The sequence below is a fragment of the Dipodomys merriami genome, unplaced genomic scaffold (assembly GCF_024711535.1).
Source record: "Dipodomys merriami isolate MVZ:Mamm:240054 unplaced genomic scaffold, mDipMer1.0.p SCAF_68, whole genome shotgun sequence".
In the NCBI taxonomy this organism is placed as follows: domain Eukaryota; kingdom Metazoa; phylum Chordata; class Mammalia; order Rodentia; family Heteromyidae; genus Dipodomys; species Dipodomys merriami.
In genome coordinates this window covers 1204042-1489208 of record NW_027206268.1, presented here as the reverse complement: position 1 = coordinate 1489208, position 285167 = coordinate 1204042, and the positions used below count along the sequence as shown (strand labels likewise).

Here is a 285167-nt window from a genome sequence, read left to right as displayed (position 1 = left end):
CTTTACACAGGCAATTAGCACTTAAGAGTCGCCTGTCCATGTCTGCAGGTTTCTTCCGAAGCCTCTCTGGCTTAATTTTAATCCTAGGGGACAGTACACATTCGCCTACAGAAATAAAATCCTGGGTCTATCCAAAACGTTCGTGTGAGCTTTTGCTGAGCCAGGGAGCGGGAGAAATGACCTAGATGATTCGGTAGCTATCTGTGCATCTAGCTGCCCTGATGTCCCTCAAGTTGATCTTGTATCAGGAAGGCATCTCATACCAGTGCACCCGTAGCCCCTGCTTGTCACTCAAGCTCTTACTTCCTTGTTGCTTTCAGGAAGTGTTAAAGGAAACATGTCACTAGGGAGTAAGAGCAGACACTCTTCATAGGGCCAAGCGAGCACAGACCCTCAGGAAAATCTGTTACTAGATGTGTGTACCTAGCAACTGATGATGTCGCACCGACAGAGACCAGCATGGGATTCTGTGAGTTTTATCTCTGAGAAGCTTCCCTGAATGGAATCAGATGGGCTCTGATGGTTTCTCACATGCCAGTGACTCACACCTGTCATCCTAGCTCCTCAGGAGGCTGAGATCTGAGGATCGCCGTTCAAAGCCAGCCCTGGCAGGAAAGTCCGTGAGACTCTAATCTCCAATGAGCCACCAGAAAACCGGAAGTGGTGCTGTGGCTCAAGTGGTGGAGTCCTAGCCTTGAGCAGAAAAGCTCGGTGACAGTGCCCAGGCCAAGTTCAAGCCCTATGACCTACAATAAATACTAATAATATCCCCATGGGGTTGTTCTAAACATTGAATGGGATACAGAATGGCGACTGGCATACAGTAAGTGCTCAGTAACTGCCGAGTTTATGGCAAGATTTTAGCTAGAAATTATCAATAAAAGATTTCTCAGGTGTCTGATATCTTCAAGACACTAATCTAGATTACTTGCTTATTAAGAACATTTCCAGACCTCTGATTTAGACCCGGGGAAGAATACTGAAGCCAAGTATGAGACACTATTGATTTCAAAACAACAGTGACCCTCGAAAATATGGTTTTGGTCTCACCCCGGAGGCAGAAGTTAATTACACCAATGTCTAAACCAAAAGAAAAGGGACTACGGGGGTGGAAATTTGCAGCCCTCACAGGCCCATCTGTATTGACATTGCTTTATTTCTCTCTTTTAATGGAACAGAATCAGCTGACCCAATTTCCCCCAGCAAGCTCTCTCGCTCTCTCCCTTCTTCTCTCTTCCTGATATTTCCTCCTTTCTCCTGCCTATCTCCAAAGTTGAGCTTCCAGTCTGTACGGAAACATCTGAGTGTTCTTAACCCACTTTCCTCTTCTGCACAGATTCACAAGATGCATTCCTTCCTGGATTACATCATGGGTGGCTGTCAGATCCAGTTTACAGTAAGTCCTTCCCATGTCTGTTTGTGCTAATGGAGCAAAGAGTGGATGGTTGGGCTGGGGGCCAGGGGAGGGCAGGAGTGACATCGGAGATTCAAAATGCTACTCCAACCTTGCGTCAGCTCTGTTCAAAAGACCCATCGCTGAAATATTGTCTAGAATCTTGTGTGAAAATGAGTTGAAAGCCAGGTGCCGGTAACTCATGCCTGTCATCCTAGCTGCTCGGGAGGCTGAGATCTGAGAATCACAGTTCAAAGCCAGCCCAGGCAGGAAAAGTCCGTGAGACTCTTCTCTCCAATAAACCACTTAGTGGCTTGGCACTGTGGCTCAAGTGGTAGAGCGCTTGCCTTGAGCTGAAGAGCTGAGGGACAGCGCCCAGGCTCAGGGTTCAAGCCCCACAACTGACACACAAAAAAAAGTCTAATTCTCAGCATCATTTGAGGAAATTCATGCTTCAACCACAGCTGGCCCTCCCTGCAGATTCCTCTGCCTTCAGTAACAGTAGCTGTATACACTGTTGCACAGCTACCATGTATACAGGGTGGCATGTATGCATTGTCACTTCCCATCATCCCATAAGAAGGATGAGTAGGAAGGGAGCCACACTGGTAGATGATGCTGAACGTAGGTTCCACGTCCTGGTTGCATGCGCATGAACCAAGTATGGTGCACCTGTGTCATGCTCATTTCCAAGAGTTCAGCCATCCAGATCATTTATCAAACGTTGAATCCCAAAGATGGGAAAATCAGACTGAAATCAGGTTGAGACATAAGACTGGGTATCTAGTCTCAGTCCAGCTGGGTCTTTCTAAGGTTCTCAACCTTGGAACCATTAGTTTTCGCCCATTTAATACTCAGCATCTCCCTAGGTTTAGGGCTAATTGTAACCTTCAGAAAGAAAACCCAGAGTCGGGGAAGGGGATTGGGGAGGATGTGCTAAAACCCATGGGAAAACAACATGGGTATAAACCAAGAAGTACAATAACTACTTGTTTCTTGTCGTAGAGAAGTATAATCACAAAGCTAAGCCCTTGTTCATTCTCTGCAGTGCTTTGTCACAGGAGGAAAGCATAGCAAATCGGTTGCATTTTGTTGTTGTTATTGTTCAGATTGGGATCCAAGAGAACTGACACAACCAATGTATACCTGGGACCAGAGGTAGGAGATTGTCTCCAAAGATGAATAAAATTGGCAGCCCCACGGGGGAATGAGACAGTGAGATTGAATAGTCAGTTTCTCCCTGCTCTCATCTCAGGACAGGCTACTATCTATGTCCTGCCTAAAGTCAAGAGCAATGCTCATTTTCCCTTGAAAGCTTTCAGAAGTTGGTCATCTTTTTTTTTTCCGTCCTGGGGTTTGAACTTAGGGCCTGGGCACTGTCCCTGAACAACTTTTGTACTCAAGGCGAGCGCTCTACCACTTGAGCCACAGCTTCCCACTTCTGGCTTTTTCTGGTGGTGCATTGGAGGTAGAAGAGTCTTACAGGGACTTTCCTTGCCCAGGCTGGCTTGGAACTGCGATCCTCAGATCTCAGCCTCCTGAGTAGCTAGGATGACAGGCGTGAGACACCTGCACCTGGATATTTAGTCACTTCTTTAAAGCTTCATTTTCTCTAATGATACACCCTGGTTTCATACAGAAGGGAGCAGGCATGTTCTCTCTCCCCCCACCCCACATACACATATTCCAGCTGTCCTCAGGGCTGATTCGTCTTCTTCTTCCAAGTCTCCTGGAAGCGAAGCAAGCAAGCAAATGTCATAAAGGAGAACGACTGGAAAGCGCTTCCCAAGATATAAGGCAGAGGAATGATCTCAGGAAACTATTTATAGGTCCCTCCCCTCCACCTCTCCCCCCTCCACACACACCCCTGCCTCCAACACCAAGGGAAAGCTCTGATCGATTTCCGTTTGTTTTAGATCCTGTAGATTCCTTCTCCTCCTGCTCTAGAACGACTCCTTAAATTCGACCTCCAAGGCCTTGCTTTGCCCTTGGGGAGTTAAAGCTGCCAAGAATAGGCTCCCCATCTCCCCCCCACCTCCAGAAACAGAGGTGTACCCCCCCAGAGGGTTCTTAGCCCGTGTGCCCTGGCCCCCCTCTGCCCACGGCCTGCCTGAAGACCCTGCTCCCTGCCTCGTCCTCCTTTCTCGATCCCCTGACCGACTCCATGTGGTTAAGGCGTCACCAACTCCCGTGTGGCTCTAGTAGCCATGAGATTCACTGGAAGGAGACCCGCCAGGAGGGTCAGGCAGAGAAGAGTTAATGAGGAGAGGGGGCAGAAGGGAGAGCAAATTGCCAGGCCTACCCCCCCCCCCCCACACCTCCCACCCAAGACGGAGACTAGCAGAGAGAGCAGAGAAGAGAGGGCGGGGACGCTGGGTGAGAGGCTTTATATAGGGAGAGGTGGGAGGCGGGACCACAGCAGATGCGGAAGTGACCTCAGAGCCTGGGGAACCTATCGCTGTCTGAAAGAGGCGTGCCCCGGGGGGGGGGGAGGAGGGAGTTGGTTCAGGAAGTGACCTCAGAGCCCGGGGAAACCTATCGCTGTCTGAAGGAGGCGTGGCCAGGGAGGGGGTTGGGTCAGCGGAGGAGGAAGTGATCTCAGAGCCTGGGGAGCCTATTGCTGTCCAAAGGAGGCGTGGCGGAGGTCGAGGGGGGCGGTTCAGGAAGTGACCTCAGAGCAAGGGGAAACCTATCATTGTCTGAAGGGGGCGGGACCGAGGGGCGGTTCGGGAAGTGACCTCAGAGCCCGGGCCCGGTGATTGACAGGCAGGTGATTGACAGGCAGGTGATGGAGGTAAGGCTCCCTTCTCTTCTTGCTGCAGCAGCTCCAGCTAATCCTTTCTTAAACACCTTAATGCAAAGAGTTCATTAATTAAATGACAGCCGGGCACCCATGGTTACTGCCTGTCATCCTAGCTACTCAGGAGGCTGAGATCTGAGGATCAGGGTTCAAAGCCAGCCCGGGCAGGAAAGGCCGTGAGACCCTGATCTCCAATGAACCACTCAGAAAACCAGGATTGGTGTTGTGGCTCAGGTGGTAGAGCACTCACCTTGAGCTGAAGAGCTGAGGGACAGCGCCCAGACCCAGGCTACAACTGACCAAAAGCAAGAAAGAAAAAGCCCAAAAGTGGGGCTATGGCTCCAGTGGTAGAGTGCCAGTCTTTGAGCAAAAAGAGACACGGGAGAACATGAGTTTCAAGCCCAAGGGTTGATAGAAAGAAAGAGAAAGGAGAGAAAGAAAAAGGAAGGAGAGAAAAGGGGGAAAAGAGAGAGAGAGAGAGATGGTTGGGGGGAAAAAGCAAGACAAGGGGAGGCAAGAGGGGCAAAGGAGGATAGCCATCTGAGGATTGGGCAGAGGGTTTAGGCTAGAATCTAGCCATCCGCAAGGGAAAGAGATTCAGGGTGTGAGGAAGGAAGCTCTAGGTCAATGAGGCTCATTCTTTTTTTGGTCACCTGGATAACTTGAGAACCCGATCCTCAATCTGCCTCTTCTACATCCTAGAAAATGCACTCACAGGCAGCTTTGGTGGGGGGGGGGGGGAGGGAAGTCAAGGGCACCCCCAGAGGACACGCTTTATACCTCTGGCAAGTCCTGGAGTCACAAGAACTGCAGACAATCTTGGAAGAGGTGAGAGGAGGAGAACAGGAGCCTGGGTTTGACACCTGGCACCACAGCTGAAAATAAAACCAGCGACTAGAATTTCACACACCCAATGACAGAACCACAGACAGCACCGGAGAGACAGACTTCATAAGGTCTTTGGGAAGAAGACAGTGGAAGAATGAAAGGCTTTTCCTTTGAAAGTTATCATCATCATCATCATTATCATTATTATTATTATTATTATTATTATTATTATTATTATTATTTTACAGCTGTCCTCCCTGCTCCCCTAACCCCTGAACAGATTCTTCGGGGTAACATAGATTTATTTTTTTCAGAGACAAGCCACAAGCCACAGTAATGTCTAACAATAAAATAATGGCAATGCAAATTACAAAACTGCCTGTTAAGTGGACTATGATAAAGCCATTTTATTATTTGTAGGTGTGTGTGTGTGCACGTGTATGCACGCACTTGCTGGCACTGAGGCTTGAGCTCAGGGCCTGGGCACTGTCCCTGAGTTTCTTTTGCTCAAGGCTAGCACTCTACCACTTGAGCCACAGCGCCACATCCTGCTTTTTCTGTTTATGTGGTACTGAGGTATCAAACCCAGGGCTTCATGCATGTAGGTAAGCACTCTACCACTGAGCCACCTTTCCAGCCCTGTCCCTGAGCTTTTTCACTCAGGACTGGTGCTCTACCACTTTGAGCCACTTCACTTCTGGCTTTTTGGTGGTTATTCAGACCTCAGAGTCTCATCAACTTTTCTGCCTGGGCTGGTTTTTGAATGCAGATCCTCTTAGCATCTTGTATAGCTAGGATTGCAGGTATGAGCCACTGGTGCCTGGCTTCAATCTTTATTTTCTATCCTGGGTTAAAATATGAATAGATTCAGAAATGAGCATGTAAGTCATGTCTGCTGAACCTGTGGTTAAAAACAAACAAACAAACAAAAAACAAGAAGCAACCGGTTGGGGGGAACAAATGCCTCCCCACTTCCAGCTTCCACCATGGAATCTTGTGGAAACAGAAGACTTAAGAATTTAGCCTCTCATTCAAGAAATGACCTTAGAGCGAGCCATCCCTCCTTCTAGCCAAGACCCATTGTATACTAACCTATTTTAGAGCTTTCTTGGGATGTGGTATGGGAAAGGTGGATTGTGGGTAATAAGAGAGATCAGAAAAGATGATCCAATTAGGCCTAAGAAGTTGAGCCCCCATCCTTCACTTCCAGCCTGTGCTGAGAATCCAGCTCCAGGAGATTGGGGACTCGGTGACATCCAGGGAGTGTTGAGATTTTTTTTTTTTTTCATTCTTGCTCTGTGAGATTCTTTTTTGGCAAAGTGCTGCCTCAAAAATGAACAGTGGCCTCCTAGGCAGAAGGAAAAAGAAATGGGCCCCTGTCCTCTGGTGGCCCACTGAGAAGATTGGAGCCTGTACCCAAACCACGGGTTCTCCTAAAATGCTTCGGAGCAGATAAATGGGAACGCAGAGGCTCTGCTGAACCTGCTGGCTTTCGGGAATCCGGCCTGGCATTTTCCCCTGTGACTTTGTTGCCTTTATTTCTCAACTTAATCCCGTCTTTCGCTTTGCCTCCCCGTTGCTCCCTAAAATAAATCTAACCTTTCACACTCTGTTCTCTTTCCACGCATGCTAACAATAAAAAGCACAGAGAACCCTTCTCCTCCCCCTCTACCACCCCAGTAAAGGCCACCTCCTGAAGAGGGACATTTTATCTCCAGTTTCATGAGGGAGATTTTAGGAACTGCCACTTGGCCAAAAAAATAAAATCTTCAGACTACCTTGTACGTCAGACTCTTGCTTGCTATCTAGTCAAATGAGAAAATAGAAGTTTAATATTTTTTTAAGTCATTGGACTTAGAGAAAGGGATAGGAAGTAAAGACTACTAGTTTACTTCCTTATCTAAGTTGTTTTGTTTGTTTTTCAGTCATGGGGCTTGAACTCAGGGCCTGGGTGCTGTCCCTGAGCTCTTCAGCTCAAGGAGAGCACTCTACCACTTGAGCCACAGCGCCACTCAAGGAGAGCACTCTACCACTTGAGCCACAGCGCCACTTTCACCACTTTTGGTTTTCTGATGGTTTATTAAAGATAAGAGTCTCACAGCTTTTCCTTCCCAGGCTGGCTTTGAACCACGATCCTCAGATCTCAGCCTCCCAAGTAGCTAGGATGACAGGCATGAGCCACAGGCACCTGGCTAGATGAGTCAACTTTTATTTGGAGGATTATGCACTCCTCCATCCGTATGCCAAACATTAGGGTACCTTCTTTGTGACAGGCAGAAGTTCTTGAGTAAAAGAACCAGAAATGGGATGGTGGCTTAGTGGTAGGGTGCTCCCTAGCATGCCTGAAGCTCTGGGTCGATTCCTCAGTACCACATACACAGAAAAAGCCAGAAGTGGTGCTGTGGCTCAGGTGGTAGATCGCTAGCCTTGAGCAAAAAGAAGCTCAGAGATGGGGCCCAGGCACTGAGTTCAAGCTCCAGGACTGGTAGGGAAAAAAAAAAAACAACAGAAAACAGAAAACCCAAGAACCAGAAAGCAGAATGCCTTCTGTAGAGTTGCTCCTTGCAGAAAAGTTGTTATAACTGCTTCACTGAGTTGCTCTGCAACTGGCCACTCATGAAACGAAGAAGATAGCTTTGTTGTGAAAACAATATCATCAACACAGAATTTGGTTTTCAGGGATTTTTTTTTAACCTGTGCCCTCGTAAATGGAATTTTTCTGTCCAGGGAGCACAGGACTTTCTTCTTTAGTGAGTTGTGAAATTGGAAGACAGATAGTTTATCCTTTACTCTTTTTTTTTTCTAGTCCTGGGCCTGGGCACTGTCCCTAAGCTTCTTTGGCTCAAGGCTAGCACTCTACCACTTGAGCCACAGCACCACTTCTGGCTTTTTCTGTATACGTGGTACTAAGGAATCGAACCCAGGGCTTCATGCATGCTAGGTGAGCATTCTACCACTGAGCCACCTTCCCAGCCCTATATCCTTTACTCTTACTACCTAGAGACAACGTTGAACAGTGGTTGGATTTTCTAACCTCAGTCCCAAGTTCTGTTTAGACAAGGAGAAGGGAGGAGGGCATTGGAGAGCTGTAGAAATCTCCACAACCAAATCAATAACCAATTTGCCAAGATGATCACTAATTTCTTCGCGTACTTTTTCTTGACCTAATATGTAGGTGTTTCTCCTCCCTTCCTCCCCTCCCACCCCCCCTGTAATCTGAAGCCTTGTGTCTCTCCTGGCCAATTGTAATCCTTCGGTGATTGCGTTCATTTCCATTCTACTCATTCTCCTCTTTTTCCTCTTCCAGGTAGCTATAGATTTCACTGCCTCAAATGGGGACCCCAGGAACAGCTGCTCCCTACATTACATCCACCCTTACCAACCCAATGAGTATCTGAAGGCTTTGGTAGCTGTAGGAGAGATTTGTCAAGACTATGACAGGTAAGAGACTTTGTGCTGGCCAGAGCCTTCTTGTCTTCAAAGAGATCATAGTTTGATCCTTGCGAAAAGAGTAAGGTAGATGTGTGTGTGTGTGTGTGTGTGTGTGTGTGTGTGTGTGTGTGTGTGTGTGTGTGTGTGTGTGTGTGTGTGTGTGTGTGTCTAGAAATTGAGAAGCGTAGGAATCAAGTCTAACAAGTCCTTATGTAGAGGCTCAATGAATAACAGAAATGCATCTTTCACCATCTCCAAACCTAGAGGATCGGCATTTGCACCATGCACACTTCGGTCACCACACAAAATCTTGGCTCTGTTCTTTTCTTCTCCCTATTAGTTTGTGAGACCATTGGCTAGCAATTTGTTTCCATTTTAAGAAGTCTTCACACATTACCCTTGCAATTTACTCAGGGATTGTTCCTGAAATACCATCATTCCAGAGGTACCAAATTTAACTCCCAGTTAAATCTTTTGTACTTTGGAGATCTAGAAGCATGGGTTTGTAGCTAATCTGAAATGAACTTGGAGTCATTTTTTTTTTATATACTGGGGCTTGAACTCAGGACCTGGGTGCTGTCTTTTAGGTTTCTCACTGAAGGCTGATGAGGCTCTACCATTCGAGCCACAGCTCCACTTTCTGGCTATTGAAAAGTTAACTGACATAATCTCATGGACTTTTCTGCTCAGGCTGGCTTCAAACTGTGTTCCTCAGACCTCAGCCTCCTGACCAGCTAGAACTTACAGATGTGGGTGGCTGGCACCAAGCTTATTTTTAAATGGCAGAATATTACAAAGTTAAGTCATTTCTTTGGCTATCACATAGCCAAAGCCAGAATTTGAACCCAGATCTAGCTAATCCTGTAAATTAAGTTAAAAAGTTACCTCTAAGTTTAGCAGGAATGTGTGTCAGCCCAGTATACATTTTGATGGCCATGTGGGTATGTGTGTTTGCACAGAGGTGACTTCAAGATTAGATTAGTATAGGGGCTAGGAAGGTGGCTTAGTGGTAGAGCGCTTGCTTGGCATGCATGAAGCCCTGGGTTCGATTCCTCAGCACCACATACACAGAAAAAGCCAGAAGTGGCACTGTGGTTCAAGTGGTAGAGTGCTATCCTTGAGCCAAAGAAGCTCAGGGACAGTGCCTAGGCCCTGAGTTTAAGCCCCAGGACTGGCAAAAAAAAAAAAAAAAGATTAGATTGATATTATTTAGTTCTTTTTTTATATTTTACTTTATTTTCCTTTTTTGTCAGTGGTGGGGCTTGAACTCAGGGCTTGGGTACTGTCCCTTAACTGTTTCAAATCAAGGCTAGTGCTTTACCATTTCTGATTTTCTGGTGATTCATTGGAGATAAGAGTCTCACAGCCTTTCCTGCCCAGGCTGGCTTTTTGAACTGCAATCCTCAGATCTCAGCCTCTTGAGTAGCTAGGATGACAGGTGTGAGCCACCAATACCTGGCATTCTTTTTTCTTTTTCTTTTTTTTTTTTGTGCCAGTTCTGAAGCTTGAACTCAAAATCTGGAGGCTGCCCCTGAGCTTTTTTTTTTCTCAATATTTGTGCTCTGCCACTTGAGCCATATTCATAGCTCTTCTGGCTTTTATTGGTAATTAATTGGAAATAAGAGATTCAAGGACTTTCTTGCGTGAGTTGGCTTTGAACTGCAATTCTCAGACCTTAGTCTCCTGAGGAGCTAGAATTACAGGCCTGAGCCACCAGTGCCTAGGTATTTATTTCTTCTTGATAATAAATATTGACCATTTCCACCTAGGGAATTAGCTGTGGGGAGTGATTTACATAAGTTACATGGAATCACATTTATTCTGCCATTCCATTATTTCTAGGTAGAATTAAAAGCACTCTGGTGTTTAAGATGATTTTTTTCTTTTTTTGTCTTTTTTATTTTAAGCAAGAACCAATGTAAACACAAACATCTATAAGTCTCTGTTGACTCCATGGTATAAAGCTAGTTAGTAATGGGGGGGGGGGTATGTGGGTTCAACTCAGGGACTGGACATGTCCCTTAGCCTTTCCACTCAAGGCTTGAGTGAAACCACCGTTTGCAGAATTTTCCTGGTTAATTGGAAAGAAGAGTCTCATAGACTTTTCTGCCCAGGCTGGCTTTGAAGCAGGATCCTCAGATCTCAGCCTCCTAAGTAGTTAGGATGACACTATCTGAATAGTGAGGTGATTGAAAAGGAATTTTTGAGAATCGGAGAGGGGAAATGAGGGAGAACAAAGAAAAGGGTGACACTGATCAAGAAGCATTATAATCGGGCTGGGAAGGTGGCTCAGTGGTAGAGCGCTTGCCTTGCATGCCTTGCATGCCTGAGGCCCTGGGTTTGATTCCTCAGCACCACATAAGCAAAAAGAAAAAAGCCGGAAGTGGCGCTGTGGCTCAAGTGGTAGAGCGCTAGCCTTGAGCTGAAGAGCTGAGGGATAGCACCCAGGCCCAGAGTTCAGGCCCCACAACCAGACCCCCCCCCAAAAGAAGCATTATAATCATAATCATAATGCTTATAGAATTATAGAATTCTTATAGAATTATAGAATTATAACCCCATTGTACAACTACTTCAGGTAAACTATTTTATTCTGATAGTAAAAAATGGATTTATAGGTACATTGTCTATGTTTCTCTGGGTTTGGCTTACTTTGCTTAAAAAATATTTGTCTTTCCATTTCCTTATGAGTCATACAGCATCATTCTTTCTGATGGATGATTAGAATTCCATTATATATGTATATATAAGTATATATGTATATATATGTGTGTGTATACATATTTATATATATATAAAATCACATTTTCTTGATCCATTCATCCATTGTGGGACATCGGGGCTGATTGCATACTTGGCAATGGTAAATAATGCTGTGATGAACATGGTTGTATGGGTAGCTTTAGTGTAACCTTGTTTGTATTCTATTGGATAAATGCCCAGAAGTAGAATTTCTGGCTCATAGGGTAGCTGTATGTTTAGTTTTTTGTTTTGTTTTGTTGGCAGTTGTCGGGCTTGAACTCTGGGCCTGGGCTCAAGGCAAGTGCTCTATCATTTTGAGCCACAGAACTACTTCCAGTTTTCTGGTGGTTAATTGGAGATAAGAATCTCATGGACTTTTCTGCCTGGGCTGGTTTTGAACCATGATCTCAGCCTCCTGCATAGCTGAGCTACTAGCACACAACTCAGTCCTGAGTTCTTAAGACCATTGACACCTATATGTTTTCTCTATGTGCTTAACTTACTTTCTCTTACTTCCTGAATAAAATCTGTCTGCCAGGTTTTATTTTTGTCGGGGAGAACAGAGGTTAAAGTCTTATTTTGCTTAGGTTTGGATTTTTTTTTTCAGCACGATTTTTTTTAGCGACAAGCTTTGTGGTGGCAAACTTCAGAGAATTTATCCTTCCTGACTCATTAATTATTCCCGATGTAGGTAAAGCATATTCTCTTACCTTGCTACTCTTAAAACTCAGTTACATAACAGTGCAAGGCACTTGCTCAACGAACTTCACACCCCCAAGGGTGACTTAAGATGTATGAAAGGAATATCATTAAGGCTGAGACACTGGCTGAGTGATTGGAAATGCATAGAATTTCACATCCACCCCCTCCTGAACTCACCGAAGAAGAAGAAAAAGAAATCTACAGGGCGGGAAGCCTCCCAAATTCCTTGATTCTGACTTCTAAGTGGAGTTTGAAGACCCAAGACCCTCCTCCTCTACCTAAGGGAAGACTTGCCGATATGGTGGAAATTTACCTCCCAGGTCTCACCATCCTGGTTTGGGTAAGACAGGAATTACTGAAGCAAAGTATTTCACCATTTCCCAAGACCCAGAAGCCTTATATATTTTTTTCTCAGAGCTTTGGATAATCCTCTATAAGCTGTTGTGAGTCTCTTATTTATCAGCAGTAATATTTCCTCCGATACAAGCTAGATGTAATGTGCCACAGAGCCTGGAATGACACAGCAGAGAGAAAGAGTTGCTGGTGATGATATTCTAGAGAATTTAGACTCGGATTTGTGTGTGTGTGTGTGTGTGTGTGTGTGTGTGTGTGTGTGTGTGTGTGTGTGTGTGTGTGTGTGTGTGTGTGTGTGTGTGTGTGTGTGTGTGTGTGTGTGTGTGTGTGTGTGTGTGTGTGTGTGTGTCCCCTAGGTCTTGGACCTCAGGGCCTAGGCTCTGTCCTTTAGCTTTTGTGCTCAAAGCTTAACTCTACCACTCGAGCCATAGCTCTACTTCCAGCTTTTTGTTGATCCTCAGATCTCAGTCTTGTGAGTAACTGTAGACTTGGGTTTTAAAGAAGTCTAGCTTTTCTGTATCTCTAAGCCCAGATGTATCAAGTTGGCCGTGTTTTGGTAAGAGTTTGTCAGCGCCAGCATTGGTGGCTGATGACTTGTTTGTTAGTCCGTAAGGAGATGATAGGTGAGAATCTGTCTTTGCTGTTTTGATTTTTGTCAAAGTCAATAAGACCAGGGCAGTTTTCTTCCCCGGGACAAAAGTCTCCATTCAGAAATGAGCCCTAGGCCAGGTACTGGTGGCTCACGCCTGTCATCCTAGCCACTCAGGAGGCTGAGATCTGAGGATCATGGTTCAAAGCCAGCCTAGACAGGAAAAGCCATGAGACTCTTATCTCCAATAAACCACCAGAAAACCAGAAATGATGCTGTGGCTCAAGTGGTAGAATGCTCACCTTGAGCTGAAGAGCTGAGGGACAGCACCCAGGCCCAGAGTTCAAGCCCCATGACCCACAAAAAAAAAAAAAAAAAAAAGAGCCCTAAATCTGAATTTATTTTCCTCCTTGACCAACGCAAAGATGGGAGAAATATAAAGAATTCTTCCGGGACTGAATCACAGTTGTGTTATTACTCAGAGAAGTAAAATAAAAGTCAATCGGGTAAGAAAGGTATGCCTTTATCCAGGATCGATATTCGAGGGCTCCATACCTCCCTGCGAGCACAAAGTTTGCTTAAAAAGAGTCTTCTTTGTTGCTGGTTAAGGTAGTGGGAGGCATGGGGCGGGGGAGGTGAGTCTGCTTACTGGAGTTGCTAGTAGGAAATAACGTTTAATACCCGATATAAACATGATCTTCTTTCAGAGGAAACAGAAAGGTAGGGACAGGATAAGATAAGGATGAAGGAAAATTTCAAGGCCGGTCCATGGTCCGGCATCCACACTTGCGGGTACAGTTCAAGGAAGGAATGACGTGCTAATGTGACTATACTGAACTCTGAACTCAGAAGATGAACATGGGCGTTCTTGATCCGCGCCCCATTTTCACACCCTTAAGAGGCACCCCTCAGCAGTTGGCATTTGCCACCTGTGCTAACCAGGTGATGCTGGTTGATGATCTTCTTCCTCCTTAGATGAAAAAAAAAAAAAATCAAACACATTTTTTTTTTCTTAATGTTTAATTTCAGTGACAAAATGTTCCCGGCCTTCGGCTTTGGTGCCAGGATACCCCCAGAGTACACGGTAAGTGGGTAGAAGTGGCCTCATTGACTCTGCTGGTGTGGGGAGGGCCGAGAACTGGGGGCTCCTTCCCAATGGGTCCACAGGATGCAGAGAGAATGAGAAATGACCTTCGCCACCACTGAGATTGGCTCCGTGCAGTCTATATTTGATGAGACTCAGTTTCCTGGTGTTTTATGTGGGTTATTATCTAAAGGTTCAGTGGAAGGCTTCTTTTTTTTTTTTTGATGCCAGTCCTGGGACTTGAACTCAGAGCCTGAGCACTGTCCCTGAGCTTTTTTTTTTTTCCCCCTCAAGGCTCCCATTCTACCACTAGACACACAGCGCCACTTTTGGCTTTGTGTGTGTATACGTGGTTAATTATGCATGAGTCTCATGGACTTGAATGAAAAAGCTCAGGGACAGCACCGAGGCCCCAAGTTCAAGCCCCATGACCAACCCCCACCCCACTCCCCCCAAAAAACCAAGCCTACCAAACACCTGGAGAATTCATCTCCTTTAGACAGACAGGGCCTCACCAATACCTCTCACCTCCAATATCCGCTCATCAATATCCTTATTACTGGCTGTGTCTGAATCAGGAGGAGGGGCCAATCTTTGCTGTCAAATCAAAGACCTTCTATTCCTTTGGTGTCCTTTTTTTTTTCTTTTTTTTTGCCAGTCCTGGGGTTTGAACTCAGTGCCTGAGCTCTGTCCCTGAGCCTCTCTGTGCTCTACCACTTGAGTCACAGCACCACTTCTGGCTTTTTCTGTGTATGTGGGACTGAGGAATCGAACCCAGGGCTTCATGCATGCTAGGCGAGCACTCTACCACTGAGCCACCTTCCCAGCCCTGGTTACTTCTTAAAGAGCCAATCCCTCCCTGGGTGGCCACTGGATAAGCCGTGGGTGGAAACATATCTCTCTTTGGCCTGTCCTCCTTCTCATTAGCTTTATATTCCATGTTCAGTGTAGCTACAGAGGTCTAGAAGCCTTCATTAGAGGTAAAGCACCACAAGAGTATAGAAATGGTGCCCGGTCAGCTATATCCAGGCCATGCAGTATACATGACATGCTGGTTTAATAGAGAAGTTGGGGGATGTTTTGTAAAATGTCCTGTTTCTGACTGATCTACAAAGCACTGAAAAGTCTGGCAACCCACTCGGCATAAAATGTAACCTGGGCCAGGCGCCAGCGACTCACGCCCGCCCCGTCATCCTAGCTACTCAAGAAGCTGAGATCTGAGGATCGGGTTTCAAAGCCAGCCCGGGCAAGGAAGTCTGTGAGTCTCTTTATCTCCAATGAACCACCACGAACTAGGAAGTAGAGCTGTGGCTCAAAGGGGTAGAGCACTAGCCTTGAGTTGAGAAAGTTCAGGGAGAGCATCCAGGCCCTGAGTTCAAGCCCCATGACTGACCGGGAAAAAAAAAGTAGAATGGGGTCAATTTTACCTGGATATATGTCAAAATCTTCCTAGCCTAGAGTTCTGTTTATTGCATCAGAATAATCCTTAAATGTCAACAGCTTAGCTGGAGTTTTGGTGAGGATCATCATATGAATGGAACAAGCTACTTGGATGATTGAGTTACCTTTTTTTTGCTGGTCCTGGGGCTTGAACTCAGGGCCTGAGCACCATCCCTGAGCCTCAAAGATAGCGCTCTACCACCTGAGCCACAGTGCCACTTCAGTTTTGTTTTGTTTTTATTTTATTCTGAGTAGTTAAATAGAGGTAAGAGTCTCACAGACTTTCCTCCCTGGGCTGGCTTCAAACCGCCATCCTCAGATCTCAGTTTGCTGAGTAGCTAGGATGACAGGCGTGAGCCACCATCGCTCGGCTTGAATGTCATTTTGTTTCAATCATTGGACCCAGTAGGAGCTCATCCTGATCTAACCCCCAGCCAGTGGCCAGTTCTAACTAGAAGTTATTCCATAGTTATATACATATATTTTTTTTCCTGAACATTTTTTTTCTTATTTCCCCCTTCTGCAAGCATTTATCTGATTCAAGGGGGAATTTAAAAAAAAAAAATGATTTCTGTCACTTTAACTACCCAGGAAGCTTAGAATTCACCCTCTTATCACAGATGGATATTGTGTAAGGACTTAAAAAAAAAATAGGTCCTGCTGCTTAACAACTGAACGGACGGAACAGCATCTGTTTGCAAACCCTAATTACCCTCCCTCCCCCTCCCCTGCCTCCCGTCTCCTTATGGGATTCAAGTTGTAATCCTCCTTTCTTCCTTTTATTTATTTATTTTTTTTAATGTGAATTGGTTTCTAGGTCTCTCATGACTTTGCAATCAACTTTAATGAAGATAACCCCGAATGTGCAGGTAAAGCCAAGCCTAAGCCCTGGGCATCCCCAAACTTTCCCCATTTCTTCTCAGCCTATCTCCATTTCTCTGTCCCCATTCATAGCAGCGCTGCAGGTTTTCTGCTACTACCCCCCAAAGGGCAGCAGAGACCGCCCCCCAATAACAGAGTTAAAAGATGAGAGCAGGGAAAAGACAAAAGAGTTAGCCGCCTGTCATCCCAGCTACTCAGGAAACTGAGATCTGAGGATCTCAGTTCAAAGCCCGCCTGGACGAGAAAGTCCATGAGACTCTTATCTCCAATGAACCACCATAAAACCAGAGGTGGTGCTATATAGTTCAAGTGGTAGAGCTGCTAGCCTTAAGCACAAAGAGGCTCAGGGACAGTGCCCAGGCCCAGAGTTCAAGCCCCACAACTGACAACAACAAAAAGTCTCACAGACTTTCCAGGCTGGCTTCAAACTGGGATCCTCAGATCTCAGCCTCCTGAGTAGGTAGAATGACAGGTGAGAGCCACCGGTGTCTGCCTGAGAACAAAGATTTTAAACCAGTGCTGTCAAGGCGTTGTGCAAGGAAGAGTCTACATAAACACTCTTTCTTCTTTCTAGCCTTGAAATTCCCCAAGACGATGCCACAAAATAACGATGCCGAAGTCGTGCAGATCACGATGGCCAAACCATTTCGTGCTAGAATGACTTCTCTTGTCTTCTAAATGGCACAGAGAGTCAAGTGTCCTTGTGGCTATGAAAATCATAAGACATTTTTAGAGTGGACCTGTCCATATTTCTCTCTTTCTTCCTGATCTGGTTTTCTGGTGGTTCATTGAAGATAAGAGTCTCACTGTCATTCCTGCCCCGGCTGGCTTTGAACCACGATCCTCAGATCTCAGCCTCCTGAGTAGCTAGGATGACAGGCGTGAACCAATAACACCCAGCTTCCCCTGGTTTATTATGGCTCCAAAGCCCCTCCTTCCTCCCCAGCCCACCCAATTCTTAAAAGAGTGGTTAAACCAGGCACTGGTAATGAATGCTGTCTTCCCAGCTACTCGGGAAGCTGAGGTCTGGGGATGATTGTTTGAAGCCAGCCCCCCTCCCCCCCACACACAGAAGGGATTGGCCCCCACACAGAATGTAACACTCACCCCAGAGCTTATCATTTACACACTTGTAGAAGCGGGCCGTCTGGCTCTTTTTTTTTTTTTTTTCTGGAAAAAGATGACCAAACTTGATTGTCTTCAGCAAAAACTTGAGAAACCCCTCTACCCACCACACACCCCCCCAAAAAAACAGATAAGGATCTTCTAGTGATGCATGGTAGCCCTGGAGATGAATTTTCCAGGGTGTCTCCTGTGAATCTCCATGGCCAGAATCAGGAGCAAGGCTGCAGTTTCAGGATAGAATGGGAGGAGCTACTGTTGGGGGTGGGGGGTGAGGCAGGTACAGGTGTGATTTGCATACATTTGAATATCACTGGAGCAATTTGCATAAAAAGTCATCCTGTACAGTACCCTACCTGTGGGAAGAGGGTGTCAGCAGGATGGGCGCCGGTCAATGCACATCACATCTGGAGAAGCTGTTACATACAAGCAGGGTCTGCCTCGACTGGGGTTGACCAAGTGCTCAACCTTGCTCGAGCTCTCTGGGGGGAATGTAAACTTGAGTACATCAGCTGGGCTCCGGTGGCTCACGCCTGTCATCCTAGCTACTCAGAAGGCTGAGATCTGAGGATCCCGGTTCAAAGCCAGGCCAGGCAGGAAAGTCCGTGAGACTCTTATCTCCTATGAACCACCAGAAAACCAGAAGTGGCGCAGTGGCTCAAGTGGTAGAGCACTTGCCTTGAGCTAAAGAGCTGAGGGACAGCGCCCAGACCCAGAGTTCAGGACCTACGACCGACAACAAAAAATAAAATAAAAAAATACAAAGAAAGAGAAAGAGAAAAAAAATACACATACATACATACAAAGACCAGCCCTAAGTCTCAAAAACAGACAAACAAAACCCAGAGCATATTACCAGGACGTTGTTGAGAACTCTTTAGAGAAAACGAATGGTTTCTGTTTGTGTGTGTTGGATCATAAAGGTATTGAAGGGACTGTGGGTCTAGTCGGTCTCTGTCATTTCCACCTCAGGGATTCAGGGCGTTGTGGAAGCGTATCAGAGCTGCCTGCCGAAGCTTCAGCTATACGGCCCCACCAACATCGCCCCCATCATTCAGAAGGTGGCCAAGTCAGCCTCGGAGGAGACCAACACCAAAGAGGCCTCGGTAAGGACAGGATTGACTGGAGGGGGCGGGCCACTGGGCAGGTGGGCGTTTCCCTTTCCCTCACCTGGATCTCAGCCCAATCCACCCACCCCAGTCCGATGGCAAATGCATGCCAGTGTTGCTACCCACATGCATTTGGACAAGTGGTTTCACCCAGCTCTATCTTCAGTTTTCTCATATTCTTCCCTCCCCCCTGCCCCCACCAAAAAAAAAAAATGAGGATGGTCAGATCCACTTCTGCTGGGATGTGAGCCAGGCACCGGTGGTTCACATCTGTCATCCTAGCTACTCAGGAGGCTGAGATCTGAGGATCGCAGTTCAAAGCCAGCCTAGGCAGGAAAGTCCATGAGACTCTCATCTCCGATAAAACCACCAGAAAACCAGAAGTGGCACTGTGGCTCAACTGGTAGAGCGCTTGCCTTGAGCTGAAGAGCTGAGGGACAGCGCTCAGGTCCAGAGTTCAAGCCCCCCAACCAACAGAAGAAAAAAAAAAAGATTCCACATAGCAAATGGTGGCCACATTGCTTTATTACAGGAAACACCAGATAGTGGAAGCTACCCTATTCAGGGAAGTACGTCACACCCCAGGGACAAAAAACAAAATTCAAAAGTTAGCCTGCATTCCAATACACCCCAAAGTTCACATGGAAGTAACATACCACAGAAATAGAACTACTTCCTGGCAATAAAATACAGCAATACAAAAACATCACACAAGATATCTGTTCCTTCCTTTCTTCCTTCCTTCCTTTCTCCTGGGACTTGAACTCTGGGCCTGGGCGCTGTCCCTCAGCTCTTTTTTTTTTTTTGGTCCGGTAGTGGGGCCTGAACTCTGGGCCTGGGCACTGTCCCTCAGCTCTTCAGCTCAAGGCTAGCACTCTATCACTTGAGCCACAGTGCCACTTCCGGCTTTTTTCTTTTTGCTTATGTGGGGCTAAGGAATCGAACCCAGGGCCTCGAGCATGCAAGGCAAGCGCTCTACCACTGAGCTACCTTCCCAGCCCCTGTCCCTCAGTTCTTCAGCTCAAGGCGAGCACTCTACCACTTGAGCCACAGCGCCACTTCTGGTTTTCTGGTGGCTCACTGGAGATAAGTGTCTCAGGGACTTTCCTGCCCAGGCTGGCTTTGAACCATGAATCTCAGATCTCAGTCTCCTGAGTAGCTAGGATGACAGGTGTGAGCCCTGGGTGCCTGGCTTCATGCTTTATTTGTATGAAGAAAAAAAAAAAAAACTAAGACTACAAGACAGAGAAAAACAGGAATCTTGCCCTAATATTTCCAGTGCAACCAGTCAGGCACTTTTGGCTCACGTCGATAATCCTAGCTACTCAGGAGACTGAGACAGGAGGATGCTATTTTACAGTCAGCCCAGATAGATACATCTGTGAGACTCTTATCTCTGATCAACCAGCAAACAAGCTAGAAGTGAAGGTGTGGCTCAAGTGGTAGAACACCAGGCTTGAGTCAAAAAACTAAGCAAGTACAAGGTTCTGAGTTCAAACTCCAGTACTAGCACATGTATGCACGCACATACACACACACAACTATATTACTATAACTTTTCTATGTATTATTTGCAGTGACATTGCTATGATCTTATTTTTTTTTTAGCGTTATAGCTTTCTTTTTCATATTGGGCAGAATGTCACCGATGCCTGAAATTGTCTATATCGTTTGATCCTGAGTGCCAAGATGCCACATTTACACTCACTAAATAATACTCGAGTCCCTCATCTTCTCATGCTGTTCATACATGCATATAAAATCATTTGAGGGCTGGGAAGGTGGCTCAGTGGTAGAGTGCTTGCCTTGCATGCATGAGGCCCTGGGTTCGATTCCTCAGTGCCACCTACACAGAAAAAGCCAGAAGTGGCGCTGTGGCTCAAGTGATAGAGTGCTAGCCTTGAGCAAAAATAAGCTAGCTCAGGGACAGTGCTAAGTTCAAGCCCCAGGCAGTATACACACACACACACACACACACACACACACACATATATATATATATATATATATATATATATATATATATATATATATATATGAAGTCATTTGATCAAATTCACTCCATCTTTATTAATCGCTCTTTATCCCTTACTGAATTTTTTTAACAGGTTTTAATGGGTTTCATTATGCTTTTTTTCGCACACAGATATAATGTGCTGTGCCTAGATAATATTTTAATTTCAGTAGTAGCTGCAATGTTTTTTAAGTTAAAAGGACCAGGAAGTCCGTGTTAATAATATGCTCTACTTAAAACCCAGTGTAGCCAGCCTATTTTCAGTTTAGCATCTACTCCATGTAAAATGTACTCAGGAGATATTTTATGTCCTTTTTATTTTTAATTGAAACTTTAAAATCTGTGTGTTGTATATTAAAAGCACTTCAATTTGGGTGATGCGCTATTATAAGTACCTGATTTCAGTTCAGGCATTATAAGTTTGATTGTTGAAACTGTATTTGGTTAGCTCTAAGTATACTTAAGAGATGTACCATAAGTAGACTGAATATCTGGGTTTGGTTTTGGGGGGGGCGCGGGAGGTGGGGGGGTGTTTTTTTGTTTTTTGGTTTTTGTTTTTTTTTGCCAGTCCTGGGGCTTGAACTCAGGGCCTGGGCACTGTCCCTGAGCTTCTTTTGCTCAAGGCTATCATTCTACCACTTGAGCCACAGCTCTACTGCTAGATTTTTCTGTGTATGTGGTACTGAGAAATTGAACCCAGGGCTTCATGCATGCTAGTCAAGCACTCTACCACTAAGCCACCTTCCCAGCCCCTGTGTTTATTTTTTTTTTAAATAAAATTCATTGAAATTCATTAGAATCAACAATAACAACCCCAGATAGTTGGGAGAAATGGAGTTCAAGGCCATCCTCAGGCAAAAATACCAGACCCTATCCAAAATACAAGGAAAGAAGGAAGAAAGGAAGGAAGGAAGGAAGGAAGGAAAGGAAGGAGCGTCAGTGGTTCACACCTGTCATCCTAGCTCCTCAGGAGGCTGAGATCTGAGGATCTGGGTTCAAAGCCAGCCCAGGCAGGAAAGTTCCCATGAGACTTTCCTCCAATGAAACCACTTAAAAACCGGAAGTGGCGCTGTGGCTCAAGTGGTAGAGCGCTCGCCTTGAGCACAAAGAGGCTCAGGGACAGCGCCCAGGGCCTGAGTTCAAGCCCCAGGACTGACCACAAAGAAAAAGGAAAAGAACAGGGGGCCATGACTCGAGTGGTAAGAGCCCCTGCCCAGCAAGCACAAGGCCTGAGTCCACCCCCGACTCTTGCCATTTCTCCCTGTGCTTTGGCGATAGCACAGGACCAAGCTGTGCCCACCCAGCCCCCACCCCCACCCCCTTTCCTCCCTTCCCTGAGCCTTCCGGGGATGCCAGCACACCCATGGAGCCTACCACCCTAACTGCCATCACCTCATCTTTGTCTCCCCCTCAACACACACTGATCCCGGCCTGCAGCAATACTTCATCCTGCTGATCCTGACGGACGGCGTGATCACAGACATGGCCGACACGCGGGAGGCCATCGTCCACGCCTCCCACCTGCCCATGTCGGTCATCATCGTGGGCGTGGGCAACGCCGACTTCAGTGACATGCAGATGTTGGACGGCGACGATGGCATCCTCAGGTCGCCCAAAGGGGAGCCCGTGCTGCGGGACATTGTGCAGTTTGTACCCTTCAGGAACTTCAAACACGTACGTGTGCGCGAGGTGCCCCTCAGGGAGGAGAGCCCAGGCTCTCCAGTGTGTGGCAAGCCCTGCCTTCTGTTTAGGGTTTGTGTGTTGGTTGGTTGGTTTGTATCCGTCCTGAGGCTTGAACTCAGGGCCTGGGCGCTGTCCCTGAACTTTTGTGTTCAAGGCGAGCGCTCTACCACTTGAGCCACAGCACCACGCCCAGCTTTTTTTTTGGGGGGGGGGACGAAAGGGGGAGGAATAGGTAATCTCATAGACTTTCCCTTCCTGGGCTGGCTTTGAACCTCAGTCCTCAGATCTCAGTCTCCTGAGTCTCTAGGATGACAGGCTTGAGCCACTAGTGCCTGGCTTGTGACCTGGGGCTGGAACTCAGGGCCTGGGCGCTGTCCCTTAGCTCTTCAGCTCAAGGCAGGCTCTCTGCCACTTGAGCCACAGCGCACTTCCAGTTTTCTGGTGGTGTATTGGAGATAAGAGTCTCACAGTCTTTCTTGCCCGGGCTGGCTTTGAACCGTGATCCTCAGATCTCAGCCTCCTGAGGAGCTAGGACGACAGGCGTGAGCCACTGGTGCCTGGTGACAAAGTATGTTTTTGAGATGATAAAACATCAGCCTGGGATTAGTCGTTCATGCCTATAAATCCCTTGTTCCTTGAGAGTCTCAGAATGGTAGGATCGCGATTTCAAAGCCAGCCTAGACAGGAAAATCCACAAGACTTCATCTCAACAGAAAGAGGCTGGGTGTGCTAGTGCCTGTCATTCATCACAGCAACGATGGGAAACCAAAAAAATAGGCAGATCAAAACACAATATGGCAGGAAAAGGGACCCTATCTTCCCAAAATTAACCAATGTCAAAAGAGCTAAAGGCTTAGGGTAAAGTACCCACCTAGCAGGTATATGAGTTCAAATCCCAGTACTGAAAAACAAAAAACAAAAACGGTAAAACCAAAATGCTCCATTAGTATATAGTAAACAAAAATCAAAGATTTGGCCGGGCACTGGTGGCTCACGCCTCACGCCTGTCATCCTAGCTACTCAGGAGGCTGAGATCTGAGGATCACGGTTCAAAGCCAGCCCGGGCAGGAAAGTCTGTGAGATTCTTATCTCCAGTAAACCACTCAGAAAACTGAAAGTGGCGCTGTGGCTTAAGCAGTAGAGCGCTCACCTTGAGCTGAAGAGCTGAGGGACAGCTCCCAGGCCCAGAGTTCAAGCCTCACGACCGACAACAACAACAAAAAAGATTTGTTTACTCTCATAAGCAAGATGAAGAAAGCTGGTTTAAAGGAATATATATATATATATATATATATATATATATTAAGTATTTTTATATGATCAGTGATGGAAAAAAGCAAGAATAAATTAGACTGATTTAATGAAAAACAGCAGTAGCTTGGATTACAGGCGTGAGCCACCAGCACCTGGCTCAACTGGGTAGAGAATGAATAGATGAACGTATTTCTGCATGGGACTAGCTACTCAGAACAGGGTCTGAGTAGGTTCTTCACAGGTTCCTTTAACCAAGAATCAGAGCTTAGTGGTAGAATGCTTGCCTAGCATGCATGAAGCCCTGGGTTCCATTCCTCAGTACCACAGACACAGAAAAAGCCCGAAGTGGTGCTGTGGCTCAAGTGGTAGAATGCTAGCCTTGAGCAAAAGAAGCTCAGGGATAGTACCGAGGCCCTGAGTTCAAGCCCCAGGACTGGCAAAGAAAGAGGGTGGAAGGAAGGAAGGAAGGAAGGGAGGGAGGGAGGGAGGGAGGGAGGGAGGGAGGGAGAGAGGGAGAGAGGAAGAGAGGGAGGGAAGAGAAGGAAGAGAGGGAAGAGAGGGAAGGAAGGGCGGATCAGAGCTGCGTTATTTCTTCTCGCACCCCCACCAGGCATCTCCGGCTGCCCTGGCTAAAAGCGTATTGGCTGAAGTTCCAAACCAAGTCGTGGACTATTATAACGGCAAAGGCATCAAACCAAAATGCTCGTCGGAAGTCTACGAATCCTCCAGGACGCTAGCCCCGTGAACCCCACCCCCTTTCCCAGAGTTCTGGAATCCGGCTCCCGGCTAAGATTCAACACTTCTCCTCTACTTAAAATAATCGTTAATAATAATTATTATTATTATAATTACAATGACAACAATAATACACATTTAAAAAATAGCACGTTTTGGCAATTTTTAACTAACTTAATCTTCTTTTGTTGGTTTTCCTTTTCCTTTTGCATGTGTAGTCCAAAGGCCTAGATCAGCTCCACTCTTGTATTATCTAAGACCTTTTTACAAAGAAATACCACATAAGTCTTTTCAGCATGTCGCCTTGAGATTTAAAAAAATAGGTACCATGGGGGCTGGGAAGATGGCTCAGTGGTAGAGTGCTTGCCTTGCATGCATGAGGCCCTGGGTTCGATTCCTCAGCACCACATAAGCAGAAAAAAGCTGGAAGTGGCGCTGTGGCTCAAGTGGTAGAGTGCTAGCCTTGAGCTGAAGAGCTGAGGGACAGCACCCAGGCCCAGAGTTCAGGCCCCACAACCAACCAAAAAAAAAAAAAATGGTACCATGTATCTGTTTTTTTATACAGGTTTGTTGAAATTTTGCTAAATTTCTTATTACCTTTACACTGTAAAGCATTTTGAAACATTTATCGAATGTTGACAGCCAATAATTAATAATATTAATAATAATAATAACAAACATACTTGGTTTTATCTGCTAGGGGACAAGACATTTCAAAAACACAAGGCAGATGCATGGACTGTATTTTGCATGTTTAAAATAATCATGATAATAATATTCAATAAGAAGAACAATAATATAATAATAATAATAATCCTTACACTGTTCCAGCAGTTTTTAATTTCTCGATCCTCCCTGTGAAGGAAGGTTTCTCTGCTCTAAAAGTCTATCCACTTAGCGATTCGGCCCTAACACTTAATCACGCACACAAATTACCTACGCATTTTATTTGTTTAAAAAAAAAACAAACACCGAAAATTCTTCTTTCAGAGAAATTCACAATTGCTTTGCCAGCATAAGAGGCGCACACTGGAAACTTTTTATTTATTTAATTTTTTTTTTTTTTTTTGGTTAGAGAGATGGTAGAATAAATCACTAGGCAAAATAAATCTGTTCGTTCGTTTGCTGGTGTGGGTGGGAACAGTTTTCGTCGTCCAATCAAAGACCTTGTGTAATCTCCAGAGTTATAATTACAGATCTTAATCTTGCAAATACATGTCAACCAAATGGACAACATTTGGGAAATGATGGTTTGTTGTTTTTTTTTTTTTAAAGAAGTGTATGATTGGGGAAAAAAATCGTAACTATTTCACATGTATTGTTTTATGAATAAATTGGGTACTTACAGAATTATTTCCTAAGCGTCCTGGCCTTGTTCCTCTTTCCTGACAGGGCTATGTGTGGCTTGGGGAGACTTGTTTCAGATTAGGAATAGCTCTTTCTCGGTGCTGAGGGAACACATCGTCATCATTGCTTCTAACAAACAAGGAGTTAAAATATTTAGGTTCTCGCTGGTGGCTCACACCTGTCACCCTAGATACTCTGGAAGCTGAGATCTGAGGATCGTAGTTCAAAGCCAGCCCAAGCAGGAAAGTCCGTGAGACTCTCATCTCCAATAAACTACTAGAAAACCAAAAGTGGCGCTGTGGTTCAAGTGGTAAAGCACTCACCTTGAGACAAAGCAGCTCAGGGACAGTGCCCAGGCCCAGAGTTCAAGCCCTATCACTGTTTTATATATATATTTAGGTTCTCACTGGGTGCTGGTGGCTCATGTCTGTAGTTCTCGCTACTCAGGAGATGGAGATCTGAGGATCATAATTCAAAGCCAGCTTGGGCCTATATATATATGTAGTATTATATTTATCATTTTGTCTATACAACGGGGTAACATTTCTAAGAAAGAGTTATCTTTTCTTCTGGTGGTTAGAAGGTTTGGTGTATTCCAAAACAAAACACAAAAGAAAGGAAGATCATTGTTTCCGTTATGCATACTGACCTTTTATTTTTTGCCTCCATCCCATAAAAAGGATTTTTAAAAAGTAAAAAAATAAATAAAAAGCACATCCTGCATTCATGAGCACCGAGGTAAATTCTTGGCAATATTAAGACTCACAGGACCCCCAGGAAAAGCAATCAGAACCCCAAATGTCAAACCCCAAGAGGAACACAGTGTGGAATAGTACAAGCCTCTCCACAGCGATCAGGTTAGGCCAGGGAGGAGGGCAGGGGTGGGGTGGGGAAATCACTTCATCATCTCAACTCATTCACTTAGAGTTTAATAGGAAGCAAATGAAAATGGAAGTGACTTTATCTGTATATTTATATTTCTCTAATTCAATAGAGTCAGGGCAGAGAAACTCCCAGCACATTCTGTCTGCTTTTGGCTGTTCATATCTTCAGATCCAACTGATCATCACGGAGAGGCCATTCTGCTTGCCCAACTGGCTCCCTCTCAGAAGTGCATTTAACCATGACCCTGAGAAAGGACTGGTTTGATTCCTCAGGACAGAGCAGACTGACTGTGAGTACAACCAGCTTCTGTGTCAGGCAGAGATAATGGTCCCTAGTGAGTGGAGATTTCATTGTCTTTCCTGAGCCTCGGTTTCCTTATCTGTATAATGGAGGTAGTGGTGTCTGCTTCTTAGAACTGTTATGAAGACGTCAGGGGATAACATCTTTACAGTATTTAGGTCAATCCACAGCCTATCGTACATGGTAGCATGTCATATAAAATATGATAATGGCCAGGCATTCATTGGTGGCTCACGCCTTTCATCCTAGCTACCCAGGAGGCTGAGATCTGAGGATCACGGTTCAAAGCCAGCCTGGGCAGGAAAGAAACCAACAAAAAGCCAGTAGTAGAGCTGTGGCTCAAGTGATCGAGTGCTAGTCTTGAGCACAAAAGCTCAGGGGCAGTGCCCAGGCCCTGAGTTCAAGCCCCAGGACAGGTACCAAAAAAGAAAAAAAAAAAGCATTCTTCTAACATATACAGTTGAATCGTTTTTAACAGATTTTCAGAGTTGTTCAACCTTCACTTTGAAGATTTCAGGAAGTTAGGAATGCTGGGTTTTCTTACAAATATGAGGGTGGGGAAAGAGACATCACATGTAAGAAAAAACGGTCAGGTTCCACAGCTCATGTGTTTGACTTTTTGTTTTTACCAGTCCTGGAGCTTGAACTCAGGGCCTGGGTGCTGTCCCTGAACCTCTTTGTGTTCAAGGCTAGCGCTCTACCACTTGAGCCACAGAGCCACTTCTGGCTTTTTCTGAGTGGTTTACTGGAGATACAGCATCTCACAGACTTTCCTTGCCCGGGCCAGCTTCGAACCCTGATCCTCAGACCTCGGCCTCCTGAGTAGCTAGGATGACAGGCATGAGCCATGGGTTTGAACATTTGAGAGACAGAACTCTTCCCGACGGAGAGACTGCTGAGACTTCTATAGGGAAGAGAAAAGGCGATTTAGACGAAGTGGTTTCAACCAAGTGATCGCTTGTTCTATTTGAAGGTAATTTATATAATACTGACCAGCGGCGGCATTCCCAGACCGGGGTGGGAGTCTCAGGAGTCTCCTACTCTATCTTGAGTGTGCTTTCTAGGGTGAAGACAACATTTAAGCCTTGGTTGGATATTCAAGCCTTATTTCTTTGGAAAGAAAATGAAAGAGAAATCTGTGTTCCCCCCAGGATGTTTCATGCTTAATAAAGCTGTAAAGGCATTTCTGCCTGGGCAGAAAAAAAAAAAAAAATATATATATATATATATATATATATATATATATGATTATTTTAAGCAACATCTCCCAGGCTCCGAAGTTACTAAGGGAATCCTGTCTCTGCTCAGCGGGATAGCTGGGCGAGTTGCCATGGTGATGCTAAAGAGCACAGCTGGAGGAAAATTCGGTCACTGCGTGACCCCTGCCCAGCTGGAAAGGGAGATTGAGGTCAGTTGCTCAGTACATTTCAAGGTAAGTTTCCCCTTCTAAGTACGTGTCTGCCCTGCTAGATGGTGGCACGCTACAGAAAAAGCCAGACAGGGTGCCGCACCTCACGCCTGTAGTCCCAGGCACTTGGGAAGTCAAGCTTAGGAGAACCACATTTGGAGGCCAACTAGTTTCTCCCCATACATCCCCCCACCCCGTCCCCCATCCTCCTCCTAGGGAAGGGAATTTGGCAAGACCCTTTCTCAAAGAACAAGTCAGGAATGGCGGGGGGGGGGTTGTGGGGGAGAGGGAGGGGTACCTGTCACCCAAACTATGCATCTGAGAGGCAGAGAGAAGAGGATCGCAGTTAGAGGCTGGCCCTGGTCAGAATTAAGTCAATAAAATAAATGACCGGAGCTGGGAAGGTGGCTCAGTGGTAGAGCGCTTGCCTTGCATGCATCAGGCCCTAGGTTCAATTCCTCAGCACCACATAAGCAGAAAAAAGCCGGAAGTGGCACTGTGACTCAAGTGGTACAGCGCTCGCCTTGAGCTGAAGAGCTGAGGGACAGCGCCCAGGCCCAGCGTTCAGTCCCCACAATGGACAAAAAAAAAAAAAAAAAAGTCAGGCCCTATCTGAGAAATGAACTATGGCAAAAAACAGGCGAGTAGCATGGTTCAAATGGTAAAATGCTTGCTTCATAAGCCTCAGGTCTTCTACCCAAACCCCAGTAAGTGCCAACAATAAAAGACTAAAGTAGACTGAAGTAGACACTGTAGCCAGAAACGGGCCCTTACTCAGACCTCGTGGGCCAACACATCTAGATCTCTAATAATAGAGAAGGGACTGGAGCCAGGCACCGGGGCTCACATCTATAATACTAGCTGCTCAGGAGACTGAGCAATAGGAAAGATCTCTGCAGGACTCCATCTCAGAACCAACCATCAAAGAAAAAAACACAATACAACAACCTGGCTGGAAGCCGGGCACTGGTGGCTCACACCTGTCATCCCAGCTACTCAGGAGGCTGAGATCTGAGGATCACAGTTCAAAGCCAGCCCAGACAGGAAAGTCCATGAGACTCTGATCTCCAATAAACCACCAGAAAACTGGAAGTGGCACTGTGGCTCAAGTGGTAGAGCTGCTCATCTTGAGCTGAAAAGCTCAGGGACAGCACCCAGGTCCAGAGTTCAAGCCCCCTGATTGACCACTCCCCCCGCAAAAAAAAAAAAAAAACAACCTGGCTGGAAATGTGGTTCAAATGATAGAGGATCTGTCATGTGTGAGCAAGCCAAGTCAAGTGTACTGCCCTAAGTTCAAACCCCAGGACTGGTGCAGTTTGGGGAGGGGGCGGGGGGAGATGAGGAGAAGGATCCTTCAGGTCGCAGCCTCCTGAATAAGTAGAAGACCTTAGTCTTTTTGGTTGTAATAAGTTGGGAATCAATACGAGGAACCCCATTATATATATTATATACATGTATATTATACACGCCACTGCTGTTTTGGTGCCAAAACTGTCTACATATATGCTGCACCTAGATTCTAAGTATGTGTACCCTTGTTTATGGTATAAATCAAACAACCTGCTTTCACTGGCTGCAAGGATTGATTCATCAATATAAAAATAGGAAAGCCTGCGTAGCACAGGTTTCCCTAGGGTGGGTTAATGATTTTTTTTTTTTTTGGGTCCAGTCGTGGGGCCTGAACTCTGGGCCTGGGCGCTGTCCCTCAGCTCTTCAGCTCAAGGCTAGCGCTCCACCACTTAAGCCACAGTGCCACTTCTGGCTTTTTTTTCTGCTTCTGTGGTGCTGAGGAATTGAACCCAGGGCCTCAGGCATGCAAGGCAAGCACTCTACCACTGAGCCACCTTCCCAGCCCCCATGGGTTAATGATCTTTAACTTCTTTAGGAATCCTGTCCCCTCCTGCCTTGTTTACCTCATTCTTCTAAAGTTTAAACTCCAAACATTTAGGAAAAGCAAGATAAATACAAATATCTACGGGGAAAAGGAAGGAAGGAAGGAAGGAAGGAAGGAAGGAAGGAAGGAAGGAAGGAAGGAAGGAAGGAAGGAAGGAAGGAGAGAGGGAGGGAGGGAGGGAAGGAAGGAAGGAAGGGAGGGAGGGAGGGAGGGAGGGAGGGAGGGAGGGAAGGAAGGAGAGGGAGGGAGGGAGGAAGGAGAGGGAGGAAGGGAGGGAGGAAGGAAGGAAGGAAAGAAGGAAGGAAGGGAGGGAGGGAGGGAGGGAAGGAAGAAGAGGGAGGGAGGAAGGAAGGAAGGAAGGAAGGAGGGAGGGAGGGAGGGAGGGAGGGAAGGAAGGAAGGAGAGGGAGGGAGGAAGGAAGGAGAGGGAGGAAGGGAGGGAGGAAGGAAGGAAGGAAAGAAGGAAGGAAGGGAGGAAGGGAGGGAGGGAAGGAAGGAAGGAGAGGGAGGGAGGAAAGAAGGAAGGAAGGAAGGAAGGAAGGAAGGAAGGAAGGAAGGGAGGGAGGGAGGGAGGGAAGGAAGGAAGGAGAGGGAGGGAGGAAGGAAGGAGAGGGAGGAAGGGAGGGAGGAAGGAAGGAAGGAAAGAAGGAAGGAAGGGAGGGAGGGAGGGAGGGAAGGAAGAAGAGGGAGGGAGGAAGGAAGGAAGGAAGGAAGGAGGGAGGGAGGGAGGGAGGGAGGGAAGGAAGGAAGGAGAGGGAGGGAGGAAGGAAGGAGAGGGAGGAAGGGAGGGAGGAAGGAAGGAAGGAAAGAAGGAAGGAAGGGAGGAAGGGAGGGAGGGAAGGAAGGAAGGAGAGGGAGGGAGGAAAGAAGGAAGGAAGGAAGGAAGGAAGGAAGGAAGGAAGGAAGGGAGGGAGGGAGGGAGGGAAGGAAGGAAGGAGAGGGAGGGAGGAAGGAAGGAGAGGGAGGAAGGGAGGGAGGAAGGAAGGAAGGAAAGAAGGAAGGAAGGGAGGGAGGGAGGGAGGGAAGGAAGAAGAGGGAGGGAGGAAGGAAGGAAGGAAGGAAGGAAGGGAGGGAGGGAGGTAGGGAGGGAAGGAAGGAAGGAGAGAGGGAGGGAGGGAGGGAGGGAGGGAGGAAAGAAGGAAGGAAGGAAGGAAGGAGAGGGAGGAAGGGAGGGAGGGAGGGAGGAAGGAAGGAAGGAAGGAGAGGGAGGAAGGGAGGGAGGGAGGGAGGAAGGAAGGAGAGAGGGAGGGAGGGAGGGAAGGGAGGGAGGGAGGGAGGAAGGAAGGAAGGAAGGAAGGAAGGAAGGAAGGAAGGAGAGAGGGAGGGAGGGAGGGAAGGGAGGGAGGGAGGGAGGGAGGAAGGAAGGAAGGAAGGAAGGAAGGAAGGAAGGAAGGAGACGGTGGACGTCCTGAACACACAGCAGGACCCTTTCGGAGGCGGAACCCTAGTTCTGGGGGGGGGTCGACGCAGGCGCCACGGACCGTTTTGAGGGACGGACCGGAAGTGGCTCGGCGGCTCTACTTCCGCCGCGGAGGAGCTCGGTGGGCCGGCGGCCGGCGCGCGCGCGCGGGGCTGTTGGTTCCCGGGACGCGCGGAGGGGCCGAGTCCGCGCCCCGCGCGTGTGTGCGTGCGTGTGTGTGCGCGTGCGCGCGCTCCATGCCGGCCTGGCGGCTGCTGGCGCGGGCCGGGGCCCAGGCGCTGGGCGGCGGCGCGCGCGGCCTGCGGGGCGGCCCGGGCCCGAGCTGCAGCAGCAGCAGGTGGGGACACGGGCCGGGGCGGCAGCCGCGCGGGAAACAAGGCCCTGCCAGAGGAGGAAAGGGAGGTGGACAAGACGGGGGACCCAGAAACAGAAGTGAAGGAAGCCACCCTCTGAGCAGCTGCAGGAGTTTGGGGTCTTGTTGTTGTTGTTGTTGTTTGATTTTTTTAAATTTCCTTTTACTCTGTGCCAGTCCTCGGATTTGAACTCAGGGCCCCGGGGGCTGCTGTTCTTGCCACATCTAGGAACTCCAAGGATGGCGCTCTACCCCTTGAGCCACAGCGCCACTTGCGGTGTTCTGGTGGTTCCTCACGGACGCTCCTGCCCAGGGCTGGCTTTGAACCTTGATCCTTAGGCCTCAGCTTCCTGAGTAGCTAGGATGAGGGGCGTGAGCCACCGGCGCCCGGCCCTACAGAGGTTCTGTGTGTGTCAGGGGGTTAGTGGCCTCCCCTGCCTTCAGGCAAGATGACGGAGAAATCCGTTCATCCCAGAGGAAGAGATGACACTTTTCCTCTGTCATTGAAATGTTAACTGGAAAGAAAAGCTTATACGCAACCCAGACTCTTCCTGAGGTCTTCTGGACACAAACGCCAAGCGCAGGCCCTATGCAGGAATGATGACTGGCTTGGTTTTCTTTTCAGATCCGACGCCTGGCTTGTGATTCGAACGCTCCACGGCCGGAGTCCAACTTGGTGGGATGAGCATCTTTCGGAAGAAAATGCCACCTTCGTCAAGCAGTTGGTCTCGGAAGAAAATGAAGCTCAGTTAGCAAGTAAACTGAGCCCTCTGAAAGATGAACCCTGGCCTGTACATCCTTGGGAGCCAGGTAAGGGGTTCTGTGTTTAATTCGTTATCTTCACCCAGTTTCTGCGTGGCTGGACACATTGAGAAGCATAGTGACAGATAAAACATTCACTTTGTGAATTTTTGTATCCTGAAGTGTATGTCGGTCCTGGGTCTTGAACTCTGGGCCTGGGCACTGTCCCTCAGCTCTTCAGCTCAAGGCCAGCGCTCTACCACTTGAGCCACAGCGCCACTTTTGGTTTTCTGGTGTTTTATTAGAGATGAGAGTCTCACGGACTTTCCTGCCTGGGCTGACTTTGAACCTTGATCTCAGCCTCCTGAGTAGCTAGGATGACAGGCGTGAGCCACCGACGCCCAGCTTAGCTTGGCTTTTTTTTTCTTTTTTTTTTTTTTGCTTGGTTGGCACTCTTACCGCTTGAGCCATTCCTCCAGTCTGTTTATTGCTGGTTTATTGAAGATAGACTCTCACAGACTATTCCTCTCTGGGCAGATTTCAAACCGTGAACAAGCCACTGTCAGCCAGCTGGCCGCAAGATTTTTTTTTTCCCCCCTCCACCATTTAAATAAAGATGAAACACCTTGAGAAAACGTTTTGTTGATGAGAGGAGAATTGATCTGGGTACATTTTCTCGTGTGACATTAAAACAATGTAAAATGAGACGGGAAAGGAGGGGCTAAATTGGTATCTCTGCTAGGTAGATGTTGTCAATTTAGCCAACAAGTCTGAACGTCACCATGGTGGCTGGCATTTTAGCAAGTCCCCTCCATAGCATCTCTGTAGTCCCGGCTTGGAATTGGAGCAGATGGTGTTTTCTGATATTGTTGGACCCAACTTGATCTGGGAAAAGCATAATGATGGGTTTCTGTGCCCTAGATTACACTATTATCTTAAAACTGATATGTATTGATTTATCTGTTGTATTTATTTTATGTCAGTACTAGGGCTTGAACCCAGGGCCTGGATGCTGTGGCCCTGAGCTTTTTCACTCAAGGGCGGCAATCTTACCGCTTGAGCCACAGCTCTCCATCTAGCTTTTTGCTGGTTGAAGATAGTCTTCACAGAGTGTACGTGCTCTAGCCAGCTTTGAACCATGATTCTCAAGTCTCAGCCCCCTGAGTAGCTAGGATTATAGGTGTGAGCCGCCGACACTCAGAAACTGTTAAAGCTGGAATGAATTAATTTATCCACTTTTTTAAAATGTTGTATAGTTCCTTTCCACTTGTTTGATTTGATGATTTGGTGTTTATTGAGCCGTCAGTGTATTACACTAGGCATGGTTGAAGACAGTTGGTTTTGCGTGTGTGTGTGTGTGTGTGTGTGTGTGTGTGTGTGTGTGTGTGTGTGTGTGTGTGTGTGTGTGTGTGTGTGTGTGTGTGTGTGTGTGTGTGTGTGTGAGATGAGTCAGTCTTAGGGCTCGTCCTTAGGGCCTAGGCATATCCCCAAGTCTAGCACTCCACCACTTGAGCAGCAACATTTTTTTTTTTGTTGTCGTTGCATCTTCTTTTTGTTGTTGTTGGTTGTGGGGCTTGAACTCTGGGCCTGGGCGCTGGTCCTTGTGCTCTTCAGCTCAACGCAAAGTGCTCTACCACTTGAGCCACAGCACTTCTGGTTTTCTGGTGGTTAGCTGGAGATAAGAGTCTCACGGACTTTTCTGCCCGGGCTGGCTTTGAACCGCGATCCTCAGATCTCAGCCTCCCTAGTAAGCTAGGATACAGGCGTGAGCCACCGGTGCCCGGCTAGCTGCAACTTCTTCTAGGCCTACTCTCAGATTGGAAACGTGATTGTAGGAAAGCCTTGTCTGGGGCTGGCACACGTTCAAGGAGCGTCGGCTTGAATCCCCAGGTTCTTCGCGAGTCGGTGTGATCGCCCTGAAGCTGGGCATGATGCCCCTGTGGACCAAAGACGGGCAGAAGCACGTGGTCACGTTGCTGCAGGTACGCAGCCGGCACATGTGAGGGTCTGAGTGGAGGTCCAGCTCTGTGCGTCTGGGCCCAGGCTCAGTGGGATTTTTTGGTTTGTTTGTTTCAGGTTCAAGACTGTCATGTCCTAAAATATACTTCGAAGGAAGATCACAATGGCAAGATGGCGGCCCTGACCGTCGGAGGGAAGACTGTGTCCCGCTTCCGTGTAAGGACGCGCTTCTATCCCTCCAGCCGTAGGTTGGAGATCTGCGCAGTTTGTGGTTCTGAGACGGTTCTGTCGCCGTCAGAGGGGGAGGCCGTGCAGAGAGCCGTTCTGCCCAGGGGTCTGCGATGCTTGGATTGTTCCAGCACCGGCTTCTCCGTCTGGAGCAAGCCACAGCACCTGCCGAAACTCCAGCGCTCGTCCATCCAGTGAGGAAATGAGGGTAGCATTTATTCATTTTGTCACAGGACTCCATGGATGCTTTTCTTTGTCACAGGGCTCCATAGATGGTTTTCTGTCATTGCGGGTTTTTTGTTTTTTGGTGCCAGTCCTGGGGCTTGGATTCAGGGCCTGCGCTGTCCCTGAGCTGCTTTTGTTCAAGGCTAGCACTCTACTACTGGAGCCACAGTGCACTTCCTGCCCTTTTGGAAGTTGGAGAGAAGACTCTCACGGGCTTTCCTGCCCAGGCTGGCATTGAACCTCAGTCCTCAGATCTTGTTCTCCTGCGTAGCTCGGATGACAGGTGTGAGCTACTGCTGCCCAGCAGTTTTGTTTCATTGGTTTTGGTGCCAGTACTAAGACTTGAACTCAGGGCCTGGGTGCTCTCACCAAGCTTTCCTAACTACTTGAGCCACAGGCTGCACTTTGGGCTTTTTGGTGGTTCATCCACCTTGAGTATGGTTGTTTGGGTGCTGTGTCGTTATGCTGTGAATCTGGACCCCGGGGCTTGTGTGAGTCATGAACTCTTCCTTGGTGAGCAGACTATTAGAGAGAAGGAGGGAAGTGCAGACATACAGGAACTTGCCAAGATGAGACCCGATGCTCCATCCCTGAGCCACAAGTCTCCCAACTAACCCTTGTGGTTTTTTTTTTGGTTTTTTTTTTTGTCAGTCATGGGTCTTGAACTCTGGGCCTGGGCGCTGCCCCTCAGCTCTTCAGCTCAAGGCGAGCACTCTACCACTTGAGCCACAGCGCCACTTCCAGCCTTTTCTGCTTACGTGGTGCTGAGGAATGGAACCCAGGGCCTCATGCACGTGAGGCAAGCGCTCTGCCACTGAGCCACCTTCCCAGGCCCTCCCTCCCTTTGTGTATTTTAACTTTCAGGAAAAGACTGAACAGATTGATGGTAGAGAGTTCTTCATTAAGGTCGGCTGGCTTCGGTCTGGCACGTGTGGGTTTTTCTCCCTGCTCAGGCCCTGCGTTGGGGGGGCGGGGAGTGTTCCCCGTGGGGGTTGGGTGGGCCTCCTTACGTTGGGAAATGGAAAACAGCGCCTGTCTCTTTGGGCAGGTTGTGTTTCTGTGTGTGGTGAAGTCTGGAGCAGACGGGAGGCTTGTCTGAGGTTTTGCTTCCAGGACACCGGTTGTGGTGATGTTTGCAGTGGCAAGAAAGTAGTAGACTCACACCTGTCATCCTAGCTACTCAGGAGGCTGAGATCTGAGGATTATGGTTCAAAGCCAGCCTGGGCAGGAAAGTCCGTGAGACTCTGATCTCCAATAAAACCACTGGAAAACCGGAAGTGGCGCTGTGGCTCAAGTGGTAGAGCTGAGGGACAGCGCCCAGACCCAGAGTTCAAGCCCCATGACTGACAAAAAGAAAAGTAGACCGGGGCTTCAGAAAGCCCTAAGGAGGAGGACAGCAAAAGCAGTCCTCTTCTTTTAGAGTAACTGGAAACCGCCAAGTTGATCATTAGACTGGACCTCACCAGGTCAGGAAGCAAGCCCTGGCTGCAAGAGCCCATAGCACAGTGGCAGCGGCCTGTGCAAAGGACCTGGGGTCACACCACAGAGGGCTTGGCACATTGTGTAAGCGAGAGGGCCGAGGGTGCTTTGGGAAGGAGCCTGGGCAGCCTACCCCCGCCACCATAATGCCCAGCCTCTGTTGGATGCTTTCAGAAAAAAAAACCCTGATGCCTGGATCCCAGCCTAGACCCTGGGAGGCACACATCTCCAGAGGAGAGAGGCCCGGGCGTCTGTGGACACGGGGCGGAGGGACAGCTGGGGGCAGGGCGGGCTGTGCCGTGTCTGGGGCATGCGCAGAGGCCTGCGGGGTGCGGTGGGGTGGGAATGGTTGATAACGGGCACTGGGAGCGGGCACAGCTCTCTCCTTCCCCAGAAAACTAAGCTCTTCACCAGAGTTTCTTGGTTTTTGTGTGCTAGTTTGTGCCGGTCCTGGGCCTTAAACTCAGGGCCTGAGCGCTGTCCCTGAGCCGCTTTTTGCTCAAGGCTAGTCACAGCGCCTCTTCTGGTTTATTTTGGTGATTCATAGGAGAGAAGCATCTCACTGATTTTTTTTTTCCCTGCCCCAGGCTGGCTTTGAACCCCTGATCCTCAGATCTCAGGCTCCTGAGCAGCTAGGATGACAGGCGGGAGCCCCGGGCACACGGCTCTCCTGCTGTTTCTGAAGTGCTGTGTTCACATTGGGCCCTACATCTCCTGATGGGCATAAACCTCACCTCTTTGTTCTGTCAGGAAAGAGCGCATGCCTTTCTTTTGTGTTTTCCCCTGCTCTGAATAACTTGGTTTCAACTCTCCACCTTTATTATTATTAATTTTTTCCCATCGGTCATGGGGCTTGAACTCTGGGCCTGGGCGCTGTCCCTCAGCTCTTCAGCTCAAGGCGAGCGCTCTACCACTTGAGCCACAGCGCCACTTCCAGTTTTCTGGTGGTTCATTGGAGATCAGAGTCTCATGGACTTTTCCTGCCCGGGCTGGCTTTGAACTGCGATCCTCGGATCTCAGCCTCCCTGGTAGCTAGGATGACAGGCCTGAGCCACCGGTGCCTGGCTCCCACCACCTTTATTATTTTAAAGCCTCACCTTTGGTCCTTTTCTTCTAGAAACCTGCATCTGTCTTGAAATTTTACCAACAACTTGGATTACCACCCAAAGAGAAAGTCAAGATCTTCCACGTCACGGACAACGCTATAATTAAGCCAGGTAATCTGCGGTTGGAGAGCAGAGAGAGGCAGAAATACCCAGGTCTGTTATTTGTTTAATGTCAGCCCTTCTGATAAAAGCGAAATCCAAAACACCAAGTCCCAAACACTTATTTTCCACATATCAACCCCGCATCTAATTTAATCACCAGGAACCAACAAGTCTCCCTCTCTCAAGGGAGAAGGGCTGGCGGTTCTTTGTGTTTCACGGGAGAGGGAGGAGCGCTTTTGTTTGTGCTGTGAGACAGTCTCACATGTTAAAAAGCTGCTCCAAAGAAAAACGCTTGCACCTCTCAGATGGGGGGCTCGCCGTTGGGAGGTTGGCATTTTCATCTCATCTTCTAGACTCTTCTTGGTGAGTCAGAAGAGGTTACAGGCGGGGGCTCAGATTCCAAGGAAACATTCCAGACTCTCTTGCCTGCCCCTGGAGTTCCAAAAAGGGCAACTGGGCTTATGATTACTTTGATCGTGTAGTTGGGGAAAGAAAAAAAAAGGCAACATTTGTGTTTGCGCTTCAGAAATGCTCCCCAAACGGGGCTCACACCTGCCATCCTCGCTACTCAAGAGGCTGAGATCTGAGGATCACAGTTCAAAGCCAGCCTGGGCAGGAAAAGTCTGTGAGATCTTATCTCCAGTGAACCACCAGAAAACTGGAAGTGGTGATGTGGCTCAAGTGGTAGAGCGCTCACCTTGAGCTGAAGAGCTGAGGGACAGCGCCCAGGCCCAGAGTTCAAGACCCACGACCAACCAAAACAAAACAAAAAAACATGCTCCCTGATCTCTTGAACTACGAAAGTAGAATGACCCCGGGCGCAGTGGATGGAATTCAGCAGCTATTAGAGGCTGGCGGTGTTGCTTGTGAGCACTGCAGTGTAGACAGTTCTTTCTTTTTGGTACTAACACAGATTGATTTTTTTTGTTGTCATCGTCGGTCGTGGGTCTTGAACTCTGGGCCTGGGCGCTGTCCCTCAGCTCTTCAGCTCAAGGCGAGTGCTCTACCACTTGAGCCACAGCGCCACTTCCGGTTTTCTGGTGGTTCACTGGACATGAGTCTGGTGGACTTCTGGCTTTTTCTGGTGGTTCCTCGGAGAAGAGTGTCCTGGCCTTGGCTGTGTCCGGGCATGCCTCGTGTCTGCGCTTGCGGAAGCGGGAGCGCACCCTGGCGCTGGCTGTGGGGTGTCGGTAGGCCTCCCTTCCTGCCACAGGTTTGGTCTGACAGAGCTGTTGTGCGCTGACGAGCTTCTTACCCACTGTTTCCATGTTTTCCCACAAAGGCACGCCCCTGTACGCCGCACACTTCCGCCCTGGGCAGTACGTGGATGTCACCGGCAAAACGTGAGTGCTTGTATTCTCGCTCTTTCCTTGTGAAGTTAAAAAAAAAAAAAATAGCTGGTGCTGGTGGCTCACACCTGTCATCCTAGCTACTTAGGAGGCTGAGATCTGAGGATCATGGTTCACAGCCAGCCTGGGCAAGAAAAGTCCGTGAGACTCTGATCTCTAATAAACGATCAGAAAACAAAGTGGCGCTGTGGCTCAAGTGGTAGAGTGCTCGCCTTGAGCTGAAGAGCTGAGGGACAGCGCCCAGGCCCAGACAGAGTTCAAGCCCAAGGACTGGCAAACAAAAAGAAAAAAACACTTGCCTTATTTCCAGATAAATCTGAGTAAGGCCATGATATCTCACATGGTGGAGGTTTTTTGTTTGTTTTTTAATCAGTCTGGTTTTCTGGTGTTTCGTTGGAGATAAGAGTCTCTCAGACTTCTCTGCCCGGGCTGGCTTTGAACCACAATCCTCAGATCTCAGCCTCCTGAGTAGCTAGGATGCCAGGCGTGAGCCATGGGTGGCCGGCTTTGTTTTTGTTTTGTTTTCTATTCTGAGTTTCCATCTATTAGATTGGTCTCCGTGGGCAGCAATTAAAAACTAGCGTGAGCACAGGGAAGAAGACGGGGCTGTGTGTGTGGTGATGTGCATGGTTTCTGTAAAGCAGGCTTTTTCTGTCATGGCCCAGGCACGCCGGAAGCCGAGGAGTTGTCATCCTTGTTTGCCTTGTGTTTCTGTTCACAAAGTCACCTACGAGTGGGCGGGCCACCCGTGCCGCCAACCACCACCGGGGCACCCCCGGGCCGCACAAAGCCAGTCCCTGCCGGGCCATTCCCGCCTCGGCCTTTGGTGTAAAAGCCCATTTACCAAAGCCTTTCCCACGGCACGTGGGCCGGCCGTGTGATGCCTTCTCCTGCAAGATCGAGACGCGGTGTGTAATTAGCTGGCAGATAATTAACGCTTTCATCTTATAATCATTTATGCTTAAAATGAGCTCAATTAGCAGCTGTAATTTACCTGGCACGCACTTTTATTGGTGCCTGTACCCCAGTTCTTTTTTTTTTTTTTTTTAATCAGTCATGGGGCCTGAACTCTGGGCCTGGGCGCTGTCCCTCAGCTCCTCAGCTCAAGGCGAGCGCTCTACCACTGGAGCCACAGCGCCACTTCTGGTTTTCTGATGGTTCATTGGAGAGAAGAGTCTCACGGACTTTCCTGCCCGGGCTGGCTTTGAACCACGATCCTCACCTCAGCCTCCTGAGTAGCTAGGATGACAGGTGTGAGCCACCGGCGCCCAGTTCCACACCAGTCTCTATGCACATTTTGTGGGTTATGTTTTTCAGTATCGGAAAAGGATTTCAGGGCGTTATGAAAAGATGGGGATTTAAAGGGCAACCTGCTACTCACGGCCAAACGAAAACCCACAGGAGACCAGGAGCCATCTCAACTGGGGTAAGTATGAGCAAGAAGGGGGATCCTGCCCTCCCGCCCCCTCCCCTCCTCATCCTCCAGCTCTTCAGCAGGGCCGAGGGAGGGGAGGGGACAGCGGGGACAAGACAGGATGGGGGGACACAGGCAGGCAGGGCCGAGGGACAGAGGACACAGGGAGCGTGGCCACAAGTCTTCCTTCACCATGGACGTCCCGATTCTGTGTCTTGACATTTTTCTTCTCTTTGGTGAAACCTCATTTACCTTTTCCATGTGAAAAATAAAAGGGTGGCTGGGCACCAGTGGCTCACGCCTGTCATCCTAGCTACTCAGGAGGCTGAGATCTGAGGATGACCGTTCAAAGCCAGGAAAGTCTGTGAGACTCTTACCTCCAATAACATCAGAAAACCGGAAGTGGCGCTGTGGTTCACGTGGTAGAGCGCTCGCCTCGAGCTGAGGGACAGCGCCCAGGCCAGAGCTCAAGCCCAACAGACAAAAAAATAATAAGGTTGTGGTTAATGAGAAAGTCATGATGTCATTTAAGTGCCAATTTCATCTTCCCATCTCTGACACCTTTTCTGGGTCCCCCCCCCCCAATGTGCTGTGGTGTAGTTGGGCTGGCTCCTTCAGTGTCGTCTGTTACCAGCTCCGAAAGACGTTCCTGCCGACGGCGGGCGGAAGCCGGCGCTCTGTGCTGTGGGTGTGCATAGTGTTCACTTTGGTTTTCTTGTCAGGATGTCGCTAGAGTGTGGCCTGGAACCAAACTGCCCGGGAGAATGGGGAACGTGGACCGGACGTCATTTGGACTCAGAGTAAGTCTGGGCATCCCCCCGTCGGTGCCCCCCTCCCCCCTCCCAACACACCCAGTAGCCTAGTTCCGAATCCAGCAGTTCTGGAAGGATGTTCTCCGATGCCTGTGACCAAACGACAGGGCCAGTAGGTAGAATATTCTCCTTCTGTGAAGAAGGATGCCAGAGAGCCCTCCAGTACGTGTCCCTCTGCGCTTCCTTGTCGGTCAGATACACGGACGCAGCAGAGGAGGGGAGAAAGTTCCTCATGAAGGATCCCGGGGTCACAGCTGTGACGTCAGCCTCTCTGCAGGTGGAGATGGAGCCTCAGGGGCAAAGGCTGAGGCCATGCTGTGAAGGCTAGCTTCAGAGACGCAAAAGGGGTGAGGGCGTGGGCCAAGTAGCAGAGCATCTGCCTCGCATGGGCCTGATAGAGCGTGTTTATTACAGATACCGGTGTATTTAAAAGAAAGAGGCTGATTTTTGATCTCTATGAACCTGAGAAATGTCAGTTGTGTTGTATTATCATAAGTTAATTTAAATGTTAATTTAATGTTAAATTATTGAAAATAACTTAATACCTATATATGTTTGTTGCCAGTCCTTGGGCTTGAACTCAGGGTTTAGGCAAGTATGTGGTACTGAGGACTCAAACCCAGGGCTTCATTTATGCTAGGCGAGCACTCTGCCACTGGGCCACCTTCCCAGCCCTATATCTATATCTATTTGCATCTGTGTGTAAATATACGTGTGTGTGTGTGTGTGTGTGTGTGTTTATATAGAAGCCAGGCACCGGTAGCTCACGCCTGTCATCCTAGCTACTCAAGAAACTGAGATCTGAGGATCACAGGTTGAAGCCATCCTGGGCAGGGAAGTCTGAAACTTCGACTTCAAATAGCTACCAAAAAGCTGGAAGTGGACCTGTGGCTCAAGTGGTAGAGCACGAGGCTTGAGCACAAGAGCGATGGCTTAGGCCCTGAGTTTTAGCCTCAGGATCAGCTTTTTTTTGTAAGTTTTTAATCTGCAAAAGTGTACACATTTTACATCATGGGTCACAGAATGGACAGGTAAGACAAGATGAAGAGACGGGGAAAGCAAGGTGGAAAGCCTGGGTGTGAGGCAGAAGGCCAAGAGACAGTGGGGATAGGGTGGGGTGTGTTAGGGCCCCAGCCACTGGGTGGCAAGTCTACACACGCTTTTTTTTTTTTTTTTTGGCTGGTCGTGGGGCTTGAACTCTGGGCCTGGGCGCTGTCCCTCAGCTCTTCAGCTCAAGGCGAGCGCTCTACCACTTGAGCCACAGCGCCACTTTCGGCTTTTTCTCCTTATATGGTGCTGAGGAATCGAACCCAGGGCCAGATGCACTTGAGGCGAGCACTCTACCACTGAGCCACCTTCCCAGCCCAGCAAACACGCTGCTTTTTTCTTCCTTCCTCTTCCCCTACCTCTTAAACACATACACTCACTCACTCACTCTCTCTCACTCTCTTTCAAGCCTAAACACACACACACACACACACACAGTCTCTCTCTACTTCTGTTTATGTGGTGCTGAGGAATCGAACCCAGGGCCTCGTGCACTTGAGGTGAGCACTCTACCACTGAGCCACCTTCCCAGCCCAGCAAACACGCTGCTTTTTTTCTTCCTTCCTCTTCCCCTACCTCTTAAACTCTCATCTTGAGCCTACACACACACACACACACACTCGAGCCACTTCTGCTTATGTGGTGCTGAGGAATCGAACCCAGGGTCTCGTGCACTTGAGGCGAGCACTCTACCACTGAGCCATCTTCCCAGCCCAGCAAACACGCTGCTTTTTTCTTCCTTCCTCTTCCCCTACCTCTTAAACTCTCTCAAGCCTAAACACTCTCTCTCTTTCTCTCTCCTCTCTCCTCTCTCCCTCTCCTCTCTCTCTCTCAGCTAAACACACACACTCTCACGTCACTTTTGCTTAGGTGGTGCTGAGGAATCGAACCCAGGGCCTCGTGCACTTGAGGCGAGCACTCTACCACTGAGCCACCTTCCCAGCCCAGCAAACACGCTGCTTTTTTCTTCCTTCCTCTTCCCCTACCTCTTAAACACACACACTCTGAGTTCTGAAAAGCCCCTCTTAGGCAGCCTAAGGGTGGGTGCCCTTTCCACCTCTGTCCGCCCTCGTTTATCCAGGCAGGCTGGACACTTCAGATTCAGCAGCAGGCAATCTCATTTCATGGCGGAGGCCAGCTGTCTGTCGCAGCTCTCCGCGGCATCCTTAAGAATTAGCTGCAGCCGAAGACTGCTTTCCTCTCCCACACGCTCCCTCTCAGTCATCTCTCGACTGTCTCTCCCATGTGCAGTGCTTGTCCCTCTTTCTGAAGGCCGTCCACTCAGCGCACTTACGTTAGAAATCAGATCCCGCCCATTGCAGTCCCCCGTTTCTAGCTGCAGCAAAAAATAAAATGACATCTTTGTTGTTCTGGTTTTCTGGTGGCTCATTGCATGTAAGAGTCTCATGGACTTTCCTGCCCGGGCTGGCTTTGAACCACGATCCTCAGATCTCGGCCTCCAGAGTAGCTAGGATGACAGGCGTGAGTCACCAGTGGCTGGCTAAAATTACATTTTTAAAAGGACAACGCAAATGGGCTCTGCCCATTGGCTCTCCTGGCTGCCCACAGTGGGAGCTGTGCGAAGTCTTGCCTGTTGTGGTGAGCACGCAAGCTCTGGAGATGTGTTGTGCCGCTGGCAGGATTACTGACGGGCTACGCTTAGTCTGAGCAGTATTAATTGCTCCCAGTGTTAACTGCTGAAAGCCACCTTCCTTTGATGTTCTAGGTGTGGAGGGTCAACACGAAGCACAATATAATCTACGTCAACGGCTCGGTGCCTGGACATAAGAACGGCTTAGTAAAGGTATGTCCGCCCTGACTTGATTGCCTCCATGCAAGTACACAGTGTCCACCGTGCAGTCTTCCAGAGTTTACTGCTGTTACCAGGACAAACACAGACACAGCTAGGTTAATTATCATTTACGTTCACATCACTACGTTACAGTGCTGTAGTGTTGACACCTCCATTTACTATCAGTGCTTTTATGGTCAGAAACAGACTTTGGGAGCAACAGATCTATGAGAGAGTAACTGAGAACTCCCTGTTTGGAGCATTTTTGTGACCATTTTTATCAAATTAGAACAAGGATTTGTATTTAATCTTTTCGTTCCTAGATTCAACCCAAGATTAAAAATAATAATAATAAACTCGCCATCTTTTTTTTTTTTAATGTTCTGGGCAAATTACTGGTAATTTCTTCAAACTGTTTTCATGAGACATTGAAATGGATGATTTTTTTTTTCCCTGTGTAGCTGTTCCTCACAGCTGTGGAGTTATTCCAACTAAATTATTCATTTCTCGCTGCCAAAGTGAATATACCCGTTTTACTCTGTGTATATAATTACACGGCTGTTTTTTAATTGCTCTCTGAATAAAGGCTAGAGGATGAGTCACGAGCTTTGAGGAACCCAATAATGTTGTCTGAAAGTAAAGCTCAAACATTTTAGATCATATCAATATCAGTACCAAAATTCCCTTGGCTCTGAACTCAATCTGAATTTTCTCAGGGCACAGAGCTAGTATAAATACTTGTAGGCTTACTGTTTTTGCTCAAGATTCTGTTTTTAATGAAAATGCTGTTTACTAAATATAAGCTAATTTCCTTAACAGTAAGATATTTGTGGTTGTGTGCTCTGAAGAGTTATGATTAACAAAAATGCTGGTAAACTTTACACTTCTTAAACCTCAGCTCAAAATTTTTCCGTGCAAAAGCCAGGAGTTGGTGGCTCACGCCTGTCATCCCAGCTAGTCAGGAAGCTGAGATCTGAGGATCACAGTTCAAAGCCAGCCAGGGCAGGAAAGTCTGAGAGACTCTGATCTCCAGTAAACCACCAGAAAAGCAGAAGTGACGCTATGGCTCAGATGGTAGAGCGCTCGCCTTGAGCTGAAGAGCTGAGGGACAGCGCCCAGGCCCAGAGTTCAGGCCCCACGACCCACAAAAAATTTAATTTTCATGAGAAAAAGTAGGAAATTGAGTTGGAGGTACAGCTCAAAGGTTTGGGGTCTTGCCTAGCTATCACTAGACCCTGAGTCCAAACCCCAGCATGAAGGGGGAGAGAAAATAAACTAAAACAAAAACAGACATTATGATGGATGATGGCTAGGTGGGTAGTAGCTGTTCAACCTTTTTCTTTGAAAAGCACGCCCACATAGAGCTGGAAGCTGAAGACGTAATCTTAAAAGTGCGGTTACAAGTATCTCTAAATTAACGTACGTGTGAGAGGTGGAGGTTTTCGTTGTTTTTCTCCCTGGATTAGTCACATTCATTGGCGTCTCAAGGCACCGGGCTGTGCTCCACGGCTGTTGTCCTTTGATCCCCAGTAGAGATGCAGCTCGCAGGTCGCAGGTCGCGCGTGCTCACGTGGGCTTTTGTCTCCCCAGGTGAGGGACTCCACCCTGCCTGCGTACAGAGGCCTGGGCAGGCATCTCCCCTTCCCCACGTACTTCCCCGACGCCCATGGTGAGGAGCTGCCCGAAGACTTGTATGACGACAGCGTGTGGCAGCCCGGAGCCCCGTCGGTCAGCTTTGCCTAGTGCCCCCACGCGGCAGAACGCGACCGCTGGGAGCCTCTGGGAGCCCACACCCACTTCTGCTGCCCCGTGGCCTCCACCGCAGCCACACCCCAACGTGGACGGCTTGGCGACTAGTAAACCCATCGGTGGCCTTCGTTATTATTTTTTACACTCTGCAATCCCTAAGTTTTGCCATGTTTAGTTCCTACTGCCTCTGTGTGTGTGTGTGTGTCGGTGTCTTGGGAGAAAGCCAGGTGTGGGTGAAATAAAATCATGGTCCACATGTGTGGAAAAAATGGATGCTGTGTGTGTGTTACAATAGTGCGTGGACCCAGCTCATTCACGTGGTGTGGAAGCACACACTCGGCCAAACCACACCATTCCAGCATCCTTGGTACCAGCCATAGATGAGAAAATAGGGGGACAGCAGAGGTGGGGGGCAGGAGGGAGATACTGAACCTTACATCATCACAGGGGCCTCCGTCCATCTGGTAGCTGCTCGTGATGGCGCAGGCCTATAATCCATAATCCAAGACCTCTGGAGGCCAAAGCAGGAGGATCGCCAGCTTGAGGCCAGGCTGGGACACATGACCACATTCAAGCCTGGCCGTGGTTCCCCAGCAAGACGCAGTCTCCAAAAAACAACAACAGGCTCATCAACTTTCCTTCCTGGGCTGGCCTCCAACCACAATCCTCCATACCTCAGCCTCCTGCGTAGCTAGGATTACAGGCGTGAGCCACTGCTGCCCAACAAGAAGTGTGTGGTTTTGAAGGGGTAAGACATGGTCAATCAGGGGATGTATTTTCTTGGGGCAGGAACTGATTAAACACTCCATGACCCAAGACCCGGACAGAGATTTCATTGATGACTTGTACTAGTGGGTCAAAAAGGAACAATAACTGGCTTCCTGACATAGCTTTCCCTATCTAAAATAGGGTTTGTGTTTCTGTGAGGAAGCAAACGTGGCAGTCAGCAGCGTGGCTGGCTGACCCATTTTCTCCTGCCCGCCACAAAGCCCCGCCCGATGTCCTACCTTGAGGATCCGCTAGCCGCCTCCTCCCTGAAAAGTTACGAACAGCAACCAGACTCCTGCCAAAAAGAGCTGAGCACAGCCAAGGCCACCAGCCCCACGGGGGAGGTCGATTCCCCAAAACAGCCAAGAATCGGCCTAGGAAGAAAAAAGTTCTGTAAAACAAAAATGAAGAAAAGCTCTCTTGTGTAAAATCTATTCTACAGCGGGTGCCGGGGGCTCACGCCTCTCATCCTGGCTGCTCAGGAGGCTGAGATCTGAGGATCAGGGTTCAAAGCCAGGATAAGCAGGAAAGTCTGAATCACTTCTTTCCAATGAACCACCAGAAAACCAGACGTGTAGCTGTGGATCGACTGGTAGAGAGCTAGCCTTGAGCAAAAGAACCCACGCCCAGAGTTCAAGCCCCACCACTGACAAGAAATAGCCTTTATATTGTCAGGCACTGGTGGCTCACACCTGTCATCCTAGCTGCTTAGGAAGTTGAGATCTGAGAAAATAACAGTTCAAAGCCAAACTAGGCAGGAAAGTCTGAGAGACTCTTATCTCCAGTTAACCACCAAGAAAACCCGAAGTGGTGCTCTGGCTCAAGTGCTACAAGTGCTACAGCGCTAGCCTTGAGCTGAAGAGCTGAGGGACAGCGCCCAGGCCCAGAGTTCAAGCCCCAGGACTGACTTTCCCCCGTGCTCCCCCCCCAAAAAAATGTCAGGTTTATGTCAAGCCCCAGGATAGACATAGACACATAGAGAGACACACACACACACACACACACACACACACACACACACACACACACACACACACACACACACACACACACACACACACACACACACACACACACACACACACACACACACACACACACACACACACACACACACACACACACACACACACACACACACACACACCCCCTTCCCTCCCTACCAGGGCTGAAGGATGAGAGCACACTAGCTGCTGCTGAGGGAGAGTCACCGCGAAGCCATTGGGGCTGTCTCCTCAATCAACATCAGAGTGGAGAGGTTTGAACACGGAGTAGGAAGGAGAAGGAGGGGAGAGAAGGGGAGATAAGAGGCAGGAGATGGAGAGGAAGGGAGGGGAGGGCCCTTCCCTAGAGCAGGTGTGGTTGGTGGCCTGCACAGGTGCACGGGTGTGCATGTGTGCATGTGTGTTTGTCTAAGGACGCGCACTGAGTGAACGGCTCTGGACCTTGGCTGGTCCCTGCTTTGCGCTGGCTCCTCCTGGCCTAGAAGATCCCCGGGGGCCCTGGGGAGCTGGGCCCAGGGACGGCTGTGCCAGGCTCGTGCTCAGAGAGGGCAGGGTCAGGGGAACCATCCCCTGTCAGCCAGTTGGGGACAGCTCACAAAGCACCCCCCCAGCAGGGACAAGAAGAGGGATGTGGGGACGAGACCCCCCACCCCCTATCTCCATCCCTACTTCCCACAGTGAAACCAGCTAAGCCACCTGCAGCCTGTGACAAGGGGGCAGCGCAAATGGCTGCAAACCCAGCCCCCAGGTCTCTCAGTGTGAGGGACGACACCCCACTTTCCTTCCTGTCTTGGGCTGGGCAGAAGAGTCACCACAGAGAAGATGGCAGGTGAACCAGCCAGGCACAGAGAAGGAGCCTGAGCCCTGAGTTCAGATCTCTACCTCTCTGCTCTTTTTACTCTCCCTTTCTCGGAGCAACAACAAATTAAAAAGACTCCAACCAGCCAGGCACCTGTGGCTCACACCTGTCAGCCCAGCCACTCAGGAGGCTGAGATCTGAGGACTGAGGTTCAAAGCCAGCCTGGGCAGGAAAGTCTGTGACACTCACATCTCCAATAAACCACCAGAAAACCAGAAGTGGTGCTGTGGCTCAAGTGGTAGAGCGCTGGCCTTGAGCTGAAGAGCTGTGGGACAGCACCCAGGCCCAGAGCTCAAGACCCACAACCAACCAAAACAAACAATAACAGGCCTGATTGGCTCAACCTGCTTTCTAAAGACTCAAGGCACCAAACACTCACGTGAAGATTAGATAAACATGGTCTCCAGTGTGAGTCAAACATTCACAGTTCAAATAAGTGATTTCTTTCCAAGCAAGCACTGAAATAAATGTAGAGGACTACCACCAACATCACAAATGTGTTCCAGTTGTTTTTTCTTTTTGTGCCAGTCCTGGGGCTTGAACTCAGGGCCTGGGCACTGTCCCTCAGCTCTTCAGCTCAAGGCTGGCGCTCTACCACTTGATCCACAACACTATTTCTGGTTCTCTGGTTAGTCATTGGAGAGAAGAGTCTCACAGACTTCCTGCCCAGGCTGACTTTGAACCGCGATCCTCAGATCTCAGCCTTTAGTAGCTAGGATGACCCGTGTGAGCCACCGGCGCCAGACTATCACTCACCTCTGAGTGGTGTGAACCTGCCAGAAAGTACCAGAAACGTCCGCCTTGCTCTAACAGCTGGAACCAGGGGTCCGGGAGCCACACAGCCCTCTTTCCTGTCCTTGAACTTGCCTTGTGCCCAGGCTGAGAAGGGGTGGAGGAGGACAGAGCAGCGAGAGAGGGCAGGAGGGGGAGCCGTCTCCTGCGGCCTGCAGACCCGCAGACCCGCGGCCCGGCTCTGTGCCTCCCGCGTGGGCGCCGTCACACTCCTGACCTGTGCGTGCCAGGAGCCCACGCTCCGCCCACCCTCGGCCCGGCCTGCGGGGCTTCTCCTGCAAGAACCTGCTGCCAAACAACACACAGCTGTTCCCGTTTCTGTCACAGGAAGCAAAGGCAACGTCTCATCAGTGCACGCGGAGACCGGTGCTTTGACCAGTGAAAAGCCAGAGACCCAGCACAAAGGCCATCTTCACTAGCTGCCCACCACCCCCGTAGTGCTTCTTGTCTTGTTTTGCTTATGCTTTTGGTTTGGCTGTAAGCTCTTCCCCGCCCCCCCCCAAAAATGGTAATTATAACATTCTTTTTTTTTTTTGGCCAGGCCTGGGCTTGAACTCAGGGCCTGGGCGCTGTCCTGAACTTCTTGGCTCAAGGCTAGCACTACCAATTGAGCCACCTCCGGCTTTTTCTGTGTATGTGGTGCTGAGGAATCGAACCCAGGGCTTCATGCACACTAAGCAAACGCTCTACCACTGAGCCACCTTCCCAGACCCCCTCCCCCTCCTATTCATCATCTTTTAGTGCCAATGGTTGCATTCCAGTCCTAGATTGAGCACTATGGTTCTCAGGAGTTATGTCTGCAATATATTTATATATATACACGTATGGTGATATATAGATAAAATAATGTAAATATATAAATACATGGTGGACTATAATATATAATTTATATATAAAATATATAATTACATATAATATATATATATATCATCTATATATAACTGAGATACCCATTCATATATATAAGCATATATAATATACATATATATCATCCATGTATATAATCGATACCATGCTTTATACTATAAGCACATATATAATATACATATATAGCATCCATATATATATATATGTAATCGAGATACCATCCATCCGTCTGTACACACACTCAGAGTTGAGTGTATCCGGTCTTGGCCAAACAAGGCACAAGGATGCATGAGTAACAGCCACCAAGCCAGAGGTGCCAGTGACTCACACCTGTAATCCTAGCTGAGATCTGAGGATCGAGGTTTGCAGGCAGCCTGGGCAGGGAAGTCCGTGAGACTCTTATTTCCAATTAACCAGAAAACCAGATCTGGAGCTGTGACTCAAGTGGCAAAGTGCCAGCCCTGGGCAAAAAAAGCTAGGGGACAGTACCCAGGCCCTGAGTTCAAGCCCACCCCCCCAACACACACAAAGGAAGGTTTTGGTATCAAACTAAAGCATTTCAGATTTTATGGAGTTTTTTTCATCTACTACTTTATTTCCACAAATTCTGATCTTTGAGATATACCCAAGTAGTTAGTTCAAATACTATCATTTAAAATGTATAGGGTTGGGAAGGTGGTTCAAGTGGTAGAGCACTAGCCTTGAGCTGAAGAGCTGAGGGACAGCGCTCAGGTCCAGAGTTCAAGCCCCACGACCGACCAAAAAACCAAGAATCATCAATATGTCACTAACGAAGACTTTTTTTTTTCCTCCGGCAGACCTTCTGTCCAGTCTTTTTTAGTGTGTCATTTTGTCGTCCCTCTCTCCCCTCCACCCCCCCCCCCCACACCATTTAGAAGCACCTGGACAGAGCCTAGTTTGGGAAATGAGCAAATGAACTTAGTGTCTGAAATGGATCGTTTTTTTTGGTTGGTTGTGGGGCTTGAACTCTGGGCCTGGGCGCTGTCCCTCAGCTCTTCAGCTCAAGGCTGGTGCTCTACCACTTGAGCCACAGCGCCACTTCTGGTTTTCTGATGGTTCATTGGGGATAAGAGTCTGAGTTTACTGCCTGGGCTGGCTTTGAACCCCAAATCTTAGATCTGAGCCTCCTGAGTAGCTAGAATGACAGGCGTGAGCCACCGACGCTCAGCTTCTCTAGGGTTTTCCTCCCTCATTCAGCCATAGCTTTGGAGTCCTTCCAAAAGGTACTTCAAATGGATGGTGGGAGGGGGCATATACCTACCAGCTTGAGGCCTCCACCCAGCACGCCCCACATTCTGCTGCAGGCCACAGCGTCATTTGCTTCCCCACCCAGTATGGCTTGGTCCTGCCAGGACTCCGGCCTGGCGTCTGGGTTGCGTCAGTAGGGCGGTGGCTGTGTCTCTGACTCCTGTCTCAGGGCGTTGCTGGCACCCAGACGCTATTTCTTAGAAGTCAGTGTGGGAGCCTTTGAGGTAAAGGACGAGGCTTCCCTTCCCCCTCACCCACGCTACCACATCACTGATGGTAACATGCATTGTTATTTTTTTTGCCAGTCCTGGGGCTTGAACTCGGGGCCCTGAGCACTGTCCCTTTGGCTTCTTTGGCTCAAGGCTAGCGCTCTACCACCTGAGCCACAGTGCCACTTCTGACTTTTTCTGTGTATGTGGTACTGAGGAATGGAACGCAGGGCTTCATGCATGCTGGGCAAGCACTCTACCACTGAGCCACCTTCCCAGCCCTGCATTAGTATTGTATGGGCCACTAAGAAAGATTCATTTGGATAGCAGATCTTCTATTGGCACCAGAGACGCTGTGTTCTTGCTAGGATGAGACCTAGGTCTGCTCCCTGAACCCTCTCCTTTTTGTTGTTATGTTTATTTTTTATGCTTATTTCTGTAAAACTCAGGAAGGAAAAAGTAATTCCTTTTGCATTTTTAACTAGTCTCTTTTTAAACCAAAGAATACATGTATTGGCTAAAAGACTTAGTATGAAAGAGAAAAAAAGAAAATTAACTGGGCGTTGGTGGCTCCCGCCTGTCATCCTAGCTACTCAGGAGGCTGAGCTTTGAGGATCGCAGTTCAAGGCCAGTCCTGGCAGGAAAGTCCAAGAGACTCTTATCTCCAATGTACCACCAGGAAAACTAGAAGTGGCAATGTGGCTCAAAGTGTAGAACGCTAGCCTTGAGCAAACAGAGCTCAGGGACAGTGCCCAGGCCTTGAGTTCAAGCCCCAAGACTGACAAAGAAATCTCAGTAGTTTTATTTATTGGCATTACTAGGGTTTGAACTACCAAGACTGAGCTACACCTTCTTTTATCACCTAGCCAGACAATACTGCATGTGCAGCCTGTAATTTCAAGAGGACAATAAAAGATTAAAGAGGAGTCACTGAGGTGGTTTATTTTTCTCAGGGTCCTCTTCATGCTAGGCAATATTATTAAACTATATCCCCTGATTTTTGTCTTTTTGTTGTTGTTGTTGCTTTGGCTGTTATTTTGAAACAGGGTCTTACTATGTAGCTCTTGTCGACCTTGAACTCTAGTGTATGTCTTTCTAGCTTAGTCTCCCAAATGCTGGGCTTATAGGCATGCATCACCATGTGCAGGGAAGGCCCAGGACAGATTTCCAGCTAAAGGTATGGTTCCTCGAATTTACAGAGATCTCTTTTTGGCAAAGCATATTAATTATATTGCTGATCTTGGGTCTTTTTTTTTTAATTTGGACAATGGAGACACTAGCTCTACTTCATAAAGCCATTCTGAGGGTGTGTGTGTGTGTGTGTGTGTGTGTGTGTGTGTGTGTGTGTGTGTGTGTGTTTGGACAATGGAGACACTAGCTCTACTTCATAAAGCCATTCTGAGGTGTGTGTGTGTGTGTGTGTGTGTGTGTGTGTGTGTGTGTGTGTGTGTGTGTGTGTGTGTGTGTGTGTGTGTGTGTGTGTGTGTGTGTGTGTGTGTGTGTGTGTGTGTGTGTGTGTGTGTGTGTGTAGCATCTCAGACAGTGCTAACATATCGAGCACCTGCAAGATGTTGACTATTATCATCACTGATAGTATTTTCCGGTCCTAGATATCCAGGCTGGTAGGCTGGCATTTCACCTGTCGAGGACTAGAGCAAGGATGTGTAAACCCTCTAAATGCAACTCTTGAGGCCCAGTAGGGTTCTTGGGTTGGGCCATGCACTTTGGGGTGTTTTCCAGGATTCTTCCCACAGGAGGGCTTGCACCTAAAGCTTCCTATGTTCCTGTGTGCTTGCTTCCTTCTTTCCCATCTGTCAGCTTAACACACTGCCCAAGGATGGCCTTCCATACAACCCTACTCAAAATATCCACACGGGACTCTATCAGCTCCTCGTTTATTTCCTGGGAACACATTCAAGTAAGGTGGCATCACCTTATTACCCTCTTCCTCTCAGAGTAGCGTTTAGTAAACTATGGCCCAAAGGCCGTATTCCTGTTTTGTTGGGACACAAGGCACAGACTTATGTATTGTGAGGGTAAATTTTGACATGTCAGAGTTAAGGGTTTGCACCGAAGCTATGTGGCCTCCGCAGTCTGAAATATTTCCAGTCCAGATCTTTAAGAAGAGATGTGCCCACCACCTGCTCCGAAGCCTATGGACAGCAAGGGGCCTGGCTAAGCTTTGGCCAGGGAGCATTAGGAGATGCATAAGGCGCATCAGTTGAGAGAAGGGGAGGGGGCGGACGCCCAGCTTCGGAAGCTTCTTCATTGGGAGGCCCTTGTGGGTGGGCGGGCCAGGCAGAGGTAGGGCTGCTTCCCCAGCAACCAGGGCAGCTCAGAGATGAAAGCCCTGGGGCAGAGGCACTAGGATTCAAGAGGCTTCCGGGTAGGAACACGGCCACCTCTGGTCCCTGTAAGCTTAACTGCAGAGGAAGAAAAGGGTTGGGAATGATTGGGGCCTCCCACGTAGGGGAACCTGTTCCTGGGCTCAATCCCAACAAGCTTGGGGCTGGTGTGGGGGTGGGGGGAGACTGGTGTGGGGGTGGGGGGAGACTCCCATTGCTCCAGAAAACCAGGGTCATCACAATCCCACATCCTGGTTACTTTGGACACAGTGAGGGGAAGTGTCAGGCTGTGTGCATGTGTGGTTGTACTGCGCATGCCTGAGGCTGCCAGGTAGTGTGTACACGAGAGGCTGACTCAGGAAACTTCCGAGGCCTGGGATGAGCTGTGGATTTTCGTCCCGAAGTCACGGAGCCCATGTTCTGGTTGGACCTCAATTCAAAACCTATTCCCCCTTCCCTCAAAAGATGATGATCCATCATCCCACAGGCCCCCAAGAGAAAAATCTTCCCCCTTTCCCTTTTTCTCTCCCTCCCTCCCTTCCTCCAAAGTACCAAAGTCCTGATCTCAGGTTCCTTGTCTGTGGAAGATTTCTTCTACTGAGGAGGAGTTCGGGTCTTGAGGTGTGAGATGGCGCCAGGTTCCAAGAGTTCCAGGTCTTCCAGGGCTTCTAGTAGCTGCTCCCGCGCTGCGCCGATAAAAGAATTCTCCAGGAAGGCAGGCAGGCCGCCCACGCCGTCCTGCAGCGTATACAGGGGTACACGCACAAGGCCCAGCACCTGGGGGAGAGGGGAGACAAGGCGTTGGGGCGTGGGGGGGGGGGTCTGAAGCTTATTATCCACTCCAATCTCAGCTAGAGCGCAACCCACCTCTTCCGGGGCTGGGGGGAAGGGGGGTCCTACCTGCCTGAGCAGCCAGGAACTTGGCACCAGCTACTCCAGGACATCACCTGACACCTATCTTCCCCCCTTCCACTCATGACTGCGTTAGTGCCAGCTCCCACCACAGGTGGCTATGGTAGACAGTTACACACACCCTTTCCCATCTCCTCATACTTCCTAGAGTTTGAGGACCATCCAGACATGTCTCCTCTCTAACTCAAGTACCCGGGGCTCTTTCAAAGTTAATGGCGGCGCAAAGCGGGGAGGGCCTTAGATGTCCGGCCCGACCACATGCCAAGTGGATGGGTGGGTTCTGGAAGGTTCTCTGTGGAAGGCAGTTAAGGTGGAGAGCGAGGAGGAGATGTCAGGGGACCCAGATGGTTAGAGGCACCCGCACTGGCGGTCATCGACTCCCCCTGGACATCTGGGTGCTCGCTCCGGTGTGGGGCAGCTGTGGGCCAGGCTGCCTGGGGAGGGGGTGGGGCGGTCAGGCCTCCATCCCGCGGCCCCGCCCACCAGACCTCCTCCAGCCCGCGGCCCCGCCCACCAGCCCTCCTCCAGCCCGCGGCCCCGCCCCCATCAGACCTCCGGCCTGTGGCCCCGCCCCCGCCAGGCCTCCATCCCGCGGCCCCGCCCCCGCCAGGCCTCCTCCATCCCGCGGCCCCGCCCCCGCCAGGCCTCCTCCATCCCGCGGCCCCGCCCCCTCCAGACCTCCAGCCCGCAGCCCCGCCCACCAGACCTCCTCCAGCCCGCGGCCCCGCCCACCAGACCTCCTCCAGCCCGCAGCCCCGCCCACCAGACCTCCTCCAGCCCGCGGCCCCGCCCCCTCCAGGCCTCCATCCCGCGGCCCCGCCCACCAGACCTCCTCCATCCCGCGGTCCCGCCCCACCAGACCTCCAGCCCGCGGCCCCGCCCACCAGACCTCCTCCATCCCGCGGCCCCGCCCCCTCCAGGCCTCCAACCCGCGGCCCCGCCCACCAGACCTCCATCCCGCGGCCCCGCCCACCAGACCTCCTCCAGCCCGCGGCCCCACCCACCAGACCTCCTCCAGCCCGTGGCCCCGCCCCTCCATCCAGCGGCCCCGCCCCCTCCAGACCTCCATCCCGCGGCCCCGCCCCCTCCAGACCTCCATCCCGCGGCCCCGCCCTCGCCAGGCCTCCATCCCGCGGCCCCGCCCCCTCCAGACCTCCATCCCGCGGCCCCGCCCTCGCCAGGCCTCCATCCCGCGGCCCCGCCCCCTCCAGACCTCCATCCCGCGGCCCCGCCCTCGCCAGGCCTCCATCCCGCGGCCCCGCCCCCTCCAGACCTCCATCCCGCGGCCCCGCCCTCGCCAGGCCTCCATCCCGCGGCCCCGCCCCCTCCAGACCTCCATCCCGCGGCCCCGCCCCCTCCAGACCTCCATCCCGCGGCCCCGCCCCCTCCAGGCCTCCATCCCGCGGCCCCGCCCCCTCCAGACCTCCATCCCGCGGCCCCGCCCCCTCCAGACCTCCATCCCGCGGCCCCGCCCCCTCCAGACCTCCATCCCGCGGCCCCGCCCTCGCCAGGCCTCCATCCCGCGGCCCCGCCCCCTCCAGACCTCCATCCCGCGGCCCCGCCCCCTCCAGACCTCCATCCCGCGGCCCCGCCCCCTCCAGGCCTCCATCCCGCGGCCCCGCCCCCTCCAGACCTCCATCCCGCGGCCCCGCCCCCTCCAGACCTCCATCCCGCGGCCCCGCCCTCGCCAGGCCTCCATCCCGCGGCCCCGCCCCCTCCAGACCTCCATCCCGCGGCCCCGCCCTCGCCAGGCCTCCATCCCGCGGCCCCGCCCCCTCCAGACCTCCATCCCGCGGCCCCGCCCCCTCCAGACCTCCATCCCGCGGCCCCGCCCCCTCCAGGCCTCCATCCCGCGGCCCCGCCCCCTCCAGACCTCCATCCCGCGGCCCCGCCCCCTCCAGGCCTCCATCCCGCGGCCCCGCCCCCTCCAGACCTCCATCCCGCGGCCCCGCCCCCTCCAGACCTCCATCCCGCGGCCCCGCCCCCTCCAGACCTCCATCCCGCGGCCCCGCCCCCTCCAGACCTCCATCCCGCGGCCCCGCCCCCTCCAGGCCTCCATCCCGCGGCCCCGCCCCCTCCAGGCCTCCAGCCCGCGGCTCCGCCCCCATCAGACCTCCAGCCCGCGGTCCCGCCCCCTCCAGGCCTCCAGAACGCGGCCCCGCCCCCTCCAGACTTCCAGCCCGTGGCCCCGCCCCCTCCAGACCTCCGGCCCGCGGCCCCGCCCCCTCCAGACCTCCAAGAACGTGGCTCCGCCCCTGTCAGACGTCCATCCCGCGGCCCCGCCCCCTCCAGACGTCCAGTCCGCGGCCCCGCCCCCACCAGGCCTCCGGCCCGTGGCCCCCCTACCGTGCCCCCCCCGGGTCTGACCTCCAGCCCGTGCCCCCCGCCCCCCCCGGGTCTGACCTCCAGCCCGTGCCCCCCGCCCCCCCCGTCTGACCTCCGGCCCATGACCCCCGTGCCCTCCCCCCCGTCTGACCTCCGGCCCGTGCCCCCCGCCCCCCCCGTCTGACCTCCGGCCCGTGCCCCCGCCCCCCCCGTCTGACCTCCGGCCCGTGCCCCCCGCCCCCCCCGGGTCTGACCTCCGGCCCGTGCCCCCCGCCCCCCCCGTCTGACCTCCGGCCCGTGCCCCCCGCGTCTGACCTCCGGCCCGTGCCCCCGCCCCCCCCGTCTGACCTCCGGCCCGTGCCCCCCGCCCCCCCCGTCTGACCTCCAGCCCGTGGTCGCGCGCCCGCGCGGCGCCCGCCTCCACGGCCCGCAGCTGCTCGGGCGTCAGGCGCTTGGCGTAGAAGTGCGCGAGCAGCCCGGGCCGGGGCCCCAGCCGCGCCCCGCGGTGGTCGGCGCGCTCCACGCGGAAGGCGGCGGCCGCCTCGCCCAGCTCCTCGCGCAGCTCGCGGTTCAGCCCGTCCTCCAGGCTGCCGTCCCGCGCCTCCACGAAGCCGCCCGGGAAGCCCAGCCGCCCGTCGAAGCGCATCTGCATCTGCGGGGCGGGAGGCGGGGGCCGGGTCAGGGGTCGAGGGCGGGAGGCGGGGGCCGGGTCAGGGGTCGAGGGCGGGAGGCGGGGGCCGGGTCAGGGGTCGAGGGCGGGAGGCGGGGGCCGGGTCAGGGGTCGAGGGCGGGAGGCGGGGGCCGGGTCAGGGGTCGAGGGCGGGAGGCGGGGGCCGGGTCAGGGGTCGAGGCCGGGCTGTCCGCGGGCCGGGGCCAGGGTCAAGAGTCTGAGGTTGAGGCCAGGGTGGAAGGCCGGGGTCAGGGGTCAGGGGTCGGGGTCAGGGCCCCCCTCCCCTCACCAGCACGGCGTAGCGCAGCGGGAAGCGGCCGAACAGCAGCCTCGGGTCGGGCGCGTAGAGCAGCGCGTGGCAGGCGTGCCGCCAGCCCGGCCCCATGGCCAGCGCCTCGGCCAGCTCCACCTTGCGCCCCCCCGCCATGGCCGCGGCGCGCCGGCCCCAGCCCGCGGCAGGCCCCGGTCCGGGCGCGGAGTCCGCGGCTGGCGGCGCCGCAGGGCTCACTTCGCACCAATGGGAGGCCGGGCCCGGGAGCCAGAGCCAATCCCGGAAGGACGCTGGGGCGGGGCTTCTCCACTAATGGAGGCGGGCAAGCCGAATGCCAGCCAATCAGAGTGGAGGTTTCCTGCGCGGGGAGAAGGGAAGTTGAAACTGAAAGCTTCCTCAGGATTGGCCCTCACGCTGGGACGGTTAAAGGTGAGGCTTGGCGTGTACACAGGTGCTGATGTCACCGCGTGACGTCACGGCGTAACAGCCTCAGGAGTTCCACAGCCGGACAGAGGGGAGGCTGACCTGAGTCCAGGAAAGCTGACCCTTCCCTGGGGAGGAAGGGGGGAGTGGCTGGGGTGGGCAGGGGTTAGGGGTCAAGGGTCAGGCCCCAGGAAGGACTGGGTAGGAACGTGCAGTAGCTGATGTAGAGAGCAAGGGGGGGGGAGTCAAGAGACACCCCCCACCCCACTTCTCTGTGCTAGGATGTTTTGGGGTCCACTCCAGTGTGCACACACCTGTAAGATCTGAATGCCCGGGGTTGAGAAACAGGGGAGGGTCTCAGGACACCCCACTCCACCCTGAAGATGGCCCTGTCAACTGCGCTGCCCCCCTCCAAGCCCTGGACATAAAAGTCTCAGCCTGTGACGCAGCCCAGAACTCACCCAGACATAACCTCGGGTCCCTAGAAACCCGTCAGTCATACGGTGGCTAGCACGCACCTGTCCTGTGGAGGTGACACCTATCAGGATGCAGCCCTCAGTGAATACAGCCATGCTTAGGGGTGAGTGTGGGTCACAGTGCTTATGTCAGAAGGCGGAGGGGGGGGGGGTTGGAACTCACACACACGTCAGGTCTCAGCATCCCTGGGAGGAAGTTATCCAGCTTCTCACCCTCAGTCCCTTACCCCGAGGCCAAGCACCCAAGGAGTCAAGGCTGGAGACTGGCGCCGCCTGCCCAGAAAGCTGCTCCCACCATTTCATGGTGATCTGCAAAGACAGGAAGAATTCAAAGCGATTGTCCCGGGGAACCCAATCATTTGTTTTTAAAATCTTGAGAAAAGGAAGCATTTTCTTACCCTCCTCCATACACTTTTCCCCCACCCTCCCCTACTTCAGATCTACCACATAGTGCAATGGAAGAAATTTCTCTGTTAGTGGGAGGCTGGGTGATTCACATCTTTAATCCAGTTACTCGGGAGGCTGTGAACTAGAGGATTGCCATTCGAGGCCAGGGCTGGTAGAAAAGCCCCCAGGACTCCATCTCCAATTAGCCATCTGAGAGCAGCCCACGTAGACAAATCTGTGAGACCGTAAACTTCAGTTCACTGGCAAAACGTCAGGAGTTGAGGTGTGGCTTAGGTGGTAAAAGGCCAGCCTGCAGTGAAAAAAGCCAAGCAAGTGCCCAACAACTCGAGTGCAAGCTTTAGTACTGGCATACATGCACACACATGCGCATGCATGCACACATACAACAGGACAGCCAGGTGCTGGTGGCTCACTCCTATAATCCTAGCTACTCAAGAGGCTGAGCTCTGAAGATCGCCATTCAAAGCCAGCTCGAGCAGGAAAGTCCATGAGACTCTTATCTCCAATGAACCACCAGAAAACCAGAAGTGGCGCTGTGTGGCTCAAGTGGTAGAGCACTCATCTTGAGCTGAAGAGCTGAGGGACAACAACCAGGCTCAGAGTTCAAGCCCCACAACCAACAAAGCCAAAACAAAAACAACAGAATAGTTCATAGGCAATAGTAACACTTTTCTAAACATGTTAACTTGTAGCATAAGCACCCATGTATACTAACCACAGTCACACAGGCATAACATTTATGAACAGATGGCCTGCTTTTACTCAGAAACAGGTGAAAGGGTATAAATACATATCACCGTGGCTGGTTGGTAAATGCATGTAACCAGTTTTCTGATTATGGTTATCTGAGGCACTGTGTTGATATGGTTGAGGTCAATCAGAAACCATCGTGGGTCACACGGGTCACACAGTTTTCCTTTTCTCTTTCTTTTTTTCTCCTTATTACTTGGCTTTAGTATCTTCATAGTTCTTTTATTCATATAGTAAAATTCAGAGCTGACCATCTATACAAGGCAAGGCTGATTTCCCACTGTATCAGTATCAGAACCTCCTGTTTTTGTAATACATTTTTTATTGTGAAAATACTGTACAGAGGGGTTACAATTACATGAACAAGATAATGAGTACATTTCTTATCAAGTATTGTTGCCTCCTCCTTTGTTTTTCCCCTACCATCCCTTCCCTCCCACTTCTACAACTACACTACCCCCCTTGTGTGTGTGTGTGTGTGTGTGTGTGTGTGTGTGTGTGTATGTGTATGTGTTGGTCATGGGACTTGAACTCTGGGCCTGGGTGCTGTCCCTCAGCTCTTCAGCTCAAGTCTAGCACTCTACCAGTTGAGCCACAGCGCCACTACCAGTTTTCTGATGGTTCATTGTAGATAAGAGTCTCATGGACTTTCTTACCCGGCTGGCTTGGAACCAACATCTCAGATCTTAGCCTCCTGAGTAGCCAGGATGATAGGTGTGAGCAAGTGGCACTGACACACAGTTTTCTTAAAAGCTCAAATTAAAAAGTTTTCACAAGGGCTGGGAAGGTGGCTCAGTGGTAGAGCGCTTACCTTGCATGCCTGAGGCCCTGAGTTCGATTCCTCAGCACCACAAAAAGAAAAAAGCCGGAAGTGGCGCTGTGGCTCAACTGGTAGAGTGCTCGCCTTGAGCTGAAGAGCTGAGGGACAGCGCCCAGGCCCAGAGTTCAGGCCCCACGACTGGACCCAAAAGAAAAAAAAAAAGTTTTCACAAATGCAAATGTATACAAAGGACATCTTTTCCTCTACTGGGGAAGTTTCAGTATTTCTACATACACACTTAGATCCAAAGTCAACATTATGATCATACACTTTGGTGGAATCAAATTTGCATGAAGAAGGCATCCAAAGAACCAGAATGTTCTAAGTCTTTACACACTTTAGAGCTCCAGTTTAAAATTATGCAAAAGCCAGGCACGGGTGGCTTGCACCTCTCATCCTAGCCACTCAGGAGGCTGAGATCTAAGGATTGCGGTTTGAAGCCAGCCCAGGCAGGAAACTTCCTGTAAGATTCTTATCTCCAAGGAACCACCAGAAAATAAGAAATGGCGCTGTGGCAATGTGGCTCAAAGTGGTAGAGTACTCGCCTTGAGCAGAAAACTCAGGGACAGCTCCCAGGCCCTGAGTTCAAGCCCCATGATGGACAAAAAAAAAAAAAAAATAGATGTAAAGATGAAATTCATAACCTAGCAATTTAAAAATTATGTGGACAATTTCAAGTACTGGTAGGGGGAAAAAACTATAAGAAGAAAAGAGAAAATGACCAAATTTGACAGATGACAAAGTATATTACAAGAATCAACGATGAACACATAATTATGGACCAATTCTGTGGTCCGTAAGAAGTGCCCGATGTCCAGGGTCACTGTATTTGGAAGTTGTGGTCAGGATGAGTACCTCCCAGCAGGCTTTTAGGTCATGGGCAATAGGTTCTCATTCATTTTCCTTATGGCACTGTTCTTTTTGACATTCCTTATGATTTGATATACACCGACACAATCATTTCCTATTACATTGTCTCATCTTCTGTACTATGCTTCTGGATACTGATCAAGAGAACATAAACTGGTTAACTGGACAGCAGCACCATTGTGTGTCTTATTCTACTGTGTACACATTATTGTCAAACCACTCAGCCATTCCACTGGTCTCTCTTCAAGCAGGAGCAGCGTCAAACTGCCAAAAGTTCTTAGAAGCCCGGACAGGGTAGCTCACCCTGTGATCCTAGCGACTCAGGGAACTGGCAGATGGAAAAGAGGCATGGAAGTGGATCTTACCCTCAGAGAGATTCAGGAGACATGGCTCAAACTGCTGAGAGACAATTTCTGACAGGTCCTATATTTAGTTAAAAGGCCTGAGGACAGAAGAGGAGACAGGTTAAGAAAAACGATCCACTTCGTGCCAAATGAAAACTCTGTTCCACTTTCCTAAACTTAGGTTAAACACTTAAGTCCCAAGAGGATGACCACAGAGGTACCATCTTGGTCAGCTTGCAATCCCAACCAATGGATGAGCTTCCCTGGCTTTATACCATCCTTCACATGTAGTAACTGTAGATTCCCATGCCAACTGAACACGTTCATCACCCAGGAAAAGTTGATTTGTTTTTTTTCCAGCCGTTTTTACCTTTCCGAGCCTCCCCTCCGGTTCATCTGTATGTTTGGAATATAGGATTTGACTATTTTCTTACAATAAATTGAAATTCCTAGCAAACCTCCCTTCCTATCTCTCTGCCCCTGGGCTGTGTTCCGCCCGGCTTCCCCCAGCAGTAAAAGCTAGGCTCCGGACGACAGGATGTCGAACGGTGTTGACTCCACTCCCGTGACTGGCATACTCTGTGAAAAAAGTGGGGGAAAAAAAAAAGAAGAAAAAAACTAGCTTGCAGATTTTGCTGAGAATGGCAGAAATGTGTCTCTGGGGAAGAGGTGGTAAGGCCTTTTACCTCCAAAGAACCATGTGTGTTAAGAAGCAGGAATGAAATGCTGATGTGACGCTGGCCATCTCTCCAATACTGATGCCAAGAAGCTCTTTCCATTAACCCTCTCCCCAGGAAGCACAGCCCCACTGTCCAGATAAGGAAAGGGTTTATCTCAATGTCCTCACTGCGGGCAGCAGGGGTCAGCGGCTAAAAGGAGCCCCCTCCCTCTTATCCTTGCCTTCAGAGGACTGGATTTAAGGGGCAAGGGAAGGCCTGAGTGGAGCCCACCCCAGCTAATGTGACCCTCAGCGGGACAGGAAGCGGTGAGCAGTACAAGGCGATGCCCTGGCGGAGAAGGAGTGTGCTGACTGGGAATGTTCTGGATGTGATGCCTCCCTGCCCCTCACCAGCTCAGAAAGCAGGTTGAGTCCGAATACATAAACAGTGGAGAAAAAAACTCACCTGAGCAAGGAGAGCCTGGTTGCTGATATCTCCGAGAGGCTGGTGGAGCAAGAATGTAGCCCCAGTATCTAACAGAATAAAGACCAAAGACGTGGTGGAAGGGGCGACATTGTTCAAGGTGCATTGTGCTCAAATTGGCACACTGAGTCGACGAAGAGAGCAAGCCAAGCCTCAATGGTATGTGATACCCTGGAAGAGAAAAGGGACCTTGGATAATCATGGAGGGAAACTGAGAAAAGCATGGATTTGGTTAATAATAAATGAGAAATGCACTTCCTTGTTGTACACGTACCATGCCAATGCAACGTGTTAGCTGGGGAAACACAGGCATGTGTGGGATTTCTGTCTTCACAATTCTTCTGTAAACTGTAAAACTAAAGCATTTTTTTTTTAAATCAGGAAGGTCTGATCATAAAGAACTAGACCGAAGGGAAGTTGACAGGAAATGGTGCTCCAATAAGTGAACTGTAAATGGAAAAGACAGCCCCCAATGTGGGATCTATCTCTTCAAATAGATTAGGTAGATATATCAACTGCAGCCGTTAGATCATTGGTCTTAACGTGTCAGACAAATGTAGAAAAAGACACATGGTGGGAACAATTTAAAATCTGATGGATAGGAATGATTGGTCATTGTTTTAGGTGTGATCATGAAACCAGAATTTTAGGGACACTCCCCACCCCCAGTTCCAGGGTTCCATTATCAGGAGGTCTGGTCACCTGGTCACCTCTAAACATCAAATAAAAATGTGTGTAATGGTGAAGGAGACATCTTAGATGGTGCAGGAAGACACAGGAAAAGGCCAGGTAAGAACTTCGGCCCATCTTCAGTCATCTGCAGCATTCTGACATAAGCTTTGGATTTAAACAGACAGAATCAGGACAGGGGTGAAAGGTTTGTATAATTGAACAGTCCTGGGCAAAGGATGCTTTGGTTGGTCCTCGATTGTGGAGAGATACCGGAAGGTGTTAATCAGTCATTATTGCCTGATGGGTGGTCTGTCCCTAAGAGGGTCTTTTGTTCCTTGAGGTGTAGTTTTTGTGTCCCCTCCCTATCCCATTCCCCAGATACAATATGGTAGCTGAGGAGCTGAGCTTGTTTCTTCTTTGAGTTCATTCCTGGGCACCATGTGAGGAGTTCAGTGCTTTCCGGCAAAAGCAATTTTAAGTACTTCGCACAATACTGGGAATACTGGCTATTTAAAAGGTTCTTTATGATTCAGAGATGTATCCTGAAATATTGATAACGTCATTAAAAATAATCCAACGAACGAGTCGAGACTGGGGGGGTATAAATAAAATAAGATGGGCCATAAATAAAATAAGATTTTTGAAGGTGGCTAGGTGTGGGGTCCACAATAGGACTTATGATGATATTCTTTTATATAGTTTGCTGTTTTCCATTGTAAACCATTAAAAATAGCACTCTGTCTCCCCTTGAAGTTAAAGGTAAAGGTTACGATTTACATTTGAATACAGCTTTGCATTTTACAATATCCTATTCACAACCGGATTCCCTCTTGGTGGAAGAGGACATTCAGGGCCTACTCCTACTGTTTAGGCATCTAGACTCCTTATATATAACCATCCTGGTCCCCCATATATATACATATATATATGTGTGTGTGTGTATGTATGTATGTATATATATGGTCCCTTGCCCCGCCCTCTGAGGGCAATGCTCCTGATTAGATTGGTAGAGAAGTGGATTTGCTCTTTGAGGAGTCTCTTGATTGGTTACTCATGAGTCATCCTCCTCCCTCACTCACCCTTCCTCTCCATCTGTTGGAGCCCATCCTGGCTGCCATATTCTACCTAGCTGAGAAGGCCTAACTCACTACAAACTAGGTCATTTACAAAGAACAAGAACTTGTTCTGATCACGGTCCTGGAACTTTCCTGTATGGTTGGTCCCAAGGTATGGTGTAGGATGTCTCCTTATCTGGAGGGGTCTCCATGGGAGATAAAGCCAAAGTGAGTCTTCTAACACCTTCTCTTTAGAGATCATCCATGAATCATTCATTCATCAACGGGTGATTCATTTGGCCAAAGTCTTCAGATCGAATCTCCTTTTGTTTACCACAAAATGGGGACTAGATTGCAACCTGAGTTTTTTTTTTTTTTTTAATTTTGTTTTCTGGTGGTTCATGGGAAATCAGAGTCTCACGGACTTTCCTTGCCCAGTCTGGCTTTGAACCGTGATCCTCAGATCTCAGCCTCCTGCGTAGCTGGGATGACAGGCAGGAGCCATTGGCGCCTGGCTTACAGGAGAATTTTTATTGTGGCATGTCCATACATGCACCAACTTTGACCCTCCATTAAGAGCCCTGGGAAGAGCTGGGAATCCTCAAGGTCGGTGCTAAGGACTTTGAGGTTCTTGAGGCAGGTTAACAAGATGTAAAATGGCTGCCACCCTGGGGCAGAAGGCAACTCAGGCCTGGAAAGCCACTAACTTGTCTTTTCAAAGCCATTTTTTTGGTAGTGGATTTCTAGTCGAGTGTCTAGAAGTGTTTTTTTTATCTCTTTGGGTACATTTGTGTTGGTAGTAGTGTAACTTTTTGGTTGTCCTTTATATATAAGGACTCGAAGTGACATTATTTCCTTTCCCTCTTTCTCCTATACTGGGAAGCTCAAGATGAAAAAAAAAAAAAAAAAATCTCTTGTGCCGGGTGCTGGTGGCTCACACCTGTCTTCCTAGCTACTCAGGAGGTTGAGATCTGAGGATTGTGGTTCAAAGCCAGGCTAAGCAGGAAAGTCCGTGAGACCCTTATCTCCCATGAATCACTCAGAAAACCGGAAGTGGCGCTGTGGCCCAAGTGGTAGAGCATTAGCCTTAGCTGAAGAGCTGAGGGACAGCACCCAGGCCCAGAGTTCAAGCCCCACGACTGACCAAAAAAGAAATTCTTAACCAAGCCAGCAATCTCCCCCTTAACTTTTCTCTCTCTGACTACAGCAAGGAATCAAATCTTTGTCACACAAGAGATTTGTGACTCAGAGATGTAGTGCCAGTACACTGGGTGATAAGAACCAAGGCTGGCATCTGTCTTGGGACATGTACCCTAGATCAAAGATCCTGACCACTCCCCTTAAAAGCCAGACATTTTCTCTCAGGGGCAAGACTGCAGTCTGCTTCATTCACTGGACAGATTAAGAAATACAAACATATATAAAACAACAACAACAACAACAGGGAAGCTAGGTGCTGGTGGCTCACATCTGTCATCCTAGCTACTCAGGACACTGAGATCTGAGGATCGTAGATCAAAGCCAGCCCGGGCGGGCTTATCTCCAGTGAACCACCAGAAAACCAGAAGTGGAAGTGGTACTGTGGCTCAAGTGGTAGAGCGTTCGCCTTAAGCTGAAGAGCTGAGGGCCAGCACCCAGGCCCAGAGTTCAAGCCCCACCACCACCACCAAAAACAACAACAGGGAAACAGGTGCTGGTGGCTCACACCTGTTATCCTACTCTCTCTCTCTCTCTCTCTCTCTCTCACACACACACACACACACACACACACACACACACACACACTGGCCCCTTTGCCTCTTTTCTGTTCCTTCATTAACTTGCTGGCCTGGCCCGTTCCCTTCTGACACACTCCGTGGGATCTTACCATCTTAAAAGAATCTGCGTGTTTCCCTCCTTGATTGACAGCTTAATTTTTCAGACCCCTTTCTCCTGAGTGCACTGTGGAAGCCGGACTCCTCCCGAGCAGACCTAGGGCTTTCTTTTTGCTCCTGCCTCAGCCCGGCGGACACTAAATAATTAACCTCCATCACTCTCCTTTTGTGTGCTTGATCTCAGCATCACCCAAAATAGCTGGTGGCATTTCCTTTGCACACACAGAAAGCAGAGAGAGCCACTGGCATTTGTGAAATATAGATGTGTATGTTTCCAAAGTAGCAATGGGGAGAGTAAGAGCTCTTGATTCCATCAGTGACGGCTCCTTACCAACTTCCTACTCCCCCTAACTCCTCGGCTGGTTTTCTCTGTCGTCTTGCAATCGGATGAATGACCAATTCCAACTCTGAAGTATCCCAAAATGGACACTCTCCTGGCTGAAGGTGGAAGAATTTCCCCAGTCGTAATGATGTTTTTTCTTCTTCAAGTCCTGTTAGATTTTGCTTTCTACTCCCTCCCCCAATGAACCACGGGACAGATAAGCCTTAGCATGCCATCTCCTCAGCTCTCTTCTTGTCCCTGGATGGAGAGGTTTTTCAGCTTGTGTTTGTTTTAGGAATATCTCTAAAATGAAAGGCATTGTGCTCTGGGCATGCCGGTCAGTGGGTGAAGAGAGGAAAGAAAAAAAATTTTCTCTTCAGACCCAGCAGTGCACACCAGGCTTGTTTGTGCTAATGGTGTGAAAATCCATCAGTGAGATTTAGACACTTGCTAACTTGGGTCCTATTCTTTTTGGTCGGTCATGGGGCTTGAACTCTGAACCTGAGCTCTTCGGCTCAAGGTGAGCACTCTACTACTTGAGCCACAGCGCCACTTCCGGTTTTCTGGTGGTTCATTGGAGATAAAGAGTCTCATGGACTTTCCTGCTTGGGCTGGCTTTGAACTGAGATACTCAGATCTCAGCCTCCTGAGTAGCTAGGATGACAGGCGTGAGCCACCAGCACCGGGCCTACCTTAGGTCCTATTCTAGTCCCCCCTTTATCTAACTGTTTAGGGGGCTCCTCTAGGGGACTCTTCCTGGGCTGAGATCGCTTCCTTGTTCAGGCATGCAGCCTTTTCCTCTAAGCACAAATTCTCATTAGAAGCAGTGTTACAGGGGCTGGGAAGGTGGCTCAGTGGTAGAGCACTTGCCTTGCATGCCTGAGGCCCTGGGTTCGATTCCTCAGCACCACATAAGCAAAAAGAAAAAAGCCGGAAGTGGCGCTGTGGCTCAAGGGCTAGCCTTGAGCTGAAGAGCTGAGGGACAGTGCCCAGGCCCAGAGTTCAGGCACCACGACCGGACTCCCCCCCCCCAAAGAAAAGCAACATTACATTTAATAAAATACTTCTGTACAGGAGAAAATAAAATAGGTGATTTATTGTGTCCCAACGTGTATCACGATGCATCTGTTTATCATAAATACAAGTCTTCAAGCCAAGCACTGCTAGCTCATGCCTGTTATCCTAGCTACTCAGGAGGCTGAGATCTGAAGATCACAGTTCAAACCCAGCCCAGGTAGAAAAGTCTGTGAGACTCTGACCCAATTAACTACTAGCAAACTGGAAGTGGAGCTGTGGTTCCAAGTGGTAAAGTACTAGCCTTGGGCAGAAATACACAGGGACAGTGCCTAGTCCATGAGTTCAAGCCCCATAATTGGCCAAAAAAAAAAAAAAGTCCATGGATGAGTTTAGGGAATAAATCACAGAAAAGAATCGCTTTGGGGATGGACAATCCAGGTCTTGAGGTTTACGTACATCCTGCTTGTCAGTTGTGGAAAGGAATAAAAGCAGACTGACAGGTTGTGCCTGTCCCATGATTGGGAAGTGGCGCTGTGGCTCAGGTGGTAGAGCGCTCGCCTTGAACTGAAGAGCTAAGTGATAATGCCCAAGCCCAGAGTTCAAGCCCCACCACCACCACCAACAACAACAAAAAAATCACTTCTTTCTTTTTTGTTTGTTTTTTTGTCTGAGACTGGGACTTGAACTTGGTATCTGACACTTTTGCTCATTGGCTGGTGCTCTACCACCTGTACCAGGCCTCCAAGCCCAAGATGTCCACTTCTGGCGAGCACCAAGATGGTAGCTCCAGGAATGCCCCCATTTCCTGTCACAACGCCAGTTGGTGTTTCACGGTGTTTCACAGAGAAGACTTGTCTCCTTGATGGCCTTCGAGTCCTGACCGTCTCTTCGAGATGGTTCTCTGGTCACCACAGTCTGTAACAGCTCCTCCAAGTAGAGGAGCTGATCCACTTCAAAACAATCACTGGCGCGGGGCACCCAGCTTTCCAGACACTCCTGGACCTCGGTGTCATTGGCATTGAGATGCCTTGCTGTCTTCAGGTAATTGTAGACCTCTTCAAACACTTCCGCTCCCAGCTTCTGGGTGGCTGAGCTGTCAGGAAAGGTAGGAAAGCTTAGGACGCGTTACGTGTGGCAAGAAACGGCAAGAGGAGTTGTGTCTAAACCATTGGTGCTACAAATAAACCTCCTGCACTAGGATTTAGGACAAAAATAAATAAATAAACAATAGGATCCTAAGGAGAACCGCAGAATGTATTAAGTTGTACTTACTAAGCACGGAAGAGTCCAACCCTCTCAACGAGGGGACATGCTAACTTTTGTTAAAAAAAAAAAAAAAAAAAAAAAGAAGGGCTGGGAAGATGGCTCAATGGTAGAGTGCTTGCCTTGTATGCATGAGGTCCTGGGTTCGATTCCTCAGCACCACATAAGCAAAAAGAAAAAAGCCGGAAGTGGCGCTGTGGCTCAAGTGGTAGAGTGCTAGCCTTGAGCTGAAGAGCTGAAGGACAGCGCCCAGGCCCAGAGTTCAAGCCCCACGACCAACAAAAATGAATAAATAAAAATAGAACAGCAGCAAACACCACATTGTGAGATGCAAGCCTCAACCCCTACCCCTGAAACTGTTATAAATCCGTAATCAAATATTGACAAACATTTTCACACATGAGCACATTTGGAATCACTTTCTAAAATAAACGACGGGTAGGGGCGGGGGGAAGACGTCATAAACACAATCCTTTTGGGGGCAGCAGGAAAGTGACAGGTGGTCTGGAGTCGCAAAACTGTGGTGTAAATTTATTCTTAGGACTTGGGAAAGGCTGTCATATTTATGCAAGGATATACATTTGAATATTTGGGGGGAGGGAAATTCACAAAATAGAAAATTCTATTTAGGGGGAAACCTGGCTGTTATATTGTGATGGGGGGGGAAGGGAGGGAGGGAGGGCCACTTCTCCTCTACGCTGTTTCAATTAACGGAGTGTGGAGATGATTTGGGGGCTCTCGCTTGTTCTGGCTGTTGCTTTCTGGGCCTCAGGTCTCATGGCCTCCAATCACCCCCCCCAAACTGCTTTTGTACAAACAGCTTGCTGGCTTTCCTGGGTCCCGAGGTCCCGCTATTACTGCTGCCACCTCTGCCGTTGCTTCTTCTGTGTTACCCCCTCCACGGCGGCTGTGCCAATGACGAGAATGATAAGCAAGCCGTGGCTGTTACACTTCAGCCGGCTCCACTGAGTAACGTCCATCCCCTGGACCTCTCAGCCTGCGTCTCCATGCCTCATCCACTGCACTTGCTGCGTGTAATTCCTGGGTTCTACCTTCCTTGTCTGTTATCATCTTGGTTGGTGTGCGTATTATTATTCTCCTGTGACTGATTCTCTTCTGGCTGGCAAGCTGTCGCTGAGTTCCACACATCGCCACCTGCCTGTCCATGAGGAAGGCCACAGGTCTCGCTAGACCACCCACGCCAGAGGCGGCCCTTCCCACTTTTGGGGAGTACAGTCAATTCCACCCATCCACACCCCCACCCCCCGACACATACTGGGCTCTCATTAAGAAGAGGGACATCTACTGGAAAAGCAGATTCCTCGCATTTCACTGGAAATTTAAAATTATATAAATATAATTTCCATCATTTTCCTCAGCCACTTGCACAGGAAAGCTTTGATTGGACCTCTTTCTCTGCTCAGGACAGATGCTTTCCAGGAACTGGACAGGCATTCCAGAGAGAGGAGGGTTGGGAGAGGGAGAACCAGCATCCTCGGATGAAAGGCGGTAAAGGACGGAAATGAATTTGTAGAACGATCGTGGAAGCTGACACCTGTTCTGGACGGAAGAGGACAGGTGGAGCCGGAGCCGGGGCCGGGCTTAGCATCTGCTGGGGTGGGGGTGGTGAAGCTGCTGGGTTTGAGGGCCTTGGGTCTCCTCTGAGGTGTGGGCTTTTGGGGGGTACAGAATGCGGTGGGTCGCAAAAGGGGGGAACAGAGTAGATGATATCGTCTTTCCCCTGGGAAAGCGAAGTCTGTGACCTTGCGTGGGTGTTCTGCGTGGGTCTGTGTAGAGCTCCAGTTTACAGATGGAAAGAGGGGAAAGGGGGGAAACAAGGCCAGGAAAGGGAATGGGAGCTTCCTGTGTTCAGTCAGACCAGAGTTTTGTTCCAGGAAGACTTTGGCCACATCTTCGCATTACACGACATTGGAAGGACCAGCCCTGGGTCACAAGGCTGAGTAATAAAGCTGTAATGGTGTGTGTGTGTGTGTCTCTGTGTGTGTGTCTCTGTGTGTGTGTCTCTGTGTGTGTGTGTGTGTGTGTGTCCGTCCGTCGTGGGGCTTGAACTCTGGGCCTGGGCTCTGTCCCTCAGCTCTTCAACTCAAGGCAACCGCTCTACCACTTGAGCCATAGCACCACTTCTGGTTTTCTGAGTGGTTCATTGGAGATAAGAGTTTCATGGACTTTCCTGCCTGGGCTGGCTTTGAACCACGATCCCCAGATCTCATCCTCCTAGGATGACAGGTGTGAGCCACCAGTGCCCGGCTATAATGTTCTTTATTACTTGGCGTAAGTTACCAACAGGAGGCATTCGCGATTGCTTCATTTCCTATTTTAAAAGTCAGTTGGCAGGCTGGGAAGGTGGCTCAGTGGTAGAGCACTTGCCTTGCATGCTCGAGGCCCTGGGTTCAATTCCTCAGCACCACATAAGAAAAAAAAGCCGGAAGTGGTGCTGTGGCTCATGGTAGAGTGCTAGCCTTGAGCTGAAGAGCTGAGGGTCAGCGCCCAGGCCCAGAGTTCAGGCCCTACGACTGGACCAAAAAAAAAAAAAAGTCATGGGCTGGGCAGGTGGCTCAGTGGTAGAGCTCTTGCCTTGCATGCTCGAGGCCCTGGGTTCGATTCCTCAGCACCACATAAGCAAAAAGAAAAAGAAGCCGGAAGTGGCGCTGTGGCTCAAGTGGTAGAGCGCTAGCCTTGAGCTGAAGAGCTGAGGGACAGCACCCAGGCCCAGAGTTCAGGCCCCACAACCGGACCAAAAAAAAAAAAAAAAAAAAAAAAAAGTCAGTTGGCTGACTCCATGGTGATTTTAAAAGCCAACAGCATCAGCAAAACTTGCAGCATTAGATTACCAATCTTTATGGATTGTCCATCTTTGTGACCCTAAGTACCAAGGGTCCGTCCTGTGAGTCAGTAATTATAATAAAGGTCACATCCTGTGACCTCGTAATTATAAGACATTTATCTTAGGAAAGAACCTGGAAATTGGAAGTAGCATTAGGTTAAAAAAAGTAATGCTTATGTCAACATTATATATGGGTTAGAAAAGCTGAAAACAATCTAGAAGGATATTCCATTATAAAGAAATTAATGAGTTTGGGGGGCACTGAATAACATTGGAGAATGTTCAAGAAAGGTGGATTGAAAAAGGCTGTGACATTAATAGCCTATTTTAAAGTTAATATTATATCACAAGACTATCCCAAGTCATTCCATGAAAACAGTGTTCTCAAGGGCTGTAAAACATGTTAGTGGATGTAAATATAGTCAACTATTAACTATAGGTGACTGTATCCTTATGTACATATAAATATATATGTACACACCGTAAACAACATAAAGATGGGGTCACAGCAGGCTTACTGCTCTGCATCTTTTTTTTTCTTAGTTGACAGTATAATCCGGAGATCTCACTACATAAACACATGCACGTCTTCTTTACTTTTATTTTTTTTGTGGGTCATGGGACTTGAACTCTGGGCCTGGGCGCTGTCCCTCAGCTCTTCAGCTCAAGGCAAGTGCTCCACCACTTGAACCACAGCACCACTTCTGGTTTTCTGAGTGGTTCATTGGAGATCAGAGTCTCACGGACTTTCCTGCCCAGGCTGGCTTTGAACCTCGATCCTCAGATCTCAGCCTCCTGAGTAGCTAGGATGACAGGCGTGAGCCATCGGCACCTGGACCTCTTCTTTTTCTTTTCCTTCCTTCCTCCTGTTCTGTGCTTTCTCTCCATCCTGTCTTTCCTCCCACCTTCCTTCCTTCCTACCTTCTTTCTTTCCTTCCTTCCTTCCTTCCTTCCATTCTACCTTATTTTATCCAATGGGAGAAGACCGAGAGGGACAGAGCTAGCTTGAAGATGATGCCAGTTTAGAAGACAGCAGGATGCGCATGCGCAGAAGTCGTCCAACGTGGCTGATGGGTGGAGAAGGCCGAGAGCATCACTGTTTAGACCACAGCTACTTCCAGGGGGACCAACTCACCGTGGAATTGGGTCATATTTACTGTGCTTCACTTTAAGGAATCTGGCGACAAGTTCTGCCCATCAGAGTCCTTTCAAATGTCCTTGGTCCATCTAATACCTGATGCTGTTACTGACCATATCCTTATCCTCATGGAAATTGCTTGCATTCACTTTGGTCCCAAGGGTGCCCACAAACCACGGCTCGCCCCATTTTTATGGGGGAGGGAGGTGTTCATTTGAGAATGGGCCCACGTGGACACAGCACAGTGCTTTTAGGGGCGGCAGATAGATACAAATAAATGGCACGTGCCAGAAAGTTCTGATGGGCTTTGTACTGGCTTTGTATTTCGCTCTTAGTTAGGGATCGGTTCAAATATGGTAATTAGCAATTAGGTTGTTTTCATGCTTGATTCATGCTTTCATTTTCATGTCAAAGTTCTACTTTGGTTGAAAAAATCAGAGAGGCATGATGGTTCTTCACTCTTCCGGGAAATCTGGCCATGGTTTAGAACCACCACAGAATGGCCTCTCTACCTGAGGAAAGAAAACAGGCCGCTCACTGAGATTTGTTGTTGTTGTTGTTGGTCGTGGGGCTTGAACTCTGGGCCTGGGCGCTGTCCCTCAGCTCTTCAGCTCAAGGCCAGCGCTCTACCACTTGAGCCACAGGGCCACTTCTGGCTTTTTCTGCTTATGTGGTGCTGAGGGATGGAACCCAGGGCCTCATGCATGCAAGGCAAGCGCTCTACCACTGAGCCACCTTCCCAGCCCTGGCAATGAAGTTTTAAATAATAAAAGCAAGAGATGAAAGCAAGGGATCAAGGATAGAAGCTAGTTTTCTTACAATATTTTGTCATAGATTGAACCTATGAAAAGATGTTATATAAGAGCCAGGTGCTGGTGGCTCACGCCTTGTCACCTAGCTTCTCAGGAGGTTGAGATCTGAGGATCGTGGTTCAGCAAAGTCCATGAGACTCTTATCTCCAGTGAACCACCAGAAAACCAGAAGTGGTGCTGTGGCTCAAGTGGTAGAGCACTCGCCTTGAGCTGAAGAGCTGAGGGACAGCGCCCAGGCCCAGAGTTCAAGGCCCCACCACCAACAAAAAAGAAAAGAATCTGGCAACATAGTACACACCCCTTCTCTCCTTCAAGTGTGGCAATGTGCTTCTTATGTTTCTACAGCCCCTACCTTCTCCTGTCCCCAGGGGATGGACATATGAGGACTTGCAATCCTTAGCTAAGATGAGCAACCTTGTACACCCTGCCTTGTTTTGTTTGCTTGTTTTGTAGCCCCGTTCCTTTTGAGATACAGATTTCTAGAAGGAAGATGGCCTGGCCTGAGGAGGGAGGAACATATCATTTTGGTCGAGCTTTCCAAGTTCCATTCTGCATTCCCCTCAGCAGGGTATGGTGGTGCTGTTTCTTCACACTGTAATCAAACTTCTGGATTTGGTTTTATAGTCTCTCTCTCTCTCACACACACATTTTTCCCCCCCTCTTCCCTTGTAGTCTTTCACTGTGAGGTCTGTTTCACTTGCCTGTGGTTTATTACTATTTTGGAACTTCAGAAGCTGTTATTTTCATGTCCCCAAATCTCGGTGTGGAGTAGAAGGGTCCATTTCAGGGCTCCGGTTTCAGCTGAGGTTTTTATCTTCTTTATTGGAAGCCCGATGGTGCTGTTTGCAAAAGCGACTGGAAGTTCTATTGCTTTCTTGTCGCCACAGGTGTGTGTGTGTGTGTGTGTGTGTGAGCTGTCATGCAGACTGTTTGCAAGGTCTTTCCAAGGTCACACACAACAGCTGGGCAGAGTGCGGTGGTGACGGCTGTAGTCAACAATATCAGAACTGCAGAAGTCACCAGCCAGTTCCATAAAGCCACACAGAGGTCAAACCCGGTAATTGGCTCAGCCTGGGAGAGCTGGCTTCCTCTGCTCTCTAAGGCCTCCTTTCTCTTTCAATCTTGCGAAGACCTTGACCCAGGAGGGTTAAGCTGAGACCCAGAAGCCCAGGCCCTTTATTGGTCCTTCTCATTAAGCTCCCCAACAGTGGATGGCTCAGCAGTGATTCCCTGAGCTCACCATACAAAAGTATGGCACGCAGGAGAGGCAGGAGGTCTGGATTGGTGTCAGCTCGGGTTCTGGGGTGGGAGGCTTGCTCTCCAGGTGTGTCCTTCCCCTCCCCCCACCATGCTGGCCAGTGCGCAAAGCCTGATGCTTTGTGTAACACACTCCGGTGCTGTAGAAAATGGCAAGGCTCCATTTTAGAGAGAAGTCTGGTTAAAACTGGGTTAAGAGCCAGGCGCCGGTGGCTCACGCCTTTCATCCTAGCTACCCAGGAGGCTGAGATCTGAGGATCACAGTTCAAAGCCAGCCCAGGCAGGAAAGTCCGTGAGACTCTTATCTCCAATGAACCACTCAGAAAACTGGAAGTGGCTCTGTGGCTCAAGTGGTAGAGCACCTGCCTTGAGTTGAAGAGCTGAGGGACAGTGCCCAGGCCCAGAGTTCAAGCCCCAGGAATGACCAAAAAATATCAAATAAATAAAAAAGGAAAGAAAAGAAAACAAGAAGAAAAGGTAATTTTTGTGATACTTGGAAGGAATATGAAATGAATGTTTCATGTTTATAGAATGCCGGTGGCTGTTGGGTTACAAGTGCAGTTTTGAGCAACGGTGGGCGTTTTGTTGGGTCAGCTAGCCTTTTATTTATCTATTTATTTTTGTCGGCCGTGGGGCTTGAACTCTGGGCCTGGGCGCTGTCCCTGAGCTCTTCAGCTCAAGGCGACCGCTCTACCACTTGAGCCACAGCGCCACTTCCTGGTTTTCACGGACTTTCCTTGCCCGGCCTGGCATTGAACCGTGATCTTCAGATCTCAGCTTCCTGAGTAGCTAGGATGACAGGCGTGAGCCACTGGTGCCCGGCAGCCTGGGGTATGTTGTAAGGCAGCTTGGGGTGAGAGGCTTGCTTGCTACACCATGCTGGGACAATCAATCCAGGGCTACTCACGCCCTTATGTGCTGCATCCTGGCTCTGGCCATTGCTCTGTTGAGTTCTCTGGGTCCCGGGGACAGGTCTTCTGCCTCCGTACTGGTGGTGGTCCTTGTGTCTGAAAAGCAAGGCACAGCCTTTAAGTGACGCAGCTTGGGGTGACTTTCAAGGACAACCACAGAACAGACACTCATCCGCCCTTACCACAGGTAACGGCGGTACTCCTTAGAGATAAATTCAATTTAGAACGTGCACATTAAGGATATTGACTCCACCTGATAAGATTAGATTATGTACAGTTCCGGTTCACGCGAGGAATTTCGAGACCAAGCTGGTCCCACTGAAAAGATGAGTTTAGCTTGTCTGGAAACTCTGAAATATCTCTGCCCTTAGCAAGCGTTCTTGGGGAGACTCCGGCAGCTGTGGATACTTGTTTCCATGGCTGAGAATCTCTGCTCATAAGCTTAGCTTCCCCTGTGTCTTAATTTCATATCTGACTCTTCGCTTGTTTTGTAATGCTGATCAAGAGGTGACAGGAGCCCTGACTTCCAGCAGAATGAAGTAGAAAGCCAAAAAGGGGTACTCAGAAGGGTAAGAGTTGTTCCTACAAGTTGAGGTCTTGGGAAATCTGTTGTGAGTAACATTTTCTCCTGGGAGACCCTGGAGGCCGTTATACAAATTTGCTGGATCTGAAGGGAAAGAGACGGCCCTTCAAGTGAAAGATGGCCTTCCTTCCTTGAACTGTTTCTTTGGCTCAAAGTTAGCACTCTACCACTTGAGCCACAGCACCACTTCTGCCTTTTTCTGCTTATGTGGTACTAAGGAATCCAACCTAGGGCTTCATGCATGATAGGCAAGCACTGTACCACTAAGCCACATTCCCAGCTCCCCGCCCTCTCCTTTATTCTAACTTTATAAAATTGTTTCTGTTGGGGCTGGGAAGGTGGCTCAGTGGTAGAGTACTTGCCTTGCATGCATGAGGCCCTGGGTTTGATTCCTCAGCACCACATAAGCAGAAAAAGCCAGAAGTGGCGCTGTGGCTCAAGTGGTAGAGCGCTAGCCTTGAGCTGAAGAGCTGAGGGACAGCGCCCAGGCCCAGAGTTCAAGCCCCATGACCAACAACAACAACAAAAAATTGTTTCTGTCAGGGTGATGTGCAGAGAGGTTATTGTTTTGTGAGTTGGGTAATAAAGTACATTTCCTTTTGGAAAGGGGAAAACTCCATTTCATTAGGAGCTGGGGCCATTCCTGTCTGCACACATCCTAAGTGCACATTTCCACAAACGGCTAGCAAGTACCTCTCGCCCTATCTGCAAAACTGCGAATTGTAGCCGCCAGAGAAGAGATCAGTGCAGTGGAATCCTTGCTCATTTCTCCTTGGAACATGTGATTCTCTCCCCCTCCCCCTCCCGCCCTCTGTCTCTCACTCTCTCTTTTTCTTGGTGCTGATCCTGGGGTTTAAACTCAAAAGCCTAGGTGCTATCCCTGAGCTTTTTTTTTTTTTTTTAATTTCATTTTTTTTTTTAATTTTAATTTTTTATTGTGAACATCCTGTACAGAGGGGTTACAATGACATGGGCAAGATAATGAGTACATTTCTTATCAAGCATTGCAGCCTCCTCCTTTGTTTACCCTTCACATCCCTTCCCAGCCTCCCCCCTCCCACCCCCCACCCAATCCTCCCCCGCCCCCGCCCCCCCACCAAAGTTGTAAAGAGGATGGCCAATAGACATATGAAGAAATGCTCAACCTCCCTAGCCATAAAAGAAATGCAAATCAAAACAACATTGAGATACCACCTCACCCCAGTTAGAATGGCAAAAATCAAGAACTCTAATAACAACAGATGCTGGAGGGGATGTGGACAGAAGGGAACCTTACTGCATTGTTGGTGGGAGTGTAAACTTGTTCAACCACTTTGGAAAGCAGTATGGAGGTTCCTCAAAAGACTCCACATAGAGCTCCCCTATGACCCAGCAATCCCTGAGCTTTTGTCGGTGTCGCACTCCTGCTATTCTTTGAGACACTTTCCGGTTTTCTGGTGGTTCATTGGAGATCAGAGGCTCACAGACTTTCCTGCCTGGGCTGGCTTTGAACCGCGATCCTCGGGTCTCAGCCTCCTGAGTAGCTAGGATGACGGGCGTGAGCCACCACCGATGCCGGGCGGGTCAGTGGCTTTCCTTCAATCATCTTGCCTAGAAGCTGAGAGGTTCCTGAAGACACCATCTCGCCTTGTCAAGCAATCCAGGTGGAGCTCAAAACCCGCTTGTGACAAGAGCAGAAGGGAAGTGCTGCTTTCCAACTCTTCCCCCGGGAAAGCCACAAATCCTAGAGGTTTATGCAGATAAAGGTCAAAGCAATTTCTGGGAGAGCTGCAAGTTATTTTAAGCTGATCACCCAGCCCTAGGGCTCTCAGCATGGTGAGGGAAGAGGCTCAGCCTGGAGCCCAAGGGCAGAGCTCAGGGAAAATGTCATTTCAAGCAACATGGCTGGCGAAGCTTTGGTGCTCAAGAGTAAATAAATAAATCAATCCATTTTCCGTATTTCCCACTGGCCCCTCTTTCCCACCTTCTAACGTGAACAGTGAGTGTTTTGTGTCAACGAAAAGACAGCAATTACGACAAGACAACCCGGTCTGGAATAAGAGAAGTCTTTTTCTTTCCCTTGGTAGGTCATGGTTCTTGAACTCTGGGCCTGGGCGCTGCCCCTCAGCTCTTCAGCTCAAGGCTAGCGCTCTACCACTTGAGCCACAGCGCCACTTCTGGTTTTTGAGTAGTTCACTGGAGATAAGAAGAGTCTTAGGGAGACTTTTCTGCCTGGGCTGGCTTTGAACTGCGATCCTCAGATCTCAGCTTCCTGAGGAGCTAGGATGACAGGCGTGAGCCACTGGTGTGGGGAAGATAGTATGCCTACCCACCAAAGCAACGAGCAGTCGAAGTAAGCAAATACTCAGCAGCAAATAGCGGGGTGCAAGGACACACGTCACAAGCATTATGACATAACAGCAGTCTCTTTCCCGCCTGTGAAATACTGAAGGCTAACACTTGACGGTACCCCATGGAGATGTGTTGACAATGAGATGAAGGCAGCCTGGAGTAGAGAGGCATTAAGCAACTCCAAGTTGTGCTTCTCAAGAAGGCAAAGCTCAGCTTGTAATGATAATATTGTCACTTCTGTGATCTTTCACCAGCAGAGCTGTTCTTCCCGTAGGAGTGACAGCTTGATGATTCTGACATTTTAGCAGCAGCAGCAGCAGCAGCAGCAGGAGAGAGGGGGTGGGGTGGGGAAGTGTCTTCTCTTATTTCTTCCAAAAGTGCCTTCTGAAATTGCCCTTTAAAGTTGCTGGACATTATAGCCCGGCACCAGTGGCTGTCATCCTAGCTACTCAGGAGGCTGAGATCTGAGGATCATGGCTCAAAACCAGTCCAGGCAGGAAAGTCTGTGAGACTCTCATCTCCCATGAACCACCAGAAAACTGGAAGAGATGCTGTGGCTCAAGTGGTAGAGCACTAGCTTGAGCTGAAGAGCTGAGGGACAGTGCCCAGGCCCAGAGTTCAAGCCTCTCATTTTCTCAAGGCCTTCCAGAAGTAGCAGGTGCCGTGAAGACAGGCATAAAATGATCATCAAACAAACTAACTAAAAAACAAAACAACGAGTTCCGGTGGCCGTGTTTCTCCTCCTACTCTTTGGAATAGGTCATGATGGAAGATTCACTTCGAATCATCAAGGATTGGAGGAGAGTCAATATTTCAGACTGTGCCCGTCATTCAGTCTCTGGGGGCAATTGCTCAGCTCCAAAATGACAGCCTGAAAACAGTCCCAGGCGCCAGGTAAGGGGAAATGGCCAGGTGCCAGGAACACTTCCTTTCCAAAGCAGGCCTTGGTTTACTGACCCTAGCCTCGAGGCTGGAGAATGTGCTTTGGGAGCTGGAGGTCACCAGAGAATGCCTCCCTTTGACAGATGGGGAAACAGAGGCCCAGACAGGCTGTGTGACTTGCCTGAAGATCACCAAGCTAGAAGGGAAAGGGAGCAGGGCTAGGACTAGAATTGTGGGTGAGTGACCCCCAACCGAGCCATCTGCCATCCTAATGCCTCAGTGAGAAGGTAACTGTGATTGTTACCAACGTGACCCCTTGTGGGCGAAGGCCCAAGCTCATACCCACCTCCATCACCTGTAGGGTGAGCACCCACTCAGCCGCAAGAGGCACCAAGGACCTCTGCTATCAGAAGAGCCAACTCCTCTATCATCACAGTAAACAGTGGAAGATCAGGAAGTGATAAGCGGTCTGTTTTCGCTACACGACTGTTTCCCACTACACAGAGTCAACTGACTTGTCTAAAAGATTATAACCACAACAATCGTTGGGGAGATGGTGGGGGGGGGAGGGGATTGGAGGATTGGAGCTTTTTTTTCTTCATTTCCTTTTGATTAGGCCAGAAGAGGCCTCTAAGAATAGCATTTGTCAAGACAAAGAAAAGAGGAAGCGTCTGGCTTTGAACCGAGAGGTGGCAAGGAAGGGTGGGTGCAGGTTAGGCAGACAGATGTTCTGTCATTCCGTCTTTTCCCCTGTGGAGACGGAAGTCTCCACACCTGGGGAATCTCAGTCGTTCTAATCTGTCAAGGTGCCGAATCTGAGCTTTAAAAACAAAATCCGCTGATCTGCACCGATAGGTTAGGCTGGTTTCTAGACTAAAATACTTAAGTAGATCTGTTCTTCCCTCTGTTGTAGTGGAAAAGAATCACATAAGCGATTCTTTTCTTTTCTTTTCTTTTTTTGTTGGTCGTAGGGATTGAACTCAGGGCCTGGGCGCTGTCCCTCAGCTCTTCAGCTCAAGGCTCTACCACTTGAGCCACAGCACCACTTCCGGTTTTCTGGTGGTTTATTAGAGATAAGAGTCTCACCGACTTTCCTGCCTGGGATGGCTCTGAACCGCGATCCTCAGATCTCAGCCTCCTGAGTAGCTAAGATGACAGGTGTGAGCCACCAATGCCTGGCTACGTAAGTCATTATCTAAGACAAGGGTTAGCCACTCAGAGAAAACCATTCATTAACACTTTGGTATTCACAACTTGTGTGTAAGTTTGTTTGCATCTGTGTGTGAGAGAGAGAGTATGTGTGTGATCCCAAGTTTTTTTTTTTAATTATTGTTATTATAAAGGTGATGTACTGAGGGGTTACAGTTATGTACGTTGAGTAAAAAGTACATTTCTTTTTGGATAAAGGTTCCTCTTAGCCTTATTTTGTAGCTGGGGGGGGTGGGAGCAGGGAGCCACAGGGCTTTTGGGGGGCCCTCTTTCTTGCCCACCTAATTCTGTCCCTTCCCTCCCACTTTTTTTTTTTTTTTTTTTTTTTTGTCGATCGTGGGGCTTGAACTCTGGGCCTGGGCGCTGTCAGCTCTTCAGCTCAAGGCAAGCGCTCTACCACTTGAACTACAGCGCCACTTCTGGGTTTCTGGTGGTTTACTGGAGATAGGAGTCTCAAGGTCTTTCCTGCCCGGTCAGGCTTTGAACTGCAATCCTCAGATCTGAGCCTCTTGAGTAGCTAGGATTATAAGTGTGGGCCATTGGCTTAGTCTTGCTTCTTGTACCTAAGAAACAAACAAGGAGCCAGGTTTGGTAGTATATGCCTATAATCCCAGCACTAGAGAGGCTGAGGCAGGGGCTGTGAAGGTGGCTCCGTGGTAGAGCGCTTGCCTTGCATGCCTGAGGCCTTGGGTTTCATTCCTCAGCACCACATAAGCAAAAAGAAAAAAGCCAGAAGTGGTGCTGTGGCTCAAGTGGTAGAGTGCTAGCCTTGAGCTGAAGAGCTGAGGGACAGCGCCCAAGTCCAGAGCTCAGTCCCCATGACTGACGAAAGACAGAAAGAAAGATAGAAAGAAAGATAGAAAGATAGAAAGAAAGAAAGAAAGAAAGAAAGAAAGAAAGAAAGAAAGAAAGCAAGGAAGGAAGGAAGGAAGGAAGGAAGGAAGAAGGGAAGAAGGGAAGGAAGAAAGAGAAAGAAGGGAAGGAAGAAAGAAAGAAGGGAAGGAAGAAAGAGAAAGAAAGGAAGGGAAGGAAGGGAAGGAAGGAAGGAAGGAAAGGAAGGAAGGAAGGGAGGAAGGAAGGAAAGAAGGAAGGAAGGGACTATAAAGGGTGCAGAGCTCCAGATAAAATGGTGTGCATGGTATGTGTTTTCTGACAGGAAAACTCCAAATTCCTTTGAACAGATAGATTTTGTTCACAGGACTTAAATTCCTGAAATAAAAACTCATGATCAAATGGGGAAGAAAAAGGGAAAATCTCAGCCTTTTCCATCCATCTTAGTAGCTTTAAGAACTCTGTGTGTAAATGTATACTCTAGCAAGAGAAGTTATCACAGTTAGGCTATTAGGAGGAGGAGGAGGAGGAGGAAGAGGAGGAGAGGAGGAAAGAAGGAAGAGGAGGAGGGAAGAAGGAGAAGGAAGAAGAGGAGGAGGAAGAAGAGGAGGAGGAGGAGGGGGAAGAGGAGGAGGAGGAAGAGGAAGAAGGAGGAGGAGGAGAAGAAGAAGGGGGAGGAGGAGGAAGAGGAGGAGGAGGAGGAGGAGGAGGTGGAGAGGTGGAGCAGGAGGAGGAGGAGGAGGAAGAGGAGGAGGTGGAGCAGGAGGAGGAGGAGGAGGAGGAGGAGGAAGGAGGAGGAGGAGGAGGAGGAGGAGGAGGAGGAGGAGGAGGAGGAGGAAGGAGGAGGAGGAGGAGGAGGTGGAGCAGGAGGAGGAGGTGGAGCAGGAGGAGGAGGAGGAGGAGGAGGAGGAGGAGGAGGAGGAGGAGGTGGAGCAGGAGGAGGAGGAGGAGGAGGAGGTGGAGCAGGAGGAGGAGGTGGCGGCAGTGGCGGCAGCGGCTGCGTAATAGGGTTTTATCCTTGACACACGCCAATCCCATTTATGGAGACTGACAATGTTAGGAGAAACTGGGCTTTGTTCTTCAGAGCAAATCTCCTTCAATACCTGCCTGACCGTCAGAGTGATGGTCCGTTCAGCATGGCTGAGTATCATCGGCTGCCTCAGGACAAGGTGGGTGGGAGATTCCCCATCCACAAGAGAGACAAGTCCCTTCTTATGCAGAAGCACCAGGGACCACTGCATTTCAATTACATCATCTTTATAAGTGAAAGCCACTTGTAACAACAACAACATCATCAATAATAATAATGCCATTATTCCTTGAGCCAGAAACTGGACCTGGGCTTGCTTCCATTTCGTCATCTGTAAAACTGGGGTGTTGGAGAGAGCAGAGCAAAACGTCTCTGAGATCTCTTCCCAGCTTCCCGCTTCTTGAGCGTTCCAATCGGGAATAAGGAAGTCATCGAGGCAGTTTGGAATCTGACCAAAATGTACTCACCTAGCGAGGTGCAATCCAAGGCTTTTTCCAAACACCTGACCAGAGCTTCGACATCACTGTCCTGTCAAAACAGCAGAGGTACATTTGTTCTATTTGGTAGGGGAATTTTTAAAGACATGGAAACTTCTTTGTGCTACATGCAGCCAATATGGAATTCTGGTTGCAAAATTACTACGACTACTACTACTATTCTCTTGTGCTGGTCCTGGGGCTTGAACTCAGGGCCTGGGTGCTGTCCTTGAGCTTTTTTGCACAAGGCTAGCCCTCTACCACTTGAGCCACGGCACTACTACTGGTTCATTGGAGAGAAGAGTCTCTCAGGGACTTTCCTGCTCAGGCTGGCTTCAAACAAAGATCCTCAGATCTCAGCTACCTGAGTAGCTAGGATGACAGTTGTGAGCCATTGGTACCCGGCAAGCAGAGTTTTTTTTTAAAATAAGGGCTCATTAAAAGAAATCTTGGCAGAATTGGCTATACAAGTGAAGAAAAATGAAGCTAGATCCTTCTATCACCCTGCACCAGAGAATGGATCAAAGACCTCAATATAAGACCAGATACCTTGAAAATATTACAGAAAGGGATGGGAGCAAAACTTGGTATGGGGCAAAACTTCCTAAGTAAAGATCCAGAATCAGCCGGGCGCTGGTGGCTAATGCCTATCATCCCAGCAACTCAGGAGGTTGAGATCTGAGGATCAGCGGTTCAAAGCCAGCCCAGGCAGGAAAAGTCTGTGAGACTCTTATCTCCAATAAACCACGAAGAAAACCAGAAGTAGTGCTGTGGTTCAAGGGGTAGAGCGCTTTGCCTTGAGCTGAAGAGCTGAGGGACAGTACCCAGGCCCAGAGTTCAAGCCCCACGACCGGCAAAACAAAACAAAACAAAACACACACACAAAAAACAACTGAACATCTCTCTGTCATCGAGAAACAAAATAGGAGGATGTATTTTCTTGTGTATTTGCTTGTTTGGGTTTGCGAAGGGATATTTGGGATTCAGACACTGGGTGAGAGCCTGGGACTGAAGTCCAGTTCTGACCGATTGGATACCCCCCAGGGAAAGAACACTCCCTTCCCCTTCCCTCTCCCCGCTTCCCTCCCCTCCCCTTTCTGTCTCTCCCTCCCTCCTTCCCCTCAAAGGTGTCAGCATGGCTGGCGCTCTCCCCACTCACAGGCACTGCCTTTCATGTCTTATTCTGCCTTGTCCTCTGTTCCCCAGAGATCTGAGCTGACCCCGGAACAGAAAGCCCTGAGCATCAAAGGAAGGTTCTGGAGCGTGAGCTGCTACTTGTACCCATGATCAGGACCCGCTGACACCCGGTGATTGCAGTAACATAGAACCCTGGGGGTAGCCCGTAGAACCTGGTGATGGTGGTGGTGGGGCCTTTGGGAGAACCGTAGGCCTCACCTGAGCTTAACCAGCTCTCTGTCCCACGTGGACAGGCACATCTGGGTGGTTCACACTCATATACAAGCTATGGGTTGGGGTGGCCACCTGAGCAGACCCCGGCATGCTTGTTGGGACTCAAGGGCAAGACCAGGGAGAGGGAAGAAGCAGTTAAGAGGTCAGGTTTCACCCAACCGGCTCGGTGAACAGTAACTAGGATTTCAGCACTGAGAACGAATTGACACCTATTGGTCTGGGAAACAGGAATAAGAAGGGCTGCTCGACAGGATTGTGTGAGAGAAAAATGCCACGGTGGATGTGAGAGGCCCAAGCATCTTGCCCCTAAACATCACTGATCACCAATCACCTCTGGCCATTCATCAGCTGACATACACAGCACAGACAGCAACACCCCAATCTTTACATCTGTCATCAGACCTCAGGTCTGCAATTATAAAGAAAAAAAAAATCTCATATAGACATGAAAAGAGTTCTTGGCAGTATCATAAAAAAGCTCCAAGACAGCTGAATAATTTCATAATGACAGCAAAGTTATTAGTAAGTGGCTTTTAAAAAAAATAAGAAATAAGGAAGCCAGGTTTTGGTGGCTCACGCCTGTCATCCCAGCTACTCAGGAGGCTGAGATCTGAGGATTATGGGCAGGAAAGTCTGTGAGACTCTTCTCTCCAATGAACCACCAGAAAACCAGAAATGGTGCTGTGGCTCAAGTGGTAGAGCACTCGCCATGAGCTGAAGAGCTGAGGGACAGCGCCCAGGCCCAGAGTTCAAGCCCCAACAACTGACAGACAATAAATAAATAAAATACATAAGAAATTAGGTTCTAGAAATTATCCTAAATGCTTCCTATCGGTCACTTCATTTAATCTTAAAACCTCTCTATGCCCATATCCTCCTGTTTAATAGATTAGAAAACAGAGACATCTATACCAGGTCACACAATCTGGAAATGACAAAGGTGACTCATATATAGGTAATCTGATTTCCATTACTGTATTCTAGCATGTATGCCAAAGCCACCCTCCTGGGTGGAGTATGTAAGATATTCTACTCCTAAGGCTAAGTTGGCCTTCTTTTATTTAGAAACATTTTAAATTATAATGGTAGTAAATAAGATTTTACCACTTGACGTTCTGAGCAGAAATTGAGTTTGCCTTTTGTATACCATATGTTTTTGCAACCATACGTACAGAATGCAGTTTCTGTAATCTTATAATAATACTTTGTTCCATTGTTTCTATCGGTGGCTCAGAACCAAATGGAAATTACATTTTTAATTTGTGGAAAGAGGTGTTGTTTTTCTCCCAGAGTCCCCTGAGGGGAAATGGGAAAATGGTATAAGGAAAGTTTTTATATTGGTATTCTGAGCCTTAGCTCTCATTCATCTTGTATTTTTTGCCAATAATTTAATTATTGCTATCCTCATGGCTTTTAAATTCTTGCATTCTTTCTCTCTTTCCTTTTCTTATTCTCTCTTTCTTTGCTTTGCCCTGTACCTATAACCTTACTGGTTCTCTTCTTCCTGTCTCTCCCTCCTCTTATGTAGAACTTAGGAAACATTTCTCCTTGGTTTTATTTAAATATTATGTTAGGTTGCTTAGTCTATTAAAAATGGTTGGTTAAAGCCAGGCGCCGGGGGCTCATGCCTGTCATCCTAGCTACTCAGGAGGCTGAGATCTGAGGATCATGGTTCAAAGCCAGCCCTGGGTCAGGAAAGTCTGTGAGACTCTTATCTCCAATGAACCACTCAGAAAACAGGAAGTGGCGCTGTGGCTCAAGTGGTAGAGCGCTCGCCTTGAGCAGAAGAGCTGAGGGACAGCGCCCAGGCCCAGAGTTCAAGCCCCACGACCGACCAAAAATAAAAACTAGTACTACCAAAAAAACAAATGCTTGGGATGGATGGGTGAGGGCAAGAGATGCTCCTCAGTAGCTGAATGATTCCCAGTTAATAAAAAGCTTTTGTACCTCATGGAAGTCTAGGATGATACCAGGCTTATCGCCTCCAAAGAAAGCAAGATACATGCAGGGACATTTCCAAGTCGTCTTCACCCTTACCAACCTCTTGCTGACGTCCCCAGCAGCACAGGCGCAGGTCAGGGCTGTGTCCTGACCGCTCACCCACCGCAGGCCTGGCCTTGCTAAGTCAAGAGATCCATCACAAAGGCAAATATAGAGGAAACATCCTCTCAGCCCAAGCTCTCAGGGTCTCGTCTCCAGAATGCAGTGAGTCTTTACACAGTGGTAAGACTCGGAGATCCACTTAGCAGTCTCCCCGCTAAAGACTGCTTAAACTGCTCACGGGTCTTCCGTGAGCATAGATGCAACGTAAAGCATCCTCTGTCCCCCAGTAAGTACTGTGGATATTAGCTCTTCCTTCATCAACGGAGTCTAGATCAGATTCTTAGAATTTCTTTTTCTTTCTTTTTTTTTTTTTTTTTTTAACCAGTCCTGGGGCTTGAACTCAGGTCCTGAGCACTGTCCCTGAGCTTCTTTTTGCTAGGTCTCTACCACTTGAACCAGAGCGCCACTTCTGGCCGCCCCCCCCCCCCCATGTATGTGGTACCAAGGAATCGAACCCAGGGCTTCATGCATGCTTAGGCAGGCACTCTACCACTAAGCCACCTTCCCAGCCCTCTCAGAATTTCTTGAGGCCCTACCTGCCCCTGCCCCTGCCCCCTTGGAAATCAAGACTTATCACATGGAACCCATTACAAAACCTCTGGAACGCTCACCCTCCACTTCAACTGTAAGGTGTCTATAGAGCTTTCTAGTGGAGAGTACAGTCAGAACGCTGGACAGCTCCACCGCTTGGGGGCAGGGGTGACAGAGATACCTGGTGATTGGTTCTATAACCAGACGGGGGGCTCTCATCGTTGATCTCCAGCTCTGGTCCTGGGAACACGATTTCTTCTTCCTGCTCTTCACTCTCTTCAGAACAGGAATCAAATCCATCGGCATAATACTCCTCAGCTGTCAGCGTGTCTTCGGGTATCTCTGGAATGAGGAATGAGGAGCCATAGTCATTACTCCCCCCGTGCTTCGCCCACGATGTGTGTTCCATTCTGATCATACCGACAAAGCTTCCACACGACACAGCTGGACCTCAGCTTGCCGCCAGATATAAACACTCAGCAAAACTAGTGAGGGAAAAGGACGCTTGGGTGCGTGACTATCTATTGAAGGCAGGTGACCAAAACCATGAAACAAGAAGAAATCATCATCTACTTTTTTGTTGTTGTTGGTCATGGGGCTTGAACTCTGGGCCTGGGCGCTGTCCCTCAGCTCTTCAGCTCAAGGCAAGCGCTCTACCACTTGAGCCACAGCGCCACTTCCAGATCATCTACTTTTAATGTAAACTCTCTTCATCTGAAACAGGAGCAGAATCAGACAAGATGAATGGTAGAAGGGTCAGATAACACAAAAACACAAAGGTGTTAGCAGAGGCAGTAAGAAAATTACAGGAATATTCTTCTACAAGTTTGTTGGTTGTTCTTTTTTAATAAAAGAAAATGTGAGTAGTGAGACCAAAGATCTAAAAGATATGACATTATGTTATCCTGACATTTTGACAAGCTTGGGAAAACATCACAGTTCTCTTCTCACAGGCTAAGAAGGCTTCTGAAAATGAGTTCATTTTCTCTGGGTCCTATTTACACCTACACACATCTTGGTTGTTTCTGTTTTGTTTTGTTTTAAAGAATACCCACTTAAACGGATGTCAATAACTCAAGCTACTTGATGCAAGGTTATTAGTAACTAAAACAGACTCAGTGTGCTTATAGCACTCTTACAAAAGAGAGCCCAAGAATGGATCACCATGAAGCACAGCAATATAAACTGTAATTTGCTAATAGGGACCAGAAATACAGAAAACCTTTGGATGGGGAGGGGAGGAAATTACATAATGATCTTATGCTTCAGTAAAACAGCAGGCATTTTAGACTTTGCTCATAAAGTTATTCTGAACTATAATACAAAGCACTAGTTTTCAATTTATTGTAGATGCTGATTTCCATCTAGTGAGGAAAAGCCTGGAATCTGGGGTCTGAGGATTAGGAGTTGAGTACCTTTATTACCTTGTATATAAAAATCTGGGCAAAGGCTCACGCCTGTCATCCTAGCTACTCAGGAGGCTGAGATCTGAGGATCATGGTTCAAAGCCAGCTCGGGCTGGAAAGCCTGTGAGACTCATCTCCAATAAACTACTCACAAAGCCGGAAGTGACACTGTGGCTCAAGTGGTAGAGCCCTAGCCTTGAGCTGAAGAGATGAGGGACAGTGCCTAGCCCCAGAGTTCAAGCTACATGACTGACCCCCCCCCCAAAAAAAAATATATCTCGGCAAGATATTTAAACCTCCTGACCTCCAGATTTCTAGATAAGAATACTCTAGCTGTGAAGATTAAGTAATAGGGTGCTGGTGGCTCACACCTGTTATCCTAGCTAGAAGGCTGAGATCTGAGGATCACGGTTCAAAGCCAACCCAGGGCAGGAAAGTAGTATGTGAGACTCTTATCTCCAGAGAACTACCAGAAAACCAGAAGTGGTGCTGTGGCTCAAGTGGTAGAGCACTCGCCTTGAGCTGAAGAGCTGAGGGACAGTGCCCAGGCCCAGAGTTCAAACCCCGGTACTGGAATAAATGAATGAATGAATGAATAAATAAATAAATAAGGTACCTCTGAAAGCTTCTGAATAGTCAATTTACACATCTATGAAAATAGTCTTTTTAACTAGGTTCCAGTGGCTATAATGCTAGCCACTCAGAATGCTGAGATCTGAGGATTGTGGTTCAAAGCCTGCCTGGGCAGGAAAGTCTGTGAGACTCTCATCCCTGCCCTCTCCAATGGGGGATGGGGGAGAGATTTTTAGGAGGAAAAAAAAAAGTGTTTTAATCAATTCCAGAATCCTTTGAACGTAGAATACTTCACAGATGTAGAATTCTCTGACAAGACTTTAAAAATCTGTTGTTTCTTAAATCTATGTTTTCCTACAACAACATGAGATTACACAGAATCAAAATCAGTCAGCCAAAATGACAAAATTACATATATTCAAAGCGACGGTGCCAATCTTCGGGGGAGGCATATGGAGGGCTCTGATGTATTTAGTCATTTCAACACAGCCTGTTTCTCTTCAGCTCGCTGATTCTCAAGTACCAGCTGAGCATGGAGGAGTCGTGTTTTACCAAAGTCTTCGTTCACTTCACATTCAGATGACAGGATAATCACAGCAGGAGAAGTACATTAAAGCTAAAAATCCACCAAGAGATTTCGAGTTTCTCCATCCAGTGGGAGCATCCTCAGGAAGGAACGAGAGAATTCTGGGGCTTCTATTCGACATCCTCTTCCTCCCCTTCCTTGTCTCCCCCTCCCTGACTTTTAATTTCACAGTTGCCCATTTTCTCTCTCTCCTACTTGCTCTGAGTCTGTTTCTCATACACTTACTTCATTCCGTTATTTTCGCTGTCCTTTTTATTTTTTCTTTATGCCTCTCTCCTCCTCCTTTGCTTTCAAACTTCTGGGGTATTTTGAGTATTTCACTGGAAGAAATATAACTTACAGCCAAGTGCTGGTGGCTCACGCCTGTCATCCTAGCTACTCAGGAGGCTGAGATCTGAGGATCAAGGTTCAAAGCCAGCCTGGTCCAGGAAAGTCTGTGAGACTCTTATCTCCAGTAAACTACAGAAAACCGGATGTGTTGCTGTGGTTCAAGTAGTAGAGTGCTCGCCTTGAGCTGAAGAGCTGAGGGACAGCGCCCAGGCCCAGAGTTCAAGCCCCACGACCAACATTAACAACAAAAAGACAAATTCAGCCACAACCACTCTCCTGCAAGTGCTCAGTCACTCTGTGATGAGATCACCGAGCATTTCTAACACAGAATGTGTCCACTCTGGATGAGTCCAAGGGCCTGTTTCCCCTGGGTTGGGTTTCTAAGTGGCCCTGAGCTGGGGGTCCCTTCCTGCTATCCCAGCCGGCACCCTGTCCACCACCCCTAGACCCCAGGCCCCACAGAGAGAAGATGCAGCCTCAGGCTCTTGGAAGGGCTCCAGTTTCCCCAGTCCTGGCCTTACTTGGGGGGAAGGAGGAAGCCACGCCCTCCCACCAGCTCCCCAGGCCTCATCTCATAGTTTGCGTGAAGCTTTTTCTCTATCTCTTTTGGTACAGAATCTGCACGCGTGGGGTGCATAGATACCCACTCCACCGTCTGGTTCAGAGGAAGGCAGCTCGCAGCACCCCACAATCCCGGAGGGGGACAGGTGACTCTCACGGCACCATGCTGATCAAATCCACGGTGGCCAGATCATCACTCATCGCAAATGGAACCGAACCTCCGCCGCCAGCCGTACCTTTCAGTCCTGGGAAGGGGTTGTGATGACCTGGCATTCTACCCCTTTCCGTGCTTTCTTCTTCCACATGACAAGCTATAGGTTAGTACCCTGACCTTTTCTAAAATAAACCCTGAAAACTCCAGGCTAAAATTAACTATGTTGATTTGCTTAGCCCACGGCACTGCACGTGAGGGTGCGAAAAGAAATGATGTTTTTAGCCAGAATGCATATTCATGACCTTTTCTGTAAGGAAGGCTAAATTTAAGTACAGTACCTGTTTTATATATAGGACAGTAAGTTCATTCTGCCGCGTTCCTGAGTGACAATCTTTCTCTCTCTCTCTCTCTCTCTCTCTCTCTCTCTCTCTCTCTCTCTCTCACACACACACACACACACACACACACACACCCCCTTTGGGAAATGTCTCCCTTGAGCTCTAGCATCTGGGATGTTATCCTGTCAAGATGATTTCCCTTAGGCAAAAAATTGTAAGAGTTCTCGGAACAATTTTCTTTTCTGCTTTGGAGAACAGAAGCCAAAGTGGCTAGGTTTAAAAAAGAAAAGAAAAGGCACTGTCATTTCTCAACTAGATGAATGATTCCAGGCCAGAAAATCCATTCTGTCCAGTGGAGTGAGGTTATTTGCCCAGAGAGCCTGAAGGAGCTGGTACTCTGTAGCTGGGGACTGGGGTTGGTGGCAGAATGCACCTAGGTCTGTGGCTTTCGGCAATCGGTTTAGTTTCCCTGGGCCTCAGGTGACTTAGCTATACATTAGGGATAGTAACAGCTCTGCTGCCTCCAAGGTACGGTCTGAACTACATGATTTCAGGTTGCTCTGCTGCTCCAAGGTTTAGTAACTGGTGGCATTGGCTAGGCTAGGGTCTTAGCCATTCTAGGATGCTCGGCATCTCCTAAGTGGGGATTCAGGGACTCTGTGGGTGAATATAAGGGTACACAAAAACACAGTCCAGGGGCTGGGAAGGTGGCTCAGTGGTAGAGCGCTTGCCTTGCATGCATGGGGCCCTGGGTTCGATTCCTCAGCACCGCATAAGCAGAAAATAAAAGCCAGAAGTGGCGCTGAGGCTCAAGTGGTAGAGCGCTGGCCTTGAGCTGAAGAGCTAAGGTACAGCACCCAGACCCAGAGTTCAGGCCCACGACTGGACCCAAAAAAAACAAAACCAAAACCAAAAAGCACAGTCCAGTCCAGTCCAGCCAGTGTGCTTACATCACCTTGAAGGGACTTGATGGAATTCGGGATGATGGACAGGCTACAAAAGCCCAAGTAGCCCTACTTTGGGTGGTGAAAGAACAGATCATCAGGCGGCTGGGAAGGTGGCTCAGTGGTAGAGTGCTTGCCTAACATGCATGAAGCCCCGGGTTCGATTCCTCAGTACTGCATATACAGAAAAAGCCAAAAAGTGGCGCTGTGGCTCAAGTGGTAGAGCGCTAGCCTTGAGCAAATGAAGCTCAGAACAGTGTGCCAGCCCTGAATTCAAGCCCTAGGATTGGCAAAAACTAAAACAAAAATAGATCATCAAGTTCTGTTCCTGGCCAAGTACTTGTCAAAATATTCTCAAAAGTAGATGATTGATTGATTGATTGACTTATTTGTTTGTTTGCTAGTCGTGGGGCTTGAACTCAGGGCCTGGGCACTGTCCCTGAGCTTCTTTGGCTCAAGGCTAGTGCTCTACCACTTGAGCCACAGCGCCACTCCTGTCTTTTCCTATGTATGTGGTACTGAAGAATCAAACCCAGGGCTTCATGCATACTAGGCGAGTACTCTACCACTAAGCCACATCCTCAGCCCCCTCCCCCCCGTTAGACAATTTAAATTGCTACCAAAGGCCTCTGTCCCAAACTGAACTCACTACAGTTTCTTTCAGGCTGGAGTACATTTGGTAACTTGTAATCCAAATAGGATTTCCTCCTTAATGAAATCCTAGAGCCATAATTTTGTTTTTCTACCTCCAGGAAAAAAAAAAAAAGTGTTTTTTTTTTTTCCACCTCCTGGAAAACATGTGTCTCCCATTGGCAGTCCCACTGCTAACTAAACAGCTGGAGACAGACAGGAAACAGCCAGAGGATGCTTGCTTGGTATATGGCATTCCTTGCTCACTGATAGGAAGAAGAAATGTTAATAGAACAAGATAGGCCATGATCACAGAACCACGAGGGTAGTCTGCCCCGGATATTATGGTGCATGGTTTTCATTAAAAATTTCCATTTAAGGGATGGGAAGGTGGCTCAGTGGTAGAGTGCTTGCCCAGCATGCATGAAGCCCTGGGTTCGAGTCCTCAGTACCACATACACAGAAAAAGCCAGATGTGATGCTGAGGCTCAAGTGGTAGAGTGCTAGCTTTGAGCAAAAGCAGCTCAGAGACAGTGCCCAGGCCCCGAGTTCAAACCCCAGGACAGGCAAAAAAAAAAATTCATTCAAGAAAGTAATGATTATACACATCAATTCAGGCCAAGTTTTCTGACTGTACATGCTAGAAGCTTCTATAAGCTGGGTAATACCCTGGGTAATCTGCCCAGGGTTGAATTGGGTACTTCCTATTGAAATGCTGACTTGGTCCTACAGATCAAAGTAAACCCAAGTTCAAAAACCAGGCACCAGTGGCTCACACCTGTCATCCTAGCTACTCAGGAGGAAAAATACATGAGATTCTTATCTCCAATAAACTACTCAGAAAAAGCCAGAAGTGGCACTGTGGCTGAAGTGGTAGAGTGCTACCTTGAACTCAAAGAGGCTCAGGAACAGCCAGCCCCCAGGCCCTGAGTTCCAGCCCCAGGACAGGCCAAAAAAAAATCCCACTTTCCTCCACTTTTTGCTAAAATGGACATACTATAGTTTAAATTTTTTATTTACTGAATAATTAATAAGGTTGAATTATTATGAGCCGTTTGTGGCAGTTCTTCATGAAATCACCCATTTTCTTTGTTGATTTTTTGGTTGGGCAGTTTGTCTTATTGGTTGAAGAGAATAGGTAATCATGATAGTTTAAATATTACAAAATGCATGCTTTGTAAAATTATATTTTCTTAACCTGTTGTTCCTTATTTATCTCTTGATTTTTATTTCATTTTGAGCTAGACTGAAGGGTTGTTGTTTTTTTTTTTTGTCGGTCGTGGGGCTTGAACTCTGGGCCTGGGCACTGACTGTCCCTCAGCTCTTCAGCTCAAGGCTAGTGCTCTACCACTTGAGCCACAGCGCCGCTTCCAGCTTTTTCTGCTTATGTGGTGCTGAGGAATCGAACCCAGGACCTCATGCATGGGAGGTAAGCACTCTACCACTGAGCCACCTTCCCAGCTGTATTCTTATATAAGCAATACTTTTAAGACATTTTTGCTTCTTGGATTTATTTCAGGATTGTAAATTATTCTCCAAATTTTATCTTTATTATTTGTTTAATGCTTTATGTATTTAAGGTTTTCGTTTACTAGAATTTATATGGGCAGTACGCAGCAGGAATCTATTATTTTTTCAACAAGATCACTTACTTAATATGAATCTTCTTTTTCATTAAATAAAGCATTTTTCATAAAAGAAATTTATACCTGGGCAAGTTTCTGGATCCTTTATTTTGAGCTACTGATCCAGATTGTTGCATAAGTCTTATGGATTACTGATAGGCATTTGAAAAAAAAATAGGAGTTTCATATCACAGTAGAACCTAGATTTTTTTTTTTACTGATCACCATTTTCAATATTCTACCCACTATTATAAAGAAATAATGACTATGATGCTTTCAACTCACCCAGGGCTTGCAATATTTTACCATATATAATCACCACCAAGTTCATTAAGCAAATATGTATTTGGTATATCTTTACAAGTCACTAATTATACTGATTTATAGGTATGAAAATGATCAAAATTAGCAGAGCTTCTGATCAATGGAGCGGGTAAACATTTCTCATACACGTTCTCAAATATATACATACAGTATATATAAACCTCTCTCCTGTCTCCCTCTCCTTCTCTCTGAATGTGTTTGTGTACATGCATGTGTGCCAGTACTGGGATTCAAATTCAGGGCCTCATGTTCAAACTTGCCTTGTTTGCTCAGGCTGGCACTCTATCACTTAAGCCATAGCTCCACTTCCAGTCCTTTTGCTGGTTTACTGGAGACAGTCATGGGAACATTTCTGCCTGAGCTGTGATTCTCAGATCTCAGTCTCCTGAGTAGCTAGGATTACAGGCGTGAGCCACCAGCGCCTGGCTCACTTCTAGTTCTATGTATGTAGATACTATCTGTGAGCACACGGCTGTCAAAAGTGCAATGGAGGAGAAAAACAAGATTCTGACCCCAGTTCCCTGGGCCCCTCGAAAAATGTGTTTCTTCCATCAGTATGGTGCCTTTGTCAAGAATGCCTCATTTTTCATTCGACTAAAAATAGTTTCGTATCTTCACAAGAGAAAAATGAAACAAAAGACAGCCCGGCCTTCGCTCAGGAATATAACTGGATAAACGGAAATAAAGAGTGTTATGGATGTGTAATTCATCAACACTGACGTAGAATGACCCATTTGAGGATACTTGCTGAGATCTCTGGGCACAAGGGGTAGAGCATCGAAAAGCTTCCTCTATCACGATAAAAGCTAAATGTAAATCTGCTATCATGTGTTGATTGCGTTTGCTGAGACGACAGCTCTCAAAGGACGAATTTTCCTGAGAGACTGAAGAGTAACGCCAAATAATTTATTAGCTCATTTGCATCTTATTTGGGATTCCTCAATGATGAAAAAACGGCTGTGCCTACTAGCCCATGTGGAAGCCAGGCCCTGGGGTGATTGATTTAGAAAGTCCCGAGCTCTCTGGGGGAAACAGAGAAGTAAATGAATGTATTTTCGCCGGGTAATTATCCCCCGAGGAGGCTCCTTCAGACAATTTCAGGATTTGGCAAACTTACCTACTTAGCACATAAAATGATGTTGGTTCAAGTATCAAAGTACGCTATCTCAGTAAGACTGCAGATTTTTTTAAAAGAGCATCACAATAACACTCGCAAGATTCATTCTGCTTATTAATGATTGCATACCCATGAAATTCAAATACAGTAGAGCTTTTTTTTTTAAAAAACCTTAAAGCGTCCTATTTGTGCAACCGACTCCCACTGCTTCATTATCCCCGTTCCATTTTTATTAAGAATGCTTTAGCAGAGCAAGTACAAATTGGAGAAATTATTCATGATGTCCCAGAATACTTAATGCTTACTCTTTCAGTTGCTTTACTTTGTGCCAAGAGTGGCAGTTCCTAGCCAAGTTCAGGTGCCCCAGCGAGGCCCTGAGACACTGTCAGGGAGGAGGGCAAGCTCTCAATATTTCATAACCATACGAAGATGTTGCTTTTCACTCATTTCCCCCCCCCCCCCCCGCCCCATGAGTATACAATGGAATTTTCCAGAGATGAGGTTAGAATGCAACGAACATCATGCTAGTCCAAGTGCAAAGCAGCTTCCTTCTAGCAGGCCGGTCATTTTAAAGAAGGGGAGCCTGGAGGCTCATGCCTACAACCCTAGATCCTTGGGGGGACTGAAGCTTGAGGCCATACTTGTCAGATTACAGAATCATAACGTTCTCAGGTATTTTGTTAGACCAATCAGACAAAGACAGGAGGTACGTTAAGTTCCTGAGTGCCCATGCCTCCTTCCAACATCTTGCTGGCCATCCTGGGTGCAACACTTGCAGAGGCTATTGTACAAGCTCTTCAGATGGAATTGCGTTCTCCAGGATGGACTAGCCGTTATGTTCAAGGCCCACGGTAACCCACCACGAGCTCATCTGCAGGTTCCTACTTTAGTTACATCTGCGAAGATCTTCATTTGAAATCGGGTCACTCCCAGGATATAATAAGCAACACCAGCATCCTAGCCATAGCTCCACCCTTTTCGCTCCCATGTACCAGCAAGAATCATAGTATTGTTACGATAATCTAGAATCTGCTACAACTAAGTGTGATTTTAAGAAAAATCTCTTGTAGACCAGAAAATTTCGGAGAACACTTCATAGCTGTCTACAATATAAGTTAAAGATGCACGTGCACAATCAACTTCTAGGGCCTGCCCATTTTTTTTTTTGTGGTCCTGGAGCCAGAACTCTGGGCCTGGGCGCTGTCCCTGAGCTCTTCAGCTCAAAGCGAGCGCTCTACCACTTGAGCTACAGCTCCATTTCTGGTTTTCTGGTGGTTTATTGGAGATAAAGAGTTTCATGGCCTTTCCTGCTGGGGCTGGCTTTGAACCGTGATCTTCAGATCTCAGCCTCCTGAGTAGCTAGGATTATAGGCGTGAGCCACCGGCGCCCAGCATGCCCTTCTTTAATATAATATGTTCTGCTTATTGCAAAAGATTTGTGAGTCAAATGCTGAACTCTGCAGAGTTAATCATACCTGGGATATTCTAATACCAGATGCAACCCTATGGGAGGCAAAAATTATATACCCATTTAAATTCAGCGCACACTTTTCCCTGTGTAAAAAAAAATCTATACCACAGAAAAGTGGCCTGCTGGAATTTCTTTACATCTAACTGAAGGAGAAAGTGACAGAAGTAGTACTTCAGAGCCTCTGAGGCAGAGTGGATAATGGATCCCCGTTTTATGGGGGAAATCACTGATTTCACCATAAACCCAAAACAGAGGGTTCCATTAAATCAGCTGAAGTCACTACGCACGTTATTTCCGTTGCAAATGCCCCAGTTACATCTACCAGGTTTTTGTATTTTAATCTAGCAAGTTTGGCCTAAATCCCAAACAAAACTGTAGTGGAAAACTAATGCATATTCATGCCTTTTATTATACTCCTTAGCGCTAAATATATTTACATGGACCATGTATTTAGTTAGCTGGAGATCCTGGCTGCTGGTTTATGGGCTGAGCGGCTGGCAGAGTAGCATCCTTTAAAGGACTCTGTTCCAGGTTCTGCCCCTGGCTATGCTGGTGGCCTCTCTGAGCTTCCCCAACATGACACTAGTGTCTCCTGGCTTGGGTTCTACCTCTAGCATATGTATGTGGAGACTTGGCTGAAGTCCCGGGGAGCTAGCTGCCACAGTCCTGAGAAGGAAGATAATTTTGCTAGGTGCTAATTAGCCCAGCTGGACATCATTAAGACTATAAATTGACAAGTGGAACTAATCAGCCAGAGTGATTTTTATATTTTTTTCATAAATGCAAAAATGAAAGTAAGATATTGCATTCCATACTCTACTTAATTCATCTAGTGATGATGGTTATGACCTCATGACCAGGGGGTCCTGGGTGACTGGAATTTTTCATCACCATTTCCGGGGTTCCATGTACAACTGCAGAAGCAAGATGAAGAACTGAAACTGTTTATACTTTTTTTTTTTGTTGGTCGTGGGGCTTGAACGCTGGGCCTGGGCGCTGTCCCTCAGTTCTTCAGCTCAAGGTGAGCGCTCTACCACTTGAACCAAAGTATCACTTCCAGTTTTCTGGTGGTTTACTGGAGACAAGAGTCTCACAGAGTTTTCTGCCTGGGCTGGCTTTGAACGGCGATCCTCAGATCTCAGCTTCCTGAGTAGCTAGGATGACAGGTGTGAGCCACCAACGCCCGGCCCCAAAACTTCTTTTGAGGGTCAGGTATAGTGCTATGTGCTTGTAACCCCAGCTTCATGACAGCAAGGAGCCGCAGAATCACTGTCTGTGGCTGGTGCTGCGCAAAAAGGCACAAGACCCTATCTGAAAAATAACTATAGCAAGAAAGGGCTGGGAGGATAGTTCAAGTGGTAGAGTGCCTGGCTAGTAGGGGCCAGGTCCTGAGTTCAAAACTCCAGTATCACTTCACACAAAAAAGGAATTTGCTTTGTGTGATGCATGGGTTCTAGTTTTTCCGATGAATACCTGTTACCCTGGGAACTGACTGTCATCCTGTTCCTATTATGCTTGCTTAAGATACCAGGAGGAAGTGGCTGGTGGGCAGGAGTTAATTTGCATTCAGTTTAATATTTCCAATTGGATATTATCTTCTAAATTTCATTTAGGGACTTGTCGTGCAGAAGGAATACTCTAAATTATTAAATACGCCTCTGAGTAGAGAATCAGCACATTTTCACTCAATATTAGATTCAGGGTAATTATTCTCTAGAACGCTGAAAATTAGCGAGTGACTGAAGGAGCCTTTATTCCTGGAAATGAATATTACAGCTGGGTGGAAACGCCATCATAAAACAGATGTCACCCAGCGGAATATGCGACAGATATGAAATAAAGCCGCCATCAGTTTTGTGTTCATAAACCGAGGCTTGAGGACAGGGAAGGCTCTGGATATGCCAGGTGCCGGTGACTCATACGCCTGTTACCTTAGCTACTGGGGAGGTTGCCATCTGGATTGTGGCGAGAGGTCAACCTGAGGCAGAAAAATCTGAAAGACTCTCTTGTCTCCAGAAGAGCTAACAATAATCCAGGCTGGAGGCATGGCTCAAGTGTAGCAGTCCAGCCCTGCAAGTAAGTGGCGCGAATGTGAGACCCGGTATTCAAATTCTAGTACCCACCAAAAATAAATAAATAAATACCAAGCTCTGGAAATGGTGGGGGCACTAGGAATATGGAAGAGGCTCCACCCAGGAACTGCTCTTCTTTTCTGACAATGAAAAGAGCCAGGCCGTCCCACTGGCTTCTCTGCCATGGATGAGTTTGGAGTCGAGCTATGGCTTTTGTTCTCCTGGGCCTGGGTCACTTGAGTGGGTATGGGGCCCTTTATTGGTAGGATGGCCCGTCACTTAGATTTTTGGGTCCCCCCACAACTACACTTCCTGTGACCAGTTTTGACCTAAGGTCATTGTTTTACCAAGTGATGTCTATAGACCATCCAGGTGTTTTCTGTCGGCATGCTTTATCTACCTCATGCCCAGCCACTCAGTAGTCGAATAAAGACAGATGATGCTTTCTTTCTTCTTTTTTTTTACAATCTGGACACCTCAGCAATCATTTTCCATTAATTAATGTGATCGAGATCGATTTCATGGGAGATAAAATGCACTCACTTAAAGTGCAGAGTTCAGTGAGTTTGGGAAAACAAGTAACAATTAAATCCAGCAAACCACCAGCACAAGCCAGATGACAAGTGTTCCTGTCACCCCGGTGTCCCTTTGGAGTCAATTCCCTGCCGCTACCATCACCTTAGAAATCCAGAGGCCTCACTTCTAGCCCTGTAGACATACATGTGCTGACTTGAGATCTTCGTAAAGAAACTGAACATACACGTGAAAATATTCTTGTCATACCTATTTAAAATACAGCTGAGAGATCATGGGGAGAAAGAGCTGTGATTAGAAGCAATTGCTCCAAGACTTCCCTGCTAGTTGTATGGGGGTGGATAGGGGTAGCTGTTCTTTGTCACTGCCAAGTACACATCGCACTGATAATCGACAGGTTTGCTGATGCACTCACCTGTTGATGGACACTTGATTTGTTTTGTATTTTTAGTACTTATGAATAAACAAACCTACTCAGAATTTTTGTATGCCAATCTTCTTGAAGACAGGATTGCATTTTTCTCTCAGGTAGTTAGAAGTGGGGCTACTGAGTTTGTGTCTGTTTTAAATGAAGACAGTAAAAATATGATCATACTCACATGCCTTCAAATCACCATATTTCTACTTGGACATTTATTTTTGCCAGTCCAGGGGCTTGAACTCAGGACCTGGGCACTCTAGCTCGAGGCTAGAGCTCTACCACGTGAGCCACAGTACAACTTCTGGCTTTTTCTGTATATGTGGTACTGGGAAATCGAGGGCTTCATGCAGGCTAGGCAAATACTCTACCACTTGGCCACCTTCTCAGCCCCATACTTTAAAAGGAAGAGATGATGCCATAAGGCACAGAGTAGCCCATGGAGGAGTTAAACGTATGGCATCTCAAGATACGCACGGATCTATTGGTCTGCTCATTGTTCCCAGCAGACATCACGTGGAGAACTGACCGTAACTGCAGGGAGGCCAGCTGACCTGTCTTCCCCGTGCACAACCAGCTACCCAGGCGCTTTCAAGAAGGCGCATGCTTCCCAAAACGTCCGTTGTTACATAGCCTTGGTCACTGGAGGTCAGTATGGAGACTACACTGGACCTGAAGAAGCACATTCTTTGAAGTAACCCTCGTCTTACACCAACTCCTTTGGTAGTCCTCACCCCATACATCTCTTACTAACATCCCTACAACTGACTAACCTACTCCGTTTAGCTCGTCATTCCTTATCTAAAGAGTACAAATGCATTATGTGGTAGGCATCTCTTTGGATTTTATTCTCTTGTGAAAATCACCAGGTATGTGTGAAATTAATACAACTTAATGCTTTTTCTCTTATGAATTATATTGACTGGGTTTCAAGAGCCAGCCAAAGAATCCACATAAGAATGAAGGTAAGGGGAAGCTGGGAAGGTGGCTCAGTGGTAGAGCACTTGCCTTGCATGCCTGAGGCCCTGGGTTCGATTCCTCAGCACCACATAAGCAAAAAGAAAAAAAGCCGGAAGTGGCACTGTGGCTCAAGGGGTAGAGCGCTTGCCTTGAGCTGAAGAGCTGAGGGACAGCGCCCAAGCCCAGAGTTCAGGCCCCACTACCAGACCCAAAACAACAACAACAACAACAACAAAAAAGAATGAAGGTAAGGCTGGGAAGGTGGCTCAGTGGTAGAGTGCTTGCCTTGAGTGAATTCCTCAGCATCACATAAGCAAAAAGAAAAAAGCCGGAAGTGGCGCTGTGGCTCAAGTGGTAGAGTGCTAGCCTTGAGCTGAAGAGCTGAGGGACAGAGCCCAGGCCCAGAGTTCAGGCCCCACAACTGTACCCCCCCCCCCAAAAAAAAGAATGAAGGTAAGCCGGGCACCGGTGGCTCACACCTGTCATCCCAGCTAGTCAGGAGGCTGAGAGCTGAGGATCACGGTTCAAAACCAGTGTGGGCAGGACAGTCCGTGAGACTCTTATCTCTAAGGAACCATTAGATAACTGGAAGTGGCGCTGTGGCTCAAGTGGTAGAGCTGAAGAGTTGAGGGACAGTGTCCAGGCCCAGAGTTCAAGCCCCACAATTAACAACAACAACAAAAAAATTAATGTATATTGGAGGGGGTAATAATGTTTGACAAGAAATGTCGAACTTCATTTCCTTACTTATGTAACCGTAACCCCTTTGTACATCATCTTTACAATAAAATTAAAAAAAAAAAAAAAGAATTATGGTATAGTAGGGGACCTCTCTCTCTTCCCCCACAGCTGAGAAGGGCATGTGGATTTCCTTACAGGTCAGCCAAGCACAACTTCTCAAGGTCAAACTTTTCTCTAAGCACCAACGAGAGGCTCAGGACTTGCTGCAGGAAAGTCTGGAGGGGGAAATTAAGAAGAGGCAGCTGAGCGGGGGATGGGCAGGAAGCCTCCCCATCTGAGAGGCCCAGTCAGGGAGACATTGCCCAAGGTGGATCCCAGGCTCCTCCTGAGTCTCGGGTTATTTCAGCTCTGCAAGAAACACAGCTCTGAAATTCAGCTGTGAGCTGCTGACAGTAAGGCTAGAGGGTGAGGAAGGGTCTGGCCAAAAATTAATGTGTGATAAATCATCAGTGTTATGTATAAGGAATTAAGTAAGGGTAATTTCTTTAAACATTCTTAGTTGCGCTTTCTCATTCGATTCTAAGGGTTGCCCATGACTTTTGCTACATTAAATCAGCTGTGGCCAGTAAATGCATATCAAATATAAATCATGTCTTGCCCTGCCTCGTTGCTCTATAATTAACTTTACACATCCTAGGGGGAATTTTCTAGTTTGATGTTGAAGACTGATTGTCTACATTTGTGGTAGAAGCTTAAGAAATTGTGCAGTTTCATTTTACACATGTGTGCTAGATTAAAAAATAAACAAAGGGCTGGGAATGTGGCCTAGTGGTAGAGGTGCTTGCCAAGTATGCATGAAGCCCAGGGTTCAATTCCCCAGTACCACATATACAGAAGAAGCCAGAAGTGGCACTGTGGCTCAAATGGTAGAGTGCTAGCCTTGAGCAAATGAAGCTCAGGGACAGTGCCCAGGCCCTGAGTTCAAGCTCCAGGACGGGCAATTAATTAATTAATTAATTAAACAAAAACTTCACCTGGACACTGAATATTTGGTGTTGAGCCTTCTCAAAAGCAAAGAATACCAGGTAAATAACAAACTACTTCAGAGTTCATCAACAAATTAAAATTTTTCTGTTTCAAACTTCCCTGATTAGCGATGTGATCACTGATCATCTTGTTTGTAGCTACCCGCCAGTACCCAAGGCTACCTTTCCCAAATTCTAAGTTCTCTTTTCAATGTAATATTCAAGAGAAGATAATACAATGGGAAAACTGTAGGCACAGAAAATTATTTTCTGACTAGGACTCCAATTGCCCAGAAAATAAGAGGATGGATGGATGAATGAATGGGATTACATCAAATTAGAAAAGTTTCTGCCTATAACGAGAAAGTTATTTAAAGTTATAGAGAAGAAAAATAAAGAAAATGTTCAAAGTACTTTTCATGCATCAGACTCACACAGAACTACTGTGAGTTTAAGTCTTAAGAGTTCCTTATAAAGACCTAAGCAGGGTTTCCTTGTAGTTACAAAAGACACTTCCACCAGAGGTTTTTTTTTTTCTCTCTCTCTTTTGTTAACTTGCAGCGAGAGTTCATTATGAGCCAGGCGCCGGTGGCTTACCCCTGTCATCCTAGCTACTCAGGAGGCTGAGATCTGAGGATCACGGTTCAAAGCCAGCCTGGGCAGGAAAGTTCCTGAGTCTCTGATCTCCAATGAACCACCAGAAAACCAGAAGTGGCGCGCGCTGCTCAAAGTGGTGGAGAGCTAGCTAGCTTTGAGCTGAAGAGTTCAGGAACAGCGCCTAGGCCCAGAGTTCAAGCTCCATGACTGACCAAAAAAAAAAAAAAGAGTTCATTATGGTCAGGCAGCTCACCCAGCGCCTCTCAGCTCCTTCCTTGCTTCCTTTCTTAATTTTATTTTTTGCCAGTCCTGGGACTTGAACTCAGGGCGCTGTCTCTGAGCTTCTTTTTGCTCAAGGCTAGCGCTCTACCACTTGAGCCACAGCGCCCACTTCTAACTTTTTTTTTTCTGTGTATGTGGTACTGAGGAATCAAACCCAGAGCTTCATGCATGGTAGGCAAGTGCTCTATCACTGAGCCGCCTTCCCAGCCCTCCCTGCTTCCTTTCATCCATACACTTTCCCCTGAAGACAACGCGTGCACTCTAGCCCTGCCTTCACATCTGCTTCTCAGAAGTTTAGACTGGCCTGGTATTCATTCACTCACTCACTCACTTATTGACGGTCTATATTATCTCTTGTCCTTAGTTCTAAGTACTGCACAAGACTGAGAAGGCCCTGCATTCGTATACTTCCCTAGGTGTCGTAACTACTTCCTTCAGCTTTTACTGTATTCTGCACATGGAGCTACGAAACCCCCTGTGCCTCATCTCATTTGCTCTTTAAAGTTAACTCTGCCGCAACGGAGGAATCATTCTTCTTGTGCCATGAACAAGAAAACTAAAGCAAGGAGAAACAAGCTTTCCAGGGGCTTTCTGAGAAGACCGTTTTTTTCACTCCCAAACTCCTTCTTTTAACCATTAGGTGACAATATATTTCTGCCGGGTGACAGCTCTGAATAGCTGAGTTTCCACAGTCTGGCTTCATTTTTTTGTTTTCAATTTAAATTTATGAGGGCCGGGGGAAATATTTACAGGAGAGGCAAGCAGCACTCTAGAGCACTCAGTCCAAGTCAGGTTAATGGCGGTATATTGTCTAACTTGTTCAGAGACGTCCCTCACCAGGTGTTAAATTTTCCAACTCGCCTTCCTTACTCAAAAGAAGACAGGCGGAATGGAAAATCCCATTGGTGATGGGCGCCGGTGGCTCACGCCTCTCATCCTAGCTACTCAGGAGGCTGAGAACTGAGGATCACAGTTCCAAGCCAGCCGGGGCACGAAAGTCTGTGAGACTCTTATCTCTAAGGAACAATCAGAAAACTGGAAGTGGAGCTGTAGCTCAAAGTGGCAGGGCACTAGCCTGGAGCAGACGAGCTCAGGGACAGTAGCCAGAGGCCTCTGTGAGTTTGTGCCCCACAACCAACCAAAAAAGAGAAGAAAAGGAAATCCCATTCGCTCCTCTGCTTTTCATCCTAGTCAATGGGCCAGCATTGGCCAGCTGATGGCATGTGTTCACATACAACCAGGGCCCTTCTCAGTGGTACCATGGAGGACTGGTACTGCTTGCCATGCTGGGAGCGGAGGCGGGTACACACCGTGATGGTGGAGGTTGGCTGTGGTGTCCTCTGCGCTCCCCTCGAGGTCGCCAGGGTCCAGGGAAGGAGCAGGCTGAGACTCAGGCAGGGTCTCTGCTGGTGGCCCACCTAATGCCTGTGGAAGGGAGGTGACCACTCGTGAGCAGCTGGCAGAAGGAAAATAAACCCTACTACAAAGTGAAGCCATGTTCTTGTTTGGGAGACTGTTATTTGGAGACCATTTGGAAATCAGCCTCTCTAAAACCCTCACTTACGTATACACGATACCATTTTCAAGTTGGGGAGAAGCTAACTCGGGATCAGACAGGAAGCCATGAATCCATGAGCCGGGCCTTGGTGTGGGGACGTAACTAGGTTGAGTCACACAGCGTGCTCCCAGGGTGCAAACCCGGAGCTGCCCACCACCCCCAGTTCAGGTAAGTTATACTTGCTCTGTCAGCAGCTGGGGCACCAACCGCAGCCTCGGCCTGCCTCACCCCACCCCAGATCTACTCCATCTCCTCCCTTTGCAGTTCAAAATGGTTGACTTGAATCACTTCCAGTTTCTTTTCTAAGCGGTTTTATCTTTGGCAGTACTGAGTTGGAACTCGGGACTTCACATTTGCTAGGTAGGTGCTCTGGCACCTGAGCCGCTCTAGCAGCCCCTGGTCGCGTTGGTTGTTTTCAAGATCAGGATTTGCTGTATGTCTAGGCTAGACTGGGCTGTGATTCTCCTATTTGTGCTTCCCTTCATCGTTTAGAATGATACGGGCAAGTCACTGCATGTGACAGTGGCCAAGATGGAGTCTTGTGAGCTTTTTTTTCTTTTTGGCCTGGACTGGTCTTGAACAACAAATCCTTAACCCCTGACTCTCAAGTATCTGAGATTACAAGCTTGAGCTACTTTACTAGGTTTTCGTCTCGCCTTAAAAGTCTCTGTGATTCTATGAATTCCAACTTCCAAAAAGAAAACGACCTAAGAAATGATAGAAAGAAGTCACAATTCCTAGAAATAAGAGGCCAATGGGCTGGCAAGGTGGCTCAGTGGTAGAGTGCTCGCCTTGTATGTATGAGGCCCTGGGTTCAATTCCTCAGTACTTTGAAGCCAGGTGCTGGCAGCTCACGCCTGTCATCTTAGCCACTCAGGAGGCTGAGATCTGAGGATCATGGTTCAAAGCCAGCCCAGGCAGGAAACTCTGTGAGATTCTTATCTCCAATAACCACCCCCCCCCAAAAAAAAAACTAGAAATGGAGCTGTGGCTCAAAGTGGTAGAGTGCTAGCCTTAAGCAAAAAGAGGTCCAGGACAGAGCCCAGGCCCTGAGTTCAAGCCCCACAACTGACAAAAATAAAAATAAATGACTTTGTCTTTTTTTTCTGGTGTGTGTATGTACGCGCACGTGTGTCTATGTGTGCATGTGTGTTGACAACCTAGACCTGATGGTTGACAAATGGCTCTCACAGGAAACCATCCCAAGAGTAGTTTGTTAAAAAAGAGGAAACTAAGTGGGAAGTCCAAGCTAATCTTTACATGAATAAGTAAGAATATTCGAGGGCAAGGCATTTGTGACAAGACAGCTACCAGGTGCTTTTTAAGACGTCTGTGATCTGTATGTGCAATAGTTATTTCAGCAGGTACAATTAGTTCTAGATTTTGGAGGATCATTGATGGAACCCAGAAAACTTTTAACAACAAAGTGAGTGTGTGACCTGTGTATCTATGTGGACTTCACAAGTTATCTGGGAAAATAGAGATGTGGACTTTCGGCTGACTTTGAATTGCTGGGGCTCTTTGCGGAGAACACACAGCTTGATATACCTGTTATAGAGAAGAGATTGATCTGGTCTTTTATTCCTGTCACCACTCTATGTATGGAGAGCTGGACTGCTTGGGATTTGCCCCAGAAACCCAGTTCTAGCACTAGCATAGCCGTCTGTACTGCAGGATAAAAGGCTGTCTCTGGGCTTGTCTAATACATTATGGTTTCTAGTCGTTTCTAAGCTATCATGTTGTCTAACATGATTCCACACTCAACTGTGCTTTAAGATTTCAAAGGAGAACATGCCTGCCAAAACTGAGACTGGAAAACAAGGCAAGCCACATGCTATGCTAAGCTTGCTTCAACAATTAAAAATATATATATATATATAGTACATATGTATATATATGCTATATATATATAGTAAACATGTTTAGTATATATATATATATATATATATATATATATATATATATATATATATATATATATAACCTATTTACTCCCCTCACGCTGCATCTGTCCTAAGTATTTCTGAAATATATAGGGGTCTGCCTCAGTCGGGCAAGAGAGAAGAAACGAGGAATTGAGAACACAGCCGCAAGGGGATTAGGAAGAATTAATGATCCATCTGTGCAGGAGAGGAACATTTCCTCCTCCTCCTCCTCCTCTCTTGCATCTTATTAAGATTGTTTCTTATATTTTATTTCATCTTTTTCAGCTCAAGCAATGCCTTTCCCTGAGATGCTAAAATCCTCTAGGCCCTTCAGCAAAGTGTTTGCCTTCCTGTTTTCTGCCTCTTTTGTTCTATGAATAGCATGAAATCACTCGCTCTTGTGCTGGTGAATACGATCAAACTTGCCTCTTCCCAGGCTGGCTGTCTCTCTTCACCCTTCTCCTGGGATGAACAAGAAAGTCTTCCTTCAGGCCGCTCCTCTTTTTCCTCCTTTCCCATGAAGGGTTTTCCTTCCTAAAGAGATTATAAGAAGCTCTGTTCACTGGTGGCTTTTTCTGGGTCTGCTGCTTTCAGGAACTCTACTTTCTATCCACGATCAATCAGAGTATGGTCCTGAATGAGTATGCATCAGAACCAGTGGACAGCTCGCTTGCTAGAGATGCCAGCCCTCACCCCCACCAGACCAAAATGTACGAGAACCCCAAGTGCATTTTGAACCTTGAGATTTGCTGTTCTGCTGGGAAGGGGGCTCAGAGGTACAGTGCCTGCCTAGCATGCATGAAGCCCTGGGTTCCATTCCTCAGTACCATATACACAGACAAGGTTGGAAGTGGTGCTGTGGTTCAAGTGGTAGAGTGCTAGCCTTGAGCAAAAGAAGCTCAGGGACAGTTCCCAGGCCCTGAGTTCAAGCCCCAGGACTGGCACAAAAGAGAGAGAGAGAGACAGACAGGCAGGCAGGCAGGCAGGCAGACAGACAGACAGACAGACAGACAGACAGACAGACAGACAGACAGAGCTCTGAGATTTGCTGTTGTAAGCTGCAAGAATATGACGTGAGGCTCTCAATTGTGGGCCTCGGAGTTCAGGAAGGCATTAAAGGGAGAACAGGCCATAAAAGGGAGCAGGGAGTGGGAGAACCGAGGAGTACTGTGGGGCCCGAGCACTGCACCTGCCAGCACGTTTCCTGTTCCTGTTAACAGACGAAAGTTAAGAGACAGGCTTCTGGAAAGCTTAGGGCCACAGTGTGTAGCAACGAGTCTTGGGCCACTCAAGGATGAACCAAAGTCTCTGGCCAGGACAAGGTTGGATGGCTCCCCCGACTCCACCCCGCCCCATTGCCCTGTCCCCTAAAGAGATAGGGGATGGGATCGGGAAGTCACTGGGGAAGTAGTGAGATGGATGTTTCCTAGTTTCTTCCTGGGATTCTCCCTTCATCTAAAGTGGATGGAGGCAGATCAGGCAGGGTGTTTTCTCTGGTGTTATCCCATGTGTGTGTGTGGGGGGGAGGGGGAGTGTGAGTCTCCCAACATGCTGCCAGGACCCCAACTTATGGGGTACCAGGAGGACGGGCCTTCATACAGTATAGCTGGAATATGGAGAATACTTACATGACATAGGCAAGTCATTGAGGTTTTATAAAACAAGCCCAGACCTATAGTTGTTAGAATCCAGGCTTCCCGAGGAACAAAGGCATGCCAGTTTCCGTCGCTGGCTGAACGTGTCGTTTGCACACATTAACAAACACAGCATCGTTACAAGCCTCTAGGCCTCCTGGCCTATGGGACTATGTAGTCTCTGCTCCATGGGGACAAAGCAGACAGAGCCAGAGGCTCGGCACTCCTGGGCTGCCCCAGTAGGGCCTAAAAGGTGTCTGGGGAAACGAACACCAAGAAGTGGCCATTTTCCATTGAACTTGCAACCCTGTTCATTATCAGCTAGGGTAGTTTTTTTTGAGTCTGAGTGCAGGGTGATACAGACGGGAGGCAGAAAAGAAAAGGGAAAAGAATAGCTGTGAGACGGACAGGGATCCGTGGACTAATTGGCAAGAACATTCGAGGCCTGGGTGAAATGAAAACTGGTCACACTTTTGTTCTGGGGATTCATTATTTTAATCCATCATCTGTGCATTGAATGCCAATGCCATCACCTTGTACACAGTAGCCTTTCAATTTATTTGATGAATAAAACCAACCTTGAACTAATATCAACTGCTGGCCTACAGTCCAGAGTCTTCCCTGGGCGGGAACCAAGTTGGCCCAGATGCCTTTGTTCACTACCTTGTTTCTTTGTCTACACAACCAGCTCCACAGACCTGAAGAATCACAAGCAAGGGCAGGTTTTATGCACTTACGCCAATTACATCAATGCTCAGCTGCTCAGAGTTCCAGGGCCGCAATTCCTGCATCTGCTTGTTATTTTCTTCGTACTTTTCTTCCACAATCTTCCTGCACATTTAAAGTGAACATAAAAGGTTAAGTACAATCTGTCAGAACAGTATTTGAACTAAAATTACCCCCCCTTTTTTTTTTTTGTTGCGCCAGTCCTGGGGCTTGAACTCAGGGCCTGGGCATGGTCCCTGAGCTTCTTTGGTTCAAGGATAGCGCTCTACCACTTAAGCCACAGCACCACTTCAGCTTTTTCTGTGTATGTGGTACTGAGGAATCGAACCCAGGGTCTCATGCATGAGAAGCAAGTGCTCTACCATTGAGCCACCTTCTCAGCCCCTGAAATCCCTCCCTCCCTCCCTCCCTCCGTCTCTCTCTCTCTCTTTCTTTCTTGTTGTGGGGCTTGAACTATGGGTCTGGGCGTTGTCCCTCAGCTCTTCAGCTCAAGGCCAGCGCTCTACCACTTGAGCCACAGCACCACTTCCAGTTTTCTGGTGGTTCCTTGGAGATAAGAGTCTTACGGACTTTCCTGCCAGGGCTGACTTTGAACCAAGATCCTCAGATCTCAGCCTCCTGAGTAGCTAAGATGACAGGTGTGAGCCACCAGTGCCTGGCAGGAATCATCTTTTGAGTGTGTGGATCAATGAACATATCATATGCATTCTGGTTTTTCCATGGTTGGGGGGGGGTAGCTTTTCTCCAGAGAATTCCTAGAGAACCCTGCTTACTTCAGCTTCCTGGCTTTCTCATGGGCTGCCTGGAGCTTCCTTGGCCTCATCCTCTCTCTGAGCGTCATTTTCTGCACGTCAGACAGTTCCTGGGGAGTCTGCAGGTGGATCTTTTTTTGCCTACAAATAATAAAAGAATTCCCCCACGTGCAACCCATCACAAATAGGCCCTGAAAAATTAAACAAGTATCATTACCCTAGCGAGACAGCAACAGCATCTTGAAGCAGACCGGAGGGGAAAAAAACTAATAAACGCTGGTAAGTTAATGAGCCAACCAGGGCTGCAGTTAATCAACCATATTTTTTTAAATGAGATTTTTGTTTAAAAGCAAATTAGGTACTTTCCAAATGCCTGCTCATTTCATTGCCTGTGAATGATTTTCATAATGTAAGATAAATTAGAACCCTGGCTATTAGAGCAAAGAGACTGGCAACTGACTCATCAGTGTGGATAAGAACACAGTGTTGGAATGGATAGGGTGTGTGTGGGGGGGTCTCCCCTCTTCTCCTCATTAGCTCTGTAATGTTAGCCGACATACTGAATCTTGTTTTTCTCATCTGTACAGAATTAGGCCACCGTGAGTACTATGTGAGATAAAGTAGGCCCAGTGTCTGGCCCATAAAAACGATTCCAAATGGTAATGTGGCCACATCTAATTTTTTATTGCATGTCTTACAGGCTAGCCTTAATCTAAGAGATATTTTATGGTAGCATGGGGTGTGGTTAATCACCAAGGTAACACTTTCTGGGTTCAAATCCTTAGCTCTCAGGTTATACTCTGTATGTTTGTGTTTGAGCAAGTTACTTATCCTCTGAATGACTATGAAAATGATGGGACCCAGTTAGCTGGGCTCCTTGGCATTAAACTGAGCTCCTTCATTAAGAAGAGATTTTTAACAGAGCCAATTACATGGCCATTGCCTCCCAAAATATTAACCAGTGTTATCACAAATGAACCTCTCTTTCAGCTAAAGAAACAGCCAAGTACTGAAAGGCACATTCTCGATGATACTTGCTTCTGCCGTGGCCCAATATTACATGACACCTTTTGTACTCAACTTTTTCCTTAAGAAAAACAGTTTGGGGCTGGGAAGGTGGCTCAGTGGTAGAGTGCTTGCCTTGCATGCATGAGGCCCTGGGTTCCATTCCTCAGCACCACATAAGCCGAAAAAGCCGGAAGTGGTGCTGTGGCTCACGTGGTAGAGCGCTGGCCTTGAGCTGAAGAGCTGAGGGACAGCGCCCAGACCCAGAGTTCAGGTTCCAGGACCAAAAAGAAAAGAACAACAGTTTTGTAGGCAGCTCTCCTTCCTCTGGAATGCCTGCCACCCAGGCTGGGTCCTCCGTGGGATGTACAATCTCCCAAGAACATATACAACTTGGATCTTGAAGATGAGCGTGACTAATTGGAACCAGTGTTTCATAATGCGAAATGACCTCTCAACTATTGGATTCTAGCACACCATTAATTGTAAACAGTGCCAGGAAAATGGTTTCCCAATTGCCGTGGGGAAAAAAAATGATAGCTGAAGTCAGCTCGATACTTATAGGAGAGCCTCGTTCTCTCACACCTCTAGTCACTAAAGCAAAAATTAAATCCAGAAATTCCAGTTCCTCCAAAGAAGAGACAGGAACCCAAGAAAACAGTTATGAGAAGCCTGCCATCAACTTTGCCCATCAAAGCTCAATGGATATGAAACTTCAGATCGTACAAAAACAAAGACTGGACATGTTTGGCTGGGCTGGCGTCTGCTTGCCTATTTGACCTTGAAGGTCAGCCTGTGGAGGGCTCCTATTCTTACTCTGCTGCCTCGAACACCTCTGAGGAAGAACTCCTATTGTCTTTAGATCTTTACAAGACTAAACAGAGCTCCTTTAGCATCGATCTTTTTTATTTTTGTCAGTTGTGGGGCTTGAACTCAGGGCCTGGGCGCTGTCCCTCAGCTCTTCAGCTCAAGGCGAGCGCTCTACCATTTGAGCCACAGCGCCACTTCTGGTTTTTTGGTGGTTTATTGGAGATAAGAGTCTCAAGGACTCTCCCGCCCAGGCTGGCTTTGAACCACGATCCTCAGATCTCAGCCTCCTGAGTAGCTAGGATGACAGGCATGAGCCACCAGCGCTGGCCAATCTTTATTTTTTTTAACTGTTTTTTTTTTGGGGGGGGGTCTTTTCTTTTTTGGTACTAGGGAATCAAACCCAGGATGTTGAACTTGATAGGGAGGTGCTTTGCCACTGAGCTACATCCCAGCCCATAGCATCGATCTATAAAAGCAGCCATCCCTGGAGTTGTACAGCTCACCACCTGCACAGCTGGACAAGTCGGATCCAAACCAAGCTAGTAGGGCTCTTGGCTCTTGCAAGCCGTAACACAAACATTCTGAATGAGGAGAAAGAGGAGGTAGGCTGGGACATAACCCTTTGGGAAACAAACACACATATTCTTTAGTTTTGATGTAAGAAGGTATGTGTTTGTAAAGAGTGAACTTATTTTCAGTTGTCCCAGGATCTCATGCTAGTCTCCTCCCAGAGATACTTTGTCCAGTTAAAGAATATGGGAAAACCATTCACGTTTCTGCTGAAACAATCATTGGTATTACTGCTACTGAACGCTGGTGATGTTAATTTCTCTATACACTTACAAGGCAACTGCAGAGCTCCCCTGCAGATCTGTAAGCTGTGCAGTGGTTTAAACTTTTATGATTTCAATTTGCTGCCACATGGGGCAAACGGCTTTGGAACCACATTACTGATGAGTCTTCATTTCTTGGCAAGACTTAAGTGAATCCTAGGATGATGTCATCAGCTTAGCCCTAAGAGATATTTAAACATGCATGCTCGATTGGCTTGTTGTTGGTGTTGGGGGTCATGGGGCTTGAACTCTGGGCCTGGGCACAGTCCCTCAGCTCTTCAGCTCAAGGTGTGTGCTCTACGACTTGAGCCACAGCACCACTTCTGGTTTTCTGGTGGTTTATTGGAGATAAGGGTCTCATGGACTTTCCTGCTCGGGCTGACTTTGAACCACGATCCTCAGATCTCAGACTTATAAGTAGCTAGGATTACAGGTGTGAACCAGCAGCACCTGGCTTTTGGCTTTTTTTTTTTAAACAGAGCAATTACTTACAAGGCATTAACTATCCGATCAGCCTCCTGACAATCCAAATGCATGTCTTCTTGAGTCATTTCAGAATATCGGCACAGCAGGTGCTGAAAAGAACAACCACAACCCTGGCAATCGTGAAGAATCCCTCTTCAGCAATGCACAGCCATGCCAGTGCCAGGTGTTGTTTCTGCTTTGGGGTACCACCGACCACGGTCGACAGCTTGTGAACAAAGCTCCCAAGCATCTATTTCACCCTCTGCCAAGGGTTATATAATCATGTAGGAAGACCTTGGAGGTGAGACTCTAGTTCCAGCTTGTACTGCTTGCTCTTCCACTCCATTATCCAGCCTGGGCTTTCTTGGTCTTGAACATCGGCCAGTAGAGGGCGCCTGTTTTGACCCCACTGCCCCGGGAGCCTGAACTTCTGGGAAGAGACTTCTCTGGGCCCTTTACAAATTAAGTAGGTAGGGTTCCCTCAGCAAAATGACTGATTTGGTCTTCGAAGGTGTCCTGGGGTCACCGCCTGCATGGTTGTACGTGACTGTTCAAAAGGAGCTATCTGGGCTGCTGCCCCTGTTAATAATTCCCAGGCACTCACCTCAAAATCTAAGGGTGATAACCAAAAAATCAGTAGTCAACATTTTAATCGACTATTTTTCATTATTTTATTTATGTATTTATTTGTTTGTTTATTGTCAGTCATGGGTCTTGAACTCTGGGCCTGGGCGCTGTCCCTTAGCTCTTCAGCTCAAGGTGAGCGCTCTACCACTTGAGTCACAGTACCACTTCCAGTTTTCTGAGTGGTTTATTGGAGATCAGAGGCTCACGGACTTTCCTGCCCTGGCTGTCTTTGAACTGTGATCTTCAGATCTCAGCCTCCTGAGTAACTAAGATGACAGGCATGAGCCACCGGCGGCTGACAATTGACTATTATTTTAAAGATCAGTGTCAATGCCAAAAGGTCATGCATGAACAATACAATATCAGAAGTTTAGTCAGACATGGTAGCTCAAGCCTATAATCCTTGCTACCTAGGAGGAGGTGATTAGGGGATCATGGTTCAGGCTGGCCCAGATAAAAAGGGGTTCATGAGACTCCCATTTCTACCAATGGCTGGGCACCTGACATCTCAGCTGTGGGGAAGCACAGGTACAGTGGCATGCCACTTAATTCCTGCATATATATGGATGGCACCAGTAGGAAGATGACAGACCAAATGGCTGGTGTATAAAGTAAGACCCTACCTTGAAAATAACCAATGCACAAAGAGGATTTGGGACGTGGTTCAAGTGGTAGAGAACCTGAGAGATTAGAATTCTAATTGATGGAGAAGTTAAAAGGAAAAAAAAAAAGCCGGTGCTGGTGGCTCACGCCTGTCATCCTAGCTACTTAGGAGGCTGAGATTTGAGGAGCGAGGTTCAAAGCCAGCCCGGCAAGAAAGTCTGTGAGGCCCCTATCTCCAATGAACCACCAGAAAACCGGAAGTGGCGCTGTGGCTCAAGTGGTAGAGCGCTCGCCTTGAGCTGAAGAACTGAGGGACAACGCCCAGGCCCAGAGTTCAAGCCCCATGACGACAAAAAGAAAAGAAAAAAAAAAACTCTCAAGAAAGAGGACCATTGGCTTCTTCCTCTAGAGCAAAATTTCTAATCCAAGGGAAAGTGAAATAAAAACTCACTTAATCAACGAAAAGTCTTGGTAAGCATAAACAGATTAGAAAAAAATGCTCGCTGAAAGATCCCATATTTGGGTGCTTAGTATTATTTGTATATTAGTGTTATCTTGTAGTATATTAGTATGATCTTGAGCTAGCAAGGATATGTCTGCAAAGTGCTGAGCAGTAAGGGTGGACAGTAGGCGTGGGCATGTCAGATCCCTGATTTCCCATGTCCAGTGGACCAGAGAACTGAGTCCAGGCACCTACTTCTTTCTGCACGGAAGCTGTCCTGACTAGTGATGCTCTCAGCTACTTTGTAGTTTAGCTCCTCCTCCTGACTGACTCTTCAGCCCTCCCCTTCCATGCATGTAAACACGAATACCTTTCCCGGGCATCTCTTGTGTTTTAAATACCTGTAGCTGCTCATCGATGTAAGGAACTTTTAAAATTTCTATAGCAGATGGTCTCAACGAAGGACTCTTGTTCAACATGCTGTAATTGTCAAAAGAAAAGTACTTGTTCAGATGAACTAAGGCCTAAGTTCATTTAAACACAATAACGTGATATAAAATGGTTTCTTGTGACAACAGATTGGTTTCCCTACCTTTCCATGATGGAGTTGAGTTCCCTTGGGTATCTCTCAGGGAGAGAAGGGGTATCTCCTTCCACAATTTTTAAGATGATAGACAAGAAATTGGAGCCAGTAAATGCATGACTGAGGCAACATATCTCGTATAAAATGCATGCCAATGACCTGCAGACAAAGATCAAAGATTTTTAAAGAAGAAACAAATCTCTTCTTAAATATGATCCTCATACCAATCTCAGAGGTATTGGCTTTGAGAGATAACATATATTTCAGTGGTTTAAAAACTGCAGTTTCAGGGGCTGGGAAGGTGGCTCAGTGGTAGAGTGCTTGCCTTGCATGCTCAAGGCCCTGGGTTCGGTTCCTCAGCACCACATAAGCAAAAAGAAAAAAGCCGGAAGTGACGCTGTGGCTCAAGTGGTATAGTGCTAGCCTTGAGCTGAAGAGCTGAGGGACAGCGCCCAGGCCCAGAGTTCAGGCCCCACGACCGGACCCCCCCCCCCAAAACAAAACAAAAAAAAAAACCCTGCAGTTTCATCCAGGCACCAGTAGTTCACATCCATAATCATAGCTAAGTAGGAGACTGAGATATGAGGATAGCAGTTTGAAGCCAGCCCGGGCAGGAAAAGTCTGTAAGACTCTTTAATTAATCACCAAAAAGTTGGAAATGGAGCTGTGACTCAAGTGGTAGAACAGTAGCTTTGAGCAAAAAATGCTCAGGCACAGCATCCCCTGACTTCAAGCCAAAATACTGGCCACAGACACACACACACACACACACACACACACACACACACACACACACACACACACACACACACACACACACACACACACACACACACACACACACACACACACACACACACACACACACACACACACACACACACACACACACACACGTAGAAAGAAAATTGTTGATAGGGGTTGGAGGTGTGGCTCAAGTGGTAAAACACGTGCCTGTCTTGCAAACATGAGGCTCTGAGTTCAATCCTCAGTAACAATAAAGAAATTAATCATTTTAAATTGGCACATCTAATTATGTATTTCTGGGGTACCATGCGATAATGCAGTATATGTATGCGATACGTAATAATCAAATCAGAGTTGTCTGCATTTCCATCTTAAGCATTCATCATTTGTGATCGGAGCTTGTGAACACTTGTAGTTCTCTGTAAAAGCATGTAAGAAGTTGAAAGCTGCAATGACCCTCCTGTGCTGTAGAAGACTTGAACATACACCTCCTACTTAACTGCACTTTGGTGCCTCTCCCAACTTCCCTCATCTTTCCCATCCCTCCCCTTCCTTAACCCCTAGCAATCACTGCTCTACTCCCCGTTCCTGGGAGATTAGCACTTTAGAACATGGGGAATTTGTCTTGCTGTGCTTGGCTCATTTCCCTTTGCATATCCTTGTCAAGACTATAAAATTTATTTATTTATTTTTTTTGGCGATTGTTGGGGCTGAACTCTGGGCCTGAGCACTGTCCCTTAGTTCTTCAGCTCAAGGCTAGCGCCCTACCACTAGAATCACAGCGCCACTTCTGGCTTTTTTCTGCTTATGTGGTGCTGAGGAATCGGACCCAAGGCCTTATGCATGTGGGGCAAGCGCTCTACCACTGAGCCACCTTCCCAGCCCCTAAAAGAAATTTTGAATGAAACTAGTTGTTCAACAATCAACATCAAAGAAACAAGAAGGACAGAGGTATGGATCAAGTGAAAGAGTGCTTGCCTGGCAAGCAGAAGGTCATGGGTTCAGTCACCAGGAATCTCTTAAAAAAAAAAAAAAGAGCCGGGTGCCGGTGGCTCACGCCTGTAATCCTAGCTACTCAGAAGGCTAAGATCTGAGGATTGCGGTTGAAAGCCAACCCAGGCAGGAAAGTCTATGAGACTCTTATCTCCAATAAACCACTAGAAAACCAGAAGTGGTGCTGTGGCTTAAGTAGTAGAGCCTCGCCTTGAGCTGAAGAGTGCAGGCACAGCGCCTAAGCCCAGAGTTCAAGCCCTATGACTGACAAAAAAAAAAAAAAAAAAGAGGCTGGGAAGGTGGCTCAGTGGTAGAGTGCTTTTCTAGCATGTATGAGGCCCTGGGTTCGATTCCTCAGTACCACATACACAGAAAAAGCTGGAAGTGGTGCTGTGGCTCACGTGGTAAAACTCTAGCCTTAAGCTGAAGAGCTGAGGGACAGTGCCCAGGCCCGGAGTTCAGGCCCCATGACCAACAATAAATGAATAAACAAATAAATAAATATTATATATATATATATATATATAAAACAAAAAAATAAAGTAAAACTGATCACTAAATCAACCTCTGGTCTTATAGCATATAAGCCACATTAGATGAATTTATTAGGGGTTATAAAAATGTGTGACCATCTTGCATAACAGACTGTGAAACAATTGGATCTAGAGGCTGATTCGGGAACCAAATCGCTTGGATGTGACTTCTTTTTGGAAATTCTCAAGGCTGCACTGCAAACAGGCTGCTCCTCTCCTTCTAGTCCTAATTTCATCTACTTGATATTGGCTTGTGCCTAAGAACAAGAAGCCTTCAGTTACCAGCCCAGAAGTGTACCTGCCTGCCCTGGACACTCATGGCCTGGGCATAAGACAGTTACAGAAACCACTGTGACTCTCAGCATGATGGATGTTTTGACTGTGCAGTTAGGCATTAAAAAAAAAAAAATCTACGGCCGGGCACCAGTGGCTCATGCCTGTGGCTCAAATGGTAGAGCACTGGCCTTGAGCTGAAGAGCCCAGGGACAGCGCCCAGGCCCAGAGCTCAAGCCCCACAACAGACAATAAAATAAAATAAACTTATAAAAATATCTATTTACAAGGTGTATCTTTTATATAACGATATTTATGTACATCTATTCTTTTTTTTTTTTGTCGGTCATGGGGCTTGAACTCTGGGCTTAGGCACTATCCCTCAGCTCTTTAGCTCAAGGCAAGCGCTCTACCGCTTGAGCCACAGCACCACTTCCGGTTTTCTAATGGTTTATTGGAGATAAGAGTCTCACGGACTTTCCTTGCCCAGGCTGGCTTTGAACCGTGATCCTCAGATCTCAGCCTCCTGAGTAGCTAGGATGACAGGCGTGAGCCACCAGCGCCCGGCTTGTACATCTATTCTTTTGTTCAGTTTCCAACTAGAAATTTCTATACGGGAATTATTACACGATCTGTAACTCCGAACTTCCATCTTTTGAACAATTTTCTCTTAGTTGGCATGCAGGTTTTTAAACCTGATGGGTCAGGAGCAAGAGCACAGGGTAGGAGTAGTTGAAGCAGTGGGTAGAGCTAAAAGCAAAAATATTTTTTTTCTTAGAAGTCAGTGATTTGCATTCCTTTCTCCTCCCAAAATACTGCCAGCTTGGAAGAGTTAAGCAAGTATATTCCTGAGGGACCTGCTGTAACTACGAAAGCGAGAGCAGGGAGCAGGTGCTTGTGAGGCAAATTATACCCAGAGTCCATAAACTTGCCATCTGCCCTAGTCTGACCAAAATTACCTAGAGGATTTTCAAAGTACAGGTGGATAATGAATTGCAAATGTAACTTGGACTTTGTCTCTTCTCAATGTAGCTACTATATCCAACCTTTGAAATCTGCCCAGAGCCTGCAAACAGAAGCTACCCCCACAGTAGACTTGGACGCAGGGTTATTGGGCAGTTTTATTATCTCCTGTATAATGTTTTTTACTTGATGCGATTGAGAAATATCCTGATTCCCTCTTTTTCAAAAGTCCCCATGACTTAGACAGTTAAACAGAGAGAGAAAGAAAAAGAAATTAATCCAAGTGGAGTGGGTTTTGCTTTAATGTGTAATACCCTAAATGAAAGTCTTACTTAAGAACTGAATAGTTTTTAAGAAGAGTGAGGGATATTGAAAGGGGTGACAGTGTTCAAGATACACTGTGTTCATAGACTGCTTTGTTAAATGGCAACTCCTTTGTACAGCGACTTAGAGATAACAATAAAAGAATTAGACAGAACATGAAGTCTGTCTGAATATAATCAAATGGCTAACACAAATGTGACCAACACACATTGATTGCTTGAAACTCTTCAGCAGTAAAAGGATACAGCAACTGTTTAAAGACCTCTCCTGTCCCACAACATGATGCAGTGCACTGACACAGATGGATACGTATTACATGTTTATCAAACTTTCATTCTGAGCATTGGGGGTGGGAGGGCGCGGGGGGGGGGGGGCGGCGGATGGCAGACACACCGAAAACTCAGTCTGGGGGAACCTTGCTTGAATTTCTGTGTCGTCAAGAGAATCTGGACAGGAAAACTAAAAAACCCGGACCTGGTATCTTCCACAAAGTGAAGTGATCAGGAGCCTTTGGGGGCTTCAGAGTGAAGGAGGCTGGGTGGACAGCAGGACTGCACGCCTGCGCAGTGTGCGCCCTGAAACGGCTGGGCCCTGAAACAAGAGGATTCTCAACTTAGCTGGACAGCACATGGGCGGGGGGGGGGGGGGAGGGCATTGCTATCCGGAAGCTCGCAGCTGATCCCAGCTGGGGGAATGGGGGGGGAGAGGGGGGGAAAGAGTGGGGGTTCTGTCCAGCCTCAGGGCAGCGTGAGGGCGACTCTGAAAATGAAGGTAAACCCCGACGCAGCTGAGATGCGGTAATCCGGGGCTGTCGAGTGGAGTTTTCTGCACTGATGAAGACGTTCTCTGTTTCTGGAAATAATAACCAATAGTCCCCGGGAGCTCCTGCACACTTGAAATGTGGCTGGCGTGGCTGAGGGAGAAAGGAAAGGGAAGGGAACCTCTGTCCTGCCAAGGGCCATTCTGATATTATTTATAACATAACACAAATACCTCCAGGCCATTCAAAATGATCAATACTCTCAGACAGCTGTGGGCAGCCAACCAGCCCTGGGGGCAGGGGGATAGGGGTTGGGGGGAAGGGGAGATGCTGGTTTGGTCTGCAGCCTTGAAGAAAATAACGTTTTAAAAGGAAGAGTGAATTCATCCCTCCACCAGATAAAGTTATAGAAAAACGGAGCTTGGGTAAATCTTCTTCTTACATACCAGCTCGCGCACGCGCGTGCGTGCATGCGTGTGTGCATGTGTGCGTGTGTGTGTGTGTGTGTGTGTGTGTGTGTGTGTGTGTGTGGCTTGAACTCTGGGCCTCAGCTCTTCAGCTCAAGGCAAGCTCTCTACCACTTGAGCCACAGCGCCACTTCTGGCTTTTTCTGCTTATGTGGTGCTGAGGAATCGAACCCAGGGCTTCATGCATGCGAGCCAAGCACTCTACCACTGAGCCACCTTCCCAGCCCCCACGTACCAGCTCTTCTTATGACTTTCTTCCACAATCCAAGTTTTCTGGTCAAAAAAAGATGAGCTCCTCATTCCCCGCCCCTCTGGTCAGCCTGTCTCCTCTACACAGAAGATCTGACCAATGGAAGGTAGAGACTAACACCAGGGAAAAACAAGGACATGTCGCAGAGGGGAGAAGCTAGCTAGAGGGGAAAGTATTTTTGCATCCTTTCATGTTGCTGAGGCCTTGGTCAAGAATTCTACACCAACCATGAGGTCTGGGAACAGACCCTGGTGGCACTGTCTTTGGGTGAACAGGTGATCATTCAAGATACCAGTCCTTTCTAGACTGTCAACCCCTCAGCCCCAGGTATGGCCAAAGCCTCCACTGCTTCACACTCTGGCGAATGGTAATCTCCCTCCTGCTTCGATCACTGTACAGTCTCTGAAGAAGAACATCAGAAGTAAAAGAATGGAACTGCACTGATAGAAGCTCCACTTCTCTCCTTTCTTTAGTCTACTCCAACCTTCCCCCTTCTAATCTGCTTTCTTCTCCATCTCCTCCTCCTCTTCCTCTTCCTCCTCCTTCTTCCCCCTCCCTCCCTCTCTCCCTCTCTCCCTCTGTCCGTCTCTCTGTCTCTCTCTCTCACCTCTCTCTCTCTCTCTCTCTCCCTCTCTCCCTCTGTCCGTCTCTCTGTCTCTCTGTCTCTCTGTCTCTCTGTCTCTCTGTCTCTCTCTCTCTCTCTCTCTCTCTCTCTCTCTCTCTCTCTCTCTCTCTCTCTCTCTCTGCCAGTCTTGGGGCTTGAACTCTGGGTCTGGGCGCTGTCCCTAAGCTGTTCCTCTAGCTCCTCTAGGCTAGCACTCTACCACTTGAGCCAACAGTGAGTGCCACTTCTGGCCTTTTCCTGAGTAGTTTATTGGAGATCAATGTCTCATGGACTATCCTGATCAGGCTGGCTTTGAACTGTGATCCTCAGATCTCAGCCTCCTGAGTAGCTAGGATGACAGGCATGAGGGACTGGCACCCAGCCAGTCTGCTTCTATGGCCCAGCCTGATGTCCTTGTAAGACCAGCTCCCTGGGAAATTGACTGCTCCTTGCACTGAAGCATTTCCCTCCCCAATCTAAAGAACAAAGAGGAACCTGAATAGAGTCTCAGAGAATTGGGCACCAGAAGAAGAGAAAGGGATTAAAAAAAAATAATCAAAGAAATAATGGCAGAAAACTCCCTGAGTTCGATGAAATACATTCACTTATACATCCAAGAAGCTCAACTAACTTCAAGTTGAAGAAATGAAATTACAGTCCTAGGTAGTTTGTAGGAAAATGGTGAAAGAACAAGAGAAAAACATCAAATAAAGCAGTAAAACCTTGGTTGAATACATTGTATCCAAGTTTTAAATGATATATAGTTACATAGCTGTTGAAGCAAACAATATTACATTACGCTTTTTAAAAAAAGCATAAGGGGCTGGGAAGGTGGCTGAGTGGTAGAGCGCTTGCCTTGCATGCATGAGGCCCTGAGTTCGATTCCCCAGCACCACATAAGCAAAAAGAAAAAAAGCCGGAAGTGGCACTGTGGCTCAAGTGGTAGAGCGCTAGCCTTGAGCTGAAGAGCTGAGGGACAGTGCCCAGGCCCAGAGTTCAGGCACCACGCCCGGACCCCCCCCCCAAAAAAATAAAAAATAAATAAAAATAAAAAAAGCATAAAGCTGGGGGGGGGGGCGAGGAGGGCCGGTGGCTCACGCCCACAATCCTAGCTACTCAGGAGGCTGAGATATGAGGATCACAGTTCAAAGCCAGCGCCTCCCCCCCCCCCCCCCGCAAGAACGTTCTTGAGACTCTTATCTCCAATAAACCACTCAGAAAATTGGACGTGGTGCTGTGGCTCAAGTGGTAGAGCGTTAGCCTTGAGCTAAAGAGCTGAGGGACAGCATAAGAAAAAAAGAGCTTAAAAGATTACACGGAGTATCATTTTTTGTAATAGCCAACAGATAGGTAAAACATTTAGCCCATTATTTATCAATTAATCATAGAGTATGCACTCCATAAAGCCGAGCAACTCCTGTTGTACTTATTTCCATCATCAATATCAATTTAAAAAGAATTTATTAGCTGTGTGATGAACTACTTTAAAATTCATCAGGCCACACTGGTATTATCTGCAGCGTTTCTCTGAGTCATTCATGCTGGTGTCACTGCACAAACAGAGTACATACTTGCATTACACTTTATATGATGTTTTCCTAAATAAGTTTCTGTCGGGTGAAAATAACACCACCAACTCTGATTCCTGAGAAGACATGACCTCCTGGGCCCACACAGTACTTCTGGGGTCAAAGGAGACTGAGAGGCACTGGCTCTCTTATTCTAGAACTTCCATCACCAACAGCTAAGGAGGCTGTTGGCTGTCTGCTACGAGCATATCTCATTTTAATGACAGGTGCTGCTGCCTGTGTTTAACCTTTTCCTGCATCTTTCACCAGAAAGATTCCTTCTGTGCCCCTTCTAATCTTCCCTCTCTCTTTCAATCATCTCTCCCCTCCAGAAGGGTTCTCTAGTGGGGATACTTTCTTCGTCCTGTAAATGCCAGGCAGGTGCTAGTTCCTCTCTGTCACCTTCTGCCTGAAACTAAGATGCTTCCGTCCAAGATACTAAAGCACTGGGCATGAACTAGACTCTTCCCAAGTCCCCACCCCCTGGCCAACTTCCATCCTGGAACTCTCTGATCCTCCCCACTCCCAGTTTCCTGACACCATCACCTCCGCTTAACAATAAGGATACAGGGCCACAGATCCAAGAGTAATCTAGTTCACTTCTCAAGATAAATGAAGCCAACCGTGAAATGGTCCGTGTACTTACAGTATCATTATTCCAACACACAGTCCTTTATTCCTTCTTTGTACAAAAAGTAAATTCTAACTATGTGTGCTTTAAATCAATTTAAAGTGCTGAACTAAGAACTCAACCTTGTATTTATATTTCTTTTTTTTTTGGGGGGGGGGTCCGGTCGTGGGGCCTGAACTCTGGGCCTGGGTGCTGTCCTTCAGCTTTCCAGCTCAAGGCTAGCGCTCTACCACTTGAGCCACAGCGCCACTTCCGGCTTTTTTCTTTTTTGCTTATGTAGTGCTAAGGAATCGAACCCAGGACCTCAGGCATGCAAGGCAAGCGCTCTACCACTGAGCCACCTTCCTAGCCTCAATTGTATTTATATTTCTCCTGTGGAGAAAAAAAATTATTTGGTAATTACATATACAAATCAGCTGTGTTGAAAGAATATTTTTTTTCAGTGAACCTAATTATCCTAACTTTCCAAATAACTGTTTATTAACTTTTGGGACCTAACTCCCTTTAGGGAGAGATTTTCATATACATGAATACTATAAATAACTGAATCCAGATAGGTTTCACAAATTACTGAAGGGAGATAAGGCTACACATAGGCGAACATTAATACATGAAAATGTAATTAGTGTTAGACCAGTTCTTCTTTAAGCGTTATAAATATAACATGCAAAGCTATCAGTGCGAACGCAAAACAGCTATAAATTATTCATGTGTTTCCAGTGCTTTGAAAATACCTACCACGCTAAAGTACAGTCATGGTTCTCATCCTCATTCAATCTCATCTTCCTAAGTGTCTTCCTAAGATTGCTCATCACACTTCTAAACTGCCAATATAATTAATAGTTCTGTTACTGTTTCCACTTTTGGTTTGGTAGGACAAATTCCATTATCAGCTAAGCTGTTTCTGACTTTAGATAGGACCAAAGTAAAATACTCAGTTCATAAAGAGGTGGTGGTTCTGGGGGAGGGAGGTCCTCAGCCTGTGCTTGCTGAAGTGTTAATAATCACTGCCAAGGGAGGTGACTTAATGCCTGGACAGATATATTTAAAAAATCCTATTTTTATATTGGGAAGGTTTGGGCTCTTTTATGTTTTGTGTTTGTCAGATATTTTTTTAACTATAAAATATCACAGCACTACAGCTGATATTTCTACAAGTCTCCTTGCGGGTTGCAGGAGCCGTTTGTAAGACAGAAGTAGCCTGGACACAACAAAGACTCTTCTCTTCATTCTGACTCCTGCGGTCCACTGCCTCGGTTTCCTAGGAACTACCAGGCTAGCTCCCTGGGGTGACTCACTTATTCCTAACTATGGAAAAGGCAATGTTCTCCCTTTGGCGTCTCTAAGACCATGAAGTGGGCACATCCTTCACAGTGCTCTTCTTTTGAGAGCTCAGAAACTACTTAGCACAGATTTGCATACAATAATTATTTACTTAATTAACAAGTTCTCCGCTAGATTGTCCTTTCCCTCCTTCAAGGCTGAACATTACGTAAGATTCCTCTTCAAAGAAACATTCCCCCGCACCCTTAGCCCCCATAGGACTTGCTGCTCGTAATAGGATGTCCGGGGCCAATTCTCTACATGATTTACACTAGCTCAAGAGCTCAGAGAAACTAAGAAATCACACACGTAGCTACCACTGGCAACCCAGAGTCCTAAACTTCATGGTATCCATAAAGCCTGGCTCTGTCCTTCAATTCCTAAAAGTAACAGTAAGAAGAATGTGCAGAGGAACTAACTGCCTGTTCCCCCCACAGAGCTGCAAGTTTTAGCCTTGGGAATAAAACGAAGTGCTGTCTTTAGGGTTACAGATGCTTTATTTAATAGGTTAAGCAGCCACATATCAAAATTTAATGCCTCTGGTACATTAAGAGCTTTCCCCTGTGGCTCTAAAAAAAAATCCAAACCAACCAATTAATCTATGAATAAAGAGAATTTTTTAAATGAATTTAATGGGATAGAGCAAGTTCCAAATGCAAAGACCTTTAACTCTGGCCACAGAGTGACTTGAAATGTCAAATGGGTGGAGTGGACCAGTGGGCCAAAGCCGCTTACCAGATGTCGGACTTGGTGTCGTAGCCTTGGTGTGTCAGGGTCTCAGGACTCATGTAATGGGGGGTTCCGGTTAGAGTTGTGGCCATGTCACAGGAGCCCATCAGGAGTCGAGAAACTCCAAAGTCCCCTGGAAACAACAATTAATCTCCATGAGTGCTTTAAAACAACAACTGTCAAGGGCTGAAAATAACCACTGAAGATGGCCTAATTTGGGACTGTTTATTATGTAATACCGTTTTGAAGGAAAGGCAAAGTGTTATTTTAAATTGTACAACACTGGTAAATAGCTTTAGAAACATAAGCTTTATAGGGAATTAAAAACAAAAGAAGGGAATTTTTAGCCAGGAAAAGTAAATTACATAAACTAAAATTCTTTATTTCTGGAATCAGGGAGAACGAGGCAACCCGATATTAAATATTTCAAATCTGATAAGAGTAAACAGTGCTTATGGAAGGCTTGAAGATGATGATGCACAATTTTATCTTAGTTAATCTTAGTTAATTATAATCTTAGTTCATAATAAAGGAACAAGTCAAAGAAATACCTGAACCTGCCAGGCACTAGTAACTCACACCTGTCATCCTACCTACTCAGGAGGCTGAAATCTGAGGATCATAGTTTGAAGCCAGCCCAGGTAGGAAACTGTGAGACTCTTTTTTTTTTTTTTTTTTTGTCGGTCGTGGGGCTTGAACTCTGGGCCTGGGCGCTGTCCCTCAGCTCTTCAGCTCAAAGCGAGCGCTCTACCACTTGAGCTACAGCGCCACTTCCGGTTTTCTGGTGGTTTATTGGAGATAGGAGTCTCACGGTCTCTCCTGCCCGGGCTGGCTTTGAACCGCGATCCTCAGATCTCAGCCTCCTGAGTAGCTAGGATTACAGGCGTGAGCCACCAGCGCCCGGCTAACTGTGAGACTCTTATCTCCAATAAACTACTCAGAAAAAGCCAGAAGTGGCGCTGTGGCTCAAGTGGTAGAGTGCTAGCCTTGAGCAAAAAAAGCATCTCAGAGACAGTGCCAGGCGCTGAGTTCAAGCTCCAGGATCAGAAAAAAAAAAAAAAGACTAGAATCTATTCAAGAGCATAAATATAAAAATTTGAGTACATCAATTTCCCTACTTTTGCCCAATTAGTGGTATGCCTTTATTCCTTCATTCCCTAAGACCACCCGAGGGGGCACTTAGGCAATTTAGTAATTATCGGAATGGAGGCAGAGTTCTCAGGAACTATTACACCAGTGTTTAAATGGTGTGAGATAACTTCTTGTAGTCTGATAAAGCAAGTGAGAAACCTTCAAGCAAGCTAGTGAAACATGTCCCTTCGCTTGCAGAGACCTGGCAAGAGAGCAGGAACTCAGAGGCTACTTGGAAATCAACCAAGCACCCAGCAAATGTTTTTAAGACTCCATTTATATCGGACGATCAGAAACAAAATGATTGGGTTTTGAGTTTTGAGGGGCCCATCCAGATCAGGGCAAAAAACTTGGGAAGCTGAAAGAAACCAGTGCTTACTCTCACACTTCCATGAACCGCCAGCTTCAACCTGACAGGAGAACATCGAGGATATTCTCATCTATGGCTTTGGAGTACCTGTTAGCAACCATAGCTTAGTCTACTCCTTCCCTTCTCCACAGCTTAGCGTGTTCCCTTCTTAGGCAACACTAGCCATGTAGTAAAGGCAGTAAATAATCAACTTCCAACCCCCTTTAACTTGGGATGGGGCTTCTCTGGGGCAGCTACCAACATATAAGGCAAGAAGAGCCCCTTAGAGTGACCTTCAGGTCTGGGCAGCTTCAGGACCCCTTATCTACTATTTGGCTAGCAGCCTTAACTCCTAGTCCACCATGATGACGCCCCTGGCCCACATATCCACACTGGGGTCTCTGCCTCCTAGCCCCTTCTAGCCTCTCCTAAACTTCCTAGGTTACACAGGGCCCCTCAGACAATAGCCGTTGTTTCTGCTCAGTTCTCCCTTGTGAGAAGGAGTCTTGTCGGCTCCCTTTCCTGGCAATAAACCTTTCTTTGTTCTCTGTATCTGGAGGTCTGCGTGGTTCTCTGGCAAAGTCTAATCTTTTTATTTAATCTTTCAGTACCTGTTGTTTTTGTTTAAAAAGTCTTACCAATTTTAAGGAGGTTATTTTTCAGAAATATATTCTTTGATTTCAAGTCTCGATGTAGTATTCTCCTGCAGGAGACAGGAAAGGGTAAATGACTTCGTGAAAATTTAAGTTTTTAAAAATTTAAATCAAAATTTAACTAGTATACATGCTAATATGCAAAATGGTTCACCCATCAACCATCACTCACAGAGAGGGTTGGGAGCAGGTAGAAAAGAGGACATGCTGTAGCTATTTCTGTGGGCCAGGCGAAGTTGAGCTCACTGAAAAAGGTTGCTCAGTCCTCTAACACTGAGGCAAATGAACCCCTCACCTCTCCAACAGGAGTGAATTTGTGTGCAACACGCTCAAGATAGCTTTGAGTGATCGGTGGATGTTTTCAGCTTTTAAGGGCATTATTTATATAGCAGTGCCATATGCTGTAGATTTATTCTAAATTAAAATAAAAAAATTAAACAAGTACAGGCAAGCTCCCTAGGAGCCAGTGGAAATTTTCCACCCTTCTGTAACCTGGCTTCTCTTAGCTTTCCCATGGTTGTCTTTATCTTCTCTCTTAGCATACTGCTTTAGTAAGGGCTCCAGAAAAAACAGATCTAAGATACATATATATATATATATATATATATATGTATATATGCATATACACACACACACATATATACACATATATATATATATACACTTTATTACTGAGAATTGACTCATGCGATATTGAAGGCTGAGAAGCCTCATGATCTTCCTTCTGTGAGGCTAGAGGCCCAGGAAAGCAATGATGTGATTTAACCTGAGTCTGAAGGCCTGTGAGCCGGCGGAGCCTGGATGTAAATGAGCTGTTCCAGCCAGAGCTGTGAGGCAGCAAAAAAAAAAAAAAAAAAAAAAAAAGTTTGTGTGTGTGACAAGTCCCTCCTCCTGTCATCTTTTTCTTTGGCCAGCCAGTCATAGGGCCTGAACTCTGGGCCTGGGCGCTGTCCCTCAGCTCTTCGGCTCAAGGTGCGCATTCTACCACTTGAGCCTCAGTGTCACTTCCGGCTTTTCCGAATTGAACCCAGAGCCTCATGCATGCAAGGCAGGTGCTCTACCACTGAGCCACCTTCCCAGCCCCCATTTCATCTTGTTCCTAGAAGTGAACCTACCTCTCATGCATGTAGTCCACTCCTAGCAGCAGCTGGATGAACCATTCTACTACCTGATTTTCTGGAAAGACTTTACCAGTTTCTTTATATTCCTGAATTTTATAGTCCAGATCTCGACCCTGAAACAAAAATAGCAAAAACCATCCATATGTTTATCCGTTGAGGGATTTTTTTTTTTTTTTTAAATAAAGCTCTCGCTGGGTGCTGGTGGCTCACACCTGTCATCTTAGCTACTCAGGAGGCTGAGATCTGAGGATCACAGTTCAAAGCCAGCCCAGGCAGGAAAGGCCATGAGTCTTTTTTTTTTTTTTGGTTGGTTGTGACGCTTGAACTCTGGGCCTGGGTGCTGTCATTCAGCTCTTCAGATCAAGGCGAGCGCTCTACTGCTTGAGCCACAGCGCCACTTCCAGTTTTCTAGTGGCTTATTGGAGACAAGAGTCTCACGGACTTTCCTGCCTGGGCTGGCTTTGAACTGCGATCCTCGGATCTCAGCCTCCTGAGTAACTAGGATGACAGGTGTGAGCCACTGGCACCCAGCTCCATGAGACTCTTATCTCTAATGAACCACCAAAAACAAACAAACAAACAAAAAGAAACGGAAGTGGTGCTGTGGCTCAAGTGGTAGAGCGCTAGCCTTGAGCTGAAGAGCTGAGGGACAGCGCCCAGGCCCAGAGTTCAGGCCCCACGACCAACCGAAAAAAAAAAAAAAAAAAAGTCAAGTCTTGGCCTTGACTCCATATTGTGAGAAGGTAAGGCTTACACGCTCTGGAACTACCAAACTCGACATCGGGCCTCAGCCTTGACCTCTACGGCCTGAACACACATTTACACTGCTTCTAACAGCTCAGCTCTAGGCTCCATCTCCAGGACAGCCCAGGTTCTGCTTCCAGTGCTGGCCTGAGCGAGCAGGCACTATCTCGTGGAAGGGGTAAGTCTAATTTTGGAAAACAGCAAAATCAGAACAGAGCAACTGGGCTTGGTCTTTGCAGCCTCCATGGAGAGAGGGACAGGGACCTTCCACATCCACAGGAGACACGAGAGGCAGCATGAAGCTATCCACACACCCGTCCTTAAGAGTCCTCCTTAGATACAAAGGGAAAGCATTCATAGGCAATGCGACAATCCAAGAGAAAGAAAGCACTTGTAGTCAAGCAACATGAGGTCAACTGACTAATTCATTTGTAATACATTTTTTTAAAATAAGTTTTATTGTGAAAATACTGTACAGAGGGGTTACAGTTACACGAGCAAGGTAATGAGTACATTTCTTATCAAGCATTGTTGCCTCCTTCTCTGTTTTTCCCCTACCATCCCTTCCCTCCCATCTCCATGACTACCCTCCCCATCCCCCACCCCACCCCATAATGCATTTTTTTTTTTTTAAAAAAAAAGTCCTTTTGGTGCAATGTGTGTTAAATATTTGCTTAGCATTTTCCCTCATTCCACGCAGAGACAATCAAACATTGACTTGCAGCCTAGCTGAAGCACCGTTGGCCTGCTGGATTTTCTGGGCCAAGGAGATCCACGCTTGTTGGAATATAAAAATATAGGGAGTTAAACATTGTATGCCTTAGCAAGAAAAGACCATCATTTTCTTCTCCTTCTTCAAACCTGCCTTTACAGCTTCTCACTTTCTAAATCCTCTATAAAGTTTACCATAATTCTGTTGGATCAACCACACTGCTGCTGCCATATTTACGTCCAAAACATGAAAGCCCTTCAGACAAAAGAGGAGCTATAAATATATGCAAATACATTGTTTTCAGCCTTAGTTCTGTTTTTCCATCTAAGAAGACCTTTGCAAAGCTTTCCATCATACAGAGAGAGAGAGAGAGAGAGAGAGAGAGAGAGAGAGAGAGAGAGAATGAAGTGCTAGTTGCTCACACGTGTAATCTTAGCTACTCAGGAGGCTGAGATCTAAGGATCACAGTTCAAAGCCAGCCTGGATAGGAAAGGCCATGAGACTCTTATCTGCAATTAACCATTCAAAAACTGGAAGTAGAGCTGTGGCTCAAAGTGGTAGAGTGTTAGCCTTGAGCAAAAACAGCTCAGGTGACAGTGCATGGGCCCTGAGTCCAAGCCCCAAGACCAACCCCTCCCCCCCCAAAAAAAACCCAGAGAGACAGAGAGAGATTAAAACAAGAACCACAATCATTCAATATTTTATCCCAATAATTCAGATTTTCTAAAACATCTCCAGTGACAGAAAGATTGAATGTCGCCATCTCTTTCCTGAATCATTTTAGATGAGGAATGAGGATGGAGAGACAGCAAGCGAGAGACGGAGAGAAGAAAGAAGAAAGGGAAAGAGTGAGAGAAAAAGAAAAACTTACTTTAAAGAAATATCACTGAAACTGCCTCCCAGCTCTTTCTATTCACCCAATGCTTATTTCTTCCAAAGGCCAAACATAAGCATAGCTGTCTTTTATGAACATGGCTTTCACACACATAATTACCTGCCCCAAGTGTTAAGGATCCTGAAATTGAGGCATTTGTCTCTCTGCTTTAAAATAGCATTCCTAGGCGAACAAGTGCAGCAGTGGTACTCACTGGACACTAATGTTGAAAATGAACTATACAACCAATGGGTGGGAATGAGAGGGAAAAAGTGGGAGAGAGCAAGGGAAGAGGTGACATTGTCCAAAAAGAAATGTACTCTTAGGCTGGGAAGGTGGCTCAGCACTTGCCTTGCATGCATGAGGCCCTGGGTTCGATTCCTCAGCACCACATAAGCAAAAAGAAAAAAGCCGGAGGTGGCGCTGTGCCTCAAGTGGTAGAGTGCTAGCCTTGAGCTGAAGAGCTGAGGGACAGCGCCCAGGCCCAGAGTTCAGGCCCCACGACCGGACTCCCTCCCACCAAAAAAAGAAATGTGCTCTTGCTGGGTGCAGGTGGCTCATACCTGACATCTTAGCTACTCAGGAGGCTGAGATCTGAGGATTGTGGTTCAAAGCCAGCCAGGAAGTCTGTGAGACACTTATCTCCAATGAACCACCAGAAAACTGGAAGTGGCGCTGTGGCTCAAGCAGTAGAGTGCTAGCCTTGAGCTGAAAAGCTGAGGGACAGCGCCCAGGTCCAGAGTTCATGCCCCATGACCGACAAAAAAAAAAAAGAAATGTACTCTTTACCTGACCTTTGTAACTGTAATCCCTGTGTACATCATCACCTTATCTAAAACTACAATGACGACTCTTTATTTCCCATTTGAAGGACTGTAGGATTTTACACTGTCTCTCTGCTTCTGCATTTTATTCTTTTGAGTCCTTTGCCATATGAGGGCATACTGTCCAGTGACATTTACTACAGCGTGGCCAGCATCTCTTCATGCAGCCTGTCCCGTGGATGCTAAGACACACCGAGCTACATTCCCAGCACCCAACTCTCTCCTCAAATACAGAACAGAAGTTGTATGCTTGCTTCCTGTTTTGCTTTCCTGTAACTACACAAGTTCATTATTGAAGGGAAAAAGGACCAGTCTCTAGGAAGTAAAATGTTAGAAGGAGAGACACAAACACACCCTGGCCCTCTAGAGGAAATGTTATCCATTCTTGATGGAACACCAAAAGACTACATCACAGAGCTGGGTCTTGTATGTAAATCCCTCCTCCTACAATTTTCATTTTGTATGCTTATCTGCAAGAAAAACTGTTTGTTTGTACTTAATGTGTTCTTTAATAAATACTCTGTGGATTATTTTCTAAGGATTTAATTAAGGGAGACAAATCAAGCACGGGTTCAGACAAAAATTATGTTCGGCTATGACAGAGAAAGAAATACAATTTTTTGTGATGTAGTCTGATTTGAACCTAGCAATATGAAAAACATTTATTATTTTCTCTAAGCTTTCTTCCAAGTCAAAGCTAAATGCTTTGGATGAGCTGCCACATCACAGTTTAAGTTCTGATTAGTCTCAGTTCATTTTGTTTTCTTGTCTTTGAGAAATGTGGATGATTTTTTTTTTCCGGCAGAACAACTTTAATGAAGAATACAGACTTGAACTTGAACCATCATTGACGCCTCCATCAGTCTGTAATGCTGTCAGAAAATGCTTTCCCTCACTAATGTCAGCCCTTGAAAGTTATGACAAAGCCTTGATGTTAACTTCTAAAGTTTCAAAATTCTGTAGCCCAAACTATCATTGGTTGATTAATGGTCTAGCCTCAGTTCCTCATCATAGATAGCCGACATCAGAGAACTTTAAAATACCAAGGCTTTCAAGAAATAAAGACTCAACTACAGTGTTTTAAACGTCATCTTTGATTATCATGAAAAAGTTAAATCCTATAAGGATTTGATTTTTTAAAAAATTAATCCATTTTTAAAGCTGTCTATAGAAAAACAACTAGCTTAAAAGACCAAAGTAGAACATTCTCAGAAGAAGCCCAGATACAAATCTGAAATGGGAGAAGAATATACAAAGGGAAAAAACAAAAAAAACAAAAACCATGTCTGCGTTTGAAGGCTAGAAGAAGCATGAAAAATCATTCTGCCCTACTTGTCTTTGCTTTAAAATTAAAAGGCGGTCTCTTATTAATTCACTGGGCCGATATCTCAAAATGCTATTCCCTCACCCTGCCACATCTCCATTAAATAAACATCCCCCACTGGGGTGTGAATTCGAGTGTATTAGATCAGCCAGCTGCTTGCTGGAAACACACAACTTGGATATTCCTAGGTGACTCTGGAGGTGGCCTAGTGGCCACACGTGGAGACAAGACATTAGACGATGACATAAATGGACCCTGTATTTCATATTTAACCCAACACTGAAAATACGTTCGCCTAATGTTTGAACAATCACGGTGTGCTTTTCTACCCCCTGAGCCTCTTATCACATTGTTCCTTAGTGGAAATGTCCGTTTGCCCTGTTCAACCTGACCAAACCCTTCCCTACATTTCAGGTTCAAAGACAGTGTGTACCATTCCTCAGGACGCTGGGAAGTGGCAGCCTGACCGCTCAGGGGAGCAAAGACCTCCCCCCACCCACCCAAGCTGGTCTCCAGTGCAGCCAGCAGCCATCACCATGGCAACGGTGATGGGAACCCTCAGCTCCGCCCTGGAGAGCAGCCCAGTGTTTAAAAATTAACACAGATGATCCCCCCGGTTTTAGATCCTTACCAACACACACACACATTTTTTTAAAATAGAATTGTCCTTCCTCTAGCTAAAGAGACTGAGTTTGCATATGGATGGTGAGTTTGATGGGGTGATTCTCAAACTTGAACTTATTTCCAACTCACCTGATCAGCTTGTCACAACACAGATGGCTGAACCCCACCCCCAGAGTTCTGACTCAGTATGACTGGGCTGGAGGCCAACGAGTTCCCTAGCGATGTGGATGCTCTTGGTCTGGGATCCCATTTTGAGAAGTGCTGGGATTACACAGTCACAGTTGTGTCAGTGTTAATTTCCTGAGCTTCCTGTAATCGGTTGTACTGGACTTGGGAGAAGGTTCTTCGCTTTTTAACAAATCAGAAAGTATTTGGGACAAAGAAGCGTCTCGTTGGCAACTTTGCACTCATCAGCTTTCTGTTGCTATGACAAAAATACCTCAAAATATTCGGTTTCAGAGGAGGAAAGGTTTCAGCTCACTGGTTTCGGAGATTTGGGTCCAGGGCTGGTTGTCTGGCTTCATCACTGTTAAGCCTGGGGTGGGGGTGGGAGGGGCAGGACATCATGGTAGGGAGCAGTGCTGGAACAAAGCTGCTCACTTCAGTGCAGCCAGGAAGCAGAGGGGTAGTGGAGGAGACTAGCATTCCGACATCCCTCACAGGACACGCCCCAGGGACCTCCCTCCCTCCCACCAGGCTCCGCCCACTGTCAGGATGCTTGCCAAGTAAGCCTTTAATACCTGGCCTTCAGAGGACAGCCAAGATCCAAATCATACCACATTTACTCTCAAATGGTTCAGGGAAAAAAAAAGAAAGAATAGTTAAGATAGAGTAGATAAATAAATAGTATGATGAATCAAATGTGGAAAAACTGGGGAATCTGGAGGAAAGGTAAACGGTGTTCATTGTGTTATTCTTTAATTTGTCTAATAATGCAAAAATTACATAAAAATTAGTTAAGGCACATCATCTATGCCTACCAATATGGTAGCCCTTAGCTATACAGGATTGTTTTAAATTATTTAAATTAACCAAAACATAGCATCCAGCTCAACTTCAAGGGCTAGTAGGCCAGGTATGACTGGTAACTCCTATACTGGACAAAACAAGTATAGACATTTCCACCATTATAGGAAGTTCTACTGGACGGTGCTAATGACAAGTTAAAGTATTCTAAGACTGTAAAGCTGTTTAAAAAATTCACTTTGCTAGGTGTCTGAGGCTCACACCTGTAATCCTAGCTACTCAGGAGGCTAAGACCCAAGGATGGTGGTTTGAAGCCAGCCTGGGCAGAAAAGTCCCCATGAGATTCTGATCTTCAATCAGCCACTCCAAAAATGGAAATGGAGCTGTGGCTCAAGTGGTAGAGTGCTAGCTAGCCTTGAGCAAAAGAGCTCAAGGACAGCGTGCAGGCCATGAGTTCAAGTCCTACAACCACCACCACCAACAAATAAATTCACCCTGCCAAAAGCAGTAGCAGAGGTATCAGTACAAGCCAGTCATGTCTGAATTAAGATGGCCTATTAAGTGAAGGACCTAAAGAAAGAGGATTGAATCACAGCATAGCTATGCATGCAAATGTCTGTCATTTCACACGGCTTTGAGACCTATTGCCAGGGTGGCTGTTCAGAAGTACCACCACTCTATCCGTCTCATCACCTTAGTGATTTTCCTGATCATCCCTTGGAGAAAGAAGACACTTCAGTGATCTTAAAATATATATTCCCTGTGACTGAGTTTGCCACGGTGGACAGATGGTTCATTAGAAATGAGTTTTGTCCGTCTTTTAGGAATGGTTATTCTTTGCTTCAAGACATGAAGGTCTCTATTAGTCTGTCTTGTGGTTTGATAATTGAACTTTGGAGATGTCATCGCTTTACATAAGGCTTTTTACTATGACCCAGATTTCTATTAAGATCTCGGGAGAGAAGAAGAAGCTCACCTCGCAGTATTCTGTGATGATGCAGAAGTTAGCTTTCTCCACAAAGCTTGCATGGAACTTGACAATGGCTGGATGGTCTAGCTTGGAAAGGAGCTGGGCTTCCAAACTGGCCTGGATAGTCTCGTTTGGGTTTAGTTCTCCAACAGAGATTTCCTTCAATACCTTTCTGTGGCAAAAAAAAAAAAAAAAAAAAAGGTAAATACGTTTAGGGTTTTAAAAAAAAAACACAAAACTCATTTAAATCAGTGGTATAGAACCACTTAACAGGTGCATAGGTTGCGTTGAGCTCGTATGGCTCTTGCTGCCTGTTATGATGCTGTTTCCTTGGGTGTTCCTGGGTCCTCTTCCTGTCCTGATCAGTGACGTGGCCTCCTCAGGGCCTCTGCCTTCCACATCTGTGCCAAACAGCACTGCTGGGATTGGCCCTTCTTGTGTCTCACCAGTCATTTGATTTCACTGGGTCTTTCTCGCGTTGTTTCTGTCTCTCTGTGTTCTGTCTCTCTCTCTCTAGTATATATAAAATCTGAAACCTTCAACTATCTACCTGCATGTCTTATTTTCTTTTTTGCCTATCACTATCTCATTCCTGTCTTCTCTCTGACTCTGTACATACGTATGTATACACACACACACACACACACACACACACACACACACACACACACACACACACACACACACACACACACACACACACATGCATTCATTTCTTGATCTTGCAGTCCTAAAATTTTCCAAATCCATCCATTTATTACCAGTCAGGAGAATATTTTTAATAGACTGTCATTCACCTATCATACTTTATTGCTACTACTAAAGCATTGAGAGAAGGAAAGCATCGCTGATTATATTAGAAGAGGTATTTAGGATCTCTAGCCTGTATAAATAGGAGAGCTCAGTAAATCTCCAAATCATTAATTTTTTTTAAAAAAAATTGTGATAACTTAATGAGGATTGGACCAAAACATTTGCTCTTTCCCATTTAAGAAAAGTAGTCTGATGAGCAAATCAATTACGGGACCACAGTGTAGACAGGATGGCTGGAGAAAAGCACTGCAGAGCACCAATTATGCGTTCAGCCAGATGCTGCTGATTTTAAGGTGGCTCCCGCTGTTCATTAAGAGTAGGCTCTGCAGAGCTTGCACTAGAAAAACATTTTGCAGAGATGTTCTTTCAGAGATGCTACCTATGCATATTAATTAAAATGTATTTACAGTAGACACGCTCTTAATTATAGGCCCTTGGAGCAACTGATAAATCAGTCCTCATTCTCCAGCGGTGTCTAACAGATGCTCACGACGCCCTGGTTGTCAGCAGTGCCCAGGGCTATGAGGCCTCTCTGGCAAGTTCACCAACTTCCCGAAACACTGTGTTTACACTCGAGTCTACCCATGACAGTTGTGTGCAGTCATTAATTCAGACTTACGTGGATATAAATTGATGAAGGATAATTATCAGTGATCTTTGCTGGGAAAATGCTTACCCAAAAAAAAAAAAAAAAGCTGGATAAGGACATTCTGCAAAATAAATTGCTATCCAGTTTTGACAAAACAATTCAGAGTATGGTTCAACATGTTAAAAAAAAAAATCTAAAGGTGTATAGTGTAATCCCAGCTCTTCAGAAAGCAGAGATCAGGAGGATCATGTTTGAGGCCAGCCCAGGCTCTAACTCAATCATAAATAGGGCATGGTGGTACATGCCTTCATCCTAGTCATAGAGAGATTATTAAACAGGAAGATCTTGGTCTGGGACAGCTTAGGTGAAAAGTTAGCAAAACCTCATCTCCCTCAGCACGCAGGATACGGTGTCCTGCCCTGACATCTCAGCTACTTTGGAAGCCAAGCGAGGAAGATCTGAGCTCACATTGCTCAATTTGCATTGTATATTACAGAAGATAAACACACAAAAAAATTAGTGTTATGGATATGATGTATGCAAAAAAAAAAACAAGATAAAGGGGCTGTAAAACCAGGGGACATGAAAATGGCGGCCATCTACTTAAACAACAGAGCAAATGTACAAGGACATGCTTTAAACTTATATGTTAATTAATACCGTTTCATGTTAAAATTGCTTCCTGGATTCTAGCAAATACTGGCTCCATTCAACGTTAAGAGAAGAGGGGTCTACTATTCGATCCACGCTATTCTGTCAACTGTTCTTGAGTTCTTATGGGCAGCCAGCCCTCCAGGCATTGTTCTTGTGGAGAAAACAGGATCTCCTCCAGCCATACCACAGGCAGAATGTACTTCCTGGGTCACACTTGGGGACCCGGAAGCTTTGATGCTGCAGTTCATACACTGCTATGTAGTATTTCCTCTCCCATGTCTCTCGGTGGGTCTACAGTTAAAAAAAAAAAAAATCCACCCAGTTGTACGCAGCCATTCTTAGCTAGATCTGTCCTGGAAAGCTGAGAACCCAAGCAGGAAAGCAGCAACATGCTCTCTTCCTGCTACAGTGCTGGGAAAGATCCAGTGCCAGATGGATCACATTTCCATCCCAACGTCTCAAGAGATAAACTTCTGAGATGACCATTATTATTAATGTTTTTTTGCCAGTCATGGTGCCTGAACTCTGGACCTGGGCGCTGTCCCTCAGCTCTTCAGCTCAAGACTAGTGCTCTGCCACTTGAGCCACAGCGCCACTTCCAGCTTTTTCTACTTATATGGTGCTGAGGAATCGAACCCAGGGCCTTATGCATGCAAGGCAAGCACTCTACCACTGAGCCACCTTCCCAGCCCGACCATTATTACTTTTTTTATTTTTTATTTTTTTTGCCAGTTCTGGGGTTTGAACTCTGGGTCTGGACACTGTCCCTGGGCTTCTTTGTCTCAAGGTGAACGCTCTACCACTTGAGCCACAGCGCTACTTCTGGTTTTTTCTGTGTTATGTGGTACTGAGGAGTCGAACTCAGGGCTTCATGCATGCTGGACGAGCACTCTACCACTGAGCTACCTTCCCAGCCAAGAGAAGACCATTATTGAAAGTCTCATTATCGTCAGTGTCCTCCCTGGTCTGCTCATGCTGATCTAGAATCATCCTCAGGAGACAGCCCTCGGCAGGCCCCGGCTGCTTCCAAGTGGGCAGCAGTGGAGAGGACGCCGGGCCCCTCTGCCAGTGCAGGTGTCTTCCAACATGATCGCAGTTACAGAGTTGGCACATGGGCTTTCCTTCCCCAAGCAGGTGCATGGCACTGGTTTTGTTAGGTTCAGAAGACCTCATGGATGTCTTGACTTGACGATGAAGTAACGTCTACTGACATTCATGCTAGGTGATGGACATACTCTAACAGAATGACCTGTTACCCAGACTGGCAGGGTCTGCGCCTGCATGAACTGGAAATGCCACAGGAGCCGCCCTTCCCTGTAGACTTCCGAAGGCTACAACGCAGCAGGCAAAGCTCAGTGACATATTCCCGGCTGCGCCTTTCCAGAAACCATGTCCCAGCTAGCATGCACTTGTGACAGGCACAGTGGTGAAGCATGAAAAAACAAGGCCAGAGACGTGTCTTGTTCTCTTGCTATGGAGGCACAAATGCTACAGAAGAAAAACTTTCAAGATGTTTAGTTTCTCCTTCTGGTGAATATTAACCATTGTGTAGCAGAGCAAGAAGTCTATGTGTCATTACCGGAGCCCCATCTGGCAGTCCGGTGATAAGGTGGAAGATCTCATTTGCCCTGGCCCCCTCCCACCCTGCCCTGGCCCCCTCCCACCCCGCCCCGGCTGCTAAGATGGGTGGGTATCTACCATAATCCTCTCGAGCTGGCCCAGACCTTCAGCTCACTACACCCGTGGCCCTGAACGGACACGAGAGACTCTCGTGGCCTATTGCCTAATAGGAGATCCATATCGGAGCTTACCAAGTGAGCAGCTTTCCCCTGGCTCTGTGGCTCTCAGCCTGTCACCCTTTGGAGAAATGTGACAGGTGTTTCTTTTTATCAGAGCCCACAAGTGGTCGGGAGAAACTTCCATGACAACGGCCAAGATGGGCTTTCCCTGGGGACCTCGCCATTTTGCAACCCTCCGGCTCCTCTTTTCTGAATGCCATATGCTTCTTTCTATCTAAATAGATGGACACACTTGGGAGATGGACTTTGGAAATTTTAGGGGGTGACCATGGTTAACGCCAGCCCCTTGAAACTGGGTCCACCTTTTCTGCAAACGGGGCATATGAAATGTTTGAGAGATTGTTCATAGGTTACTTCCCCCAAAACTTCTGTGTACTCTTTCACATTGTTACCTGATCAACTTAGCAGCCGACATGGCCTTAGAGGGAAGAGAGAGAGAGAGAAAAGAAAGAAGAGAGAGAGAGAGAGAGAGAGAGAGAGAGAGAGAGAGAGAGAGAGAGAGAGAGAGAGAGAGAGAGAGAGAGAGAGAGAATCAGTACAGAAAAGATCAGTCAATTCCCTGGCTTCTGAGTTCGCAAAGAAGAATCTAAAGCCAGGGGCTGGGAAGGTGGCTCAGTGGTAGAGTGCTTGCCTTACATGCATGAGAACCTAGGTTCGATTCCTCAGCACCACACAAACAGAAAAAGCCAGAAGTGGCACTGTGGCTCAAGTGGTAGAGTGCTAGCCTTGAGCTGAGGAGCTGAGGGACAGCGCCCAGGCCCAGAGTTCAGGCCCCGTGACTGACAAAAACAAAAGAAAGAAAAAAATCTAAAGCCAAAATGAAAAATTCCAAAGGAACAATTCCAGGAGGGAGGTTAAGAAAATAAGTTGGAGATGCACAGGCAGGGGTACAAAGGGGGCCATCAGAGGACTCTAAGATGGGAAGGACCTCAAGGCCCTTAAACTAGACAGAGTCACCTGCTCGGTCCACACCTGGGAGCCTGCGCCACGTAAGCGCTTCCCCCATGACCATAAGTCATTGCAAAAACTCAGGCAATGATCACAAAGTCACCAGAGGTTTGGATTCCTTGCTCCCCCCCCCCCCCCACTGCCCCGCTTAAAACTGAAGGATGTAAGGCAGCAGTGTCATGACAGTGAGAACATCCAGTTATTTCAAGCCGGGCGCCGGTGGCTCACGCGTGTCGTCCTAGCTACTCAGGAGGCTGAGATCTGAGGATCGTGGTTCAAAGCCAGCCCAGGCAAGAAACATCTGTGAGACTCTTCTCTCCAATGAACCACTCAGAATACCGGAAGTGGCGCTGTGGCTCAAGTGGTAGAGTGCTCGCCTTGAGCTGAAGAGCTCAGGGACAGCGCCCAGGCCCAGAGTTCAGGAGAGAAAAAAAAAAAAAGCTATTTCATTGTTTTTCTCCCCTTATGAGGGTTTTGTCCAGTAGTACTGGAGATTCGAACCCAAAGCCTCAGGCTTGCTGGGCTGGCGCATTACCACTACGAAGCTATGCTTTCCACCCCGTTTCTCACTGGCTATCTTTCTAGGATAAGGTCTTGCTTTCCCTTCAGGGTTCATGTCAAAGCCTCAACCCACCTACTTGAGGGTTTCTGTTGGAATCAACCTCCTCTGTGCAGAAGTAGTCTCAGATTTCTCTGCCTGGGCTGGCCAAGAACTACAATCCTCCTCATCTCAGCCTCCCACGTAGCTTAGAATCAAAGATGTCTGCTGGGACCACGGGCATGGGCCACCGTGCCGGGCTTCCTTTCTGTGGAGTCCCGTGGATTTTTCTGTGTTGGGCTGCCCTGCAACTGTGCTCCTCCAATCTTGCCTTTCCCGTACAGCTGGGGTGGACAGGCATGCGCTGCTGTGCCCACCGATGAATGGTCTTGTCAGCTTTTCTGCCCAGGCTGACTTCAAATCATGATCCTCTCCTCCCCATTATAGGCATTAGGAGCCGATGCCAAACTAGGGCGACTACTTCTTTTTTTTTGTTTTTGTTTTTTTAATCGGTCGTGGGGCTTGAATTCTGGGCCTGGGCGCTGTCCCTCGGCTCTCCAGCTCAAGGCTAGTGCTCTACCACTTGAGCCACCACAGCACCATTTCCAGTTTTCGGTGGTTTATTGGAGATAAGAGTCTCATGGCCTTTCCTGCCAGGGTGGCTTTGAACTGTGATCTTCAGATCTCAACCTCCTGAATAGCTAGGATGACAGGCGCAAGCCACTAGTGCCCAGCTATCCACTTTTATCCAAAAGAACAGTCAAGCTTCATACAACATGACTTTTTTTTTTTTTTTTTTTTTTGTCAGTCATGGGGCTGGGCGCTGTCCCTCAGCTCTTCAGCTCAAGGCGAGTGCTCTACCACTGGAGCCACAGTGCCACTTCTGGCTTTTTCTGTTTGTGTGGTGCTGAGGAATCGAACCCAGGGCCTCATGCATGTAAGGCAAGCACTCTTCCACTGAGCCACCTTCCCAGCCCAACCACATGACTTTTTCTAGTATTAATACCAGGTCTGACTGAATTCAGGGTCTTGTGCTTACCTAGCTTGCTAGCTTAGCTGATACTACCACTTGAACCACACCTCTAGCTTGGCTTTTTGCTAGTGAATTAGAGATGAAGATTCTCAAGACTTTGCTGCTTAGACTGGCCTTTTGAATTTCAATCCTCCAATCTCAGCCTCCTAAGCAGTAGCTAGGATTACAGGCAGGATTAGAGCAAGTGCCAAGCTATCACGAGATTTAAAAAAAAAAAAAAAGTAAGGGACTCTCATCTAAGCCATGCTCAGCTCTAGAGGAGTCATTTCTAGAAGACCATCAAAAAGTAAGTCTGGCTCACGCCTGTCATCCTTGCTACTTAGGAGGCTGAGATCTGAGGATCAAGGTTCAAAGGCAGCCAGAGGAGAAAAGTTGGTGAGACTCTTCTCTCCAATGAACCACCAGAAAATCAGAAGTGGCGCTGTGGCTCAAGTGGTAGAGCGCTCGCCTTGAGCTGAAGAGCTGAGGGACAGCACCCAGGCCCAGAGTTCAAGTCCCATGAACGACAAAAAGAAGGAAAGAAAGAAAGAAAGAAAGAAAGAAAGAAAGAAAGAAAGAAAGAAAGAAAGAAAGAAAGAAAGAAAGAAAGAAAGAAAAAGAAAATAAAAGAAGGAAAAGAAAGCAAGACTGAGATAATGGTCTGAATGTAGGTGGAGTGCAGAGGAGTGAGGACATAAGATCCAGAAGGAAAGGAAGGCCTTAAACAGTGTTACAGAGACAGTTACCAATGGGGGCATCTGAACCTTCATCCTAGAGAGACTCTAAGAGCTAGTGCTTGTAGAACGTGAGGCGCTAAGTTTCCCTGCCCTAGGGGAGGGGTGAGAGGCGCCCACCATCCTCTGTCTTGGCAGAGCCTAGGAGACCCTGCAGTTGGGTAGTGAGTGTCTGCAGCAGTGCCCAGGAGGTACAGAGAGGCTCCGACACCATCTCCCCCAACACAGGGATAAAAAAAAAATAATGGGAAATTTCACCAATTTTTAATTGTGATCTGCCTGTGTCTGTATTGCTGACAGCACAAAACCGGACAGCAGTGGCTCATGCTTGTAATCCTAGTTACTCAAGAGGCTGAGATCTGAAGATAGTGTTTCGAAGCCAGCCTGGACAGGAAAATCTGTGAGACTCCAATAAACAACAACCAAAAAAGAAAAGAAAAGAAAAGCCAGAACTGGAGCTGTGGCTCAAGTGGTAGATCACTTAGCCCTGAGCTCAGGGAGAGTGCCCAGGCCCTGGGTTCAAGCCTCAGAATCCACGTGTGTACACACACACATACACACAAAAGCAAAGAAAAAGATACAGTAATTCCTAGACTTAGTATAACCTCACCAAGAAATACTTTAACAGAAAATAGAGTTATTATACACAGATGATAAGCAGATAGTAATTAATGAGACAGACAAAAGAGTTGAATTATTTCAAACATTTTTTTGGCAAATATACTATCTCTGGCTCCAGTCTAGATTATGTTTTAAACTTGTGGTGACAACTTCCATGCAGTGTTTCCATGCTGGCACTGTAAGAAACTTTACAAGTTGCCTTTTATTTTTTGGAAGGAACAGAGAGTAAACATAAATATCAGGAGCAGGTGGTTTGAAGACAGATACTGCCTGAACTAGAAATCAATAAGCACGTGAATTCTGCGGCCTTTCCTTGTCTGTATAAATGAGGAAAACAGGAATGTGACCTGCAGCATCTTAAGGCTAGAGACGGCACTGGTGTTCACTGCATGTTCTCGGCAGAGAATCTGTGGTGTCAATCCAAGGGCAGGGCTGGCTTCAGGATGGACCGATCCAGCCTTCAGAGGGCATCCTTCTAGGTCACATGGAGGAAAAAAAAAAATGCCAAACTTCTTCTTGCATAAAGTTCTGTCCGCCTAGCATTTGCCCAAAGAGCGAATTGCCAAATATCGTAATTAACCAGGAGCTGCAAAAAGCCAGCATTTTCTTGGGCTAAGCTGCCAAAAGCCTGTGCATCTGCCTCGTCTTTCTAAGGCAGCTGGCTCCTTCCCCTCTCTAAAGCCTTCATTTGCAAAGCTTCCTTCCAGTCTCCGTGAGAGCTTCTGGCAGTGTCTCAAAAGGGTTCACTGAAGAACGACGTCTTTCTCCTTTTTTAGCTAAAGGGTGAATGGATTGCCCCTCAAGGAAAACCAGAGTTCCAGAACTTCTTTCTCCCTTTCTGACTGTAAAAGTTTTCTTTGTGACCAGGAAATGTAGGAGGGTCATTCTAAATTTCTGTCCACACCAGATATGGCTCCTCATCTCCCACCCTCTCTCCCCCACGTCTTGAGGCAGATGGTCAGGCGGTTTTATTTTTCGTATTTCCACAGATGGGCAGTCAGTGGATGCTGTGGCTTAGTTATTTCAGGAGATCCTGGTGGCTGTCTACCAGACACAGTTGTTACTCCCCCCCCACCCCGCAACACGCCCACTGTCACATGCTCTGGGAGGACCCTCGACCTCCTACCCTTCCCCCCACCCCGTTCCCTAGGGTAGTCGTAATGTATCTAAGCCAATCAGGTAGTCCCAGTCACTTCATCTGATTAGGCACGTGGCCACTTCCGGTGGTGGGTGAGATATGAACTTGTTCAAAGTTCTGAAGGGTTTAATGAATATGAAGTTTTTTTATCAGGGAGGAGAAATTCCTAATATTAAATTACTAGACTGTTTTATACAGTCTAAAGCCTCAAACTTGAAGAATAAAACTACTATAGAGTTAGGGACTCCAAGCTGGTCACAATATTTATTTTATTTTTTGCTGGTCCCGGGGCTTGAACTCAGGTCTGGGTTCTGTCCCTGAGCTCTTTCTTCTTTTTGTTGTTTTTGTCAGTCGAGGGGTTTGAACTTGGCCTGGGCGCTGTCCCTCAGCTCTTCAGCTCAAGGCTAGCACTATTCTACCACTTGAGTCACAGCGCCACTTCCGGTTTTCTGGTGGTTTATTGGAGATAAGAGTCTCATGGCCTTTCCTGCCCAGGCTGGCTTTGAACTGTGATCCTCAGATCTCAGCCTCCTGAGTAGCTAGGATTACAGGTGTGAGCCACTGATGTCCCAGCTCCCTGAGCTCTTTTTGCTCAAGGCTAGGCTCTACTGCTTGAGCCACACCGCCACTTCCAGTTTGTTTGGAGCAGTTAATTGTAGATAATAGTCTTACAGACTTTCTTGCTTGTCTGGCTTTGAACCATAATGCTCAGATCTCAGCCTCCTGGGTAGCTAGGAATTACAGGCATGAGCCACTGGTGGCCCGGCTAGTTACAAGTTCCAAGAACTACAAGTTACATCTATATTGAGGCATTGTGAACAGCTTTCATCTCAAAGTCTCTCTTGAATCTACCATATCTAAGCCTGGAAGGTGTCTGTCTGTCTGTCTGTCTGTCTTTCTCTATCTCCCTTCCTCTCTCCCAAGATCCCATTGCATACTACTATATCCACCTGTTGCTTGGGCAATGCTGTAAAGTTCCCAGAGTTCTTATGGAATCCCTGGCCCCAAGCAGTGTCTAAATGGAGCTCAGTTTGCTTTTTCCTCAGATTTCCAAATTCGGCTCATCCCTTCACAGCCACTCTCAACATGATTCTTGTATTTACTTGTCTCCTTCTGATTGAAAATAATTATATTTATTCATTTCCGGGTTCCCCAGGGACTGGCACAATTCTTGGCACAGGGTGGATAACCCAGAAATGTCTGTGGATGAAGGAACGATCAAAACCAAGATGCATCCCAGACATTCTTGGTTAGAGGTACTGGGAGTCACAACCCCCTGGATGAGGAGCCTGTTCCTCTGGGGACATAAATCAGCTGCGTATCAATCAGAAAGGGGAAATGTATTAGAAATCTGCCTTTAAACAGAGGAAAGTGGGAATGGCTGACAAGAAAAATGGCTATCAGCTGACAAGCAGTGTGGCTCGGCTATTTCACCATATTGCTGAGACACGACAATACTCATAGCAACCTACAGGTTTAAGAGACACACACACAAAGGGGCTGGGGAGGTGGCTCAGTGGTAGAGTGCTTGCCTCGCATGCATGAGGCCCTGGGTTTGATACCTTAGCACCACATAAGCAGAAAAAGCCGCAAGTGGTGCTGTGGTTCAAGTGGTATAGTGCTAGCCCTGAGCTGAAGAGCTGAGGGACAGCGCCCAGGTCCAGAGGTCAAGCCCTACCACCAACCAAAAAAAAAAAAAAAAAAAAAAGACACAGACACACAGAGACACACACACACACACACACACACACACACACACACACACACACACACACACACACACACACACACACACACACACACACACACACACACACACACACACACACACACACACAGCTGCACACTAAGCCTGGCCCCTTACTTAACTTCCAGATGGATTTATGTATTTGTTCAATTTTAACACTAGACACAACCCTCGGAGAGCAGACAGTGAAAACACCTCCACTTGTTAAAAGTTCAAGTCATGTATCCAAGGTTACTGAGCTATCCTTTGTTTGTTGAAGAAACAAAGAAACTAGCTCTGAAGAATAGACTGCTGTCTTTAGATTTCATGTTTTCCTTTCTTGTTTTGGTGTAGAGATAGATCTTCCATGTCTAATAACTAATATAATCTTATTTTTAAAAAATCATTTTCAAATCATTTTTCAAATAACAAAAAACAACCCTTCTACTTACTTTTTTCTCTTCCTTAGCATTAGAGGGGGAAAAAGAAACAAAAACTTTGCCCTGGCAACTGAATAATCATCTTGTTTTTAAGCGGCAGTCATGAGGCTCTGTCTGATCATTAATTATCATCTGAGAAGTTATAGAAAATTCTACCAGTGATCAGGATCATTTCCAATTAGACAGCCCAGATCTGTGGTTTGGAAGTGTTACTACGTGGAGAAAGAAGTGTTTCTCAGGACTTGCCTTTCTGAGTGAGGAGATGAAACCTACATTTTTGTTTCTGAGGTTGTCCTGGAAACAGGAACCACAATTCTGCTGGTATAATTTTCTGTGTTTGGAAAACAGGTTTTAAAAGTTCAGCTGCAAAAGCTTCATTTTCTAGCCAGACGCCAGTGGCTCACGCCTGCAATCCTAGTTACTCCGGAGACTCACGGTTCAAAGCTAGCCCGGGCAGGAAAGTCCATGAGACTCTTATCTCCAATGAACCACTAGAAAACTGGAAGTGGCATTGTGGCTCAAGTGGTAGAGTGCTCGCCTTGAGCTGAAGAGCTGAGGGACAGCGCCCAGGCCCAGCGTTCAAGCCCCACTACCAACAACAACAAAATCATTTTCTTTATGATTGTTGAGAAATGGAGAAGAAGCAATATGCATTAGAAAACAAGCATCAGGGGACTGGGAAGGTGGCTCAGTGGCAGAGCGCTTGCCTTGCATGCCTGAGGCCCTGGGTTCGATTCCTCAGCACCACATAAGCAAAAAGAAAAAAGCCAGAAGTGGTGCTATGGCTCAAGTGGTAGAGCCCTAGCCTTGAGCTGAAGAACTGAGGGACAGCGCCCACGACCAGAGTTCAGGCCCCATGACCAGACCCCCAAAAAAAAGAAAAAGAAAAAGAAAAAGAAAACAAGCATCAGTAATGTAAGACTCCAGGAACCAATCAATCACTCTTCATTACCCAGGAGAGATACTCAGTTTTGAACAAAGAACCTGTTTCTGTCCACAAGGAAATTAAGTCACATGACAATGCCAGTAAGGATATGAAAATAATTCACAACAGATAATCAGGTTAGCTTTTGTTATGGTTGTTATATGCTCCAAATTTGCAACTAATGTTAGGTTAATACTTTAAATGCAGTATCATAATGAATAATTCATATCGTATTTTCATTTTGAATATTATGAAAAAATGGGAGAACTGGGGATCGCAATGAGATAATCAGATGTGATACAAAGATTACCATGGAATGTAGATATAGTGACAAACACGCTTTAAGAAGCGACAAAAACTAATTAGCTCCATCTCCTTGACTAGGTAAGACTGATAAAAGGTAAACACCGTGTAAAGTAAAATTAGGTTATTATCTAGGCCAGAAGAAGTCTGATGCTCCAAAAATAAAGTGGAAAACTAATCTATGGAGCTCAGTGGTAGATCACTTGCCTAGCATGCGATAGGCCCTGGATTACATCCCCAGCACTAGAAAACTAAGACTAGCAAAGGTAGATTGAAAAAGGAACTGGGAAAAGAATGGCTTGAATATGGTAGGTCTGGGAATGTGGCTCAGTGGTAGAGTGCTTGCCTAGCATGCATGAAGCCCTGGGTTTGATTCCTCAGTACCACATACACAGAAAAAGCTGGAAGTGGTGCTGTGGCTCAAATGGTTAAGAGTGCTCTAGCTTTGAGCAAAAAGGAGCTCAGGGACAGTGCCCAGGCCCTGAGTTCAAGCCCTAGGATTGGCAGAAGTGCTGCTACCAAGCTTTCAAGTGAATTCAAAATTTCCAAAGTATATTACTATCATTACCTCCACTCATACTGCGGTTGTTGTTGATAAAGGCAGTGCTGGAGCGGCGATTCCTGCCTGTTCTAGGAGGGTCTCCCTCAACCTCTTAAGAGGCCCAGCCAAGTTTTAGTTTGGCCACTCGGCAGTGGAGGCAATCCCCAGAGAGAACATCCTTAAAAAGAATTCATTCAACAGCAGAATTCCAGCTTACCTGTGGCATAATGCACTTCAAAGACTAATGTAGAAGAGCTTCTCAACAGTGATCTGTATTCTAGCTTCTAAATTCTGATCCTCTGACCTGGAAGAGGTTGCAGTCTCTGTCCACAGAGAGCCTGCAACCCCACGGGAAGCAGAGACAAGCAGCTAAAGCTGTAAGAACACATCTCGCATCTTCCAAGCGTGAGATGAACATACTAAAAGGAGGACCAAAGCGGCCATGCAGGATCGTCCTGAGATTACATCTAAAACAGTGATCCTGGTGAGAAACTATGGCAAACAGCCAGTGCCACAAATGGAGTGGTTATTTGCCGTCGTACCCAGTGCTAAGAGACTATCATAGCTCTCTGTTTTGTTTTGCAAGTCCTGGGGCTTGAACTCAGGGCCTGGGAGCCCTCCCTGAGCTTTTTTGTTCAAGGCTAGTGCTCTACCAATTGAGCCACAGCTCTACTTCTGGCTTTTTTGAATAGTTTGTTAGAGATAAGAGTCTCACCAGGATTTTTCTGCCCAGGCTGGCTTCAATCCATGATCCTCAGATCTCAGCCTCCTGAGTAACTAGGATGACAGGTGTGAGCCATTGGTGCCTGGCTAGCTCTCTGTTGTTTAAAGGAGGAAAACTGAGATGCAGAGGTTAATGCCTTCAGCCCCAAACACAGAGTTGGGCTGAGTGTCAATACTGAGACCCCACTTTTGAACCTCGGTTCCTCCCCGGTGCGGGGTGCTGCCTGCGGGGTTCATGAGGTCAGACAGCCCAACGAACTTCGTGCCGAGAGCTCAACTTGGAAGCGTTCTCTGCACCGGGCTAATGATCAGTAATTGGGAGAGAGGAGAGAGGTCTCCTCACTCCAAAATGCACAATCTAAGTTCATATAAATTATCTTTCAAAGATCATTCGGCACTGGTCCGGACACAAATCTCTGGATTTGATCGTTAAACAGATGGCGCGCAAGCATTTAGAACACCAAATGACAGGCCAGTGGGGTCTCCCAGGGGGTTTGTGGAGAAGCAGCAAAATTAACCTCATTTCTTTCTGTGAGAGGGCTATTCCAATTGGTAGATCAGAGAGAAGCAAATAGTTGTGCAGTGCCATGATTTTGGTCCATCCGATGGTACCGTGTTAACAGATGTCAATAAGGTAAGTCTTATGATGTCCTTTTCAGAAAAGTCCCGTCTTCATTTGAGTCCTCAGCTGGTGAGCAAGAAGTTTTAGGTAGGACACCATTAGGAGCTATACTTAACAGCACCTTCACCAACAGTTGATGAAGGATTTGGATGAAGATCTAAGAATGACTGACTTACCAAGTTTGCAGATGATGCCATGCCAGACAGCGTAATCAGTACACAAAAAAGGCAGAGTATCAAGTCTGCCAAATGGCCGAACAACTGAGGAAGTGAGGTGAAATACAAGGTGGAAATCAACAAGACTATATAGACTTTGTAAGGCTAAACCTGAAGTTCTACAGCTAGCCAGGAAAATCAGACCCCAAACCAAGACAGCATGCGTGGCACACGCAGAAGTGTAGAATGGGTCATCGATAGATGGATTTTCATAAAAACTGGGGAGAGGATGTAGGGAAGCAAAGTGCATCTCTCTCTCTTTCCCCTTCACACATGTACACACACACACACACACACACACACACACACACACACACCTTCTGTGACAGCTTTTCACTGGTCCTGATCTCTCTCTCTTTCCCCTTCACACATGTACACACACACACACACACACACACACACACACACACACACACACACACACACACACACACACACACACACACACACACACACACACACACACACACACACACACACACACACACACACACACACCTTCTGTGACAGCTTTTCACTGGTCCTGACATTCCAAGCTGATGTACAAACCTTGGAGACGTTTTATTGTTAATACACTTGCTTCCCTCAGGCTTCCTGGTAGAAAAGACTGCAAAATGGGAGATGGCCAAAGCTAGAGAGCACCTGCTCTCCAGGAACAAGCAAAATTAAGGAAGTGGACTGAAGGTGATAAAGGATCTACACTTTACCCAGCACCCTGCACCCCAGAGATTTTTTTGCCAGGTTCAGATAATCATCAGAAAGCTAGATACATTGCCTTGGTAGAAAAAAAAAAGCAACCAAAGCTGGTTAAACAGGGATGGGTTCACACATTATTTCCTGTCATTAAACAGCCTCCAATACCTGTGTCTAAGCTGCTGTGTGAGGCTAGGAAAACCTGTAATCATTTCACCCTTGGGTCAATATAGGTCAGCTATACTAAGGGCTTCGGACCCATGCCATTGGTCTGTCACTTAGGAGTGGGGGAGGGGAGACTCCCTGCTCCTCTCTCCTCTCCTCTCCTCTCCCCAAACACTGGCCGTGTTTGGAGCCCCACACTTGGTTTAACATGTTGCTCTCTTGGGCTTGAAATTCTTGGTAACTTTTTAACAGGAGGCTCTGCAGTTTCATTGTGCACTCCATTCTCCTAATTGTGTAGCCCTTCTTGCCCATGTTATTCCACCACCAAGACGATTTCTAGTAGACACTTGCTAAACTAACCTCTCTCTCTCTTGAGCACTGGTTCGATGTTGCCTGTCTACATTCAATAGTGCGGGCAGGGCTCTGATCTCTCAGTCCACCGTCTGTCTCTCAGAGCTGTAACTCTCCCTAATCTGGAAGTGGCATATGCTTGTGGTACAGATGGGCAAGTCAAGAAGGCCACAGGGACCCTAGGAGAAAGTGAACCATATTTCTCTGCCTATGCAAATCAGGTGCTCAAAGCAATGCTATCACACCAGTGGAGATTCCTAAAATCAAGCTTCTAAAGTAAGTTGGAAAAAAAAAACCCAAAAACCTCATCAAATAGGAGTTGACTGTTCACAGATTGATTCAAGAGCTATTAACCGCGTATACCTCACAACACGCCGATGGAGCTTAATTTGATTCACTTCTTGAAAGGGCCATATGGAAGAACTAAATGCACATATATGCAAATTGACAGCATTTCAATGAATGACGGGACTCCTGGAGGAGATTCTCCGTAATGTTCACCAACCAGACTTTAATTCTTAGGGCTTACACTTCTGAGGTTCTAACTTAGGTTAGGAGAATCACTACTCAGGCCTAACAGGTTTACACTGACTCTTCCATAATATGAAACTTAATGTATATGGTATTTTCTCTTTTAACAACTGAAGGCATTAACTGATATATACATAAAACCCTGCTCATTTAAAACATACGGTTTGAGGAGTTTAAACACATACATAGCTCCATCATACACAATCACAACATAAAATTCCCTTTTGTATCTGAGTCTCCAGAAAAAAAAAGTACTTTAAATCAATCCATAGCAATTTATTTTATTTTATTTATTTAGTTTTTTTGTCGATCGTGGGGCTTGAACTCTGGGCCTGGGCACTGTCCCTCAGCTCTTCAGCTCAAGGCTAACACTCTACCACTTGAGCCACAGTGCCACTTCTGGTTTTCTGAGTGGTTTATTGGAGATTCCTGCCCAGGCTGGCTTTGAACCATGATCCTCAGATCTCAGCCTCCTGAGTAGCTAGGATTATAGGCGTGAGCCCCCAACACCCAGCTAATGTATAGCAATTTTGTTGTTGTTATTGTTGGTTGTGGGGCTTGAACTCTGGGCTTGGGCACTGTCCCTGTGCTCTTCAGCTCAAGGCGAGTGCTCTACCATTTGAGCTACAGCGCCACTTCCAGTTTCCTAGTGGCTTATTGGAGATAAGAGTCTCATGGACTTTCCTGCCCAGGCTGGCTTTGAACCACGATCCTTAGATCTCAGCCGCCCGGAGTAGCTAGGATTACAGGTGTAAGCCACTGGTGCCGGGCTCCATAGCAATTTTGATGACGTATGTTTGCATAAAAAGCAAGAAATTAATTAGGGAACTGTGATGGAGGCGTTGTGCTACCAAGATACAGGCAAGTCCCAATGAGCCAGTGGGTTTTATTTAGGGAAAAAGCCCTGCTAAACCATACTCGCTGGGACACCTAGGGCCACCCGTCCTCAGCCTGCAGGGGAGATTTTTCAATGTCTGATTTGGGACTGGTGTTTCTGTGCTTGAGATAATCACTGTACGCCGGGAGCCATCTGCTCCCCAAGAGAAAACTGGGAATGAGGGCACTGTGGAGTGTAGGGCTCCAAGCAGACATTCTGAGAGCCTCCACCTTACTGCTGCTGGCTGGAGAGCACGCCGTGTAGATACTACTGGGGGAACAAGTTTCTTCTGATGAGGCTGAGAGAGTTTAGGAAAAGTGACTGTCCCCTCTGAAACACACACTCCTAGCAGGGCCCGGGGGATCCTGTGTGGGCGAGGGCAGGGTTGGGGATGGCCAACCCCCCCCCACCCCCCTGCTTTGGGGTCTGCTCGGTGTCAGCAGCACCAAAGCGCCCATTCATCCGGGTATGAACTTGTTCAGCAGAGCAGACATATGCTGAGGCAGAGGCAGGGAGACCGGGCTGGAGACGTCATAACTCACCACCCGCCCCCAAGGCTCTTTCCCCGCCTCAACTCTGCAGCAAAAGGAACTGCATAACACCGTATACTTGGGTCTCTGCACTACTACTGCCCAGACATAGGGAGATAAACATATGGGGGACATAGTATATCCTTCTGCCACTGGGAAAACAAGAGCTGCAGCAATGGATTTTGTTTCCCCCCCCCAAAAAAAAAAATCCCTTCCAGTGATTTTTCATTTTGGGTGTTCAGTCAGAGTAAATATTTACCACCATTTAACCCCAAACATAATGTGAACTATTAAGTAGCATGCTTTGCGCTCCCCATTTTATCTAGGTCATTTGGCCATATTTTGGTAAATTGTATAATTGCGGTTATTGAGCATCTCCTCCTACAGACCCCTGCAGAACATGCCCTCCTTGATTATAAGGCTCTGCTGTGGTCTCTGATTAGAATGGTCCACGACACTCCTGGGGAATCTACCCAACAACTGTAAGGTAGGTCCCCTCCTGGATGGCAAGCAGACTCCACCCTCCTTGCAGCAAAGTCTCCACCCAGTACCTGTGTTACCTAGGCAACTGGCACACCTGGGAGAGGTCACATCTGCATCCACTGAGGTCACCTTTCTCCACCCCCACCCTAGATGAGGCCTAGCCCAGGACCAGATGCTCTCTCCTTCCCAGCCTCGTGGAGTGCTAAGGTGGCCAGGTACCAGCCAGAACGATGAATAAACCTACCCCATACCTGAATACCATGTGTGTCGTGTACTTCTTACTCAGCTTCTTCTTTAAAAACCTAACACCAACCAGGGATTAGATGAAGACATTCACACTGAACATTACTGACATAAATACTGCTTTCCTTCTTGTGATCACTCTGTTGCCTTTTACAGTTAGCTGGGCCCTGGTGGCTCACGCCTGCCATCCTAGCTACACAGGAAGCTGAGACTGGAGGATCGTGGTTCAAGGCTAGCCCAGGCAGGAAATTCCCCATAAGACTCATCTCCAATGAACCACCAAAAAACTGGAAGTGGTGCTGTGGCTCAAGTGGTAGAGTGCTCACCTTGAGCTGAAGAGCTTGGGGACAGTGCCCAGGCCCAGAACTCAAGCTGCTCACTTCCCTCTGAAGGGTCTTTGTGAGCATAAAGGGACATCCATCAATACAGGCTATAAATAACCCCGCTGTACAGGCAATGCCACGCCCAAGAGAAGAGGAGGCCCCAGCTTTCCTTTACTGACCCCTTCACTCCCCACAGCTCTCTGGGATCATCATCTACAGCAAGATTTAACAAGAAGTGACCAAAGGAAGCGGCTGCAGATTTGTGGTGTGTTTCCAATGCGGACTCTCAACAAGAGTTCCATGCAGGACATAGGCTCTACCACAGACCCACACTGATGGCTGAGAAGGCCCACCACCATGTCTGGGCCATTTCCGGGCCACCTCTCCTATAATACGTTTGGAATTACGATGTGTACTAATCCTATTGCTATTATTACTACTATTTTGTCAATTGTGGGGCTTGAACTCTGGGCCCGGGTGCTGTCTCTCAGCTCTTCAGCTCAAGGCGAGTGCTCTACCACTTAAGCCACAGTGCCACTTAGGTTACATTTATGATTTTGTTTCTTTGTTCAGCTTTTGTGGCAGTACTGGAATTTGGAGATCAGGCCCACACATTTGCTAGGCAGGTGCTCTACCACGAGAGCCACACCTCCAGCCGTTTTGTGCTTTATTTTTCTGGTAGGGTCCTGTCTGCCTGGGGCGAGCTTTGGACTGCAATCTGCCTATATCTATGCCTTTTCCTAGCTTTGACTGCAGGTGTGACCCTCAATGCCCAGTCCCCAGGACATTTTTCTTCGAAGGCAGCAAGAACACACGTACATGTTTGTATACACATGAGGTAGGACCATCCGTCTTATGCACAGACAGCAAGGAAAAACAAATCTACCTCATCCCAGTTAAATGATCTGTGGAGATAAAAAAGACTTCTCCAAATTTAGTTGGCAGCTGATCTGTGCTTTCCTTAGAAGGAAAGTTAAAGTATGTTAATGACCTGTGCTTAGCCTTTAATTCATTTAGCTGGTGGAATTAACGTTATTGGTGAGACTGTAATTAAATGAAGACATGTTGGCCTTGAATTCATGTTGCCATCAGAAAGACTGCTGTGTCTTAACAGTTGGTCTGCACGTTACATTACCACCATCTGCTGTTCAGGAAGGCCAATTTCCTCATTTCTCTTATTGAATCTTGTGCAAACATCCCTGAATCCATCTGTCTTAAGCTAAACTACCTGCAATAATTCCTGTATTTTTTTGGCAGGGGTGTGGGGGGATTGGTCATGGGGCTTGAAATCTGGGCCTGGGTGCCATCCCTGAACTCTTCAGCTCAAGGCAAGCACTCTAACCACTTGAGCCACAGCACCACTTCCGGTTTTCTAGTAGTTAATTGGAGATGAGTCTCACAGACTTTCCTGCCCGAGCTGGCTTTGAACTGGGATCCTCAGATCTCAGCCTCCTGAGTAGCTAGGATTACAGGCGTGAGCCACCAGGGCCCAGCTGGATTTAAAAAAAACAAAAACAAAAACATTCTTTTGAGTATATTTCCTTATCATTGTAAATGCTTTCCACACAACACATACAAAAATATATGGACACAGGGGGGAGGGACTGAGAGAAAATGAGGGAACAGAAGACACTATACAAAAGGAAATGTACTCATTGCCTGACTCATGCTTTGTAATCCCTCTGTACAGCACCTCTATAATAACAAGTAAATTAACTTCTAAAAAATATGGTATTTTTTTTTTGTCGGTTATTGGACTTGAACTTTGGGCCTGGGGTGCTGTCCCTCAGCTCTTCAGCTCAAGGGAGCTCTCTACCAATTGAGCCATAGTGCCACTTCTGGTTTTCTGAGTGGTTTATTGGAGATAAGAGTCTCATGGCCTTTCCTGCCCAGACTGGCTTTGAACCTCAATCCTCATATCTCAGCCTCCTGGGTAGCTAGGATGACAGGCGTAAACCACCGGTGCCCAGCTGTGGCATTTCTTCATACGAAAATTATGGTACAGAGTAAGTCAGTTAAAACTCAACTATGACTTTGCTAGGATAAACACAAGCAATATGATTAGTGTCAGTAAAAATGTTCTACAGATATTTGTATTTTATCCCAGGCAGGGGGAATATATTCTGTCTTAAATGGTCGAATAAATGGACAGAACTGGGCTTCTCTCAGCTGAAAGTCTACTTGAAGGTGTCAATGAGGCCCAAAGGAAAAGACAAAAAGCAGAAGAGATGGACCCCCGGGCGGTCGGCCAGCCAGCAGGGAGGCCGGCCTCTGCAGCTGTATCTGTGCTGACTCCCTCTCCAAGGCTCTTCTCAGAATCCCTTCAGAGAAACCAACAGGCTGGGTATGGGGGTGGAGGGTGGGGGTGTACCTCAAGGACTTCAAACCTCTCTGCAGCCTCCTGAAGATCACTCGGATACTCAAGAGTGGCGAATGATTCCACCTTTAGGCTTGATTTCAGTTGGAATAATGAGTGATGAATAATTGATCTAGGTGATGAATTATTCAGGGAATCCTGGAGTGAGTCTGGTAAGTGGCATAACGGGAGGCCACGGCAGCTGCCGAGGGGACACCCCGGCAGAACCCCCTTCCCCTCCTAAGGAAAACAATACGAGCCACACTAGATTCATAGGGTTTGCCCTTGCAAATTCTATGTTCAGCCTAAAATACTTTGTGTATCATACATGATATGAGAGGATATTAAAAAAAACAGGCTTGCACTTATTGGGGTGGTGGGTTGGGAGAGAGCAGCAGGCCTTGGTGGGAGGGGATACGAGTGGGAAAGGGCTAGGCTCACAAGGAGGGCCCGTGAGCACCAATGTGGTCAAAGCAGATGGTTCACATGCATGAAAATAGAACAAAATAGTGCGAAAATTGTCTTAGGAAGGAGAGTGGGACAGGAGTCACAGAGGGGTGAGAGTGAATGGAACATACTGTATGCCTGAGTGGGGAAAGTCACATGAAATCCTCCCCCAACTCAATAATAGTCAATAATAACAATACAAATGAGCCAGCATATCCAATAATATATTTTTTTTTTGGGGGGGGGGTCCGGTTGTGGGGCCTGAACTCTGGGCCTGGGCGCTGTCCCTCAGCTCTTCAGCTCAAGGCTAGTGCTCTACCACTTGAGCCTCAGCGCCACTTCCGGCTTTTTTCTTTTTGCTTATGTGGTGCTGAGGAATCGAACCCAGGGCCTCATGCATGCAAGGCAAGTGCTCTACCACTGAGCCACCTTCCTAGCCCCTCAATAATATTTTTATTTTTATTTTTATATTTTTGTTGGTCCTGGGGCTTGAACTCTGGGCCCGGGCGCTGTCTCTGATCTCTTCAGCTCAAGGCAAGTGTTCTACCACTTGAGCCACAGCGCCACTTCTGGTTTTCTGGTGGTTCATTGGAGATAAGAGTCTCACTGACTTTCCTGCCTGGGCTGGCTTTGAACTGCGATCCTCAGATCTCAGCCTCCTGAGAAGCTAGGATGACAGGAGAGAGCCACCGGTGCCCAGCTTCCAATAATATTTTTTATGATTAGTTAGTAAAATAGCTTAGATGGTTCCCCCACACACACATTACTTATCATGTATTTAAATGAACAGCAACCATCCTAATCTCTCAGCAGCATTATTTAGTGTAACAAAACCACTGACTTCCCTACTTGCAAATCCACAAAACACCCTGGAAGAACAGAATGACAGAAATAAGAAATTTAGGTAGCCTGTCTAAAAATCTGCACCAATATATCTGAATGTACACTTCTGTCAACATGCATATATCAGCAGTAATTAAAACAAATCACTTTAGTTTTCTTTCACACACCTTTGGTTTTTTTCAGTCATGGAGCTTGAACTCAGGGTTGGGGCACTGTCCCTGAGCTCTTTTGCCCAAGGCTAAAGCTCTACCACTTTGAGCCACAGCTCCACTTCCAGTTTTCTGGTGATTAATTGTAAATGAGTCTCACAGACTTTCCTGTATGAGCTGGCTTCGAACTACGATCCTCAATTCAGCCTCCTGAGTAGCTAGGATTACAGGTGTGAACCACCAGCACCTGGCTTCACAGTAAGAAAGAGTAATTTTTTTTTAGAAAATGATTTTGTGTGTGTTTATCTGTGCCAGTCCTGGGGCTTGAACTCAGGGCCTGGGCACTCTCTCTGAGCTTTTGTGCTCAAGACTATCACTCTAGCACAAGAGCCACAGTGCCACTTCTGGCTTTGTGAAAGTTAATTGGAGATAAGAGGCCCACGGACTTTCCTGCCCGGGCTGGATTTGAACCACAACCCTCAGAACTCAGCCTCATGAGAAGCTAGGATGAAAGGCGTGAGCCACTGCATGCTTCTTGGCTTTCCTGACCCCCGCACTCTTATCATACTAAGGCCAAGTGGTTGTGGGAAATGGTTTACTTTAGCACATTTGTTTCACTGCCACAACAGATTGAGTGTATGCCTTTGTGTGTCCTTCTCTCTTTTTCCCTTCCAGCTCCCAATCCTCAGTGCTGGCAAGATGGCCAGAAGCTCGGTCCTGACCCTGCTTCGGGCAGAGACCCCGCAGAGCCCAACATGAAGTCCAAGTTCAAATGACCCTCTCTAGACCGGCCTCTGGGTAGGAGCCTACACATCAGATGTCCCAGAGCCTGAACTATTTTTAAAAGCAACATTGATGTACTCTCATATTATCTCTTAAAATACAAAAATTGAAGCTTCAACCAAAACTGACTGCTGTGGTGTTAAACTAAAAAGCTCTGTCTTGAGACCTGGCAGGGCCAAATGGAGAGAAATCGTGTTTCCTCCAAATTGCATTTGTAACTCACCAAGGCGGAAGAGCAAATCCTATTAAGGGAGCTCACCCCCCTCACGGCCCTGGTCATCCTCGGCACACACCCACGGCACAGAATGCCAGCCATCATATGAAATAATAGCTTTAATAAGAGTACCACAAATGAGCCCAAAGTTGCACTCATTAAGTCCACTGATTTTTGTCTAGAATTGCTCACAGCCAGTAAGAAGGTACGAAAATGATTCAGCTATACAGGAGGATCCATTGAAATGTACCAGTAAGTAGGAGCAGGTATATATGTTAACTGAAGGCCCATTAAATAGCAGAAAAATACTGTTACAATTGAGTCACGGAAACCTACTTCCCGTATTATAGAATCTACACATTCTACTGAGAACTATCACTCTTTTTTTTTTTAATGATTATGCCACTAGCAGGCTACTAGCATCAATTTATTAATCCTCTGAGAAGAAATAATGTCTTTCTTATGAGCAGTGAAAATTTATACAGAGGAGAAATTTCAGTTCAGGCTACAATATGAAAAATGATTTCCTCATTTCCCAAAATGTCAGAGAGAGACTTGAAAATGGATAAAGTCCTTTGTTCTAATTACAAGTGAGCCTCTCAGCCACAATTTATTCCTAACCCCAAAATTGAATGGCACAGAGGTCCTGTGACTTTTAAGTGACTGAAGCTAATTTTCCAGAGCTGTGTAATTAGCAGAAATGAGATACTCAAACAATTATTATAGAAACTCTCTGATAATAGTGAAAAGCTACAATTGGGGCTGGGAAGGTGGCTCAGTGGTAAAGTGCTTGCCTCACATGCCTGAGACCCTGGGTTCGATTCCTCAGCACCATATAAGCAGAAAAAGTAGGAAGTGGCGCTGTGGCTCAAGTGGTAGAGTGCTCGCCTTGAGCTGAAGAGCTGAGGGACAGCGCCCAGGCCCAGAGTTCAGTCCCCATGACTGACCAAAAAAAAGCTACAATTAATGAGCTTTGCATCTATGACAGAACCTAGGATTTACAAGGAGCTAAATATTAAAGCCCCACAAGGATCATTATGCAGTCATGGAATAGGCTGCCACCTAGTATTTCATAGCCTACTTAACATGATACAAATGGCTAACAAAGCTATGAAAAAGTCCTCAGCTGTCCCTAATTCATATGCATATTCGGGAGGGGGTGTTGGTTTCTGTTTTTTGTTTTGGGAGTTTGACGGAACTCAGGGCCTTGATCTTGCTAAGCAGGTGTTCTATTACTGAGAAGCCCTTGTTTGTATTGGTTATTTTTGAGATAGGGTCTCCATTTCTCCCAGTGCCTGGACCAAAGTCCTCTTACCGTAGCTGAAGGACAGGCACATGCCCCTACGCACAGCTTCCGCCTCTAAGATTGAGTCTCACAGACTCGTCTACCTCCATGGCCTGAAACCATGATCCCTCCCATCACAGTCTCTCAGAAAGCTAGAGTGAGATTTATGCCAACATATCCAGCTGTTGGTTTCTCCCAGACTTTCTGTCCTGAGTGGCCTTTCCAATCTCAGCCTCCCAAGTAGCTGGGATTACAGCACGCGCCACTGTGGCTGGCAATTCATCCAAGTACGGAGAGGTAGTAAAGAAAACAGAATCCTGATGCACGGTTGGTAAGAATAAATTAGTACAAAAATACAGTAATATTCAAAGTAGAACAGCCGTATGATCCTGAGCATATACCCACAGTGAAACAGTATGCCAAAGAGACACCAGTGGTCACAAGTTGTTGCAGCACTGTTCACCAAAGCCAAGAAACAGAATCGATCTAAGTACCCTCAACCAATGACTGGGTAGAGAAAGTGTGGGACTTAAGTACAATGAAGTATTACTCAGCCATAAAATGGATGAAATCCTTTCTACAAAACAAACAAAAAACATGAGAAGCTGGATGCCAATGGGTCACAGCTCTAATTCTAGCTACTTGGGAGCAAGAGATTGGGAGGATGTTTGTTTGTTTTCGCTAGTCCTGGGGCTTGATCTCAGGGCCTGGGCACCGTCCCTGAGCCTCTCAGTACTCAAGGCTAGCACTCTACCACTTGAGCCACGGCTCCACTTCTGTTTTTTTCTGTTTATATGGTACTGAGGAATCAAACCCAGGGCGGGCTTCCTGCATGCTAGATAAGTGCTCTACCATGAAGCCACCTTCCCAGCCCCTGTGAGGATCCTGATCTGAACTAGCCCAGGCAGTGAGAGGCTCAGCCTCAGACCTGCCATCCCAGTTATGACAGGAAACCACAAACAGGCAGCTCGTGGGCCAGGAGCACACCTAGCGGCAAATGAAACCCTATCTCAAAAATAATCAGCACAAAAAAGAGCTGGATGCATGGCTCAGCAAGAGCAAGGATCTGAGTTCAAACCAGTTTCATATATCCTTAAAACTGTAACATATATACAGAGAGAGAGAGAGAAAAAAAAATCTTCATGGATATGACAATACAGTTACATCCATTAGAGAAGAATATCTGTAATTAGGAACGAAAATTCCCCAAAATTGCTTCAAAATGTCACAATTGTATAATAAAGAAAAAAAACTCTAACTCATTTCACTATTCAGTTTAATTGTATCCCACCAAGGAAAACTAAAAAGGAACTCCACATATTTGTACCAGAAGAAAAATGTCTCCAAACATGTGCATTAATCAAGGGCAATGCTGGTAGCTGTAATTTTTATCCTGTGGCTAATCCAAAACTCAATAAAAACGTAATTGAAGTTCCTGGTATATACAAAACTCAATGATAGAATGGTGCCCCCAAGTGGCAATATGAATAAACTGCAATATTCAGGTGCAAGAGTTAGAACACACACACACACACACACACACACACACACACACACACACACACACACACACACACACACACACACACACACACACACACACACACACACACACACACACATTACCTTTGACAATTTTTTTTACTAAGTCTATAAATGATGAACCTGTATGTCATAAGAGTCACTAATAACTGTCCTACATCCCAGCTCAGATTCATAGTGTACCCAAGTCAGCCCTTTAATATTAGCTGGGTACCAGTGGCTCACACCTGTAATCCTAGCTATTGGGGCGTCTGAGATCTGAGGATCACCGTTCAAAGCCAGCCTGGGAAGGAAAGTCTGTGAGACTCTTATCTCCAATTAATCACAGAAAAATCCAGAAGTGGCGCTGTGGCTCAAGTGATAGAGTGCTAGCCTTCTTTGTAAGAAGCTCAGGGACAGTGCCCAGGCCCAAAGCTCAAGCCCCAGGACTGGCAAAAATAAATAAATAAATAAAATTAAAATAAATTAACATTAACACCAGGAATCATCTAACAGGTAAGGAAGGGAACTCCTTCTTTATCAGTTCAAGGCTTGGGCTATGTCTCCAAACCAATGAAGGGATCTGGCCCACTCTGATCTATTAAGAAAACGCACTCAGCCATGAGCAAATGGCTTACCCTTGTCATCCTAAGCTACTCAGGAGGCTGATATCTGAGGATCATGGTTTGAAGCCAGCACCCGAAAATCAGAAATGGTGTTGTAGCCCACAGTGGTAGAATACTAGCCTTGAGGGAAAAAGCTCAGAGAAAGCATCCAGGCCCTGAGTTCAAGCCCCAGGACTGACAAAAACAAAGAAAACGCACTCACAACATTATATAAATCTTGTTTTTTAGCAAGTATTCATCTTTTGCCCACTTTAGTATTAACTAATTGCCTGTTTGTAGCTTAACATTCTATCTAACCAAATTAGGTTGGGTCATAAGTGGTGCTAATAATGTGGTTTATTCAAATACTAAAGGTTCAGCCATTGACACTTGGGGAGAAAGAAAAACTTAAAAAGTAATAACATGTTAAATCTAACAATCACTAGTGAGTTGTGTCTGGCACAGCTAAAAAAAATTCACATTCTGAATATCAATTTCTTTCCATCAGCAATAAGAAATCAAACGACAGATGACAATGGCACTGTCAGTCTCAAGAATGATCACTGAAAAAGTTTTAAATCACAAACCTGCTATCCAATTACTCTGCTTGAGAAATTGTTTTTCTCTCTTAAATAACAGAATGTAGAAGAAAAACTTTAATCTAGAGGAGAGTTTCAACTGCAATCACTGGATGGTCACTAGCTAAAGTTTTATTCATTTCTTTTTTATTTCTTTTCCTGTGTGTGTGCACATGCTGATACGAAGGCCTGGACACTGTCTAATAGCTTTTTCGCTCAAGGCTGATGTTCCACTACTTGAACCACTGCTTCTGACTATCGATTTTGAAAATCCCTTCCACAGAAAAAGCAAAGAAATGGGTAGGAGGCGTGGCTCAATTGGTAGAGCACTAGCCAATGAGCGAAAACATCAGGTACCAAGTTCAATTTCAAGTCTGGGTGGGGGGAGGCAAAGAAAATTAATGCCACATTTCTTTCAGTATACACCATTTATCTCCAATGTGAATTACTGTTTATTTCATCACATTTGTTAAAAAAAAAAAAAGTCTTTTCTCATTCAGGAAGTTCCAATCAAGTGAGTGGAAAAGAATCTTGTAATTGAGACTGTGGGATATATGTGAATGCAAATTTTATTTTCATATAATCTAGAGCATTTTGCTTTTGCTATGTGATTTGGATATTTTATTCACAGCTGAAATGCTTGATTTTCTTTTTTGTCCGTTGTGGGGCCTGAACTCTGGGGCTCAGGCGCTGTCCCTCAGCTCTTCAGCTCAAGGCTAGTGCTCTACCACTTGAGCCACAGCACTACTTCCAGCTTTTTCTGCTTATGTGGAGCAGAGGAATTGAACCCAGAGGCTCGTGCATGCAAGGCAAGCACTCTACCCCTGAGCCACCTTCCCAACCCAGCTGAAATGCTTAAAACAACACAAACCAAAAAAAAAACCTTTTAAAAGCATCTCAAGTTTTAAATGGGTGTGTTGTATAGCACTTGCCTGACATACCTGCCACCCTGGAGGTAAAAAGATCCTCTCTACATCCCTCCCTCCATTCCCCCCCCCACACACACATACACACACTCAAACACACCTTATTCATAAAGATCAATGAACTTTTCTATCTATGGTAGCTTTTACAGGAAGTGTGGCTCAAGTGGTAAAGCGCATGCCTAGCCAAGTACAAAGTCCCTGAGTTCAACTCCAGTACCACTAATAAACATTATGGCCAGTACTCTGTATCCTGATTGGCCTGTAGCTGCACATAAACTCGAGATCTGTAGGAGGCATATTTACTTACAGTTCCTCTCCTCGTTTGGCCTTCTTGTCTGAAACCAGATAGACAGTTCCGAAGCTCCCACTGCCCAGTTTCTGTTGAAGTACGTATCTTCTGGCAATCAAGGCCTGTGGATGAACGGGAACATCTGCTGATCCATTCCCACACTTAGCAGTCTCTTGGAACTTCAGCATTGCTGAAATGTTATTCACTCATGTAAATTTGTCATCCAGGTCTCCTCTGATGCTTAAATTCATCCAAGAACACCTGAAACCGGAAAAGTCCACAAGATCAGGTTTAAAAGATGCTACAAGATTCCTAACACGGGAGGGGTGCTGATGGCTCAATCCTGTCTTCCCAGCTATTTAGGAGGTTGAGCTCTGAGGATCATGGCTTGAAAGCCGGCACAGGCAGGAAAGACTTATGAGAATTTTTTTTCTGCCAGTCCTGGGGCTTGAACTCAGAGCCTGGACACTGTCCCTGAGATTCTTTTACTCAAGGCTAGCTAGCATTCTACTATTTGAGCCACAGCACTACTTCCAGCTTTTTCTGTTTATATGGTACTGAGGAATGGAACCAAAGACTTCATGCATGCTAGGCATGCACTCTACCACTGAGCCACCTTCCCAGCCCCTTATGAGACATTTATCTTCAATAAACCACCAAAAAAAGTCAAAGTGGAGCTGTGGCTCCAGTGGTAGAGTGTTGGCCTTGAGCAGGAAAAGCCGAATGAGAGCACAGAGCCCAGAGTTCAAGCCCCACTACTGGAGCAAGAAAAAAAGAAATGTAAATTAATGGTTTGTTTTTTAATGACCTGAAGAGAAGAATCATGTGGAGATACTGAAAATTCCAAAGAAAACCTTTGCAGATCCAAATTTGTTGAAACTGAGTTATAACCATATTTCCACAAACTTCAGGGATAAATATGCTTTTATAATGAACAGCCTGTTTAAGATTTATACTCCCTACTAACTCTTAAAAATACTCCCATATTTAAAAGGGGAACATAAATCTATACTCTCGGATCAACTTTGTGTGAGTGTGTGTGCATGCGTGCACACACACACACACACGCGTGCTATAGCCCTGATTTTTTTCAACTTGGCACTCTACCACCTGAGCCACAGATCCACTTTCAGCTGTTTGGTGATTATAGAACATTCTCATGGACTTTCTTGCCTGGGCTGGCTTCAAACCAGAATCTTCACATCCTCAAATCTGAGTCTTCTGAGTAGCTAGGATAATAGGCATGAAGTCTGGTGGTATATCTACATTTTTTGCTTTTGTTTTGTTTTGGTGGTGGTGGTGGTGGTGATGGTGATTATGGGGCTTGAACTCTGGGCCTGGGCCCTGTCTCTGAGATCTTCAGCTCAAGACTAGTGCTCTGCCACTTGAGCCACAAAGCCATTTCCATTTTTCTGAGGGTTCATTGGAGATAAGAATCTCACAGACTTTCATGCCCTGAGCTGGCTTCGAACAGCGATCCTCAGATCTCAGCCTCCTGAGTAGGATTACAGGGTACCAGCTCTGTATCTACATTTTTTTTTGTAATGCACTTTATGTCTAGTCTGGCTTATAAAGAGTGAGTTGAAAGCCAAACAAAGTAGAATGGTGGCTAGTTTTCCTCAGACTTTTAAATGAGTTTTGCATTTATTAGAATAGAGATAAGGATGCAACTTCAGAGTGACTACTTTACCATCCTGGGCAAATTCTGATTCCGTTTCTGCAGTTTTTCTTATACAATGGAGTAGAGAGTAATCTCCCTGGATTAGAAGTAACATAATGCAATTCCAACCGAAAATTGCATTTTAATGTTAGCTGAATATAAATGTATCATAGGAAAAAATTCCTTGAGGAGTTAAAAAATTCATGGCCGAGTTATGAAATGCAGAAATATGTCATATGAGGCTTACAGTAAAAACCATTTTTGCTTTGTAAAAATGTGCAAGGTGTTCTTGGGAGTGATTTTGTTCTAGATCTACAGGAAAAGATGTTTTTCAATTGAAGACCACCTGTGCCTTGGTGTTAGACTTCCATATTCAACAATTCTACAGCAGTGAGAAAAGGTATTGTTTATGTCATGTCAGCTAACCACCAAAAAGCCACCACAAAAATTCCCAAAGCAGCTAGCTGCTGCTTCATGCCTATGTGGGGAGGCAGAAATCAGGAGGACTGCTGTTCCACACCAGCCTTGGCAACAACAAACCAACAAACCATGAAAACCACCAGGAAGATCACAGTCTAGGGCTGGCCTAGGCAAAAAGTGTGGCCCTATCTTAAAAATGGCAAGACTCAAGAGCCTCAAGCAATACAGCATCTATCTAGAAAACTCCAGTACCAAAATCATCATCATCATCATCATCATCTCAAAATAGGCCAGGGATGGTATCAGACACCTATAAGTAAGTACGGGGAAGTCTAAGTAGGAAGATCATGATTTGACTCCCGCCTGAAATAAAAACCAATAAAAAGTCTGTGAGTGTGGCTCACGCTGTAGAGCACCCACCTGGCCAGCACCAGCCCTAAGTTCTAACAAATGGATGGACACAGCCATGCCCTGAGTTAAAAGCCCAGAACCACTAAAACAATAATAATAATAATCAGTTAATTCTCATCAGATGCCAATGAAATAACCCACCCTCAAGAAATGCTAGTAAAATCTACCAAAAAAATCAAAACAAAAACAAAAACTAGAACACAGGCTTCTAAATGAACACTTTTTTCTTTTCTTTTTGGTGATATCAGAACCTCATACTTGCTAGGCAATTACCTGTGCTTTCCTGCTCAAGGCTAGCACTCATCACTTTGGGCCACAGATCCACTTCTGGTTTTCTAGTGGCTCACTGGAGATTTTTTGCCTGGGCTGGCTTTGACCTACAAACCTCAGATCTCAGTCTTTTGAGTAGCTAGGATTACAGGCTTGAGCCATTAGCACCCAACACTCTACATGTACTTTTTTTCCTTTAATTGTAAAGGTGATATATAGAGGGGTTAGTTACATAAGATAATAAGTACATTTCTTGTTGAACATAGTTTCCCCTTCCCTCATTTTTCTCCCACTTTCCCTCCCCTGTGACTTCCCATCCCCAAGTTGTAAAGTTCATTTCCAACATAGTGTCTTGTATTGCACTGCTATTGCAATTGCAATCTCACCATTATGTCATTCCCATTCCCTTCCCCAAATCAGACACAGAGTACCAAAAATCAAAAACAGCGACAATAGGGGATAAACCACAAGTTGGAGGTGTGTGGGGGGAAACAAAAGAAAAAGAAATAGTGTCACACAGTACATTAAAAACAAAACCACCATATAAAACCCAAAACAACCTCTTATTTTTGGACTGGGAATGTGGCTTAGTTGTATAGTGCTTGCCTAGCACGTATGAAGCCATGGGTTAGATTCCTCAGTACCACATACACAAGAAAAGCCAGAAGTGGCGCTGTAGCTCAAGTTGAAGAATACTACTCTTGAGCAAAAGCAGCTTTGGGACAGCGCCCAGGCCCTGAGTTCAAGCCCCAGGACTGGAAAACAAAACAACACAAAAGCCTCTCATTTTCATATCTTGGGAGTTCATTTCGATTAGTATCATTTCCTATAGTCATACCTACATTGGTTTCTTCACTGTCATAAAAGTGATGCTCTCTGGGCTGACAGCCTCTTCCATTGAAGGAAGCCCTTTGGATCCTGCCATCATTTTTGTTTTGGATGGAGATTAAGGTCCTTGTTTAGTCACAGACAGGATTGGAGATGGACAGAACAGTTATGGGAAGTCCAGAGCCCCCAGGGGTCTTGTTCCTAAAAGAGAGTGTAGACCCACAGCTGTGCTGGGATGGTTGGTTGGCTCTGGGCTGAAGAGGTCTCTGGTCCCGTCTCATGTACTCAGCCCTGCCACTTCCATCTTAGTCCATGTGTGAGCCACCCCTCTCCTCAGTCTCTTCCTTGCACCAAAGAACTACTCACCAGGAACCGGGGCATGGCTCAAGTGGTAAGCACTTGCCTAGCGAGTGCAAGGCCCTCAGTTCAATCCCCTCCAAAAAAAAAAAAAAATCATGAATTCTCATAGAACTACCCAGGAAAGGACCCTCCCACTATCTAAGTGCCAGAGCTACCAGTTTGCTTGTAAACACCACCCTCCCCTCAAGGAGGGTTTGAATGTTAGGGGGCGCACCCTCTCTGTCTTTGTACCCCAGGTGTCTGGCCACAATGGCCTACAAGTGCCAAGTGTCCCTGTGGGGACAGGTAAGTATCTAGCAGTCCTTCTGCCACAGAGGGGGAAAAGAAAAGGGAAGAAAGGAGGATAGTACCTTGGAGAGGAGCAGGAGGAGGGAGGCGGAGGAAGAGGAGCAGGAGGAAAAGGTGGAGAAAGAAAGAAAGAAGAGCTGGGCGGCAGTGGCTCCCGCCTGTCATCCTAGCTACTCAGAAGCATGAGATCTGAGGATCACGATTCATAGCCAGGCCGGGAGGACTGGTGAGACTCATCTCCACTGAACCACCAGAAAACCCAAAGTTGCGCTGTAGAGCTCAAGTGGTAGAGCCCTAGCCTTGAGCTGAAGAGCCGAGGGACAGCACCCAGGCCGAGTTCAAGCCCCATGAGCGACAAAAAAGAAGGAGGAGGAGGAGGAGGAGGAGGAGGAGGAGGAGGAGGAGGAGGAGGAGGAGGGAAGGAAGGAAGAAGGAAGAGCCAGTCTGTAATCCTTGCTACTCCGGAGACTGAGACCAGAGGATCACAGTTCTAAACCGGCCCAAGGGGGTGGGGGTGGGGGTGGGGGTGGGGGTGAAAGTCTGTGAAACTCGTATCTGCTCTTACCCACCAAAAAAAAAAAGCCACAAGTGGTACTGTGGTTCAAGTGATACACACACACACACAGCTACAGGACAGTGGTTCAAGTGATACACACACACACACACACACACACACACACACACACACACACACACACACACACACACACACACACACACACACACACACACACACACACACAGAGCTACAGGACAGTGAGTGCCCGGGTCCTAAGTTCAAGCATCAGGACCCAAGCAAAAAAAAAAAAAAAAAAAAGGAGGAGAGGAGAGAGGGCAGGAGTAGGAGAGGAGGGAAGGGGAGGAGCAGGAGAGGCCAGGGGAAGGGAGGAGAGTAGGAAAGCAGGAGAGGGGAGGGGAGGAGATGGGAGGGGAGGAGATGGGAGGGGAGGATAGGAGAGGGGAGGGGAGGGGAGAAGAGTAAGAAAGCAAGAGAGAGGAGGGGAGGAGATGGGTGGGGAGGAGTAGAGTGGGAAGGGGAGGGGAAAGGGAGGGGAAAGGGAGGGGAGGGGAAGGGGAGGGGAGGAGAGAGGGGGGAGAGGAGAAAAGGGGGAGGGGGAGGGGAAGGGGAGGGGAGGAGAGTAGGAAAGCAGGAGAGACTGGGGAAGGGAGGAGAGTAGGAAAGCAAGAGAGAGGAGGGGAGGAGATGGGAGGGGAGGACTGAAGAGAGGAGGGGAGGGGAAGGGGAGGGGAGGGAGAGAGGAGGGGAGGGGAAGGGGAGGGGAAGGAGAGGGGAGAGGGAGGGGAAGGGGGAGGGGAAGTGAAGGGAAGGGGGAGGGAGGGGGGAGGGAGGGGGAGAGGAAGGGGAGGGGAAGGAGAGGGGAGGGGGAAGGGAAGGGGAGGGGAGGGGGAGGGGAGGGAGGGGAAGTGGAGAGGGAGGGGAGGTGGGGGAGGGGAGAGGAAGGGGAGGAGTGGGGGGAGGGGAAGGGGAGGGGAGGGGAAGGGGAGAGGAAGGGGAGGGGAGGGGAAGGAAAGGGGAGAGGAAGGTGAAGGGGAGGGGAGGGGGAAGGGAAGGGGGAGGGGAAGTGGAAAGGGAGGGGAGGGAGGGGGAGGGGGAGGGGAGGGTAGGAGGAGGGGAAGGGGAGGGAAGGAGGAGGGGAAGGGGAGGGGAAGGGAAGGGGAAGGGGAAGGGGAAAGGAAGGGGAGGGGGACGGGGAGCGGAGGGAAGGGGAAGGGGAGGGGAAAGGGAGGGAAGAAGGGGAAGGGAAGGGGAGGGGAGGGGAGGGCCGGGCCCCTGTCCTGAGCCAGACCAGGCAAGTGTTTGCCAGACCCCGAAACCAAAGTAACCGAGGGGCAGCAGGTGAGGCACTGGGGAGTCCAACCTTCGGAGGGGAATCTTCGCTCTGAGGTAAAACGAACGACTTCCCCCGCCTCTCCACCGACGGGGCGGCCTTCCCGCCGAGGCGGAGCGCGAACCGGGTGGACACTCCGAGGCGGGCGGGGCGGGGACACCCCCCTCACACACACCCCACTCCGGAGGCCAGCACTCGGGCCTGCTCCTCCTCACCGGGCCTCCCCGAGCTGCCCGGGGCAGCGGCCGCCGGCGGAGCGGCCACTCCCGCGCTCCCGCGAGCCCCGAGCCGCGCGCCGGACGCGGCTGTTTGGCGCCGTCGCCGGGGAAACGGCGCGAGGCATGCCGGGAAGCCGGGAGGGGGGCGCGCGCGGGTTGTTTGGCGCCGTCGCCCGGGAGACGGCGCGCGGCATGCTGGGAAGGCGGGCGAAGCCGCTAGGCCAGAGGACAGTTAACGCCCCAAATGGGCGGGAGGTTGGGAAGCATGGCGGCCTGGTCGGCATGTAAGTCCTTAAGAGAGAGAGAGAGAGAGAGAGAGAGAGACGGCGACCATTTCGGGACGTCTTGCTCAAGAGATGGTGCCATCTCCATTCATTCCCGTCGCCGCGTTGACGGCCTGGGGCTTCTTCGAGCCGGGCTTCCCTGTGACGTCACACGCAAGGACTTCCGGGTTCCTCTTCCCTTCGCTCTTCCCTCCCACCCTTTCGCGCTCCTGAGACTTATTTCACGCAGCTGGCCTGTCAATCCCAGCCTGGGCTTTGAGGGGCGGGCTGGTGGGACTTATTTGGCGCGCAGCCGGTCTCTTCCCGCTCGGGGCGGGCCTTTGGGCCCAGGCGGGCCGCGGATGGCTGGACGGGGCTTGGCTGGTCCTGCGGGAGGACGGAGCAGGTGGGCTCTGCGGTTCCCGCGAGCGGCGCCCGGGGTCGGTGAGGGGGTGGCGGGTGGCGGGAAGGCCTGCGTAGGAGCCGTTCTGTGCACGCCGGGTTCTGGGATGGTGCTCACCGTAGACCCGAACCTTGGGTGGAGACCGCGGGGCTTCGATGCTGGGATCGGGGCCGGGGGAGAGACGCCCCCAAGTGTGCAATGCAGGATCCATCTTCATGGGGGGGGGGGGCAGCTCTGGGAAGGTGGCTCCGTGGTAGAGCGCTTGCCTTGCATGCATGAGGCCCTGGGTTCGAGTCCTCAGCACCACATCAGCAGAAAAAAGCCGGAAGTGGCGCTGCTGGGGCTCAAGTGGTAAGAGTTGAGCCAAAGCAGCTCAGGTCCTGAGTTCAAGCCCCAGGACTGGCGACAATTAAAAAGGAAAAAAAAAAATAATAATCAAGATGCACAAAGGCCATGGCTGAGAAAAAAGAGTTGAGACAAAGACCAGAAGAGCCACAGTGCCATGCTCAGCCAACGTTGAAGTCAAAAGAGTGGGGAGCCTCTTCCTCCCTCCTCTTTCCTCCTCTTTCTCCTTCTCCCTCCTCCTCCTCCCCCCCCCTCCATCCTTTTGCCCTATGTGGGACTTGAACTCGGGTCTGGGCACTGTCCCTGAGCTCTTCTGGTCAAGGCTATATCACTCTACCAATTTGAGCCACAGCTCCATTCCTCCCCCCCCCCCCTTTATTTATTTGGGTTGTTTTGTTGGAGTGGTTCATTGGAGATACGAAGTTCACAGGGACTTTTCTGACTCGCTTGGCTTCAACCAGGGGATCCTCAGATCTCCCAGCCTCCTGAGTAGCTAGGATAACAGGCGTGAGCCCCCAGCACCCAACAAAAGTTGGGTTTTCAGAAGCATGAAACTTCTAGCTAAGTTTTCCTGACCCCAAAACTCTGCTCTCTAATCCCCCCTTCTACCAAGAACTGAAGTTTCCAGGCTCTCATCAACAATAAGAAGAATCGACATGAAGAAAAACTAGCGCCCTATCATGGGTCGTACACAAATCAGTAGTTTACTCAGTCCAGTGTTTTGTGGGTTATGAAGTTGATAAGGATTCCACTTTTTTTTTTTAATAGCTTAGGTCTTTGTGTTTTGACCCAACAGAACAAATACTCTTGTGTTGTGAAATGATGACTGTTAGTTGAGTATCAAAACCTATAGAACGTCTAACTGGTGTATGAATAGTAGATTTTAACGAAGCCAGGTCTCTTTGGAATCAGGAGCAGCTTCCCTCCCTACCTAAAGATCAAAAGCTATGAAACTTCTGGTGCCTCTGGCTCATATCTGTAAACCTAACCCACTCAGGAGGTGAAGATCCTACCAATCACCATTCAAGACCAACCAGCCCAGGGAGAAAAGTTGTGAGACTCTTATCTCCAAATTAGCAATAAACACAAGGCTAGAGACATGGCTCAAGTGGTAGAGTGCCAGCTGAGTAAGTGTAAGATCCTGAGTTTTAATCTCAGTACTGGCAAAAAAAAAAAAAAAAAAATTCAAACTATTGAATTTGTGTCTTACACAGAGGGAAAACACAAAAAGAATTTTATTTAAAGAGAACTTTTTGTGTGTGTGCTGGGCTTGGGCTTGAACTCAGGGCCTGGGCACTGTTCCTGAGTTTCTTTTGCTCAAGGCTAGCACTCTACCACTTGAGCCCCAGCAACACTTCTGGCCTTTTCCGTGTATGTGGTACTGAGGAATTGAACCCAGGGCTTCATGCATGCTAGGCAAGTACTCTACCACTAAGCCACATTCCCAGCCCTGTACCTAACTTTTTTTTTTTTTTGTCGGCCGTGGGGCTTGAACTCTGGGCCTGGGCGCTGTCCCTCAGCTCTTCAGCTCAAGGCGAGCGCTCTACCACTTGAGCTACAGCGCCACTTCCGGTTTTCTGGTGGTTTATTGGAGATCAGAGTCTCACGGTCTCTCCTGCCCGGGTTGGCTTTGAACCGCGATCCTCAGATCTCAGCCTCCTGAGTAGCTAGGATTACAGACGTGAGCCACCAGCGCCCGGCTGTACCTAACTTTTTTGTTCAAAGCTAATGCTCTACCATACGAGCCACAGCTCCACTTCCAGTCTTTTGGTGGTCAATTGGAGATAAGTCTCACAGACTTTTCTGCCTGGGCTGGCCTTCGAATCACAATCCTCAGATCTCAGCCTCCTGAGTAGCTAGGACTCGAGGCATGAGCCACCGGCACCTAGCCTTCAGAGAACTTTCTAAAAATCAACATTTGCGGTTGATTTATTGGTGCTAGAAGCAATGATATGGTGCTCCAAAACCAGCACTAATTAAACAAACAAACTTGTTCTGTTGCTTTGCACAGGCGATTTGGACTGTCATCATGGGCATCCGAGGACTAATGAGTTTTGTGGAAGATCACAGCAATGAGTTCTTCACCGATTTGAAACTGCGGGACACAAAACTTGTCATCGACGGCTATGCTCTTTTTCACAGACTGTGCTTCAACTCGAACTTGGAGCTCCGGTATGGGGGCGATTATGATTCTTTCACAGACGTTGTACAGAAGTTCTTTGAATCACTGTTCGCTTGTCACATACGTCCATACGTGGTATTAGATGGAGGGTGTGACATTTCAGATAAAAAACTGACAACCTTAAAGGATCGACTCAGGGAAAAGATCCAGGCAGCCCATTCTCTGTCCGTGGGTGGGGGTGGCTACGTATGCCCCTTACTCATCAGGGAAGTGTTCATCCAGATATTGACCAAGCTGCAGGTAGGTTTTGTCCAGTGCTTTTCCGAAGCAGATCGGGACATCATGACCCTCGCCAATCACTGGAACTGTCCCGTGTTATCATCGGATAGCGACTTTTGCATTTTTGACCTCCACGCTGGGTTCTGCCCGTTAAGTAGCTTTCAGTGGAGAAACGTGAACGCCATCAAAGGTACCCAGAACTATTATATCCCGGCCAAGTGCTTCTCCCTGGGTGCCTTCTGCCACCACTTCCACAATATGAACAAAGCTCTCCTGCCTCTCTTCGCAGTGCTGTGTGGCAACGATTACGTGAGCCCACCTTTCGTGGACGCCTTCTTAAGTAAAGCACGTCTCCCTCTCCAAGGTCCTGGTTCGAAGGGGAGGAGACACCACCGAATTCTGGCCCTTCTGAACTGGCTGTCTCATTTTGTGGACCCCACGGAAGCACTCGATAAGATTCTACAGTACGTCCCCAAGAAGGATCGCGAGAGCGTTCAGGAACTGCTCTGCTCTTCCATGGAGGAATACCAGCAATCCCAGGCAAAGCTACACGACTTCTTCCAAGGCGGAGTTTATATCTGTCCTGACGCCTTGAATCTAGGTTTGCCAGAGTGGGTACATGTGGCTTTAGCCAAAGGCCAGCTGTCTCCTTTGATCAGTGATGCTTTGGTGCTAAGACGGACTATTCTTCACACCCAGGTAGAGAACATGAAGCAACCCAGCACCCACAGAGTATCTCAGCCCATCCGGCAAACCATCTATGGCCTCCTGTTAAATACCTCAGCCGAGCAAGAGAACCTGGGCCAGAAGAGCAGGCTGCCTCCTCCGCCTGGAGCCGTCAGCGAAGTGGAAAGACTTCATAAAAGTCTCAAGACATCACTCGTTGATCCAGTCAAACTGCCCAAGGACCACTGCGACTTGGGAAAACTGGTGGAGGTAAGTAGCTGGGAATCATAATGAAGCTTTTTGTTTTTGTTTTGTGCTGATCCTAAGACTTCAACTCAGGGTTGTTTCTGAGCTGCTTTTGCTCAAGGTTAGCGCTCCACCAACTTGAGCTATAGCTCCACTTCTGGCTTTTCTTTGTGATTAATTAGAAGTCTCACAAGACTTTTCTGGTTTTGAACAGAGATCCTCAAATCTCAGCCTCCTGAGTAATTAGGATGACAGGCGTGAGCCACTGGAGCCTGACTATAATGAAGGTTATTTTGTTGTTGTTTTTGTCAGTCGTGGGGCTTGAACTCTGGGCCTGGGTGCTGTCTCTCAGCTTTTCAGCTCAAGGCTAGTGCTCTACCACTTGAGCCACAGCACCAATTCCAGTTTTCTGAGTGGTTTATTGGAGATAAGAGTCTCATGGACTTTCATTATAAGCATGAGCCACCAGTGCCCAGCAATAATGAAGTTTTTATAAGTTACTTTAAAAGTTAATGAGTGGGGTCTGGGAATGTGGCTCAGTGGTAGAGTGCTCGCATAGCATGCATGAAGCCCTGGGTTCGATTCCTCAGTACCACATACACAGAAAGAGCCAGAAGTAGAGCTGTGGCTCAAGTGGTAGAGCGGTAGCCTTGAGTGAAAGAAGCTCAGAGACAGTGCCCAGGTCCTGAGTTCAAGCCCCAGGCATGGCAAAGAAAAAAAAAAAAAGGTTAATAAGTGAGGTTGGGCACAGGTGGCCCACACCTGTAATCCTAGCTATTCAGGAGATTGAGCTCTGAGGATCAAGGTTCAAAACCAACCTGGACAGAAAAGTCCCTGAGGGATTCTTATCTCCAGTAAACCACTCAAAAACCAGGAAGTGGAGCTGTTGTTTAAACTGATAGAGCAAAATTTGCTCAGGGACAGTACCTAGGTCCTGAGTTCAAGCTCCACAACTGACAAAAGGAAAAAAATTGGCCTAGTAACATTGCTACCAGCAGTATGAGAGACCGTCTTGTATTTATACGCTGATACTTGATATTTTTTTTTTTTGGTGTCAGTCATGGGGTTTGAACTCTGGGCCTATTTTCCTCCCGGGCTGGCTTTGAACCGTGATCCTCAGATCTCAGCTTCCTGAGTAGCTAGGATGACAGGCGTGAGCCACCAGCGCCCAGCTTGATTATTTTTTAACCTTTAAAAAACACTGGCTGTAACCCATTTTCACTGTATTTGACGTCGGTGCCCTGCATCTTGTATATAGACTTCTCTAATTCGGGGAGGGGAAGGGAAAAAAACAAAATGCTTAAATAAGGATACAGGTTGACCCATTGTAACAATGAGATGTACAAAACACTATGTTGAAAATGATCTTTACAACTTCGGTGGGGAGAGGAGGGGTAATTGTGAAGGTGGGAGGGAAGGGATGGTAGGGGGAAAATTTGTTTAAAAAAATAAGGGAAAAAAAAATGACTACCTCAGAGACAGTGCTTAAGTACAAGTTTAAGCTCCACAACCAACCAGCCAACCAAAATAAAAGAAAAAAAGAAAAATGGCGACTATGGTAGTTGGGCAGTAATTTCATTCTAGCCATTTTGGTGGGCAATGACTGATTCCAGTACCTTTTTATGTGTTCAACAGCTACTGGGATATCCTGTTGTGTGAAGTGTCTGAAGATCTTTTTTCTGGGGGGGGGAGGGTTGCCTACTGATCAAATACACTGTGAATAGCCTCTCCCGTTCTCTTTTCACTTTAGTACATTTAATAAACAGTTTATCCAGGAGAGAAGGGAAAAGGGAGAGTTATCAATTACAGAGGTCCGTACTGTTGTCTTCACGTGAAACCCAACTAACTCAATGAAATGAAGCACTCTAGTTATATTGCTCCCGAAGTAGAGAAGCTTTAAGTGTCTCAGCGCTTGTAACTGTATTTCAGGTAGGGTGAAACTGTACTGTGGCTGTTGTTTGACTTTCCTTTAGCACAAACTGGCCAATTCTGTACCTAGCTCGCTGCTTTTGGTCTGGTTACACTCCTCTGCAGTGCCAGCATTATCCCTAAAATACTCCTCTCTCCCTCTTGTAGTGCTAGGGATGGAACTCAGGGCCTTAAGCATGCCAGGCAAGTACTCTACCACTGAGCTACACCCCCAGCTCTCCTGTCTCCCTTGCGTATACTTCTGAAGTAGCCACCAGAGACAATCCCCGTATAGGAGAATGCAAATACAGTAGGGCAGAGGCACGAGACAGGATGTATCCCAAAAGGTGCATATAAACTTATGTCTTCTAGAGTGATCAGTTATCAGTGGTACCCACGGAAGTCAGGGGCAGTAAAGGCAGAGGGTTCAACGTACAGCTTTGGTTCTCAACGTAGGCTGATTTCTTTGCAAGAAGGGCAAGTTTCACAGCCAATGTTAAATCTCTGCATGGTACGCAAGGTGAGACGACATTCCCGGAATTAATGCCCAGGATGCCTGGTGTGCTCTCTCCAGCTCCCCTTGCTCAGGCGGCAGAGGTTGCTGTTAGAAACCCTGAAGGTGAACCGGACCATCCTGGAGCCGATCCCCGCTGCCCTGAAGTTGCCCATTGCTGTCAGCTGCTACTGGCTGCAGCACACGGAGACCACGGCAAAGCTCCATCACCTGCAAGCGCTGCTGCTGGGAATGCTGCTGGGGCCCCTGCACACCATGGTCAGCAGCCCTGGTGGGTATCTGGGAATTGCAGGAGTGCAAGTTGTTACCTATGAACTAGGTGGACTCGAGAATTCAAAGAATTTCAGTTTGCCCTCCTGTGTCTGATCAGAACCTCAGGGGTGGGAGCAACCACCCGACTTCCATCCAGTAACCTTGGGAGGATAATTCTGAACTCAGCCAGGGCCCAGGGCCTTGGTGGCAAAGTCCACCAGTGAGATCCTAATGGTGCCCCATGGTGCCTGTCTGGGCACTTGGTGCTTTTCACTTATGAAATGCAATGTTTTCCAGCCACATTCTGTACCCCATGCCTCCTAGTTCAAATGCCCAGTCAAGTGTTGAGACCTTGAACACTTCAGTTTGCTTCTGGGTTTGAACTCAGGGCCTTGCACTTACTAGGTAGGTGCTGAACCCCTTGCTCCATACTCCCTTAGCCCTTTTTGCTTTCATTTTGGAGGGGGGTAAGGTCTTGCATCCCGCCTCCCCTCCCCCCAGGCCAACCTTATACCTCCCCGGTTGCTGGGATGGCAGACATGCGCTACCAGGCTCAGCTTTTTTTTTTTGAGACCAGGTCTTGATAACTTCCTGCCTGTGCTGGTTCAAACCATGATCCTCTCTCCATCTCCATCTCCCAAGTAGCTGGGATTACAGACGTAACCCACCGCACCCAACCAGCACGTCAGTTCTTCCATTTTAAAAGACTATGAATGTTATAATACGTATGTTTAAAACACGTATGAAGTTGCCACACGGTAGAGCGGTATACAAGTTAAAACACGCAGAAAGCTTCTCAGTCTCACTAGCCACATCCCAAGTGTTTAGCAGCTGCATGCAGATAAGATACTAGGTTGAATAGTACAGGCATTGAATTTTTTTTTTTTTTTTTTTGTACTGCAGCACTTTATTTCTCCTTACACAATGACGTGTTGCTGGAGCCTAATTGAACTTTTTTTTTTTTTAAGATTTGTCCAACTTAATGTGTAATTATCATACACTAATAGTTAAGAGGGTTTCATTATACTAATGCATACAGTTTATCAGTCATGGGCCTTGAACTTGGGGCCTGGGTGCTGTCCCTGAGGTCTTTTACACGGGCTGGCATGCTGCCACTTGGAGATGGTTTTCTGGTGGTTCATTAGAGATAAAAAGTCTCACAGATTTTCCTGACGGAGCTGGCTTTGAACCACAATCCTCAGATCTCAGCCTCCAGAGTAGCTAGGATGACAGGTGTGAGCCACCAGTTTCCAGCTCAAGGTTTATTTTTCTTTCTTAAATCAGACTTTATTATCTTTAAGTAGTTGTACAAGAGGGTCAAGGTTTGTTAAAAGAATGAAGCAGCAGGGGCTGGGAAGGTGGCTCAGTGGTAGAGCGCTTGCCTTGCATGCATGAGGCCCTGGGTTCCATTCCTCAGCACCACATAAGCAGAAAAAGCCAGAAGTGGAACACTACCCTTGAGCTAAAGAACTGAGGGACACCACCCAGGCCCAGACTTCAGACCCCATGACTGGCCAAAAATAAAGAGAAAAAAAAGAATGAAACAGCACAGACTCCAGAACATCCCCAAAATGAAGGCTCAAAGCCATCAGAAAGATCACAAAGCTACCAGGAAAAACAACACCCACTGCTACTTTTAAGATAGACGTACGTGTGTGTGTGTGTGTGTGTGTGTGTGTGTGTGTGTGTGTGTGTGTGTGTGTGTGTGTGTGTGTGTGTGTGTGTGTGTGTGTGTGTGTGTGTGTGTGTGTGTGTGTGTGTGTGTGTGTGTGTGTGTGACCTCCTGTCTCTGAATAATACATACAGTGTAGAGAGATTTCTGAGTGCAAACTAGATTTGTACCTAAGTCCTCCGACAGGGACATACCAAGGGTCTGTTTCTTTTCTTTTAGGAAATGTGGACCCCGTACCCAGGTAGGCTCAGTGCCTTGCTGCTCACTAATTGAAAAAGGTGGGCCTCTTCCTTACTACTTTCAAGTTGGTCCAAATGCGATCTATCTTGTGTATCTCTGCTCAGACCAACCCACAGAACTTACAGCTGAACAGAGAGAGAGAGAGAGAGAGCCCCTCTGCTCCTCCTCTGCTACAGAAAGAAGCCGACATGCTCAACCAGCTGTTTCTTTCCAAATAGTAAAAGACAATGGTATTTACTAGGCATTGGTGTTTTGCACAGATGGATGGTAAGAGCAATCATTGTAGACCTGTTTAAGAATACATGGTGGAGAGGTAGAAATCTGGTATCAAGCGGGGTGGAAAAATAAATGAAGGGACATGCTTGGTAGAAGCATTTCAATTTATCCAACATGGCATTCAGGAAGCCAAAAAAGGACAAGCAGCTCATTTTGAAATGAGTTGTTGTTGGTTGTGGAATTGGAAGGACAAGCGGATGCCAGTTTCTTGAGTTGTCTCTACCTAGGGAAGGAAGAGCTGCAGCCAGGCGGTGCTCAGACGCTGTATGAAGAGCTGCAAAAGGTGAAGGAGACGCCAGGCCGGCTGCATCTAGAAACCGCTCACATCTTCTGCCAGTGGCAGAGCTGCCTCCAGATGGGTCTGTATCTCAACCAGCTGCTGAACACGCCCCTCCCAGAGCCAGACCTAACTCGGTAAGCACCGCGGAAGCTCTGGTTCACCTGCACCCGCAGGAAAGTGAAAGGTTGTATCTCTGTAAAACAAAGAGGTTACTTTGCAAGCATTCAACCTTGGTGTACAACCGACCTCAGGCCAGTGTTTTAAATGAAGAGCTAGAGATCAGAAAAAAATAATAATACTATTTCCATACTTTCAAGGAATGTTTTCTAAGAACTGGAGGTGTGACTCAAGCAAGTGGCCCTAAGTTCAAGACCCAGTACACACACACACACACAGAGCCAGGCACAGGTGGCTCACTCCTGTAATCCTAGCTACTCAGGAGGCTGAGATCTGAAGATTGTAGTTCCAAGCCAGCCCGGGCAGGAAGGTCTGTGAGACTGTGATCTCCAATAAACCACTAGAAAACCAGAAGTGGCGCTGTGGCTCAAGTGTTAAGAGTGCTTGCCTTGAGCTGAAGAACACAAGGACAGTGCCCAGGCTCAGTAGGGAAAGAGGTATAGTGGAGAGGACTCTTAAGTAGGATGATCAAAAAAAAGGTCCTTGTATAGTTGCTTCCTCTCTCAATTCTAAGTCAGTCACATTTACCAGGGCTCTACTAATACTGCCTTTCTTACCACCTGGCATGTTGTTTGCACATTCATTTGAATCTTGATTAAATGCCTACTCTTTTCCTGAGCTGTTAGGGTTTCTGTCTGGCCAGGTGAAGGGAGTGGCAGAGAGGGCCTAAGGCCGCAGTGATTGCACCTAACTCCACGTTTAAGGTAGACAGAAACAAAGGCCATGGGAGTGTGGTGTTAGAACCAGTGGTATGTACCTGTCAATGACTCAGGAGGTACTGGAGGGAGGGAAGAAAGTGGAAAGGGATGGTTACAGAATGGCTAGAAGCTGGAGTATTTGGTCCTGTGTGTTCATCTTTCCATCCACATGGATATTCAAGGCTAGCACCCTACCACTCGCGCCACTTCTGGCTTTTTCTGTGTATGTGGTGCTGAGGAATCAAACTCAGGGCTTCATGCATGCTAGGCAAGCACTTTACCACTAAGCCACCTTCCCAGCCCTCAACCACTTGTTCTTAAGCAGTGCTATCTCTGGGCCTCATATCTGAGCAAAACCCCAAAGCTCTCTACCAGGCAAAGTGAATTAGCTCCTGACCTATGGACTCCCTGTTCCTCCCCTTTAAAAAACTGTGACCATTCTTGCCTGAATAAACCATAAACCCCTTCCTAACCAAATAGGAAACACTAAGAGCACAAAGGTCGTGTTTTGAACAGGGTTGTCCTCTTCCATCAACACAACCAGGAGTCTCTCAGAACACTGATTCTACACAAAGCGATGTCTCTATCAACTCTGGTCATATGATTAAATGGGAGGGAGGGTGGGCCCGGAATCCAGTCTTTCTATCTGTGAAGTAAGCTTCAGTCCACATGAAAACCTCGCAGACAATGCTGGCAACTGTACAGTTGTCTGGTATTGCGGCAATTCCTTTTCTCAGATGTGATAAAGAGGACCACTCAAATCCCCGCGCCCTCCTCCCCAAAAAACCCCCCAGTATATCCAGCCAAGAAGTAATTGTCTTAACCAGTCAGTTCCTTCCAACAAGGGCAGATTCTCCAATAACTAGGCAACTAAGCAGAACAGCAAGCTCTGGGTGTTAACATTTGCGGAAGCCAGGTTAATCACAGTTGCACCGAACAGATGACTTATAACCACACTCTCCCTCCCTCCCGTTGTGCAGACTGTATAGTGGAAGCCTGGTGCACGGACTCTGCCAACGCCTACAGGCATCAGCCTCCGTCGAAGGCCTCCTGAACCCGTGTCCTGAGGCCAAGCATCTTTACGAACGTCTGTTCACTGCCACAAAGTCCTGCGCCCCAGCCGAGTTATTCTTACCAAAGCACAAATCCAGCTCCAAAAGGGACAAGCACAAGAAAAAGGGGACCAGCCGATCGAAGAACAGAGTGGGCACTACCCCACACACCAGGCTCTGGCATGACAGAAGCAATCGCTTTGAGCTATTGAGGTCTGAAACCCCAGAAGGGCACCCGGAGGCCTGTGAGCTTGCATAAGACTACGCATCCCACATAATGTGCAAATGTACAAATGGGATCTCAACTGAACATGGTCTCGTACCTCCCTTGAAAACAATTAGCCTTGTTCTTTAGGACTAAAACTGTTAGGGGATAAAAATTACAACAGAAAATCTTGGAATTCTAAGGCTTTTGAAAAATACTACTTTTAATAAATGCAACCTGATTTAAGAAATGTCCTTTTTTGGGGGTAGGGGGGTTGGGGAATAAGGGCTGGTCATGAGGCTTGAACTCAGGCCCTGGGCTCTGTCCCTGAGCTCTTTGCTCAAGGCTAGTGCTCTACCACTTGGAGCCACAGGCTCCCACGTCTGGGTTTCTGGTGCTTAACTGGAGATAAGAGTCTCAGATTTCCCAAACCAGGTTGGCTTTCAACCACATTCCTAAGATTGCAACCTCCTGAGTAGCTAGCATTACAGGCATGAGCCACATTTCTTAAATATGTGTGTAAAACCACATTTGTACTTCTAATGTTCTATTTTAATAAGCTTACAGTGATATTCTGTCTACTTTAAACTACAGAGCAGTGGGCACGGCTCAAGGAATACAGTGAGCCCAAGGCCCTAGTTTAAAACTATAAGACCACATAAAAAAAAAAAAAAACTTTAAATTGCAACAACTTAGCCAGCTATATTTTCAAGGATATTAGTCTTATTTCAGTTATTTTCCACAGCAAAAAGTTATAATCATTTCAAAATTTATTTATCTATTTTTCTCAGTTGTGGAGCTTGAACTCTGGGTCTGGGCGCTGTGCTTGGGCTCCCCTTTGGCTCAAGGCTAGTGCTCTACCCCTTGAGCCACAGCGCCACTTCCGGTTTTCTGGTGGTTCATTGGAGATAAGAGTCTATAGAGGGCTGGGAAGGTGGCTCAGTGGTAGAGCGCTTGCCTTGCATGCATGAGACAATGGGTTCGATTCCTCAGCACCACATAAGCAAAAAGTAAAAAGCCGGAAGTGGCGCTGTGGCTCAAGTGGTACAGCGCAGCCTTGAGCTGAAGAGCTGAGGGACAGTGCCCAGGCCCAGAGTTCAAGCCCCACGACCAGACCCTCCCTCCCCCCCCAAAAAAAGTCTATAGACTTTCCTGCCCAGGCTGGCTCTGAACCGTGATCCTCAGATCTCAGCCTCCTGAGTAGCTAGGATGACCGGTGCCCAGCTCATTTCAAAATTTTTAAATACCTTCTTCATATTCAGTAAATACAAAACAAAAGGAAAAAAAAAAACCCTGGGCTGTGAAAGAAGGGCAGAAAGACACTAGACAGAACAAAGGAAGGTCATAAGATGCACTCCAGTTTTAGAGACATTGAACTGTAATGGCCCCAGCACCATGAACATTCTGAGCTGCCAGATCTAGAGGAGGAACCAATGAGAAGACGTGAGAACATCAGTGATAGGCAAGCAACACGGGCCCTCTCTGCTTTATACTATAACCAATTTCCCTCCCACCACCACTGAGCTATACCCCCAACACCTCATCCACTTTTTTTTTTTTTGGGGGGGGGTGTTGGTCATGGGGCTTGAACCCAGGGCCTGGGCGCTGTCCCTTACCTCTTCAGCTCAAGGTGAGCGCTCTACCATTTGAGCCACAGTGCCACTTCCGGTTTTCTGGTGGTTCATTGGAGATAAGAGTCTGAGGGACTTTTCTTCCTGGGCTGGTTTTGAACCATGACCCTCAGATCTCTGCCTCCTCAGCAGCTAGGATGACAGGCGTGAGCCACCTGTGCCCAACCCCACTTGATTTTTTCTTAAAGACATAGGTTTTCACTGTGAAGCGCAGACTGGCCTCAAACTCCTCAATCCTCCTTCCTCCTCAGCCTTCTGAGTGCTGGTGCGCGCACACACACACACACACCTTACTACAAATGCAAAAGGAGATCACACACACACACACACACCTTACTACAAATGCAAAAGATCACACACACACACACACACACACACACACACACACACACACACACACACACACACACACACACACACACACACACACACACACACACACACACACACACACCTTACTACAAATGCAAAAGGAGATGTTCAATCAGGGCTTTCCAGTTTGTAGCCTTAAAAATGCTTACTCTGAAAGCTCTGTAAAAAAGAAAACTACAGCATTCTTATACCTTTGCCCCATGACAGTTTGAATTTCTATTCATGCTGCTTAGGCAAAACCTGTGTTGAAAGAACTTTTAGAAACATCTTACTCTGTCAAAGCTGTTTACTTATTTATTGCTTCACCTTGTAAACAAAAAACCATGGAGCTTATGAAAGAAACTCATTTCTCTCCTTCAGCTTCTTTAACAAGATGTATTTGACATTAATCTCCAGAGTTTAAAAAGACTCAGGACCTTCAGAAGATGTAAGATACTACTTATTTCTTTTGGACATCTAAACATGTAGCAATGCTTACACACAGTTATATCTACATTAGTATCAGGGACTGGTCACTCAACTTTTTCCATTATTGGCAATAGCTAACTCTGACAACCCAAAGTCAAACATAAGTTGGTTAAGAATCAACAGTCATATTATGAACTCAGCTCAGAAAGCTTATCAAGATGAGCTACCTGTCAAGATTCACATTTATCCATGCCATATTTTATTTTATTTTTGGGTCCAGTTGTGGGCCTGAACTCTGGGCCTGGGCGCTGTCCCTCAGCTCTTCAGCTCAAGGCTAGCGCTCTACTACTTGAGCCACAGCGCCATTTCTGGCTTTTTTCTTTTTTGCTTATGTGGTGCTGAGGAATCAAACCCAGAGCCTCATGCATGCAAGGCAAGTGCTCTACCACTGAGCCACCTCCCAGCCCTCCATGCCATATTTTAATATACCAATCAGGTACTCTTTGGCTGACAGCTCAATCTAAAAAGCCATTTTACAGATTTTCCACTGACAATTCTAAGTGAAAGGTGGGCTGTATTCATTTCTAATGCCAAGTGCACTTTTAATTAAAAGCACCGCAAAGATCATGATGAACAGCTTTCCTGAAACAGCTTATTCACAGTTTTATCACCTGCTCTCCCTGTCTATGAGTTTCCCACATACAGGATGCCATTAACCTTTCTATTCTTGGTACACAGGGGGTACTAAACAAATGTTTAGTAAAATGATCTGTTCCCTCACTGAGGAGTGGATGTGGACATACACTGCACAGCAGTGCCAAGTGACACAGGAAGAAAGCAAGGTAAAATGAATGAAGTATTCATCCCTATGAGAAACTACGTATGGCCCATATACCACAAGAAAGAGAGTCCAACGGAAAGTAAGTTTAGGATGATTGTGAGTCCAACAGGTGCCCTGTGCCTGGGTAGGAAAGGTAAAGACATATATCTTATCCTGTGGATACAGACGATGCTGTCTACCCATCCCGCTGGGAGCACCTTGGGGCTGTGTGATTTCATGCAATATACATCTCCAGTGTTCTCAATGCTGCTTCTAGGTGGCCCGTTTTTATCGTTGAAAAATTATCTCCCTAACTGAACTGTTTCAAGTTCCTTTCTTTTCTTCTCTGATGTTTAACAGTCAGTGAAGTAATCTAATTGTGTGTGTGTGGGGGGGGGGGGAGATCATATTAAGAAAGAACTCTAGCAAGTTCTAGGACTGGGAAATGGAGCGAGAATGAAGAGTTTAGATATTAGCACACTTAAATCATCCATGCTAATTTCATTAATATACAAAAGCTGCATACTACTATATATTTGTGTGATTCTTTTTAAACCAAAAAGCTTCTGAGTCTTTAGCATCCATACAGACAATGTGAATGTTAACAGTACTAACTGGGAAGACATTAACATACACAAAGAAGTCATTTTATTTTTAGAGTCCAAAAACCAAATGAAAAGATAGGCACATTTATTTCATTCAAAAATCATACTCTGAACCCACGCTGCAAAACAAAAATGATTGATACGCACGTAATAGGTATTTCAAGTTGGTAACAGAATAAAAAAATCATTACAAAATTTAGGTATGAGACATCAAATTGTTAAAGATAGAGCTGATTAAACAATGGCCTCCAAGTTCCATCTAATAGAGAACAATGTACAACTGACTACTTAGCCTGAGTGAAGGACAAAGGGCAGACATCTCAGCTTCTTATACTCAGGTTTCAGTAAAAATGACTCAAAGAATAGGAATTTTACTGTCCATGACAGTATTTCAGTGTTACCATTTGCAATTTCTAGTTGAACAAAAGCTTAGGAATGATTTGTTCTGATGGTTCATGAGACGTAAAGCTTGCTACCTTCAAGAACAAATAATCTTGTAAGAATCGGTGACCCATTTTGGCTTTGAGAGAGAAATATTCAGCAGGAAAATGGGTTTCTAGATTCTCAGTTTCAGGCCCAAATTGGCCTCACATTCAAGTTACCCATGTTTCGCCAAGCTCTTATAAAAACTGATGGCACTACACAAAGCAAGCCCATCTACTTCTCTAGCATGCCCAATGAGACACAAAGAAGATAGAAAAACAATGGGAGAAGAAAAGAAGGGGCAGACTAATGTTTGGGCTACAACCTAGGCCCATAAAGCTGCCTAAAAAGATGCCCTAAGAGCAAGGCCAGTGGAGGATCTTCTGCTTGCCCCTGGTTCCTAAACCATCTGGTCAGGACTGGGGCTATTTTATTCTTTTAAGTACAGTGATGTATGCTTCCTAAGAAATATGCATGGAAATGCACATGTGAAACAGTAAGAATAATAAAACTCAACTATTCAGCTGAAGTTCTTAGGTTTATATCTAAAGGATGGCAAGATGATATTGACAAAGCAGATAATTTGTATCTGACTGACAAGGAGACCGGACGTGTTAATTTGTTATAAAACTTCACTCAGTCTTAAAGGGCTTTGACTCTATGACTAAGTGTTCATTACAGACCCCGTAACTCTAACTAGAATGCCACTGGAGATCCCTGCACTAATTCTCCTAGACCAAAGACTCACACCTTTAAATATAAAATAAAATAAAAAGTAACCATTTACACTTACTAAGAAAAGCAAACATTTACTTCAAACTGCAGTATATGCTTTTCAATCATAAAAAGAAAGAACAGTGATCTGACAGTGGTCATATCCTGTGCAAAAAAAAAAAAAAAAAAAACCTTGAAATATAAAAATGGTAGTAGCACAAGTTGTCTAAGCTGCTTGTATTCTAGAAGAAGGAAAATACAGTAGTTGAAATATGGCACTCCTGGGAATCAACTTCTAAACCAAACAGAATGCCTTTGAAATGATTAAATTTATTTGTGTATTAGTAAGAAAGCCCCACCACCATAAATAGTACAATATTTAAAAATAAAAAAAAATATTTATATCTATCTAAGATAGATAGTGTATGTGTACATTAGACCTCTTTAAGTGTAGAAGGTGGTTCAGGTTTTGCCTTTTTTTTTTTTTTTGTAATGAAGTACCTGCCCATATGCTTTATAAAGTTCCACTCGCTCACAATCGCCAATTTAAATCAAGGAGTATGTTATCAAAGTTGCATAATTTCATTTGGGACTGCCAGCAGGTTAAAGTCTCAAATCAAGTCTTTAACATGAATGTTCTTTTTTTTTTTGTCAATAAACGGTTAAAAAGTTCTCAAATCTTCATTATCCTCTTGAACTTGCCCTTCTAAATGATCCTCAGACTGCAATTCCTAGTTTGCAAATTAAAAAAAAAATGCAATATGCATCATACTTCAAGAAAAGATGACGACGATGTTGAGCTAACGTTCTTCTGGATCTTTTCTCTGCTCCTTTCGACCTTCTTTATAATTTCTGACACGATGCACACGGACGATGTGAGCCCCAGGAGAAATAACAAATCTGCAAGAGTAAACAAGCTGGGCTTTAAGTTCTTCCAAACTTGCGATCACAAAGCTTAACCGCTTCTATTCCCTCGCATTCTGCAGAGCCTGTAAACCATGAGCTACAAATATGAAGATGAAAGCCCAAAGGTATGAAGTAACTAAGTTACCAAAGGCATGGAGGCTAGATATTTGATATATTGAAAAGAACATTTCTTTACCCAGGATGCTTAGGCTCTCCGTCTGGAAAACCTTCTGAAGTGGGGGGAAGTAAATCACTAGCAACTGTCCCATGATGGATCCGAGAACCGCGTAGCAAAACATCTTATTACTGCATAGTCCGATCTCAAACACTGATTTAGTCTGTTGGCAAAGCAGAGAGTTCAACTAGAAGCTGACTACAAAAATCATTTCTTCATTAAGGTACTCACTTGTGATTCTTAACCAGTCATTGTTGTGTCACTGAAATACCATGAAAAGTCTGTTTTTGCCAGTCCCAGGGATTGCACTCAGAGACTGGGCACAGCCCCTGAGTCGCTTTGTGCTCATGGCTAGAACTCTACCACTTGAGCCACAGCACCACTTTTGGCTTTTTCTGAGTAGTTTATTGGAGATAAGAAGCTCACAAACTTTCCTGCCTGGGCTGGCTTTGAACTGCAATCCTCAGATCTCAGCCTCCTGAGTAGCTAGGATGACAGGTGTGAGCCACCCAGTGCCTGGCAACATTTCTTAGTTTTAACCATTACTCTAGAATAACTCAGGTGGAGTAAGGGTAAATTTTAAGGCACCTTTTATTATCAAGAAAAATCTTGTTTACAATCTTACTTCAGTTGCCCAAGGCAGTAAAAAACGTGATTCATGTTTTGCTACATCTTTCCTATTCATTCATTGTTGGAGATAATTTAAAATTCTTCTATGTAAAATGGACCTAGTCACGTGTAACTGAAAAAGTAAAACTACTTTTCATAAAACAAAAACACAAATATTACCACCTCTCCAAAAACTTATCTAAATTATTGCTCATTCCACTAACTTGGAAAGTGCTAGAATGGCTAATATATACAAACAGAAGACAAACCAGAGTATATATATAAAGGATGTTAAAACGGAATGAAGTCACACCTCAAATAGAACTAGGTTTCAAGAACAATATTCTCTTTGAAAATGGACAACTAGGTTCTAGTCCATTATTTTCTATTGAAACACTTTTAAGCTGGGCACAAGTGGCTCATGCCTGTAATTCTAGTTGTTCAAGAGGCTGAGATCTGGAGGATCCTGATTCGAGGCCAGCTCAGACAGAAAAGTTCAATAAACTCCATCACCAAAACAACCAGCCAAGTATCGAGCTGGACACATGACTCAAATGATCAAGAACACCCATTTAGCAAGCACAAGGCTCTGAATTCATTCCCAGTAACCACAAGAAATGCAAAAACAAACACCCAAAACTTTGGTTTGGGCGTGACAAGAAGCTAATTTTTCATTTCCTTCTGACAATGCTTTCTTGTAGAAGGAGATAACTCCCGTGTGAATGGAGCTCTGAGATTTGTCCCCTGTCCCAATGTTAGGCTGAACCTATCTCTACCCCACAGCAACAGTGACAGCAACAGCCACAGGCATCGGACGGAAGATCAGCCTCTATCCACCTGAGATTTACTTTGACTTTGAACTGAAGCTAAAGTTTCTATATGAAAATCCCTTATTCTTTTTATTGACCAATGACACATATTTCTAGAAGGCTATGCCTGGGGCTATCAATCTGTGGCTACAAAACCAAGCAAATTTAAAACCCCAGTTATCCTTGCCCGCTTCCTGTTAGGGAACATTCTGCTCAATGAACAAGATCACCTAGGCATACCTGAGATCTGGAACTTAGTGCATTGAACATGTCAAAAAACACAAAACACGTGAAGGTCATTGTTGTGTCTCGAGGTGTTATCACATTGTCTCGCAGCTGTCAAAGAGGACAAAAAAACAAAAACAAAAACCAATTTACTTTTCAAGGCTGAATTAAGACAAATAGTGCATGCTTTGTGAATGTTAGTATTTTCCTTCAATTTAACCATGAACAAGCTATAGTCTGAGATACAAAATGTTATCAACAGCCTGCATTTGTTTACAAATCACCTATAGAAAATGAAGCCATCACGAGCTGTAATGGTGAACATCAAATGCTATTATAAATAGTAGCTATTTAAGAACCAAGCTTCCAAACTTCTCAATTTTTCTTTCTTTTTTAAGTGGGAAAGCAACTGGGTGCCAGTGGCTCATGCCTGCAATCCTAGCTACGGAGGAGGTTGAGACCCGAGGATCACGGTTCAAAGCCAGCCCAGGGAAGCAAAGTCCATGAGAAACTCTTACCTCCACTTAAGTATCAAGAATACAGAAGTGGAGATATGGTTCAAGTGGTACAGCACCAGCCTTGAGTGGAAAAAGCTAAAGGACAGTGCCTAGGCCCTGAATTCAAGCCCCAGTACCAGCAACAAAAAAAAAAATAAAATAAAATAAAATGAAATTTTAAGTGAGTAAGTAAATAATAAAATGGGAAAAGCAAGGTGTTTCATAAAGTACACCGTGAAGGGAAATGGTGGGGTCGACAGGTGGTTCAAGATCTAACGTGTGGTAAGACATTCAATGTTCTAGGATTTGAAGAGTGTAGAGCGGTTTCACAGTAATGACACTGGTGATCGTAGGGAAGGGAGGGGTCACGAACCTGACAGAGTTTTGGAGGGGAACTGCGTATGCCCAAGTTTGCCACGCCATAGTTTTAACTATATGTATGAGAGGCTGCGTCCTAAGCACACGGCCTTAAGGAGGAGTTTGTTGTGCAAAGGTCAGGCTAAGGACTCAAGAGGTTCCACTGCACAGCTCTGTCCCCAAATTTCCATGATTAACTTTTTACCATATCTGACCATTCTCTGTAGCTTTAAATGACTTTCCATTAGAAATAATGCTATTACACCCCTAACAGACTGAAGCCAAACTCTTCAAAATGTGTTTGTCCCGTTTTTCAGGCAAAGAGCCATCAACATTTGTGTAACATACCAAGATAACTTAAGAATCCTCATCAGAGAGAATGTATGGCAAGACAGTAGTTTATCCAGAGAACGTACCTCACGCCAGAAGACGAACAAAGTCCCACAGACAATGATTATGGATGAGACAAGGATCTTAAGTATCAGATTTTTAGTCAATATGCTGTCCTTCCAGTTACGAGGAGGTTTACGGATGACATCTTTATCCACTGGTTCTACTCCAAGGCTTTTAAAAGCAAACCAAAAGCCGGAATTACTTGCAGGAGTTAAGGTATGGATTTACTTTCCCGACTTTACCTTCACTCACCCAGGAAAACAAATAGTTCATTATGAGAATAAAAGGTTGACTCAAAGGAAACCTTGGCTGTGATTTCTTTAAAAAACAAAACAAAACAAAAAAAACTACAGCTGGGCATGAGCCTATGCCTACAGAGTACCAGCTGCTCCGGTGGCTAGGGCAGGAGGAGGGCTCAGGCCAGGGGTTGAAGGGCAGCCTGGGTAACAGAGACACTTAAAAAAAAGTAAAGAAGAGATGATAATTACATCATGGTTTGTTGTGGTTTTTTCTGCTTTTACCCTTATTTATTTGGCATAGTAATAGGTGTTTGGTAGTCAACTTTCAAAAGCTTGTTCAATTTCATTTGCATTTAATTTTTTAAATTTCAAAAACAACCAGTGAGGGGCTGGGGAGGTGGCTCAGTGGTAGACTGCGTGCCTCACAGGCAGGAGGCCCTGGGTTGGATTCCTCAGCACCACATAAACAGAAAAGGCTGAAAGTGGAGCTGTGGCTCAAGTGGTAGAGCACTAGCCTTGAGCTGAAGAGCTGAGGGACAGCGCCCAGGCCCAGAGTTCAGGCCCACAACTGACTGACAAAAACAAACAAAATCAATAAGCATATATATATATATATATATATATATATATATATATATATATATATATATATATATGAAAACGGGTCCTGGGGCTTGAACTCAGGGCACTATCCCTGAGCCTCTTTGCATTCAGGGTTACCACTCTACCACACTCAGAGTCATAGTGCCACTTCTAGCTTTTTCTGAGTAGTTTTTATTGGAGATAAGAATCTCATGGACTTTTCTCCAGGCAGGCTTCAAACCATGATCCTCAGATCTCAGCCTCCTGAGTTTTAGCTAGGATTACAAGCATGAACAACCAGCACCTGGCTGGAACAGTATTTTTTAAGCAACATGGTTTCAACTAGGATGATTTGCTGCAATGGCTAATGACACTTGATTCCTCTATAATTATAAAATGAGACTCCTTTAGTACTTCCCAAAGCCTCTAAAGCAGACAAGAATCTACACAGATAATGGAGGAATCTGACTCCAGCATTATGAAATGTAATTTTTGGAAATAAAAAGCTAACTTCCTGAGGACAGGAAGTGACCTTGTTTCCTGATCCCCTCTCACTCAAGGGCAAGGCCTTGGACAAGGGCAAAGCTCAGACCCACATTAGGTGAATTACCAGCCAGGAGAATTAATGATATGTGTACATCACACAATTTGTAGCAAACATATTGACTGCCATATTTTCTAACACTGTCCATAATGAAGTTTTGAAACTTAATTATCAGAGTGATAATGATGTTGATGTTCTAGTTCACACATGGGAAAAACTCTGACCTTTGAGCAGGGGGTCCATCCATAATGATATTGATCCACAGAATCTGCATTGCATTGAGGGGATTAGGAAAGTTCATTAATGTAGCCAGTGAGATTAAGGTTAGTGCTGCTATACTCCTGTTGGAAGAGAGTCATTTAAAAATCTGTCAGCGCAGTAAAATTTCCAACTTACACATTTCTTAAAGTATTTTAAAAATCTCATGTTACTAGTATATCCTAAACGCCTATGATTCAAGTAAACTATATTTGAACATTTTAGATAGCAATGGGTTTTTGTTTTTTTGCCAGTCCTGGGGCTTGAACGCAGGGCCTAGGCTCTGTCCCTCAGCTCTTCAGCTCCAGGCTAGTACTCTACCATTTAAGCTACAGTGCCACTTGTGGCTTTTTCTATGTGGTACTGAGGAATCAAAGCTAGGGCTTCATGCATGCTAGGCAAGCACTCTACCACTAAGCCACCTTCCCAGGCTAGATAGCAATATTTTAATATAAGACTTCCAAGATGTTTAGACATTGACAAAGAGAGGCACATCTTTTTTTTGGGGGGGGGGAGGGGGAATCAGTCATGGGCCTGGGAGCTGTCTCTTGAGCTCTTCAGCTCAAGGCCAGCACTCTATCACTTCAGCCACAGCACCACTTCTGGTTTTCTGAGTGGTTAATTAGATATAAGAGTATCTCAGCCTTTCCTGCCCAAGCTGGCTTTGAACTGCGATCCTCAGATCTCAACCTCCTGAGTAGCTAGGATTACAGGCATGAGCCACTGGCACCTGGCAGAACATCTTCAAAACAAACAAACAAACAAACAAGCCAGGTATCGGTGGCTTATGCCTGTCATCCTAGCTACTCAGGATGCTGAGATCTGAAGATCACAGTTCAAAACCAGCCCAGGCGTGAAACTCCATGAGACTCTTATCTCCAATAAACCAGTAGAAAACTGAAAGTGGCGCTGTGGCTCAAGGGGTAGAGCACTCACCTTGAGCTGAAGAGTGCAAAGACAGCATCCAAGCCCAGAGTTCAAGCCCAACAACAGACCAAAAAACAAACAAACAAACAACAACAACAAACAGTATCTCTAGGAAGCCAAAGCTGACCAGGAACTTGTAATCCTCTTATGTCAGTCTCCTCAAACTTGGTATTATAGGCATGTGCTACCAAAGGCAGCTGAGAGGAAGATTTATTTTTTAAAAATCTATGTAGCAGTTACCATTTCAACAGCTAACTGCTTTTTTCCTTCTTGAATTCAGAGCATATGTATGATCTCTGAGCTTCTTTACTCAAGGTGAGCTATTCTACTGCTTCAGCTACAGCTGTATTTCTGGTGATTAACTGAAAGAAAGAGTCTCATGGACTTTTTTCCTTGGACTAGCTTCAAATCACAATCCTTAAATCTCAGATTCCTGAGTAGCTAGAATTATAAGGTAAGCCACCCATGTCCAGTTCCAATTGCCTTTTCTTTTTGGTGGGTCATGGGGCTTGAACTCAGGGCCTGGGCGCTCTCCCTAAATTCTTTTGCTCAAGGCTTGCACTCTATCACTTTGAACCACAGAGCCACTTCCAGTTTTCTGGTGATTAATTGGAGATAAGAGTCTGACAGGGGACTGGGAATGTGGCTTAATGGAAGAGTGCTTGCCTAGCATGCATGAAGCCCTGGCTTCAACTCCTCAGTACCACATACACAGAAAAAGCCAGAAGTGGCACTGTGGCTCAAGTGGTAGAGTGCTTGCCTTGAGCAAAAGAAGCTCAAAGACAGTGTCCAGGCCCTGAGTTCAAGCCCCAGGACTGGCCAAAAAAAAAAGTCTCTCAGACTTTCCTGTCCGAGCTGGCTTTGAACCACAATCTGTAGATTTCAGCCTCCTGAGTAGCTAGGATTACAGATGTGATTCATCCGTGCCTGGCTCCAATTGCTTTTTGTTTTTTGGGTTTTTTTTTGGTCCGGTCATGGGCCCTGAACTCTGGGCCTGGGCGCTGTCCCTCAGCTCTTCAGCTCAAGGCTAGCGCTCTACCACTTGAGCCACAGCTCCACTTCCGGCTTTTTGCTTTTTGCTTATGTGGTATGGAGGAATCGAACCCAGGGCCTCAGGCATGCAAGGCAAGCGCTCTACCACTGAGCCACCTTCCCAGCCCATCCAATTGCTTTTTAACTATAGAAGAGCCTTGTATTTTCAGGGAAAGATTCTAAAAGGAAACAGTGATTTATGCCCAGGCACGTAGACTTCAAAAGCTACTAAGTTACAAACATTTATTTAAGTATATGCTTATATCTTTAGTATTTATTGGGCACTGGCTCCAGTACCCCTCAGGTACCAAATCCCAGTCTCTTATATTCTTCTCTATAATCATCTCAATAATAGCTAATACAATCTAAGTGCTCTGTAAATAGCTGTAATCATGTACTGTTTCAGGTAATAACAATGGCAACACTTATACATGTTTACAAACATATGTAATTTTTCTGAATATTTTCAATCCACAATGGTACCCACAGAGGTGGAACCTGTAGATAAATATTTTAATGATGATATAAGCACCTAGTTATCAATTCAGAATCATATCATGTCTTTTTTTTTTTTTTTGGCCTGTTCGTGGGCTTGAACTTGGGGCCTGGGCACTGTCCCTGAGCCTCTTTGTGCTCAAGGCTAGCACTCTATCACTTGAGCCACAGTGCTACTTCTTTTTTTTTTTTTTTTTTGGTCGGTCGTGGGGATTGAACTCTGGGCCTGGGCGTTGTCCCTCAGCTCTTCAGCTCAAGGCCAGCGCTCTACCACTTGAGCTACAGCGCCACTTCCGGTTTTCTGGTGGTTTATTGGAGATAGGAGTCTCACGGTCTTTCTTGCCCGGGCTGGCGTTGAACCGCGATCCTCAGATCTCAGCCTCCTGAGTAGCTAGGATTACAGGCGTGAGCCACCAGCGCCCGGCACAGTGCTACTTCTTTTTCTGAACAGACTACTGGTGATAAAAGAGTCTCATGGACTTTCCTGCCTGAGCTGGCTTCAAACCATGCCTTAGATCTCAGCCTCCTGAGGTACTGGCCCCCGGATGCGATGTTAAATTCCAGAATCACAATTTTCTTTTTGGAAAACATACAGTAATACGTGGCAAAATTTTTAGACATTCTGCTGAAGTTTTATTTTTCTCAAATTATATAGAAGACCCCACAGGTAACAAAACTCTTACAAACTTACGTGCTCAGTTGAAATCTAACAAAATTTTTAATGTTATTATAAATGCCTTTACCCTCTTCAATTGCGGACCTGAAATTTTAAAAATAAAGAAGAAAATATTACATTATTTTTTTAATTCTGAAACTAATTTTGAAACTAAATTTCCAGTTAAACATCATATGTATCTTAAAGAATATCAATTTTTTTCTTCATATAAGATTAGAAAAAAATACAGCAAAACTATTTTAGCAAGGAATTGAAATCAAGTCTATTATGCTCTATCTAAACCTATTTCATTATTCAATATTAAAAAATTTTACTCTTAAAATATATTTCAGGGCTAAGGACATGGCTCAAGTGGAAGAGCATCTGTCTAAAAAATGGAAAGCCAGTACAGCAAATACACACACACACACACACACACACACACACACACACACACGAGCACACAACTGTGTCTCTACAAGAGATAATAGTATACATTTTTTATGCTAAAATAATGACATTTTTTACCCTTCAAAAAGCTCACTATTTTTTTTTTTTTGGTCCGTCATGGGGCTTGAACTCTAGTCTTGGGCACTGTCCCTTCCACTCTTCAGCTCAAGGCTAGTGCTCTACCACTTGAGCCACAGCGTCACTTCTGGTTTTCTAGTGGTTTTTTGGGAGATAAGAGTTTCAAGGACTTTCCTGCCTGGGCTAGCTTTGAACCGTGATCCTCAGAGCTCAGCTTCCTAAGTAGCTAGGATTACAGGCATGAGCCACTGGCACCCAGCAAGCTCATTATTTTTAAAGGGTTATATTAGTACATGTCCAGAATTAAACAGCAATCAGATATGCAAGAATTATGAAATGTAAGCTATGTGTTGCTTCTACACACAAGTAAAGTAATAAGAGGTAAAATACTTGTTTTTTTTTTGTTGTTGTTGTTTTGTCAGTCATGGGGCCTGAACTCTGGGCCTGGGCGCTGTCCCTCAGCTCTTCAGCTCAAGGCTAGCGCTCTACCACTTGAGCTATAGTGCCACTTCCGGCTTTTCTATTCATGTGGTGCTGAGGAATTGAACCCAGGGTTTCATGCATGCAAGACAAGCACTCTACCACTGAGCCACTTTCCCAGCCCAAGATTTGGTTTTAAAAATGCATACAAAGCCGGGCGCCGGTGGCTCACACCTGTAATCCTAGCTACTCAGGAGGCTGAGACCTGAGGATCGGGTTCAAAGCCAGCCAGGGCAGGAAAGTCCGTGAGACTCTTATCTCCAATAAACCACTAAAAAACCGGAAGTGGCACTGTGGCTCAAGCAGTAGAGCGCTCGCCTTGAGGTGAAGAGCTGGGCGCTCCCAGGCTCAGAGTTCAAACCCCACGACCGACAAAAAAAAAAAAAAAAAAAAAAAGTTAAAAATGTATACAAATTATTCAGTTAGTCTACCAAAAAAAAAATGTATTTTTCCAAAAAAGAAAAGAAAAAGGAGAGATGTATTATTTTCAAAGCCTGGCCCATACTATGAGCCTTGGGCTCTTAAGTGAATCTTTAGGCCACAACTGAATAGTGAAACATTCTGGGATGTGTAATTATAATTGATCAGGTCATCTAATGAAAGATGAGCAGACTTTCACATAACCTCCACCCAAACACTGCAAACCGGACACTACTAGGCATCACTCTAGAGTCTTAAGTCAGATGGCAATTGGCTAGAACAACTATTCAGATTTAACACACTGTATCATGAGTTACTGATAGAAGCATCAGGCATGACAGAACTCCATCCTCTTCAATGCCTACTGCAGGGACGTGCACAGGTACAGTTTTGTAAACTGAATTTACTGAAAATAAAGTCTTGCCCCCATGAGGGGTCACTTCTGTTCCATCTGAAATGAAGAGCCCTGCCCTTTAGTTTGGTCTGTTCTAGCCTCACAAGCCATCTTCTGTAGAATGATACACAGAACCAGATCAGTGTGGAAAATGGGGCTAATCTATCCAATACTGAAATATGCTCATTCTCTTCTACTTGAGGCATCTGGGAATGGGGTGTAGGAGAGGATAGAGAATTATTCTCACGGAAGCAAAACTCACATTATGGTTTGGAAATCATCGTCCACCAGGATCATGTCCGCTGCCTCTTTGCAAACATCTGTGCCGGTCTGGCCCATCGCGATCCCGATGTCTGCAGCCTTCAGGGCAACGGCGTCATTTACTCCATCGCCTGTCATGGCTACCACCGACCCAGTCTTCTGCAGAGACTGAAGGGGAGCAGAGAAGAGGGTGGAGGGGAGAAGTATGCACAAAAACCCTGCTTCCATACAGATAGCAGCAAACACAAATGCTCTCAATTTTTTCTATACATTATTAAAACCAAAAAATAATACAGATCGCCCTTTTTTTGTTCAATAAACTTAAATGAAGGGCTTAATCAGATAAAGCTTAGAAGACATTGTTACTACTATGCCATCCATGAACGGGAACACTCTATATAATGTAAAATGTCACCTAATGATACATTTCTGTATCGTATCCTCATTGCTGAGTAACAGACGGCTATATTTCACTATATAATCTAAATTACCATACCTTTTAAATACTGTTCACACACTCATACAACTTTTTTGTTGCATTTATTCTGGTTCTAGTTACTGAATTTGCACTGAGATGATTTGGACCCCAACAAGAACATATTTCTAAGTCAGGCACCAGTGGCTCATGCCTGTAATCCTAGCTAACAGAGGCTGAGATCTGAAGATCATGGTTCAATGCCAGCCCAGACAGGAAAGTCCGTGAGACTCTAATCTCCAATTAGCCACCAGAAAACTGGAAGTGGTACTGTGGCTCAAGTGGTAGAGTACTTGCCTTGAGCTGAAGAGCTGAGGGACAGCACCCAGGCCCTGTGTTCAAGCCCCAGGACAAAAAAAAAAAAAAAAAAAAAAAAAAGAACCTTTTTCTATACTTTTTAATCACTCCTACATCTCCTTATGGTAACTAAATTCTCTATTAGATTTCTATGTCAAGCTCTTTAAAAAAAATTTGCTTGTTTTGATTTTACTACACTGACTGTAACACTCTATCCATATTCCTTCAAATACAAACCAACGAAGCAGCATTCTGTGTGAAACAATTTTGAATTCTGGACACTTACTTTAATAATTTTCATCTTGTGCCTCGGACTAGCTCTGTAAAATACTGCGACCTGTAAACACATAGGACACAATTAAAAACGTTAACGTCAGAATAACCCATGCTTTTGTAGCTAATGATATTTTACTGACCAGCTTAAACTGTATTTAATCCAGCACAGAAATGAATAAGCATCAATGCCTTATATTTACCTAGACACTCATTGGATATAGTCATTTCGGCCTTTACCAAAGGAAAGGTTGGATTTATCATAGCAAATACATCATTTAAACCAGAAGCTCAATTTGTACCACTGGGTATTGTTGCAGTGGTCCAGAGATGGAAAAGGGAAAAGTTTCCAGCATTTGTGCCTTCCTTGAAGTGGGGCAAAACGAAAGCTTCCTTGCCCTCTGTTCTGCCTTCACGGAGATGAAGAGCAGCCGCCTCTCTATGTCTGTAGGGCATCTGCCATTTTGCTTCTTCACTTTTACATAAGGTAATTCATTACTGCCCTTTCTATTGTAGGACCAAAACATACTCCTCCAACAGTATTTTTTTTTTTTTTTTTTTGCCAGTTCTGGAGCTTGAACTCAGGGCCTGGGCACTGTCTCCGAGTTTCTTTAGCTCAAGGCTAGCACTCTACCACTTGAGCCACTGCTCCAGTGCTAGTCTTTTCTGTGTATGTGGCACTGAGGAATGGAACCCAGGGGCTTCATGCATATGAGGCAAGCACGCTACCACTAAGCCACATCCCCAGCCCCTTCTCCAACTGTATTTAGTCTCTTTTTCTGACACTGTTTGTTTTGGGGTCCTAAAGACCTTTTACTGTGCCCTGTATCTACCAGAAACAAGCTAAGTGAAAATTGTAATTATTCAGAAATTAATCATGAAATATATGGCACTGAAATTATACCTGGATTATACCAAATATAAATAAAAGGCCAATTACAAATGCTGGCATTAAACTGAGTAAATTTTTTCTTTATTCCATGTAATTTGGGATTTTGTTTTTATCAATACTGGGGCTTAAACACAAGGCCTCAGAGTTCTGAGGTATATACTTCAGCCATGCTCCTATCGCTTTAGTAATTTACCAAGGAGGGATTTGAGATTTTCCTCGGGCCTGTCTCAATCTATAATCCTCCTAACCTGTGTTACCTAGTAGGTGGGATGACAGCATGTTTGATGAGATGGGGGATCTCAGTAACGTTTTGCCCAGGGTGACCCTTGATCCTCTGGATCTCAACCTCCTAAGGAGCTAAAACTACAGGTGTAAACCACTGCATCTGGCTCATAATTTAATTTTTGATCCTACCCAATCACTTCTTTATAACTGCTGTTGTGTTACCAAAATGGACAAGCCACTAACTGTTGGGCTTGTAAAGTCTTATTTCTTTTATGTAACAGCAAATTACTTAGCATGCATCTTGTATAGCTATCACTTTGATGTACGATTTTAGCATTTCAAAGCTTTTGATAGCACCTTGAAAATAAGAACTGCTCTGAGACCAAGTAGCTCTCAATGACAAGCAGAGCAATCAGCTGGCCTTTTATGTATGGGACACAGCACCTCGTGGAGTAAAATTTGTTCTTAAAGCATCAGCACGAACAAGTCAACCCTACTGAGTTAAAAACACTGAAATTTAATAATCATAAAATGAAAGCCTAAAGATACCAGATTCAAAACAAACATGCATGAGAAATTAATAAAATTATTCTGATGTCAACAATTTTAATATGTCCTGTGTTTAGCAGGTTGCAGTACTTTATAGAATATGAAATTAAAAATATTGGCCAAGAAGAACCAGAAATGGAGCTGTAGCTCAAGTGGTAGAGCGTTAGCCTTGAGCACAAAAGCTCAAGGACAAGTGCCCAGGCCCATAATTCAAGCCCTAAGGGGAGTTCAGTTATTTCTACTCTTAACTTTTAAAAGTGATGGAGGATGAATAGAAAATAATGATAAAGGCCAAGTGTCTGTGGTTTACTCCTATAATCCTAGCTACTCAAACTGAGATCTGGAGGATCACAGTAAGAAGCCAATCTAGACAGAAAAGTCCTTGAGGCTTTATCTAAAATAACCACCTGCAAAAAGCTAGCCTGGAGGTAAGCTTCAAGTAATAGAACACCAGCATAGGGGGCTGGGAAGGTGGCTCAGAGGTAAAGTGCTTGCCTTGCATGCCAGAGGCCCTGGGTTCAATTCCTCAGCACCACATAAGCAAAAAGCAAAAAAAAAAAAAATAATAAAAGAAAGAAGGGGAGTGGAGGGGAGAGGGGAACAGGGGAGGGAGAGGGAAAAACTATGAAATAAATACTTAAAATAAAACTTAAAAGTGTAAAATTTTTATATAAGGCACACAGGAAAAAAATCTCTGTGACTGGGTTAGGCAAAGCTCTTGGATAAAAGACAGAATAAACCATACTTCAGCAAATTAACAACTTTTACTCCATGGAAGACAAATGTGATGACAACCTAGGCTATACAGTAAGACTCTGCCGAAAAATAGAAAGTTAAAACGTACAGGACACACACATACAGAGCGTGCGTGGAAGATAAATTAGGAGAGGAATTCAACAGAGATGCAAGGCCAATGTGCATCTGATCATATAAAATAATACTTATCCAAATGAACTCTAGGGAATGGAAACAGGAGGATTTTTTTTCGTCGTTGCTGTTTTTGTTTCCTTTGACTTGTTTGATCATTTGTCTGTCTTAAGGAGAGTAAAGGGGGTCACAGATATGGAGGGGAAAAGAGTGAATAAATGCTTCAGTGGTACTCACTAGATACTATGTGGAACAATACAACTTGTGGGTGGGAACGGGAGGGAAAAACTGGGAGAGAGCAAGGGAAGGGATGACATCCAAAGAGAAGTATACTCTTTACCGGACATATAACAGTAGCCCCTCTGCACATGACCTTTATAACAATAAAAAAAATTAAAACCCTACAGGACAAAGGATAAGGGACTACAAAGTATAGTAATGACGTCTCTAGCTTTAATTTTTTTTTTGGGGGGGGGGGGCGGGTCCGGTTGTGGGGCCTGAACTCTGGGCCTGGGTGCTGTCTCTCAGCTCTTCAGCTCAAGGCTAGCGCTCTACCACTTGAGCCACAGTGCCACTTCCGGCTTTTATCTTTTTGCTTATGTGGTGCTGAGGAATCGAACCCATGCCTCAGGCATGGAAGGCAAGTGCTCTACCACTGAGCCACCTTCCCAGCCCTCTAGCTTTAATTTATAAATACAAGTGCTGTTAATGTCCATAGTACTTTCCTTAAAGGAAATGTAGTTTTTGCTGAAGTTAATGGCTGTGGAAAAATACTCCTTCCTGGGGCTGGGAAGGTGGCTCCGTGGTACAGTGCTTGCCTTATACTCATGAGGCACTGGGTTCGATTCCTCAGTACCACATAAGCAGAAAAAGCTGGAAGTAGCGCTGTGGCTCAAGTGGTATAGTGCTAGCTAGCCTTCAGCTGAAGAGCTGATGGACAGGGCCCAGGCCCAGAAGTTCAGGCCCCATGACCGACACTTCCCTCCCTGGCCCCCCCCATTTATTCCTTTCTTATGATAGCAAACACTCAATAATAAGGCTATTTCAGTGGAACTGCTTTTGAGAATTTAAACCAGTAAATGTGGCAGTGAACAGTTTATAGAACAGTAGTAAGGGTTCAATCTGAGAACAAAGCTCTAAGTAGCTCGGTTACATGGCTACCTTTGGCACAATCTGTGAGAGCTGCTGAACCTCCATGGCATCAATTTCTTCTCCTGAGACCGACTGGGAAGTTTTAGAATACAATCCCAAGCGACTGGCTAAAGCAGAGAGAGAGAGAAAAAAAAATTAGCCAAATTAGTTTTGCTTCATGGATTTAGTCAACACTACTCTTAGTTAATAATGACTTTTAACTCTTTTTAAGAACAAAAAGTCTATTAAAAAAGAAAAATCACAAGGAGTTGGGAATGTGGCTTAGTGGTAGGGTGCTTGCCTACCATGCATGAAGTTCTGGGTTCGACTCCTCAGTCCCACATAAACAGAAAAAGTTGGAAGTGGCACTGTAGCTCAAGTGGTAGAGTGCTAGCCTTGAGCACAGAGAGGCTCAGAGATAGTACCCAGGCCCTGAGTTCAAGCCCCTGACCCCCACCCCCAACCCCCAGGCCAAAAATTAGAAAATAAAAATCATAAAACATACTATCAGTCACACAAAATTATTTGAATTTATCCTAAGTCCTGACTTCGGTTTTTGTTTAAATTTAAGAAATTTCACTATTTAATCCAGTAAAATCTAAGAATTAAAAGAAGCCCAATCAGGTTAAGTATAGCTTACAACTGATGGGAATATGAGGTGACAATCAATTATCTTTCTGTGAATAAAGTGATTTCATAAAGACTTGGTTATAACTTCTCAATATTCTTTAAAAAAAAAACTATAATCGGCTTTCCCACAATTTTATATAAAGTCTGGGCAAAAAAAAAAAAGTGCATCAATTGTAATCATACAGCCTCAACATGACATAAGCATACATGGTGCCCAGGGTTCACCAAAGTGCACTGCGGCATTTCAAGGAAAACTACTAAGAACAAAAGGAAGCAGCTAGCTATACCGATTGCAACTGCAGTCTCCTGTGAGTCTCCAGTGATCATTTTTATCGACACTCCTGAGGCAATGAGTGTTGTAACGGCTTCCTTCACACCAGTTCTAGGAGGATCGATGATTCCCACCAAGCCAAGGAATGTCAGCTGACCCAGCTCAGGACCAGAAGCCAAAGCAAGAACTTAGGAAACAATAACAGAATCCCAACCAGAAAACGTGAGTCACAAAACATTAGAATTTAGCTGACAATCATTTTAGACTAACTGAATTCATTTGTAGCTATTAAACAATCTTTAAAATTCAAAAGTTACTATATGCTAGGACATTACAATTTAATGGGTCTAGATATGGAGTTGCTTTAAGCTATTAAAAATGAAAAGGAATAAAACTAAAGAACTGTTAAACAGAAAAGGCAAGAGAGAGAGAATGAAGATCTTTTTTTCTTTGTTCTTTTGCCAGTCCTGGAGCTTGCACTCAGGACCTGGGCGCCTCCCTGAGCCTCTTTGTGCTCAAGGCTAGCATTCTACTACTTTTTTTCTTTTTCTTTTTTTTTTTTTTTTTTGGGGGGGTGGTCCAGTTGTGGGCCTGAACTCTGGGTGCTGTCCCTCAGCTCTTCACCTCAAGGCTAGCGCTCTACAACTTGAGCCACAGCACCACTATTGGCTTTTTTTTCCCTGCATATGTGGTACTGAGGAATAGAACCAACCCAGGGCCTCATGCATGCAAGGCAAGTGCTCTACCATTGAGCCACCTTCCCAGCCCAGCATTCTACTTTGAACCATAGCACCACTTCCACTTTTAAGTGGTTAATTGGAGATAAGAGTCTCATGGACTTTCCTTCCGGGGCTGGATTTGAATCACGATCCTCAGAATCTCAGCCTTCTGAGTAGCCTTCTGAGTAGGCGTGAGCCACTGGCACCTGGCTGAAGATGGTTTTTATAAACCAATTTCTTGCAGCTGCTTTCCACAAAAACTACTGCAACTTTGTTAAACACAACCAACTGTTTAGAGTTCATCAACCTTTACTAAGTCAATTTTAAGCAGACAGGCCTTTGAAGGCAACACCAAATATCTTTATCTTTCCATTTCATAGGTCTCCAAGGAAAATTCAACAGCATGGAGGGAAAGCTGTATTAATTATACACAGCCTATAATTTCAAACATGGCAAACTGTGGAAGACAAGGGTTGTCTAACAGTGGTTAGAAGATCATCAGTACCAAGTAAGTTTGAATTCTTTCATTCTCTCCTTAACATTAACAGGCATTTCTTATAACCTTTGTTCTGTGAGACTATATAATGCATGGGCACCGGTAGCTCATGCCTGTCATCCTAGCTAATGAGAAGACCGAGATCTGAGGATTGTGGCTCAAAAATCAACCTAGGCAGGAAAGTCTGTGAGATTCTTATCTCTAATTAATTACCAAAAACTGGAAGTGGTGCTGTGGCTCAAGTGGAAGAGCATTTGTCTTGAGCTGAAAACCTGAGGGACAGTGTCTGTAAGGTCCACTCCTAGATGGTGAGCAGACCCCACCCTCCTCACAGCAAAGTCTTCACCCAGTACCTGTGTTAGCTAGGCAACTGGCACACCTGGAAGAGGTCACATCTGCATCAGCTGAGGTCACATCTGAATTTGATGTGGCCACACCTTTCTCCGCCCATACCCTAGATAAGGCCTAGCCCAGGCCCAGACGCTCTCTTTCCCAGCTCTCTCTTTCTCACCTCTATTTCCCAGCTCTTTCCCAGCTCTCTCTTCTCTTTTCTAGCTCTTTCTCAGCTCTTTTCCAGCTCTTTCTCAGCTCTTTCCCAGGCCTTTCCCAGCCACGTGGAGGGCCAACGTGGCCTGGTGCCAGCCAGAACAATAAATAAACCTACCCCTTACCTGAATACCACGTGTGTGGTGCTGTTCTTACTCGCCTACCTCTTTTTAAAAACCTAACAGTGTCCAAGCCCAGAGTTCAAGCCCCACGACCGACAACAACAACAACAAAAAGAGTTTATAATACTGGACACCATCATATCATTATTTATGGTTTCCTGTTACCTTTGGACAGTAAGACATCAGAAAATCCTGTCCATTTCCGTGTGTCATTTAGCTTACTCTCAGAATTCTGCAACCTCTCGTAATCTCCCTTATGAACCAGAGGGATGAACCACACTAACCCTAAGTACCTCATGGTGAGACTGAAAAGTTCCAGAGAGATCTAAGGAAGTATTTATTCTTATTCAAGCAGACGATATAGAGAAATGGAAAACCAAGGTCAGAGGCAAGTAACTTCTGTTTTTCCATTGTAAGAGTGATCTACCTAACTATTTACGTAGATGCGGGACCCTAAGGCTTTCACTGGGAAGGAAAAGCTGTCTGACAGTCCTTGGTGCTAGGAAAGAGACTGGTACAGAAGGGAAGGGAAGGGGAATCGCAGAAAGGGTGGGACAAAGGGTGAACCAAGACAACAGTGATACTCACTAGACACTATGTTGGAAATGAACTATACAACTTGGGGGCACAGGGGTCAGGGGGGAAAAAGTGGGAGAAAATGAAGGAGGGGAGTAACACTGTCCAGAAAGAAATGTAGTCACTACCTTACTTATGTAACTGTAATCTCTCTGTACATCACCTTTACAATAAAAATTTTAATTTAAAAAAAAAAAAAAGGGTTGGGAAGGTGGCTTAGTGGTAGAGTGCTTGCTCAGCACGCACGGAAGCCCTGGGTTTGATTAATCCCTCAGTACCACAGTCGGAAGTAATGCCATGGCTCAAGTGGTAGAGTCCAAGCCTTGAGCTAAAGAAGCTCAGGAACAGCAACCAGGCCCTCAGTTCAAACCTTAGGACTAGAGAAAAAAAAAAAAAACAAACAGCAACTCTTCCAATTTCTTTGGAGACTGACTTCATACAGTCTACCTATGCCAGTAACTACTTAGAAGGGAAGAGCCAGCTGTGTACTCCTGCCGCTCCGTCCTGCACATGGTAGCCCTGGGAGAGAGGGCCTGGTGTGCTCTGCCTGGGCTGGTGTTGACCCTGGATCCCCTGATCTCAGCCTCCTGCGTAACTACGATCAGCTCCCAGCTTGGACTTTCCATCTTTTAGGTGCTAGTGAGGAGGGTTCTATGAGGCCCGGAGCAGAATCGGATGGCTTGGCTGTGAAGTACGGACTCCTCTGCAGTTAGAACGAAACTTTCCATTACGAGAATGACACTGAGATGGGCTTACCTCTGAGTCCTGCTGAGCCCATGCGTACCTTCTCTTGTTGGTACAGCTCTCTCTGCTGCTGGGTAAGTGCCAAGTTCTGCCCTTTGCTGAGGTATGTAGTGCAGTACTTAATCACCTGTTCATAGGCACCCTTCATAAAACAAACCTCTGGTCTGTCCTAAGAAGAAAAAAAATAGACCAAATACAAGTGTCATTTAACTTGGATACAAAACAAGTGACGTGTGTTTTTCCTAATCCCTAGGGCAGTTTTGCTCATGCCTAATTTTCCAAGTGGCACTTGAACTCTGAAGATTTAAAAACTCACTGGGGGGTGGGGGAGAGCACGTGCCAAGGGGCAAAACAAACGAAACAGCTCATGGGAGAGCTTTCTCTCTTCTTCTACAGAAAACAGAATCTGCTCTACATGTTTGCAGACATTGAGGGCAGCACTATACCAAGCCTCAAATGAAATGCTCGTGAAATCTGGGACAAGGCTCTTTAGAACGCAACAGGGAAAGGAAAGAGATGCAATATTAACCTGTAGACAATCGTTTGAGCTCTTTATTAGTTATTGTTTATATATCTATGTTTACCTACTCACTTGCAATCCTATTAAATTCTCATAACCATCCTGTAGTTGAAGGCATTGCCAGGTATTTTTTTCTTTTAAGCATAGCAGAATATTCAGCTCTGTATGTATAAGGCCTCCTTGGGTTCAATTCCCAGTTCACAAAAACAAAAAATAACACTCAAAACTATTAATGAAAACCTAAAGCCCCTATCCAATCCCTGGTAAGTATGGACTAAAATTCTATTTGTGTTTTCCCCATAGCTTCGATGATGTCTAGTCACTGGTTGAGATGAAGTCTCATGAACTTTTTCCCCCCAGGCTGACCCTGAACCTTGATCCTCTGACCTCTGCTCCCAAGTGACTAGGATTACAATTGTGAGCCACTGCATCCAGCCTAATCTATGTATGAAAGCACAACTTGGTAATAGTAACTCTGAATAATTATATACTGTAGACAACAGAACTCTCTACACTAGCTATAAAAATTTGGAAAGCACCCAAAAAACACAGTGATTGCTTAGTACATGTCATTTTTGCCAGTTTGTAATTCTACATGTATTTGGGAACCACTCTTCTACAAAACAGTATGATTTTGTTTGTTCTTAAGGTAGGACATGCCGGGCGCTGGTGACTCACACCTGTCATCCTGACTACTCTCAGGAGGCTGAGATCTGAGGATTGCAGTTCAAAGCCAGCCTGGGCAGGAAAGTCTATGAGACTCTTATCTCTACTAAACGAGAGAGAGGAGGGAGAGGAGAGAGAGGAGACAGAGGAAACAGAGGAGACAGAGGAGATAGAGGAGGCAGAGAAGAAAAAGAGAAAGAGAAAGAAAAAGAGAAAGAAAAAGAGAGAAAAAGAGAAAGAAAAAGAGAGATACCTGCTGAGTTCGATGCACACACTTAACAGCCATCCACTTTTGCTCAGAACTAAAAGGGTATTCAGCTTTTCTGATATAATCTTGTTGAAGTCCATCCAGACCCATCTATAAGGCAAAAATAAAGTAAGTTAATCCTATCTAATATGTGCTGATTTTCTTTTCCTTTAACAAGTAACAAAGTCATGGTGGATAGCTTATCTGGTTAAGAGGTGCCTGGATTATTTTCAAACAATGGAGAAATAACAGCCATGTCCCATCTATATCTACTGCATTTCCCTGCACAGCAGCGTACCTCTTCAACAGGAGAGCCTGGGAGTGTGTAGATACAGAAGTGGACTGTGTGTTCACCAGGCCTTCACTGTTGACTATATATTAATCTTTCTACCAGCTCAAATTCTAAAAGGAAGCAAGATAGAAATAAAGGTGCGGGCTGGGAAGGTGGCTCAGTGGTAAGAGCACTTGCCTTGCATGCCTGAGGCCCTGGGTTCGATTCCTCAGCACCACATAAGTAAAAAGAAAATAAAAGCCGGAAGTGGGGCTGTGGCTCAAGTGGTAGAGCGCGAGCCTTGAGCTGAAGAGCTGAGGGACTGGGGCTGGGAAGGTGGCTCAGTGGTAGAGCGCTTGCCTTGCATGCCTGAAGCCCTGGGTTCAATTCCTCAACACCACATAAGCAAATAGAAAAAGCCAGAAGTGGCATTGTGGCTCAAGTGGTAGAGTGCTAGCCTTGAGTTGAAGAGCTGAGGGACAGCACAGAGTTCAGGCCCGACTGGACCAAAAAAAAAAAAAAGAAATAAAGGTGCTCCTGACCGACACTGAGTATGATGTTTTATAACCAATAAAACCTTCAGGTTCAACCCCTCTCTCCATGGGGCCTCAAATCTGTCTTGCAACAAGCCTGGTCTTCCCCCTCCACTGCTTTATCTACTGGCAAGAACCAATGTCACAGTGCTGGCTCTCCATCCCAATGCCCTTTGTAGCTTTTTCCAAATATCCAAGATACTTTTAAGCGACTCCCAATTCCACAGGTGAGTGCTTTTTGTTTGCTACTGTAGTGTTTCGGCTCTCTCTAGCATTTGAGGGTCTTGTGGAAATCCCTCGATGCAGCCTAGTGAGCCATCTTCCTTTCTACTCAGCTATCTTTCGTGTCATCCACATTAGTTAACATGTGAGCCAAAATCCAGTCTATGCTTATCCCTATATGCTTTCATTCCAGATCTTTCCATCAGCTTGACCCCCCTTCCCCTTCTGAGCCCTAGAAGCCCTCCTCCTAGCTCTGAATTTACACTGTGCTTACACAGGGCTCAAGGTGTTGGATGTAACTGAGTCTACTTTCATTTATTTAAAAAATATCAGTATTTAACTCCACTCTAAAATGACCTCATATAAGGTGGTTTTGCACTTCACCTCTTCAAGAAGCTAAAACTTTGTTAAGCATGATACAGGAAATAGTCGGTCTCCGAGTCACTCTTTTGCGTATCTTTTTGGTTACCTTTTTGTGGGGTAAAGGGAGGAGTTCTGGGATGTTTAAAATCCACACCTTGTGCTTCCTATGCAAGTATGCTTCCCCTTATGTCCCATCACTTTTTGCTTTATTCATTTTTTTTGCCAGTCCTGGGACTTGAACTCAGGGCCTAGGTGCTGTCCCTGAGCTTCCTTTGCCCAAAGCTAGCACTCTACCACTTGAGCCATAGCGCCACTTCCAGCTTTTTCTGTGAAAGTGGCACTGAGGACTCAAACCCAGGGATTCATGCATGCTGGGCAAGCACTCTACCAGCAAGCCACATTCTCAACACTTTAGTTTAAGAAAAGGTCTCATGTTTTAGCCCAGGGCCAACCTTACACGGTGATTCTCCTACTTGTTTCCTAGTTAGCTGCGATCAGTTGTGCACCACAATGTCCAATCCCTTGAGTATCCTTTAAAACACTATACTGAGCCAGGCATAATTCGTGTCAATAATCACATCTACCCAAGAAGCTGTTAGGAGCATCACGGTTTGAGGCTAGCTTAGACAAAAGGTAACAAGACCTTATTTCAAGAACAAGCCAAGCATGTTGGCTACTTGGGAAGCAGATGTAGAGGGATCATGGCTCAAGGCCAGTCTGAGCAAAAGTTAGTAATACCTATCTCAAATACAAACCAGACATGGTAATGCACACATATAATTCAAGCAAGGCCAGAAGTAAAGGCAATAAATTAATAGGCTGAAAGCACAAGACTCTATCTCAACAACAAACTAAAAGCAGAAGGACTTGAGGGCATGGCTCAAGTAGTCGTGTTTGCCTACCACGCACAACAAATCCCTGTGTTCAGTCCCCAGCAGCCTCCTCTGCTTCCCCAAAAAAGAGGTTGTATGTTTTCGTTACAAGGAGACCAAATGATTACCAAAAAAAAAAAGTGTTCTATAGAAGAAACAAATATCCTATCATCAGGCTTGATGTTGAACACAGAGTTAGTGTATTTGCCTAGCCTGTAAAAATCCTGGGTTTGAGTCTCAGAATCATGAAAATAAGCGAGTGAATGAATAAATAAGTGAATTTGCTTACTTTATCCAATTTAATACTACAATAATCTGCAATTCTATATTGGTTCCCATTTCCAGTAACCTCATTTAGAAGTACCCTGCTTCACAAGTCTCATGCTTTCTCAAACTACGGAGAACAGCATTCCCACCAACACACAGGATAATTTGCATTCATTTTTAGACACGGCTACAGGAAAAGGGAAGACAGAAATTATCTTTACATGGGAATAATGCAGAATGTTGCCTTTTAATCACATAAAAGTTAACATTTACCAGCAACTGGACATAATGATAAAGCTTTTCACAGACAGACCTCAATATTAAAGAATATAATTTCCTAAAAGAACAAATCCATCCCTGGTCATGACTCTATTCCATGCGTTTAAGGAAGAAGGTTATACTGAAAAGTCATATGCTCTGTATTTACGGAAATCAAACTGGTCCCCAAAAGGCAATAAACACAATGAAATGTGAATCTTCTCCTCTAGATACCTAAAAAAAAAAAACAGTTAAACTAAATTCATTGGCCTTACGTTCTGTTATCAGGGGATGTTTCATATGTCAAAGAAATCATACATACCTTCATTGCCAGAGCAATTAAGGCTCCTTCGGTTGGCTTTCCCATGAGAGTGTTGTTCCTAATTACAGCATCATTGCACACACAGCCGGCCTAAGAGAAATGCATACACTCTATGAACCTAACACTGAATCTTAAATCATGACCACGAAAGTTACCTTCTTGGAGAATAAAATCCTACCTCAACAATTCTGCTAACAGCTGGGTTATAGAATCCATGAACAACGTCACCATCGACAATCACTTCCCCAAACTGATTGTAGCCAACTCCAGTAACCTATAAAACAGGAAATGGGGGTGACAGTACAAATATTAGACAGAGGAGCCACATACTCCCCTGCACTGTGCTCATTCACTTCACTTTCTACAACCTGACATTGGTAGAGAAGGTATTTAGCCGTGAAAAGTATCTGAAAGAATATTTGGTGGCTGGGAATGTGGCTTAGTTGTAGAGTGCTTGCCTAGCATGCTTGAAGCCCTAGGTTCGATTCCTCAGTACCACACATACAGAAAAAGCCGTAAGTGACACTGTGGCTTAAGTGGTAGAATGCTAGACTTGAGCACAGATAGGCTCAGGGACAGCACCCAGGCCCCGAGTTCAAGCCCCAGGGCCAGGGAAAAAAAAGCTCAGTGACATCACTCAGGGTGGGTTCAAGACTCATGACTAACTAAAAAAAAAAAAAAAGAATATTTGTAGCCAGGCACTGGTGGCTCATAACTATAATCCTAGATACTCAGGAGGCTGAGATCTGAGGGTGACGGTTCAAAGCCAGCCCGGGCAGGAAAGTCCACGAGACTCTTATCTCCAATAAACCACTAGAAAACTGGAAGTGGCGCTGTGGCTCAAGTGGTAGAGCGCTTGCCTTGAGCTGAAGAGCACAGGGACAGCGCCCAAGCCCAGAGTTCAAGCCCCACAACCGGAGGAAAAAAAAAAAAAAAAAAAGAATATTTGTTAGTAATTAGACCAAATATAGACTTCACTTTCAGCTAGTGATGAACTTAAACAGATACTGTCCTCTGGTTACAATATGAAACTGACAGGTAAATCATGAAAATCTCGATACGGAACTAAATTTAAATGCACATAACACTATATTCCTCTCACATATTAACATTTACAAGGAACTCAAAGCAATTACCCTACATCAAACATTTAAGCCAACCTGCTCAAAGTAACCTCAACAAAAGCAAACTGTTGGTGGGAAAACACACTTAAAATTATAAGTACCTCAGCATGCACTCCATCTGAAGTGAATATGTGAGTGACGGTCATCTCATTCTTCGTCAATGTTCCAGTTTTATCTGAACAAATCACATTGCAGCAGCCTAAAGAACAAATCATTGTGTGTCATCAAAGGAACCAAGGAGAAAAACGAGTTGAATCAGAAAATAAATCAGACTAGAACCTTGTCCTAGTTCTCTGAATTTTACTGAGAACTCCTCTGATCATTTTAATTTTTCACATTATGCTTGGTTCGTCATAAGGTAAAGTTTCTGAAATTAAAGATAAAAACTGAATTTCTTATTATTTAAGTTTCTACAGTTACTTCGTATTACTTTATATAACAATTTTATAGAACATAATTGGGGAAGTTTGGAGGGTTCTTTTTTTTTTTTTGGTTGGTTGGTCATGGGGCTTGAACTCTGGGCCTAAGCACGGTCCCTCAGCTCTTCAGCTTAAGCCTAGCACTCTACCACTTGAGCCACAGTGCCACTTCTGGTTTTCTGGTGGTTTTATTGGAGATAAGAGTCCCACGGACTTTCCTGCCCGTGCTGGCTTTGAACCGTGATCCTCAGATCTCAGGCTCCTGAATAGCTAGGATGACAGGCGTGAGCACCAGCGCCTGACTCTGGAGGATTCTTTTTTTTTTTTTTTTGGTCAGTCATGGGGCCTGAACTCCGGGCCTGGGCGCTGTCCCTCAGCTCTTCAGCTCAAGGCTAGTGTTCTACCACCTGAGCCACAGCACCACTTCCATTTTTTTCTGCTTATGTGGTGCTGAGGAATGGAACCCAGGCCTCATGCATGCAAGGCAAGTGCTCTACCACTGAGCCACCTTCCCAGCTCTAGAGGAGTCTTATATATCAACTCTGCAATTTTTTCAAAAACGTTTTCCAAGGTCTTTGACCTTCTCAATACTAAAATGCAAACTAGAAATTAAATTTAATACATTTTGAATAGCCTCATTTTCTTAAAAAAATGCAAGTTTTACAGGTTATCAGGAAGTTATGCTACAGCATTATAGATAGTATATGTTACTTTCTTATAATCAAATTCAACTCAAGATCTGTAATAACAAATTATTTTCCTTGACATGTCAAAAAATACCACTATTGGGGCTGGGAAGGTGGCTCAGTGGTAGAGCTCTTGCCTTGCATGCCTGAGGTCCTGGGTTCGATTCCTCAGCACCACATAAGCAAAAAGAAAAAAGCCGGAAGTGGCGCTGTGGCTCAAGTGGTAGAGCGCTAGCCTTGAGCTGAAGAGCTGAGGGACAGCGCCCAGGCCCAGAGTTCAGGCCCTACAACCGGAACCCCCCCCCCCAAAAAAAAAAAAAAAAACACTATTGGGCCAGGCACTGGTGGCTCACACCTGTCATCCTAGCTACTCAGAAGGCTGAGATCTGAGGATCACGGTTCAAAGCCAGCAGGAGCAACAAAGTCCATGAGACTCTGATCTCTAATAAACCACCAGAAAACCAGAAGTGGCACTGTGGCTCAAGTGGTAGAGCGCTCACCTTGAGCTGAAGGGCTGAGGGACAACGCCCAGGCCCAGAGTTCAAGCCCCACAACCACCAAAAAATAAAACTATTAATTTTACTTTTAAGATTTTATTTGCCAGATGGTATTTTAAAATTATCTTTAGCATTAGAACATTCCATAAAGTATAAGGCCAAGTTTCCTGGTGACCTGGCTCAGAGTGTCATTGCGCAATGTGTCTTCCTTACCCAGGGTTTCCACAATAGGCAGTTTCTTCACAATGGCTCTTTTCTTCACCATTCTCATGACTCCAAGGGCTAGCGTCACCGTGACCACAATGGGCAGCCCTTCAGGAATTGCAGCTACAGCCAAACTATAACCAACACACACACATACTGTCAGCTACATGGCTACAACTGCAATAATTTGAAGGTGACACTGAAGGCTATACAATGTGAAATTCAAACAGCTGGCTCTCAAAATTGGAACTTTGCAAAGAGGGAAGAGAGGCTGCATTACTGAGTATCAACTAGCACATCATTAAACAATATAGGTTCCACAATGAAATTGTTTTGTATCCCAGGCTTCACCTCGTTTTAACTCGTGTGTGATCTGGGTAACTGGCTGCTTATTGATCCACCTCTAGAGTTTAGTTTCCTGGTCGCTAAAGTACGATAAGATCAGGGCTGGGAATGTGGCTTAGTGGTAGAGTGCTTGTCTTGCATGCATGGAGCCCTGGGTTTGACTCCTCTGGTAAAGTGCTTGTCTTGCTTGCCTGGATCCCTGGGTTCGACTCCTTGGAACCACATACACAGAAAAAGCCAGAAGTGGCGCTGTGGCTCACGTGGTAGCTAGCCTTGAGCGAAAGAAGCTCCAGGACAGTGCCCAGGCCCTGAGTTCAAACCCCCAGACTGGCAAAAAAAAAAAAGAAGAAGAAGAAGAAAGAAAAAAGAAAAAAAGTATGGTAAGAACAGATATTTAAAAAAAAAGTGTAATGAATGTTTGTAGCAACATTATTCACAATGCCTATCAACTGATGAATGCCTAAAATTGTGATATCCTTAAAATGCAGTTACATCAGTCATGAAAAGAAATCTTGGCATGTGCTATCTGGATGCTGTAACGTCACAAGCAATACAAAAACACAACACAGGGAGGGAGCTGCAGGCAGCCGTGAGATGGCTATGTGTCTGTCCTACCTCCTACCAAATGATTTCTCAGGTCTAACACAGCCTGACAGGGTAAGTGCAAAACAGTCCCCACTCCTGCTTTAGAGTAAGTGGATTGTTTCTCTTTGTCTGTAGAAATACAATGTGTTCCCTCATCAATTCAGGAGGATGAGACAATTCACAGTACTGACAAGGACTCATGGTCCTGAGATGTTAATTATATGCTTAATTTCACCCCATTGTCAGCCCACAATGCTTCCATCTAGTTCTCTGCATTCATGTATTGATTTGTGTAATAACTGTGAAGCCTTCTCTGTCAATTATCCTCTTTGCCATTATGTGCAAAGTAGAAAATCCTGAATTTTCACCCTCGTTCAATGAATACTATAACAACATTTAAAAAAAAAAAAAAAAAAAAAGAAACCTACAAAGATTGTGTCTCCAGACTTCTTTTACATCTTTTTAAGTCGATGATGTGATAATTTGGCCAACACAAAAAGATAACGGATAGTGACAATTTTTTTGAGGGGGGACAGAGGGGGTCAGTCATGAGCATGAATTCTGGGCTTGGGTGCTGTCCATGGGCTTTTCAGCTCAAGGCGAGCATTCTACCACTTGAGCCACAGCGCCACTTCTGGTTTTCTGGTGGTTCACTGGAGATAGTCTCATGGACTTTCCTGCCCAGGCTGGCTTTGAACTGTGATCCTCAGATCTCAGCCTCCTGAGTAGCTAGGATGACAGGGGAGAGTCACTGGTTCCCGCAATGACAATCTACTTTATCACTGCATCAACCTTCCAGGAAATTTCATCCTTCTACAGTCTTATTTAGTACATTTGGAAATAAATATTAAAATAATTCTTAGGGTAATGAGATACCAAGATATTTCAAGAAATGGAAAAATTAGATGATCAGCTATCCAATATTGTATTTGAGACTTATAAAGTAGTCCAATGGATCCACATTATAATCACAAAATTAAATGACTTTTTTCCTATCAATATTCTTTTTTTTTTTTTTTTTTTTTGCTTATGTGGTGCTGAGGAATCAAACCCAGGGCCTCAGGCATGCAAGGCAAGCGCTCTACCACTGAGCCACCTTCCCAGCCCCAATATTCTTAAATTTCATATCTAGAAGACCTTAAAGAAAAAGCATAAAGGTCATATGTTTGTCGACCTTTACAAACAGTTGAAATCACTCAAAACCAAATCCTCAAAACTCTAATTGGGTCTAATTATGTCAACAGTATTTAAAACTCATGCCCCATGTTTTTAATTAATTTTATTTTTTTATTTAGCTAGTTAGTTAGTTGGTCGTGGGCTTTAACTGGGCCTGGGTACTGTTCCTCACCAGTTTAGCTCAAGGCTAGAGCTCCACCTCTTGAGCCACAGCGCCACTTCTGGTTTTTTGAGTGGTTTACTGGAAATAAGAGTCTCACAGACTTTCCTGCCTGGGCTGGCTTTGAACCACGATCCTCAGATCTCAGCCTCCTGAATAGCTAGGATTAATTGGTTGCAGTCCTGGGGTGTAAACCTCAAGGTCTGGGTGCTGTCCCTGAGCTTTTTGTGCTCAAGGCTAACACACAATGAATCCAGCTCCACTTCCAGCTTTTGGTGGTTAATTGGAGACAGGAGTCTCACAGACTTCGATACTGCTGGCTCCAAACCACAATTCTCATATCGCAGCCTCCTGAGAAGCTAGGATGCTAAGCATAAGCTACTGGCACCCGGCTAACTCCTATTTTTAACCCCTATTTTATACCTATTTTTAAACCACACACTTCAAAAATGTACTTCTGCTCCTCTATGTAATGTATTCCTTTCCCATACCACAGTACTTTTTACTTCTTAAGTCTTTCTGCCTATTTCTTTAATCTTTTCAATTTGTCTTGAAATACATGTATTTTTGTTCTAATATTTTAACTTTTACTTCCTAGGCCTTGGAGGAGATGCCACCTGCGATCTCTCTCCTGTAGGATGCCTGAGGTGAGTGTTATGTGATTCTGGGTTAGTAATTCCAGGCATCTAGTGCCTATATTCTTCTCTAGCATTTAGGTAGATTCTTACTTTCCTTTCAGATCACTTCTCATGGGTTTTCAACTATTTAAGTAGAGGTATTCTATTCATATGGGCTTCATGTAATACTCCATAATGAAAGGTAAGCTAAGTCTAGCAAAGAAGTAAGAGAGGCAAAGAAATTTCACTTACAGACAAGGTATAAGAACTTACCTTACACTAATAGTAAACATTTCCAGAATGTCTTTTCCTAGCAACCAGCCAACCAACATGATGATACCTAGAACAAAACCAAATAGCTAGTTTTTTCCTTCCTTAAAAAAACCACCTGTAAGCGATGAAATAACAAATCGAGGTGCCTTGAATTAAAAGAGTATTATAATAGCAAGATTTTTATAAAACTCCATTAAGCTGGGGGATTAAAGTTAACACTGGTCTAAAGTAATGCTGTCCATGTACATAGCACATGCAGAAACCTTTGGTTCCAGGCATTGCATTCATCCCTCAAAACAATAGTATGTTCCAAGAAAATACTACCACTAATGAAAACAAAGAAGCAGACCAAGACAGTATGTGGAGTTTCCATTTGCCAGCGAAGTTGCAAAAACAAATGCTATGATCTTATTTTTTATAACTCAATACCAGAAGTCACTTGTGAAGGTTGTACTGCATGTGACCTGGCTCAAAGTATGATATAATGTATAACCCCTGGAACTGCAGTGACATTTAAAAACAACTATAGGCGTGGCATTTTAAAACACTTAAAAGCAAACTAATCATGATCTGTACTCCCTACTTTAACCTTTTTATCATAAAATGGGTAAAATGTATACCACCAAATTTATTAGGAACAAGAACATACTGCATTATCAGAGGTTTGATAAAAGGCAGTAACAGTGCTCAAAAGGTCCAAAATCGAAAACTACATGAACAACCATTGACTCAATAATTTTGCTTCTAAAAATTTAAGGAAATGACAAATGTTTACAACAAGATAGATACACTGAAGAATAGCTTGTGTGAGGAAAAATAATCTGAAAAGATAGTCATATTATAGATTCATAAAATGCAACCTTTGAATTTGTTTTAGGTGAGCATCTGTTGAATAACTGGGGGAAAAGCCAGCCTGGAGGTGTGGCTTCAATGGTAGTGCTCCAGTCAAGCAAGCAAGCTGAGAGAGCACAAGGCCCCAGGTTCAAGCCTTGGGACCAGCACAAAAGCAAACAAACAAACAAATAAAGAAACAAACCCAAGTGAAAAATATAATACATACATACTCACTCTTCTCTTACCTATTATACCAAAGGAGTAAAAGGACAGCTGCTTTCCCAAGAGGTCCATGCTCTTCTGCAGAGGGGTTTTTGGCGCCTTCACAAATTAGAAAAAGAGTGTCACCCCAATTAGCTCCAAGCACGATTACGGGAAAAGTAACTAAAAAGGGGCAGGGCGCATGGCTCAAGTGTCAGTAAGCAAGGAAGACCCGAGTATCATAGGAGAGGGGGAATTTTATCCTTAATTCCCTTAGGACAAGAGTATCTTACAGGTCCTTTGTCAATCCCACATACATACTTGGAGACTTTTCAACAATACACAAAAAAGCTATTAAATAAATTTCTACTGTAAACAATGAATCAAAATCACAATCTTCTAAAAATACTGGAAGTGTAAATTCAGGCCCTTCCTTGTTGATTTTTTTTTCAAATTTTCTTATGATTTATCTGAATTTTATTTTTCATATTTTATTCCACATATTTTTGCATTATTTTTTATATTCTAGGCATATCAGTTCTAAGCAAAAGTTGAGTGATATTCTGAATAAAACATTTTTTTCTAGAATATCTAAAAGAGCCCGTAAATGTTCTCTTTTCCTCTAGAGAATTCCAACTTTGAGAGAAATATATCTTTCACCTATCAAGTACTCACTTCCTCTGCTTGCATCATTTTAAAAACCTCTCCAAATTCAGAATTTTCTCCAGTTCCAATGACAATACCCTAAGAGGAAAGTCCAGAAAAATCCATTTACATTCAGATGGAATCAATTCTCCCAACCAAAGGCGTTTAAAAAGCAAAAAGCCTTTCATTTCCTTTCTTCAAAGTCTTACCCACAGACCTGACATACGCATCCTAAGGTTCCCTCAGCAAATTGATTTTTTATATTTCTATCATTAATAATTATATTTCATATATATTATATATCATATTATATATGACATATTTCATATATATTCATATATGTTACATTTTGTCATATTTAATACTGAATTAAGGTTCATTTTTGCCCATTAATATGTGCAGAAATTCAAATCTCATACTCAATAGATGATAGTCTATAATTTCTTGTCCCCTCCTATGTTGTTGAATGCTATTCTCAGTCAAATTTGAGAATCCAGGAAACAAAATAATTGAAATCAACCAATGAGTCAATAATGTGATTAGAACATTATAATCAGGCAAGGCACCGGTGGCTCATGCCTGTAATCCTAGCTACTCAGGCAGCTGAGATCTGAGGATTGTGGTTCAAAGCCAGCCCGGGCAGGAAAGTCTGGGATTGTCTTATCTCCAATAAACCACTTGAAAACCAGAAGTGGCGCTGTGGCTCAAGTGGTAGAGCACTGGGCTTGAGCTGAAGAGCTGAGGGACAGTGTCCAGGCCCAAAGTTCAAGCCCCACGACTGACTGACTAAATAAATAAATACAATATACATAAAATTAGCAAATGAATATACAGAAAATCATTAAAAAAAAAAAAAAAACCAAAACAGCCTTTTTCAAAAGAAGAAAGAAAATCACCTTTGCTTTGCCACATCGGACCAGAGTTCCCATGAAGGCAATGTTACTTCTTGAGGCGAGATCTCCATTAGTGGCTGCTGGCTGGGGAGCTGTTACTTTAGAGCAAGGTGTTGTCTCTCCTGTCAAGCTAGACTCATCAATGGAAAGGTCCACAGCCTAGGGGACAGAGGCATTCCATAAACACAGAGCTGAGCTGCATGTCATTGCTCATAAGCACCATTTTTAATTCAAATATCACCACTGCTTTAACTATGTCTTTCATCTTTTATTCACTACTCAAGACCAGAAGCAGTTCAGTCAAAAAAAATTTTAATGAAGCCACAAAGTCTGAGACCTGAAAAAACACGATGCTATGATATGGTAAGACCACATTAAACTGAAATTCAAAGTACAATGAAGGAAGCTGGGTGCTGGTGGCCCACACCTGTCATCCTAGCTGCTCAGGAGGCTGAGATCTGAGGATCACGGTTCAAACCCAGACACGGCAGCAAAGTCCATGAGACTCTTACATTCAATAAACTACCAATAAAGCTGGAAATGGAGCTGTAGTTCAAGTGGTAGGGCACTATAGCCTTGAGCGCAAAAGCTGAGGGACAGATCCCAGGCTGAGCACAAGCCCCACAACCAGCAAAAAGAAAGAGGAAAAATACACAAAGGAGACATTATCTAAGACTCCATAGAAAGAAAACTTCCCTCGTTTTTGTCATACTTCCTAATGTTCTGGAAGTGTGTTTGGCAGATTCAAGCCAACTCTAACGAAAAGATGATAGAGGAGTGAAAGGTACTAAAAGTGACAAGCATTATTAAGGGCTCTGTTTTCACAGACTTCTTGTTCTACACCCCTACCTTTATTCCAAATTAAAGTTTGCAAGAATCCATGCAGATTACCACTACCGAAGTACCTTTTGACTTTACAACAGTGGTCAATTCTGAGGATTTCACTTACAGTGTAATGAAGTATCTATTTACCTACCCAAGCTTAAAAAAAAAAAATCATTTTATATATGGAAAATGCTATAGGTGTGACCTGCCTCTTTCCAAAAGTATAGTGCACAGATGGGTGAACCTAAGCATGGGGTGTAATAGAACAGATGACTAACTGGTAGATACACACGAAGTAGGTTATATCCTTAAGCCTGAAGCCTGACAGAAGTAAAGCCATTTTATCCCCCAAGGAAAATGGTCCCCTGGCCCCAGAATTGTGGTTTGCTCAAGCAGGTTTTGCAAAAAGCTGTTTGCTCATCAAGTTCTGCAATTCCCCAAAAATGTGCCAGCCCCCCAGGAATCCAGGAAGTTAAGTCTGTATTTACTGAGAATGCTTAATTTCACTTCTGTATCAGCTTTGCTAAACAAAGAAAAAAAATGCAGTTTGTGTCTTTAAAAACTAACTCTGAGGGCTGGGAAGGTGGCTCAGTGGTAGAGTGCTTGCCTTGCATGCATGGGGCCCTCAGCACCACATAAGCAAAAAAAGCCAAAAGTGGTGCTGTGGCTCAAGTGGTAGAGCGCTCACCTTGAGCTGAAGAGCTGAGGGACAGTGCCCAGGCCCAGAGTTCAAGACCCATGGCTGACAAAAAAACAACAAAAAAAGACTAACTCTGAGCTATCTCAGTGCTGCACAATTTGGGAAGTCTACACCCGTGTACAGCCGCAGGCCTGTGGAGGCAACTACAAAGATTCCTATAATTCAGCTTATTAATTGTGGCGTTCTTTGTTTTCCTGCTGATTGGGATACAACACATACACACATACATACACAGACAGACGGGGGGGGGGGGGGGAGATACTGGATCTAATTAAGTTTTAGAAATGCGTTAATAGCTAAACAGCTTTCCTTATTGCAGTACTATTCGAAACCTTCACTACATTAGTGTCAATCACCTTAAGAGGATACAGAAACAGCAGGGCTTCTCAAAGTGCAATCCCATCACTTTCTATAGGAAGAAAGAATAGAAAGTCACCTTTATTTCTCCCAACTGTCATGGGGCTGGAACTCAAGGCCTGGGCGCTGTCCCTGAGCTTTTTTCACACAAGGCTTAGTGCTCTACCACTTTGAGCTACAGTGCCACTTCTGGTTTTCTGGAGACTAAGTGGAGTTAAGAGTCTCAGAGTCTCACAGACTTTCCTGCCCAGGCTGGCTTTGAAATGTGATCCTCAAGACCTCAGCCTCTTAAGTAGCTAAGGTTATAAGCATGGGCCTCTGGCACACCAGACTTTTAAAAAGAAAAGAAAGATCAGGCTTCATTGACCTTATTAGTGAGCTAGCTCCTCTGTTTTTAGCCTTAGCAGAACAATTTGAGAGAACTTTTAGTTAAACCAGACTTTTCTAGCAAAGACACTATACTTGTCTAATACAAAAGAAAAGTTGATAGAGAAGCGTGGGCCCCTTGGGGGAAGGAGGAGGGTTTCTATATGACTATAAAACTCATAATGAAAACTCACATTATCACAAAAATATAAATAATAGCATTCACTGCCCAAAACTGCAAAGACTATTTTCTAATCCAGGCACCAGCGGCTCATGCCTATAATCCTAGCTACTCAGGAGACTTGAAACCAGCCCCAGCAGGAAAGTCCATTTAGATACTTATCTCTGATAAATCACACACACACACACACACACACACACACACACACACACACACACACACACACACACACACACACACACACACACACACACACACACACACACACACACACACACACACACACACACACACACACACACACACACACACACACACACACACACACACACACACACACACACACACCCCTGAAAGTGACACTGTGGCTCAAGTGGTAGAGTGCTAGCCTTGAGCAAAAGGAGTTCAGGGACAGTGCCCGGGGCCTGAGTTGAAGCCCCAGGACCAGCAAAAAAGAAGAAAATAATATTTTCTATGTTGCCAAGTTATTTTCTCTTAATGGTGATGATGAGAGTTTTCACAAGCAGTTTGGGGGAAAGGAGAAAGAAGGTGACTATTTCTAACAAAAGAGATATTTAGTAAATGAAGCAAGCCTATCAGAGTGTTACCAGGTCTCAGGCTAAGAGTCATTCTCTGATGCCAACCACATCACAAGTACTTCTCCCTTCTCTAAGTTTCCTATTCTTTGAACCTTTCTAACTTGACTGCTCGATCTTATTTTCTGGTGATTTATGTATACCTAAGTGTGCATCCTTATCATTAGAATTTTCTGTTTCCTATTCTACCTAATGTGTAAATTTCCATAAGATCTGCTGATTCTCTACATGGGTTATGTCATGAGATTTTATAGAAGGGATAGGTATATTTCCAGGAAAGCACATGTTTGTATCTGTTCCTTTTTAAACTAAAAATATCAAACGTTTCAAACCAGCTAGATGATAACCCTTAAAACTGCTACTGCTTATCTTGTGACTGACATGCAAGTAATTTCTCTTCTTACACATACAACCTCAAACTTACCTCAAACAAGCGTAAATCAGCAGGAACTCTGTCCCCCACAGAAAGGCAAACTGTGTCACCTGGAACCAAGTCTCGGGCAAGTGTATGCTCCAATTTTCCTTCCCGCACACTAAGCAAAACAGAAATGATAAGTCAAAGAAAGCCACGCTACTTATCTAAATCATTCCCAATGGCTTGTCTGAAAAAGAGCATCAATATCACCACTTTGAAGGCAGTATGTCAAGTAGAAGTACTAAAATGTAGACTGTTTATATGCTCTGATGACAGAAAATTCATAGAAAGAAGAGTTCGAATGTGGGCTGGGAAGGTGGCTCAGTGTTAGAGCGCTTGCCTTGCATACATGAGGCCCTGGCTTCGATTCCTCAGTACCACATAAGCAAAAAGAAAAAAGCCGGATGCTGGGAAGGTGGCTCAGTGGTAGAGTGCTTGCCTTGCATGCATGAGGCCTGGGTTCGATTCCTCAGCACCACATAAGCAGTGAAAGCCGGAAGTGGGGCTGAGGCTCAAGTGGTAGAGTGCTAGTCTACAGCTGAAGAGCTGAGGGACAGTGCCCAGGCCCAAAGTTCAGGCCCCACGGAAAAAAAAAAAAAAAAAGAGTTCAAATGTAAAATGTGAAACTAAAACAACACCCTTAATCGCGTGGGGATGTTAGCACTCTCCTCAGTACAATGATCAACATGCACAAACACATGAAATATCTGCTGCATACAACCACCTCAGAAACATTAGCATTATTAGAACAAGTTGTTTGCTGGAAATAGACGTCACTGCAGTCCAGTCTCTTAATACATCAATCTAGAGAATCAGCTACACTGTTCAGAGCAGAAAATAATTTTCATTTCAGACTTAGAATTTCTTCCTTACATTGAGACAAACTGGGTTTACAACACTGCTTATACTGGTCACATTCAGCTTGATCTTACAGGGATAGAAATCTTGCAGGAGAAAAAAAAAAAAGACGGGTCATACCAATGACATTCTGGTGGCATAAGTTTACTCAGTTCTTCAAGAGATTTTTCTGAACGATATTCCTATTCAAAATGAAACAAAAGCAGGAATTAGTATTAATAAAACCCTCACAAAAATTACATCTATATTCCCATGAACACATTCAATTTAGACTTGTATACTAATCTCAGGAAGAACTGAGACTTCCCAAATGCTTACCTTTTCCTTTACTTTAGCATCTATTCCTAACCCATGCAAACATCCCTATTAGGGCTTGGAGACATGAGCTGCTCATACACATGGGTGGACAAGAAGTGAACTTTGTGTTGTCCTTTTCCTCTGTGCCTCCAATCAAAACTTAATACTGTGGGTGGAGGCATGGCTCAGTTCGGAGAGTACCAGCAAATGCGCAAAAGCGTCAGGTACCAAGTTTTGAGTTCATCTCAGAGTTCATACTATGGCTAGATGTTTAGAACATACTATCGTGGATGTTGAGTTCCAGTTGCTACAGAGAAATTTCATTTGCAGGTAGGAGTTAAGAGACACAGAAGAGGCTGGGCACCGGTGGATCCTGCCTGTCCCTCCTAGCTACTCAGGAGGCTGAGATTTGAGAATCATGGTGCAAAACCAGCCCAGGCAGGAAAGTCCTTGAGACTCTTATCTTCAATAAAACAATCAGAAAACCAGAAATGGCACTGTGGCTCAAGTGGTAGAGCGATAGCCTTAAGCTAAAGAGTTCAGGGACAGCGCATAGGCTTGGAGTTCAAGCCCCACAACTGACCAAAAAAAAAATGAGAGAGATAGAAGAGAATAAACTCTACCATACCACCATTTTTATTGAATCCATTTCTCTGATGGACAAGTTTTGAAGAACAGCTGCTAAAGCTGTTCCTGATTTCAACATGGCTGCTTTCACATTACAGTACCATAAAGATGAAGTAACTCAAGACATTTACAGACTTTCTGGTTTTTATAGGAGTGTTTCTAGTTTACAGAGAAGAAAAGGAAGGCTGATGGCTGGACTTAAAAGCTACAGTTTAGCCACATGCCTATATCCTAACTACTAAGGAGGCTGACATCTGAGGATCATGGTTCGAAGCCAGCCCGAGCAGAAAAGTCCCCGTGAGACTCTTATCTCCAATGAACCACTCGAAAACTAGAAGTGACACTGTGGCTCAAAGTGGTAGAGTACTAGCATTCAGAACAAAGAGACCCAGGGACAGCATCCAGGCCCTGAGTTCAAGCCCCATGACCAAAATAAAAAAGGAAACTGAGGATCCTCCTTCCTTCCCCATGCATACAGCTTGCCTATGTCCAACTCGTTGGGAGCAGGTCCATGTCAGTCATCCTTCCTGGTTTGACAACAGTGTGAGATAGCCCGCCATCACCAGTGCTTTCTCCAGTGAGCTCTGTGTAAAGCTTTTGTGTGTTTACCACTCTTTTCCACATGGGTCAGAATTTCAGTCCCTTAACCTCCTTGGACCTCCATAGGACTTTCTTTTTGGAGTACTTATCTAGCATTAACTTAATCAGCTGCCTGTCCCAAGATTTCTGACCCTCCTATGGTCATACCTTGTCCTTGCTGTAGGAATCAATCAAAAGACATCTCCTACTGAAAAGCTACTGGCGGAAAATCAACACCTAATCTTCTATTTGCAGAACTTGTAACGATGTCTCCTGCTAGTCCCGGATTCTAGAAATCTCATTATAAAGGCTTACTTTTCAAGGGCTGGGAAGGTGGCTCCATTGTAGAGTGCTTGCCTTGCACGTATGAGGCCCTGGGTTTGATTCCTCAGCACCACATAAACAGAAAAAGCCGGAAGTGGCACTGTGGCTCAAGCGCTAGAGCGCTAGCCTTGAGCTGAAGAGCTGAGGAACAGTGCCCAGGTGCAGAGTTCAGGCCCCACAACCAACCAAAAAAAAAAAAAAAAAGTTTATTTTCACAAAATTATTTTTCTGGATAAACAATTGGGCTAACCTTGTTGGATGTACTCTCAGAACCACCATGATTACTCATAAAAGATCAAAAGAATTACATGCTCAGTGATTCTTCACAGTTCTAGGAAGGTGGACAGGCTTTCTAGGTGAGTGTACCTCTATAATTTCTTCCTCCGGACAAAAACCTACTATCACCTACTACCAATGGGTGCCTGCCAATGGCTCACACCTATAATCCTAGCTACTCAGGAGGGTGAGACCTGAGGATCGCAGTTCAAAGCCAGTCTGGGAAGGAAACTCTGTGAGACTCTTTTTTTTTTTGGTCTGTCATGGGGTTGAACTCTGGGCCTGAGCGCTGTCCCTCAGCTCTTCAACTCAAGGCTAGCGCTCTACCACTTGAGCTACAGCACCACTTCTAATTTTCTGGTGGTTTATTGGAGATAGGAGTCTCACGGACTTTCCTGCCCAGGCTGGCTTTGAACTGAGATCCTCAGACCTCAGCCTCTTAAGTAGCTAGGATTATAGGCGTGAGCCACTCTGTGAGACTCTTATCTCCAAAAACCCACTAGAAAACCAGAAGTGGCACTGTGGCTCAAGCGCTAAGAGCACTTGCCTAGAGCTTAAGAGTACAGGGACAGTGCCCAAGCCGAGTTCAAGGCCTACAACCGACAAAAAAAAATAATGTGGGGGGGACCTGAGAATGTGGCTCAGTAGTAAAGAGCTTGTATATCATGCATAAAGCCCTGGGTTTGATTCTTCAGTACCACATACACAGAAAAGGCCAGAAGTGGTGGCGTGGCTCAAGTAATACAGCACTAGCCTTGAGCAAAAAGACAGAGCCCAGCCGGGCGCTGGTGGCTCACGCCTGTAATCCTAGCTACTCAGGAGGCTGAGATCTGAGGATCACGGTTCAAAGCCAGCCCGGGCAGGAGAGACCGTGAGACTCCTATCTCCAATAAACCACCAGAAAACCGGAAGTGGCGCTGTAGCTCAAGTGGTAGAGCGCTCGCCTTGAGCTGAAGAGCTGAGGGACAGCGCCCAGGCCCAGAGTTCATGCCCCACGACCGACAAAAAAAAAAAAAAAAAAAAAAAGACAGAGCCCAGGCCCTGAGTTCAAGCTGCAGGACTGGCAAAAAAGGAAAAAAGAAAAGAAAAAAAAAGTTCCCAATGTGTACTCATGACTGGATTTTTTGTTTTGTTCTGTTTTGAGGTTGTGGGGCTTGAACTCAGGGCCTGGGTGCTGTCCCTCAGCTCTTCAGCTCAAGGCGAGTGCTCTACCACTTGAGCCACAGCATCACTTCCAGTTTTCTGGTGGTTAATGGGGTATAAGAGTTTCACAGACTTTCCTGCCCAGGCTGGCTTTGAACCCCAATCCTCAGATCTCAGCCTCCTGAGTAGCTAGGATGACAGGTGTGAGCCACCAGCGCCCAGCATGACTGGATTTTTTTTTTTTTTTTTTTTTGTCGGTCGTGGGGCCTGAACTCTGGGCCTGGGCGCTGTCTCTCAGCTCTTCAGCTCAAGGCGAGCACTCTACCACTTGAGCTACAGCGCCACTTCCGGTTTTCTGGTGGTTTATTGGAGATAGGAGTCTCACAGTCTCTGCTGCCCGGGCTGGCTTTGAACCACGATCCTCAGATCTCAGCCTCCTGAGTAGCTAGGATTACAGGCGTGAGCCACCAGCGCCCGACTATGACTGGATTTTTTTTAAGTAAAAATTGCTAAACTTTTTAATGTGGCTACTCTAGCTTTGAAGAATGAACCATAAGCTATGTGCTTTCCTGTATTAATGCACAATTGATTACTTTTGGAATGTGAGTAAAATGACAAAAAAGCAAACAATTACAATTCTCATAATTACTTTGAATCTTACATTTTAATATTCAATGTACAAACCTAATGTTAGAAAAAATGAAAATGTATTAGTGTGTTCAAAAAGCCTACAGTAATTCTTTTTTTCTTGAAATATGAGGCTTTGATCTCAAGGCCATGCACTTGTTAGCCAAGCCTCCAGTCCTTTGCTTTGCTTTATCTTCTAGATAGGTCTCTCACTTTTGCCTGAAGCCAGCCTCAGACTGTAATCCTCCTACTTCCCAAGAAACTGGGATTGCAGAAATGCCTACTATACCGGGTTTCTCTCTCTCTCTTTTTTTTTTTTTTGCCAGTCATGGGGCCTAAACTCTGGGCCTGGGCGCTGTCTCTCAGCATTTCAGCTCAAAGCTAGTGCTCTACCACTTAAGCCACAGCACCACTTCTGGCTTTTTCTGCTTATGTGGTGCTGAGGAATCAAACCCAGGGCTTCATGCATGCAAGGCAAGCACTCTACCACCTTCCCAGGCCCTTCCCCTCTACCCTCCACCGTTTCTCTCTTTATGAGATAGGGCCTGGGAGAATTTTTTGCCCAGGCTTGCATCAGCGCGTAATCCTCCAATCTCCACTTCCAGCATAGCTGGTATTTCAAGTGTAAACTGGCCACATCCAGCCCAAGAGTATATAATTTTGAGTGATTAAAAGTTAAGATAATTGAACCTTATAATTAGATAATTTCATATTTGGTATCTAATGGCCACTGAAGTCAAAGACAATCATCTGTATGTAACATCTAATTTAGTAATGGTTTAATGGAATAAATTTTCTTAGAAAGAACAAAGAATGGACGAGGAGATGTGGCAAGCCCTCCAATGGCAGACATTCTTCCAATCAACCGGAAGTATGTGAACTAAGCCTGGGGTGTTCTGGACTATTTCCATCCTCACACACTAGCCCACAGCAGTAGGTCAGACACACCCTCCAAACCTGGTGGCTCCCGCCTGTCATCCTAGCTACTCAACAGCCTGAACAGTCTGAGGATCATGACTAAAAGCCAGCCTGGACAAAAAAGCCCCGTGAGATTCTTATCTCCAATTAACCACCAGAAAACTAGAAATGAAGCTGTGGCTCAAGTAGTAGAGTGCTAGCCTTGAGCAAATGGAGCTTGGAGGCAGTTCAAGTCCCAGGGCCAACAAAAAAGAATAAACAAAACAAAACAAAAAAAGAGGGGGCTGGGAAGGTGGCTCAGTGGTAGAGTGCTTGCCTTGCATGCCTGAGGTCCTGGGTTCGATTCCTCAGCACCACATAAGCAAAAAGAAAAAAGCCGGAAGTGGCGCTGTGATTCAAGTGGTAGAGCGCTAGCCTTGAGCTGAAGAGCTGAGGGACAGCGCCCAGGCCCAGAGTTCAGGCCCCCACGACCGGACCCAAAAAATAAATAAATAAAAAGAAAAGTAAGGAATTTTCTTCAAATGGTATTTAATAAATGAACCAATTAATTCTATACTCTTTTGTTGTTTCATTGAGACTTAGCTCTAATAGGTACTAAAACATCACAATGTAATAAAACTATAAACCCTGATCTAATTTTTTAATTGGAATAATAAAAAGCTATTGCTAGAATTTATTTCTACTCCTGTGCTTCACTATTTCCATCTGCTCCAGTAATTCTTCAAGACAGACAAATAAAGTAAATTTTGTTCATCTCACTATCTAGATCAAAGCAACCCTTCCTCTTATAATCTTCCCTGCATCATTGTCTGGGTCTGAAACCATTTCAAGAACGCAGAAGGAATTATTAGGATATGCATTACCACCCCATAACAGCTCAAAGTCTTTTCATAAGCCAATCTGATCTTGTTTCGGTAATTAACATACCACTTTTATGTTGACAAAACTTACTCACCTGAACAAAGGCAACGGTAACAACAATAAGTATTGCCTAAACAGAACAGAGAGACAGCCTTTTAAAATCACACGTTAGTGAGAAGGAACTGTTAAAACATGTTTTACTTTTCAGACTACAGATTTCAAACGCTGAGCTAGGTTGGAGAAGAAACCCTAGCTTTGCCCTGAGGCCTGTCAGGGAAGAACCTGCCGTCCCAGGCAGCTCTGAGCCACTGGGGAAAGTATCCGAACTCACGGCAGCATACAACCATTTGCCCAGAACTCCAGCTATCGCTTGGAAGCCTGAATTTTATCATTAATATCATTAATGACTATTTCACCTAAAAGAATATTCCGCCTCACCAACAACTGCCTTGAGATAATCATGGTGCTTCTACAAACGCAAGTATGTTGCACAGCTCTGTATTAAAAAGGTATGTGCTCAAAGCAAGATTTAATCAAATTAATTTTTACTGTTCTATCAAAAATCTTTTTTTTTTTTAAATTAGCCTTCAAACTCACCACCCTCCTGCACGCACCTGCCATGCAGCTAGGATTACTGGCATGTATCATCATGCCCAGACGTCAAAACATACACTAAATGAAAATAGGGCTAGTAACCATTGTGGGCCATTACTCTGACTTGTGCTAAGGCTCTACCTGTTTTTATACACCATTACTTTTTGTGCCTTTAATTTCCTAGGTCAGGTTTCAGTTCACCGATTAGCTTAAGTATTATCAACTGGGAAGCAGAAGAAATCTTAAGGATGGCTAAGAAGTTATTGTATTTCCTGTCTATGAAGCGATCCGATTGTTAAATCGCTTGTCGTGGGTGCCATCACTTTATTCAAGATTACTATAACGCCTGGGTACGGTGGTGCACACCTGCATTCCCGGCTGGTCAGGAAGCTGAGACACCATGTGCTCTCAGGAGGTTCAAGATCAGTCATCGTTGTTCAAAGTAAGTAGTACTCCCATTGAAGTAGTTCATCAATAGATTAAAATGCACACCCGGGCCTATACTCACCACAGTGATACTGACGGCATCATCAAACTGATGCATTAAAACACTGATGACTGCGGAAGCCAGAAGCAGCATAATAAGGGGGTTTTTAAACTGAAAGCAAAAAACAAACAGCGGTTCAATACTTTATTAATGACGGTTCTGTTCTATTCACCAAAGGCTTTACTTAAAATAAACTGTAAGGACATAAGTTAAAAATGATGACAGCTGGGCACTGGTGGCTCACGCCTGTCATCCCGGCTACTTGGGAGGCTGAGATCTGAGGATCGCAGTTCAAAGCCAGCCCAGGGCAGGAAAGTCCATGAGACTCTCATCTCCAATAAACCACCAAAAAACCAGAAGTGGTGCTGTGGTTCAAGTGGTAGAGCGCTCGCCTTGAGCTGAAGAGCTGAGGGACAATGCCCAGGCCCAGAGTTCAAGCCCCATGACCGACCAAAAAAATAAGATCCTGCAGATCAAGTGGCATAGAATCTTTTCTCCCCTCAATAAGGAATTACTTGTTTAGTAAACCAACCCTGCTAGTTGCAATTGGCCACAGGGTGGTAAAATTTTTTACATTAATGTAATTGTTAAAAATAAGAAGACAAAAAACCCTATAAGTCTTCCTTTAAAAAGTATGATAATTGAAGGAGAAAAAGATTAGGACAATGATAAAATAATTACAAATAGCTATCATTATCTATCATCACCTATTACTACCAACTAAGGTTATTACCATTTTATAATGGAATTAAGGGAGAAGATAATAGAGATCACACAGCAGGTAAGAAATGAAATTGTAATTTACACCACGGCACTTGGGGTTTAAATGATCAAACAACTAATTTTCTAAGCTAGCCATCATTACCTTAAAATGAATTAGCATTCCTATTCTTTAAAAAGTATAAATTCAGCTGAGCACTAGAGGCTTACACCTGTAATCCTATCTATGCAGGAAGCTAAGAAATGGGGATCTCGGTTCAAAGCCAGCCTACGCAGTAACGTCCATGAGACTCTTATCTCCAACTAACCACCAAAAAGCCAGAAGTGGAGCATCTTAAACAGAACAGAATATCTTAAATAAAACATCTTAAACAAACAAACAAACAAAAAAGACCATCTTAAACAAAAAAAAAAAAAAAAAAAAAAGCTAAGAGACAGGGCCTAGTCCTGAATTTAATATCCAGTACCAACACACAGAAAAAGTGTAAGCATAGTATTTGCAAAAGAGCTTTTTGCTTCATGTAATTTATCAATACAGAAAAAATGCAGCCCAGCACCAGTGACTCACACCTGTCATCCTAGCTACTCAGGAGGCTTAGTTCTGAGGATCGCAGTTAGAAAAGTCCATGAGACTCTTATCTCCATTAACCTCCAGAAAACTAGAAGTGGTGTTGTAGCTCAAGTAGAGCGCTCACCTTGAGATGAAGAACTCAGGGAGAGCACCCAGCCGAGCAGTCAAGCCCCACGACCAACAACAACAAAAAAGTTACAAACTAAAACTTACAGGAATTCCAACCTAACTGTAAATCCTAACAAATGGAAATTTGTATTTCCTAAGCGGGTAAATCCTAACAAATGGAAATTTGTATTTCCTAAGCAGGCGCCAGTGGTTTATGCCTGTAATCCTAACTACTGAGGAGGCTGAGATCTGAGGATTTCAGTTCGAAGCCAGCCCAAGCAGGAAAGTCCCTGTGAGACTCTTATCTCCAATTAACCACCAGAAAACCAGAAGTGGTGCTGTGGCTCAAGTGGTAGAGCCCTCACTTGAGTTGAAGAGCTAAGGGACAATGCACAGGCCCAGAGTTCAAGACCCACATAGACAAAACAGATACACACACACACACACACACACACACACACACACACACACACACACACACACACACACACACACACACACACACACACACACACACACACACACACACACAATTTTCTGAGCTAGGAATGTGGCTTAAGAGCTAAGGGACAATGCACAGGCCCAGAGTTCAAGACCCACATAGACAAAACAGATACACACACACACACACACACACACACACACACACACACACACACACACACACACACACACACACACACACACACACACACACACACACACACACACACACACAATTTTCTGAGCTAGGAATGTGGCTTAAGAGCTAAGGGACAATGCACAGGCCCAGAGTTCAAGACCCACATAGACAAAACAGATACACACACACACACACACACACACACACACACACACACACACACACACACACACACACACACACACACACACACACACACACACACACACAATTTTCTGAGCTAGGAATGTGGCTTAATGGTAGAGTGCTTGCCTAGTTTGCAGGAAGACCTGGGTTCAATTCCTCAGTACCACATAAAAAGCCAGAAGTGGCACTGTGGCGTAAGTGATAAGGATGCTAGCCTTGAGTAAAACAAGCTCAGTGACAGTGACTAGGCCCTGAGTTCAAGCCCCAGGGTGGGGGAAAAAAAACTCCTGCCAGGCTTTGGTGGCTCATGCCTATAATTCTAGCTACTCAGGACATTGAGACTGGAAAATAACAGTTTGAAGCCAGCCTAGGCAGAAAAGTCCCTGTGAAACTCTTATCTCCAATTAACCACTCAAAAACTGGAAATGCCATTGTGGTTCAAGTGGCAGAAGCCTCTTGCACACAAAAAGGCTCAAGGACAGCGCCTAAGCCCCAAGTTCAAGCTCCACAACCAACAACAACAACATCAACAACAACAGTTATTTCCTGCCAGGCTTTGTCATCCTAGCCCCTCAGGAGGCTGAGATCTGAGGACTGCAGTTCGAAGCCAGCCCAGGCAGGAAAGCCTGTGAAACTTCTATCTCCAATGAACCACCAGCAAATCAGAAGTGGAGCTGTGGCTCAAAATGGTAGAGCACTAGCCTGAGCACAAAAACCTCAGGGATGGTACCACGATCAACAATAAGAAAAGTTACTTCCTTTCAATCGCCTTATTAAAGCAGACAAATGAGTTACAAAGCAGAGAAGGAAGCAAAACAAGTCTTACCTGAGAAATATATTTCTTCCACAGTGGTTCATCTTCACTGATATCAAACTCGTTCCAGCCATGGAAGGCTCGCCTGTGACTAACTTCACATTTGTTTAACCCATTCTGAAGATCAGCCTATTAAGAGTTTACAAAGAAAAGTTATCGACAACATTAGCACGGAACAAAACAATACTACCAAAGAGTGTGAGTGGCCTGTGGTCACAAGACAGGAAGCTAGTCTGTAGTGACAGAAAGCTCCCCTGTGGCTGCCGGGGACCAGAAGCCGTACATGACAAGAGCTGAGTACAATAGGACACAAGGAAGCTTTCTAGAGGCATACCAATGTTCTGTGTCTTAATAATCATGGCAGTTGCATTTCTCAAATGGTATACTCCGGAGTGTTGTATTATGTAAATTTTACCTTAACAGGATTTATTTTTTAATATAAATAAGGAGTGTTTAGCAAACTTGTTTTCCTATAGTAAAAAAAAGGAATACAAACCAGCTGTAATAACTCAGTGAAAGTAAAATATCACTACATTTTTTAAAAATGTATTTCTCATTTATGTTTTTGCCAGTCCTGGGGCTTGAACTTAGGGCCTGGGCACTGTCCCTGAGCTTCTTTTGCTCAAGGCTAGCCTTCTCCCACTTGAGCCACAGCACCATTTCTGGATTTTTCTGTGTATGTGGTACTGAGGAATCAAACCCAGGGCCTCATGCATGCTAGGCGAGCACTCTACCACTAAGTCACATTCCCAGCCCCAAGATTAAGCTTATTCTTGAAATACAACAGTACTTCTCTGATACCTAATATCACTAATTCCTTTACTGTCTCTCCTGAGTTTATGACTAAAAAATGAAATTTCAAAGCAGGGCGCCAGTGACTCATGCCTATAATCCTAGCTACTCAGGTTGCTGAGATTTAAGGATCACAGTTCAAAGCCAGCCCAGGCAGGAAAATCCATGAGACTCTGATCTCCAATGAACCACCGGAAAACCGGACATGGCACTGTGGCTCAAGTGGTAGAGCCCTCACCTTGAGCTGAAGAGCTCAGGGTCAGTGCACAGGCCTAGAGTTCAAGACCCACAACCCCTCCCTCCCCCCAAAAAAATAAATTTCATGGAGTCCATCAAAAAACATTTTCCTAGCCAGTGGCTTAATAATTCAGTTTAGTAATCAAGCCATTCAAAATTTAAAGCATATTTTAAATAACTGATGTTAGATATAAGTATAAATAATTTTTAAGCCCTCAAAAGTAAGCAGCCATGTTTTTAATGCCACTATTAAAATATGTGGATGTCCAAAGGAAAAGTTAAAAATGCTCTTTTATGTTTGAATATATTATACTTTTGAAAACTGGGAAGAGAATTGCATTAGCTATTAAAATTTATTTTCAGCTATGAACTTGTTCTTAGCTTTTGCTTTACTTTACAAAACTGCTCCCTTTCCCACTCCCACCCCCCCACACACACACAAAAAAAAGAAAGAAAAGATAAAACTGGGCATTGGTGGCTCCTACCTACTTAAGACGCTGAGATCTGAGTATTTTGAAACAAGACCAGGCAATAAAGCCTGTGAGACTCCAATAAACTCAAAAAAAAAAAAAGAAGAAGAAGAAGGCAGAAGTAGAACTGGGGTTCAAGTGATAGAGCAGTAGGCTTGAGCAAAAGAAGCTCAAGGACAGTGCCCAGGCCCTGAGTTCAAGCCCTGCGTATCAGCACAGGAAGAAAAAAGAAAGAAAAAAGATGAATTTCTAATGCTACTGTGTCACTAACTACATTGATTATTTTCCTAACCCACGAATGCATACTCAGCCCTAACTAATAGTTCCTGGTCATGCTAATGATGTAGAGCCATGATATCCCATCAAGTGCCCCGTAGCCACATACAGCTATTGAAGTTCATTAAAATGAAATTCACTTTCTCGGTCAGGCTAAACGCATTCCAAGTCATAGAGTCATGTTTAACTCGTGACTGTTACTTTGGAAAGCACAGAAGCACACCATGCACTTGCTGAAGCGAATTCCATGGGACAGCACTGACTCAGAGGCCAGTGACTGACGCGCTCTCTGCGCCCTTCCTCCCACCAAAGCACTTACTTGGAGAATGCCTGCAACCTCACTGACGGGTAATTCACTTGCTTTCTTTGATGTCAGTACAGGAATCATTGTCTCATTTTCACCATTAGGTATTTTTTGAAAACGTGCAACCTAGGAAATAAAACCAAAGGAAAATCTCAATACTGAATATGATGCAGTGCAGAACAGCAAATAAAAAAATTCAAACATCCACAGCAACTTCTCTCCTACAGTGCTACACTAATGAGCCGCTAGTCCTAATAAAACTTTATACTAACCACATGCTGTTTTTCTTGAAAGTGTATTTCAAAAGTTAAGCCACAATACCAGCTAGACCACAAAATCTTCACATTAAACAGATGCTATTTCCTCATCAACACAGAGTTAAAAGGAAACCAGATGTCCTGCCTATTCAGATTCTGACGATTACACATAATCATAATCCTCTCAACTCATTATGTTTAACATGAGAAACACGGGTACGGCTAAGCTTTCTCCATTTTAACTACTCCTGTGATCAGCCCATTTCTTTTCTCCACAGAAAAAGACACCTGGCTAACTCTTCTTCCAAAGCACCAAGACAGCAAGTAAGACTTAAAAATCTACTCCCCCAGACCAGAAGACAAATCAGAAGACAAGTCAAGGATACACAGGTTAGTGAGTAGGCTAGAAACACAGAGGAAGTCTCAGAAATGACAGCCACCAGGATGCCTATTTGATCTCCATGCAGTTTTAGAAGCGTCTATAGATAAAGTATCTAACGACAAACCTCCCATCTAGATTTGCCTTTGACTCTAAGCTCAGATTCCTTATAAACAAGCAGTTTTGAATGAGTAGAGGGAGATAAAAGCTCCTTGCTACTAGAAAGAAGGTAAACACTTCTGTGGGTGCACATTTACTTGATTAAAAAAATACTGATAAAATGATCATGGCACTGCTAAAACACAGCTTACTAAGCTTTCAGACAAAAATCTTTTCAAACTGAAAAAAAAAAAATCAACATTTTTAAAAGAAAATACTTTCCTGAAAAGTTTAAGCATAAAATCTATAGTGTCAGTAAAAGGCCTGTCTCTACAAAGAACGTTCAATTGACTATGGAAAAAAAAAATAGCTGAGAGGGATAAAAGATATTCCCTGGCTGGGAAGGTGGCTCTGTGGTAGAGCGCTTGCCTTGCATGCATGAGGCTCTGGGTTCCATTCCTCAGCACCACATAAGCAGAAAAAGCTGGAAGTGGCACTGTGGCTCAAGTGGTAGAGAGCGCTCGCCTTGAGCTGAAGAGCTGAGGGACAGCGTCCAGGCCCAGAATTCAGGCCCCACAACCGACAAAAAAAAAAAAATTTCCCTCAATCTGATTAAGTTTCTGGAACTAAACACAGGCTTTGTAATCTCATTTATTAAAAAGGCATTGTTGAATGTTTCCGAAGGATTTTTCCACTTTTAATAAGAAGCTATTAGTGACTAAAAATTCTGAAGAAACCGTAGGTTACCTTTCATTACAAGTATTGAATTTTGTAACATAATATTACTTAAACCTGAATTTTATAAACAACATAGAAATATTTTAAACCTAGTGAAAGCCCGGTGCTGGTGGCTCATGCCTATCATCCTAGCTACTCAGGAGGCTGAGATCTGAGGGTCACGTTTTAAAGCCAGCCATGACAGGAAAGTCTGTGAGACTCTTATCTCTAATAAACCAGTAGAAAACCGGAAGTGGCGCTGTGGCTGAAGCAGTAGAGCACTTGTCTTGAGCTGAAGAGCACAGGGACAGTGCCCAGGCCCAGAGTTCAAGCCCCACAACTGACCAAAAAAAAATAAAAAACAACTAGTGAAATGCTCTTATTTCAAATTCAAGAAACTAAAACAAGAAACCATTTGCAAGCTGAATACTAAGAAAATCTTTTGGCAGTTGGTACGTGTGCAGGCCTTACATTTCAAAACATTTTTACCTAACACCCCTCAGGAACATTCCCATGAGTTTCGTGGGTCTGAAAAAGCCAAAAATCTCAGCAGAAGAAAATGAGATTATTATACGGGGCTGGGAAGGTGGCTCAGTGGTACAGCGCTTGCCTTGCATGCTCGAGGCCCTGGGTTCGATTCCTCAGCACCACATAAGCAAAAAGAAAAAAGCTGGAAGTGGCGCTGTGGCTCAAGTGGTAGAGCGCTAGCCTTGAGCTGAAGAGCCCAGGCCCAGAGTTCAGGCCCCACTACCAGACCCCCCCCCAAAAAAAAAGAAAATGAGATTATTTCATTTGCCTAAGGATAAGACACAGAGGGAACACTGTGAAAATTCACTGAACATCCCAAAGGCTCCCTGAACACTGCAAATGTGTTCACAAGTGGAAGTGGACTGAGCAAATGGAAAACAACATCATTCCGTCTAGATGGAGGATCGCATTTAATGCCGTCATTCCAAGTTGACCAGCAAGTGAAGCAGAAAGCAGTAGAAATACCTTTGCAAATACAAGGGAGGCAATGAAAATAAGGCACGTGGGGATTGCTCAGGGAGTTTTATGTGTTAGTTCTGGGGTTCTGAACTCAGGGTTTCGTGCTGGATTGTCGGGCACTCCACCAACTGAGTTACGCTGTCAGTTCTGGTAATTACATGGTTAACTGGGGATGACAGTCTAGTGGCCTTTTCTGCCAAGGCTGGCTTTGCACCTCCATCATCCCATCTGAGCTTCCTGAATAGCTAGGGTTATAAGCAGAAGCCACCAGCATCCATTGCTCATAGGAAGCTTGATGAAAGCATTGTTTCTGTAAGCCTTTACCCTTGACTGTGGTACAAAGGAGCCACCGAGACACAAAGCAGGAAGGACAAGTTGGCACCTTCCCCAAGAATGAACCATTTCTGGTGCTCGCCACTGAGGAAAGAGGGCAGACCCTGCGACAATGACAAGGTTGTCATCTTTGAGCAGCGGTGGTCGCTTACGAGCTGCAAGTGAAGACCACCCATGATCTCTTAAGAATGGGACTTGGGCCGGGCGCCAGTGACTCACGCCTGTCATGCTAGCTACTCAGGAGGCTGAGATCTGAGGATCGAGGTTCAAAGCTAGCCTGGGCAGGACAAGTCCGTGAGACTCCGATCTCCAATAACAGAAAACTGGAAGTGGCGCTGTGGTTCAAGTGGTAGAGCACTCCCCTTGAGCTGAAGAGCTCAGAGTTCAAGCCTCACGACCGACCAAAAAATAAAAAGAATGGGACTTGTGTCACGATGAGCTGAAAGGTTGTAATGACTTGGAACTACAGCAACTTTGTGTGGCCTGGAAAACGGGTTTCTGGGGCTCAGACAGCTGCTGTCCTCTGTGGGGGTGGAGCAGCACCTGTTCCTCTAGACAGGCCTAGCAACCCCGGATGTGGCCATAGGAATTCTTAGCCAGGCCCTGTCTTCTCAATCTCTCACCTTTCCCCAGGAGCTCATCATTCACTTTTTTTTTTTTTTTTTTTTTTTGGCCAGTCCTGGGACTTGAACTCTTTGGCTTCTTTGGCTTAAGTCTAGCACTCTATCATTTGAGCCACAGCACCACTTCTGGCTTTTTTTCTGTGTGTGTGGTACTGAGGAATCGAACCCAGGGCTTCATGCATGCAAGGCGAGCACTCTACCACTGAGCCACCTTCCCAGCCCCGCCCTCCCCCTTTTTTTTAAGTTACAAAAATTACTGATAACGACCATTTTCTTCTGACATGAATTCAGCTGCCAGTAAGATTTGCTCCAGCATGTTTCCAAGCAGATTCACTTTCACACTCACCTATGGATGTTCTACACCCACTTTGAAGAGTATACAAGAGTATAAATAATGGCTCGGCTTTTAGTTTAGGGTTCAAGAACAGATGTGGCAGGCAGAAAGTTCTGACCTGGCAAGCAGCCTTCCCTTATAGATTTTTAAAAGGTAGATTGCTGAGCTGGGCGCCAGTGGCTCACACCTGTTATCCTAGCTACTCAGGAGGCTGACATCTAAGGATCACAGTTCAAAGCCAGCCCAGGCAGGAAAGTCCATGAGACTCTTATCACCAATGAACCACAAGAAAAACTGAAGTGGCACTGTGGCTCAAGTGGTAGAGTGCTCACCTTGAACAGAGAGAGGCTCAGGGACAGTGCCCAGGCCCTGAGTTCAAGCCGCAGGACTAGCAATAAGAAAGGGAGGGGGTGGGCTGGGAAGGTGGCCCAGTGGTAGAGTGCTTGCCTTGCATGCATGAGGCCCTGGGTTCGATTCCTCAGCACCACATAAGCAAAAAGCCGGAAGTGGCACTGTGGCTCAAGTGGTAGAGCACTAGCCTTGAGCTGAAGAGCTGAGGGACAGCGCCCAGGCCCAGAGTTCAGGCCCCACAACCGGACCCAAAAAAAAAAAAAAAAAAAAAAAGAAAGGGAGGGGGGAGGAGGAGACATACAAATGTTTCAGTACAGTGGGTCTCAAAACTAACTAGTGAGTGCTGGAATCTCCAGAGCTTTATAAAACATCTTCAGAGTCTCTGAACCAGCATGTCTGGGGCAGATCCTGGAAAGCCCATTTCCAACAGCTTTTAGGTGATGCAATGCTGCTGGTCCAGGGACTGGACCTTGAACAACACTTCTGAAGTCAAGGTCAGACCTGACTCAGCTGTGTGACCCAGAACAAGTCTTCGCTTATCTTCTGAGCCTTTGCCCACTGAAAGGTTGGGACAATACCTATTTTGATTTCAACAGGAACAAAAACAAACACTATAAAAGGGGAGGGGTTGGGAAGGTGGCTCAGCGGTAGAGTGCTTGCCTAGCATGCATGAAGTCCTGGGTTCGATTCCTAAGTACCAAATGAGCAGAAAAAGCCAGAAGTGGTGCTGTGGTTCAAGTGGTAGAAAGCTAGCTTTGAGCAAAAGAAATCCAGGGGCAGTGCCCAGGCCCTGAGTTCAAGTCCCAGGACTGGCAAAAAAAAAAAAAAAAACCTGTGTAACACAGTGGTATAGCAGGTATTTAAATACTAGTCCCTATTCCCTAAGGTAACACCTATGATACAACATTTATACATCTGTCTCATCCCCACCGTATGTCTTCAGAAGGGTATATGATCTCATTTTTGTCATCTTGATATCCATGATGAACTTTGTAACAGCATAAAATTCAACATTCAAAACTACTATTAGGGCTGGGAAGGTGGCTCAGTGGTAGAGCGCTTGCCTTGCATGTAGGAGGCCCTGGATTCCATTCCTCAGCACCACATAAGCAGAAAAAGCGGAATTGGAGCTGTGGCTCAAGTGGTAGAGCGCTCACCTTGAGCTGAAGAGGTGAGGGACAGCGGCCAGGCCCAGAGTTCAGGCCCCACAACCAACAAAAACAAACAAACAAAAAATTACTATTAGGGGAGAAAAAGGTTCTAATATTTCCTGTTTTAATAGACAACTAGGCAGCAAACAGAAAAGCACTGTTATTCTAAAGTATGCCTTTTAAAAAAGACAACAGAACTGGCGGGGGGGGGGGGGTGGAGGGGGAAGAGGGGGTGTGGCAGGAATGGCTGTGCATCACCCTAGCTACACACACACACACACACACACACACACACACACACACACACACACACACACACACACACACACACACACACACACACACACACACACACACACACACACACACACACACACACACACACACACAACAGAACTGTTCAGGAAAGTAATTTGTTTCATAATCTATGTACAATGTACATCATCTTCAAGAACTAGGCAAAACTGTGTATTTCACCCTGAAAAGTGCTGAGATTTGAGGTTTCCAGTCATCAAGCAACGCATGTCTCTGCTGAAGCTGTTTAAGAATAAGATGCAGCCAGGTGCTGGTGGCTCACGCCTTTAATCCTAGCTACTCAGCAGGCTGAGATCTGAGGGTTGCGGTTCAAAGCCAAACTGGGCAGGAAAGTCCATGCGAATCTTATCTCCAATTAACCACTCAGAAAACCAGAAGTGCTAGCCTTGAGCTGAAGAGCTGAGGGACAGCACCCAGGCCCTGAGTTCAAGCCCCGCAACCAACCAAAAAAAATAATCAGATGCTGGTGACGTGTGATGTAACAATATGACTGGGTACCGTTGGATCAAGCTTGTAATCCTAATGACTCAGAAGGCTGAGATATCGTAACATTACACATCACTAAGTCTCACTACTTTGGGATAACTGATCAGCACCACCATGAAGAACAGGAAATAAGACACTGCCAACATTCTGAACAAAGAATGCCATTAGCCAAGGTTTAATTCTACTTTAAACCAAGCGTAGAGTGCAAATTGGAGTCACGTGTCTAAGACTCAGAGACACCAACATATTCAGACATCCACAAGTGTCTCTTATAATATTGCAAGCTGCCAGATTTCCCATCTACTCCATCTGCCAAAATCCCCAGCACAAAAATTCAGTCTTACCACCCCCAAGGGCAAGGTGGCAGATCTCAACCTCGTGTGCATTTTGGAACCGGGTGGAGGTGGTATGCTAATTACTAATACAGGGGATATGAGGTATTCTTTCCCAAAGAGTTCAAGTTGAATCGGATCAAGTCTCCAGCCTTGAGGTAACCGGGTTCATAGCAATGGTTCTCATCTCTGACTGCAGATAAAAAAAAAAAAAAAAAAATCACCTAAGGAGACTTTTAATTCCTAAGGTCAGAAATCCAAACTAATTAGAATCCATAAGAGATAGTGGGTCCTGAGGATGGATGGGCTCCAGGAATAGCCCAACCCCTTTTCCTTTCCAAGTAGTAATGTAAAATGTTCAGCCAATGCTCGACACCTATTTATGTGTCAATTTAGAAGTAGAGGAGATGAGTAACTTCAAAAGAATGCACTTAAGTGAAATATAAGCTGTGGGAGATTCTACGGAAATATCAACCCAATTCTGACAACAAATAAACTACAAGGCAAAGTTATTTTTAAACCAGGAGATAACTGAGACATGGACCACTAATCAGTAGAGGGAAAGGGCTGATATTTGGGTCTTGATTTTAGAATCTTTCAAAACTGAACCCAAGATTGCAAACTGTGTTTGTTTGGTCTCTTGCCTTCTCAATCTGAAACACTCCCTCAAGACTGTATCTTCCATAGCCTCACTTTTTTGTGTGCCAGTTCTGGGGCTTCGATTCCGGGCTTGAACTCACTGTCCCTGAACTTTTGTGTGTGAGACCGGTGTTCTACCAGTTGAGCCACAGCTCTACTTCCAACTTCATGGTGGTTAAGTAGAGGTTAAGAGTCTCACAGACTTTCCTGCCCCACTTGGCTTCAAACAGCAATCCTTCTATCTTAGCCTCCTGAGTAATTAGGATTACAAGTGTGAGCCAACAGCACCCAGTCATATTGTCACATTTTTGAAGAGAACAAACATGTTGTAATACAGAATACTGCCATTTTACAAATTACAATTTGGGTTTTTTTGGTGTTTTGCTTGAACCCTGGGCCTGGGCGCTGTCCCTCAGGTCTTCAGCTCAAAGCGAGTGCTCTACTACTTGAGCCACAGCACCACTTCCAGCTTTTTCTGTTTATGTGGTGCTGAGGAATCAAACCCAGGGCCTCATGCATGCGAAGCAAGCACTCTACCACTGAGCCACCTTCCCAGCCCTACAATGTGGGTTTTTGTTTTCTCATTAAGATTCCAGTGATGAATTCTGAAGGGAGGGAACACAGATATGCCTGTATCAAAAGGTATATGTTTGTTATCCTGTGTCTTCTTGCCCCTCGCCAAAATCTGTATGTTAAAACTTTAACCTCTAATGTGGTTTTCCAACATCACTGAGAGAAAAGTCTTGAAGTAAAAGATTAAATAAAGCCACATGGGTGGGTCTCTAATTCAACAGAACTGGTGATCCCACAGGGCTCTTGCTTGGATGAGCTGCCTCCTAAGCCCTTCGGACACTTGTGCAACGGTTTCTGAGCACCTCCTTACTTTCTGGCACCAAATGTTCCAGGATTATCTTTGCATTTTCCCAATCCCAGCAATGGAATTTAACCATTTCTCCAGAGAGCCTTGGCTTCTTCTACTGAAGAACAGTATTCAGAAGTGTCATAGATTGATTCTAGGCCTTCACAACAGATTTAAGAAACATAAATGCTAGTTGTATACATGTTTTAAACCCTGCCAGATCTAATTTAACTCCTCAGAAGTTCATTCCAGCCTTTCCCTACTTCTAACTTCCTTCTATCAGTGAAAGAAAAGCAGACTTTCATTATTATCATTTATTTCTATTTCCTATGTCTGAAACGTACAAAGCAGTTTTAAATACTACTGTTTAAAAAGAATCTAGCCAGGCAGGCGTCAGTGGCTCATGCCTGTCATCCTAGCTACTCAGAAGGCCGGAAGTGGCGCTGTGGCTCAAGTGGTAGAGCGCTCGCCTTGAGCTGAAGAGCTGAGGGACAGCGCCCAGGCCCAGAGTTCAGGCCCCACAACTGACAAAAACAAACAAACAAACAAACAAGAATATTATTCAGCCTCAAAAAGGAATAAAGTACTATATGCTGCAACACTGACAAGCCTTGAAAACATCATACTAGTATTTCCAAAAGGAACTTACTGTAGAATTCCATTTATATGAACTGCCCACCACAGGAAAATTCAGAGACAGAAAGTGGATTCGTGGTTGCTAAGAGCAAGGGGGAGGAGAGAATGGAAGGTGAATGTTAATAAGGGGTTTCTTTGGGGGATAATGCAAGTAAATGCTCTGGAATTAGATCGATACACAATTTTCTGGCTACACTAGAAACCTCTGATTACACAATTAAAACATGGGAGAATTTTATGGGAGGTGAATTCTATTTCCGACCAAAAACGAAAGAAGAGAATCTGCAAAACGATGCCTTACATGGGTAAGAATAAACATGGAGCCCAAAGTGACTCTTGGTCTCAAATCATATATTCAAAACAACGAGGAGTTAGTTGGGAGATTAACTTCAAGCACCGACAGTTATGGAACTACAGCTCATATACATTCCCAAGTGAAAAGATGCAGATGACAGAGCTGTAACTAAGGAACCAAGCAAGTAAGCCCAAGGGAATGACTGCCAAAACACAGCTTCTTTCAGCTCCAGTTCTATTAGGCAAAGCAATTACAGGTCTACCTAACTTTAAGCAAACCTGGTCTTTTTTTTTTTTTTTTCTGGTAGGTCTGGGGCTTGAACTCTGGGCCTGGGCGCTGTCCCTCAGCTCTTCAGCTCAAGGTTAGCACTCTACCACTTGAGCCACAGCCCCACTTCTGGTTTTCTGATGTAAACCTGGTCTTTTTAAGAACAGCTTTTTATGAGTTAATGGAAGAAGGATATGGTCACTATTTACCTCAAAGAAACTTAAGTAAAGGGATGGGTTAGGAGCAATGGGTGACAATGTTGTCAGACACCTTGTATTCACATACTGTTTTGTAGAATGGGAACTTCTTTGTACAACTACTTAAAGATAATAATAAAAAATGTTTAAAAAAAAAAAAAAAGAAACCTAAGAAGTAAATCAAGGAAGTGGCGCTGTAGCTCAAGTGGTAGAGCGCTCGCCTTGAGTTGAAGAGCTGAGGGACCATGCCCAGGCTCAGAGTTCAAGCCCCACAACCGACAAAAAACAAAAAAAGAAGTAAATCAAAGAGAATGCGGGAGGAACCTAAAATAGAATATAAACGGCAACAAATAAATTTAATTTGTATTGTATATAATACAATAATACAATAAATCTAATTTGTATTGCACGTAAGTAACATAATACAAAAGGAAGGAAGGAAGAAAACAGGAGTAACTTTGAAAACAGAATTTGCCTATATACTGTAAAGCTAAAATACTACACTTAAGTTTAAAAATGTGTTTCTCGCAGGAATGGTTAGTGATTTTGAACCTTCTTCCGTGTGTTCGCTGGGATTACACAAGGAAGTCAAAACTCCTGAAGAGGAGAACACACTTCTCACCTTCGAAGAAGGAAGTAACACGGAAAGAAGTCTGAATAGAGAAAGACGAGGTAACTAGTAGGCTGGACCTTGCCAATTGAGTAATACACTTACAGTATTTTTGCATGTGGAGAAACAGAAGAAATGAAAATGTATTATGTGTGTGCACGTATGGTAAATATGTACTGCTACTTCTATCTAATGAGAGGATGTGACAACCCCAGCACCCCAATAGCACTGAACACTCAGATGCTGGTTTCTAGCTACAGTGGTAGCTAGAAACAAAAATGATCGCAGCTCAGTTGGAAAAAATAGCTGCTTCCCTGGCTGGTGCAAGCAAGAACAATGCAAGAGGCTCCTGAACATCCTGTAATACTAGAAAGGAAACTAGTGTTTACAAAACATGAAAGCAGGGGCTGGGAAGGTGGCTCAATGGTAGAGCGCTTGCCTCCCATGCATGAGGCCCTGGGTTCAATTCCTCAGCACCACATAAACAGAAAAAGCCGGAAGTGGTGCTGTGGCTCAAGTAGTAGAGCGCCAGCCTTGAGCTGAAGAGCTGAGGGACAGCGCCCAGGCCTAGAGTTCAGGCCTCATCACTGACCAAATAAATAAATAAATAAATATTTCATATATGTATGTGTGTATGTACACACACACACACACACACACACACACACACACACGAAAGCAGCCAGGTACCCCTGGTTCACACTGGTAATCCTAGCTACTCAGGAGGTTGTGATTTGAGGACAGCAGTTCGAAGCCAGCCAGGGCAGAAAAAGAACAGAAATTTGGGCTGGGAAGGTGGCTTAGTGGTAGAGTGCTTGCTTAGCATGCATGAAGCCCTGGGTTTGATTCTTCAGTTCCACATACACAGAAAAGGCAGGAAGTGTTGCTGTGGCTCAAGTGATAGAGTGCTAGCCTTGAGCAAAACAACTTCAGGCCCTGAGTTCAAGCCCCAGAACTGGCAAAAAAAAGAAAAAAAAGAAAAAAACGATCAAGATCAGGAAAGGCAAAAACAAAAAGAAAGACTGGAGAATGTAGTAGATAGAAGGAAAATAAGACAATGACAATTAAACGTAAAGTGGGATGGGACCTAATTGGAGATATTTTGTAAATGTGAAAATTCTGGTTTTGATCATTATAACATGGTTATATGTTATTATTAATAAGGGAAACTATGCAAAGGATATCTGGGAACTCGAAAGGTCAACTATTCTCGTACCTTGTAGGTAAGTCCACAGTTACAGTGATTTTTTTTTTGGAAGGGGGAGAAGGTGGTATACACTTTGAACTCAGGGCTTTGTGCTTGCTAGGCAGCTAGCTGCTCTACCACTTGAGTCAGGCCTCCTTTTTGCTTTTTTTTTCCCAGTCGTAGGGCCTGAACTCTGAACCTGGGTGATGTCCCTCAGCTCTTCAGCTCAAGGCTAGTCATCTACCACTTGAGCCATGGTGCCACTTCCAGTTTTTTCTGTGTATGTGGTGCTGAGGAATCGAACTCAGGGCCTCATGCACACAAGGCAAACACCCTACCATTGAGCCACCTTCCCAGCCCTGCTCTGGTTATTTTTGAGATACAGTCTCAATGTTTTACCCAGACCTACATGGATCACAATACTATTTGTGCTCCTCCTCCCCTCCTCCAATCCATTTCATAAGGCAATTAACTGGTCACATTAATTGCATAAGCTATGACCAGCCAAACTCTTAGGAAATCAAAGTCACTATTGTGACATCCTTCACACTGTGGGCTTTGCTGACCTATATGGCTATGGGAACAAAGGAGAAGCATGTAAGCCCTTAAAAGCCTTGAAATTATAAATTAGAAGATCTGTACCAAAAATAACTTCCCTAAATCCACATTACCAACTTAGGGAAACGAAATTAGCATTTGCTTAGCAGCTCTTCCATGACAGCCATTTGTAGCCACTCCCCCCAAACCTGAGAAGAGTCATCCATCTCTTTATGAACAAAGAAATCAAGGTTTACAAGAATTAACTTTGGCACCAGTGACTCACACCCATATTCCTTGCTACTGGGGAAGCTGAGATCTGAAGATCAGCCAGCTCTGGCAAAAAGTCCCCATGAGACTCTTATCTCCAATGAATCACTTAAAAACTGGAAGTGGCACTGTGGTTCAAAGTGGTGGAGCACTAGCCTTAAGCAAAATCACCTCAGGGACAGCACCCAGGCCCTGAGTTCAAGTCCCACAACTGACAAAGAAAAAAATTAACTTCGATCAAGATGCACTTGTACTCATGAACGGACCTACAAGTACTTAAAGATAACCAAAAAAAAAAATCTCAAAGAGAAAAAGAATCAACCTCTTTGCCTTTGGTTAAAGCAATGTTTCTCAATCTTGGCACCACTGATATTAGGCCAAGACAATTCTTTGAGAGAAGGGGGGCTGGGAAGGTGGCTCAGTGGTAGAGTGCTGCCTTGCATGCATGAGGTCCTGGGTTTGATTTCTCAGCACCACATAAGCAGAAAAAGCCAGAAGTAGCGCTGTGGCTCAAGTGGTAGAGCGCTAGCCTGGAGCAAAAGAAGCTCACGAACAGTGCCCAGGCCCAGAGTTCAAGTCCCACAACCGACCAAAAGAGGAAAGAAAAAAAAAAAAACACACCCAGATGAGAGAACCCTTGAATTAAGAGATAGGTGCCCTTGGGCTGGGAAGGTGGCTCAGTGGTAGAGCGCTTGCCTTGCATACATGAGGCCCTGGGTTCAATTCCTCAGCACCACATAAGCAAAAAGCCAGAAGTGGCCCTGTGGCTCAAGTGGTAGAGCGCTAGCCTTGAGCTGAAGAGCTGAGGGACAGCGCCCAGGCCCAGAGTTCAGGCCCCGTGACTGGACCCCAAAAAAAAAAAAAAAAAGAGATAGGTGCCCGACTCTGCTCAAGTTGAATGAGAGACAACTTGAGTTTCAAACCTCTCTCCATGTATAGCCCTGTGAGACTCAACACCACAACAGTACCACAGCATGACTTCTACATACTTCCTGCACCATCATGTGAGACTAAACACAACAGCACCACAGCCTGAGGTCTAAATACTCCGTGCACAGCCATGTGAGGCTCAGCACAGCAGCCCGGTGGCCAGCCATTGTCAATATCACCTCCATTCGCCCACTTATGCTGACTTGACACCTTGTAGTTACTTTTCACTCAGTCCTCTCCATCCATATTCTCCAGTCCTACCATTCTAATGGGCCTTGGGTTTAATCCACAGCACTACAAAAGTGGGGGAGAGGGGAGAAAGAGGGAGAAGTAGGCAAAGCTCCCATTTTTTTCTGGGGTGGGAAGGAAGCTGGAATTTCCCACTGGATCATCAACAGTAACTTCACAAGCCAGATGTTAATGTTCACTAAATAGCAGCCCTCACAAGCATTAAGAAAAGGACAGAGCAGAAATCAGTTTGCATGCCATGACAGAGTGACTTGGGCATTAGTTCTGATATTCACGCCATGAAAAGCTTTCACCAGATTCAAAGCAATATAGGTCAACAGAGCATGACACTCCTCCAACGAAAGTTTGAACCAAACTTATTTCTGTACCTGCCAATGAAGGAACCCAGATAAAGGTAGACAAAACAAATATTCTGCTAGGGAAACACTAAAACAGCCAAGAAGGGCTGGGAATATGGCTTAGTGGTACAGTGCTTACCTACCATCCATGAAACCCCGGGTTTAATTCCTCAGTACCACATAAACAGAAAAGGCCAGAAGTGACCCTGTGGCTCAAGAGGTAGAGTGCTAGTCTTAAGCAAAAGAAGCTTGGAGACAGTGCCCAGGCCCTGAGTTCAAGGCCCCCCCCCAAAAAAAAAAAGCCGGCACTAATGGCTCACACCTGTCATCCTAGCTACTCAGGAAGCTGAGATCTGAGGATCACAGTTCAAAGCCAGCCTGGGCAAGAAAAGTACGTGTTTATGGCTCTAGTGGTAGAGCACTAGTTCAAACCCAGAGTTCAAGCCCCATAACCGACAAAAAAAAAAAAAAAAAAAAAAAGCAAAAAGAATATAATGATTCACACAAAGACTTTATACTTATATATGTATACACATATTATGTATATATAATAACATCAAAAGTGTATTCTAGTTATACTGCAAATGAAAAAGCTTGGATTTAAGCTAGAAAGAAATCTACAACCTGTTTGAAAAGTGATCTTGCATTTAGACAGATAACAGAATTTTATTCTACTAGTGTTCCTGAGGAAATACGTTATCATTTTGATTTTTCACTACTGGGAATCTAACCTAACCATGGGCCTTGAACGAGAGGCATGGTTTTACCACTGAGCCCTGTGTTTCTACCCAGCTGTGTTCATCCCTCTGAACTATTAACATGCCAAAAATGAATCAAAGACACCAAACAAATCCAATTTCCAAATTCCACAGCTTAATCAAAACTTCTTATACTTCATATTAAAAACAAAAGATGCTGAAAAGAAATATAATAAATGACATCCTAAATATGTGCACTTCAGTTGTTATTTCTGAGTTTCCTGTAAAAGGCAAGATACCGAACAGCAGTCTAGAGCAGCATATTTAGATCTTGCTGCCATTCTAACTTTATCAGGTTATTTGTCTTAAATGGGTAAATAATTTTTACATGGACACCTCAAAACCTTTATAAATGTCATGCTAAATTGCTCTATTTCCTCCTAAGGAGTGCAAGTCCTGTTCAGCACATTTATGAAATGATCAAATGTCAAACCAAAAGGCCTTGCTTTAAACAAGCAATTACAGTTAACAGGTATATTAAATCATTTCGATTCCCACATTCTCTAATAACATAGCAGGAAGGGGAAAAAAATGTGGAGATGGAAAGTAAATAGATGTCAGTTACAAACACTTTAATGCTTCTGACACCTTGTCCTAAAACTTACTACCTCTAATCCCTGGTCACTCTTTTTAAGCATTTCAAACATGTAAAGACATCAACAGGTTTAGCCTAAGCTAACCTAATACAACATAGTTTGAGTATTTTACTCGTAAGTCTTAAGATTTATACCTCAGTCAATAGCAACTAAAAGCCTGAAGACAGAAAATACATTAACAAATACATATAAAATCTGGCCATAAAACTTCAAGAGGAGATTTATCAATTTACCCTTTTTTTTTTTTAAGGAATCATTTCCTGCAGAAAAGTGTGGCATTAATCTCAGAACTCACTCAACCAGTTTTACTTTACTGCCTTTTACCAACACTTATTCATGTGAAAAGCAGAAAAATAACCTGGAACCATTATGGAAAGCTTCTTTTAATAAAGGAAATGTAAATAACCTTTTGAGCTGATTCTTTAAGGTATTTTTAAAATATCTTTAAGATATTACCTGTAACAACAGTGAAATTTAAAAATCACCCCACCTAACTTTAACACAAAACCATGCTTTCTTTCCACCTTTAAAGCAAAATCTTAACCTTGTAGAACAGATTATAATCAAGCAAGAACAGGAAAGAAAAAAACAAATAAAAAAGCCTTAGGCCCCGGGGGCATGTTCCCTAGGAAACTTGTTTCATAACACTTCGGTTGAGTTGAATTCTGCTGTCACGAAATGAATGGTAATAATATTAAGATGTATAAAGTATTTAAGAGTCAATTGTCACAAGCTTCTGCTTACAAATAATCTCTGTGACATTCTTAACTACAGTTTTATAAAATGCTGTTAAACACACAATTGCTTTTTTTTTTTTTTTTTGGCCAGTCCTGGTGCTTGAACTCAGGGCCTGAGCACTGTTCTTGAGCTTCTTTTTGCTCAAGGCTCTACCACTTGAGCCATAGTGCTACTTCTGGCTTTTTCTGTGTATGTGGTGGTGTTGAGGAATCGAACCAGGGCTTCATACAAGCTAGGCAAGCACATTCCTAGTCCCACAATCACATTTTGCTTCATCTTTTCCACAGCACTGATTATCAATTTAGTGCTGGGCAACAGTGGCTCATGCCTGTAATCCTAGCTACTGAGGAGGATGAGAGGGGAGAATCATGTTTTGAAACTAGGCTGGACAGGAAAGTCCATGAGACTTTTATGTCTAATTAAGCACCAGAAAACTGGAAGTGGAGCTGTGGCTCAAAGTGGTAGATGCTAGTCTTGAGCAAAAGCAACTCAGGAACACTACTTAGGCCCTGAGTTCAAGCCCTACAGTACACACACACACAAACACACACACACACACACACACACAAACACACACACACACACACACACACACACACACACACACACACACACACCAATTTATTGACAAAAATGCAAATAAACCCACATTTTCCACATTAGCTAGATATGGTTACAAGCTCATGCTTATAATTCTAGCTGGAGGCAGAGACTGGGAGACTCCACAATTTAAAGCCAACCGAAGTAAAAAAGTAGTGAGACCTTTCAAAGTGGAGCTGTGCCTCAGGTGATAGGTAGAGTGCTCACCTTGAGCTGAAGAGATCAGGGACAGAGCCTAGGCCCAGAGTTCAAGCCCCATGACCAACCAAAAAAAAAAAAAAAAAAAATCAGTGAGACCCAATCTCAACCAATAAGCCAAGTGTAGTGGAGTATGCACTTGTCACACCAGCCACACTGCTAGTATAAATAGAAGGACTGAGTTCTAACTCAGCCAAGAATGTGAGACTTTATTTTAAAACACAAAAAAAAGCAAAAACAGTTGGAGCATAGCTCAAGTGGCAGAGCACCTACCTGCCTAACAAACCCAAATTCAAACTCCAGTGCCACCAAAAATAAATTAATCAAAACAAGCTCTATTCCCACACTTCAAGATATAAAATATTTTATTTTATTTCCTTTCCTTATTTTTCACCAGTGTAAGTTCCATCTCTCCCTGAGATCTGAGGATCATAGTTCAAAGCCAGACCAGGCAGGAAAGTCTGTGCGACTCATCTCCAATAAACCACTAAAAAACCAGAAGTGGCACTGTGACTCAAGTGTTAGTGCACTCACCTTGAGCTGAAGAGCCCAGGGATAGCGTCCAACCCCAGAGTTCAAGCCCCACGACCGACAAAAAAAAAAAAAAAAAGTAGGGCTGGGAAGGTGGCTCAGTGGTAGAGTGCTTGCCTTGCATGCATGAGGCCCTGTAATTCCTCAACACCACATAAACAGAAAAAGCCAGAAGTGGCACTGTGGCTCAAGTGGTAGAGTGCTCGCCTTGAGCTGAAGAGCTGAGGGACAGCGCCCAGGCCCAGAGTTCAAGCCCAACAACCGGCAAAAAAAAAAAAAAAAAAGAAAGAAAAGAAGAAATTATTTTGAAGTCTGGGAATGTGGCTTAGTGGTAAAGTGCTTGCCTAGCCTTCAGGAAGATTCGGGTTTGATTCCTCAGTACCACATACACAGAAAAAGCTGGAAGTGGTGCTGTGGCTCAAGTGGTAGAATCCTAGCCTTGAGCTTCGAAGCTCAGGGACAGTGCCCAGATCCCCCTGAGTTCAAGTGCCAAGACTGGCGCCCCCTCCCCCGCAAAAAAAAGACCAATCAGGTGAAAAAATTTCAGAAAGACTATCTCTCAAAAAACAGGCCAGGCACCAATGGTTCACATCTGTAACCCTAGAGGATTGTGGTTCAAAGCCAGCCAGGCAGAAAAGTCCACAAAACTCCATCTCCAAAATAACCAGCAATGAGCCTGGTTAGAAAATTAAGTGGTAGAACACCACCCAAGCAAACAAGGTAAAGAAGCCTGAGTTTTAAAAAAAGTATATTTATTCATACATGTATATATACGTATATACACACACATACATATATAGACAAACACACACTATTATATATACACACAAATACTATCATTTTCAAATATCTACAAAGGCGATAGGGAATTGTTTTCTAGATTTAACAGCTTTTGTCTATAATCTTAAATTAATTATACCCTAAAATCCTTAAGATTATTACATTTGTATCCACTAAAGACACATTTAAGCAATATTAAAGTTTAAGCAACAGTAAAGTTACATATGCATGAAATTTATATTGCTTTTTTTTCACCTTAGAAAAGACCTATTTTGTTTCAAAGGTTAATTCTACTAATGAGAGGAAACACTATTGTCACAATCCTCCAGCTAGAAATATCTTTTCTAGTAAGCTTACTAGAAAAGTAAGCTTAAACATGTCACCTATTTTTCAAACTCAGAAAAAGAGCCCCATCCCAAAGCATCTCTAAATTATTAAATTTAACTTGAAACAAACATGTTAAGAAGGACTTCCAAAAGATCTGGATACAATCCTAACAAACAAGAGAGGCCTACGTTTGGTCCCTGCAATCCAAGAAATTAATACTTCAAATGCTCCTAGTTAAATGACAGAAGTATTTATGAAGCATTCTGAAGGCTCTGGCTAAAAACAGGAAAACATAATAATCAAAAGCTTTTCCTGACAGTTTCAAAAGGACCCTAGAAGGAAAATCCAAATTTAAATGACAAGGAAAAAAAAATACCACCATTGCTGAAGGGGTGGTAAAGGATGAAACCATTTCCCTCTTCGTTGTCACCACTGTGGACAATGACACAGGAGCCAAGCAGCTTCCACACTGAGGCCCTGGGGACCCGCTATCAGTCCTAACCTGTTGGCATCTATGGATCTAAGTATCTGCACCACTTGTGAAATGAAAGCTGTGTGCCAGCCAGCCAGCCTGCCTTTGCCCTGGCTTCGTTTACTACTAACACCAACCTTCCAAGTGCACATTATCAGATTTACAGATGATTCAGCTCAGATGCATGGTACTGGCTGATTTTTAGGGCAGATTACTTGCCTGTTTTTACCCTAGCTCCTCGCTTCTTAGTAGAACCCTGACCTTTTCTCTATGTAAAGGGCTAACACTAAAGAGTTAACCTAGCATTTAACTAATAATACAATTTCAACCACAGCATTTTAGCCATTTCTGCTCCCCTTCCCCTCGCAAAAATCAATTAACATCAGGTTCCACATTAGCATGCATCAAACGGTGGGCTAGGCTACTTATTAGCATTCTTGAGCATTTACCATAGGCTAGATTCAGATTTTAAGTGCTCATAACAACCCCTTAATGGAGGTTCTACCATTCTTACTTTTATAGGTGAAGATGCTGACTTCCAGAGAACTAGAATCATTTACACAAGAAGAAATAATGGTCAGCATTCAACAAGTCATGCTCTTACTTTCCTCCCTCCCAAGAAAATTTACACAAGGTTTCTCATGAAACACTCTCAACATTACGACCTGAGCCTTATCGATCTCAATTTATAGATGAGGAAATGGGGGCGCAAAAACTGATTTCTATAATGTCACAAGATAAAATTCGAATACGTTTGTTTCACAATTCTCAACTACTGATAGTAATACCAGCCCAAAGGAAGGTACATAAAAGGCAAGAAATATCTACATATTTAGGACAGTCAACTGGTTTTTTAAAAAATGCCTCAGTTATCTACAAGTTCTTCTAAAAAAAAATCTATATTTTCAAAAAGGAGAAAATATGTTCAGAAAGTAAGATTTAAGAAAAATAGTCTCTCAATGGGCAAAACAATTGTGAGGCAGAAAGCTCCCAAAGTTTTCAGACTTGTGATATCTTTTCTTACAAAGCCTTATGATTCATATTGGCCATAAAATACAGGCACAAGCACGCAGCACAGTGCTACCTTATAACACCTTTTACCTCAGTAAATAATGTCCAGGTTTATTACTCATGCTCTTCCTCCCGTGACATCAAGAAAACCAACAGTCAAGAATCCGCCTACTGTAGGCTACTCTCTTAAATCTGGTGACATTCTGAAAATAGAAGCTCACAAATGTACACCAAGTTTCAGATACTAAAGATGTTTCCACCAAGAAACAGCTACATGAGTGCATTCAATCCTGGCTCATGCAAAACAGATTCACCTTTATCAAATCTATAAAGACAAAAGAGGAAAAAGGCCTTAGAAAAGCAATTTTCCATACCACCAGACAAAAACATTACTGCCTTCAAATGCAGTTTCTCAAGATCCAATTAGTCAGTGTAACTCCTCTGCAGTTACAGACTTTGGTATTTCAGAACATGTCTTCCACCAATTATCCATCCAGACTAAAACTGGGTAATATAATCATGCCTCTCCGTCATATTTCGTACATATGCTAGGGATCTCAGATAGCAAAATATATGACTGCATCTTTTAAGAAATGTCTATTTTAAAATTATCAGTCCTATTAGACCATCAAGCTCATGTTCTCAACAATGGAAAAACAAATTAGCAGTTAGCAGCTCTACTGCAACTCCTTTCTACCAGAGACAGATTTTGAAGACCAAAGACAGGTGGGGGGGGGGGGGGGAGACAAAACTCATGTGATGAGTAGCTTTTATAGCATCTTGCAACCCAGGTTTAACAAAAAAGACAAAAGAAAAAGGGAAGGAAAAGGGGAAATTGATCATACATAAGGCAGAAGTCAATCCAAAGAATGGGATAGTTAATACAGCCAGGGCGTAGGGATGGGGGGAACCATTTATTCAGTTATTCAACAATTAACAAAAATGCCATCGCTGTGTCTGAAGCATTATTTTAATAAGGCCAAAGGAAGCAAGTAATACGTGAGTAATTACCTAAAGCGTCCAAATTCAGTGTATACAATGGACAAACAGGTTCTCCTGCCAACCTCCTAAAGCAGGTTTTGAAATAGGGTGGAACTTTAAGAAGCCTAATGGCTTCCTAAGATTTCATCAAACTCAGCTGGTTTGTTGTGTATTGAAAAACAATGCAGTTGTTTCACTCACCTGCCCCCTCTCCCCCCCCCCACACACACACCCAAAGGCTAAAATAATCTTTAAAGATCCTTTCCTTCCCTGTAACTGAATCTGATCCAACCACTTATTATCAAACCTGGAATACGACCCATCTACCTTCCACCTTCTCATTTCCAATTCCCCTCAGGTAATCCCTTACAAATACCTATTTAAACATGCACAGCTACTACCCACAATTTAAAAAAAAAAAGAAAGAAAGAAAGAAAATAAGAAAACTTCATTCCCGACGCTCAAGAAAATAAGAAATTTCTCAGGACAGCAAAAAAGGGGGAAAAAATCAACAACAACAAAAACATCAAGCTAACACCCTCCCTTAAAACCTTCCATCTCCAAAACCGTCATGTCACCAAAATAAAAGCCAGACACCCCTCGTAAGCAAATATTCCAAGACTTCACATGCAAAGACCAAAATCACATATACATATATACATATATATATATATACATATCACGCCAATAACACAGTGGAAAAGAAATAGGAAACACATTTTTCATAAAGCCAACCACCACACCCTCAACTCTGCATTTGCCAACCCATCTGACCCGGGGGTAGGGGGGAGAGAAGGAGGAGAAGGGCCTTTATTACCTTCATTTTCCATCGGAAACTGCCCTCGGGTGGATGGCTACAAAAGTCTTTTGAGTGTCAGCCTCGGCAACACAACTGGGAATAGACAGAGGAGGAGGAAGAGGAAGAGGAGGAGGAGGAGGAGGAAGCGCCAAGTCCCCCACCACCACCACCACCACCACCAACCCCCACCACGCTGGAATCTCCCAGGCTGTCACCCCCGCTCCCGGCCTCGGGTCCCACGGCTGACTCCCACCACCCCAAGAAGCAGCAGCATCTGCAACGACAACGAAGAGAGAGAGAGAGAGAGAGAGAGAGAGAGAGAGAGAGGACACCCGGGATGAGGGTGGGGAGGGGGGGAGGAAAGGGTGAGGGAGAGAGGGAGGGTCTGCGGGAGGGTGGGCGAACCCCCCACCACACACACACACCCGCCCCAGTCAGTCAGTCAGTCTGTCAGTCAGTCAGGGCATCCCTCGGACGCCCCCCCCCACTCCACCCCCCACACACACACACCCCTTCCCTCAGGACCTGGAAGTTTCTAGAAATAAAGGAAGGTGGGAGGGGAAGCGAGGGGGTGGGAATGTCAAGACATCCTAGGTTATCCCGCCGAACCCCCTAGGCCTCCCGCACCTCCGGGCTGCGGGGACTCACTGGCGGGGGCGCCCCCCGCGCGCTCCGCCCTTCCCTCTCACTCTCTCTCCCTTCCTCCCCGCCGCTGGGCCGCCCCGGCGCGTCCCGCACTCCCGGGGAGGTGTGGAGGAGGTGGGGAAGGTGGGCGGGAAGACCCTGCGCGTGCGTGTGCGTGTGCGTGTGCGTGTGCGGCTAAGGGAGGAGGGAGGGAGGGGCGCGACGAGGGAGGGGGGAAAAGGCGAAGGGGAAGACGGAGCTTTGTCGCCACGACTTCCGCTTCGGGAGCGGCGCGCGCAGGCGCAGGCGCGAACCGGAAGTGAGTGAAGGCTGTCCCGGCAAAGGCGGCCCGGCACGGCAAAGGGATGCGGTGTGTGACGTCCGTTCCGGAAGAGTGCGAGTGCGCGTGCGCGCGGGACCGGCTTCTTTCGGAGGATCGTTTTCTTCTCCTACACTTTGGCTTTCCCTCCCCTGTCACCGCGCCCTGTTCCCCCCCCACCCCCCCGAAACCAGGTCTGTCGTCTGTTTTTCGACGCACCCGCGGAGCTCGGAGAGGGTTTGTAGACGCTCCTCACCCCGTCACCACCGCGCCCGCCGCGTGCGGGCCTGGGAAGGAGGGCCGCGCGCGCGAGGCCTGCGCGGGCCGCGCCATCATGGCCGCGCTTCCCCGCCGTCCGTGGGGAGGGGGGGGGATCATGAACCTTTCGGGTCCGGCGGCTGGCAACCGCAGGTCGGTACGCGGCCCAGAGGGTCACCAAGACTGGGGGTTCCCACACACACACCCCACCCCAGCCACCCCACAGTCTTCTGGCTGAGATCAGGTCATGATGGGGTGAGGGGGGAGGAGTTCTGGGAAGAACGAATTTCCAAAGTTAGGGTTCTATGAAGGTCTCCTGAACATCATCATCATCATCATCACTATTATTATTATTAGTTGGTCGTGGGGCTTGAACTCGGGGCCTGGGCGCTGACCCTCAGCTCTTCAGCCCAAGGCGGAGCGCTCTACCACTTTGAGCCACACAACGCCACTTCTGGTTTTCTGAGTGGTTTAACTAGAGATCCAGAGTCTCACGGACTTTCCTGCCCAGGCTGGTTTTGAACCATGATCCTCAGATCTCAGCCCTCCTGAGTAGCTAGGGTGACAGGCGTGAGCCCACCGGCGCCCGCCTATACCGTATTATTTTTCCAGAGAGAGGAGGAGAAGCGGGCTAGGACAGCGACGGGAAGAGCAAATGGTTCCAGCGATCGAGGCCGCAGGGTGGGCATTAGCCTGGGACATTGTCTCTGCCACACACACACACGTGAACCTTCCCACAGACCCACCTTGGCACACTGACCCTTTAAGGGATGGACGATTGGATTGTTAACTTGGTGAGCCAGACCCAGGTTTAAATCTCTTCCATATTGTCCACTAGAGGGCAGGGCTACACCTGCTCTGTTCTTGGTGCATCCTTGAAAGACCCCCCCCCCTCCAGAATTTCTCACCTACACACCAAGCAGTTCCCCTCTCCCTCTCCCTTTCTCTCCCTCCCTTCCTCTCCCTCTCTCTCCCTTTCTCTCCCTCCCTCCCTCTCCCGAGGAAGAAAGAAAATTCACCAGGCACCAGTGGCTCACACCTGTCATCCTAGCTACTCAGGAGGCTGAGATCCACACCTGTCATCCTAGTTACTCAGGAGGCTGAGATCTGAAGATCGCTGTTCAAAGCCAGCCCAGTCAGTGAAACTTTATCTCCAATGAAACCACCAAAAAACCAGAAGTGGCACTGTGGCTCAAGTGGTAGAGTGCTCACCTTGAGCTGAAAAGCTGAGGGACAGCACCCAGGCCCAGAGTTCAAGCCCCATGACCGACCCCCCCCCCTCAAAAATATACATACAGTGACTTACACTAAAAATCTTAATTTTGGTTGCCTAAATTATGAAAGCAACTGTCCCTGTTGTTAAGCCAAAGAAAAGGGGAAAAAAAGACTGGATCAGACCAAGTGTGCATGATTGTTATACTTCAGTCATCATACAAATTCCTAGGCTCAGAGGCCTCAAAAGACTTAGAAGTGAGGGCTGGGAAGGTGGCTCAGTGGTAGAGCGCTTGCCTTGCATGCATGAGGCCCTGGGTTCGCTTTCTCAGCACCACATAAGCACAAAGAAAAAAGCTGGAAGTGGTGCTGTGGCTCAAGTGGTAGAGCGTTGGCCTTGAGCAGAAGAGCTGAGGGACAATGCCCAGGCCCCACGACCAGACCAAAAAAAGACTCAGAAGGGATAGCTAATTGATTTAGCTGATCCTTGAGCCTCTTCAACATCTCTTTACAGAATGACTTTCTATACTGTACTACAACACCATTCCCATGAAGCTAACCAACATCAATACACCAAGTTTAACTTCCTATGTATATGACAAAGCACATTTGTTATTTTGTACATGAAGGAGAGCATTAACATTCAAACCAGAAGAGAAGGGAATGTTTAGGTTACAAGGTTTCGGGTTTGTTGGGGGGAGGGGTTTTGTTTGTTAGTTTTACTTGTTTTGGTTTGGTTTGTGTGTGTGTGTGTGTGTGTGTGATTTGTGGAAATTGAACTCTGGGCCTCGGCGCTGTCCCTCAGCTCTTCAGCTCAAGGCTAGTGCTCTACCACTTGAGCCACAACACCACTTCCAGCTTTTTGTTTATATGGTGCTGAGGAATCGAACCCAGGGCCTCATGCATGCAAGACAAGCACTGTACCACTGAGCCACCTTCCCAGCCCAGGTTGCAAGCTTTTGAAGCCCTCTTCCTTCTGTCAGTATCTCCTCTGACCCAGCTAACCTGCCATGGGATGCTACTCTCCACCTCATAGGAAGGGGACTAATGTATAGTGAGAATGGGTGTTCATGGAATAAACGTGATTCCACTTTGACTTTGCTGCTTGCTGCCCTCCATCAAGCTAAAACCCAGAACTTCAGGCTTGGAAGGTGGTTCAGTGGTAGAGTGTTTGCCTTGCATGCATGAGGCCCTGGGTTTGATTCCTCAGCACCACATAAGCAGAAAAAGCTGGAAGTAGGGCTGAGGCTCAAGTGGTAGAGCGCTCACCTTGAGCTGAAGAGCTGAGGGATAGCACCCAGGCCCTCAACTGTGAGTTCAGGCCTCACAACTGACCAAAAACAACAACAACAACTTCGTTCCTGCAAAGCAGAGGAATGAAGAAATTCTTATTTTTTTACCTATAAAAAAATCAGTATGTGTAGCCGTGCGCTGGTGGTTCATTCCTGTCATCCTAGCTACTCTGGAGGCTGAGATCTGAGGATGGCAGTTCAAAGCCAGCCAAGGCAGAAAAGTCCATGAGAGCCAGGCGCTGGTGGCTCACGCCTGTAATCCTAGTTACTCAGGAGGCTGAGATCTGAGGATCTCGGTTCTAAGCCAGCCCGGGCAGGAAAGACCATGAGACTCCTATCTCCAATAAACCACCAGAAAACCGGAAGTGGCGCTGTAGCTCAAGTGGTAGAGCGTTCGCCTTGAGCTGAAGAGCTGAGGGACAGCACTCAGGCCCAGAGTTCAAGCCCCACAACCAACCCTCAACGCCCCCCCCCCCAAAAAAATCAGTATGTGTCTCCAAAACCACAAAAGAGTTAACTAAAACAACTTGGTTCCAACAGGACTTAAGTTCTACTCAGTATTAAGAGCTACCCAGAGCTGAGAACGGTTCACACCCAGATTTTGAGCCCAGGTGCTCATTTGATATCAAAAGGATAACATGTCAAGATCATTGATAACATGCACAAGTGTAATTTCAGCCAAGCCTGGTGCTTTGGATTTGGACAGCCATGCATATTAATACCTGACAAAGCACTATAACTCTCCAACTCTTCAATCTTTACCTCAGGAATCAAGAGATTTACTCTTAATCCCTGGACAAGACATCTGGGAAGCTGTTCAGATGCAGTCATTAAGGATAGCCAAGTTCAATTGCCACTCACTGGCCAGTATTTTGTACCAACTCTGAAGGCTTTTTTTTTTTTCTGATAGTTTGGTTGACATGATGAGATACAATCCATATCCTATTTGTGTGTTCCCCAGCTGTGTTGGCAGTTATGACCAGGCTTCTAACCGCCATCTAAATGCTATCTCAATTTCACATGAGAAATATTTTCAATCTCTTGAAGTTGATGCCCACTGGGGCCTGAGACAGCTCTGGGAAAGGTTTCATTTCCTTGTACTTTCAAAATGGCACATTTTTGCACTTTAAAAAGTTTTCTAACCCAACTAGAAGTCAAACAGTTTTGGGTTGTTTTTTTTTTTTCCCCAAGTTCGCAACTTCGCCTGAATTTGTCTCATGTCCTTCCACTGCCCCCCCACCCCCGCAGAAAGCTCCTCTCTCCACTGTGTTTCCTATTGTGAGAATAAATGAGAAAAAAAAGGCACAAACATACCATTATGATCATAAATTTAAGAGTGAGATACAGAGCACAGACAGTCCACGGCTTTTATGAGACTACTGAAGGTTAGCCCTGGCTTTAACCATTCCTCCAATACCAATGTGCCCACTGACTACATCATACAAAATACAGACACCCCCTCCCCCGTATCAAAGATAGTTTATAAGACAGTCAATTTAGAATGAGCGGGATAAACAAAGCCAAGGAAAGGGTGACGTCAAAAAAAATGTACTCCTTAAGCCGGGCGCTGGTGGCTCACGCCTGTAATCCTAGCTACTCAGGAGGCTGAGATCTGAGGATCGCGGTTCAAAGCCAGCCCGGGCAGGAGAGACCGTGAGACTCCTATCTCCAATAAACCACCAGAAAACCGGAAGTGGCGCTGTAGCTCAAGTGGTAGAGCGCTCGCCTTGAGCTGAAGAGCTGAGGGACAGCGCCCAGGCCCAGAGTTCAAGCCCCACGACCGACAAAAAAAAAAAATGTACTCCTTGCCTGACTTACCTAACTGTAACTAACCCCTCTATATATCACTTTTTTTTTTTTTTTTGCCAGTCCTGGGGCTTGAACTCAGGATCTGGGTACTGTCCCTGAGCTTCTTTTGCTCAAGACAAGCACTCTACCACTTGAACCACAGTGCCACTTCCAGTTTTTTCTGGGTATGTGGTACTGAGAAATCCAACCCAGGGCTTCATGCATGCTAGGCGAGCACTCCACTGAGCCATATTCCCAACCCTGTATATCATCTTTATAACAACAATTTTTTTTAGTTTAAAAATGATTGAGAAGGTAGAATCACAGTTTGGCAATATGGCTTGAAGATGGAAAAGAGGGATTGCAAGTTGGTTAAGACTTTTTTAACACAAGTAAATAACTAAACCGTAAAGTTAAATTTTTTTTCATCTATAAAGATCAGATGGAAAACTAAAAGCATTTATAATCTGCCTTCAGACTATTTTTTGCTTACTTATCATAAAAGCCAGCATAAGGAGATATTTAAAAATAATATAGTGCTGGTGGCTCACACCTGTAATTCTAGCTACTCAAGAGGCTGAGATCTGAGGATCACAGTACAAAGCCAACCTAGGCAGGTAAATCTGTGAGACTCTTATCTCCAATTAATCACAGAAAAAAGCTGGAAGTGGTGCTGTGGCTCAAGAGGTAAAGCACTAGCCTTGAGCAAAAGATGCTCAAGGACAGTGCCCAGACCCTGAGTTCAAGTCCTAGGACCAGCAAAAAAATAATAATAATTGATGCTAAACATCCTGTTTTAGGATGAATAGGAGAAATGAGAAGAAGCATGAGACAGTCTTTCTTCCTGCCTGCCTGCCTGCCTTTCCTTCCTTCCTTCCTTCCTTCCTTCCTTCCTTCCTTTCTTTCATAGTGGGGCTTGAACTCGGGCTGGGCACTGTCCCTCAGCTCTTCAGCTCAAGGTGAGTGCTCTACCACTTGAGCCACAGTGCCACTTCAGTTTTCTGGAAATAAGAGTCTCACAGACTTTCCTGCCCGAGCTGGCTTTGAACTGTGATCCTCAGATCTCAGCCTCCTGAGTAGCTAGGATTACAGGCGTGAACCACCGGTGGCTGGAGGCAGTCTCCTTTCTATAGGTTGGAAACAAGTGAGCATAAGTGCAGCTTTGGAGCTGCTGCATCTGGCCCAATCAGCCCCCAATTCAAACAATTGAATGCAGAACTTTTCTTGAGAACAATTTTCTGCCACATCAAGTACTATAAGTGTCGGTGTTCTAAATGAGCAGTGTCCATGTCTAGAATATTTAATGGGCAGCTTACAAACTAGGAATGGCATCAGGCAAAGAAGGAAGAAAGGCAGGCAGGCAATGCAAAAAATGGCTGGAGGCATGGCTTTCGTGGTAGAGCTTCAGACTTTGAAATATGAAGCCCTGAGTTCAGTCCCCAGTACTGCCCCCCTCCAAAAAAATGTTAAACACAATGTAATGTTAGGAGTGACAAAATCAAGACTACATTCATTACTAAAGTCATTGCCTTGGTGTTGGGAACATGGCTCAGTGGTAGAGTTGCTTGCATAGCATGCATGAAGCCCTAGGTTTGATTCCCCAGCACCACATACACAGAAAAAGCCAGACGTGGCGGCTCGAGTGGTAGAGCACTAACCTTGAGCAAAAGTACCCAGACCCTGAGTTCAAAATAAAGTCATTGCCTTTCTGCTCATTCTTGGTCATGTCAGCCTCTATTTGCTTGTTCTTATTTACCCTTCAGCCACCATACTGGGAAATTCACACTCCAAGCTTAAACTATTCAAGAATCCTTTGTGCTTATCTTTTCAAGAGTTGAAAAGTGCTGCTGAAGTAGAGGAGTATAATCTTATGAATAAATAACCACAGGCGGGCATTGTAGAGAGATTATTCAATAGGTAATTGAGACACGTTCATTAGTGTGCTCTATTGAAAAATCAACAAAATACCTATTAAACATATGTCCTACTATCTAAAAAACACTCAGCAGTATTAAGAACACTCATTTCATTCTTTAAGATCGTATTTGCATATTATCCAGAGAAGGGGCACGGGAAACCTTGTTCTTTTAAAAATAAGGCCTCATAAAGACTTTAAATCATACGAGGACATAACTATTACATCCTTTTTATGTCCTCTAATTTAAACAGCAACTGAAATTCTCAGTTGCCACATCAACTTAATCAGTAAGCATCTACGAAAGAAAGAAGTAAATAGATAACATCTTAGATCATAGAGCAATAGCATCACTGAATCATTTTGTGCATTAGTAAACATGTAATAGTAGATATGGGACTGGCCAGGGTTGAAAACAATTGATTAAGAAGCTGTGAATCTGCTAGGTGCCAGTGGCTCACGTCTGGAATTCTAGCTGCCCAGCACTGAGGCTGAGGACTAGCTGAGGATCATGGTTCAAAGCCAGCCCAGGGAAGGAAAGTCCATGAGACTCTTATCTCCAATTAGCAAAAAGAAGAACAAGAACACGTGGAACTGGGACTCAAGCCATAGAGCACTAGCTGTGAGCAAAAAAAAGCTCAGGGACAGCACCCAGGCCCTGAGTTAAAGCCCAGGTCCAGAAGGAAGGAAGGAACGAACAAGCAAACTCTTTACCTGAATTATCTCACTATAACCCCTCAGTATATCATCTTTTTTGTGTGTGTACCAGTCCTGGGGCTTGAACTCAGGGCCTGGGCACTGTCCCTGAATTTCTTTTGCTCAAAGCTAGCTCTCTACCACTTGAGCCACAGCACCACTTCCAGCTTTTTCTGTGTATGTGGCACTGAAGAATCAAACCCTGGGCTTCATGCACTCTAGGCAAGCACCTTACCACTAAGCTACCTTCCCAGCCCTGTATATCACCTTTATAACAACAATAAATTTTTTAAAAACACGGAAGAAAAAACAATATCAGTATATCAGCTTATATCAATATTTCAACCTCCCTTCAGTATTCTTAAATCATAATAAGGCTTTGAATTTTTGAGTAGACACCCTGGTATAAAGCTGGGTGGGGTGTTTTTTTAAGTACAAAAGGGGGAAGCATTATGATCATAAAGAGATCATATTTCTCCCCTACTAGGTAATAGGAGTATCATATTAGCATCGCCAGAGCTTGGGCAAAAGTTCCACAGCAATGCCTAGTAACGGAGCTGCTCTTGGAATCCCAAGCCTGAAGTCAGTCTTTGTTTTTTTTATTGTTTTTTTTTTTTTTAACCCCAGGTCAGACCCTTTGGAACAATGCCTCTTTGACCAAGGGTATCAGGCTTTTGCAGTACCAGGAAGATGAAAGAAGAAAGAAAACAGTTTCTTCACAAAGCAAGTAGACAATGCCGTTCTTTGGAAACGTGTGTGTGTGTGTGTGTGTGTGTGTTCTGCTAGTCAATGAGTTGTACATTACTCATAGTCTTTTTAGTTTAAACTTTTGGATTTTAAGCTTATATATTCATTATATAGGACTAAGATACTTATAATCTGCCTTATGTATCATGAGATAAATTTATAAGCCTGGTTCCATGGTAAATACCATACTACAGGACACAATTATAAGCAGTGTTTATATTTAAGAACAGTTATCCATAGAAACATTGGACAGAAGGTTCAAGATTTTCTGCTGATTATTTACCATAGCTAAGATATGGAACCAACCCAGATGCCCCTCAGTAGATGAATGGATCAAGAAAATGTGGTATATATACACAATGGAATTCTATGCCTCCATCAGAAAGAATGACATTTCCCCATTTGTTAGGAAATGGAAAGGTTTGGAAAAAATTATATTAAGTGAAGTAAGCCAGGCCCAAAGAAGCATAGGTCCCATGGTTTCCCTTATTTGCAATATCTAGTATAGGTATGAGTCAAGCGGAAAAGGTCAGATAATATGATGTTAGGAAAATGAACCCTTAAATATGTATTTTAATGTTTTCGTTTCTTTCATGCATGTGTTTCTAACGCATTTATAAGATTATTTCTTTGTTGCTTTGTATGTACCTCCACAGTGTAACCCCCGCTTTCACTATATTTGATGTCAGTATAACATGTGGAGGAGATGGGGACAAACAAGTCGTTTAAGGATTCAGGTGGACCTGTTGCAACAATGAGAAGTACAAAATGTCATGTCAAAACCAGCTTTACAATGTCGGTGTGGGGGGGGAGGGGGGTACAATTGGGTGGGGGGAGGGGGGTAAAATTGGGTGGGGGGAGGGGGGAGGCGGGGAAGGGAAGTGAAGGGTAAACAAAGGAGGAGGCTGCAATGCTTGGTAAGAAATGTATGCATTATCCTGCCCATGTAATTGTAGCCCCTCTGTACAGTATGTTCTCAAATAAAATAAAATACAATTAAAAAAAAAAAAAAAGATTTTCTGCTGAGAGGATATACGAAAAGGTTGGGTATTTGAATACATTTGCCAATGAGCAAAACTTAGAAAGAAAAGCAATGCAGAGATGACATCCTCAGTGGGATACCAGTGGCTCAAAGTACTCTTGAGGCTGAGATCTGAGGTTCAAGGTTCAAAGTCAGCCTGGGGCAGGAAGGTCTGAGAGACACTAAAAAGCCAGAAGTGAAGCTGTGACTAAAGAAATAGAGTGCTAGCCCCTAGCAAAAAAAAAAAAAAAAAAACAACTCAGGGCTGGGAAGGTAGCTCAGTGGTAGAGTGCTTGCCTTGCAAGCATGAGGCCCTGGGTTCGATTCCTCAGCACCACATAAACAGAAAAAGCCAGAAGTAGTGCTGTGGCTCTGGTGGTAGAGCGCTAGCCTTGAGCTGAAGAGCTGAGGGACAGCGCCCAGGCCCAGAGTTCAGACCCCATGACTAGCCAAAAAACAAAAACAAAAGTCAAGGATAGTGCCCAGGCCCTGAGTTCAAACTGCAAAACTGGCACCAAAACTTTTTTTTAGTTTTTTTTTTTTTTTTTTTTTTGGGGGGGGGGTCCGGTCGTGGGGCCTGAACTCTGGGCCTGGGCGCTGTCCCTCAGCTCTTCAGCTCAAGGCTAACACTCTACCACTTGAGCCACAGCGCCACTTCTGGCTTTTTCTGTTTATGTGGTGCTGAGGAATAGAACCCAGGACCTCATGCATGCAAGGCAAGCGCTCTACCACTGAGCCACCTTCCCAGCCCAAGTAACTATGTTATAATTGCAAGTAACAGATGAATTTACAGAAGTTTGATGTCTTAATGAATTTTTAAAGGCTTTCTTTAGTGCTGTTATGTATATGTGTGTGTATGTGTATATTTTTTTAACTATGTGTTCTTGAGCAGCAGTAGCATGCTCTATGTGTTAACTTGTCTTGTCATGCTTGGAAGGATAGTAAATACTGTCTTTAATATTAATTAGAATTGTAGAGGAATTTGAGATCTATTTGTATTTGCAAATAACCCCTAATCTCGAGAGCTTTCCTTCCTCAGATCTCAGCCTCCTGAGTAGCTAGGATGACAGGTGTGAGCCACCAGTGCCAGCTTAAAGGTAATTCTTAAAAAAAAAAAAAAAAAAAAAAAAGGGTTAAGAAGGTGGCTCAGTGGTGGAGTACTTGCATGGGTTTGATTCCTCAGCACCACATGAGCATTTAAAAAACAGAAGCCAGAAGTGGCGCTGTGGCTCAAGTGGTAGAGCGCTAGCCTTGAGCTGAAGAGCTGAGGGACAGCATCCAGGCCCAGAGTTCAGGCCCCGTGACTGGACCCAAAAAAAAAAAAAGACAAATGAGGCAAAGCTGATAAGGACCTCTGAGGTTTCCCAATACCAGAATATTTCCATCTGTCATTGTTTTGCTTACAACACACACAGGAAGAACATCTTCCACTTCATTCAGTGAGATTAGGAGCTGAGGATGCTCAGGAAGGAACTTACACATACTCTTTCTGAACTGCCCTCTGTCATGGACTCTCGCGTATTAAAGAGTTGTGCCATTCTGGTCTGGCTTTGAACTGTGATCCTCAGATCTCAGCCTCCTGAGTAGTTAGGATAACAGGCCTGAGCCACCGGCACCCAGCTTAATTATTGGCTAAGGGAAATAAAACATTGGTAGCTTTCTTTTTTTTTTGCTCAGGTGGGGTGATAGTAAATACATACCTTTTTGTATGCTCCTGTTAAATAGAGGAGTTTCATAATTACCATGATAAAATGGTTGAACATTGTTTTTGGCAGTCCTAGGACTCGAACTCAGGGCCTGGGCACTATCCCTGAACTTTTTTTTTGCTCAGGGTTAGCACTCTACCACTTGAGCCACCATTTCCGGCTTTTTCTGTGTCTGTAGTACTAAGGAATCGAACCTGGGGCTTCATGCATGCTAGGCAAGCACTCTACCATTAATCCACATTCCCAGCCCAATAGATGAACTTTTAATATCCTATTTTAAGGCTCAACTTCATACAATCACAGCAATTTAACTGTCAATGTTATGTGCATATAATTCTACAAAGTCCTCCCCAGGGGTGATGTAAAATTTCAGCCCTGTATCTTAAATTGTACATGGATAATTGTGTGGGTGCGGAGGGGTGTACTGGGACTTAAACTTGGGACCTGTGCACTGTTCCTTAGCTTATTCACTCCAGGTTGACGCTCTATCACTGGAGCCACACCTCCACTTCTGGCTTTTTGGTGGCAGCCCCTTGCAGATAAGAGTCTCAGACTGTCCTGCCAGGGCTGGCTTCAAACTACAATCCTTCAATCTCAGCCTCCCGAGTAGCTTAGGATGACAGGCGTGAGCCACCAGCGCCTGGCTTCGTTGGAAAGAAACTGTGGAGAACAGCCTGCAGAACAGATTTCAACTCTATTCCATAATTAAGATGGCATTGCGGTGCGTGTCCCCCAGCCCCCAGCATGGCTCTCCTCACTGTGAAATAGACCAGACTTGTCAGGTTAGCTTTGGATGGCATTTCTGATTCAGAAAGAAGTCTTTCCGTATTCAGGAAAGCAAGTTCCTCACAATTATCAAGATCCTCTCACATTCTTGTCTGTTCAATTCGCCAGCGAGTTTTCTGATCCCTTCCTCTGCTCTCCCTCTTCCAGGGAACACATACAATGAGGTTTCAGATCAGTGAGGCTCAGGAGGGTACTACCAGCCGAAGGAGAGAGGTCTCACGGGGCATTGCGGTGTACAGCTATAATCCCAGCACCTTGGGAGGCCAAGGCCAGGAGCATGATCATGAGTATGAGTAGCCAACCTAGGCTACACAGAAACACTCTATCTCTGGGCTAGGAATGCAACCTAGTGGTAGAGTGCCTGCCAAGCATGCATGAAGCCCTAGGTTCAATTCCTCAGTACCACATACACAGAAAAAGCCAGAAGTGGCACAGTGGCTCAAGTAGTAGAGTGCTGACCTTGAGCAAAAAGGAGCTCAGGGACAGCGCCCAGGCCCTGAGTTCAAACCCCAGGACTGGCAAAAACAAACACAAACCAGGTTTTTCAAGACATATATCAGTGGCTCATGCCTGTCATCCTAGCTACTCAGAAGGCTGAGATCCAAAGATCCCAGTGCGAAGCCAGCTGAGGCAGGAAGTCCATGAGATTCTTACCACCAACGAACCACCTAAAAGCCAGAAGTGGAGATGTGGCTCAAGTGATGGAGTACTAGCCTAGAGTGATAAAACTTAAGGCACAGTCGGGCACTGGTGGCTCATGCCTGTAATCCTAGCTACTAAGGAGACTGAGATGTGAGGATCACAGTTCAAAGCCAGCCTGGGCAGGAAAGTCCCTGAGACTCTTATCTCCAATAAACCACCAGAAAATCAGAAGTAGCACTGTGGCTCAAGTGGTAGAGCTGAAGAGCTCAGGGACAGTGCCCAGGCCCAGAGTTCAAGTCCCACGACCAACAAAATAATAAAAAATTTTTTTAATATTTTAAAAATACTTTAGGAGGGACAGCATCCAGGCCCCACGTTTAAGCCCAAGACCGGCCCAAAAAAAAAAAAAGGGGGGGGGCCACAGGGAGGAGGCTTTTCTGTGTTAGTCTTTGCTTAAAGGAGCAAGTTGACCTCAGCCATCATCTATGTTCCTCTTTTCTTTCTGCCCACATGTCCTTTTTCTTTGCCTGTACTCTGGCCTCATAACAAATATTGGAAAGAACACAGGAGTCAAGTGAGGGAAATTCTCATCTCAGCGCTGACACACAAGAGCTGTGTGAACTCACTCACAGCTCTTAACCTCCAACACAAGTCCCATATCTCTCAAATAAACTCCTCTAGATCTCACTCGCCTGTGCTCAAAGAGGATAATCGCCCTATTTTTTTCTACTAGCTCTTGCCTTGCACGAGAGCATCTTAACCCCCTGTAGACTCCTGACCCCACGTCTTCTCTTACCAATTATGAAGCCTTTCATTCATTCAGTTACATAAAATGTGTCTTCTATGTGCCAGGTTGATACTTGGCACTAGGGCTGAAATGGTGAACAAGAATTGTATTCCCTGACTTGGAGGAAATAAAATAATCTAACAGCCAGGCACTGGTGGCTCGTGCCTGTCATCCTAGCTACTCAGGAGGCTGAGATCTGAGGATCAGGGTTCAAAGCCAACCAGAGCAGGAAAGTCCATGAGACTCTTAGCTCCAATTAACTACCAAAAAGCCCAAAGTGGAGCTGTGGCTCAAGTGGCAGACCACCAGCCTTGAGTGAAAAAAAACCTAAGGTATAACAACTCGGGCCCTGAGTTCAAGCCCCAGTACTGCCACCAAAAAAGTAAATAAATAGGGCTGGGAAGATGGCTCAGTGGTAGAGTGCTTGCCTTGCATGCATGAGGCCCTGGGTTCAAGTCCTCAGCACCACATACATAGAAAAAGCCAGAAGTGGGGCTGTGGCTCAAGTGGTAGAGGGCTAGCCTTGAGCTGAAGAGCTGAGGGACCGTGCCCAGGCCCAGAGTTCAAGCCCCATGACTGACAAAAAAATAATTTTTTTTAATAAATAAAATTCACAGCCACAAGGGATGAAGATGATAGGTGATAAAATCACAAGAATGAATGTAGCTTCAAATTCAAGGGCTGTTGTGCAGACCTCTGGTGGCTCATGACTGTAATCCTAGTTACTCCAGAGTTTAAGATCTGAGGATCATGGTTCAAAGCCAGCCTGAACAAGAAAAGTCTCTCTGACACTACCTCCAACTTACCAGCAAAAAGCCCAATGTGGAGATGTGGCTCAAGTGGTAGAGCACTAGCTTTTTTTTTTTTTGTCAGTCCTGGGGCTTGAAATCAGGACCTGGGCACTGTCCCTAAGCTTCTTTTGCTCAAGGCTAGCACTCTACCACTTGAACCACAGCACCACTTGTGGCTTTTTCTGTGTCTGTGGTACTGAGGAATCGAACCCAGGGCTTCACGCATGCTAGGCAAGCACTCTACCACTGAGCCACCTTCCCAGGCCCCAGAGCACTAGCTTTGAGCAGCAAAGCTAAAGGAGAGTGTCTAGACACTAAGTTCGACTGCCAGTACTGGCACGCAGATGCACATACACATATACACATACACAACGCATAATTACTGAGAGAAGGGGAGAAATCAGTTCATCTAAATTCCATAGGTTCAGTTCCATCTTGACCACCTCCCTTCTCCCCTTCCAAAACCCTGTGACATTCCAAAGCCTGACACCCCAAACCTCTGAACATCGCCACATGGCTCTCTCTGGCTTTCTACTTCAAAGCCAAGTGCATGTTGAGACTTGGAGACCCAGGAGATTTTTCTTTTTAAGTGTGACACCTTCACTAAGCAAGAGGAAATTGGAGCAGCCTAGCTCCCCTAATGAAGGGAATCTCTTTGATTCTCCAGCTCTTGTTTAAAAAAAAAACAAAACTAATTGGGGGGCAGAAAATCAGCTCTTTATCCAACAGTAGCACTGACTTTCTTTTTTTTCCCCCCCCAAATTAGATAACGAACTCTTTGAAAAGCCTGTCATGAAAGGGTCCTTCACTCTCCTTTCCTAGAAGTGTCTGAATAAATGGGTCATCTGCTGTCACAAAGAACAAACACAAGACAGGAGTCGTGTCCCCTGCCCTTGTCCCGCTGTTCTAGTCATAAGCACAGGGGGCCAGGTTGTTTGACTCTAGGCCCGCTATGTGGTGACAGATCTGTCCTTCCCCTTTGTGTCTCACTGTCTCATGTCTTTCGGACTGAGCCACCGGATTTAAAAATAGGGCTAGACATTGTTACTTCTTCTTAACAATCCACCACAATTATAAAAAGCAGGGTTTTTTTTTGTAGCAATCCTTTTTCCACAGATGGCAAAGGTGGAAGGACATTGCAAGCAGTATAAGGAATGCATGATTTAGAGCAAGGAGTAGATTTTTTTTTATTAGACATTTTCCAAGTCTTTTTTAAAAAAACGCTCCTACGCCCACATGCGAGCGTCTCCTATTAGAAACTGACTTTTGATTGGCTTAAAAAAAAAAAAGACTGAAAATTATAACATTCTCCTGTGCTAAAAAGAAATGATCGATTCTGTCTTCTTACCCTTTTTTTTTTTCCCCGTGGGGCTTGAACCCAGGGCCTGGGCGCTGTCCCTCAGCTCTACAGCTCAGGGCTAGCACTCTACCACTTGAGCCTCAACACCACTTCCCGGCATTTTCTGCTTATATGGTGCTGAGGAGTTGAACCCAGGGCCTCACGCATGCAAGGCAAGCAATCTACCACTGAGCCACCTTCCCAGCCTGGCTTTTTTTTTTTTTTAAGACAGTCCTGGGGCTTGAACTCAGGGCCTGGGCACTGTCCCTGAGATTCTTTTTTGCTCAAGGCTAGCGCTCTACCACTTGAGCCACAGAGCCACTTCTGCTTTTTTCTGTTTATGACGTACTCAGGAATCGAACCCATGCATGCTAGGGGAACACTCTACCATTAAGCCTCATTCCCAGCCCTGTCTCCTTATTACTCTTTTACAGCTCATCCATGAACCATTTACAAGCTACAAAAAATGGTTTGTTTGTTTTTTTGCAAACCCTAGTAATATTAATATAACCCTAAATACATATGTAACCCCAAATACATACAGGAAGACAAGTGAATTTCTAGGGCTTGAGACTTTTTTTTTTTGGTTGAGATATTAATAGTTTCAACCTTTGAAATGAATACCTATTAATAGTTCAAAATTACTCGTTGAATAGTTTCCCAAAGTTTCACATTCCACACCCTGGATAATTATCAAAGCTATGAAGAAAAAAAAAATCTTAACTCTTGATACAATAGTTCAGATATTCAGAAGAAAGCAGAGCCTGTGGTTTTATGACAGAACTTCAGCTTAAGCTCAGGATCCAAATGTTCCACATTTAAATAAACCCTAGCAAGCCTGTCTCTTGTTCCGATTGCTACATCTGAACATAATCTAACCAGGGCCTACGAAAAGGCGTATGTAGATGAACAGAAAGCCAAACCACTCTGCTATGTAATTCACCCCACCCCAAAATCATGTTCAAAGGTAATAGAAGCAAAACGTTACCTGATCTTCAGCTCTTCCGTTTCTCAGCGACGCTAAATACTTCCTGAGAGCTTGAAGAGGGTATTTTTTGAAAGAGAATCTGGTGGGAGGTAATAGATTATCCATCGTGAGGAAAGCCGGGGTGTGTGTGTGTGTGTGTGTGTGTGCGTGTGCGTGTGTGTGTGTGTGTGTGTGTGTGTGTGTGTGTGTGTGTGTGTGTGTGTGTGTGTGAGGGGGGCTTCTCTGGGTTAGCAACGAAAAGAAAACAGACTTCCCAGTTCTTCACAAGCCTAAAGATTTCATTCCTCTGAGCTCCACCAGTTTCCCCTGGCAAACAAAGCAGATTTCTTGCGTCTGCCTCTTTTAGGGGTAGGAGGGGTGGGGAGAATAGAGTTTCTCCAGAAAGTAGACAAAGAGACTATAAACGATGTCTCAAAGCAGCTTTAAAAAAAAAAAATGCAATGCCTGAGGATAGTAAACGACAGGAAGAAATTAGGAGCTGTTTTCCCAGAATGCAAATTGCCCAAGTGGAAGTGAGATGGGCTGTCCTATTTCTAGTGACAGCGTTCTGTTGCAAGCTATGTTAATATTAGAGCCAGTGAACTGCTGGTCTCCAGAGACTCAGGAGCTGTCATGCCCAGTCTTCTGACAGCTTTTCTATTTGCTTAAAGAGGGCATCACTATGTGGTTTGTCCCCAGTTTCCTTTTAGATTACTTATCCTCACTCAGCTGTGACTTCGCTTCATCCTGTCAACTCATGGGACTCGTCTTTTCTTTTTTCTTTTTCCCCGTCATGGGACTTAAACTCAAGGCCTGGGCGCTGTCCCTGAGCTTTTGTGTTCAAGGCTAGCACTCTACCCCTTTGAGCCACAGCCCCATTCCTGGTTTTTCTGGTGGTTCATTGGAGATAAGCATCTCAAAAACTTACCTGCCAGGCTGGTTTTGAGCCAGGATCCTCAGATCTCAGCCTCCCCAGTAGCTAGGATGACAGGTATGAGCTACTGGCACCCAACTCTCATTCGGCTTTGACAAGCATTATTATTATTAATAATATTAATATTATTTTTCAAGGAAAACTCCAAATAAATAGCAAATTAGCTCACTATTCATGGGTATTCAGGAGTTCAGCACTAGCCCTACAAAGGTTTGTTTGCCTGGCACTTAGCTACATTATACAACATGTCCACTACCCAGATACTTTACATTCATTGAACAATAGCTGGAAACAGATTCTGCTCTGAATTAAAAGGCTTCTCACTTAGAGTCCTTATCACAAATCCACAGGCTGTAATTCAGAAACATTAAATTTCCTCAGCTTCATTCCAAGTATAAGAGAGAGAATGACACACATGCACTTTCTAACTATTGGGTTGGTTTTTTTTTTAAAGGATTTGTGGCATAAATAAAAGAAAGGAGTTTTCAGGGATATAAAAGCATAAATCTCAAAGTTCATTTTCTTAGTGAGCTCTAGAGATTGCATTATTTCTTTTTTTTTTTTCTTTTTTTTGCTGGTCCAGGGGCTCAAACTCTGGGTTTGAGCTCTGTCTACTGTGCTTGTTTTGCTCAAAGCTAGTGTTCTACCCCTTGAGCCACAGCGCCACTTCCGGTCTTCGGGTGGTTTATTGGTGATAAGAGTCTCATGGTCTTTCCTGCCCAGGCTGACTTTGAACCACGATCCTCAGATCTCAGCCTCCTGAGTAGCTAGGATGACAGACATGAGCCACTGGAGCCCAGCAAGATTGTACTATTCCTAAACTAATTAAACTAACCTACCTTGTTGGTTTTATTATCCTTTTTATTTTTTGTGGTGCTAGTACTGACTAGGACTTGAACTCAGAGCCTCATACTCTTGTTTGGCTTTTCTTTCTTTTTTTTTTTTGGTTAAAGGTGGTGTTCTGGTTCCAGAAAACCCGAAGTGGTGCTGTGGCTCAAGTGGTAGAGCACTAGCTTTGAGCTGAAGAGCTGAGAGACAGTGCCCAGGCCCAGAGCTCAAGCCCCATGACCGACAAAAAAAAAAAAAAAGCTGATGTTCTACCATTTGAACCATACCTCCATTTTCAACTTTTTGCTAATTGATTGGAGACAAGAGTCTCACAAACTTTTCTGCTCCTCCGCTCTACCAGAATCCTCAGATCTCAGCCTCCTAAGTAGCTAGGATTATAATCATGAGGAGCTACCAGCATCCAGCCTTATTATCTTTTTTTTTTTTTTTTTTTGCCAGTCCTGGGGCTTGAACTCAGGGCCTGGGCACTGTCCCTGAACTGCTTTTCACTCAAGGCTAGTGCTCTACCACTTGAGCCACAACGCCACTTATTCTGTGTATGTGGTACTGAAGAATCAAACCCAGGGCTTCATGTATGCTGGGTGAGCACTCTACCACTGAGCCACCTTCCCAGCCCCAGCCTTACTCTTTTTAAACTTGGAGTAGCTACCTCATTTGAAGGACACATTCAGCCACCTTGCTAAGGTGCTGTCCTGTGGGCATTAACGTGGGGCAGCAGTCCGAAAGAACATGGCCCAGAGATTTGCTCTAAGTATGAGAGACCAGAGAGCTCGTTTTTCTTTCTCAAGAGACAGAGCAGCACTGGGAAGGTGGCTGAGTGGTAGAGTACTCACCTGGCATGCACGAAGCCCTGGGTTCGATTCCTCAGCAACACATACACAGGAAAAAGCTGGAAGTGGCGCTGTGGCTCAAGTAGTAGAGTGCTAGCCTTGAGCAAAAAGAAGCTCAGGGACAGTGAGTGCCCAGGCCCTGAGATGAGTCCCCAGGACTGGCAGGAGAGAGATAGAGAGACTGAGAGAGAGCGCGCAGTGGTTGGGATGCACACAAGGCTGTGTGTAGAGCCTGGGGGTGTGGCCTGAGCTCCCTCTCCCAAAACAGCCTCCCTGGCCCCGCTGGATGGACCACCTACCTTGGGAAACCTTAACCAGAGTGCCCAGAGCAGCCTGTGCCTCCCGCAGCCCAGCCCATCTGTCCGCTGGCATGGGACCCTCCTGCAAGGCGATCTTCCAGACTCTCCAAGCAATTGGAAGAAGTCATTTCCATATTGCTGCTGGGTGGGGGCTGGCTCCTAGAAGGAGATCCCTGGGGCTGCCCCCTCTCCCCTCTAGGTTCAGGGTGACATGCACACAAGAGGCTCTGCAAGTCCTCCCCTCTGTGCTGGGGGGAGGAGGGGTGTGTGGAGAGGGTAGGGGGGAGACAGCTGACTAATGAGGATCAGAAAGAAGCAGCATGCCTGTAACCCACTGAATTCTGCAGGCACTCCCCCCCACCTTGCACTGCCCCCATCCCAGGAAAGAAAAAAAAAAAAGAAAACCAAACCAAACCCCAAACCCACGCAGCTTTAGAAGCACAGCACAGCTACTGATCAAAGCCTTTGTCCATACAAAGCAGACTTCATTTCACACAGTGGTTTCATGATCACCTTTTCCTGGGCTGACGGCACAGATGAAAAGATATGTGGGGGCGGGGGAACCCCAAAACCACCAAAGCAAGATTCTGTACTTTTTTTTTTCCAGTCCTGGGGCTTGAACCCGGCGCCTGGGCGCTGTCCCTGAGCTTCTTTTGCTCAAAGCTAGTGCCCTACCACCTGAGCCACAGCACCACTTTTTCTGTGTATGTGGTACTGAGGAATTGAACCCAGGGCTTCATGCATGCTAAGTGAGCACTCTACCACTGAGCCATACTCCCAGTCCAATCCTGTACTTTTCTACTGACCATAATAATGACATGGGGCTGGAAACTTGGCTCAGTGGTAGAGTGCTTGCCTTGCATGCATGAGGCCCTGGGTTCAATTCCTCAGCACCACATAAGCAGAAAAAGCCGGAAGTGGCGCTGTGGCTCAAGTGGTAGGTTAATAGCCTTGAGCCAAAGAAGCTCAGGGGCAGTGCCCAGGCTCTGAGTTCAAGCCCCAGGACTAGCAAAAGAAGGAGAAAAAGAAGAAGAGACACCTATCAGTCTCCAAAAACTAAAATCTGGAACCCTACCTTATCTCCTAATCAGTGTTGAGAACTTCCATCAGGAAAATGGCTACAGAAGTTTTCTGGGAATTAATCTAGCCCAGAAATAGAGTGAAGAGCAAGCAGCCAGGATAATGGAGAGGCTGTTAGCCCAGAAAACAGAAACCTTTTTTTTTTTTTTTTTTTTTGGGTCCGGTCGTGGGGCCTGAACTCTGGGCCTGGGCGCTGTCCCTCAGCTCTTCAGCTCAAGGCTAGTGCTCTACCACTTGAGCCACCTTCCTAGCCCCCATTTTTTTTTTTTTAAACAACAGATTCCACTGAGAAATCTCTCTCATCTTACCCATGTGTTGAGTGTCGTCGAGTGTTTGGCTCATCCAAGGACTGTGTTAAATTCAATCAAATCAGGGAAGAGAGGAAGGGAGTGTGTTTAACCTTGACCATGAAGTCAAGGATATACTATATAAGATTTTACCTTATACCAGGATTAAAGCATTTCTGTCTTTCATGAGACATTTTATTGGGGCCTGCATAAAGATGCCCAATTTTTTTTTTAAATCACATTAGGGTAGGGCACTGGTGGCTCACCCCTGTCATCCTAGCTACTCAGGAGGCCAAGATCTGAGGATCTCGGTTCAAAGCCAGCCCGGGCAGGAAAATCCATGAGACTTTTTTTTTTTTTTTTTTTTGTCTCTCAAGAGGCCTGAACTCTGGGCCTGGGTACTGTACTTCAGCTGTTCAGCTCAAGGCTAGCGCTCTACCACTTGAGCCACAGCACTACTTCTGGCCTTTTCTCTTATGTGGTGCTGAGGAATCAAACCCAGGGCCTCATGCCTACAAGGCAAGCGCTCTACCACTGAGCCACCTTCCCAGCCCTAAGATGCAAGACTCTTTATCTCCAATTAATCACCAAAAAGCTGGAAGTAGAGCTGTGACTTAAGTAGTAGAGTGCCACCCTTGAGTGGAAAAAGCGAAGGGACAGCAACCCAGGCCCTAAGTTCAAGTCCCAGACAGAAACAGAGAGAGAGAGAGGAGAGATTGCTGGAGCAATCATATCTTTTTTATTATTTTTATTATCAGATGTACTTTTTAAAAAATGTTTTATTTTTTTAATTTTTATTTTTTGTGAACATACTGTACAGAGGGGTTACAATTACAGGGGCAAGATAATGAGTACATTTCTTATCAAGCATTGCAGCCTCCTCCTTTGTTTACCCTTCAATCCCTTCCCAGCCTCCCCCCGCCCCCCCCCCGATTCTCTCTCCCCCCCCCCCCCCCCCCCGGCCCGCACCAAAGTTGTAAAGTTCGTTTTCGACATGACAACTTGTACTTCTCATTGTTGCAACGGGTCCACCTGTATCCTTAAACGACTTGTTTTTCCCCATCTCCTCCACAAATTATACCAACATCAAATATAGTGAAAGCAGGGGTTATACTGTGGGGGAAGGACATACAAAGCAACGAAGAAATAATCTTATAAATGCATTAGAAACAAATGCATGAAAGAAAAAAAAACTATTAAAATACATATCTAAGGGTTCATTTTCCTAACATCACATTATCTGACCCTTTCTGCTTGACTCATACATATACTAGATATTGCAAATAAGGGAAACCATGGGACCTATGTTTCTTTGGGTTTGGTTTACTTAATATAATTTTTTCCAAGCCTTTACATTTCCTAACAAACGGGGCAATGTCATTCTTTCTGATGGAGGCATAGAATTCCATTGTGTATATATACCACATTTTCTTGATCCATTCATCTACTAAAACCGATAGTTAGATGCCACGAAGTAGGTGGCAATGCTTTAACCGTATGCATGTTGTCAGGCCCAAGGGCCTCTTCCATCCTTGTCAAGGGGAGTGCTAACCTTCTCTCCTTTCATACAACACTTGTTTTGGTTTTTTTTGGGGGGGGGATCTGGTAGTGGGGCCTGAACTCTGGGCCTGGGCGCTGTCCCTCAGCTCTTCAGCTCAAGGCTAGCGCTCTACCACCTGAGCCACAGCGCCACTTCCGGCTTTTTTCTTTTTTCTTATGTGGTGCTGAGGAATGGAACCCAGGGCCTCAGGCATGCAAGGCAAGTGCTCTACCACTGAGCCACCTTCCCAGCCCATCAGATGGGCCACTGTTGGTTCACGCCTGTGATCCTATCTGTTACCCAGGAGGCTCAGATCTGAGGACCATGGTTCAAAGCCAACCTGGGAAGGAAAGTCTGTAAGACTCTTGTCTCTATTAAACCACCAGAGTTGCTGGGGCTCAAAGTGGTAAAGTGCTAGCTTAGGGGCAGTGCTCAGGCCTGAGTTCAAGCCCCATGACTGACAAAAATAATAAATAAAAAGCACTTCCTTGGGGACATCTCTCTCTCTCTCTCTCTCTCTCTCTCTCTCTCTCTCTCTCTCTCTCTCTCTCTCTCTCTCTCCACACACACACATCTCTGTTTCTCTTTTCATCTATGGTTTTCTGTCTCTCTGCCTCCCTTATCTCTTTATCTCCCAGTTTATATCTCATCTTTCTCTTTGTCTACCTGTTTCTGTTTTATGTCCCATCGTCTCTCTCTCTCTCTTTTTTTTTTTTTTTGGTCAGTCATGGGTCTTGAACTCTGGACCTGGGCGCTGTCCCCAAGCTCTTCACCTCAAGGCAAGCATTCTACCACATGAGCCACAGCAACACTTCGGATTTTCTGATAGTTTATTGGAGATAAGAGTGTCACAGGACTTTCCTGCCAGGGCTGGCTTTGAACCATAATCCTCATATCTCAGCCTCCTGAGTAGCTAGGGTGACAGGCATGAGCCATCAGCGCCTGGCTTTCTCTCTAAGGTCCTAGAGTTGGAATTTAAGGACTTGGGCACGTGTTCTTACACTTGAGTCATGCCTGCAGGCCTTTATTTCAGTTATTTTTTTCAGACGGGGTCTAGCGTACCACTTTCCCCTCCCCCAACCCCAGGAGAGACTCCGATCATGATCTTTATACTTAAGTTTTCCCCAGTGGCTGAGATTACAGCAGAGAAAGACAGTACTCCTCTTATCTCTTTCCTGGCAGTCACACTTCCTGGCGAGAAGCCTGCAGCAAAGATCAAGTTTCGCTGGGGGCCCCCCAGCTGGTTCACAATACAGGAGCTATCTCTGACTTAATATCAGATTACTCTCCATGTCACCTTCTTATCAAGTGATAATGACACTGTCAGCTCAGAGACTCTTAGATTAATCCTTTCTCCAAAAACAGGGTTCAAAATACTCAAAGCCAGTGGTACGCACACACCTTCCATCTCCTCGTGCCCTGAAGCATCCAGTCCTTGGCCCTCCAAACTGAGACAAGAATTTCATTCACATCCCCCATCAACCTACCCAGTAGAATCTGCTCATCTCTGCTTTCAACGTGACTCGTTGGACAGATTCTTCTCTATTCTCCTTCTCTATTCATCCAGTCTTGAAAAAGTTAGGGTTTAATGAATCAAGAGATTCCTCTAAGCCGGGCGCCGTGGCTCACACCTACCATCCCTACCTACTCAAGAGTCCAGGCAAGAAAGTCCATGAGAGTCTTGATCTCCACTAGAAAACCGGAAGTGGCACCTGTGGCTCAAGTGGTAGAGTTCTCTCCTTGAGCTGAAGAGCTCAGGGACAGTGCCCAGGCCCAGAGTTCAAGCCCCACAACTGACCAAAAAAGCAAATGGCTTCTCTGTTTCTTGCAACTGAATTCCTATACAACACGATTACACACATAAGCCCCCAGCTCCATAACCATTTACCTTCAGCCTTAAAGCATAATTCCCAGTGTAACTCACAGTTGCTTTGTTGTAAATGTTTTTGCGTTATTTCCTTGAACGACTCAGAACGGTATCTTTCCTTCTTTAATATTAGTTTTCAGACCCTCGCCTAGAACTCTATTTCCCCAGAGGGCTTTGTTTATACTGAGAACATTTTTTTTTTTTTATTGCTACAGAATCCCTTCCAGTGCTTGATGATTTCTTTTGCTTCAAGGTCCTGTCTAGATCTGACATGTTATGATTCTGGGAGAGAGAGCAATGTTTTTAGCTCTGTGCTTGTCAAACTCAAAGAAGAAAGAAGGTTGAAGAGATTGGGGGACGGGGGGGGGGGGGGAGAGAAAAATGTTGTTATTATAACCACCCTGCAGGATTGGAAAAGTAGCTCAAAATGACAGCATGGCTTGAGTTGCCCTTCATTGATCAAGGAGTCAGATGGGGTTTTTTTGCTTTTTTTTTCTCCCAAGAGCATGTCAAGGTTTTCTTTTCCTCCAGGATTCGTCTCCTTTGTGATTTGTTGGTTTGTTTGACAAGTCATGGGGCTTGAACTCAGGCCTGGCCACTGTCCTTGAGCTCTTTTTGCTCAAGGCTAGCACTTTACCATTTTGAGCCACAGTGCTACTTCTGGCTTTCTGGTAGTCACTTGGAGATAAGAGTCTCCTAGACTTTCCTGCCTGCACTGGCTTTGAACTGTGATCCTTAGATGTCAGTCTCCTGAGTAGCTAGGATTATAGGCGTGAGCTGCCGGCACCTGGCACTTGGCTAATTTTAAACACAGGAGAGCCTGCAAGGTGCGGTGGCTCAGAACTGTAATCTCAGCTACTTGGGAGGTAAAATTGGGGAGGATCTTGGTTCAAGGCCAGCTCAGGCAAATAACTTCATGGGAGGCCATCTCATTGAATATTTGCTGGCACCTGACATCCTAGCTACGGTAGGAAGACCCTGAGTTCAAATACTAACAGCTCCAAAAAACAAACAAACAAACAAACAAAAAAGATGCATAGGCCAGTATTATAATTTCAATTACATCTCCCTGAAAATGGTATATTGGGGCCAGGCACTGGTGGCTCACGCCAGTAATCCTAGCTACTCAGGAGGCTGAGATCTGAGGATCTCGATTCAAAGCCAGCCAGGGCAGGAATGTCCAACTCTTATCTCCAATGAACCACCAGAAAACCGGAAGTGGCGCTGTGGCTCAAGCAGTAGAGTGCTCTCGTCGAGCTGAAGAGCTCAGGGACAGTGCCCAGGCCCAGAGTTCAAGCCCCACGGCCGACCAGAAAAAAGAAAATGGTATATAGGGGTCTTGAGGTCCCAAATCTCAGGAAGTGATGTGTTATCTCTTTACAGAGACAATGATGTTCAAATTAAATTAGAGTAGACACGTTCAACATGGATTGTCAGCATGTATAGGGGAAATTTGGACACCAGAGACAGATAAGTTTGGACACAATAACAAATAGTTAACTGGAGATAAGCTTAGTGAGGGCTGGGAAGGTGGCTCAGTGGTTAGAGTGCTCGCCTAGCATGCATGAAGCCCTGGGTTCGATTCCTCAGTACCACAGAAACAGGAAAAGCCGGAAGTGACGCTGTGGCTTAAGTGGTAGAGCATTAGCCTTGAGCAAAAGAAGCTCAGGGACAGTGCCCAGGCCCTGAGTTCAAGCCCCGGGACTGGCAAAAACAAAAAATCTTAGTGACACTGTTGTCCAGGCTGGCTTCAACCCGTGATCCTCAGATCTCAGCCTCCTCAGTAGTTAGGATGATAGGTGTGAGCCTTTTTTTTTTTTTTTTTTTGGTCAGTCCTGTGGCTTGAACTCAGAGCCTGGACATTGTGCATTGTCCCTGAACCTCTCTGTGCTCAGGGATAGCACTCTACCAGTTGAACACAGGACCACTTCCCGTTTTTGAGGGGTTAATTGGAGATTAAAGTCTGGGGGAAGGGGGGAAGGTGGGACCTGGGAAGGTGGGACTTTTCTGCCAGGGCTGGCCTTGAACTGTGATCCTCAGATCTCAGCCTCCTGAGTAGCTAGGATGACAAATGTGAGCCACCAGCGCCTGGCTTCCTTGATCTTTTCTTTCTAGTTTTTTTTTTCCCCCCACACATAGATAAAATCATGATTCTTTTTTTTTTCAACAGCCATCTGTGGGAGCACATG

The 285167-nt window shown here is 45.8% G+C and overlaps 6 protein-coding genes, 1 long non-coding RNA gene and 1 other non-coding gene across 23 annotated transcripts in view; 4 read left to right on the top strand and 4 right to left on the bottom strand.

The window, feature by feature from the left end:
- The window catches only part of Cpne4 (copine 4), a 71890-nt gene extending 46374 nt beyond the window's left edge, over positions 1–25516 (top strand). Inside the window, exons 8-14 of the mRNA XM_070005416.1 lie at positions 1337–1396; positions 8329–8462; positions 13870–13924; positions 16182–16233; positions 18341–18474; positions 21929–22165; positions 24039–25516. Of these exons, the coding sequence (XP_069861517.1) occupies positions 1337–1396; positions 8329–8462; positions 13870–13924; positions 16182–16233; positions 18341–18474; positions 21929–22165; positions 24039–24173 (807 nt within the window). The 3' untranslated portion in view covers positions 24174–25516. The remainder of the gene's footprint in view (positions 1–1336; positions 1397–8328; positions 8463–13869; positions 13925–16181; positions 16234–18340; positions 18475–21928; positions 22166–24038) is intronic.
- Positions 25517–31531: 6015 nt separating this feature from the next.
- Mrpl3 (mitochondrial ribosomal protein L3) lies at positions 31532–46044 on the top strand. Its single transcript, XM_070005415.1, has 10 exons — positions 31532–31753; positions 32394–32578; positions 34400–34491; positions 34586–34684; positions 37518–37617; positions 38891–38951; positions 40275–40383; positions 41094–41171; positions 43957–44034; positions 45613–46044. Exons 1-10 carry the CDS (start codon positions 31653–31655, stop codon positions 45763–45765), a joined length of 1056 nt encoding a protein of 351 aa, XP_069861516.1. The 5' UTR covers positions 31532–31652; the 3' UTR covers positions 45766–46044.
- Positions 46045–53418: 7374 nt separating this feature from the next.
- Nudt16 (nudix hydrolase 16) lies at positions 53419–58319 on the bottom strand. 2 transcript variants are annotated; one of them, XM_070005413.1, is made up of 4 exons: positions 58081–58319; positions 57504–57773; positions 54437–54661; positions 53419–53962 (listed from the first exon to the last, which is right to left on the bottom strand). In XM_070005413.1, exons 1-3 carry the CDS (start codon positions 58216–58218, stop codon positions 54479–54481), a joined length of 591 nt encoding a protein of 196 aa, XP_069861514.1. In that variant the 5' UTR covers positions 58219–58319; the 3' UTR covers positions 53419–53962; positions 54437–54478. The 2 variants fall into 2 exon arrangements, with proteins under 2 accessions (XP_069861514.1, XP_069861513.1); XM_070005412.1 differs by having other exon boundaries at positions 53419–54661.
- A 4097-nt stretch (positions 58320–62416) lies between these two features.
- Nek11 (NIMA related kinase 11) lies at positions 62417–171789 on the bottom strand. 8 transcript variants are annotated; one of them, XR_011368530.1, is made up of 20 exons: positions 171546–171789; positions 169028–169218; positions 165447–165689; positions 136902–137067; positions 129852–129970; positions 128722–128786; positions 126610–126736; positions 116448–116597; positions 116257–116335; positions 114211–114293; positions 111092–111211; positions 110330–110423; positions 108385–108492; positions 105786–105900; positions 88029–88189; positions 83795–83855; positions 76458–76557; positions 63570–63651; positions 63278–63466; positions 62417–62732 (listed from the first exon to the last, which is right to left on the bottom strand). XR_011368530.1 is itself a non-coding variant. In XM_070005405.1 (18 exons), the coding sequence occupies exons 3-18, from the start codon at positions 165614–165616 to the stop codon at positions 69064–69066; spliced, it is 1983 nt and encodes a 660-aa protein (XP_069861506.1). In that variant the 5' UTR covers positions 165617–165689; positions 169028–169218; positions 171546–171789; the 3' UTR covers positions 68299–69063. The 8 variants fall into 8 exon arrangements, 7 of the variants coding, with proteins under 7 accessions (XP_069861506.1, XP_069861507.1, XP_069861508.1 ...); XM_070005405.1 differs by lacking the exons at positions 62417–62732; positions 63278–63466; positions 63570–63651 and adding an exon at positions 68299–69328; XM_070005406.1 differs by lacking the exons at positions 62417–62732; positions 63278–63466; positions 63570–63651 and adding an exon at positions 68299–69328 and having other exon boundaries at positions 169032–169218.
- A 139-nt stretch (positions 171790–171928) lies between these two features.
- On the top strand, positions 171929–183581 carry Aste1 (asteroid homolog 1). 5 transcript variants are annotated; one of them, XM_070005401.1, is made up of 6 exons: positions 172294–172402; positions 174756–175335; positions 175435–176081; positions 178540–178750; positions 181147–181333; positions 183055–183581. In XM_070005401.1, the coding sequence occupies exons 2-6, from the start codon at positions 174774–174776 to the stop codon at positions 183383–183385; spliced, it is 1938 nt and encodes a 645-aa protein (XP_069861502.1). In that variant the 5' UTR covers positions 172294–172402; positions 174756–174773; the 3' UTR covers positions 183386–183581. The 5 variants fall into 5 exon arrangements, with proteins under 5 accessions (XP_069861501.1, XP_069861503.1, XP_069861502.1 ...); XM_070005400.1 differs by lacking the exon at positions 172294–172402 and adding an exon at positions 171929–172017 and having other exon boundaries at positions 174756–176081; XM_070005402.1 differs by lacking the exon at positions 183055–183581 and adding an exon at positions 180623–180644 and having other exon boundaries at positions 172283–172402; positions 174756–176081; positions 178540–178737; positions 180748–181175.
- A 3612-nt stretch (positions 183582–187193) lies between these two features.
- On the bottom strand, positions 187194–275785 carry Atp2c1 (ATPase secretory pathway Ca2+ transporting 1). 4 transcript variants are annotated; one of them, XM_070005397.1, is made up of 28 exons: positions 259030–259206; positions 258421–258495; positions 237250–237360; positions 235168–235284; positions 232156–232245; positions 231148–231183; positions 225522–225583; positions 224553–224661; positions 221107–221262; positions 220241–220309; positions 219610–219685; positions 218531–218597; positions 215384–215508; positions 213670–213767; positions 212623–212718; positions 212445–212534; positions 209343–209447; positions 207916–208072; positions 204717–204887; positions 203830–203927; positions 200149–200199; positions 199092–199258; positions 197044–197112; positions 193865–193981; positions 192299–192446; positions 191044–191139; positions 189407–189548; positions 187194–189204 (listed from the first exon to the last, which is right to left on the bottom strand). In XM_070005397.1, the coding sequence occupies exons 2-28, from the start codon at positions 258424–258426 to the stop codon at positions 189071–189073; spliced, it is 2763 nt and encodes a 920-aa protein (XP_069861498.1). In that variant the 5' UTR covers positions 258427–258495; positions 259030–259206; the 3' UTR covers positions 187194–189070. The 4 variants fall into 4 exon arrangements, with proteins under 4 accessions (XP_069861498.1, XP_069861496.1, XP_069861497.1 ...); XM_070005395.1 differs by lacking the exons at positions 258421–258495; positions 259030–259206 and adding an exon at positions 275314–275780; XM_070005396.1 differs by lacking the exon at positions 259030–259206 and having other exon boundaries at positions 258421–258571.
- Positions 259520–268033, top strand: LOC138815972 (uncharacterized). Its single transcript, XR_011368529.1, has 3 exons — positions 259520–259582; positions 267134–267229; positions 267910–268033. It is a non-coding gene; the product is annotated as an uncharacterized lncRNA (long non-coding RNA).
- A 5234-nt stretch (positions 275786–281019) lies between the features above and the next one.
- Positions 281020–281145, bottom strand: LOC138816060 (U6atac minor spliceosomal RNA). The gene has a single exon (XR_011368547.1). It is a non-coding gene; the product is annotated as a U6atac minor spliceosomal RNA (small nuclear RNA).
- Between the last annotated feature and the right edge of the window lie 4022 nt (positions 281146–285167).

What these genes read in the sequence shown, in the direction of transcription:
- Mrpl3 (XM_070005415.1), top strand. Translation starts at nt 31,653, where the DNA reads ATGCCGGCCTGGCGGCTGCTGGCGCGGGCCGGGGCCCAGGCGCTGGGC. An exon ending in ACGTGGTCACGTTGCTGCAG is followed by an intron (nt 34,492 to 34,585) that starts GTACGCAGCCGG and finishes TGTTTGTTTCAG; the next exon opens with GTTCAAGACTGTCATGTCCT. An exon ending in GGACGTCATTTGGACTCAGA is followed by an intron (nt 41,172 to 43,956) that starts GTAAGTCTGGGC and finishes TTGATGTTCTAG; the next exon opens with GTGTGGAGGGTCAACACGAA.
- Nudt16 (XM_070005412.1), bottom strand. Translation starts at nt 58,218, where the DNA reads ATGGCGGGGGGGCGCAAGGTGGAGCTGGCCGAGGCGCTGGCCATGGGG. An exon ending in CGCTGCGCTACGCCGTGCTG is followed by an intron (nt 57,774 to 58,080) that starts GTGAGGGGAGGG and finishes CCCGCCCCGCAG; the next exon opens with ATGCAGATGCGCTTCGACGG. An exon ending in CGCGCGACCACGGGCTGGAG is followed by an intron (nt 54,662 to 57,503) that starts GTCAGACGGGGG and finishes CCTCTCCCCCAG; the next exon opens with GTGCTGGGCCTTGTGCGTGT.
- Nek11 (XM_070005405.1), bottom strand. Translation starts at nt 165,616, where the DNA reads ATGCTGAAGTTCCAAGAGACTGCTAAGTGTGGGAATGGATCAGCAGAT. An exon ending in AAATAACCTCCTTAAAATTG is followed by an intron (nt 126,737 to 128,721) that starts GTAAGACTTTTT and finishes TGTTGTTTCCAG; the next exon opens with GGGACTTTGGAGTTTCTCGA. An exon ending in GACACCAAGTCCGACATCTG is followed by an intron (nt 116,598 to 126,609) that starts GTAAGCGGCTTT and finishes CTTTGTCTGCAG; the next exon opens with GTCATTGGCATGCATTTTAT.
- Aste1 (XM_070005400.1), top strand. Translation starts at nt 174,774, where the DNA reads ATGGGCATCCGAGGACTAATGAGTTTTGTGGAAGATCACAGCAATGAG. An exon ending in ACTTGGGAAAACTGGTGGAG is followed by an intron (nt 176,082 to 178,539) that starts GTAAGTAGCTGG and finishes TGCTCTCTCCAG; the next exon opens with CTCCCCTTGCTCAGGCGGCA. An exon ending in CCAGAGCCAGACCTAACTCG is followed by an intron (nt 181,334 to 183,054) that starts GTAAGCACCGCG and finishes CCCGTTGTGCAG; the next exon opens with ACTGTATAGTGGAAGCCTGG.
- Atp2c1 (XM_070005395.1), bottom strand. Translation starts at nt 275,418, where the DNA reads ATGGATAATCTATTACCTCCCACCAGATTCTCTTTCAAAAAATACCCT. An exon ending in CTGTTAGCAGAATTGTTGAG is followed by an intron (nt 212,535 to 212,622) that starts GTAGGATTTTAT and finishes CATTTCTCTTAG; the next exon opens with GCCGGCTGTGTGTGCAATGA. An exon ending in GTTAGATTTCAACTGAGCAC is followed by an intron (nt 193,982 to 197,043) that starts GTAAGTTTGTAA and finishes CTCTTCCAACAG; the next exon opens with GAGTATAGCAGCACTAACCT.